A 288358-nucleotide genomic window follows, 5' to 3' on the forward strand; every position below is an offset into this window, starting at 1 on the left:
AAAACAGGCATAGCCCTGAGGCAGCATATTCCGGGGGTGCTGTATTTTATCTAAAATATTAATGCAGCCTACAAAATAAAATTTTTGCACTATTTATATTCTACTACAGTGTACTAAAACATGTTTTATTTCAACATCATTTTGAAACTAAATAACTAAATAACTAATCAGGGCCGGCCCAAGGCAAAATGTCGCCTGGGGCGAATTTTAAAATGCCCCCCCCTTATCTACCCTTCCTCTCCCTCCGTCCCTGCTGCCCCCCCCCATTATCTACCCTCCCCTCCCCCTTGTACTTACCTTTCAGCAGTCCTGCGGTGAGTCTCCCTGTTCGGTCTCGGTGCCGGCTTGTAATGCTGAGCGCCGGAAATCTTCCGGCACTCAGCATTACAAGCCGGCACCGAGACCGAACAGGGAGACTCACCGCAGAGGAGAGAGAGAGGGGCGCCAAGTGGGTACTGACAGCTTGGTAAGCGAAAACCACTCGGCGCCCCTTTCTCTCTCTTTCGCTTTAAAAAAAAGGGCTTGGGGCGGCAAAGTGCCGCCCCTTCAAAGGTGCCGCCTGGAGCGGTTGCCCCACTCGGCTCCATTGTCGGGCCGGCCCTGTAACTAATACATCAATAGACATCATGTACTGTAATTTTGAGTTGAGATTTAGATATAACAAAAGCAAGTCTATCCAATGGAGTTGGCAGTTGAGTTGCAGATGTTGCTTTATTGCAAATTGATGTCAGGGTCACACTATGGCAGGTGCAGATGCACCCAGAGGAGTCACGTGTTACATGTCCTTGCTGTAGTAGCGGGGCAGCTTGAGAGTGTGAGCCGCACTAAAGATAAAGGTAAGAGAGAGGGAGACAATGCAATATGAACGTCACTGATGATGGGAGGGTAAGAGCAAAAAGAGAGTGTGCATATGTACTGTATATTAGAGTGAGTGTGCTTGTGTATGATACTGGATAGTGGGTATACGGTATGTATATTTATGATGTTAACATTTGTGTGTCAGTGTAAGGTGTTAGCATGAGTGACTGTACGATGTTCTAGCATGTGTGTTACTGTATTGAGTTATAGCATTCAAGAATGGTGTTAACCAATGTGTGTATGTGAGTAAATGGTCTTAGTGTATATGTTACTGTATGGTTTTAATGTGTGTGTGTTTTACCATATTGAGGTTAGTATGAGCATGTGTGTTAGTATTTGATGTTAGCATGTGTGTGGGTCGGTGTTAGTGTATGGAATTAGAATGAGTGTGTCAGCATATGGTGTTGTGGAGAGTGTGTGTATGTATGTGCAGTGGTAGGCGCCAACATTGCTCATGGTGGAATTTTACTGGAGTCTGTGGTGGACAATTTAATGATGTTCTATGGACCGTCACAAACTTTGCCACGGACAGGGGGATTCTTGTACGGACACTTTGCCTATCCCTGTGTATGTGTAAGTGCATGGTGTTAGAGTGAGTGTGTGGGTATTTTAGTGTATCAGAGTGAGCGGGCGTTAGGGCGAGCCTATGTGTAAGTATGTCTGTGTATGTTTATTATTGTAGGCATTTTAAGCAGCAGCAGTTTGGGTTCTAAATGCATCAAAGCCATCAAAGGAAATTGCCCCAAAACAGCTCTGAACCATACATTATTATTATTATTATCTTTTATTTATATAGCGGCAACAATTTACGCAGCGCTTATTACAATACATATATTCAAGGGGTATGACAAGACGAGAACTGACAGACTAAGACAAACCGATAAATTAGGTGGAGAGAGCCCTTCTCGCAAGTTTACAATCATTGCAGCTAATACATTTTTAATACATTTTAAGTGTATTTAAGCATGTTTGGAGAAGAAATGACAAGCCATGTTTATCTGCAAAAGAGGGATACAGAAGATATCCATCTTGTCTTTTCTGACACCTGTTTCTTTGCATGTGTTATGCTAGACTTGTGCTTTCATATCCGGGAGAACATGAAAACGAACACGAATATTCAGCTTTTGTTGTTCAAACTGAATACCGATTAAACAAATATGGCTGTGGATAAACGTAAGTGAAGACGAAGATGCATCTTTGTTTCTTTGTGTTCATCTTTGTAAATATCTCCTAGCTAATCTCCCTGGTCCCTTCTCCACACACAAGTCGTTGCCTCTAGCCTATCTTAAGTCTTGGTAGTATAGGAGGGGTTAACAGGAATCTGTAGGATCGCACCAGGAGTTAAAAGTCTATAAGAGACACTCTATTAGTCGTTGGTAGGGGGCTTGTCTGGCATCAACAAATGAAAAGCAGCTGCCCTTCATTGGTTGATGCCGGCGGCCAATAGAGTCGCTCTTACGGACTTTAAAATCCTGGCGCAAAGCTGCTGCTAACTGTTACAGTGTTAACCCCGTATTAAACTTTGCTAGAAAACAAAGAGAAAAACGAATACGAAGAACATATACAAATATTCGCCCAAAACCAACACAGGAACGGGTGAATATTTGTAGAATAAGAAGTTTTTTTTTCTCTCAAAGACGAACATGAATTCTTTGTTATACTTTGGATTTCCATGAGATGCAAATTCTGCCATTGCAATTACTATTTTTAGTAGAAATCCAGCTAAGTCAACAATTTGTCTCAAATGTTAAATGTTCCGATACATCATATAAATTGTCTTTCCACCCTTGAAAACCCGTAGAAGACTGTTACAATAACACTTAGTGATTTGGTGAGTTGTGAATCAGAATTTAATATATACATCAGTTTTGCTTCACCAGCCGAATCTATATGCAAAGAAAACTGCTTCATATGTAATGATGATGTCCACTTAAGGTATAAGATCAAAGATAAAAATAATGATAAAACTGAATAAATAACCCATATTTAATCTTTTTTGTAATTATGTGAGCACGTGGAATCTCTGTCCTGCTTATCTCCCATTGGCTGCCTGGTGTTCTAGTTCAAACCCTCAAACGTATACAAAAACTATTCTTTTAGATATGTAGTTATGAAGACACAAATTGACAACTTGACTATAAAAAAAGAGAATGGATTTTGAAAGTCACAAATATCTCTTAAAGATCTCTTGTCTACATTCAACCTACTTGATCTTTTAGCCCCTTTACAAGTTGTCTGTATCCTTTGTTGAACTTAATGGTTGTAGCTTATAACTTATACTATGTACTCATGGTTCCAAATATCTCTCTTGTTGAATCCATGATCTTCCTGTGGCTTGTGCCTGTCTCCTCGCTTTTATGCTAACCACATGCTGATAGACCACAAGTGCTTTGTTTTCAGATGTTTGTTCCTAGCATGTCATGTAGGTTGTACACCCATGGTTATCACCACTCTGATGTTCTGTGATACATCAGCACAGTATGAGGGGCAAATGCTAGATCTGTCATTTCCTGCACTTCAGGGGACACAGCAATAGGTGTTGTACATTTTTTCACTGATCAGATTTGTCTGAAATGTAATAATTGCGATACGGAAGCTGTTTCAATTAAAAAGGCATGTTGTGTCTGGTCATTAATGATTTCAACCCATTGCTTATCCATCCAGTATGGAGCTTTGTCCTTTCCTGATGATGTATTCATCAGCTGGCTGGGAACTCTATGGGTTTTACACTGAGTCTCCAGCTAAAGCCCTGCTTCCTTGGATCTCCTGGTCAGTTTCTTCTTTCTCCTGTCTGGGGCTATCCCTTTCCTTATTTACAGCTGGCCCTGCCCCTGCACAGATATAGCTCGCTAGTAATATATAATATGCAGACGGATATTCTTCCTCTTTACGCAATGATTTAATATTATATATATACACGTCTAGTTTATTAAACAGTAACATTTTTGGGCAGATTTCCCCGATCCTGATAAATCAATGTTTTATCAAGATGAATATGTCACATGGAAGCTAAACCTGCCAGGAGAGCTTTTTTCACCTATAAACCAGAGCAACCCCCGTTGTGTGGTCTCTGTTTGCTGTTTTACACCAGGTACACAACGTTTAATTGTAAAAGTAGGCCAAAACAGGATGTTGGCCGTCTAGCAGTGCCAAACTAATTAATCTAAATCAGAATCTCTGATTAGGAATCTTTATTTTAACGCCAGGGGGTATGTTACAAGACACTGCTCCAAATTCACTGGCAGCGGGCTTTATGAATAAAAGGAGCACCATGCATTTAACTTAAATGCGAAAAGTAGGACACCGGCATTCACACTGAGAATTACAATTTGCTAAGTTGGCAGTATGAACTGACCAAAAAAAAGGAAAAGATCATTTTTCCCGCTGGGAAGCAGATGAACCGATATTGACATATTTTTCTATCTTTGTGTGAATGGCTGGGTTTTACTTCGGAAACTTCTTGAAATTCACCACAAAGCACAGATTGTACCAAATCACCCATCACACTCTATTTAATATTGAGAGGAGCCATGCCAATTATCACACCTCATTTGCTTCATTATAGCCTACGTTTATGGTTGCGCCATATTTCAAGCCAGTGTGTTGGAAACCTTCCTGCCAAAGAACTCATCCTTAAACTTTGGCTGCAGTATTTTAAAGAAAAACTTAATACTCATTCACACACATACTCTTAGGGAGCTCTGTTATAGTTGTTATTCAAGTATGGAAATAATTTAAGTAGTATAGAAGTAATTAACAGTATTGTTAAATAATATATAGACACATGTAGACTGCCTTATTGTCATAACTGTGATCTTCCCATGGTAGGCTACCTGGGGAATACCTTCACGTTGGGGCACAGCTAGCCCTAGATATCCTTTAATTGGATGGGACTAGGCAGTCCGCAGGGGATGTAAGCAAAAAACGGAAAGTGTATAGGCGCAGCCAAATGCTTCAGAGAATGAAGAAACGGACTCAGAGACCCAGGAAAGCAGGGCTTCACCCAGAGACTCCAAGTCAAACCTGGAGAGATCCTAGGTATTGTGCAAGCAACATGTTGCTCCAATGTGGAAACAAGTCATTCAGTACCCTTTGCTCTTTTTTATCATGTATTGCTTTTCAAATTGTAATACTGGTATTATTGTGTTATTACTGTTGATGACCCTGACAAAAGTGGTTTAGGCACATGCAATCTGTTCTTCTTCAGTCTTAGTCGTTGTAATACTGGGGCGTAGTGCAGAAGGTATTTCAGGGGTTAATTTGGTGGTTGTAACAGGTAATCAAGAATCTGGTGTTGTTAACCCTGTCACTCCCACACTCTCCCCTCTGTCTCAGCCGGGCACAAAGCCCTCATCTGTGACAATGACAGATACAGTATGTTTAAATAAAAAACTAAGGATCAGCGTATTGTGAACTTTATAATACTATAAAATCATATTCTTTGCTAATCTGCGTCATTCCAAAGCACACTGGACAAAACTGTGTCAAATAATTAATTTATAATACTATTTGCTTTGTTCAGTTTTTTGCCTTACAATATTGCTATATGCAGCACTTAGCAAACCAGGTGTCAAATTGCTTTAGATGTAGCGTTCAGCACAAACTGAAAGCGTAAGCTAAAAATAGTTTAACTTTAAAAGAAATTATAATCTTGCCGCATCTTCGCATTTACAATATTCAGCGTTGTGTTGTCCTGATGGATCCAGAAACTCACGGGAGGGCTTGGTGCTACCATCTAATCAGAGCCTGTATTTTTAAGATGTTGGTTGCTGTAACTCATGATTCTGCAGCATATCCGATTATGTTAAGATGCAGAAATCATTAAATACAAATAAATCATTTGTAGTTGGTTTAGGTAAATCCGGATGGGGAAGTGAAAACTATTGAAGTTTGTTTATTATAGTATAGTGTGTGTCAAAAAGTAATCTATTCCCACTTTCTTTATAACACAAAAAATACTTTTTATTAGGAACCTTTGGGGAATTGAAAAATTACTTCTAACAGTTTACCTGGCTACAAATCGAAGACGAGACTCCATAAACAGTTATTGTGAACGATACGATATCCAAGAAAAATAAGATGATGTTGCCAAAAGCTATTTGAAGCCTATCATAGAGTGGCCCACCACCTAGCCATAGGGCATTATGGAGTTAAAGCTGATGATGCAAGCTTGCGAGGTGTCAGATCCTTCTAAAGAAAACATCACTCTGCCGGCTGTAAAACCTTTCCATGTCACTTGAATTAGCTCAGGCCCCTGCTAGGAAGTACTGTCGCTTTATAAGATGTGATTGATGAAGGAATGAAGATCGATAATCACATTGTTTGGCACAAACAACAGCATAGTTATGTTTGGAGTGAAGGTGTTTAGTTTCATGAAAGAAAAGCTTAGCCTTTACAAAAATGATGTCATAACACGTGAACATGTAAACGGCTTAGGCCTGTTTTGGTATTGAGACTTAATGCGATTATCATGGAGTTAGGGTGAGTTAGTGGTGTTTTGTGCAGAAGAGGATAAAATTAAAAACATACGAGAAGATTGTATAACATATAAAGACAACGCTCACTTTTTCTTTTCAAGAGACTTGGTGTATTGCTCCTCAACAACAAAGGAGCATGGGATTGAAGAAGACAAGGCTTCTTCCACAACTGAGTTCATGCTCCATTAGATCATAAAAGCACTAACAACGTCATTTTTGCAAATACCTCGTAATGAAACAAGTTGAAAGAAACCTTAAAGGGGGACAAGCACCATGGCCACATACTTGAGAACAGAGGAAGTCTGTTCTTTCTGCAGCAGAATTAAAGAGGCAGACTAATGCGGGGCACGTGCAGAACCAATGATGAATTGACTATACAGCCAAAATCTCTTGATAAACAAATGAGTCACATTAGATTTTCTTAAATATAGCCAAGTAAGATCACAAAACATAACTAATGTGTCCAATGAGCTTACATATGAAGCCATTGCACCCAGCTGTCCCTCTTTAGGACCCAAATCATTCTGTCTCTCTTTCCTCTCCCGATGTCTCTCTCTTCTAGGAGCTGAGAATGTTTGTTTGTATGAGTGTATCAGTGATATACAGCCCTAAAAGCCACAATAATGAGAGCAGAAACAGCAGAAGATGGGTGTATAAATTAAGATTGTCTAAATGAAATGCATTATTCTTCTCCTAAATGCCTAAACACTAGGTTGCAAAGTACCCTAAGACTGTTTCAGATGTTGGGAGGAATGTGATGCCAATATTAACACATTTCAAATAACCATATTAATAAGGGGTTAATAATTACACTTCTTGGAGGACATCTTGGAAGATGACTCCATTGAGGAGTTAATAAAAGCTTATGTTTGCTTTGGGTGAATGTGCTTGAATGTCTGCCACATTTTTCATTTTTTCAAGCTTTTGCATGTCGAGTAGATGGACTCTTGTGGCCAATCTCATTTATCTGTCTAATATCTGTACATTTTACCACATACTGCATTTTGAGTGACAACTGGTTCTTTCAACTGAATCCTGACATGTTAAGAGACCTCTGCCTTAGATAAGAGGGATTTATTGTGGAATTACAATGCCCATGATGCTTTCATAATTCCGAACATTTCATATTGGCCAAAAAAGGGACATTTATGCCTTACGGCGTGGGACAATTCTTCCTAAAAGAGCTACACCTAGGACTCCGGGTGCCTGGAGCAGGGTTGGGGTCTCATTCCACGCTGATGTCACATCTACTTCTCGAAGTGGAGAGGAACGCAGGAACATTGCTGCCAGTCAGCTCAGGCTCATCCCTCACGCTGCAGAGCCCGGGGCAGCTGCCTGTGTTACTGCGTGGAATTACAGCCCTTCTTCCAATCAAGGGACACTTGGGATGCATGTGCTTTGCTAGGGTATATATATATATATATATATAATGAGAATATTTTTGTAGCATCAATGTATATGTTTGGTGTGCCCAGGGCGATACCGTTTACATGATTACATTTTTTGTTTACTATATATTTTGTGAAGTGTTTTTGCTTTCATTCCAGTATCAGTAACCGGCTGTTTTTATACAATCCCTGGCGAAAGTATACATTTTTGTTATGTTTTCACACTTAAATATAATGCTTATATATAGGCAATGTAACATATTTATATATACAATATTCCCCGGACAACAGATCCAAAGGTAACGAGCAAGCAGTCTCTGTACTAACCTTCACAGAATATAAGTTACTTCTCACCTTACTGTTAAAGCCGACATTAAGAATCAATATTTAAACATGCATCTGTTTGATGAGAAAGGTGCCAATTTAAGATCCGGTTTTAATTAAACATATCACTCACATTAGTCTAATTTAGGATTTATTACAGATGCTTCAAACATATCATATTATGCCCTGACTAAAAAATGTTCAGATATTGATTTGGAGCTAAAGTATTATAGTTTTTTGTGATACTCAGAGGAGATTAATACAGCTCTCAATGCAATATATCCCATTGTTAGATACTTTTACTACATCTTTTATTAAAGTTATAAGCATCTCTATACATGAAAAAGGATGATGGGGTTTGCGGTCATAGATTTTGCCACATAGCATGATCTGCTTCCGATAAAGGAGAGACATTGTTTTCAGCAGTTTAATTTCTTTGAAGCGCTTTAGTTTTATGACGTCAATGCGTTAACTTTGGATTAAGAGTGTTCATCTCCACTTCAAGATAAAGGATCAGTAAGTTGGTATAGGGGGAGTTTGCATTTTTTTTTTTATTATCATTCTACTTACATTTGGAAATCCAATGACATGGCTGTAAATAACTATTGTAACCATGATGCAACGTCCTTCTAGAAGAGACCACATACCTATCTCACGTTTTACATTCAAACATACTGTTTTATCTCTATTCTGTGGGCAAATTGGACTCCACACTTGGCAAGTGTCTGAAATGTTTTGTGAATAAACTTGGTGTATAAATATGTTGTAAGGAACGAGGAGTTACAATCAGATGAGAGAGTTGATACCATTGTATTAACGCCAATGACTTGTTAAACCTCAGCTCATTGTTTAGGTATTTGCCCCTTACACGGAGTCCTGCGTTAAGCAGTTTATCCCAGTATAATCGCTTACCTTTGCATCAGGCCAGTTAAAGTTTGGAGATCTTCATCCTGCTGAAATGGCCAAAGAGACCATAGTGAGGCTACAGAGTCTTGGCATTTGAATAGTTACCAGCAGTAATTTGGTGAGGACTATCTTTTAGATTGATCAACTTATCATGAATGAATATGTATATTAGTACATGGGCTTTTGAAATAAATAAAAAAAAGAATGTGTGAGTGTGTGTCCGTCCGTATGAATGCCCTTCGGGCGGTTCATAGTCTCCCTAGATGTGGTGGATGTGTAAAGTTTCCTCTTGTTGTCTGCCAATAGTATAGCCATAAATTCGTATTAGAAACATTATCATAATCATGTATGTCATTCAGCTTTGGTTTACATTTTGTACATCCTAAATATTAAACATTATAGTTAAGCATTATTGTTTTGGTCATAGCATCTCATGTAAGCATCAGAGGATATTAAGGATATAAAACAAGAACGAATCCAGTTTCAACCGCTCAGGACTTATTGGGGAAGAATTATTCTGCACAGAACTGGAACATCAAGGCGTAAATCTGTGGAATAATAGCTTCTATGTTTAATAGTTCCATATGATATATCAGGCAATTGCAGGATTCATTTGAACTCCACTAATTGGAGATCAAAGGGGAAACTTTTTTCCTGCCAACACATTCTGTAAGCTTAGCTGGCACATAAACTCACAAACAGACGTGTACATAAATCATTGGAGCAAAGTCAGACGTTTCATTAGAAAGTCTATATTCGGACGTCTTAATTACTATTTTATATTGCAACCTGCAAACCGCCTTATTGACAAAGGCTGTAAAAAAGCAATATCCACTCGTAGTGGTGATATTATCTAGTAATGGCATCACACGATCTATAGGGTTGGATTTTATATACAGAACTGTCTGGAACACATTTTTGTATATATATATATATATATATATATATATATATATATATACCGGCATATATATTTATATAGTATATCCAGTACCCTTTGTTTCAACCACCCCCGAGACAAATCTCTTAACACTAGAATTTAACACCCTTGCTCCGGGAGATATATCACCCTTCATGTGTTTTAATTCCTGCAAATTGTGCACAAGGATGAAATGCAGTATCTCGCTCAGCTCATCTTCACCTAAGGGGGAGGAAAAGAAAAAAACCCTGCAGGTTATCAGAATATAAGTACAGCGACGTTCCAGATTTCTGCTCCCGATGACAGCGGGTGGCTTTAAGCAGGTAGACACCAACCTGGCTATTTTTGTTAGGACAATAAAGCAAAAGGTATTACTACTATGTTTGAATTTTATTTTAATAAAAAGTTTTTTTTATTTGAACCTCCATTTTACCTTTAGGTTTCAACATAATAATAATAATAAAAAAAAAATACTCAAAGTAATTATTGACATGTTTCAAAAATCAATGGTTATAAACTGCTCCAGGAACACAGGAGGTACCGTATAATGTAATTATAATGTAATTAATGGTTATTGCGTACCACTTGTCTGCAAAGTACACATCACAAGGCCTACTGCACGTTTTATTTGTAAATATACATTTCATTTTCTGGTTTGTTTTAAAGCTCTATCCACACGTGGCTTTAGAATATAAATATAAGATTTTCTAAAATGACTTCCAAATAACTTTGCCAAAAATTATCAATATAGTAGCTTAGGAATCGCCTCAAAGTAAAGGGAATCTATCATCAAAATACACCTATTATTATGTTTGATGCAAAACAATATAAACGTCTGCGGTATATATTTTTTTTTTTCACAAACACCAGATTATATTTTCTGACAGTTTATTTTACCTAGAACTAAACCAATCCATGGTATGATAGTATTGCTCACAAAGTAACCCACGCACTAAACCGAGTCAGGGCTATCATCAAAATAAAAGCTTTCGGATTAATGGAATAAAATCTAGAGTCATGAGAGAGAATAAATTCTGGAATTGTATTTTCCATAATAGTCATCTACATGCCACTACCATGCATTTCGGAAGAAGTACATGACACAAAATACATTTTCATGATAGATCCCCTTTAAGGACAGTAGCACATTTCCCTTTAAGAACGCTACAAAACAATTAGTAGAAAAGGAACCATTAAAAGCTCTTACATTCATTTTTTTTAATCATTTTATTTTATATATAAACTTTCTGAAACACTTTTACATAAATTAACTCCTCTGAGACTAATATTTGATGTACAGTAAATTGTAATTCCTATAAAAATCCATAAACAACTTGTTTCACATAATTTACAAAAAAAAAACAGATTCCTTTGCTGAAACTTGATGAGAATTCTACTTGCGACAGTTTTTTTTTTCACTTTTTGTTTTTCTCAAGGCGGACCATGTTAGCATTGTAAATTCTGTTATTAAAGTCGCACGGCTGTATAACTCACTTGTGCCAATGTTCTTTCGTAATGCAGCACGGTAAAAGCGGTTGAGTTGTCTATAAACAGTAATTTTGCTCCACGTTTCAAAATGAACAATGATATATACCACATCCTATGCAGAGAGAAAGAGAGAGAGAGAATCCAGAAACTACTCTTGTTAAGCAAAGGTCAACAATTCAGTAATAATCATCATCATCAGCAGCACTGTACCAATCAATTTAAATACAGTGCTTGGTTAAACATTTATACGAGCCTACTGCAAAATCTATAGGCTTTCCACTTCCAGTCCAAGTGCAGTGATATGCATATGTAAACATATTTTCTTAAAGCAGATCACCTGTTAAGGTCATTCATAAAAACAAATGGGTGGAGGAGCTTCGGACTGCGTGGTCGCTCCTCGGGAAGGCTCTCTCTTCGCAGAGTCCAACAGAGATTGTGCTACAGAAAGAATGTCTGAGCAAACGTGACGTTTAGGCTCAAATAGCAATGCAGCAAACAGTTTTTCTCCCTGGTAGAGGAAGCATATGGGTTGGGTCTCTTTGGCAGCCTCTACAAGGCCAGTGTGTTACCTTTTCCCTATTTCGCTTTGTCTGAGAAACTGTATATTGTTAGAGCTGTCCGCCAGCTCGGGGTATTGCTCCACGGAGAGTACATAGTACCCATCATATCCTTGTACTTTTCCAGCACTCAACAGCTGTCCCTTTTCTCCTTCAGTCCACAGCCTGGCGCCTTCTTCGCCGTCTCTCACCCTCTGTTGTTCCCTGGCCCAGGAATGGGAGAGAGCCCTTTGTCTCGCTTGCTCCAGGATACGCGCCTTCTCCTCATCGAGCGTCATGCCGTAACGTACATGAAGGGCCAGGGCGCCGTACTGCATTTCAACGTCTGCGAACCTGCGAGTTCTTCCGTTCACTACCGTAGTCGATTGGGAAACTGTCACGTTGATACCGTTTTCTAAGGTTTTGCGTCCGCTCGTCAGTCTTAAGGTTCCAAGGTCGCTCTCCGGTGTGGTGGCTTTGATGAAGTAATGCGTGTCTCTCCCCTCGATGGTAAAGTGTAAGTTCTCCAGGTAAAACGCGTTGTTGAGCACCGCCGCGACTTTGATGCAGTCCTCGTTTGCAATGTTCAGCGCGTTGGTGATGACTTTGCCTTGATTAACAGCCAGCATCACCCCCTTACCGATCAGAGATTTCACCGTCGCAAACCACAGCCACGACTTCTCCCCAAAGGACTTGTGTCTGTATATCTGGATCTCTGGCATTTTCCCCAGGGACAGGAAAGCTTTAGCCTGTCGTGCCACTTGTTGTTGGACTCCAGATATTGGCTAAAAAGAGAAGAAAAAAATAAATTACTAATACGGCAAATCCTTCATTTAAAACAAATCGGATAAGCCAGTAAAGTATGGATATTGTGGTGTTTTATACACATTTTTATAGTCCCTACAACTAGACACATTCCTATATTTTACTTGCCTATTGGATGTCATCTTGACAGAAACAAAGCTGCATTTATGGTCCATAACTTTGAGTGATTACACATTTAAAATGCTGCAAACAAACTCTACTGCACTTTTCCATGCATCCCTCACCTCATTTATTTACCATAGTGCAAAGGTTTCATTCTGTATGAATATTTTAAATTGTAATACCTTCGATCAGCATCATAAATCATTTTAAAAGAGCTACTCGAGAAATGTGTGGAGCCATACTTTAGCCTAAGTGTGGATTCCGAAGAGAACCGGCAAGTAATTCACTATATCAGTATAATAAAGCGTCCCGTACGAACAATTTCAAATGATATTTATACTCCTGATGTGACCTCACATGTCCCGGGTATAGCAGTGGGCTAGACACAAGTCATTATTAACTTCTTGTTAATCTCCTATGCTTTGTCCTCAGCAATAGATGAGATGTGACCAGGGCATATTCAAATTCAGTATCCCTAATCAAGAAACGAGGAGAAAAACCTTGCAGACCCAGGAATTAGGGGGTCTACCGAAAGTCTTTGTTAGTCTAACACCCTACGTTAAAGAAGAAAAGTTTCAGGAGCTGGAAAGTTGGTAAGCACCTTGTCTTAAATTAAAATGGACAAGTGTGATCAGTTATGATGCATCTGTGATGATGTCATCACACGAAAATAGAGAATTATGGCAAGCCTGCGCTGTTTAGGCGTTTGTATGCGCAGATCCGCAGCGCTCTTCATCAGGGTCATGTCAGTATTTTTTTTTTTTAAAGACACGTTCAGATGAATGCATTGTTCCCGGGGAAATTGAGCACATTGGTTTTATTGTCAAAGTTTGATGGATAGTTCTCTCTCAATGGTACCAGTAGCCTGAAGCTAATGAAAAGCCCAACTGTCACTCTACTCATAGTCATTAACACATAATACATGTAGCTGCTTGCCAATTAAGCTGACTGTCATTTACAAACTTGCAATTAAATCTAACTCTGATTTTTCATTTTTCAAGCAAGTGGAATGAAATCCACCTCTTTTGCCCACCGGGCTTTTCCTTTTATAGAACCCGGCATGCAATTTTGTTACATTTAGCTGTAAAAATGACACACAAATGCCCTAGGAATGTGTGTAAATATGTTTACGGATGGATCGCTGTGTTCTTGGAAGAGTAATTCTGCTACAATGTACCAGGGTATAATAAGATGAGTACATTTAATGAGGTCTCTTTAAAGCTATTATGTATGCATAATGCATGTACCTTGTATGAACACAAATGAAACCTTGATTATGGATGTCTATAATATCACTGTATTGTAAGTGTCACGCCGTACATGAAAGGAGCAAGAAACACTGTCCAAATGACTGAATTACTCTTTTCAGGGCCTTTGAAGGTTTAAATTACCTTTCTGACTTTGCATTGTTTATCGGGACAGTTAGAGCAGCATGTATCTGATTTACTTGCAAACAGAGCAGATCTGCACAGTGGCGGAGATCGAGGCTTTAGGGGCTGATGATTCCATTTGTTGGGCTAGCATTGAAAACGTGACATAAGAAATATGACTTTTCTATGTCAGCTCAATGAAAGCAGACTTTCCCGGAACTCCAGAAACAGAGATGTATTTTTATGTATTTTCGTGATGAAGAAGACCATTTTGTGTAAGACGTCATTGAAAGGCCTGGTCCAATCTGCCTGTTTTTGTGTTAATAAATATAACCAAAATGCAAGAAACCCAAAGAGACGTCTTCAACATCTAAAATCTAATACCAGAAGGGGAGAGGGCAATATATTTTGTAGTGGGCAGCCACCAAGCGACACAGAACAGGTTGCACACAAGGTGCCAGCCTGGGATCTTGGTATTTCTCAGGGAGTGGAGTCTGAGGAAAGGATATCGCCCGGTTACATATGCATCACATTTGCCAACCATTACGAGCTAGTTATCCGGCATCTTGTTGTGTTCTTTAATCACAAATCCACGGAAAGGTGTGAATAAGGAAAATCAGTTGGAGATGTCACATGCGGCTCTCAGCAAGCTCTGTGCAAGTGCTAGGATATCGACAAAACGCAGCCGCTATACAACTAGACAGTATACAACGTGTTTGGAGGATTTAGAAATTTGTATCTTCCTGCATCGCCGACTCATTTCATGATTAACATTTCATGCGTGAAGAATGCAGATTTAACGCTCTGCTCTGACCCCTTTTCTATGACCAGGGAAAAATGTTTTAAATATCTTTTCTTATTTATCTTTATTACTGAAAATGCGTTCATCCTTAAACAAGATATAAACTAGTATACATCTTCTCTCTCGCAGTTGTTCCTTTACTCTGATTTTTTTCTCTCTCTTTCCAAGTGATCAGAGTAAAATAAATCTTTTTAATGGACACTCTGGGCGTTTGTTTGTCGGCATGACTGGCTTTCAATTACACACTGGGCGATTTGCGCTATTTTGAACATCGCAAACCAAATGTAAGAATGTCAGTTTTGTACACAGCCTATGTGATTTCATTACTTGTCCCAGCTCACATAGTCTCTGTGTCTCGGTGGAACCCTTGGGAAAACAAAAATCCATTTTTAGAGTTTCCTTTACACATTAAAGGATTTTCAAGAAGGTTTTATTTTCTAGTTTTGGGGTAAATTCTTTGCCTTTTAGAAAGAGGCCAGGGGGAAAAAACAGGGTTACTGGGTTATTTGCCCCAATTCTGTAATCTCTTGTTCATCAAGTATCTGCACATCTGATGCAGATAACGGGTCATAGCTGCTGATGACTATGGTGTTTCTGTTACATGGTACATGGATCTATTTTCCCAGGCATGTTATTTTGTTATTTTCTGGGAACACATTTGGGGCAAATCTGTTCTTCAACAAGGGACAGATCACTGCGTTCCTGCTTCTAACCGGTCAGAGTGCCAAATAATGATACTATAGCCCAATGCCTTATGTCCATATACACAGAGAGGTATGGGCAGTTTTGGACCTTTGGAACCACCTACCCTCCATCCATGCAAAAGGTAAATGGAGAGGGGGGTAGCAGTTGAGGAGGGCCCCTAACATTAAGTTTTAGCCCCGGTAACTAATCTACATCTGAAAATGCCTAAGCTTAACTTGAAATAGATATTTGTATCAAAGTTTGTGCATCACAACTGACGCCTACTCTTTGTGTACCCAAACTGGGAATAAACAGGAAAACAAGCAGCACTTACTGGCACATCATCCCACTGCTGACTCTTCAAAAGCTCGTAGGAAGGTTCGGATAAATCAAATTTAGGGATGCGAAACCCAGGAATGGCATTGTGTAGGTGGAATCCGAAAGTCACCAGCCAGCTGTTAACATCTACAACAAGAAAACATCATTTATATGAGAACACTGAAGGCAGACAGGCGCATAGGAACAGAACAGCGGTGCAACGCTAATTCCTAACCCCCTCCTTCCCATGGAAACACGTGCTGAGCAGTCCGTCTCCATGCACAGACCCTGTTTTAGACCTAAATGATCGTGTCTTGGAACACGTTATTGAATATTACAAGCATTTATGGAGCTCACAAACCCAATTTGGTGCAAAATATAAACCAGGTGTATGTTAATAATAAAATATTACATTAAGGGCCAACTTCTACAGCAAGAACCCTTGGGGGCCGCCAAGTACAAGAGTTAAAGGAAGAAAAATAGGGAAAAATAGATGTGTGTGTTTTCAAATGCACCCTTCATTTAACATTAATGGTTGAACAATTAACAGCTTAAGAGTTTAGGCTTCCTCGCCAGATGTAGAAACGTGCTGTTTTTCATATGAAGGGGGGAAATCCCCCACGGTAAATCACTAATTAGATGGGAGTGTATTATAGCCCCCCTGCCACATTATACAAACTCGCCATTTGGAAAACACACATACACATTTTGTTCTGACCAAACAATCGACTTTTACGCTGCTCTTAATACAAATTATTATTTCGTATAGACCGGGGACAAGTGTGGGCTCAGGTGCTTAAGGCTTAGTTCTGAAGATAAGTAAAATTTCAGGAGAGAGTCCCTGTTTACATAGCATTTTATTAAATGACCTTTTCTGGGGGTACAGAAATGGCCATGCCCAGCAGAACTGAACAAACCCCAATGTAAAGTCCATTAAACTTTAGTAACTAATCTATTATTCATGGGGCTTGGGGGCTTATCCCAAAGAATGATGTACACAAGTCTTTTAGATAAGACCCTTTCTTTCCACGAGCTCATCAGGAAATCGCAATCATTATGTAAATTGGCTCTAGCGCATGTTAAAGCAGGTCTTCTAAAACTCATCATATGCGCAGTCCCATCCAGCTAAAAAAAGAACTGTAGCGATAAATCTCCCGTTGTCTCCATATTCCGCATTATAAATATGGTGCCGTTTGCCAGTATTATCACACAACAGGAGTCAGTTTATAATCAGATCATTACAGCATTTGGAACAATTCAAACATTTAGTTACTAATATGATGATAAGCTCGTGGTAACTCGGAGCCAGCGCTGGGAGGAGGTTAATAACATTATGGAAGCAGGTAGATCACAACAGCAAATTTATATTTAACTTTTCAGACAATTAGCCACAGACACATTTCATCGGTTCCCTGGAAATCTAGGAGAGAACCCTCGTATATCATTTAAACTGTTGCCCGGGGCAACCTGTCTAAGGGGTTACGTTTAAACATCCAAATGTCATCTAGCCAGGATGATTAGTATGAAAGGAATGGCAGACTTATTAGTCATGGGAGAAGCTCGGATATCCAAAATAACTGAACCCCGAAAAGCCAGGTTTGTTATGACTTCACTGGCGTCGACGGGCGCTCATATTCAAATGTTGGGAATAATTACGATGGCATACTGTTAATGCATTTTCGCTAGGTTAGCTACGATAGGAAGTTGTTTTTGTAATTTTACATTTTCTAAATGATAAATATGAACATATATACCTGATAGAACGTTCTTCATGTGGGTGTGCATGTGTGTGCGACTAAAGGTCTGAGTCTCGTACAACCTTGAAAATCATAACATGCAGACTTTATTACCTGTGATGTAGTCCTTTATGTCATGGATTTTACTGACAGGGTTGTTGTTCTTGAACATGTATAGATTAAAAGGTGCCGGGTCTTTGCCAATCCTTTTCCATATATCAATATCAGGGGTAGTCCAACGTCCAGCTAGTATATCATAGTCTCTTTGTCCGAAGTGTATGAGTTTAGTGAGCGGATCATATAACCCTCCATGAAACCCTATTACAAGCTGGAAGTCAGGATTAGAGTCAAAATAGATCTCTCCGTAGGCAGTATACTGGATTTGTTTAAGCATAAGTCCTTTGCTACTGAACACTGCAAGGGGTGTCCCGGTGTTGTCCGAGGCGATATAAAATTCTTCCCCGCTGCTTACCTCCAAGGCAAAAAGGTGACCCTGGAGGTCATAATACAAACAGGTAATCTCAGAACTTGAATGATTATAGACGTGAGTTATCCTTGATGGATAGTTAAGATCTGCATAGAAAAACTGCAGATGCTTCCCGAGGCTAGTTTTACTCGATATCCGGCGGCCGAGTCCATCATAACGATAGATTACGGTCCAGCCACTACCTTTGCTGTAAACTCTGGTGAGAAGACCCTTGGAGCTGTATTCAAAAACCTCCGTTCCTCTTTGCCGAAGGAATCCATCTTCATCAAGCCGGTACTGAACATCCCCTAGCCTTGTTATCCTGTCTCTCAAGTCGTAACGGAGCGGAGTTAATCTTGCGCTGTTGCCAGGGTTCAATAAATGAAGGTTCCCATTCATGTCATAGTTGTAGCGCCACGTCATTTTCTCATTTAGATAAACTGTCAGGAGTTGTCCATCTACATCATACTCATAAGCATATTTGGTAGTATTTGCGAAGGGCCCGATTTTAATTTCCCGTTTTGTCACTCTCCCCATGTTGTCATACTGTATCGTTATCCAATACATCAGAGACCTCAGGATTTCATACTGGATCTCCTTGATTCGACCGTGAGCATCAAAATGTTTTGTGTAAGTCATTACAGCCGTAGAGATGATTTGATTAATGTCATAGTATATGACACCAAACTTTCCAAACTGGTCTACTTTCCCAGATATATCATCAAACTGATACAGCTCAATAGGAAGTGGAGTTTCGTTGATCACCCCCTGCATGCTGGTAACCCTGAAGCTATTATCATAGCTGTAGTCAAATCTTGCATTTACCATGCCATCCTCGTTAAAACGGAATATCTGACGATCAATCAAGGGGCCAATCTGACGATAGCGAATTGTGCAGAGGAATCCATCGCTTTGGAGGTTCACGGTTTTCAGGACACCCGCAGTCTCGTCGTAAGTAAAACTAACCCTTGTGCTATCGTACAGTATTTCAGAGACTTTGGTTTGGCGCCTGTATTTAAACAGAACCCGGCGACCGGTCCCTAGAAAAGCTGTTTGCAGTAGTTGCCCTTCTTCGTTGTAATCCATTATGACGGAAGCATTGCTTTCTGGGGGATTATATATGTTTCGGTAATAGCCAATGGAACGTATCGTCTGCATGGTGTGTCTGGCAACACTAGGCATTGTGACAGCAGACAGCCGGTCCAATAAATCATATTCAAAAATATACTGACGCTGACTGTGAAGGAGTAAGACCATGGTCTAAAAGAGAAACAAAATATATAATCTCAATGATTAATAATACAAACACACGGAATAATAAAGACTGATTCTCTACAAAGTATCATTTAGCTTTTCACTCGCAATTTTTTTTTTTTCCTTTTAATTGAATCGTTCTTGACCCTGCGTGTTATTTGCAATTCAGTGCTTAATTTAGTGGATGCTTTATAGTGTCATTTCCTGCAATTAGCAGCGAGAGATTTATAATGTGTTGGTTGCTTTGATTGTGCCATTCTTTTGTCAAGTACAAACAGCCAAGAAGCAGATTGTCAATGGTTATGGGCGAGTCATATGTGATAACTGAGGCAGAAGTGATGTTGAACGGAGTGCCAATATTTCAACAGCATACAGGCTGTGCGGTGACTCTTTAATTAGAAGCTAATTCTAACTACATATACTGTGATAAAGGTGATACGGCTATCCAAGGATACCCACAGTAAGCCTTTTCTTGTCAATATGTTATGGAATAAGCCACTTGTGCAGTGCCGACATTTGTTTTTTTTTTTGTAAAAGTATAATGTTAGATGTATAATGAGTCACGTTCGTGTACATTTGTTTTTTTTTAAGCCTGCTCCATCCTACACCCCCCCCGCAGGACCACAAAGAGTGCCACGTGCAAAGCGAACACCAGAACAGCCTGACCAGAAGCCGGCCGCAGCTGCTTTCTAAAAGTTGAAAATGCCTTTTCATGCTGACAGGAGGCCGAGTCATAGACATTTTCCCTCTGTTCGTACAATCGCGGAGCATTTAAGCGTATCTTTGTGATCTTTGATATAATCAGTGAGATACCAATTGACTTGATTCAGCTGCATTTTAATTCCATTTGGACTTGATTACCAAGTTCACTCCTACCAACCAGTTTTAGCATTGATGGTTCCCCCCTAACTTTGGCACAGAATGGGATTTTAATCATCTGCCTCTTCTCAGCATGGTGAATTATGTTGAGTTGTGACAGATTGCAGATTCTGGAATCCTGAGGACATAAACTCGGTATGCTAATGTTTGTATACAGAGTTAATACCCTGGTAACCTAACACAATGCTGTACGGGGTGACCTGTACTTTCTATGGCTGTTTGTTGTTTACTCTTTTGCCACCTTAGGAGTAATATTCCCTAAATGGCTTTGCAAAAGTCTACTTAAAGTCAAACACTGTTAGGCTGGCAAATGGGGATACTTTGATTTTATTTCTTTCTACTTAGCCAAGCATGGTTTTGCTGCTTTGAAACAGAAATGCAACCCTTCAAGAACAACACTGTATGATTTCAATATATAAACCAAGAACAATGGGAAATTGCTTTGAGTGTTATAAAATCATGGCATAAACTATGCATGAAGTAAAAGTTTAATAACGTATACATACAAACACACAAGTACATAAGTGAGTTTGGATTTTTATTTAACTGCACTAAGTGTCAACGTCGTGCTCATAAAAGCCTTTGTGCTGCTCCCATAGAGCTCTTTGCAGAGAATTAAACTATAGTTTCGCTTCTTCATGCATTTATTTGCCAGGACTCGTTGTCGAATGCCGCCCTAACAAATAATCTAAAAGCCGCGATTAGCAATATTCAATAGTGTACTGCATCTTTCCAGCAGACACGTCGATTAACTAGAGAACTGAAAGAAGATACTTAACAAAATATACAGATGTGGCCAGAGTTAACATTGTTATTTATCATGACTCCTTAAAAAAAATGGGGAATCTTCAATTCAAGTCAATTCAAAGTCTTTGTTAGATCAAGATGGCAGAAAATGGTAAGGTTCCTTGGACATGCCAGCTTCCAAAAAGCCTTTTTTTTTTTTTTTTTACTAGCAGTCCCCAATCTTCACCTAATTTGCACAATTTTACTCCTGAAGCTGTCAGCATCAGGAGGAAGGGTAAGAAGAAACAGCTGAGCTTAGTACAAGGGAGCTGGTAATTAGTTAATCGAGTTTCATCTGTATCTCTAATGACAAGCTGCCAACGATGATTATAAATCAAATTATTTCATACGCCTTGTTTAGTCGGCAGCTCACCTTTTCTAGGTATGTGTAGCTCCAACTTTTTCCATCAGAGAACATCCTGGACACAATCCGTCCCTGTCCGTCGTAATCTACCTTCTCACTGGTGGTGCCACGTTGAATTCCGGCGACTTGGCCAGTAGATGAGTAGGTGACATTTACGGCCATTAGCTTACTGCTTGGGAACCAAAGGGTAGGGTGCCCGGAGGAATCGTAAACAATCCTCAGGAGGAACTTCCTGTGATCATCGTAGATCTTTTCTGTCTTTGTGGTTCGATCATAGTCGACGGAGAGAAGGTTTCTGCCGTTTACCTTTTATGACAAAACAGGAAAGTTTGATAAATCAGACAGTTCCAGAAAAAAAGGTCAGTTAATAACTTCTCAAAGTATCAGCTTTTTGTTTAGAAAGCATTTATGATGATTGATTTGCTTTGCCGGTAAATGAATTTCGCAACTACTTGGTATAACTGTAAGGCATTAGACTAACTGTTGTTTGAAAAGGCTTCATTAAACATAGAGACAGTCTGGCATTTCTATAACCTTGTCTAATCTGAGATCTTTGGAACCAGGTCAGAAAGAAAGAAAGAAAGAAAGAAAGAAAGAAAGAAAGAAAGAAAGAAAGAAAGAAAGAAAGAAAGAAAATTTAAAAAACAGGGAATAAAGGAAAGGGAAAAGATGCAATGATAGTAAAGAAAGAGAAACACGACTAATGTTAAATATTTATATACTAGTGGTACCCGAGTAGTAGAGAGTTAACTATAATGTACACTAAAGATCTTGCAGAGTTGACGGTGCTACATCAGCAGTAGCATCTGATGGAACCAAATAATATTACCATCGATAATGCTGGATAATAAAAAACAACTCTGTCACACAATATTGATGCACTGATATTGCTCAAATATTTGGGTTTGGAATTAAATGTATAGGCAATTTATTTTCTCTTTGAATGGACGCCTACTAATAAAGTGTGGGATGTACGTGCTATTTATTTTTCACAGGATTAGTGGCTGAATCGCTTTTCCAAGGTCGGCAGAGTCTGAAAATCTATACAGCTGCTCTTCCCCTAGATACAGCACCCCGGCGTGTTTTGAAAGGCCTGTAAATAGCGCAGCCGGGATTTGTATTGTAAATTTTTCAGCATCTCTATTGATCCATTGGCAAACCATATAAAAAATTAAACCATAAATCTTCTTCAGATGTAAAGATTATGGATCAAAATTCATAAAGTGCTGATTGATAAGGGTCATTTAAATAAACCAACGCAAGATCTTCAGATCATGTCATTTAATATATATCTTCCAAGATCTACTATACACTGCTTTGTGTAACCAGTATTGCAGGGAAAGGTGCTACAATTTTCAGTGTAAATAAACCAAAAAAATGTTGGTCGAATTACATTATGCATGTAGGCATTACAAATTGCACTCAGCCCATTCCACCAAGCAAGGCAAGCCAAAATAATATGAACCGCAAACATCGCCCTTTGTTACAGTAAAGACTGTTCCTTACCCTGAGCTTCCGACCAAACACGTTGACCTTTCCCTGAGCTTGCTCTTTCCGGAATCTCCACTCTACGAGGTTGTGGCCATTGTCCCCTGGAAGGGTCATGTTTCTTTTTGCCACTGTTGGATTGGCAGGTCCTGCTAGAATGTGCGGCTCTGTTTGGAAGTGAGAGTCCATTCCATTGCCGTAGATAATTCTTATAGAACCGTCATACCCAACTTGATAGCTGTTTCTTAACTGATCTGGTAAACAAAACAAATTACGGAATATAGTAAGTGGTGTGTATGAAAGTGAAGGAAAGTTGCATATCAGAGGCGCAATTACACTCGATGGATGGAACATGTAACGTATTGGGTTTGGGTGTTTTAGACCGATGTGGAATAAAACTTTCCTTTACAGTATCCGTATATTACTATAATGAACATATCACTCATGCTGTGTGGATTATGAACGTTCTGCCCAAGTCATGGCCAAAGGCATCTCCACTGCGTCGTGCAAGCCACAGTTCACAGTGCTCAGCAAGAGTACCAAATGAGAAGCTGCTACAGAGGGTTATTATTTTGAAGATGTCATTACCCCTGCAGACTGTGCTCTATTTATCATTCAGCAGCATAGGTTTGAGGCCTGGAGCTTCTTAAATCAATTGAACGTATGTTTTTATCAGTCAGACTGAGAACAGTACAAAAACTCTGGAGCATCGACATTTCTGAATTCTAGACTCTGTGAGTGGATCCAGCTGAAGAGACTATGCAAGAAGTAATATTTTCTATACGGAAGGTTGAAAACAACTTGTTTATAACATTTCCAAACCATATTTCATTTTAAAGGGAACTCACAAGTAGAAACTAATTAAAAGCCCAGTTAAATGCTCTGACTAGGCTTCCTAAATTCTACAGATGCTGCAGACTCTGTTAACATTTAGAAAGCCCCTTGGCAGCGGCGGAAAGATTAAATGTTTCTGTTGTATATTTTCTGTCTTCCTATCTCTCAAAATGCTTTAATTCTGTTTAGCTTAATATATTGACAAACTTCCTCTGTAAACTTTTCTTTATTTTCTGACTCACCGCCATTATTGTGCAGTAGATAAATGTGGGTCAGACAAATTATATCATAATGAGAGTCAACAAGGTGCAATATTTCAGCAAACAGGATTCATTTTGGAAACTTTCCATGTATGCCTGTGTGTGTACATACAGTATATATACACTGTCTGTGTGTATGTATATTATATATATATATATATATATATATATATATATATATATATATATAAAAAGTAATTTCCGTTGGAGTCGTTTCCTGGGATGATGATTTATTCACTGCATTAAATGTATATTTTCCATTTATGCCATTGAAAATGTATCTATGTTGTGCTCTTGTTGGTGCCCGATGTATGCTGAAATACTGTAAGTAGTTACCTTGGACCATTGTGTAAAAGGAATCAATAGAAGATAGGTTGGAAGTAATGCTGACGTCTTCCTCTCGACTTGATGACTCTATATCTACTGTAATGGCCTTGTCCATTTCTCCGTGGAGATTTTTAACAACTCCCGTTGGGAAAGTTACATTGGTGAGGCGACCTTCACTGTCATAACTGAAACAAAGAAATCCATTAGGATGAATGCTTTCACGTCTCTAAAAAATATACAAACTAACATTCACACCATGTTTTCTACAGTCTAGTTTAGTTTAAGATAGACTGTGTAAAATGCAATAATTTTGAATCAATGCAGATAAATTTCAATTGAATTTAGGTTGAAAGGCAGAAGGCTGAATCCCCAATGGTCAAAATGGTGAAAAATTCCTTCCCATCTCCAAAATGCTGATTTCTCCCTGGATCAACAAGTTATTACTGATTCTTTCCGTATAATAAATTATATCCCTGTATATTCTTCTTTGCTAAAAAAAAACACCTTGTCCGTATAAGGCATGTATTGAATTTTATAATGCAACCTCTGTTTTTACTATAAATGACCACTTTTGTTTGTTAACTATTTTTAAACTACACAGACATCACTGTTCTTCTAACGATATTCAAATGTAAAAATACATTCACGTGTTTTAATTCAGCCAAGATAAGTTAGTCATATTTACAAAATGCGTGTTCAGAAAGGAGATGTTCTATCAGTTTTCTTTCAGTTGCTTGACTTCAGTAATTATTTCTGTTATTAACTTAAGCGCAAATTGGCAAGGATCACTTGCGCTGTAAAAAGCTCATTAGTGTATAATTTACAAAAATGTACAGTACAATTACTGCCATCCTTCTTAAAGACTTTCATTCCAATATGTACACAGCGAACCTTTGCCTCTTCCTTTCGCAAGACAAAAAAACATTGTTGCATCTTTGATTTGCTACTAAATCATTTGGAGCACACGTAACCAATGAAAACTCTGCATAATGCACAATTAAATCAGCAAATTATCCGTGAATGACATTTCACTGATTTACACATTATGCAGGGTCATCATATTCCTTCCTACAAGAGAAGTCAACAAGGGTTGGCCCTTTCATTATGGACAGGCAAGTTGGTTGAGCGGAAATCACCTAAACTCACTTGACCAGACCTGGCTGTATGTATTATGAAGTTCATCCTATGTAGGGGTAAAAGTATGGCGTCCAAGGCCAGCCCCACCACACAGCTTACCTAGGAAGCTGCCAAGGACTCGAGGCTGGAGAAGAAGCCAGTTGGGTTGCTGTGGACCACCAAGAGAGTGCATAGGCATCGCTAGTGTATAAAACAACGGCAAATTGGAGAGGGGTATGTCCGAATGCCTATAGCTGGACTTCCTGAAGCACATTCTTACCAATATTTATTGGGGAAACAAATAAAAGCAACATTGTTACCCTTTAGCGTGCACCAAATAATCACTGCCATCTAAAAGCCACGCAGACTCTCTGTTGAACAATGCAAATAACTGGAGTTTTGCTGAAGAGGAAATTGCTCAAAATCAAATTAAAGATTCACCCAAAATAGGTTTCCAGCCTTTGTTTAATTGAAATGGCAAATAGCTTGTTTGCTAGCTTGCCATTCAAGTTCCGGTAACCCGCCATTAAAAACGGCTAATCAAAAAAACAACAGCTCCTTAATGAAGGCGAACAGCTGTGGCTGCGACAATGCATTGGCTTAGTCAGAGAGGAGTTTTTAGCTTATTCATTAAGAATTACAGTGTTCCGCTGACCTCCTTACACTATCATTGATTCACTCCTCCTCCATGCTTCCTTTGCATTATACTGCCTTCCTGACTGATCAGGGGAGAAGATGAAGATGAAGATGATGATGCGAAAGTGTCATGCTGTGAGGTGAGCCAAGTGATATTAAGATAAGGTGCTAGCTTTGCCGAAAGCTTTAAGAAAATAATAAGCAACCGAAACAGAACAGCAAGGAGACCGGATCCAGCTTAGCAACAAAGGAATCGCTTCACAGAAGATGAATTCAGGAAATATACATACATTCAAACATTATACAACCAACTGATCGGAAGAAGTAGAATCAAATTCAGTGATATTTTATTTATAATATCCAACATTAAGAACTGGGATTGTATTCATTGTTTTGCTAAAAAAATGCCATTTGTCCTTTAAGCAGCTGGACAATTTGCACAAGTCAGATCAACCCTACAAAATGCACATCATGAATTGGTGGAAACCAACAGAATCGATTAAGGATTGCATTATATGCTCTATTCAGATGTGAACTGAGCTTAGCTCTGTTTCTTTAGTTAAACTGCGGGGCACAGAGCTTTGGACAAGACAATAACAGTATGGTGGCATGGATCAGGCTCTGCCCATGGCGTGGGTGTCCAATCTTCTATCCGTATCTTTGTTTCCCATCAAACAGAAAACCATTCCGAAGCAATGGTATACAGGAAGCATAAATATCAAGAAGGAAGAAAAAAAAATATGCGACGAACACCATATACTTCTCTGCTCAAAGCTACTGTCCCCAGTATGACTCAGTATGAGTTATACCTCATCAGATGGGAGAAAACCATTTTATCGTTGCTAATAATAATGATAATAATGATAATAATAATATTGAAAGAAATCCATGATTAATTATTAGAACATCAAGTTGCCACCTTTCTGGGTTTCCATGAAAAGAGTGAACTAGAATGTCAAGTCTGTAGTTACACCGTGTAGCCTAGACTAATCCATAATTAAGTCAAAACAGCACATTTACTGGCATGTTTAAAAATTCCCAGACACTAGTGGATGGATACATAAATAACTCATATAATCTATTGCATATTCACAAGTGGGACACGGGATTGTCAGTACAGATCTTGATAAAGCTGAGCAAAGCAGCTCAGCTAAAGTAAATATCAAAATCCCGAGGCACGATTCGAACACAAATCAATGTTCGCCCGTTGATAAGTAACTCCGGCTGACTGGCAGCTCAGCTGGGCTCTGATTACGGATTTTCCTCCCTGCTATCCGATCTCATGTGTGAGTGAAAACTCACTCGGCGAAATGCCTAATAACACAAGTTACACCGGGTGTTATCAAACCCACTGGTAATACTGACATTTATTTTATGCGGTGATATTTATTATATTGTAATATTTAATATTAATGCATTTTAGAAAGACATTCAATTTTTTATGCATGTTTTTCCCGGCGCTCAGACACAAGCAACGTTTGAGGGCCGCGAGGGAGCAGGCAGTAGAAGAGTTGTTCTGAGCCAAAAAAGTGTAAGTGTGTTACTGTGTATGTGAGCGTATGTTAGAGTATGTGAGGGGTGGAAAGAGGGACAGAAGGAGTGGGACTATCCCACCTAATGAGGGACACTTAAAGCTATGTTACTATGTTAGATCAGCATGGAGGATATTAACAGTCTGTATGCTATGGGATAGTAGATAAATTACTATAGATTTATTTTCATATATTTATATATATATATATATATATATATATATATAATTTTTTTTTTCCCATTTATTGTTGGTGAACTGTGCAGTAATTTATGGGGGCCTCTTGAGCATGCAACAATCAAGGTTGCAAGGGTTGCAACTGCGACCAGGCCTACCGCCCTATGGGGCCTGGGTGACCCCTGCAACCACTTCCCCATAGGCCCACACCTTATCTCGGTGTTGCTCGCACACTGTGCATGCAACCTCTCTTTTACCGCTGAGGGGAGGAAGGAATGCAGCGGGAACACAGTTGATCTATAACTGCAATGCTGTGTTTCCATGTGTTATTTATTTGATCTATACATGAGCTACATGAGGGAGGAAAAGAGAGGTGTGGAAGAGTAAAAGTGGAGATAAAGAGTGATGACGGGCAGGGGGCACCACTGTGGTGGCCCGCACAGGGCACTTAAACACCTAAAGCTGGCCCTGATCACAACTCGCACTGCATTTCAGGTCTCTTGCTGGACCCGCTCCATTCATTTGCTGTGCGAGTAACAGAGTACTGGGGTCTCCCCTGCGTGGGCAGAAGAAGGGAAGACCGCACTGACTCTGACAGTCTCTTCCTCATTCTGAGTCAGCAAAGGCGTTTGTACTTGACATGATTGCATGCCAAGGAGTTGTCGGGGGGCAAGAAAATGTTTGCCCAGGGTTCAAACGATATTAAATCCTGCCCTGGTATCACCACACTATTTGATTTTGAATCTGTGCCAAATTCATGTCTAGAAAAATAGATGCTCATAAATTACATAGAAACCAATATCAACCGCACTGAGCAAATTAATCAAAACTTGTAAAGTAATGAGACAAATATAATGACAGCCTTCCAGCTCCAAGGCCTACAATTATTTCAAAATCCCGGAGAAAGTAAAACAGCAAAAACAAGTGATTTCCTACTGACACATGTTTTTAAGAGCCTGCAATAAAACACTACTTGTAATTTACATTTTACTTCTCAATATTAACCCGCCTTCATCGCTATCGAATGATGCTCTATCCCAATCCTCAACCCTTTTTGTGCAGAACTGAACAGCAACACAACGCGACTAATCAAGCAGCTAAGATATTGGATGTATTATTCTTCATTAACATTGTTAGATCTTAGTTCAACAGTCCTTTTTTATTGCTTTCACCAGACTGGGTGATGAAAAGACTATGTAAGCTAGCCCCCGGCACACAGAGAGTTAATAGTTCTACCATTGATGCAACCAACAGCTATTGTAAACGGCAGCTTCGCTGCACTAAGCCTATTACATCATTATTCCTTTTAATACTTTTTCTAAAAGCCCTTTCACGGATATAGAAAGCATTCTTAAAACTGGCAAAATAGACCTGGAACAATTTACAACAGATTGGCTTTTACAGATAAAAAAGGGTGAAAAAAGTCAGAATGTGAAATGGAGAAAACCCCATAAATATTTATGTTTTTATTTATTTAATATTTATGTTTTATATTTATTTAATGTTATCAACAAAATGTGTGCAGAGTATTATTTTCTATGTTAATCACCGTGAAGCTTTATATATATAGCTGGAGTGTTATCAATGAAACAATGTATTAACATGAATTATTGCCATAGAAATGTTTACCTTAACGTGTATTATTTGAGGGTCTAATGCTTTACTTGTCCAGCTTGCAATGAATCTAGAATAGGCCCCCCGTGGCTAAATATATGTGACGAGTGAGAAGCAGATGAATGGAGGCATTTGATTATCCCTGACAATGAAGAATAACATGTTTTTTTTCAGTTTGATAAGAAAAATGCCCAAGACTGCTAATACTTGGTACCCCCTTTTAACAGAACATACCCCATACAAAGCCCATGCTTTCATCACAGTTTATTCTAAGAACTAAATACGACAGGAGGAGAGATGTATGGCGTAGATTGAGGATACAGAAATACGATGTTGTTCTTCGGCCGGCTTAGAAGGACCCCGTAGTGAGTCAACTTACTGCTCCCCTCGCACACACTTGTGTTGTGCATTGCTGAGTGAAGTAGAGCTCTAAGACATGACGTTGTATGGCAGCTCTCCACGTTCTCAGAGATGCAGAGGCCACAAGAGATCTCGGAGACCAGGACCCCCTACTTTCCCCTTCTTGAAAAAAAAAAGGGGTCCCACAAACCCACCTTGCCCGGGCCCTGCACACCCTGAGGATAGCCCTGTTCTTGTTACATATAAAGCTATTACATCTTTAAAAACTGAGCGGCTGAAGCTATAAGCGCACTATTGTTGTGACCCGTGAATATACTACTTGGCGTCTTCATAATATGAACACAAGAACGTGTTTTATATGCAGACGGCAGCATTACTGCACGCTAACGCTGCAGACCTAATCATCACCCTCCAAAGTCCACTTGTAGGAAGATATGTCTAAGGGATGCACCAAAATGTTCTTCAGCCCATAACCACGCAGTTTAACGATTTTTTCATTAAGGCTATTTCCAAACAGTACATTTCTTTTAACTTTAATAGTCTAGGTTGATTCAGAGTGGCCTTTAGCGATACATTTACTCGAATTTCAAAGTGAAAACAGTTTAATGGGTTTCTTTAAAATGTGCGCATACATTTGTGCCTATCTAATTAGAAACGTATTCTCCGTGTCAGACCAAACGGGGAGGAGGGCAGCGTTTATTTACCTGAATAAAATAACAGAAAACAGAACCTCAGCATTGTGGATGGAAACGTGTAAAGGAATAGGGGTAGATAGAGATATGGGCAAGCAGGAAGGGTGACAGAGGGGTAACAGAGGAAGGGGGCAATTGTAAGCACAAGGATATAATGGGAAGGGGTGAGGAAGGAGGACGGGGTAAGAAAATTAGAAGGGGAGAGTTATGAAGACAAAAGGGTTTATTCACTAACGTTGAAGTTGGCAGAAGAGTTTGCACAAGAGCTGTGGTTTCATCAGGCCCGGACTGGCTGTCTGGCACACCGGCAAAAGGCCCCCTAAACACTTGCTTCATTTGGCCATAAACTGCAAGGACAGCCTCATTATCGCCAGCTCGGCCTTGAACATACTGATTTAAATATGCTTTCTACAGGGCCACCCAAGCTATTCTTGCAGGAGAAGCTCACTGGGGATGGTCCTTCATAAAATGAGGTGAAGTCAGACTAAAATGTAACTCTCCTGCAAACTTCAATAGAGGACAAGGTGAAAGAGGCGGCCGGATGGGGAGAGAATGGGATTAGGGGAGGAAAAGCAAAGGTTCCCTCACATACACATGGACTCCCACAGCAACAGCTAAAGTCTGATTCTATGCGCTTGTTTGATTTCAACTATGGATCTGTAATGTGGAATGAGAAGCAAAATATTTGGAGAAGTTATTGTGTAAAGAATAACGCATACGCCACTAAGACCCGTGCCTTATCCCAAGAGAAGAGTTTGCTTACAGGATTATAGCATTCCTCTGATACAGAAATAATGTGCATGAGAATGGTAATTCATTTTTGAATTTTCTCTTACAGCAGAAGGGGGGGGTGAAATGCACTCTTACATAGCATGAAAATAAAATATTATTTCAAACAGCTTATGTGTGTAATTGGCTTCAAATCCAATGACCCTTTCAACTGAATTTCATTTTCGTGTATTCCACAAAAAATATATATTTTCCATTTCATCAGAGTTTGCTCAATTCAAGCATATGAGCTACTTACTGTATTGCTGGTCTGCCGCTCTAATGATGAGTTCTATAAGCTTAAAGAATGTCTTTCATTGTGAAAACACATTTAATCCGTACAAATCGCAGAAACGGCAAGTTATTTCATTACATTCCAGAAAAACAAAGTTTCAGCTGATGTCTCTTGAATCAGCTGCCTGTTAATTACTTAAATATTTTTTTTCTTGGGTAATTGAATACTTTTTAGATATATTCAGTTGTGTGCCTGACTGTAACATAAATATAAGACGATTGAACTTTACATAGCAAAACATTTGATCTATACATTGAGTATTAAGTAACCAAACTAGAGCAAACGTATACAATGGGGTCTCTTGCCTTTGATTGGGTGATCACAAAATTGGACTGAAAAAATTCTGAGGGTTTACATTATATTTTATTCATTTATTCTATTCTACATAAACCTCCTCTTTTCTAGGCATTGATTGCACTGCTTTCTCCTGCAAGGTGGCCCAAGAACAGGTGAGATATCTGTAGCTTGCCAGGTACGTGTCGGAGATCCCTGATACATATCCACATCTGGTTACAGCTATAGCTTATTGGTGTGGATGTATTCATGGGTATTCATGTGGCATTCCTTATGTGTACAAGGTGGCTGACCTTTTACAGGATATATATATATATATGTATATATATATATATCCTGTAAAAGGTCAGCCACCTTGTACACATAAGGAATAAGATGGCTGGCCATTAAAGGGTGGCTCGGGGGGGTATGTCAGTATTAGTCAAAAAGAGTAATAAAAGGCATAGCTGTTCCTTTACAGAGTCATCGAATTCCAAGCCTTGGCAGCTCCAAATTACCAACAGAGGATTAATATCATTTAGGAATTTCTTGATTTCTACTAAAGATAGTAGCAGCATCAACGGAAACTGGCTTGGAATCATAATAAAAATCAGTTCTGCCCCAATTTACATATTTTCCACATGTGTTTATGTAAACCCCCTGCTATTTCTAATTATGAAATTTTCATGGCTGGAATGACTTTTTGCGAGATGTTTTGTGGATCCGAGGGGGGAGAGCAATAAATTAACATTTAAAAAAGCCGTTCTTGATTCTTCAAATCTTGCAGTTTTATGTAATTATTCAGTCATTAATTTATTGATTAAACAGTGTTATAGCAGAAAGGAAATAACCTTTAAATGTCTAATTGGTTGAAAATGGTATAATAACCTAGGCTTTTTATCTGTAAAAGGTGGGTGGCTGAGCAGTAAAATATGTTCACCCATCTAAATGTCTGCATGGGTTCTGATGAGTATTTACACATTATTTTTTTTATGAAGCTACGTCTATTATGGTTTTATATTTTCCAATCAACATAATTTGGAGATACAGTATGGTAAGATATAGTAAGGTGCTAAATTATGGCAAAGGAGTATTTCTTGTACCCTCTATGGCCGACAGCTTTTACTACAAGAGAACAATACTCATAACTTACTCAATATATGTGTATGTATTTATATATATATATATATATATATAGTATTTGATTTATTATAAGACAATCCTGATTATAATTTATCTACAGTAATGTGGAGGTAGGGCTGGGGGTAGTAATATGGGGTGGAAATGTAATCCATATTTCGTGTGTATAAAATCTTCTATTCTCACCTGCCTATCAGTCAGCGGCTCAGAGATGAGTAGCACATCTTTTGGAACAAAGATGATGCTCAGTCAACCTTGAGGTGCATTGAGAATCATGGGATATGTAGTCCACAAAGATTTGCTCATATTTGAACCAGCTTCTCTACACAACTTGTGAAGAGGAGCACAGACTGATAGGCAGGACAGGTAGGAGAAAACTTGATAATGAACTATGCAGCATATACTATGTGAAGATCGTTCGTCACGTGACCTGTGCCCACGTGTGTCTCCATATTGGCTTGCAGTTCAGAATCTGGCAAGTCTTTGCCAGGGGGCTATAGAAGGCTACGGAAGTGCTTATTCAACGGAAGTGCTTTATCGGAGGATCAGCTACTGAAACATATTTGTTCATCACAAGAGGCAAAAATAAAAGTTGGATAGGTACTCACTCAAAAAAGGTTGTCCATCCGGTTTCATCACTTTTAGTTGCCAATAGTCCACTGTTGCCATGGTAAGTAAATAAAACCAGCTCCTGACCTTGGGCCGTCATACTTTTCAGACACCCATTGGTACCGATAGTTAACCAAATGACTTGGTTGTCAGGCGACACTATCCTGACCGGCATGCGATTTGGATCCCGCCTGATGCGCAGGGTGTTTCCGTTGCTATCGGTAACTGCCGTTACATCATTTTCATTGCTGTAGCTAAAATTATACAGGTAGTCCCCGGTTACTAAGCTCATGGTGAACTGGTGTGTGCCGTTGACATCAAAAATATACAGCTCTTGGTCGGCTGGTGAGGCCACTTCATAATAATTCATGGAATTAAGAAAAGGCCTGTTTTTGGAGACTGCACGGATTCGAATATTTCCCAAGTCTGCTATGTATAAAGTGCCATCTGGAGAGGCAGCCAGAGACGACGGGGCGCTCAGTTTGGCGTCTTTCGCATAACCGTCTCCATTTTGATAACAATCGCAGTTGGGATCATTTTTGCAATCACATTCTGATGGGATGCCTGCGACCAACGATATCTCTCCATCTGTGGTGACCTGTCGTATTCTGTTCACCTTCTTTTCGTCGGTCTCTGTGATGTAAAGTACACCACTGTAAGACACAGCAATAGCTGTGGCGGATTCTAAAATTGCTTGGACTGCGTATTTCCCTACAGAGTACTCAATCCCGGGGACTTGGCAATACATTGGTCTTCCGGCAGCGATGCGAACTTGACGGTTTTCAGTGATCTGAAGGACGACATTGTTGTCCAAAACATAGATAGAATTATCCATTGGATTGATCGCCAAGTCTGTGGGCCATTCTAGTCTCACCTAAAATGAAGAAATATTTAAGACATGTAAAATAAAATGTAGAAGCAGCCATGAAAAAAATGTACCTTTGGTTCAAAGGTGATATAACAATGTTTTCATTATAAAAGATACAATGTAAACGATGGCATTTAATGCTGTAATCTCTGTTGCCTATTTATGAATAAATTCTAATAATTTTCATAAATTTCGGTATGGGATGAAATTACCTCACTGATATGCATGCTCGTGTCACAGGTTAAAGGCCGTGCGGAGGTCAGGTCGTTTGAACCGAGAAGGGTTGATATTATGCCATTCTGATCCACTCTTCTGATGACCTTTCCATCAACAAAGTAAATTAATCCATTCTTATCCACAGCAATACCTTTACACAAAGAGAGAATAGGTCAGTGCTATTCATAACTATTTCAGTCTGAAAATGTTAAATGAACTAAAATGTTTATCTATTGCCAGTACCTTTCGGAGCTGTGAGTGTTGCCTCCACGGCCTTTCCTCCTTCTCCGCATTTTGCTTCGTCGAAAGGTGTGCACTGTTCCCCTGTTCCTGCGATCACCTCAGCATTTTTGATTAGGTCTTTGGCACCCGTGAGTGATTTGGGGCGATAGATCCTGCGAGTGTTTGCGTCGGACACGTAGAGATCTCCACTCACGGGGTCGGTGGCCAGGTAATAGCGATGAGCCAAGTTACTGCTGTATATGAACAGAACATGTATATGTTAAGTGAATTAACAGAAAGGTAACCTGAGATATATTCATTATAATCCAAATGGGAGCTTCAGCTACTGGCTATGTGAAAGGAGGAGATTTGGGGCAATTTGTGGCAACCAAGTTGTAGAACTAAGCCTCCCAAAATTCTCAGCCATCAAAAGCTGTCATAGAACCATTGGCAATTAACTTCTAACTCCAGAATGCTGCCAGGGCTTTGGAGAGCGATGGTAAGGCTTATTTTAATATCACTTTGCCGATTAATCACGCAGTGAATCTAGGCAGCAAATGGCTGCGAATCAATGGATCCATTCGTCATCGCTCCTTATTCTACAGCTATTTGTCAGTCCACAGGAAATAACATTCTCTAAAAGAGTGCCGAGGAAAACGCTGCAAAAAGCATTTTTATTTCATCTATTTACCCCGGCACACTCCTACCCTTTAAACCTCAGCAACCCTCTCATTGCTTCTCTCCCACATACAATGCAACTCCAGCATATGCAATTACGTGGTAGGTTATTCAGAGCTTTTTGAAACACAAATGAAGAGGATGCAATATAAATTACATGACATATATTGAGAAATCAAACAACAAAGGACCAAAGCATATTTCACAAAAAATGAGAAGCGCTGGAACAAAAGGTCACAGCCCAGAGCAGGAAGATGACAGACAAAGCGAAATATGGAAAAGTTTTACTTTCTAGAAAAGGTAGTGTTTTCAGCCTACCAGTAGAGGTCACAAAAGCTAATAAACGCAACACATTTTTTTTGGATAAAGTTTTAACCGGCCAGAATCCTGTGAAATATGCCTGGTTTCTATGCAGGGCTGCGTCGGCACATTAGGATTAACTAAGGAATTACACTTGCAGATCCAAGGCTCTAGGTAGACTTTTTATTTGCGTCTGTGACCTACTACGAGCTACGTTTGTAATCATCAAAGCGACAAATTGTATTCTAATTATGCATGTTTACTTATCAACACAATCCTGCAGTTTATATACACATTATCGTGATACCCTTGTGCCCACCAGCTTCTCTAAACTCCTAGAAAATGGGAACGAGGGACAGAGTGTCTCAAAGACAGACTGCCCAACCTAAAGAACGACTGACAATGGTGTCCGAGCCCTGCTTTCAAACCCACTCCTTAGCTCTTCGTTTGCCTTTTATTAGCCATATACGAGGTCCAGCATGTGGAAAGCCACACTAGGAATTAAACTAAAGGCAAGTTATTTAGTAACAGTGGAACACTGAGTGAACCGGCAGAAATCCTAAAGCACATACGGTACATTTCTACTGTGTATGTGGCAAGATGAGATCTAATGCACCCAGTTAAGATCACAGTAAAGGAAAGTGCAAAAAGGGGGCGAATTATCTCTTTGAGTGCCAGAACTGCTATCCTTTCCATAAACGGAGAGTTGGGTGAGAGTTTATGGAAGGGGGTGGATCAGGCAGCATAGTACATGAAACATGTCCTTGGATAACGATATGGTAGACGTGGTGACATTACGCAGAGGAAAGAAAAAGGATTAAAAGTATTAGTTGGAGGAGATAGACCAAGATTAAAGATAAGATTAAAGGAAAAGATAAAATAATATTGGTGGAATTACAAAGAGGAGTTAATACTCTGGTAAACGATTCGATTACAGATAACGGATGAGAAATGACAATATACAGAATGGACAGAAAGAAACAAGAACTGGTCAAGGATTATGAGAGTTGTAGGATGTAGGATGCCAAATCCTGTTTTATAACATAAATTATACTCGTACAATGTAGGGGAGCAAAGTGAGGATAATTTCATTTCCAAGTAAAAATAAATGTATTATTTCACGCGCTCGCAGCTTGTACCAAACACTAATTGCAGGGTGCCAACTTTATACAACTTTCTAATTAGCACCAGTACGTATACCTGTGATTTTTTTTCCTTTTAATCTCTCGGGGGTATTAGCAGGTATTAACACACAATGACATTCTCCTTTCAGCCGGGGCTGCTGTTTTTATGGAACGGACAGGGTTTCTCCGAAGAGCAGACGCGCCGCATACTGAACACACAGGCGTCCTCGAATTGCCCTTTTAAATAACGTCACGTTCACTAATAAGCTAGGGCACTCCGTCTACTTAGTGGTCTTTTTCTTTTTTGAGTAATTGAACATTGCTCTATTTTTCTGCTTCCCATTTCATTCTGGCGTGCCGCCTCCACTGAAATATGTATTTTTTATTTTTGTGAATTACACTTAACGTGACATTGCTTCACAATAAATCTGTGCATTCTACGGTATGTGTTTTATGACACCAGGGATCGAGCATGTCACACGGGTACCAGCCACGCCGTGGCGAGAGGCTCGTGTCGGTTTAATTGGTGAATTTCTGAAATCCAGAGGAAGTGACACAAAGCTGTTCCCTCGAGGGCTCCCACCTCGCTGAACTGAGCGCTGCCGCCTCTCTGCCGGCTCGGCAGGAGAAGTGGCCTGTGGCTACGATTTGCATAATGGGGGTGAAAGGTAAAAAATAATTAGAATTATTATTGATTGAAAAAATCTAAGATGTAAACAGGACAGGGAAGAAGAAGCTGTAAAAACACACATCCAACAGCCTGTAAGATGAAGCTCGTCACCCCGGCATACGATACGCGTCTTTTAAAATGTATTCTATTCTGTTAATGTGCCAAATCTTTATCGACGTGTCATTTAAATGTTTTGGGGGTTTTTTTTTAGGAAATTTGTTAAATCTGAAATGAATTAAAATACACTTGTTCCAGTCCGATTTCCAACTAAGGAATGGACTATTATGTTAATGTATTTAAAAACAGTATATGATGCATATTTTCATATTTACAAATGGGGAAAAAAAAAGAAAAATATATAGCAGTGCTTGGAATACAGGAATGATTAGTTCCAATTCAGATGAGTTTACAAATACAGAACTAAAATAAATCTGCATATCTATGCAAGCCTTAAACATCTGCTCATACTGTGCATGTGATATAGCAAAAACTATATATATTTATCTACAAAAATGCAAATCTAAAAACATACTGTGCCTTTATTTTCCATAAAATGCACACATTTTGTTGTCCAAATGCCCCCTAAATTTTCTTTAATTTAAACATATGTAAATGTAGTGGTTTTTGCAGCCTTATTATGTTGCAAAACAAATATTTTAGGAAAGAGGATTGCAATTTTATATTGACTTGCAGGGGTTAAATTGTAATAATTTGTGATTGCACCCTTCTGGTCTACATTTAAGTGTTACTGCCCTAATCTCTTCACCTCTGTTGCGTAGTTGCCATTGTTGCGCGTGTGATGAGATTAGTCTGCTGCTGATGTTGTCTGTGTAATTCCACACCATTGTGTTATGTGTTATTTATGTCAATCCTTTCCTGTTTCCTATGTATGCCAATTTCCCTTTTTAAACTATACCCAGTCCCAATAAAGTGTGCTCTCTTCCATCCTGACTGTTGTGTTTTGCCATGACTGGTGGTACGATTCTTTGGGAGATCCTTCTCCCCCGGAGGAGAACCTTTACTCAGGGAATCAGAGCGGCTTTCTCTACGAGGCAGGCGGCAGTGATTGCCAGGGATGTCCCGGGAAAACTACTGCTTACTGTTAATGTATTCTGCATATTAGGGAGATTTGTTTAAAGTCTCCGCACACATATGCAGGGTGAGCTTAGCTTTTTTTGCTTGAGACACCTCTCAGAGTAATGAATAGTGAAATACAGAAATCCACAAGTTGCCTGCAAACCTTCCCTTTAGTGAATGAACCCCAGTGAGTTCAAAACAGAAGTACATGCTCATATCGCCTTTTCTGTGCTATTTTCCTGTTCTGTTTTAAGGATCTCGTTCCCTAAATATGGCGACTTAGTACCTATCTGCGTTATCGATAAAAATAATAAAAGAGAATACTGTTGAGGATTTGGCTACACAAAAAATAATACAAACAACAAATGTGCTAAATGTTATCCTAACCAAGGTCAGGAAAGCAAGAATTTAAGTAGAATTTGGTTGACTAAGCATTGTATTTTTTTTTTTAAGATGGCTGCCCCTAAAACCTTAGCAAAACAAAAAAAGGTCAAATGGTTAAAACCTTAGCGCAGCAGGTTAGTCATTTTGCGCATCTAATGGACATAAAATGACCAATTATATCTGGTTACCAATCATGCGATGAGTCTGCATAAAGAAATAAAGTGCTTCGATATCTCCTAGTATACAGGGACACTTAAGTGCTGCATTATTATTAAAAAATCTTTACACAGGCACTCAATTCCCTGCTACGAGCCCGCATGCTGCAAATGCTTATTAAAATTGTTCATTAATAGGCAGCAACAACATGGGGCTTTATTTAAAACAATTAGCAAAACAAGCACATTTTTTTAGCATTAAATTAGAATACGGCTAACCATAGAGTAGCAGTTGTCCCCCTAGCCCCAGTAAGCCATTTCTATACAAAAGAAATATACAGCAAAGTTTAAATCATAATATTATAATATATTGAATTTGGAAACCTTAACGTCCGCTATGCTTCAGAGATCATTGTTTTTCAAACTTTGAAGAACCCTGTATTAGATTACTATTCAAACTGGGGTAGTTTCCACATTTTAACAAGGAAGGCGAGTAGTAGACGTTTGATGGTAAAGCCCAACGTTTTGCTTTCACAGCGTATCAGAAGAACACTGCTTTACTATAAAATACCCCATATTTTAAAGTACCACTCAACGCTGGGATGCAGATTTTATTTGTTGTGAAATACACTACGCTTTAATAAAAAATGAACAATACTGGTCACATCTTCTTCTATGATCGATCACCGCCTGATCAAATAATATCACAGTTATATATTCAGCAGTCAAAACATTCGGGTTACAAAGCAGCGTTATTGTCAGATCGCACAGCGATTTAATGGTCCTTTCTCTCAACAAACGGTGGTATATTTCTAGAATGAAAAAAAAAGAAGAAACATCTCCGTCATCTAGTGGATGCATCTCATCCGTTTTTAACGACTTTGCATTTCGTTATTGATTTTGTTAGTGAATTTTATCGTGATCCGATGGCTTGGCTGTCAGTGTCATATAACAATTAAATAGCCATAGATAACAAAGCAGATAATTCAAGCCTCACAAAACTTCAAATATTTAACTGCCTGTACATGAACAAGGACTGCAATCACTTATTATTCTGGCCACAGGGACCCTATCACACAAGAGGAATGGGTTTATTTAAACGGGGAGGCTCTGACTTTATTCATAAGTCACTATTAATGACCCTAAGAGGATCATAGATTTGGATGGTGTATGTGTTACATAGTTGCCAACAGTCCTGACAACTGGGGTTATGTCTCGTTCTACTTAGCCAATCGGACCTTTCTCCCATAGGATTAATATCGGCCATTAGCCCTTTGTTTTACTAGTCTGATGTGCTTACCCCTACATAACGGCCAGCAAGCGAGTTTGATCAAAAGAAAACTTAAGAGAGCAGTCAGCATATAACAACTCAAGTCTGACTCGGTGACGAGACACTACATTATTGTTTTAGGTTTTCTGAGGATTTAGGATTTCGTTTTAAATCCTACCACAATCATTAATCACTGTCAGCGAAACCAAAATATAAGCTTCTTTCATTATGTCAGATAAAAGAAAGTAATCAAATCTTGTTTTCAACAAAGGAAATATATGAATGCTAGAGTTAATGCAATATTTCAATTGTGTCAAATTCACTACTGAAGATAAGCCTGCGAATATGACTTAAACAGGTACCTCATTCCCAGTTTTCACTTTGCATTGACTGGTAAATTATATACTGCAATAAATCATTCTTTGCACACTATCAGCCCCAGCATTCGGTGAGCTTTCTCTGCTTCCCATATTCCAGCCCAAATTGCGAGTATTTTCTGGTGGTTTGTGATTTAACCGTAAACGACTACAGGTGAGGATCCATGACAATCTAAACAAACTGGCTGCTCTGTGCACGAATAACCCTTTACATTAAACTATATAAGAGGTTGATGCACCGACATGCAACAATGGAAATTAGAACAAACCATAATGGAGTGTGTATGTGTGTGTGGTTCATTAAAAGTTAATGAATGGAGCCCTGTGTCAGAACTAACATGTTCAGACACCCTGTGTCCCTGATAAACATACCAGGAAGCTCACCAGATTTTAACCCAGAGTCTCCAGGTAAAGCTTTGCTTCCCTGAGCTTCTGGGTCAGTTTCTTCTGGGCGGGACATGCCTAGTCACCACCCATGTCCCGCCTACTCCCCACACACTCTCCTTTACTTTCCGCCCAGATCCCTCCCACAATAGAGTTGTGGGTAGCCTACCCTTGGAAGTATCTATACATTTTCTCCTGTTTAGACACACGTTATTGTAATTTTTGGGGGAAAAGGAGCACTGTGATACACGTATATCCATCAAACTATTTGAGCTCCTAGAGAAGAGGGACACCAGGGAAAGAGGCACAGATAGATTTGGTCCCTAAAGAAATTCAATTGAGAGGTGTGCCAAAGACATATTAATGTAATGCTTCAAGAGGTCTGGAAGGGGAAAGGAGCACCAAATATCATCAAGGAAAGAGCCCTTGCAACTAATGCAGCACATTTGTTTGAAAATGTATATGGTTCCCTAGTAACAAGATGTAGATTTTTATATATATTTTTTATCGTATTCTCTTTTGTGATAAGAATCTGCTTTGCTGCAGGCAGACTATCACGCCCTTTCTGCCTTTGAGATGTTTAAATGATACGGTAATAGAAATGCCATTATCACTGTATGAGTGGTTTTAATTTGTTTAGAGGTGCCAATTACGAGAGTACATTATGTCAAATGAGTTTGTAATCTGTTAACGGGGCATTTTCAAGCTAAGTACATATGTGTAATTAGCTTCTAGCAAAACACTCACTCATCCTCACGATGAAAAAGTTTTAGCCATCAGCATCTCACTAAAAAATAGTACACTTTTGTTTTAAAGATTGTCTGCTTTAAACAGGTGGGTAGTATCTCAACAAGAAGAAACTAGAATATACAGTATATATATATATATATATATATATATATATATATAACCAAACACATATATGTATATTCACATTCACTTGCTCTTTGCGTTTCTCATGTCACCTCACCATTAAGAATGGATCTGTTACGTGCCAAATGGATAAAGATCTTTGAGCTGTTACAGTTACAAATGCCTAAAGCTTTCACGTTTTAACTCTGGCACAATCGCTATGCGAAAAGTAAAAGACCCCTTCTTAGTTTTCACTGCTGAAACACTATTTGGCAGCTTGCGTTGTAAGAAATTAACAGAAAAAATTAGAGATCACTATCAGCAGTCTACTAAAGCCCGGCAGATGAATGGAGAAATACATGAAACATCATGAATATTTTTTTCCCCTATCAAAGCACCAAAGGTAATTAAGTTGCAGAAATGTTTCATCTGATTTGGCACCCTTCGGAGCTATTACAAAAAAAAATGTTCCACTGGAAGAGATCCAATCCCTTGCAAGCACAGGAACATAGTCAGAATTTTTAAAGAAAGGGATATAAATTACATGTGGTGCTGTTGTCATCATTGCTGGGGTACAGACGCATGCATAAATTATTCAGTGAAAATATATTCTAGGGTAAGTTACACACACAATATCTGAAAAAACTGGTTATTAAACACCTGGCATCAACGTAATTAGGATATTAAAATTCTCTTTGCAACTGTAAGACTGGGAGGAAAACTGAGAATTTGAGCTGTCTGAAAAGTGGAGATCTATTAAACCACTTAAGTGATAAGAATATCTAACCATCTATCGCTTTCCTATTTTAGGCATTCTAAGGATTAACGGTATCCCAAGGCTGGTGTTTCCAACAAACAAACATTGGATCCAGTCTTAAATTATCTTGACACCTGGTGGTGGAGATATTTCTGAAAGGCAGAATTCAAAAGTGAGCAGGACCTGTCCATCTCTGGTATTCAAGTAGCACAAATGAAATGTATCGTGTAATATAACATGCAACTGTTATAGAAAGGAAATGGTATCATGGAATGCTCAGCCAGAAAAGCGAGTGAATTATAAAACTGCGTCTGAGTGGTAATCATTATTGACAGTGAGACTAAGGCCAGGGATCTTCTTACTAACCAGCTCATAGTCATTTATGAAACTAGGAAGCAGCGTTAGAAGGAAAAATCTCCTTCACAAAACATGTGGTGTTTGCTCGTGCTTTGACCACTGGCCAGGTAACAGATTATAATAACCCTCACACTGGTTTCATTTGACTTAACCAATTTTTTTAATACAGTTTATTAAACATCTGACGAGGACCTCAGTATTGTTCAGTTCTGGAGAAACCGGGATAATGGGATCTGTAATCCTTTGAAGATGGAGTACTGGAGGCTACCTTTCCTTACTAGTCGACACTGTAGAGGTGATGGCGGTAAAATACATAATCAAATCATTATAAATGCACTTGCTACCAGTGACATCTTATAGAGCGTGTGCCAATTAATAATTACAGAACATGTTACACAATTTATGGAACATAACTATGGAGTATGTATAGTACGGATGCTTACCTATGTCTAAAATCTTTATTTCTTGGAAGAAGCAAGGAAAGAAGAGGTAAGATAAGTTAAATTGTTAGCAGACGTAAAGTGAACGTAGAAGGTGAGAATAAAACAAAACAATTCAAGAAAGCATGCAACATATATCTGGCATTATATTAGATTAGGTATTAAAAGTGTGATTTCAACACGTATGTGATCTGTGTTGTATATAACTGCCTGCACATTAAATGTATAACTTAGAAGGGATTGTTCTGTGTCTTTTTTAAAGAAACTAGGCAAATGAGATGCTCTTAAACCTTTTCAAGTGCATTGCTCACCTACTCTGTCATTGAAGGGTTAATGAGTGCTAATGTAATGAGTAAATAGTATTGATTATTTATTTTTTCAGCCCTGCCAAGTTCCAGTTCTGAATTCCTGAATTTTCCATACCAACGCAATCTCCCATGCAAATGAACTGCTACAAAGGCAAGTAATTCATCTGCATGGGTGGGTGGATGCTGGTGGGCTGTGCTACAGACTTTAAATACATTTTCTCCGTATCCATATAGACACGTTTCTCTGTTACTTAGTAAATAAAATAAAATGATGCACTACATAGAAGTTTAGTCTAAGTTTACCTTAGCTCGAGCACACTTGTTACATTCCCTGATGGAAATATCCGACGGATGAAGTTGAAATCACCCACGTACAAACTGCCGTCAATTCCGCAAGCCAAGGCGACAGGCGCGAGAAGTTTGTTGCCATCCGCCTGACCGTTGCAGCTCGGGCAAGAGATACTACGTCTTCTGCCATTACCTATAATGCAGCTAATAACAGGTGGCTGCTGGGATATAAATTGGTTTTCTCCGTTTCCTTTGTAGAGAATACCTGGAGAAACAAAAGAGCACAACATATGAGTAGCCGCAAATGCCATCTTCAATTTAGAAACAAATAACCCTTGAAAGTCCCAAATGAGCAATCAACAGTAGTTGTGTGATCTTATGTGTAAAAATAACTGGCCAACCTGCAGTCATACACTCAGTGATGAAAAACAACTCCCCAGATCCTTCGCCAACCATAGGTTCTTATACCAAAGCCATAAAACAGGTTTTCCAAGGGATGGCGTAGCCTTCTGACTACAAATTCTCCTGATTAACCTCAAGGCCGACCATGCGTGTGTGTTAGATTTTCTGATTATGGCTTCTATAACAGATATGGAATTGAAAGAAAAGGAAAAGGGCCTTAAAGCAGAATTTAATTATTTACTGCTTAGGTGTAGCATATTTATGACTGCAAAGTGTTCCTTTACATGGGTACTTTCCAAAGAATATCAATCCAGGGGGAAAAATACATATAATGACACTGCTTTAGATGAAGAAAAAAAAAACTCACGTAAGAAAGAGCACTTAATGCATGAAAAGACAAGTGTTTTAGGCAATATATAAAGTAAATGTGTTTTGAAAGGATTTGTGCAGCCATTCCATCTCTAATGTTTTGGGAACTTGTTCTGTTCAGAAGAACACAAGACTGCCCTTTAAAAAAAAACTATAAAAAATATTCAAATGAGTCAGATTTTTTTTTTTAAATCTTTTTTATCTTTACTTTAATTTCCCTTTTCTTTTTATTATGTTCTCCAAAAGGGTTTTGGTTTAATTAACTTCAATTGCGATAGAAGGTGATCCGTGTCAGACATTGATTTTCTGAGCCCTATAATACAGGACAAATTAATATACCAGCTCTATCCTGTTATATTACCTTTTTTTGCATCGATCTGTGACAAAGATCAAGGGTCACAATAAGCCTTTAAATAAAGCTTTGCATTTTTGGGGGGCAATATACCTTTGGCTTAAAAAAAATATACTCAATGATGCATCAGTTTCATCACATGTACACGTGACCTCAAACAAGGATTAGATGCACATCACCAAATATTATTTGTGTTGAAATCAAAATTGCAGGAATGATTGCTCACATGGAGAATTTAAATAAAAAAGTACAGAAACAGGGCTCTCTTATTCATGAAATTTGCTGTCCGAATGAATGGACTAAAATCGAAATGAAAAATTTGTTCAAATGGTTTTTGGTCCGTTTGCACAAGTAGCCCACTTAAAGATTTGGCAACAAAGTACAAGCATACTGAAGCCGCATAAACATTAGAGCCAGGGAAATATGACTGTTGATATGCACGTTGGCCATCAGCGGGGCAAATATGTATGCCACAGCTACCTGACTTCTGGGAATTAAAAAAAAACCACACATTTAAGATGTCTATCAATCTAATACAAGTCAAAATACTTAAATTAAAATCAATTATTCTTAATATTGTCGTTATACCGTGTCTGAAAGCACTCTCACCCAGGCACAGCTTGCAGTACAACAATCAAAACACATGAAATTCAAAAGCTAATGATCTGAGACATGTTGTGTTCCAACAGAGTTTTTAATTTTTTTCTTAATTAATCTATATCATATTTTGCCTAAAGCTGTTCTGGCACCCTATAATATCTACGCAAATATTGTTTACAACAAAGAGATTCAATTTATACTTGCTAAGAGAAATAATCTAGGCTGTACTCTCTTTAAGGCAAAACTTAACTGTGTCCAGGCTGTGTTAACCAGGGTTTGTACTGATTTTAATGCATCCCTGCATTATAGATTCTGGCTGAATGGAGCCCAATGGTCACCCAAGCCTAGACTCTTAATGGTAGCTTCTGAAACAATCCATGTGTTGGCAGCACTCAAATTTGTGGTGCTCGAACAGGACTCCACCGGATCAAAAATACCAAACCCGTGCCAGTTGATGCCTATGCCCAAAAGCTGCCACACAACATTACAAAGAATTGGGCATTCCAGGGTGAAGCTTAAAACCTGTCAGTCTTCACATTGGGCTATGTGCAGGAGAAAATGGGGCTGAAAAGGAACATTCTATAGGTGGAACATACTGCGCCATCACAAAACCGCCCACACCTCAGTTGGTAAGTTTGTCACATATGTATAAATGTATTGATATATAAAAATACAATGCAACTGTGCAAAGATGTATGGTATAAATGTATACTTAATAGCAGTACTAGCTTAAGTCATTAAAAACTTACGCACTCACATAACAGATCTATAAGTTATGACACAAGACGGACAACAGATAGCAGAGCATTGAATTTCAATTTATACTTAGCAATGAAAAATCACTATCATTTTATATATAAACTGCTGAGCCGGCAGAGTTTTAATGGCCCTTATGGATATTAGGAAGCAAAGCATAAGCCTGATGGAGAATTTTTCTTCCTTAAGAACATGGTCAAATGCAGTGATGGTTATCCATTACTGGTGTCCTCAGCTGTGCACAGATCAATGCGTTTGTCTAGTTCATGGCTATAAATGGTCAGCTATTATTTTCACTGCAAACAATAAATCTCTATTTGCCATAATCCATGCAAAACAACATGTCAGTGTGTACTATGTACCTAAACATGTTTTATTGATCGTGGAGAAGGCCTTTTTAAAGACGGGACTACTGGCTAATGGCTCCCCTATTATATTTTTTTGTTCGATGCAGTTAAAATAATCAGCCTTCAAAAAGTATACAAAGAAAGTGCAAGAGCTGGGTTTTTCAAAGGTCTTGGAAGAAAAGACGAAGAAAACCCAGGGAAATTAGATTTTTGTAATGCTTGAGAGTGACATTTCACTATAGAGATTTTTGTATCCAAGAGGCTGAACGCACAATGTAGAATCAAGGCAGATGAAAATAAAACAGGGATATGTAAATTGAGAGTGCGGTCTCATCCACAATATTCTATTACAATGCTGCCCTGATTAGGAATTGATCAACGATACCGAAAATCCCCGGCGTTTCTCCGTGTGATTACATCATGTGCAACAATCATGAGACATAATTTTTTTTTCCCCCGCGAATGAGTAGTTGTATAATTTTCATCAGAAGGATCCTCCAAGTCAGCTATCTGCACATGATTTATCCTGTCATTAGTTTGAGAAATAGGTCCTTCAGCATTCTCCTCTATTATCGTGGAATGGAAAGATGAACATTAGAATATTTATGACCGTCTATGAGGAAGCACAGGCAAACACCTGTCAGCTTCTGAACTCGTCTCCTACAATGCATTTCTCCGGCTCAACCACCTTGTCATTACAACTAACCACTTCGTTTATTCAATTAGACAGGCGTCACTTTGAAAAGTCGCCAGTTGTCAGGCGGCGCTGTTCGATATAATTTAATGCTGGGAGATTGGTTCACCTTGTGGCTTTAGGCAGACTCATATTTCACTGCTTGTCTGCATCTTCATCAGCCTTTAAAGCTTGAATATCTTTACAAGGTCTAATTTTGCACTTTTTGAACCCAAGCTATTTTAGGAGCATGCGGCACATGCAAATGAATTTATCATTACCACTAAGGTACTGTAAGCCCCAGGTCAATCTTTTTATAATGGGGCTTCTCGCTAATACTACCTTTGGACAAAAGGCTACAACATTTTGTCTGGAAGTAAATTGTTCTTGACATAGGGTTGGGAGGGTGGGGGTGGCTAATCATGTAGACAGTTCCACAACTGGTCATCCAGTTCCCCATGACAATGTCTAACCCTATGACCTTACCTATTCTTTTATATATAAAGAAGGACTAGTTAGCTACTACTAATAAACAACCATTAAGGTAGAACACTTATTCACATTAGACCTGATACATTGGAAGTAGCTGAATACTTTACCCTTTCCAACAACACCCCTGACAATCAAGGTAGTCTTGATTAGACTAGAGTATCAAGTCTACCTACATCTATGCAGTGTGGGTCCCTTTTGGTTTTTCATCACTGCAACTTTGCTTTGTATCATTAGAGAACTAAATGAGTGGTTATGGCAGTTAGACCTCCTTTCTCCATTCTTAATGGCAAAAGTGTGAACTCCTCATCTCCATGTACAAATTAGCCATGGCTACTTGTTTACATAATGCAAAAGATCCAATTCGGTATTAATGGTGTTATAAGCATTTAAAACAGTATGGATCCTCGAACAGAGTATTTGTGTTTGATGATAAATTCCCTTTAAAAATGCTAATTATGGTTGTTTTTCCACTGAGTCAAATGCTAATTAAAGCTCTGAACACACAGCGTGAAGTATTTAACTATATTACGGAATGGTGTTATTATATTCAGTGCACGTGTATGTGTGCAACAGAACAAGACCCCAACTATAGCTAATGACAAGACAAATGCTTACAATCTGTTTGGAAGATGAACACTACAGTGCAACTTGTACGAGTGCCAATGTTTTATTAACAATAAAATAACAAATCCACAATGTCTCCCTCTTGGACTGTAGGGAAGTCTCATGCAGTGCTACCCCCATTTAATAGAATTCCATTCTTACTGCTAACAGAGACTGGATTATATTAAATGGTAGTTTATCAAACAAGCTATGCCAAGCTGAGAATTGGTATATTTTCAGCTTAGTTCCATTTCAAAGGAATTCAAAGTACTTTGTTACAAAACAAATCCCAAAAATGATTGCCCAGGATGTTTCCCAAACGTTCTGCTTCGAGAATCATTAAGTGTCCTTCACAGGGAATATATGTGACAGTATTTTCAGATGAACAAGGACAATAACTCCTAAACAGACCCAATCACAGTTCACTCCACATAAAGGAGGCTTCTCATTATATATATATATATATATATATATATATATTCATTTTCAGATATATAGATATATATTGGTGCTTTGTTAACAATAATAACTATTTATTTGGATAGGAATCTTCAGTACTTTCAGGACTAATAGCAGAGTTCAAAATATATTTCCTTAATATTCCCCCAGCACTGGAACCTTACATACCTCTAGGCTGGCTCTAGTTTAAGCAAAAGGACTGGGAAACAACACTAAAACATTGTAGGATAATTCCCCATCACATGTGGACTAATAGTGTTCCCTTAAATTACATCTTATAGATATATCTCTTTGATATTATAATCCAAGTGAACAGAAGGCTACTTTAATTACAAAAACAGTCCATAGTGACAGCGAACAAAGAAGGGTACAGCAGGAAATTATGGCATACAGATAATGACTTACCATTCTGTACATCCAAGACATGATGCTTGTCTAGTGTCCAACCACCCATGTTAGAGGCATCCAGCTCATAACCTTGTAAAATAGCCGTCCTTTTCTCCCACAAGGTTAGGTCCAGACAAGATTCGTATTCATATCCAACAGATACTGTGATACAGAATTACAAAGAATCTACTTAGAGCGCAATCAACAAAATCAGAATAAAAAGATCTGCATTGAGCCTACACTTACGTAATTCCTGTTTAAGAGTTACCATTAAATCCTTCAAGTGCATAATTACCAGCTGTGTTATACATACACACATTTACAGAGTTTAATAACATATCATTTATTACACTGGAATCCTCTTTAGAAACGTAATGAGACAATTACCAAGTGGCGGACCACCACAGTGATTGCCTCATGGGTTATTTCATCAGGCCTGTCGTGGTTGGTAGTAACTAGGGTCCTTTGGCGGTTTACTGTGCCCTGCTTTGACCGTTTAACAGGACTGATGCTTTTACTATGCATCTTTTGTTAAATTGTCATCTACTCAGCCTAAACATTGTGTGAACGGTTATATGAGAGGTTCTTCTTAAAAACAGCATTGGTACTTTTGAACAAACAAATAAGAAGAACATTCTTAAGCACATTTCAGGTAATTATTGTTAACTAAGGACCTTTAAAATGTTACCAGGCTAAAAATTCCAGTGCCATCATCTCAAAATATAAGAAAGTCTTGCTTGCTGTTTATAGCACTTCTATAGGTTCTCCATTGAATAAAAAAAAGAGACAAGAGGAAGAACTGGTCTTCTTTATGCTTCCGCAGGGGGGATTCTGCTGTAAATGTAACATACTCATGTTTCTTGAGCTAAAAAGAGATCAGTCTTTACTTTCTTAAGCCCCTCCTTTTCAACAAACGCTTCCATTTTGACAGACAGTAAATACGAATGTTTACCCATTCCAAGGATTTCTTCCTGCGATCTAAACATGCTTCTAGTGACCGCTAAATGAGTGGATTGTCTCTCTTAAGAATCAATGCCCTTATTTTCATTTTGGACTTTTTGATGAAATACTTCTAGCATCTTAACAGAACCTTTTAAAGAAAGCGTACCCCAAATAATATACTAGTTTCAATTCAGAAATTCATTATGTTCACTCAAGCACCGACAGGATTGTCTTGGTCAAATAATCCTATACCCTGCAAGGTTCCATCTTTCATCTGCCACCCAGCTACTAAAAAGCTGTGATGGCCTTTGGTCCGTAGCAAGGACCTTGCCCAAACAGAAATAGAGAGGGACCTGTACCTAACTTCTTTTAAATTTGTTTAACCTGACTTACAACCAGTTCTGGATTCAGATGTTTTTAAGAAAAGGAAATGGGTTAGTCAGCTGGTAAGCAATCTAGATAGTCATGATAACAAGTTGAAGGCCATTATTATTAAACAGAACCTTTTAAAGAAAGCGTACCCCAAATAATATACTAGTTTCAATTCAGAAATTCATTATGTTCACTCAAGCACCGACAGGATTGTCTTGGTCAAATAATCCTATACCCTGCAAGGTTCCATCTTGGGATATAGTTATAAAGCAAACGATCCTCCCTAGTGTCAACGTCAATGTGTTGTATCAATGCTTGGTGAAGTAACTAGAAAGGATATGTAGCCAAAGCACAAATAACAGGAAGACATTACCACTGTCCACACCCCAAAGATACAGATTCAATTCATGATCTCTAATGGCAGGTTTGATATATTTTCTCAGTGACGGTTACCGCAAGATTTATATGCAAAGCCATAACTGATTTTTTGGTAGGTATATTCCATGGTGTCTTATAAAACAGTTTAAGTATCAGCTTTCTTCTCTGTCACACGTCAGATGCGAACACATATTTTCAGCTAGAGTAGGTGATAGCCAAAAGCTAGGCCGTAGCTGAAGCAGTATGATTTAATTTTCGTTGTTACAAGCCGAAATATAATTAACATGTGGGCTACAGGCTTAAATTTTTTAGCTATTAAACATATTCTTAATTTTAAAACAGCCATTACAATTCAAGTAGAAACAGAAATCACAGATAATACACCACGGAGACACCTCTGATTGTTTAACACCTTGCATGATGAATTTCAGCTCTCCAGCAGTGTTTTTACATATTTCCCCCAGTTGCAGCTGTTTGTGAGCTGAGCTACATTCGCCATCTAACACTCTTGCTGGTTTAGATAGATGATATCCATTGCTCCTGGACACAAGTTTCACAGAACTTCGCACCTCGAGCCTCTGGGACCCCAGTTGTTTCTCAATAGTAGGAGCTGTGATTCTGAAACGCTTACGCTTGTGTTCTTCATACTTATTTTAAAGGGAAAATGTCCCCCAAAGCCAACTTGACATGAATAAAAGGGTTGTTGCTCTGAATTAATTACTCTCCGAGTTCAACAGAAGCTAAACTTGTGGAAACTTACAAGAATCAAAAATCGAAGCTTAGGTGTAGGCCTTCAAGAAATGGTAAAAACTTTTCTGATGGACTTGCCAGGGTCTCTTGCTATCTCTCACCAAAAGGATAAGGTCAACATTTTCTACTATATTACAGAACAGTCAGAGGATTGAAAGTTTCCTCTTGGACCAATCTGGCCAATTGGATTGTTCCCATTTTGTAAAATTATGAAATTTCCTGGTGCCCAGCAACAGACAGCATTAAAACCTAAGAGAAGGAGGTATTAGTGAAGAGGTCTCTGCCAGCAATTTCACAGACTTTCATCTGCCACCCAGCTACTAAAAAGCTGTGGTGGCCTTTGGTCCGTAGCAAGGACCTTGCCCAAACATAAATAAAGATGGACCTGTACCTAACTTCTTTTAAATTTGTTTAACCTGACTTACAACCAGTTCTGGATTCAGATGTTTTTAAGAAAAGGAAATGGGTTAGTCAGCTGGTAAGCAATGTAGATAGTCATGATAACAAGTTGAAGGCCATTATTATTAAAATATCTGTAGAACTGGTCTAAACACATTAACACCAGCTCTTAGGGAATTGTGAATACTCTATGGCAATGGGGTCTCAATGGAAATTGTGGCTTACTTCTAGCCAAGAAAAGAACAAAAACAAAATGATATTTGGAAGGCCATAGTACATTGTACATTGTACAAGATAGGACTTAAGTGGATATAGGTTCTTTAAACAAACAATATGGATAGAAATGAAGCTTGAGAAAAATAATCCATTGGTTTATAGCACAAGTTCAGTAGGAGATGTCCTTTAAAATCCTTCTTCATTATAAACCATTCATTAGTGATACCAGTATTTAGAGGTGATCTATAGCCAATCAGCTAAATGTACCAATTTGCACTATTTTATGGGAAGAATATAATCCAGGACGACGCATAACCAAAAGCCAGCCTGAATAAGAAGCAAAGAATCCTATAACATCAAATTAAATGTCAGGAAAAGATTTAAACCTCTATTTAAAAGAAGATTAATATATATAGTAGAGTAAAGGCAAGGTTTTCCCTTTTAGGTAGTTATAAATCAAGTATAGTCTGACAGAGTCTTTAAAATGAATATTACTAGAGAAATAAAATGGGAATACATACCAACGGCTTCAGACAACCCATAGACCTTCTGATTATATGCGTCTGTCTTATCCCAAATGAAGGTGTATGAAAGATTAGGCGATGCTGGAAACCATTTTTGGAAAAGCCTTCCAACAACTGCCACCATGAGATGAACCTTCATTAGATTGAACGGTATTACAGAATGAGTCATAGTAATTTTAAGAACAGACTTATATCCGGCTGCTCTGGAACTTAAATAGGACAGTTTCAAATCGGTTCCTGGAATAGTAGTTTCCTCGTGGAGCACCTATTATTCAAGACAAAATTGAACAGGTTTGTAGATGGACACAACTATACATGCCCATCTAGACAATGATGGATGCAAATCAGCATGCATAACTTTAAACAGGAAAGAACACCAGATTTTGATTATGTTGTTACACTTAAAATAATAAGGAGCTTTCAACATATACTGTCAAGTTTTTCCTTTTCTTTTAAGGTGTCTCACACATGCAGATCTCTTAAGACAGACAGCAGTAAGGAACAACAGGAACTTTCTAATTAGACTTGGATCAATGTGTCTACTGTGTAATTATGCAGTCTCTCTGACCTCTGTCCTCATTTGACCCTAGAGGGATACTACTAGGATGTCAAAGTTATCTTTCTCAGCACAGAATAGAAAGGGCAGTGAATATACTTTTTACATCCATGTACAGAACTAATTTCGCAATGATGTGACATACCTTCTTTCCATTTGGTTAATGAGCACAGTGTGTGGTCAAAACCCAACTTAGTATTAAAAGAGTGGTATTGGAACCACAGCTATGCACTATATCAAGTGAGCAGACCCATTAAAGCGACAGCCGCGTACAGCAGGAACAGACCCATGGGGCACTTGGATAATAATATTAGTGGTCTCATTTATCCAACAGGTCGGAAATATTCTAAGGTTGGATTATCTGCAGGACATAATGGGGCTAAAAAGGACCAATAACCAAGGAGAATACTGCAGCTAAGTGATCTACACTTGGTCTTTTCCAAACACCGGATGATGTGACATGGTGCCAGGTTATACACCTGACTCTTATTGGGATTTCTGCCATGAGCACATTTTCCTTACAATACACCCTTAGGGAAATGACTAGAACCAGCTAGTCATATCACATATTGAAAAAGAACTTGACTGACTCCTCCTGTCATAAATTATGTCAAGTTTTTTTTAGGTAATGAAACAACTTATCTACACCGTAAAACTGTCTGTTCTCATAATGTTCCTATGCCTGCGATACATCAGCCTACTCGCTTGGTCTTATTGTCTTTCCTTTCATGTAGAGGACATATAAAAAGCTCTCCCACGCACTGCTTGCTGCGTTATCACTGCTCTGGTGCAAAGTGGTCGGCTTTTTCCAAATGGGAAACCCACAGACGTTTTAACTACAGTTTGATGATTGAAGGTTCTATGCAGTCATTAGTCATGGAGATTTCAGACTTTTACACACTCAGATCTGGCAACTAAAGTAATCACCTTTATTCCACTTCCACCCTCAATGAAAGGATTACAATCTATAATAAGATACCTACACAAAGAAGGCGAGCATTTATAGTTGCTAAGCCAACCGGCTTTGCTCATTCGTAATGCATAGCCAAGTACAGAGTATACAAATTCGGAATGTTCCCAGGGGAGCGGTTTCAAGCATTCCTTTTTATTGGAATATTTTGGCAGGGAAAGTGTGCTATCCAACATCATTCTCACATTTTATTACCTTGCATTTTCATTTTGTCAGGTTTTCATCTCGCTGTCAGATCTTAAATAAAACAGCTGTCTGTGATGTTGCAATTTCTCATTGCTTTAAAAGGGAAAAGAGCACTATAGCCCCCCTTGTTTGTTTTAACAAAAATGCAGCCAGTATAAATAGATGGAGGGGACGTACACAATAACCATCAGCGTGAGAACAAAAAGCAGGAGTAAAAATATACACAAGCACAACTATTGGGGTTTTGTTTCACATTTTAGTGTGTTTTTTTTAACAGATTTGATGAAATAGAGAAAATTGGAAATGAAGAATGAAGTTTATATCCTGGTAAAAATGCTAATACAAATGAAAATATGTATTTAATTCCTTGACACTTTTTTAATTTGATAATTATGCTTTTGTGCCCTTATTGAAAGTACAGAACCTTTATATCAGTAATATGACCAGAGCCACGAAAGGAGGTATATTTTTGGAGAAAGCTGCACTCTGCATTTCTTATGTTCATTTTAACCATATGTGCGTTGTTTAATTGTTAAATATATGTCTTATATTTAAGTGTTTATATTGTTATTTAGCAAGATAAACAACTAAGGAAGTCACTGCCCGGACCATACAGAACTGGCAGAGAAAAGTGCCATCTTGACAAATCTTGATACACCATCAACTTGTTTCAAAGTTTGTCATATATCAGTGGGATCTTTGGAGATTCTCTGTTTTTTCCCCTCCATGCATCAAAACTAGAAACAAATATTTTTTTTTGCTTTCATGTACTATCTTATGTACCTGTGTTTCTGGTATAATAGGACTGTCTTCAGGGGAGGAACGGAAAAATGTTGACAGCGGAGAGGAAACAATGACAGGATTTGGTCTCACGAACCCACTGAGATCACAACTTGGAATGTCATTCTCTTCCTTCTTCATTACCAAGGTATCCATGACATAAAAGACATCCCATGGGATCCAAACAGTGTGATATTGTGTTAGGAATGGAGCCCTTTCAAACACAAGCGTCAGCGATGCCCCTCCATTTGCAACCAAATCAAACCTGGAAAACCATAAGAGTTACAAATCAACTCGCAAAACCTATAGCTAACAAGACGAGGATCAGAGACTATGTATTACAATGCAAATGACAGTAACCCAGGGTGCCTCGCACAAACAGATGTGCAGCTGTTAATAAAACCTAAACAAATAAAGAGAAAACACATTGCACAGTCAAACAGTCCCATTGAGTTGGAAGAATATTGATTTACTTGCTGCACATGATAACTTTTATTGTATCAGCATGTAGATCATTCCAAACACAAGGTTTGTAGGCCACCGCGGTCAAAACTCATCTGGATCGCATCTGGCGAAGGTACCTTTATATTCCCAAACCTACAATCATCTTTCATACATTCTTCTAAATCTAGAGTTCATCTTTCAAAATAATCTCATATTTATATATATATATATATATATATATATATATATATAGTTATATATATACTGGGCTGTATATATATATACCGTATTGGCTCGAATATAGGCCGCACTTTTTTCCCCCACTTTAAGTTTTTAAAGTGGGGGTGCGGCCTATATTCGGGCTCTAGCGCCCGACGCCCGGGACATGCAGTCCCGGGCGCCGGGCAGGCAGCGGGGTTAAGATACAGGTCCCCCGCAGCGGTGCAGGGGACCTGCATCCTTCTCCCCGATACGCTCAGACAGCCTCCCCTGCCAGCACTTCCCACGGGGGGGGGGGTGCCGGCACGGGAGGTTATCTAAGCGCTTTACCTCTGCCCACCCCCGACTTACCGGAGCAGACTCCCGGGTGTCTTGCGGGGCCGGCGGGAGACATTTACGCAATACGCGCATGCAACTTCCGGTACCGGTACCGGAAGTTGCATACGCGTATTGCGTAGATGTCCCTCGCCGGCCCCGCAAGACACCGGGAGTCTGCTCCGGTAAGTCGAGGAGGGGGGGGCAGAGGAGGACAGCGGCAGCGGATCGCGGGGAGGGAGGACAGCGGCAGCGGATCGCGGGGAGGGAGGACAGCGGCAGCGTATCGCGGGGAGGGAGGACAGCGGCAGCGGATCGCGGGGAGGGAGGACAGCGGCAGCGGATCGCGGGGAGGGAGGACAGCGGCAGCGGATCGCGGGGAGGGAGGACAGCGGCAGCGTATCGCGGGGAGGGAGGACAGCGGCAGCGTATCGCGGGGAGGGAGGACAGCGGCAGCGTATCGCGGGGAGGGAGGACAGTGGCAGCATATCTCGGGGGGGGGGGACAGAGTGGCAACATGTTTTTTTTGGTGCTTTTTTAAAGAAAAAAAACTTTTTCTTTAAAAAAGCACCAAACTTTTAGGGTGCGGCCTATATACGGGGGCGGCCTATATCCGAGCCAATACGGCAGGCCCGGACTGGGACAAAAAATAGGCCCGGGCATTTAAGCCTGAGCAGCCCATATTTATTTATTTATTTATTGTTAAAGCCCACCCGTACCATCTTTGCATTAAATCATTCACACAAATCATTAACACATTCATTAATGCAGTCTCACAAATCATTCAAGCAATTCATCCTCACATGAATTCATTGTCATACGCATTCACACAATTCATCCACACATTTATTCATTCATTCTCATACGCATTCACACTAGCCCCTCTCTTCATCTTATCTGCCCCTTCTCACTATGTTCCCCCTTTTCACTATGTAACCCCCTTCCCCACTTCTCAATATGTACCACCTCTATCTATCCCCTCTCCCCCTTTCTCACTATCTAACCCCCCTCTGCCCCTTCTCACTGCACCCCCCTCCCTCACCCTACTTACCTTGTTGCCGGAGCAAGCAGCAACAGCGACCGCGCCTGTGCCAGGGCAGGATTGACTTAGGGGCTGATGGAGCTGCAGCTCCAGGCCCCCACCTTAAAATAGGTCCAGTCAGGACTGGACTGACTGGTCCTATATGGCCGCATTAACGCAGAGCCCCTTAAGCCTGCCGCAACTACCCCCTCCTAACTATCTACCCTCTCCCTCTTTAAAGTTCACTTACCTTTCAGGAGTCCTGTGGTGGGGGTGCAAGGCCTCTGCCTCCCAGCTCTGCCACTGTATGGAACAGTATAGAGTGATGGGAGTTATGATGTACTTTTAGAGCATAATTAGATCATGAAAAAGACATTGGAAATGGTACAGCATAACACCCATCACTCTCACGCATTTACCAATCCACACATATACTAATCCACACATATACCAATCCACACGCATACCAATCCACACGTATACCAATCCACACGTATACACCAATCCACTAATCCACACACATACCAATCCACACCTATACCAATCCACACATATATACCAATCCACACGTATACCAATCCACACACATACACCAATCCACACATATATACCAATCCACACGTATACCAATCCACACGTATACCAATCCACACACATATACCAATCCACACACATATATCAATCCTCACACATATACCAATCCACACGTATACCAATCCACACGTATACCAATCCACACGTATACCAATCCACACATATATACCAATCCACACATATATACCAATCCACACATATATACACTAATCCACACATATATACTAATCAACACATATATACTAATCCACACATATATACCAAACCACACATATATACACCAATCCACTCTCACTGAATGTTTTCCTACCTTTCCTCTTTTCTCCTTACAGCTCCTTTTCCTCCTCTTCGCTCCTCTTCTTCAGTTCTTCTGTCTTCTCTGTCTTCTTCCGGGTCACCGGGTCGGTGGGCGCGGCTTCAGTGTTGTGCGCCGGGATCTGACAGCAAACCCCGGCGCACAACAGCTGTTGTCGCGCAGATCACAAGGGACCGGTATCGGAGGTCTTTAACAGACCTCCGGCTCCCTTGAGTGATTTTAAGCCGGGTTGAACCCGGCTTAAAATCACTCAAGGGAACCGGAGGTCTGTTAAAGACCTCCGATACCGCTCCCTTGCGAGCCTGCTCCTCCAGCGGCGGACATTACTGTCCGTCTCTGGAGGAGTGCCGGGTGCCGCAAGTTGGCAGCCCCTGATGAGCGGCACCCGGTGCGGACCGCCCCCCGCCGCCGCCCCCTGGAGTGTGGCGCCCTGCTCTAAGAGGCCGGGAAGTCCCCACCAAGGCCGGCCTTACGGGTCTGCGGCCGCACAGGGTTTAAATTAAAACATCTGGGTTTTTTTTTTTCAACTTTATTTAACATCCTCCATGTTAAATAAAGTTAAAAAAACTTTATTTAACATGGAGGATGTTAAATAAAGTTAAAAAAAAACCCAGATGTTTTAATTTAAACCCTGTGCGGCCGCAGACCCGTAAGGCCGGCCTTGGTGGGGACTTCCCGGCCCCTTAGAGTGGCGGACCCGGTTGCAGTTGCGGCGGGCTTAAGGGGCAGGTGCCCCTTATGCCCTGCGTTACTGCGGCCGTAGGTAGGTTAGGGGCCTGGAGCTGCAGCTCCATCAGCCCCTAAAGTCAATGCGGCCCTGCCGTGGCCCGGCCTACCGGGCAAATGCCCGGTGTGCCCGATGGCCAGTCCGGGCCTGCAATACGGTATATATATATATATATATATATATGTATATGTTATAACAAAGTAAATGTTATCACGAATTTAGGGGATGAGTCTCAATTTAAACTCTAATAACTAAAAACGCCTCCACCAGTTTGTATGCCGTAGAATGCATTGGACAACAATTGGCAACATGCATTTAACATGAGAATAAGTATGGAGTGCTCCTTTAAGTTCATATTTTCTGAGAAATCCAGAATAAGGCAAAACAACATTTATAGATAAAGAATATGGAAATCTATATAAGGATTACTTTATTATTTTTGTCCTAACTGTTCAATGTACACATATTTTAAAACTAAAGATCTTTAAACCCTGCCACCACCTTAGATACCAGCAAGTTATTAAAACATACTTTTGAGGCTTTGTCTCTACATAGACTATTGTATAGAGATGTTGAATCAGCAAACTAGTAATAATAGTAACTAATAATAATACTCTCCCGCATGAATCATTTGTCACAGTGTAAGAATAGCACACTCACATTCCGTCCTGCCGTGTGATTGTGTAGCCGTAGTTCGGGTAATGTAGAAATGACACATTGACTCCAATGAGAGGCGTTCCATCAGCCGTGAGAACCTGGCCCCTGATTACAGATGCAAGGCTACAAAGCAGTAGGAAAGGAAAGCTTCAGGTTATGTATACATTTGCTTTTTGATGGGTGATTCATAGCCCGATTCAACGCTTCACTACCCCAGGTGCTTCGGTGTAAAGTAACCGCTTCACAAAGCTGCCCAGTGGCCAGCACCTCCAGCAAAATGTGAACACGGAATAACCGCTAAAGCACCCTTCGCTGCGGTAACTCTTTAATCACGTATGCAGTGGAGAGGAAAATCCACACGCACGTTACCCAATTTTATAACTGTATTTATACGTCATGCTTTCAATGTTTATGATCCTTATGCGATCTGATTGTATGCATAAGGAAAGGTCATTTTTTTTGTCTGTTGGTTCCCATCACGCCGGTAAAATAAAAAAATTGTGTTATTTAAAGATGCTGTTCTATTTAGACAAAACTATTTTCCTCTAGCGTGTAAGCTTGTGAGCAGGGCCCTCTCTGATACCTAATGCATGCGTTTGTTTTAGTCTGTCATTTCTAGTTTTGTCAAATGCCCTTTATACATGTAATGTAAGAAGCGCTGCGTAAATTGTTGGTGCTATAGAAATGAAATATACTAATAATGTTGAAAAACTGTAGGGGGGGGATGTCATTTTATTTTTAGTTCTTAAGGTTGAATCATATAAAAAACAGAGAAAGCTTAAGAAGTTGTGCTATAGCAACAAGCACTTCCACTTGTATCATGTGACAATTAAGTGCGCCTGGTGATGAAAATTAATAAGCTAAAGTGAATTATTTCTTGGGAGAAATGATGTTTCTAATGCTAAACATAGACAAAAGTGTTCGGCAGAGGAGGTAGAACATCACCTTTGATCTGGTCTTCTTATGCCTTATGTGTAGCCAGCGGAATAATCTGCTTTTTAAGGCCTAATGTGTTGACTTTAACCCTGGAACTCAATTAACTCCTCGGTCGTGGTGGATGTATTTTAAGAAATGGCGGATAGGTTCTATCTCGCGTCTTCGCTACGGTGCTATTCCCAGTCGAGGGTATCACCTGGCTATTATTTTAAATACAGACTTGTGAAATTTTGGCCTAATTAATAATTGCAATCCCATGTGTCAAAAAAAGATGACATATTACTTTTACAAACCTGCTCGTAGACATTAGGTATACATTTAAAGTGGGGCTGTTTCTACTATGATGAATAACATGATGAATAAATAATAAAGCATAAATTAATGTAAAGCACCATACGGTTTTGAGGATTTAGCAAATTTCCTGATTTCTGCACTAATTATAAAACATGTCACAAGGATATAACAAGTTGTTAAATGAACAGCTACATTGGGGGCTGGTATACACTTTGGCAAAAAGAAAAAGGTAATTATATATTACAAATATTCTTAGAACCGCCATGAATGGTGTTAGAAAAGGCACTGTAGATAACGTAAACATTTATTTTTAATACATGTGAAATATTGAAGTGAAATTGACGTTAAAAAAAAATTGTGGCTGTTTCCAAAAGACGTAAAATGTGTTTTAGTCAAAAAAACGATAAGATGGCCGACAAGGTGGCTGCTCGTTTCTCCTGCGCTGTAAATGTATTGTGGGTCATTTTATTTCTGCTGCCAAGGACTCGCTAACCACAAATATGAGATTGCGTGGATTATTAAGGTTTCCCAACTCATAGCGCAAAGTAGCATTTATACTTAAGGTCCCAATAGATCTGAGGTAAATTTGGTGGCTGTTAGTATAATTCTTCATGCGCATCTTTCCCTGACAGTCCACTCCACTTACACAAGCCGTGTGAATGTAGGCCCGGAGAATTATTTCTCCCTAAAAGGCCTAATATCGTCTAATGAAAGTCAAGGTGCTAAATGATTAGTCCATTCAGTCAGAGTGGCTATAAAAAGCTCTTTCAAAAGTATAAACCTCCAAGCTTTCTACATATCAAATATCTGGCACTTGCATGCAGAAAAGTATTATTTCCAATTAATTTTGAGGCAATTGGTACATCTGCTGGGAACAGGAAGCAAAAAGATTTAGAGGGGGCAATAAGGAACATTTGTACAGCAACTTTTAATCAACTGCTGTGCCTAACTGCATTAATACTGTTAAATTACCATAGACCCAGGCGTTCTAATGTAAATCATCGTCTTTCACTCAGCAGGACACAAGGCACCTGCTCTCAGTTACCGCTAGATTTTCAGATCATTACCGCTTCAGAAAAAACACCAGTCAGACGGCTTACGAAATCAGAGCTCCATAACGTGGATATTATGTTTGCCGTACGATAAGTGAAAAGACCCCCTGAATAAAAGAAAAGATGCAGATTCTATTTAGATGTCTCAGATATCGCTGATCCTACCCGACATGTTTTTTAAGTTTAGACCCTCTAAGATGTTCTTAGCGTTTTCAAAGGCAGAAAAAAGACAAAAATCACCAGTATGTATGTGTCACACCAATCAGAAAACTACAATATAAATGGTGTAATCAGGTGTATAACCAAAAATTTCATGCCAAAGAATGCCATTCTTATACGTTTGTAAAAGAGCACATTTTGGCTGCCCCTGGGAAAACGCGTTGTGCATCGGGATGCTTTCTGTGAAAGCAGACTCTTATTCATCTATATAATTCACGCGCTGTTTGGCTTTTGAACTCCCCGTGAGTGTGTCAGCATTCTTCCGGGATTTATTTTATCGTGGTTACTGTGCCATTGGTGCGTTTTCTATGCTTTTTGTCAGACTTGGTCGTTAAAGAAAATATTTTGAAGGTGTCACTACAGGCCAGTGTGTTTTACTCTTGGTTGTGTGGACTACCACTCCTATTATCCTCCTCTGATATTGAGGAAACCGAACAAGCAAGAGCTGATGATGATGATGGGAATTACAGACCACTGACAGCCTGTATTCACATCAGCGCATAATGTCTACAAGTAGGACAGGAGCTGAATTCCTAAATTTCAATCTGGCTATTTATTAAATGCACCTATTTTTTACGTCTTGCTGCCGAACCTCATGCTATCTGCGGGAGCGTCCACATTACGGTATCATATGTTTGCCATGCCGTAGGAAACGGTAACAGTTTAGGCTCTGCAACGCATGAAGCGTGTTTCTTCATCTGTACGATCCCAAATGTACTTTTATAATTTATCACGTACCGCAAGATTTCATTGTCCAATTAGTGGGTTTCATTTATACCATTCATCTGACTTCCAATCTTTTTAATCCTATGTAATTGTTCCCTGGGTAACTGAAAGACTTTAAGTTTGAATATTTTAAACTCAAAAGGCTGTGTATAATTATGTTTGCCTCTGAGCAATGATACCGATGTCAAGAAAAAAAAAGCTATGTGGCATATAAGCATATTAACCATTAACGCAACCCTTCAAAAATGAAGATGGCTACGTAACAGACCTTAGCTGCTCTCCTGCGCGCATTTTAATTCATTACAGTGACAGACGTTACCTTTTATTGAAAGGGTTGTCTCCAGGTATGACATGGGTGCTGTCAGGTCCTATAAGGAAGCTGATCCTATCGTAGAAGGCTTTGGCAGCCTGCTGGGACGGGGACTGCTGGCTTTGGCTGATAATGTCCTGCGGATCAGGTAGACCTCGGCAGTACGGCTGATTCTGGCAGGCACTCTGCAAGCAGCAGTCTGGGTCCATGCAGTCGATTAAACCATCTGCCAAAGGGAAAAGTCACTTGATTGAAATCATACTCATCAGGATTAGGGCTCCTTTACTGTATTAACACTTTAAGCGCAAGACTGGATTTGGACTCAAGACTCCCGCCGTCCCAATGATGGGCCACCATCGGCCACTGAGTCAGGATTTCTGAACAACAAAATGGTTAAACTGAAACAAGCAACACTTTACTTACAAGCATTAGGGTACCAAGAGACGAGATTCAGATCATGCTGTATTTTTTAACAAACCCATGAGATATGCTTTCCAGGACAGTGCTCAGATACTCTAAAGTCTGCTTTTGAAGCTGATGGAGCTCCTTAGGCTCTACCACATTTATTCTCAATATATATATATATATATATATATATATATATATATATATATATATATATATATATATATATATTTATACATACACATGCAGATTATACATACAATACAGCTCAACTACTAGAGTAAAGTACCAGAGGGCCGAGTAATACCAAATGGAAGGTACTGCTTAATCATATGACATCGGACAGCTTAAAAACAAGTTTATATACAATCAACCTAAACAATTCCAATATATCTCAGTTTGAAGGCAAACGCCAAACTGTAAAAGCTTCAGATACCTTAAAAAAGAGTGATATCATGGATACCTGATACAATGTACAGTATATGATAAATGGTTTATCTATGACTACTTCTAAAATATTATTTTACAGGACATTATGATATATTACGAAATAAAGCTTAGTTATTCTCCAGTGCCAAATGGGGTATCGCTCTGGTGAAGAAGAAGAAGGGAAAAAAATATAGTATTTAGTAATTCGTCTTTGTTAGGTTATAAAAAAAAAAGCCAATGTACAGCTGGCATGTAGGCAGTGGGTCATAAAAACTGCATGAGATTGACACATTCTGAACTAATCAGCTGGAAATGCATTTTTTACAAGCCTCTCTGCTGACATCAATCAGAGGAAGGATCTCATTTTCACCAGCCAAGATGCAGGGACAAACTGTTTGTTATTTTTCTATGGAGTTTATCAGCAACTTGCCCAAGCGAATGACGGATGGTTATGAATCTGGCTCTGTATAACCGCACGAAACATTTCTCATTCTACAATTATCTGGTGTAACTAACGGAACCGGTGAGTCAGGCCCAGATGAACTCCAGACACAATGCAGCGGAAGGCTAGCATTTAAAAAATTCCTAACAAGAAGACTTGTCTCCTAAGAATGCCCTAAACCAGATAATCCAAAGTGCTGCTCACTTCCAAAAATGTAGTGTTTCTAAAAGCCAGGCATTTCCAAAAAATTACTCAAATAAGCTTTAGGTCGTTAGTCAGAGACAATGATTCACACAAGCTGAAATTCTACGATAACCACCATGGCTTAATCAAGATTATTATTATTGCAGCAAGGAGTTTTTCACCTGAATTTACGTATTTTTAGACAAGAGGACTTGGTGTCAGGAAAACTGCTTGCATGGTGCCATAAAGTACAATAATACATGGCTTAACCCATTTTATTAGGTAAAAACAGAGCAGGGAGTATTTGTGTGAATTCCAGTATTTAAGGGACCTGCACATTTAAAGAGATTTTTATGAAGAGGAAAGAAAAAATATCAAAGCAGAAGGCAGAGCCACTGATATGATCTGGGATTTACGGGGCAATCTAAAATTCGCATCAGCCAAGTCATATTTATGTATATGTTGGCTACATTATAAAAAGAAAAATATATATTTCCAGCACTTAATCCTCGCACAGAACTCTCCGTAGATTTGAGCGGATGATTGCTGTGCGGTGCTTAAAAGGTGTTGGGTAGCACAAGTGGCTTGTTTAAGTAATTGTGTTGAGACACAAGCGCAGACTTATAGCGGGTCATTGGGTGAATCTGCTGGAAGTTTTGCTGCCCCCTGGAGTTTTACGAATGGCTGATATGTGTATCATTGAGATATTTTTCAGAAGTAAATTGTGCATAGGAGAGCAGACTCGAAATAAATAAATTCCCGTCTTTGCGAGAGAAAGCTCCTGTGCAAAGCACAATCCAATCAGCTTCAGCCGCAAATGGCCAGGACTGTAATCGCTAACGGCACCCACAGGCTACTTATATAAGATGCAATATTCCTGTTTGAAATGCCTTTGAGTGGCATAAATGCAGGAGGGTACTGTAAAAAAAAAAAAAAAAGTACAAATGCGGCTGCGGAATGAACAGAAATATCGTAAGGCTTTCTGCAAGATTCCAATAAGCAAATTGTGCTTTTATTTTACTTAAAGTGTATGGAGGAAGAATTCAATAACATTTCGTGGGTTTAGATTCATGCGCAACGATTTAGTCAACCCTACGGTGCCTGGCGCTTATGATTTTGCTGGCCCATGAGAAGACTCACTTCTGGAATCATTTATAGAGCGACAGCAGAAGTTCTGGGATGTGAAAGCAGAAAAACCGTATCAAACATATATAAAAGCATCACTCCAAGTCCCTTTATGGTTCCCTATATGCCGTGTAAAACATACCTTTTGTAGAAATGGTGGATCTGGAGAGATGTGGAGTGAGAATTATATATATCATTTACAAGGTGGTTTGTAGAGTAATAGACATCAAAGACTGGTCACTGTTCTGTGGAATCTTCACTGACCCAGCTCTGGGACTGGCCCGTCACATGGGCGCAGGCAGCAGGAGATGAGTCTGAACACATCTCACACAAATCTGATAGCCGGGTGATGGTGACAAAGAAGACAAATGCGTTTGGGGGATTCTTCAGACTCCATCCATGCATTGGCACTGGAGACCACACAAACATTTAAAGGGGCCACTTGCTCTAATTCATGCGCTAAAGTGCATATGATTGCTGGAGTGCCCATTTAAACACAGATGCTCTCAATCATAGTTGGCATAGAGGAGATATCTTGGAGGGCTGGCAATTCTGGACTACTCTTATTTGAGCGTTTTGGGATTCTATTTTAATATGTGCGTTTGCGATATAACATTTCACAAAAGTTTTTTAGAGCGACACGGATTTTAGCTGACACAGCATTTCTCTCTGTTTAACGGGTTTTGGATGCTTGGTCTCTGCAATTATTGGGGTACTTCACATGCTGTTAGTACCCATCCATACGATCACCCCACTAACTGAGTGCATAACAAGTTCTGATTGACTTTGTCTGACGGTATTGGTGCATTGTGCATCTAAAAACGTTACAAAGATGCCGCGCAGCATGACGGAAGAATTGTTCAGACTCGATGAAGTTAAATGTCCTTTGTGAGATACACTGTTGCCAGGCAACTTTTCAGGTTTCCCGTTCACCCACCAGGACACACTCCGACACTCCGAGGTAAATTAATAGCTGTAGGAGTTTTAGTTTTTGTATGGGCACGCATTTAGCAGTGATTTGCAGTGTCTCGCTCACCTATCACACCCTTTATGCATGTGCCTTAACACAAGGAAAATTCTTCGTGATCAGGGCACTTTAGGAGGGTTGAAATTTTAAATAAGAAAAAGATTTGACTTGAGATGGCAACGTGGTTTTTTTCCTTCCTGTTTGTTGCCGTCGTCACACTCCCCACCCAGTAAGTTAGCACAAAGAAAAAGAAATTCTAAGTTCACGGAAAACAATGAAAAAAGCAGAAAAGGGTTACCTGTTCTGTGCCACTGTACAAGCGTTTGTTAAAGCTAGCTGAGGAAATAGCTACCTTCTATTTTGTAAGAAAGCATGAAACGAGGATGTGCGCCGACAAAGTGACAATTTCCCATCAAAAGTAAATAATAAAAGAAAATAAGAAATACCCTCTCTTACCTCCTTCATTATCTTTGCTGTCGGTACACAAAGTTTCCATGGCTACATCACAACCGGCTCCTCTCCACCCCGGCTGGCATACACAGTGCCACCCGTTCTGGTCCAAGGTGCACCGTCCATTGCTGTTACAAAGCCCCGGACATCCCTCTGTCAAGACACAGATTGAAGAAAAGGGCAAGTCAATCAGGAATTCTATTGTACTTCAACTTTTGCGAACAAAGAGGACTCTTACAGGCCTTCAAATGAAAAAGCATAAACACTGTAACTGCACATGAGAAACGAGTCACAATGCACAGATCATAAACTGGCGTTTCTAATTAGACTAATAGTTGGAACACCAGAGATCTGTTGAGTCTGGGAACATATGCTCCTGCTGACCAGATAAAACTACTCTTTTTTTAAATTCTTTTCGCAGAGCAAGAGTAGAGTCAAAGGTGGTGCAGAGCAAGCAGAAAGGGATTTGATTCATGCTGCCGTGCAAAATGTCCATATTCTGCCCTGATAACCACAGAAGAAGTAGAAGCCTTGCTCTGCACTTTTTATTTTCTTGTGCGAGACAATTAATAGCTGTAATTTTTAAAAGAATATATACATAAAAAGCCACCGAAAATGGATTAAACGCGTAAAAAATTGAACATAATTACTTTCTCTAAAGGACACCTATGGGAGGCTTAAACTATTGAATGACAATGTGACGGGAATAGACTACATCGGAATACTAATCTTATAAAGAAAGAGGATTCTTTTAAATTGTGAAATGGAACAATGGCGCTGGTGGTGGTGGCAAAAAAAAAACCATTCACTTAAGTGAAATTACAATAACCTCTCCCTTTTTTGGAATTTGAAAGCAGGATAACACCTTATAACAAATATCTGGTCTCCAGGAGGCAATGCCATCATGTGAACTTACAGTGCTTTCCAAAAGTTGCCCAAAGTATCCGCCACTATTCTTGACGATACTTTGTGCAGAAAAGTACATTCCTTTTTTTTCAACATAAGAAGCAAAGCTCATAAATAAAGTGAAGCAGCTCAGCATCTACACTAACATACATTGGGGGGTCGGGCTGCAAACGATGGGACAGGACTGACAAATTTAAAAGTCAATGTAGGAGCTGTGCGGACTTGTTTACTCAGGACGGACAAAATGAAATACCAGAAAGACCACAAGGAAAACATTGATAGACTCAACAAAAAACACGGTAGTGACGTGCTTCAAGACAGAGCAGAAGGTGAGGCTTTCTTTGTGACAGTCTCCCTAAGGCTTTTGCAGTGTTACCTTTAAATCCTATCTTGTCTGCTTTTATGAGCAAGAAGGGAAAATTTATAAAACAATTACAATAATTTAATATCTCCAATGATTAAAATGGTGCATGTCTTCAAGTCTGACAATACATATATATATATATAAAACAGGGGAAAAACGTAAAATAATAAAAAGCAAGATGAACAATTATAGCTCTTTAAATATTAAAGTAATTCTGAAATTATCTTTTGTGCCTTTGTGCAATATTACTTTACTAACTGAATAACTGGTTGGGGTAACAAATGATGAGGATGATGAAAACATTTCTGTATGATAGTTAGGCACCCTTAGTTTTTGAGATCAGCCAATCAGTGGAACGTTTTGGTCGTGCAGCTATCCTATTGGCTACCTAGTGTTCTCGCTTCAAATGATATGTGAACATCTGGGCACGTTTCATATACTATAATATTTTTCTAGTAAGGCTGCATAAGTTGGTTTCTATTTATTTATACTTTAGGGAATCAAATTATGAATATTGGTTTGGTTCACTTGTATTTAAATAATGATACATTAGTGGGGGTTTTTTAATACCAAACCTAAATTGCCAGTTAAGTAGATTATTTTCCACCAAATCTCATCTAATTATTAAAGTTATCTTTGCAAATTGAAAGGTTGTATCTGCTTGGCTTGCATTTTATAATGCAAGGCACTTTCTGTAACTGAATGTGCCAGTTCCTTAATTTCTTCCTTAAAACGAGGTTCATAATTGACTTTTATCCTGCATAAATTTGCACAAAATGTTCTAATGGCCTGCGCTTCCTTTTTATAATTAGAACATTCAGATGCTGTGAGACATACACATATGTAGTAAGTCAGTCCACTATTAATAGGTGAATAACAACAGTGTCGTCTATCAAGGCATACTGGAAACTCAACACATTGAAGGCACTCCCCCATTTATAATTCCAACCTAGCTACATTTACATAAGTTAAGTATTTTTTTAATAACAAATTAGAAAAATAATACTGCAAAAGACACAATGGCAAATTTAGGGAACATGCACCCATTGGACTCACACTTAGATAGGGAAAAGGAAGATGCAGAAGAGGGGACAACATGACAGAAGCTCTTAAAAATCCTTTAAATGGCAGCCATCTTTAATAAACCCATTAAAAATGAACCCCAGATATTTCAATACGGGGAGCTCAATTAGGTAAAAATATTTCCGTTATTCATTCTGAAAGAATTTTTTGTCTTAGTTAATGACGTGTACAGTATATTTAAAGATGACTGCCTATAAAACACATTATCCATTGCAGCTTGCCAAGGTGACTTTGGTAGTATCGTTATGAGTGGCGATGCACTAATCATCTCTCAGGCACAGGGTTATACACAAGTAAAAAAACATGCATGTGCCTCAGTGTGAGAGTCTTGGTGACTGGGTGAATACGTGTATTGATCACTTGTCAAGGTTTTAGTGAAAAGTCCATTCTTCGAGTCGTGCGTGGGTTACATTTTGGAACCCAGAAGCCAGCCATGTTGTTACTGGGAAGCTCGAATATTTTTGACCTCACCTGCCTGAGCGTTTTGGATTAATAGTGTTTAACATGCCTTTGTTGTTCTTTTGTATACCAACCAGTCTATATTCTCTGTTCATTCTTTATTTAAGCATCCGTGACTTCCTTGCCTTCTCATGACAGTCTTATGCACTGCTTTCTATAACCATGCTAAGCATTTGCATCTACTGCTGGGATAGGCTATCATATCAGTAACAACAAGAAGTCTAAAACAATTAGTGAACGATGATAAGAGACTCATTTGAACAATCCTGGTTTATAGTATTGAATGATTATTTTATTCTGTTGAACATTACATTCGGAGTTAATAAATCAGGGAGAACGCTAGGTTGACCATGAAATCTGAAAGCTAAACAAAGGCAGAACATTCTGTTTGCACAGGATGTCATCAGATATTATAACATTTACAGATAATTAAATGCCAGACTATAATCGTGTGGTCAATTCATTTCTATTCATCGGCTTACATAAAGTAAATTCTTTTTAATATTGAAGATTTTATTTTTCATTAAAACCTGGGTGGCATTTAGAGGAAGTCGTGTGTGTGTGCGGACTGTTTTATCTAGTAAGCCATTAAAACAAATTATTTCTCAGGTTTGGAGGAAATTACACATCTCCTCTATTTACTATTATTTTTTATGGGTAATGACAAACAATAGGAGAGTAGATAAGCTGAATAATATGGGAAGTAGCTAAATGTTGTGATTTAATGGGTGAGTGGCAGTGGGGGGTATTACTTAAAGTACATATAGATGTTCCAGGTCCATGAATGTTTATGAAAATAATCTGACACCCCATCCTGAAAGACCACAATATATTTAGACATAAAAAAAAACCTGTTTCAGTAACAGCTTCCCTTTATAACACAAAGAAAGGGTGCCTTGGTTAAAAAAGGGAAACAATGCAATAACTTCACATTAGAATGACCTAATTGTAATAACAAGAATAAAAAAATTGTAGACAACAGTTTTATTATTCCATATTCCATTAGGAGATAGCTTTGGACAGGGAATGAAGAAACGATACCTAGGGACATACTTAGGATCCTAAGTCTGATGATCAGCAAATGAAAAGATATTTAACAAAATCAATTGTCAAATTATCTGAAACATATAAAACAAAATCAAAACAGGGGAACATACAAAAGCAGACAAGAAAAATATATCTGCTTAATACATACACTGCTTGTTTGCTTGACATTTTTTGTTGATCAATATCAAAAATGTTATCTACTTAGTAGATATACTAAGCTTAGAATATAGCTTAGAATATACATGGACGCCGTCTCAACTCCAGCTGGTGAGCTACAACCCCTATAAATCTCAGCAACCACCAGGTGTGATCAATACAGGGGCTGTAATGTAAAAAAAGTGTTCTAAGTCGGTATCTAGTCTACAGCAGAAGTAGCTTCTCCTAAACAAAGCTTGTAATTGTCAGGATAAAAAATACTGCTGAGTTCGGAAAGCAGTAAAAAACTAAAAATCTTTTTAAAAAATTACCTTTTTTTTATATCTAAATATATAAAATGTATATTTGTTCTGGATCTCGTTTAGAACATGCTTATATAGCGTAGTGGGTATCATGAGAGGTAGGTTGCAAATCATTACGAAAAATAGTAATTTCTGGTGACAGATCAAGTTCATTTGAAATTGGGAGCATCCGGACTCGTGATGACATCAATGTTCAAGGGGGACTGTCACTCCTAGTAATTCTTTCTCCGTTATACATCAATGAAATATTACCTCTGCTGTCTGGCTGTGCCCGATGCTTTTAACTACTTCCTAATATTAAGATATTTCTGATAATACTTTTCTCAAAAACAGGATTGTGAATGATCTCTAGTGCTAGAGGTCCATGGGCTGTCTGATGAACAATGCAGAGGCTAGGGAGTGTTTTACAGATTCTGAAAAGAAGGATTTGCGTGGCTTCTTTAGCCTTAGGTAGGGGCAATCGGGGCTGCTGCTCTCACTCCCGCTCATGGTCTCTACAGCCTGAGAAAAGTGGATATATGTGATATATGTCAGCACTCTGCTGCGCTTAGACCTGGGGAGATCATGGGGGAGAAGGAGAGCAGTAAGCAGCAGCAATGGGGGCGCCTCTTCTAAGTGCAGAGCCTGGGATTGGATCTCTACTTAAATCCCTGTAAGGAAGAAAGGATAATTTGCACAGGATGCCCTAGCTTGAGATTTTGGTGGAAATATAAACAATTTTATCTAAATAACGTTAAACTGGCGATAGATGGTTTTCAATGCCGGGTTAAGATATGAGTTTCATGTAGTAATAATTCCCTTAAAAATCTATTTTTTAAATTAGCTGATTAGGAATAACTTCTCTCTGGTATTCAAAGGGTAAAGCCATGCATGTTACCTGTGCCTAATGGCCAATGTTCTAATGGCTGACTTTTTTTGCATGATTATACCTGACTACAGCAAATAAAATCATAATTTAGCAACTAAATTCCTCAATGGCAGAGCTGTCAATGGATGAAAATAATAATAATAATAATAATAAAAAAAACAAGGAATGCAGATTTTGGTCCGTTTAGAGCCAGAAGAATGAATGCATATAAATATAAAAAAAATATGACCACAAAAAAAGTAGTAATAATAATAAAAAAAGTCAGCAAATGCAGAACATTTAATTACATACACACAGAAGTACCATTGAGCAATGAGGAGTTATGGGGTTTTGTTCAGGACTTAAACAAAACATTAAAAAAATGGGGTAGATATACATTTTAATGAAATTGATAATTAGTAAGAGAAATACAGTACCTTTAACTATTTTATCCAAGTAGTGAGCTTGTGAAATTGAAAAGAAGAAAAGAACAAGACAGACAGTTCAGGACACAAACTGTTAAAATTGGCATGCATAAAGATAGAACATCTCAATGTGGAAAAAACAGGGTATTTATAGAAAGGGTGCATCCTCGGGGTTCGGCAAACAAAACATGTGATGCTTAAATACACAGCCCAATATATACATACAAACCAAGAATACTCATTTCAAAATGTCTATTTTGAAAAGCTGTGTTGCTAGCCATATCCCGATAGTATCTGAAAAATGCCCCTCCAAATTATCTGCTGCGTGGTTGCGTCCCTTCATTAACCTTTCAGGTGCCAGGAGAAGTATATCACAAAAATAAAGCTCTGTTTGCCTCTCTACCACTCGAAAGTCTTTCAATAGTTGCCCACCTGTTTTAAGAGGGGGAAATAATCCCCCCCCAAAAAAAACGTACAAATTTAATATATACAGAGAAAGCACGTTCTCGGAAACACGGAGACAGCAGCCTTGTGCAAAAGGGTATTTTAAATCAGGCCTTATTGCACTGATTGCAACGTTTGTCCTGCGTAATAACAGACATAGTCACAGCAGGAAAAAGCAATCAGATTCTTACTAGGTATTCCATCGAAAAGTCTCTTACCAATGAAAATTACCGAATGGTAACCGGAGAGTCTCTTAACAGCTCTCCGTTGCATGGCAAACGATAACAATATGGGTTATCCAATTTACATGCCCTGTATTTCACGTCTTATCGGGAGCAACTAGCTTTATAGGGAGGAATAATTCTCCTGCATACTTGCGCAACCCGGTAATTCTTAAAAAGGCAAATGCGGCAATTATGCAAAACACCGAGCAAACGTATGTGCAGGGGCTCTTTAATGTGGGCATCACGGCTCCTGGGTTAGCTTCAAGCCCACCAACTCGCGTTTCATTTGGGCCGGTAAACACAATAAATTGTGCTTCTCAAAAGGTGAATATCAACGAGCCGGCATAACGCCGCAGACTGTTTACTGTAAATCACATTCATTATTTATATGATAAAATAGACCTAGGTTTCCTTGTTTCCGAACATAAAATGAAATAGAAATTATCTATTTTCTTTTTTACTTTCTGCCGAACAACGTGGAAGAAGAAATATCACCCTATGTGGACGGTACAAGTGCCCATGCAACGTGTGCTGGTAAATTGCTTTCTTTTCTTGTTTCCCAATCAATAAAGGAACTTTATAGAACAGCGTGCGATTTGAACACTTATTTATTAAGATGTAGGTTCCCAGTGAAAAATAGAATTGAGATCAGCAGCTTGATTCAACACACGTCAACAAGCATCTTTTTCTAAAGCCCACAGGGATGGTTGTTATTTATATGCAAGATTTTTCCAAGAAAAATAGACGAGTAGTAATGATATTTACAGAGGTAGCAGCTCGCCTTAAAAAAAGAGAGAGAGAGAGTGCTAAGAAGAGTACAAGGGAGCTGACACGAGAGCGCAATATGTCAAAAGGCACAATGCTCTTATTGTTGGAAAAATTATTCGAAACACGTGCTAATTATTTAGGCAAAAAAACAACAACAGCAACAGAAAAAAAAGATAATGTGCCTGCTTAACCATAATTATCATTGCTGGCTCCCGGTTATTTCTTGACAGTTTATAAACAAGTAAATTTAAGGTCATCTTTGAGACAGCCAAGGCTGCTTAAACCTACACGAAGTTCTATGTTTCTAAACGATACAATTACAATGGAAGGCAGCATTAAGCGAGATAACTATTTGAGGACTATACTAATACATGTCACATTATCCACCTTCTCTTATTTCGTGACTATGGGGTGCGTTATAATGGGCAGGCGACATTAGGCATACTACATCTCCTAGGAAGGAAAGAGGACAAGAGTGAGTCCCGAGAGGGACTGTCCCTTCGAAACAAGGACAGCTGGATGCTATGACAAAGAAACTATACTGAACAGAAAATATTGCTGCCTTACAAAATGTATGCTCTGAATGTTTTGATGGTCAAAGATGACATCTGGTAACTCTCTTGCTGTGTTTCCATGGACTATCGCTATCACACACTGTGCGGCGGCCCTTTTTTCTCTATTACTCTGACCTCTCTTAGTCAGTCGGACTCAACCGATTGTCCTCAACATTCATCTGATTACCCCGTTTTTCTCTTTTGTGCTTGCACGTCATATTGTGTGCGTATGGCCCATTTACTGCACATCCGGACAATGTACAGCGTCTGAAGCATTGTATGGCTTGGTGGAGACAAATCCTGAACGGGCATTAAGTAACGCTTCAGTAATGAAGTCAGGTTGGACACACACACTAACATTTGTATAAAATCTCTAAATGTCATGCGATAAAAGCCTCGATGAGACCATTTTGACCTTATATACAATGACAGGTGTGACTTCGGAAATGAATGGGTGCTCTGCGCCTCTAGCATCTGAACAAACAGGGGGTAAAAGGAGAATATGGCTGCGAACAGTGTGTGCATTTACTGTGTTCTAAGCAGGTAGTGCCGAGGGTGAGCCAAGGAAAAGAAGAATCAAATCCGCATCTACCCAAACACACTTTGATTCAACTCTCATTAACACAAACAGTATCCAGCTGTCTGAGGCTGATTGGAGTTGCAGCTACAAGCTTTTGGCTTGCCGAGTGTGGTGGCTGTAATCCAAAATTAATTTTAGCACGGTTGTTTAGAGGGAGACGGCTTCTAAAAAGTGACGAGTGGTTAGAATCAGACATCTTGAAGCAGCGTGGGATACGCATCTTACCTCCGGTCCTTATATACTTTGTTACTAACAGATTCCTTAGTAGGAAAGAATACGCTCTAAAGAAAAAAAAAAAGACTGTCCAGACCCTGATCAATAGAGCTCACAATCTGAAAGGCAAAGACTGGTGAATACCATATTATCAACTTCACTCACAAGCTGTGATGAGTTTACCTGCTCCCATATACGAATTATCTTCCCCTTTTGCTTACAGACACAATGTCACACTATAACAGAAAAGTATCACCTTTCCTAAAATATATAAAGCCGGAAAATCAAACCCCCCAGCCTTCTCACTTTATGTACTGCACTTTATGGCAAAAATAACCTCTTCAGTTGAGCGAGGCATGCAAGTCATTACAATGACAAAGTTAAAGCCATTAAGACAGATAAGGCAGTGTCTCGAGGGTCCGAAGAGCATTCGCTTGGCACCCACAACATTGTTATTCCAAGCGTCCTTTTCAGGGCATGTAATATGTCAGAAAACGCTCGTCTCTATTATACCGTTCCGAGCGTGGCCTTGTCTAATGACTGCTATTAGCATCCCATTAAAGAAGCACATAGGTATCAGCCTTGGATTATTCATGCACCAGCTTCTCCAGATATGATAAAATGAGACTAGTCTCTGAATAAGTATATTAAAACCATTTATTCCAATCAGCTGGTGTTTTAATCAGCAGGAACAGCATGCCCATTGATTTGATGTTCATTAATTGGTACTCATCTCACTATTTTATTACTGATTATTCTGTCATAAAGGATTAGAACAGTAACACAATTTACACTGCCAGATAGCTGCCCCTTATTCAGAGACTGCATGTAGATAGTCGGTATAGTCACCATTAAAGAAATCTGCTAATAGAATGGAGTATACCCATTAAAGATTAAGCCACAGTAATGGATAATAATGGAACCCGTTTCAAACCCCATAGGTTCCTGCAACAGTTTTAGATCCGAATGAGATAGAATTAAAATAATAAAATGGGGCAGATCAGTCATTTTTATCTTGCTTATCTGAAACCGACTGGTTGCCAGGCATATTAATAATCCTGTTTCCCCTCACATGTTCATTACATATTCCATTACCTCTGCTCTGTGCCTTTTTAAATACAACTTCTAGGATCTGTCATAAAAATTACAAATATAAAGCTTAGTCTATTAAGTAGACTTTCATCAAATTTTTTTATGAAGCATCATGTGAATAATAGCTTTTAAGTATATTAAGTTATATGAATAACGTTTCAGAAACCTAATCAAGACTGAACTTGACCAGCATAGAATTTAGTGACTGAAAATAAACACCATCTAATTCTACATCTACAGTCTTTAGGAAACTATTATAGAAAACACAACCCTTTAGATATTCAGCATTTCTTCATGTCAACATTTTCTAGCCCTCATAAGCTAGACACTGCAAGAGAATTCGATGGCCTCCAGCTTACGTGGACCAATTACTGGACAGCCAAGTGTAAGAACAGTAAACACACCGTTAGTTCCCTGTGTCCATGACAAGGCTGGATAAATCAAGGGTGTTTATGGCATATTTAGTGAAATGTCCACCACCTACACTGAGTCATACAGCTGGAAGCTGACTAGGTGAAAACCATACTCTGGAGCATTGGTCCAATTTTCCGCAAAGTCCATCCGTATTAGTATGAGAACAGGGCTGGGGCAAGTGGAGGCAAAGCAGGTGAGTCTTGAATGAGACTAAATCTCTTTCCAACCACCACAAGGGCAACTCTGAGCCATCATACTTCAAGCGGACACACCAACCTGGAGAAGTTGTCAAGTATGACGATCGGTAATAAAAATGGTGTCAGGAGGAACATTGATACAATTTCCTCATATTAGACACTAAAGACAGGAAGAAAATCCCAATATATCAGAACGAGAACATTTATATTTACAAATCGCTTTCAGAAATCAAATGCACATTTCATTATGGATACATGTAAACACTCCTCACAAACATGACACTTTGACAGCCTTGGGGTGGGGGGAATCAATGCGAATGTCACTAGCAAGAGTCTGGAAAAGCTCCTGTCGCTCTTATTTACCCACTAGTTATAATGGCTAATTATACGGTTATGTATTCATCTGCGTTTACTACAGAATCAGTTTTCTCGCAGAACTCTCACATTATCGTCCTCTGCTAAAGTCAAGTTTTGTGGCTTTCTATCCTGTAATTACCAGTGACACAATATGGTTGTTTTGTAGGAGAGACACTGCGGGGAAATACAAGCCAAACTGTTAATATCCAGACACGAAAACAGAAAAAGCTATAACAGGGGAGAAGACAATAGGGGTGCTATCAAAAATCTGTAGCGCACATATGCCAGAAGAATGTATCTCAAGTCACAGGAGAACATTTTAAGTGTACATTTCACCGAGACGGATATGCCAGGATGTGCAGATTGTGTTGTTAGTATGTCTTGGGATGCCTGTTCTAGTTAAACCTGCCTCAAAGCCATTATCAGCTGAAAACATGCTGTGCTGCCTTGTGATCCTCTGCTATCCCAGATGTTTTAGTAAAATATAACAGCATTCAGCAGGTAACAATTCGACTCGAAATGAAAAGGCCTATCAGTGCTCGGACTGCTCCGTGTCTTACACGCCGATAATATTTGGCAAGGTCCCAAAACATAAAACAATTAAAAGAGGCTTTATGACACATTTTGTTTTGTGCATCAGAAACAGAACGTTAGTAAAATTGTTAAACTGTACTGTTGTGCGCTAGTCATGTAGTCTACTGACCCTTAGTGAGCTAACTCTCAGAAACAGACCCGTTGACAACCAAGACATTGCCCTCAAGGGCTTTTTTCATGAGACACCTAAAATGTCAACAAACTGTGTCATAATATATTACAGCTTTAGTAGATTGGGGTCCAATAAAGCTATGACTGCAGATGGATATACACGGTGTGTCATAAGTATATCTAACCCCGATGAACACTGTGGCACTGCAGGTACCCGCAAGGTCTCGCACTGACACATGGCATGTTAAGAGTGTATCTGGGAGCATGGGTATTTAGTGACACTGATCATCACTACACAGCTTCATGTGTCCTCACCCTCACTAATACCTCAGAGACTGGTGGAGAAGGCTTGTGTTGTGAAGCAAGACCTTCATTATGAAGGCATTCAAAATAACTAGTGTCATGTTGTCAAGGCTCAGTGAATCTCTGCTTATTTTTAATGAGGCCTTCTTCTCAGTGTCGATGAGCTGGGCAATGACAGTTGAAACAGAGGGGAACAGGACAGATTAGCCTTATAACATAAACTAGAGTACATTATCTCTCCATCCTATGGTCAAATCATTTCAGAATAGATAAACGGCACAAAGAAAATATCTTTTTTTCATTTATGGAGTTCCCACTCACTGAATAAACATCCAACTTGTTTTAGGGGTAACTCTAAAATACTAATATGAATGATACTTTGCATAATAGTGTAATAATAATCAAGAAGATATTACAAAAAATATGTCACTGGACTAGACTATATCACACCTTTTCTTCTGAAAATCAAAAATGTAAATGGAAGAAAAAAAGGAAGGACCCCTGTTGTTCCTCCCTCAAGGCCAAAAAGTGCACACACACATGCAGAAATAAACCTTATATGTCCCACAAATTAACAGGATTTATTTTGAGGATGATACATAATAAAATGAATCAAGAAAAAAGATCTCGTATAATGTGCAATCCGACGCAGAGACTACTTTAGGACCTCTGCACAAAAGCTGCATGTTAAATACTCCAATGATTCTTGTCTAATAATTGTACAAACATCCTTTAGGAACATTGCTTAGTAAGTCAAGCATGCACGTATCCTCCGCCTGTAGTTGCTGAAATACCGGTAAGTAAGCAATAATAAATATTTATTATTTAATACGCCCCGACATGTTCCCACAGTCCTGTAAAGAGCTGAGTTTATATATAGAGGTTTATTATCCATACAACAAAAAAATGCCGACGTGAGGCTACAAATATTGGGAGTGTTAAAAAGAGAGACCTAGCTTATGACTGTTTACAGAAGAAATTTAAAGACTACGTTCTTGCTTTGAGTCGATCATCTGAGAGTTTGGAGTGGGTTTGAAGATCATGTGCAAAGCACATACATGTAATGTATAGCAATGCTCATAGTTTTTCAACAGAAGGCTTAGCAACCCAGATAATTAAAATCCTTGAGCTGGGATCTTGCATTTACTTAACTAAAGAAAACCGTCTTTATTTTTTATTGCTCATTACTCCATGGGGGATTAATTAATGAATGCTTAATGATATTAGTCCACAATTAGATCACTTATGCTTAACCACATGGCTTCTATGCATACACATATAAATATAAATTTTGGGCAGAAAGATAATTGTTTAACACTGTAGCAATTAAACAGCTGTAGCTTGTCTTGTGTGCTAAGTGATGGAACTCCAGGCAGATACCATAACAGATGGCCACAGCCACCCATTCCACTGTTAAGGGATATACTTTATATACTTTTTTGTTAAAAAAAAAAAAAGAAGTATTGAGAAATCAAAACAAGGCAGCTTTCATCTAATGCAAATTCATCTATTTGCAATTTAGATTTTTTTTGTTTAAAAAAAAATAAATGATTTGATGTATTAAAAGACAGAAAGTGCGCGGTGGCGAAATGATTTTGTTTATTTCTCGCATCCCGTTGACTTCCCACCAACATAATTATTTACTGAATTTGTACAGCTAGAGAAACTAATGGAAAAGCAGCTGGCAAAATATTTTTTATTCATAGGGCTTGGTTTCATGTTTTCATGAATTTATTCTTTTTACGGATGTTCAATAGTTAGCGGGTGATAGCAGGGCTCACACATCAACCATGTTTTCCTGGACACAAGTAACTTTTACATGCGTGCTTATTATATTTATTACTTACAACCATATAACAGTAACAAAAGGATAAAAGAAAAGCATTGTCCCCCCTTTACTTTAATTCACCTTCATAATGAAGGGAAGGTGTTACATGTGTCTTTAAAACCAGAGGAGAAATGGCAACCCTAGCTGAATTTTTGGGAAAATAAATTATTATTGCAAATAATGTATATGTATCTACATATTCATATAGATATCTAAACATAAAGTAATTGTATTTATTATTATTTATTGTTTTATATAGCGCCATCATATTCGGCAGCATTACATAATATAATAGATTTACCGATAATAATGGCCATTACATAAATGATTGTCCTGAAAAAGGTCCAGCCACCCGTTTTTGGGAAATGTCACGGTCTGTTACTCGCAGCAGTTGGAGAATGAAGGCTTTTGGGTTAAAAGGTTCTTCCAATAAAATGTCAGGAAGCGTAAAGGTAACAACACACATTTAAACATTTCCGTTTCTAACAATTTTATCATTAGGTTCTGATTTTTGTTCATTTGTTGAAATGATGCTGAAAAAACTGCTTACCCAGGATATACCAAAACACTATGTAAGCACTACCCCGTGGCTGATCCATGCTCCATGAATAAATGACAACATTAGCAGCGACTGTCCTGAATTAAAACAGGTGAAAGACCTGCGCTATAAAGACACAGAGGTCACTCCTCATTAGCAGGCCATGTATCAGGCTTTCTCATAGGTAAATTAGCTTACTAATGCCAGCATTTACAACACAGGCAGACAGTGACTTTTTGAACAGGAACATTATCAATATGACCTTTATGTAAATCAGGCCATTAAACACGCTTCCTGAAACATAATTTGATATTAAATAGTAGATTATTATACTATGGAGCTTTTCCTTTGCTCATTAGTGAGACCGTACTCCCCTCAACAGAGGTGACTCTCCAGGAGTGGTTCAGCTACAACTCAGTGAGACTTTGGCAAGGTAGGGCTGTTGGAGGTTCATGAAAGTTGAAGTTCAACCTCAGCTTATAAAAGACATCTGATCTATATTGCCAAATGTTACTACCGATTTCAATGTAAGTCCTTAATGGAGAGGGAATATCAGTGTTGCACTTTCACTGAAGAACCCGATGAGAGAAGAAGTAAGTACTGGAGAAGGCTGATTTTCATAAAAAACAATTGTCAAGCCACAAACCACACCAACTGACAAATCAGAAAACATATTCGGCTTTGTAACTCTTTTGATGACCACATTTTATTCCTGTGCTCACCTAATGTTTGTCCCGTGCCAGACAGAGTTGGATGGAAACATCACAAAGAGGGTCAGAAGCTCCCAGTTACATTCTAACCAGAGCCGGCCTTAGGTGTTCTGGCGCCCTGTGCAGACTACTCCTCTGGCGCCCCCCCCTCTGCCCCTTCAAACTACCCCCCTCTGTCCCTTCAAACTACCCCCCCTCGGCCCCTTCAAACTATCCCCCCTCGCCCCTTCAAACTACCCCCCCTCTGCCCCTTCAAACTACCCCCCCTCTGCCCCGTCAAACTAACCCCCCTCTGCCCCTTCAAACTACCCCCTGCCCCTTCAAACTACCCCCCCTCTGCCCCTTCAAACTACCCCCCCCGCCCCTTCAAACTACCCCCCCGCCCCTTCAAACTACCCCCCCCCTGCCCCTTCAAACTACCCCCCCCTGCCCCTTCAAACTACGCCCCCTGCCCCTTCAAACTACCCCCCCCTGCCCCTTCAAACTACCCCCCCTCTGCCCCTTCAAACTACCCCCCCTGCCCCTTCAAACTACCCACCCTGCCCCTTCAAACTACCCCCCCCTGCTTCTCCTTATCCTAACTTACCTCGAGGAGTCCTGCGGTGGGAGCGGGGGCATCCGTCTTCTCCGGAATAGTCCGGCACTCAACATGAGATGCCGGCACCGCGACGGAGTCACGGAGAGTAAGGGGCGCCGAGCGGTTGCCGAGAACTTCACAAGCAACTGCTCGGCGCCCCTGCCCGGGACTTAGATTAAACCCGATGTTTTAATTTAGGTCCCGGGCAGGCGCCCCTGCTGCCATGGCGCCCTGTGCGGCCGCACAGGTCGCACACCCCTAAGGCCGGCCCTGATTCTAACCAACGTGTCAGGCAGCTTTTGGACCATTACTGGAGTCACAACCTGTGTATCTCCCTCTCTGTCCCTACCTTTGTTGTGTGTATAGGTGTGCTTTCAATAAAACCATACTGGAGCCTAAATGTTAAACTATTGTGTACTATTTCTGAAACATAGTGAATGAAACCATTTGAATTCTCAACTCTCCTGCAGACACTTGCTTTAGAGAATAAATCCATTTGTGTTTTCATAATGGCTGCTTGCAATGATGGGAAATCGAGATACACGAACTATTGTTTTTTTTTTTAAAGTGGTTTAAATGTACTTGGATTGTGTACTCGCTATTATTGCTGTATATGCCTCTTCGGTAAAATACTGCCTAAAATAACTGTTCAGTACAGCAAATACTTGACACTTTCCTACTCAGCCAAAAAAACTTGTGCCTTACTGCTATGCATTAGAGCTTTCCGCGGGATTGTATTTATTCAACACTTGTTCTGTACATTTCCTGTAACACAAGGATTGCTGCAACCGCAGCCACAAATTATTCATGGCATTTCTGAATTCAGACTGGAGATGATAATATCTCATTCATAACAATGTAGATGTTGTCAGCAGGCTCTGTCCAGATCAGTAATAGTTTTGAAGCCGTCTTCATATTGTTATTCTCCAGATTTCACTCCCCCCCCCCAGAATCCCAAACGTTCTATACCCGTGGGTGACCATGGGTCTCAGTGAGGCAAGACGACGTGCTCTATCTGAACAAAGAATCTTCCTTATGATCGTTAATGAACCGATTTCTCAGCGAGCTAATGAATTACAATAGATCACAGCAGATGCTTTGTAGTAGAAGAAGGAATTAGAATCTCCCTTAGGCCAAAATTCCATTTGACAAAATTTACATAAAAATCAATGTCACTCAATACAGAAACCATGAGTGACGTAAAGCAGATCTGCACTGGTGAGTAGCACGCTCCACTTGGATGACTTCTACTTAAATACTAAAATATTCCTTGCACTATGACAGATAATGAGCCTTCTTCTCAATACCGTTAGCACTCATAAGCCCCAGTCATCCTACTTATTACACATTCCCCGGCTATACCAAGACCCGTGCAATAGTTTACCTATATACACTAGCGTAGTTACTTTACTTTTCATCGTGTGTGTTACTTATACATTTATTTCCCAATAAGAAGAATTTTAAAAACAGTACTATATAAAAGAAGTAATTGTTTCTTACTGAGGAAACTTTTTTAATATACTTTATAACACACATATACCGCCTCGGACTACAAAACCTCAAATATTTAAACCCTGAATTTACCGATAAACAAAGAAAACTGTAACAAAATGTTCCATAAACTGCACTGTAAAACAAACCCTATAATGTGAAAACCATTGAGCGCTTACTTTCAAAATCCCATAAACATGTGACATTTTCCAGTGATTTATCGCTATCATCTGAAGCCGGATACCACTTGCATTGTTTTAAGGTTTCGTTAACAGTTATAGTTTGCAGGTGCAACATATACATTAACTCCAGGCGAAGAGAAAAATATGGCTCGGAGAAATAAAACATCTATCATGGCTGACTTGGAAATCTCTAGAGAAGAAAAGGTTCATATTCTGGAACTGCTTCTCAGACATTATTTCTCTAACTTTTTTTTTTCCGAGAATCAACAAGGTTATGACATTAGCGGCTATAAAACCATGCTCCTGACAGGAGGACTTCCCACAAACAACGTACTGATTAAAGGTTAGACCGCTTTATTTTCTGTTCCTTAAGGCTTGGACTTTTTCCCCCACGCAATTGTCAACAGTCCGGCGCAGATGACAATGAATGGCCGTGAGATCTTACAGAGCTGCAGGCAAGTCTCGGTTTGACCGAAGGCAAAACGAATATCCAAGGTATACGCGTTTCTGTTACACGGAACAGCGATCAGTCCACAAGCAGACGTCCGACACACGGCCACTGTTAATGTATTCATGCCACTGTGCCAAAAGATCCAGAAACAAAGAATACGAGAAGCAAGACAGACAAATTATCATGCAGGAAGGCCTGGATTGGGAATCATAATCAGCCCTGGGCCTTTAAGGCAAGCAGAGGATAAATGAGATACACTACCATCCAAAAGTTTGGGGTCACTTAGCTTTTAACAAGAAAATAAAGACATTTCTAGCATAATTGTAAAAGTTTCCAATGAACAATTAGCCTTTTAAACTTCATCTTGAACTAGCAAACACAAAGTGCCATTGGAACACAGGAGTGATGGGGGTGATAAAGAGCCTCTGTACAGCTAAAGACAACGTCAACACTTTCATTTCATGTTATTTTAAAGCTCAAAATCCTTCACAAAAATTATTCTTGAATCAAGTAAAAGCTTGCATCGTGTTTATTTCTTGCCAGGAACACTTCATTGCCATGTGACACAAAAGCAGGCCACAGAAAACAGGATAAAATCTTCTTAAAAGCTTCCGTGTTGCTTTGACCGTCAACAAAAAGAATAACTAATTAATGAAAGTAATGTCTTAGTGGAACAGCACCTTTAATTTTCCCCAACAAATACATTTTAAATGACAGTGGGTTTGGTGTTAGTAGTGATTGCTAAGGAACATGCGTTTATACACATATTCTGCATGCATGTCAGGATGTAGCATTAGCAAAGTAACTTTTTTTCTTTGCTTCTGCTTCTAAAAATGCTCTCGGTATAAAGGAGCATCGGTTGCTTTCAGAGCAGTAAATTCAAAGCGTACGGAAGTTTAGAATATATTTAATGAGTATGTGCTGTTCTAGGACAAGTGCATCATTTTAAACTACGTTACACTTCTTACTGGAAGGATATAATCCTCTCTGCGGTTGTCAGTTGAGGTTTAAATAAAGCCGTAGAGCGGGTAGTCGAGAAGTAGACGCATAGCCTTATTTGAAAGCGATATTAAATTATGATCTGAGCGGTACATGCCTGGTGTAAGTGGTCAGTCGCTACTGAATGTTTACAGGCTTACATGCGGAGGTGGAATTAGAGGGGTTAATGATACCGGAGCCTTGAAGGTATTGGGGAAAGACATGACTGAATCAGGAAAATCAGCAGATCCTCCGCTGCCCCTTTTCATTAGAGACAAATGAAGACATCAGGTGCAGAGGATGGCGCCTGTAAGCTTGCAGCGTACAGTTATTTAATGGATTTGTATGCGTGGATATGCAGTGAATGTATGTGTGCGCAATACAAAGTTCTGTGTGATACAAGGAAAAACATCTGCCTCCATACATCTCTCTCGCTCTGTACTCACTGCATGGTGAGAAGACTGTTCCTTTGACCAGGATCACATTTTAAATATGTCTATAATGCTGTCCAGCTGCTGTCCGCCACCAACAACTGATCAAAAATTACCCCGGGGTCACCTGGTCAAACCATTATTTTAATAAAACATGTTCACCTGTATGGCAAACACTTTATTTTGTATTTACTTCTGTCTCCAAAGCGATATTTATTCCAGATCGAATGATAATATTCTCATTGTGACACGGAGTATAGAAAAGTCTATACCACTCTTAGGGCAAAAAAGGTGTACAATCACACATAGACTCTGAGTTCATCACGTATTTACACAATGTATCAAACAACAGCTCAACACAATCGAAAATACATAACACCCCTTCAATTTCCTTAACAATTAACAACAGAGACGCCCAAGAACACCCAGACCCTCCCGGCTGCCCCCAGAATCTTCATGGACTGCAGCTCTTACGATCCTCTGTCTTGGAGCCATGGGTGCTACATTTAACCGCATTGATATCAGTGTGCAGTAATAATATAATGTGTAACTTGATTTTCAATACATAAAACATGGTAAATGGTGCAATAAAAAATGAATAAACCGGCAAAGTTGACAGCTTGTGAATCTGCCCAAGGAATGATGCTAAGGTAACACGTTCCTTCAAGTTAATGGTAGCCCCTCACCCAAATACCTGTCTGTACATTCTATTTTCTCTCTCATCTAATGTCTTGCTGTAGTCTGAGCCAAACAAACAATTCCTTTATGTTTAAAAATAAAAGCTTATTGTGGAATTTAGACAGTTCTGCATGAAACGCTCAATGAGTGTATAACGTTGCAATTTTCTTCTTTATCACACTTCTGTACAAGTAACAGACAATTGTTGTTGCAATACAAGACCCATATATCACATGCTCATTTCTCTAACAAAAATACCCCCTCTCCACAACAGATGTATCCAAATGCCCCTGTCTTACCAATTGTGCAGTGCTCCCCATTCCATCCCTGGTTACATTCACACTTCCCATCTTTGCAGGTCCCGTGCTCGAGGCAGCGAGGGTGGCAAGCTCTCTGGTTGCAGGAAGGACCCGTCCATCCTTCTTCACAGCGGCAGGATCCCCCCATGCAGACACCATGAGTGCCGCAATCAACAGCACAGATTTCTGCACATAGAGATAAACAAGCAAAGTTTGAACGTGGGACAACACAACTTATTTTAGGCTGTGGAACTAATCGAGAAATAACACATCATAATGCATTATAGGCAGCGTACCCATACGTAGAATATTGTATACAAGGTTGCCATCTTCACTTTAATGGAAGCATCACTATGCTACCCATACCTAGAAGAAACCATGAGCAGCAATCCAGTTTCTCAAGTAATTTGCAGTTAAAGATGTGATTATGAGAAACGGGAAAGCTGACATTTGGAATGCTAGCCGTATCTTCCAACATCATTCATGATCTGTGGAAGACCATCACAGCCTCCTGGTACGAGCTCCATCAGTAACAATGACCTGGTTATGGTCTGAATTGCAATCATTCATTATACAGGCACAATATTCCATGCAGAATAGAGAGTATTTGGGCTGAAATGGTCAGAGACTATTCCAGAGAAGATTACTTTTTTTTCAGGCTACTCAACGAGGCCAGCTGGTGAACAGTTCGGTAACTTACAATTCCCTTATATCACAATTAAAACGTTTAATTTAAAACTACTATGGAAACTCAGCTATCATAAGATTCCAGTCATCCGAACTCCTTAACAGAGCGTTCAGTTAAAATCATCGGTGACTAACACACCAACCCACAAAAACCTTATTAATGTCAATCACCCCTCCACACACACTCAATGAGTAGGCTATGAGTTCATTTGACCCTTAGTATTTCAAAATAGCCTGTAAACATGCATTGGAATTACTCATTGGCCAACTAACCCTAAAAAGCAGTAGTTGGTGAGCAATGTCCATTCCAAGTCATTATTAAGCTTATCCATACACATACTGTATGTGATACATAGACACTGACCCTCCCTGTACCACAAGACAACGCTACCCCAAACATTACACAGCGGCAATATTCGGTTCTTTCCCCATCTCTAGCATTGTCATAACACAAGTGATGTTTATATAAATAGAATTTCCTTTGGTACTGTATTGGTAAGAAAATTCTCTATCGTTGCCTGGAGTCTCATTAGTGCTGTGCTGACAAACTGCTATCTTTATATAATAAAGAAATGACAACTATAGCTTTTAGCGTCTATTATCATACTAACAGATTATGAGCTACACTTAGCAAAAAATCTTTTATTTTTTTTTTATTTTTTTATTTCCGAATTTCCTTTCAGGTTAATGTTGAACAAAACTATGTGTAATAAAGAAATAAAATTAGATTTCCCAAATAAAAACTAATAATTTAACTCTTTTATAATAAGGTTATATTGATGTTAAATTGGCCCAGAAAGAATTATTAGAAAAAAATGCAATAATAGCAATAAAGGATACCACCCGGTAATAACTCATTTATATCGTGAATCCTATTTCCTTTAGGCAGTTGCATAAAAAGCAAATTTTTACATTTAGGTTGTAAAGCCACAGAGCTCTTTATGATAGTTCATTCTTACACCGTCAATTGGATCCTATAACAGGGCATTTAATTTTAGCCTGAAGTTGAACCAGATCATTCCAACCTATACCGTTCATGGAGTATAAAAAAAATCTAATAATAAGAGATATTTAGAATATAAATTTCATTTGAGGTGATAAAATCTTGGAAATACAAATTTTTAGATCTCCATAAACCATGTTGTTTGTTGATTCAAATTAGGGAAACAAACAACCATCATAGAATGCCTAATATTCCATTTAATAATGTGAAACATGCTGCAATCACAAGCTATAAGAGTGTGTTAATAGTATATGTATATATATGTATATATATATATGTATATATATATATATATATATATATATATATGTACATGTGTGTGATTGTCACTCTCAAAAGCCTCAGTAAATGTGGTATTTCTGTTATGCATTTTTAATCACTTAATCCTGTGAGCGCACCTGCTTTTATATATATATGTGTGTATACATTATATATATATATATATATTGTATTAAAAGCATGGAAGCAGAGTTAAAGCACAGAGATAGAAGCAATGTAAATGTTCCCTGAAACTCAAGCTGGTTGACTTTACCCAAATGGCAGATCAGGAAGACTTACAGCAAGAGACAAAATCGGAGGAGATGTTTTGGCCAGTTTAGCTCCAGCTTGCGTTTTCCCCACTCCGGTCACATTGAGCCAAATACCTAATTGCCCGGCTACATGAATTATAGACATTCACACATTTAAAAAAAAAAAAGCTCAATGTAGACATCTCAGAAAAAGCAAATATCAAGCCACCTGTGATTTCCGGGCGCTAAACTTTCAATATCACTAAGCTCTTATTTTAATATAACAAATGAAGCTTTTTTATCTAAACCCCAGGTTCGCAAAACAAAATTGTGATATGTGTCCACGAGCAAACGCAACCTTCATTTTATTTTCTCATTTTAAGAAAGCCATTTCTCTCTCCAGTAGACTTGGTTTCTGATTAAGGGACCTACGATGGTTTGATTAACTTCAAAGCTGCAGAATATCAGCCCAGCGGTGGGGGGCGTGGGGTTTATTTCACAGGTACCTTTTTTGTTCTATCTAATCAATTTTTCATTAGGGTGAAGGTGTTTATCAGCTTTTAGCACACAAGTTTTGAACAGGGGGTGCGTCAATCTTTGTAATGAACTTATTAATTAGAGCTAATTTAATTCAAGTGGAATTGAAGGTCTAATTAATGGAATGACTGCTTATGAAGATAGAGGAAAGCTGTGCTGATCTTCAACCTAAACACTGCGAGGGAAATCATTCCTTCCCTTTAGCTCTAGAACAAACCAATTCTCTCTGCTTAGATTTATTACATTGTGATTATAGATGTCTGAAGGTCACCCAGTGCTTTTAAGATTATGGGCAACCTCAAAGGTTATTCTTAAAAAGAAAATCTACAATCTGTTCCAAGGCACTATTAGTTGTTTTAAAAAAAAAATCAGCTTTAAAAAGTCTTTTCAACGTGGATGGGAGAGATATACAGTTTTGCACAGTGTTCATGCAACAAAAATAGGACTTTTTCTCCAGAATCATCAACACTGGGAAACCCAGTGCACCTATTTTCTGTAAGATCAGTAAAGTTGGGTCTTGATTGTCAATATAAGTTTATATATGCTGTATACACACGCACACACACACACATATATATACATATATATATATATATATATATATATATATATATATATATATATATATATATATTTACTCACAGAGTCCATTGCACACCATTCCAAATATTCCAAGCCCGGTGCTAGTAACCAGCAGTTTTCATACAAAACACTTTCAAAAGATGGTCAGCACTCCAGGTCTTTAAATTGACAATTTCATTTTATTCAAAGTCAAGTCGACGTTTCAGTCATTGCTGACTTTCATCAGGACATGTCCTGATGAAAGTCAGCAATGACTGAAACGTCGACTTGACTTTGAATAAAATGAAATTGTCAATTTAAAGACCTGGAGTGCTGACCATCTTTTGAAAGTGTTTTATATATATATATATATATATATATATATAATTTTAATATATATTCCCAGCTAAAGGAGCAATCTGGTCACCCTTGATCAGAGGTAAAAGGTTTAGTGAACAAAAATCATTGAGAACCTGCATGGACATCCAACAACAAGGTTGACAGCTATCGCTTCATTGTTAGTAAAGCCATACGATCCCATATTTAGTCCAACAACAGCTGGACGGCCAGACGTCGAACAAAACAATGGCAGGGACGTTACCCTATGTAGTAGTTTTATTCTACTTACCGGTTGAACAGTCAGGCCCAGTCCAATTGGGATCACATGTACAGCTCCCAGACTCTTGATCGTACGTCCCGTGCCCTGAGCATTGATCTGGACACATGGACTTCAGAATCTCACAGTTGGTACCACCCCATCCTTGGTTGCAATGACATTCTCCATGGATACAGACCCCGTGGTGTGAACAGAAGGTGTCTAAGCAATCGGCTGTGGGAAGAAGTAAAAAAAGAAGAAGGGATAGTGGCACCAGAAATTTCTTACGCACATCAATTAAATGGCTTGATTTTTATCATCTAACGAGGCAAGGCCCATCATCCTCAGGCTGCTTCTGAATTGTTGATCATAGAAGCCATCATACGAGAGCCTCAAGAAGACTGCTGATTGGTCAATCTCCAGCCTTCTGCCTGCATGCAATCAATAGGTATAAAGCAGGCGACATTCTGAGTGAAGAACGAGCAAAGACACCTCTAGGCAACTTCAATGGATCCTAAAGCCGTTTTATACCCCTGCTCAATACTCTATATCTTCCTTAACTGCCAATAATGTGTTTTGGATGATGCGATTTAATTCAGCAATTTTACTCAATAAAACTTTACGTTTGTAGGGTCAATGGTCTGAAAATTTAATTCCACTGACTTAATTGCACTGCTTTGAACATGCAGATCAATAAAAACAATCTGACTAAAGATAGAAAATCGTGGGGTTTCCCTTCTAGAAAGCGGGACCAAACGGGCTGTACTTTATGTAACACTTTCCTAATTACATCTACTAATCCCAGTGTCAGCCATTGTGTTTCTTTATGATTTAGGCATGGGAACTGCAGCGTTTGAGGGTCTGGAGGACGCAAAGCAATTACGGATCTGTAGCAAGGTACCGAGAACGCGTAAAAATGTCTGTGTGCAGATGAAGACAGGATATATTTGCTATATATCAGGACAGTCTCAAAGCGGCCCTTTAGACTGCAAATTCTATCATTCCCCCAAGGCCCACTAGGGCTGACCAAATGGAAACGGTAGCTGTAGACTCAAGGACCTCCATCTACTGCCCTCTTAACCGCATTGCTGTTGGCTTCCTTGTAGCAAGGGGAGAATATAAATTGTACAGGGCATATGTGTATCTTCTTTTCTGGGTTCATATATTACATTTGTTTTGTAGAGTGCCAGCAGATTCCTTAGTGCTACTACAGTAAAGTTGACAGAATAACATTAAAGTTGACAATACCCAACTAGACAATAAGAATGACAAATATTAAGACACGCTGGTACAGATAGCAAAGAGATCTATAGTATAGCTCCATATAAAATTCACTTTACTGGTTTGTTTCATGGCCGGAAGTCCTCTTTAATGGATCAGGCTCTTCATGGAATACACAGACACCAGTGACATTGTAACAGGACTCCTAACATGAATCAGGAATGAGTGCCACAGGGATGTGTCAGATGTAAGACCGCAAGGTTCGCTGCCAATCATTAAGAATATTTTATAACCCAGCTCCAATCTTACTGCACCCAATGTACCTGCCGGCCCTTATATATTTAAATACCCTTCCTATGACAATATGCACATTCTCTAAACCTTTTCTGCCTGCTGGAAAGAGCTTTGCGTATTCCTTCTTCATCCAAACAGCATTAAGTGGGTTAAAAATAACAACACTTTAACCATGTTTGTGCTGACCGCAGCAGCACCGGGGTTTGACGCAATCTAATTCAGGCCCACCATTCTGACAGTAAATGCAATTCTTCAGCCGCAGTGTTACAGGAAAACGGATTAACAGTCTAATGGTGTCAGAGAACACAGGGGTCCTTAGTAGGTTGTGTTTGTCTGTGGCTGAGTGGTTTAGCAGAGTAATGACCTAATCCTCTCTAGTCTTTTTATTAATGCACTGCTTAGCTACGTCTTTTACTCCTCCTTAGGTTGTCTCTGAAGAAAGCGAGCCACTGAAGGATTCGTCAATCCAGCTCATCCCTGTATTATTCCCGAAAAGAAGGCATATTTATTAAAATTATTATAGCACTTGCCAGCAAGCAAGATCTATTTCTAGCTCTGCGTTATTTTTCCGAGGCTGCTTTGTTAAATTTTACAATTTTTGTTGCCATCGCAGGACTTTCCTTTTCCAGAAGTCCCAGGAAAAATGTATAGTGGGGATTTTGATCCATATATGAACTGTTACCCACCTGCCATATTAACCATAAAGAACAAGGGGCATTCCTAAAAATCTGGAGGAAAGGCTACACTCAACCCCAATGTCTCTCTAGGGCACAGCATCATAGGACTTGAGGTCTCTCACGTTGCCATTACATATCCTGTGAACACCTTCTGCACCACAGACTGTGATTCACAAAAATAAGTTTTATGTATGGATCAAATGGCGTTTATGTCTGCCTCTAGTATTATTGCAAAACAATCCAACCAGGTGCGCTCGTGTTAACCGATAAAATAAAATGAAATGAAGAAAATGATAGTGTAGACGTATAGACAGTAATGTTGACGGATAGATATACTGTATGCACTTACAAGTGTACGTGTACTAGTATTATTGGACAGGTATTAAAGATGTAGCACAGTGCATAGGGTCTTCTGCGTTCGGTATTAGCACATGACATGTGGCATTGGATGTGTATGCCAATGCAGCGCATGCGCCTATGTACCTAAATCACATCCCGAAGAAGGAGCGTTACTAGCACCGTGATGAATAGTCTTTCTAAATCACAGGCAGTCTAATCATGCAATGGACAGCCTGCAAAAATTTACTGCTTTAACAGTCTTCACAAAGCAATCAACCTGGCGATGTGCGCCGAAGCGAGGTAAGCATGCGCTGCCGTCTGGCCCTGGATATGTATTAATCTCACTTTACTGTCTATAAAGGGTTAAGTAAAGGAGAATAAGACAAGCGCAAAGGAGCAATCTGTATTTGGGCTGCAATTCAGTAATCAGAACGTGCAGATTGCTCCAAAAACACACAGAAGGCTAACGTGGCCACTGCATGCATTTAAACAATTTTCCGAGTAAAATATCTCTTTACCTTCCTCGCAGTTTTCTCCTTTATATCCCGAATTACACACACACGATCCCATAATGCAGATGCCATGGCCTCCGCAATGAGAGTCCACGCACTGGGTACTGGGGACGTCACACTCCGTGCCTTTCCACCCGCTGTAACATAGGCAGCGGCCCTTGGCGTACTGGCCGTTCCCGCTGCACAACACCGGGCAGGCGGCTGCAAAACAGAACTCGGGGTAAGTTGCCATTGCCGCGGAGGGCGTTTAACAAGACATCGTAACCAGTTTGTATACCTCTAGAACAGTCGGGGCCAAGAAATCCGGGAAAACAGTGGCATGTCCCTGAGACGCATTCTCCATTTCCATGGCAATTCCGGGGGCATTCCACAACCGAGTCTGTAAAAGAAAGAATCCCGCCAATCTATTTACACAGGTCTTTGAAACACGGAATCCACTTGATGAAATTCACATTCCGCCCCGGTTCTGGGCTCGCTCGGCAATACAGAAGCAAGTAAATATTGACTTATTTCTGATAATTACTGCTGTGTTAGACAGGATTAGGGATTTAAATTCCTTATGACAAGAATGTCCGAGACGCAGAATATTTTTAATGCGACTTGACTGCTTTGAAATTACATTCTCGCTCGCTGCCTTTTGCGGATCTCTCTACGTTAATTAGTTAAGACGGGAAATGCATGTCAGTCACTTTGTGATCCGCGCAGAGATCTTGGACCTTTTGCTTCAAATAAAAACATTTCAGGGGCGTCTCTTATTAATGCAGCCTGGAAATGGATAATTAGCGTGGATTAAGTAGATAGTGTAGATCATGAATACCATCATCCTCGGCCAGCTAAAATTTTAAAGCAAATATCATTACCTTGACATTTTATAACTTGACTATATTATTAACTTGACTATGACTTATATTAGTGAATACTGCGAAACTGAAGGACATATGGGAGTGCCATGAATACAAAAGCCATAGCCACCAGAATAATGTCTATAGCCTCATGGGTTGTAACACAAACTAACAAAATAACACACGCTTACCTATTACAATTGTGTTAAATGACACGGGCTCAGTGTTTTTGCCGTCGTTATAAAAAGCAATGTGCCAGATTCCAGAATTCAGGTATTGGATGAATCCAGCCTCGTGGAGGCTGACGGACCTCGGGAGGCGAACGGTCTTTTCGGACTCCAATAAGTTGCGTTTTTCTCGTGAAATTAGCCGGCTTCCTTCCAGAAGTTCTACAAAGTCATACTGGAAAACAGATATTAAATACGCGGTGAGAATTTCAGCATCATGAATATATATATATATATATATATATTTATATATATATATGCCAGTATATATATAGTACAAATATTGATGTCATTGTAGACATTCTGATATGGAAAGCTGTGTTTGTACCCATTAATTCCAGCGTTCCTCTCCTTAAATGCCCCAAGTCCCTCACCTTTCAGAGTCCTTGGGCAAATAGCACTGTGTGGATGTTGTTTTCGAAAGGGATTTTTTATTCATCTCGCACCTAGTCCTTGCAAACAAAAGCATAATACAAAGACCTTGCTGCTAATCAGCCGACGGGGCTTTACGCATCTCCCCTGCTGGATCTATTTGCTTTCGTCCACAGTAATCATCAATTGTAATTTACTCTACTGTGAGAAGCACCATGAAAGGTATATTATAACAAAAAAATTCTACAGTTAAGCTTGTGCCATATATATATATATATATATATATATATATATATTTTTCTGTATGCAATCGGAACTGGTGTATTAGAATGCTGATGGCGGGAGGCTGACGCTCTGAAGTCTAGATGCTGGATGGGACAACATACTGCCTATTTGTAACAATTAAGCTCCAGGTGTGTCTCACCGGGCCAAAATGTATATGGTTTATTAAAGTTAAAGAAATGAGAGAATTCTCCGTGGCGCTGGACATACCGAATGAACAGGTAGTTACATATGCAAGGGGGGGATAATTTTTTGCACAAAGCGAACATTATTCATAGGCCAGATCTAAAGGAGAAATCTTTGCTGCGGATGTTTGAAGTCAGACCAATAGAGAACAGGTCTGCATTTGAAGCTGTGACCGTGACCTGTGTTTTAGATCTGCTCTGATCGGATATATTTGCATTCTTCGCCCGTAGATTCTGAAGTCCACATTCTCTAATGCTCGGAGCTGTGAACACATTTTGTTGCGGTCCAAATACCTGGTTTTATCTCATTTTGTTAGAAGAAACTACCGTTATCTACAGACCTGGAGGCTGCCGTTGTTATCAGTCATTTGATATTTTGGGTGACTTTCCCTGCTCATACGCCACATTGGCAATCCTAATGAAGTCTGTTCATCTATAGACTTTTATTAGTCAGAATGTTCAACTGGGTGATAAAGACGGAGCCTTTCTATCATTTATCAGCAGTAGTATGATAAGGAGTCAGGGTCTTTGCCTCGTAGATTGGGCGAGGATAACACAGCTATAGCACATACACACGGTTGATTTGCAACTGCCCGAAAAATATTTTTGCAAAAACTCGCACTTTGAAAATAAAAAAAGAAGACAGCCTTCTTGAAAAATCTGGGAGTTTCCCTTTTAATCTTTCTTTAGTGCTTCAGAAGCAAGTAATGCGTCTCACATTTAAGTGAAACATTTTAGCATATAAATATGTACCAGACTTAGCTGGTAAAAAAACAGAGGGATTTGCTAGGTTTCTGCCCCTCGGAGCAGCTTCTTCAGTTTTCGGCACATCCATCTCACTGGCCAACTGCAGTAACGGTTAGGGTTAACCGCACTCGGATGGTTTATGGCGGCATAAAGGGGTGATGAGGCAAATACACATTACGGCACTATTCCTGATGGAACGAGAAAATGAAATCTTTTCTTCCCTCTCTGTCTCGTTTTCCTTACAATACTTGTCAGGTAATGTGCAAGCTTCATAGCACAAAGTCACTAACCATTAACTTTAAGGATCACTATCTACTGTGATAATGTACAATTCACTTTCTACGCCTAGTGGCTTCCACAGTAGAAGTCGGTATATTGTGCCAAGTCAACTATATGGAAATGTTCTGTCTTCTGCCGGATTCCAGCACTGAATAGAAACTGGGACCTCCAGCACGATCCATTTAGGCTGATGGTTAGGATACAGAATTAATGCTTGCGAGTAGGATATCTTTTTAAGCCTTTAGTAGGACCATCTCATGCTTCTTTGGCATAACATGACATCCCCACAGGCATAAACGCTCAAAGAGGCTAAGCAGGTCAAGTGAAAGTTACCCAAAATTGACAGTAAGAGCACTGCTCATTTTCAGACATATCTTAAAAAAATGCATTATCAAAGTCTGGAGTCGAGTAACACAAATGGATCACACATAGTAAGCCCCAAATGCCTTCATTCATATACAATGCTTTCATTCATTCATGAAGATCCCAAAAGGGGTTAAAATGTAGCACATATTGATTTTCTTCCCTTTTGCTAAAATTTAGGAATTCACTATTATCTCTGATTCTAGTCCCGTGCTGTACTCTGCTGTAATAAATGACAGTTTTACCGTCCTAAAGACATGCCTGCAGGATGTTAACATCTCTATACATATTTTGATCTCTAATTATTATTTTCATTTCTTTAAACAGAAATCAGTCTGTGATAAAGCAGTTTAGAAACCTAGATTTTGCGGCAGATAAGAACCATCCGGCCATCCCGATTTAAAGACTCAGACCTTAATCAGTCCTTGTCCTCGTCTTAGAGCCATATGTCTATCCCATATGTGGTTAAATTCCCTCGCTGTAGCATTGCGTACTGCTTTGAACTAAAGTATATCGTCTGCTGGCGCTTAAAGTATTAAGTTTACCACGAATGTGCATCAATACACATTTCTGTCTGCGTCACTCATTAGTAATGGAGATAAAGTGTTTAGGCTTATAGCCCGTGTTATAGAAATCTGCCTTTCACTGAGCTTGGTTATACTATACTTACAGAACAAATGCACAGGACAGCACGACTAACACTTAATACACGAGGGACCCTCTTCAATCACTTTACAATCCATACATACATGTAGCGCCATCAAAACACAATTAATTGTTTGCAATGTAAATTGAGGTTCTCACTTTGTCAGCATTTTTTCAGTAAATTGATGTTTTCATAAAAAAAAAACAGTCAGGGAAAGGAATATCTGGAATCCTGGATTTACTTGTCTTCAAACACGTATGGATTTTTTAAGTTGATTTTTTAAATTAGACCAATTAATTATTTTCACCAAGAATAAGATGCATCATGTTCTCATTCATTTCATTTTGCTCTAAGCCATCAAAGTCCTTTGTTATTTCTAAAAGTCTCTTTAAATAAGCATATTGATCCTTGTGTTGCAATGAAACTGACATTTAGCAAGTGTCACAATAGACGTTCGGTCTAGCATTGATTGGTTTGGAACAGACACACATTGTCAATTATTCCTGCCTCATGTATTTGAGACTCCTTTAAACAAGCTTACGACTTGCCTCCATACTGGATCCGACGCACACGCTTACCTTGTTAATGTACGTGAAGAGGATGCGTGACTGATCTGCAGTTTCTTTTGTTGCTATTTACTTTGCATAATGCAAATGGCCGCTGACAAGCTCAATTAGAATCTGCACAAAAAGTGCCCCAACCCCCTATCAGAAACACTCTTCCAGCAGGCTGACAAGGAAAGCAAGAGTGCACACAAACAACCTGCCCGTACGTACAGCCAAAGGCGTGAAACACTCTATGCAGAGAGCTAAGACTATGGGCCAAACATACTTTACTTTTCAGATCCCTGAAGTTCATTACTGCTAGTTTGAGAGCATTTGCTACAGATTTGCCATCAGGTGTACACAGTGGCATATTCTGGCCTAGGCCGGCATGTTCAGTGGGCTGGCAGCCCTTGAGACACAACGGGGAGCTTGATAGCCCTATTGGGCAATCAGGCTCCCTGTAACAACACTGGTCAATGGGAGATCACTGGTCTCCCCAACCTGCCCATTAACCCTATGGAGGGCTACGCAAAGTCAACACAGTCCTCTATAGTTTCCTTCCGCATCTGCTGGATAGAATGTCATATCCCATGCCAACTAGAAAGGACAGCAGCGCGTAATTCTTTCCAGGTTCTTAAGAACAATCAAATTAGTTTGTGAATCCCACGCAGAGATGTTACTACCTGTGATACGGATATAATACAACCAGCTGCCGCCTTTCTGCTTGGCCTTTTTAATTTTGCTATTGATACGCGCTCCTGCCACTACTTTATATTACACTTCCGAGGCTGACATATTCATTTTTCTTATGAACGGCACCGAATATGTTCATGGCTTAATATAATAAAACATCTAATAATCCTAGTAGTGTTATAATGGTCTGTGGGTATTACTTATTGATGGAATGAAAACAATGCGAAAAAATCAACTGCCTACAATAATGTTTAACCGTATTCGTGGGAATACATTGCTAAGAAAATAAATTAATTAGTTAAGAGATTTTTATTATATTTTTTAGTTCTCAACAAATCTACGAGTAGCCATGCTACAAAAATAAAGTAGTTCCATTAAAAATGCAAGGATATTTTCAGATACTTCCAGTCCAAATGTTGCATTTGTGTTCACTTGTAAGTGAAACTTAAGCTCTCCTTGGTCAACCATTGAGGAGCTTGATGCAAGCAGTAGGAATAATAATGGAAGCAGAAGGTGCAGTAAATTGGGGTTAATCCATACACAATTTTTTTTTTAGAACTGCCAAGGTATAGTCACAAGGCATTATATTATGCTACATGTTGTTAGTTCTGGAGATTTGCCAAACCTTCAATGTTGCCCACTTATAGAAAACAAGCCATCCTTTCAACATTTTCTGCTATAAACTCTCTAAGCACTCTTGATGCCCCTTGCAGAGTTTGTATGTTTCATACCATGGGCTCTGCCGTGTACAAACCTACTACACAACTCTTTTCTCCAAAGTTCTAGAGAAGCAGGTGAGCAGACAAGCAATCCTTGATAACTGGACTACCGTTCTAAAAATAATAAAATTACTTTTAGGTATGGGTTCTCCTCTACTCATCCATACAATTATCTAGTAACTGTTAAAGCTGTGTAGGACCTTTCCTTTACCCTGCTAAGACAATTCTATAGACAAACATGGTTGAACTCTTGAAACGGTGAAAGTATATTCCACGCTTCTGCAGATAACATTAGAATGCAACCTTTGTAGAATGTACTCTTCTAGCCCAATCAGATTTCCTTGTTGACATGACATGGCCTGATTGTAAAGTATGGTACCATGTATTCAATTGTGTATCGTGCCCCACTAAACTCAGATTTGCAGCCAAGGAGTACAAGTATGTGAAGCTGCAGTGTTACCTGAGTATGCGATGGTGGTAATCCTTTCCTCCCATACACTCCAATTAGTGCATCCTTCTGAAGAGTGATATTAAACTTTAAGAACTGCGGCTGGTCTATGGCGAGCTGTGATCTCCAGAACATCCCAGGAGGTATCTCCTGCACCGCTCTTCGGCCAACATCAAGCTCTCCAGAATCAATTGTGTTGTTTTCTTGGCCAAAACCACCCGATTTTCCTAGAACGACCATATAAAGTTAATGAGGTATGTTTTTTTGTTGTATTGCAATTTTGATAGATCATCATAGCAGTAATCTCACAAGTAAAAAGGTAAATGATCTGACAGCAATGGATCTTCTCCTACATTCGCTTTGCCAAATCGAGATACACATACTATATTCATGTATTTTAATCTGGCCAGGAAGGCCCAAAGCAAGGTGAATTTTATATATATATATATATATATATATATATATATATATATATATATATATATATAGGCAATCGATAGCACTCACTATTACCCTGTGACATAACCTTGGATCCAAACCTGGTGCTACAGAATGATTGAGAGGTAACACATTACATGTTTGTGTGCAAATATCCGCACAACATGAATTTGCTGGGCTGCTATTCTGTAATACACAGCAACTTGGAGGAAACCAGAAACCTTTGGGTAAAAGGAAATGAATCAATATTGAATTAAAGCGATCCTATATCTTAGCAAATTCTACTGCTCTTTCCGAAGGGCAAGGGAATCAAGGTAACCCTTCTCTGTCTGGGGTGGGTAGCTCATTCAGTTCTTAGCTGTTTAAGAGCCACAGAAATATATATACAATAATGATCTTTTATTCTTTAGTTTTCTCCCAATCTCCCTTCCACAGCAAATGGCTGTTTTAATACCTAGCTTTTGTTGAGAACCGAGCAGTGCCGGTATTATGCAGGAGAGTTGTTTCAACAGTAGACATTATGGTGAAGAATCCATAGCAAATGTCTCCAAATGAAGAGCTCAACAGGCCTAGTTTAATGCATCGTTTAATCAGAAAATCTTGCTGATTTAAGAATGCTTTATACGGGGCCATCCTAACTGAGAAGTTTGCTGGCCCTTCTTAAATCAGTGAAAATGAAGCTGCAACTTTCCTGTCAACTATTATGTTGACTCCAAGTATTAGAGAGCTACAAATGCCATCAGCCTCCGAGTGATGGGAGTAGTAACTCCACAATAGCTCTAACATCACAGTTACTCCGCTGGCGGTTTAACGCTTCGTGAGAAGGGTTATAATTTGGAGAGTCAAGGGGACCTCATTATGGAACAGATAGTCACTGCTATAGCCAAATAGCCATTGCTACCATTATTACTCTAAATGTTTCCATTAATTATTTGTACTAGGATTTTCTTAGTTTTAATGGATTCATGCAGTTATGATGACAGGACTCGTAAGTCCTCAGGGTCTGACTTGGCTAGTGAAGATTTCTTATTCTGATCCCAGAGTGAATTTCTTAATTTCTCCGGCTCACATGGCTCGGAGATCTTCCTTTGTTAATGCTGATTAGAGATGGAACGATACCGTTTCCAGGAAGACCGTTGTGACGGCCGGCAGGTTATCCCTTACGGTTGCCTGCCTTAATATCAGCTCATCAGGAACGGTATAAAGATGACCAGCACAAGACGGAGTCATACACACAGCCAGGGGCACAGATTCTGTCTCATGACGATAACGTTCTTTCTTTATTGTAAACTCTTTAGTGTCCTCACGTTACACGCATCAAGCTAGTACTAACTTTATAAAAACTACAAAGCAGGGGAACACAGCGCCTGCCAGTTGCAGAGATGCATCTATACTGCTCAGTTATGTATAACCTATACATCAATGTTAAGGCATGCATCCGTAGGTGATTCTGTTGGCTTGAGCAATAAGCGTCATTATTTACTGTATATATAATAATTCAACATAGACCATTTGTAAAATATTGCACTTACCATTATCAGAGGGCACGTATACCATATGCGTTGGCACAACTTCAGAATTGACTTTACCATTCTCAAAAGTGTCATTCTCCGTCTGTTGTAGCTGCCAGTTAAGACCAAACAGATGCATGGCTGGTAGGGAGAAATTATGTACTGTTAATACTTTCTATGGAGAACAACAATAAAGGCTGTATAATACAATATATATATACCGGTATATTTCTGTGCTTTATAGGATATCTGATTTCTAAATATTAAATATATCCCCCCTCCTGTCTCATGCCCTCATGCCAGCAGTTTATGTGCAGCATCCCATGTGAAGAATGGTACATTACGAGCTCAGATAAATAAAGGGTCACCTTTACTCCTCCAATTGGGAACACTTTTTATGGATAAAAGAGCAAGAAGAGACATTGGCAATATAATGTGGCTTTGGTATTGTCACCCTGGCTAGAGAAGTAGTTTCTTGCGCTATGTTCAGACACAAGTATTATATCTAAAGCAGTTACTGAGGACACTTTAATATCTAGCGACATAAAAGGAGGGGTGTCTTTTGATTGCAAAAAGCAGAGGATCTCGCACATTAGCATGGCACCAAGATAAAGACAGGCCAGATTATTTAACCTGTTTAATAACATACATGCAGCAACACGTTCTTATAATCGGTGAATATAAGATATAGCTTCAGCTTCAAATGTAGGGGTTTATTCACTAAACAAGTAGTCTGCATGGACCAGATCTTCATAATGCACATCGGAGTCACCAAAGTGAAATGCCCATCTTACCAGCAAATGCCCTAGTTAGTAAATAAGCGCCTATGTGTGACCACGAATTGATGTAGGCTTTCTCAGCTAATCACTATCATTTTTGGTTGACTAGTAATTCCTTTAGGAAAATAGTTGGGTCACTAGAACATAACGCAGTTTTTCCATGCACAGCATGTACTGTTCTTTATTTTCTTATTCTCTTTCAGCTGTTTGTTGATGTTCTTAGCAGTAGTTGATCTGGATATACATTATCTCTGTCTATAGACTCCGCTCTTTGTGTATGGATAACTGTCTGAATACTGCAATGTTGTTTTCAAAGCTCTTGGAAGGCAAGAAAGCAGCGTTACCGATAACTCTGCATGACAACAAAGACACCGTAAAGGAATAGAAGATAGCAAGGCATGGTATGTTTATATTAAACATAAATGGTATATTCATAAAGCTATCCTGCATCTCAGATGAAGCCAAGTACTAACTAAGGTCGGGCTCTCTACATCAGGAGAAATAGGGAGGCTAGACGGGCCGGATGGTTCTTATCTCCCGCCAGATTCGACTTTTATGTTATATAAAAAATATGTATAAATAGTCATGCTGGAGCAAAGTCTGACACATCATGTCCTCACCACTGTATGTTAAGACTAGTTTTTTATCTGGATTCTTATTTGTCTTATATTACAATGTATTATCAATATATATATATATATATATATATATATATCTTAATATTAAATATAATATTAAATGTAAATCCTTAATTTATTGAAACAGTTATCCTTATACGTAAGACATAAATCTATGATTACAGAGATATCTTCCGATATATAAAATTTAAAGCAGCTTTGTGTGTCTAGGAAAATAAATAAAAATGTCACCTTAAGTTACACTTCAAGCTTAATTGCCCTTTTTTGTATTCCCAAACTGTACATCATTTTTAGACTTTGAAATTAACTTCCAGAACAGGTAAAACCTATTGCGTTCCGCACGATCGGTGGAGGAATTTTTCAGTAAATAAACCTCCACTGCCTGAAGGGCCTTCACTGAACCTGATCGCAGAGCAAGCAACTCCGACAACGCACAGGCTCACGCGGGGTGATAAGGTATGATGAGGGTGTTTGGAATGTTACCAAATCGGTAATGTAAGATGAAAGCATCTGCATGAAAGGATTACAGTGGGTTATATGGTTCCCAGCAGGGCCAAGCTTTGATTAGGAACACATATTTTTCCATAAATTATGTTTTGTTCTGAATTCCCTGCGATATACGCTGCTCGTTGAAGTGTGCAGGCCCCTTTTGGGTTTTCCGTGCGTCCATCTGCACGTATGTGGCCCAAAGTACCTAATTTAAACAGGTTGTGGATGTAAGGCCCCAAGCAGTGTTTCATGGCTCCATTTACAACATAGAGCTCGATGAGTGGCCTAAAAATCAGATAAAATGGTGAATGTTTAAAAAAAGTTGCATCAGGAGGCTTCTGCCATGAAACACAGCCCATTCTTCACGGTAATAGGACAACATACCTCCCACCATCTTATACGGCCAAAGAGGTTTAGCGGCGTGGCTAGGGCTTCACCCAGACCTTTTATGTGTTGCCCTCTCCACCTCTGATGGAGAATCCAGCTGAGCAAGTCAAAGTCATCAGCTTGTGCCACTCTTTGGATGCCCTCTGTCTGATTTTTATGTAAGGAATTTAGAGGAATAAAGTATATAACTATGTACCTCATTTTCTACTTTTCAAGTATATCGTATTATTGCATTATTGTAGCCCACTGTGAAACAGTCATACCCGGCAGACATTCTAGAAACTAGCCCCTAAAAAAAGAAGGACATTTGGGTCTCAAAGAGGAAATGTCCCTAAAGAGAGACACTTGTGGTGCATGAGGTTGGAAAGTCATGCAAGGGCCATGACAGGTCAGGCTGGAGGGCAGATAACATGTATAGAGACATCTACCAATGGAGCACTGAACTTCCACAATACATATAGCAACTTCTCTAACCAACCCTGTTAGCACTTTCCTAAAAACACTCAGGTTGGTTACCTATATTTTACTTTTCAGTGTAACTGCATGGAGGGATTCATCATGGTGTCCCACCCTCGTTCCTTGGCTTGTAAGAGATGCTTTCGGCTGAGAATGAGACCACCCTGCACAGCCCAAAATGGCCTGAAAAGCATGTCACGGAGGGAGCAGCCTCCTATAGAAGTAAGTAGCTTTATTTTTTCCTTACAGGCAACAAATGCATATGAAAGAACTTAAGCCATTCAAGAGTATGATGAGCAATGGCACCTGACAAGCCCCAGAAAGCCTGACAGCATAAAGCTCTAATGACACCTTCACAATTTAATTTGGAAATTACCCCAAATCCTCCAGATTAATTATAAAATATTAAAATAAAAAAGTCTTAAAACCAAAAAATAACAGCCTGCGCTGTCCTGGAATAGGAATGCAGTGGGAATTGGCAGTTTCTATGGGTATTTTACTTCGCTGATATATTTCTATAGGATTTTTATCTGCCTTTCCCACTTGTCTCTGCGGTAATGTCTTTTGTGTCACAAGCATTTGGGGATTGCCAGTACAGAAATCATGGCACTGCTTTTGCCGTTACTTAACTACATTTTGTGCTCGCAATCTATCCATCTGTTTTAGTTTCTTTGTTAGTGTGTCAAAGAACAAACCCGTTAAATTTGTCTGCCAACGGTTTTTAGAAAGCAGATTTTCATCATGCTGTGCCAAATGCTTCTGGAATAAGAAAAATAAAGTGAGCATTTCAACAGGAAAGTCTTTTCCTACGAGCGCTTAACTGCTTTCGGTGACTCTGTATTCCTCAGCAGCCTAGAACGTCGGGTGCGTGGAATTGGGTGGTGCAGAACCCAGCGTTGCAGAAGAATAATGCCTCGCGATCTAACATTGCTAACGAACAACTAATGAGAATAATTAGCATCTGCTGGCCTTTGTGTGAACTTGTGTAATTGCCTTAGTACACGATAATATAAATTGCCAGGTATTGTGCAGGGATATTTATCCGGGGTTGAAAGCATGGAGATAGAATCAGAAATGCCCCAAAAAAATAATACACGACACATATCCTGCAGCACCAGGTTCCAATTCTAAACGTGTTACCGTCTACCGTCTTACTAGTAACAGCCAGTTTGGACCATACTGTTGGCATATAAAGTGTTAAGAATGTGCAGGGATTTATATGACAAATAAGTGCTCTATAAGCAGAGGAGATATTGTGATGACTTCTATTCCTTGGTTTTACAAGAAAAAATACATTGCCGTGTATTGATTTAGCATTTTTCATTACAGTTGTGTATCCAGGACTTTGTGAAGTTCATCTGAATGACATTGTGCCTGTCTGATTGGTTTTAAAACTCGGAAGTAAGGTTTGTAGTGGATTCAAACAAGGATTGCTAACAAAATAGGGTTATAGCATGAATTATTCATGTTATTCATGTTTTCTTAACACACACAATACAAGACGGGATCCAGACTGGAAATCTAGACTCCGCTATTGTGTAGGATTCCTCCGGTGACTGCTCAAATCTTAATGATCCTGAGTCCGTCATTAACAGATGATCTACCCAGGCACTTTTCAATTAATTAACACACGTGTGATCAATGTAACGAAAGATGCTAACACACTTGTGTATACTTGTATGCATGCTTAACATATAAAATGCTTAACATATAAAACATAATCTTCTCCATCATAATTATATATATATATATATATATATATATATATGCATGTTTTTGGGGTTTTATTTTTTAGGGAATCAAAAAATAATAAAGGAAGTATAACCAGAAACAATGTTGTTTTGTCCATGATATCATAATTTATATCATTTATAAATCATTATTTTATGATGCTAATAAAATATAATAATTTTGTCATTACCACTGATATTTTTAAGGGAAGTTATCGAATAAAATAAATGAATGGCTGGTGGAATTTTTTAACATCACTGAGTATAAGAAATGCCTCTAACGGTGCGTGAAGAAGAGGCTTTAAGGGGAAACTTCTGGGGACAAGTTGAAACGAGGGCAGAATGATAAATCCGGAGACTGTCCCCTGAAAATGCCGACATCTTGCGACCCCTTGGTCTGCGGACCTGCTAAAGCTCCCCGTGCGGGAAACGGTTAATTGCGATTTTCCTTACTTCCAGTCCTTTAGCTTCTTATTAAATATTTTGTTATCGCCAAGCCTGACATAACAGCCATTTGCATTGTCAATTAAATATTAATGCTGCACAACATTAAAGCACTGTAAATATTTTGTTATGCTTTGCACTTAGCATAAAATAGGGTTCAATTTCAGTAAGTACAAAATATTTCTATATCCAAACATCCAGCATTAAATTACAGTAAATGATAACCGACGATAGGGGAAAGCGATTATATTTTAATAGTTAATGCGAATGCTTTGGTCGTTAGGAACAGTACAGAAAGTTAGCAACCACAAAAAAGGAGCTGAAACTTCATAATTTCCTTCTTTTTATGGAAGAATAGTGCGAGGGAATTTTCCCTCCCTCCTTTTTACTTTTTTATTGTTAGAGCTAATTCGAACATCACGAAGAGCGTTTAAATACGGTTAAAGCATTAGGAAAAGATGCAATTAGGCATAAAACCATGATCGGCAAACGCTCTCTTAATTGCAATCTAGGCAAATTATGAAGCCCGTACTGTACACTTCGAGATTTTAATAGTGACGTCCAGGTAGAGAACAAAGTGGGGGGGAAATAAAAGAGATGTGCCTCCTACACAGCTTTTAGCGTTATGAAATGAGTATATTAAAAGTACCTATGGATTGTTCTTTTGGCTCGCAGTCCGTGTACTCGTTTCTGAGATTTCTGGCTTAAAAGTAAAAGAACTTAAAGGAATCTAATGGATTTGGTGGCAAAATCTGCATAACTAATAGATATCTCTGAGTTCTCCTCATGTTCCCTTCTGCAACAAATCTTAGTTTAATCCAAGCTACGTCAACTGAATAACTTACAATAATAATATTGTTGAATAAACAGTACGTTTGTACTGAATTTGTGAAAATGCCGCCATTACCCAATACCACAGTGGTGCAAAGCCTTGGCCAAGTAGGCGTAGGGTAGCCGGTCCAGGGGGCGGCAGCCCCCTCTGTCGCATAACAGGGGGCCAACTGGCCTACTAGTCGATCGGGCTCTTTGTAGCGTCATTGCACAATGGGCCGGTTCAAAGGAAGATCACTGATCTCCCCAACCAGCCCATTAACACTATGGAGGGCTGTGTTGAGCTAGCACGCCCTCCATAGGTTAATTCTGCCCGGTGCCAGGGGTCCTAAAAGGGCAGATCACAGCGATACGATGTAAAATACTAGCGCCCAGAAGAAGGATGAGAAGCGGCTGGGTTGGCACTGATGGTAAATATGCCACTGGCTACATCCTTTGAGGTCCTAGTTGGGCCAGATACTTGTGCAAGTGGTGAGCTGGTGAACAAGCTGGGATGTGAAAAGGTTAATACAGCAAGACTATTAGTAGTTAAAAGAAACTATACCCCATCAGCAATTTACCGCTCCCTAGAAACCCAGTCCTGTGAAGCTACGTCTTATTTCACGTTTAACATAACATTGGTTTTACAATAGTTCGGAGATAGGTTGATATAAATTAATCGAGCCCGCTAAGCTCCGGAAGAAAATGTATTCAGCCAGCTCCTGTTATATAAGAATCTAATGAGGTGAAATAACCAATGTAATTGTCTAATTACCTAGACACCTAATATCGCAGTAAATACTAGCTGACTCAGAAAAAGCCTGAATATGATTAATAATAGGTGCTTTTCACACGTTCCTGCAGTTGAGAGAGATGTATCATCACACAACTTGGATTGCTCCCCCCGTTTCTGTATGTATGCCCTTATTTTACATGAAATACATTCCGTCTCTACGTCTGTCTGTCTGTCTGTGTATCTATCTACAGCATGTGAGCGTTCCATTGTTCTGAAGTCAGGTCTCCCCTAAAAATGATCTTCCGGCTTATATTATGCTGATGGAACGCCATCTATTATGCTCTGATGGCCCATCTAGTCTGGACATTTTCCTAGACCTCATCCACTCCTCAAACTAGACATTTTCCTTTTTTTTATGGAAAGCTTTCATTAAATGCTTTGTCTACTATTTTGTTGCAAGCAAGCAAATGTGGTTGTTTCTTAAACAAAGCGTGCATAGGACAGGGCCATAGGACATTATTAAAATAACACTAGTGAATAGTACATGCTGTTTTGTTTAACGTCCCCGTATGATACTGAACAATGTCATACATACAGCTGGTTTTGTGTGATATTGTATAGTTTGTATGCGTTTCACTGGGCTATGACATACACCGGCCCTTAAAAAATGAATGATCCTAATATTTCAATATTTGCCAGAGCCGCTAAATATTTGTGGTCTCAGCTAAACACAACAATGCCAGTCCTTCAATAATTTTTAGATATTGCTGAATTAATAAACCCTTTCCTCTGTAGCAGAAGCACTTGAGATTCGACGCGTAGAAGACTCCTCCTTGTTAATTAACTTTATATTAAATATTAACTTGGAGTTACAAAAGCGCCAGTTCTAATGATGAAGATCGCTTGGTCGCCCCGGACAAGATTAAAAAGGGTGAGTCCGGCTTTGATGGCAGCTAAACTTTACCTGCTCTTCTATTGTAGTCATTTTCGTAGTAAATATTAAAACAATGATTTAACATACAATGGTTCTTACCTATGAAGTAGGACAGAAGTATTGCCAGCACTACCGACACTACTACGGCACACAGCGCGGTACATTTCCAACTACAGTACTTTGTGGACTTCTTGAATTTAAAAGCACTTCTTGATAAGGTGTTCCGAGGAAGTGGTCGGGTGGGAGGTGTATAAACCGTTCCAGGTTCCATTGTGTACCCTGGTGTAGCAGTGCTGAACAGTGGCGTTGTCCCTGTTCCCGTTTTGAATAGAAAATGCCTGTTGGTAGAAAAAAAATAAAAAAAAGGACACTTAATTACGCAAGCACTTGAATTAAAATTATTTTTACATCTGCTGGAATAACCGCGTTATTTACAACCAATGAATACGCTGCGTAAACCAGATTGTGATTAGGGTCCTGTTACCCTGGGACTTCACTGAGCTAACATAATCAAGATAGAACCTGGATTCTTCAATGGCTGAAATGAAATACAGACAACAAACACACAAGTGTGTTTTAACACAATAGTGGCCAAAATGATCGTGCTTATGACACCAACAGAAAATCAAACAATGGTTACAGGGAGGCTGAAGTCGTAGCTCTATGTACTGTAGCTATACGGGCCGCTGGCATCTCCCATGCCATGCCTGCCTCTATTAATGGAGGACGATGACTCCATGGCCCCGAGATGTGGCTAGATGCACGGTGCAATTAATCATGTGTTCTGCCTTATGATCAATGTGTCCGGGTTGCACCTGTTGTCCCAAAACTGCAGATCCCGCATTCTTGTCCAATTCTCTAATTTACGTAGTTAATTAATCATTTTTTCCAGATCTTCCCTTTCTCCCCTGCACACAAATCCTTTGTGTCACCTGCAAAAGGATGCACCGTCCAAGCCAAACCATTTGTGTAAGCGCTAATTAACATATTAAATGAAGGGTCGCCAACCAAATCCTCAAGATATTCCTCTAGCGATCCTTCCCTGATACCATCCATTAATTATAGCTCAATGTCCCATTCCTTTTAACAAGATGTATTAGCTATCATTTACATGGAAACACTAGATAAAACGTTTTTACCTGGGTATCCTATAGCCACATGCTATTCTAGAAGGTCATACCTTGTCTAACGCCATCTGGGAGCAGATGGCTAACCCCGGCTGAAGCCTTCACATAAATCACATTTCTGCCACAATAGAGTCTGCTCTCTGGCATTTCTGCTTCCAGGGTTCCTGTAGCTGCCCCAATTTTAACGTTCCACTAAAATCATCCCGCTACAACCTCAGCCCTGTGCCTTCGTTCATAAACCTCTAGGGCACACATCCTGGATCAGTGATCCTGGTTATGCCTAAAATCCCACCGCTTCTTTCGCACCTTGGTATAGTGATCAATATTTCCATATCACGCCAATGATCCCACATCTCGCTCCGGAACAAGTCTCAATTAAAAGACGCAGTACTGTTTATGGAAGGGCTATTCCCCCGATACAAAGAGCATAATATTCATAAACAGAAGTGAAGTCAAAGTCGGGGGATGTTATGTCTTCCGGTGGATTCGCTTTCCTTGCCTTTTAATAAGGCCGTAGAAGGAATAAATAAATTTGATTAAGATTGTGTATTGTTCATTCAGCCTTCATTTCCAGCATCACTAAACAATTATCCGAGGCAGTGAAAACCCAACATGCGGTTCCTCCTCCGAGCTGACCTTCCACAAGGGTGCCTGACGCATTATGGTGGCATAAACGGGATTATTCAGTACAGAAGCACTCTCTCGTACGTGAAAGCCATAATATGTTTGGAGTGATCATTTGTTTATTGGTCTTGTTTTTACTCTTTTTTTCCCCACCCTTTAAACTTCATGGACTATGATTCATCCGTAACAAACGGGTGACATAATAATGCGCTCTTTATTCATGAAACTACATTAAATCATTTAAGTGTTGAAGGGTTGATAATTCAGCCAAACAAAAAAACTCTCGACAGAAGTGTTTACCAGCGCGGCACATCATTTGTTCAGCACCACGGACAGAGACTGAACGCTGTTAATGTGCAGCAAACAATAACTCGTCTGCACGAGGAAATATTAAACGTTGCTAAGGGCTTTCTAATTACTCTCTTGCATATATTATTAAGTGGCTTGCTGTGCTGAGCTTAAATATACGTCGAGACCGGCTACAGTACTGAATATAGCATTCAGAGGCTATAAAGAATAAAACAGTTCTATAGCACAGAACATTCCAGGCAGCCTCGTCTTTCCATTCTACCTGCGAGGTTACCCATTCTTCCTTCATACCTGCTACCGTACAAAAATCCTACTAGAAATTAATGAATAGACTATGCTAATAGAAATACTAATAGAGATTAATAGATCGCACTAATAGAAATAACGAACAGATTATACTAATAGAAAATAATAGATTATACTAATAGAATTATTAATATTAATTAATGAATATATTATACTAATAGAAATTATGAACAGATTATACTAATAGAAATGAATAGATTATACTAAGAAATATTAATTAAGAAATACTAATAGAAATGAATAGATTATACTAATAGAAATTAATAGATTATCCTAAGAAATATTAATTAAGAAATACTAATAGAAATGAATAGATTATACTAATAGAAATGAATAGATTATACTAAGAAATATTAATTAAGAAATATTAATAGAAATGAATAGATTACAATAATATAAATAATTAATAGATTATATTAATACAAATATTAATAGAAATTAATTAAAAAAATATACTAATAGAAATGAATAAATTATACTAATAGAATTACTGGTACTAACAGAAATAAATATCTTATACTAATAGAAATACTAGAAATTATTTAATAGATTAATAGAAAGTAACAAGGCCGGGGAGTAAACGCCAACACTGAATGCAGTATAGAATGAACTAGCTGATGTGTGCATCGTTAAAGGGACTGTAAGTGCTCCCCTATTTTTATATTGGGGTCCATTCAAAATTACGTGGAGTGGCGATTACACATGATTTTTATGATTATATTTCTAGTGCGTGCTATTTTAATATGTTTGACAGTAACACAACGTGTTCATGGCCAAACCACTTTACCTTCTTTATTTCTCAGCTCTTTACATATAATTGGACCTGGTTTACCCGTACATGCCCATGACTTTACGACTTTTACTAATGCACTAATCCTGATTTCCAAGCAATTCTTTCCATGCGGCCGAGACAACTTTCCTTAACAAAGTTCTTATAAAAAAGCATTTTTCCAGGTGAAAATTTGTAGGCAAAACACACGTTTTGTCTTTATAACAATTTCACGCAGAGAAGCCCCAGGAGCAAGGTTATGACGCTTGAATATATTTGTATAGTCAAACTGAGAAAACACATTTCCGGAGATTTGGTTAAACTGTGACCCAAAAGAATCACATTTATCTCCGTGTCCACACATTTTGATGGAGAATACTTAAGTTCTTGTCAATTTGTTTGACAACACGTCAACATGTTTTTAGCATTTACCTCCCCACATCATTTGGCTACATCTGTCCTGAGTGTTTGAAAGCCCTTAAGCTAGGATGCTTTTCAAATTACCAGTGATACTATTACAGATATGTCAGTTTTGATGAAGTCTATTGAGGAATGATGGAAACGAGGTATGGATGAAATACAAGCGGCTTCTTATCAACATGGTAGCTGTAAGGAGTATTTAGGAATAATGCAAGGCTTCACATTTTTAGGAGATGCTAATGAATTCATTTTATGTGTTTATTAGATGATATCTTATATACAGAAAAAGGTCATTATATATCTCCATATTTATATTTTTTCAGACATTCAATTAATTATTAATGATATGTGTTATTGTTAACTGCGCCAACTGTAAAGGAAAAGACCCATGGAAAGCATTAAACACAGTGCTGTATATACCGGTAGTTATGTAGATTAGCACTGACCAAACCAGGTTTTATTTTATCTGCAGACCTGGAGGCCGCCATTGTTGCCAGTCATGTGATATTTGGGGTGACTTTGCCTGCTCAAACACAACACTGAGAGGACGCTTTATGGCAGTGCTAATGAAGTCCTTGTTTAATGAATCATGTCTTCAGTCAGAGTGGCAGTGTCTGGGTGATTAAGACTGAGCCAATCTGCCACAAGACATCATTATAAGGAATCAGGGTGTTTGTGTAGCAGATTGGGCTCTGATAACAGATCTAGAACACATTCAAACTGATCTTCTTAAAATGAGCAACAAGCTTCCCACTAACATAAAAAAAACGTTCGTTTGGAGCTACTAAGCAACAGTTCTAACTTATCAAACAACGACCATTATGGGGGTCCCGAGATTCTCACAATACTGAAAATACAAACAGCTAATCCACTTCTATTCCTCTGTAGATTTAAAGGTTATTATGTACCCTCCTGTTACGACAAAATGCAACAACTGCAGGGGTGTGAATACATCTGCAAATCCCTGCTGGTATCAAGGGCTGCAGCAGGTCATCTATCTACGGTTGGCCATGCTTTAAAGTAGCTTATATAATCACTATTATCTTGAAGAGCATTATTACTATAATAGTAGTCTATGCCGAGAGTTGACATTAATTAATATGTAATGAAACACTTGGTAGCTGATATAAATCTCTTGTACTTGTTGTATATGTATATTATGACTCACTGGCAGCATGAATAGTAATTAGCGTTCCACACAGCTGGACACCAAATCTATCACGGCAGTTCATCTCCTAGACCCACTTGGTCACAAAGAGCTGGAGACCGTCCTTTGAAGTGACTGGTTAGCATTATAGCCTATAGACGCACCCCAAGATAATTCCCCTTTTGCGATCTCCTAGCTAATTAGCTACACAGATGAAAAACTAAGGAAGGCTCGCAAGGCCAACACAGCAGGCAACTCGCAATTTATTTATCAACTTTTGATATATTTTGCCCAAGGGCTAATGGATACAAACAGCGTGTTGAAGGATGATGTATATAACACTTTATATATATATATATATATATATATATATATATATATATATATATATATATATATTATCTCTAAAAGACGGTTTTACAAGCAGATTTTTGTTGTATTTATATATATATACAATATATATATATATATATATATATATATATATATAATCCAGTACAAGGTTCTTCGCACTTGTAAGAAATATAAGAAATAGAAATATATTCAGGAATGCCTATACTAGGATATGGTGACATTACAGTTGTAAACCTATAGTTTGTGGATGAAGGCTGGTGATGGTGGACTTGCCCAATAATCTGGAAGCCTAAATTGTAACCTACACAGTTTTATAGCTCCAAATTGATTATTATAGAATACACAATGTACACTAAAATAGTTAAACACTATTCTATCTGGACAACTGTCACATGACAAATAATTTATATAGTTTGAATTACTATTATTAGAATTATTCTTTTAAACTCTTCTTTGTTCTATGAGCATTGCTTTAGCAGACACTGGCGGGGAACGTTAAGATACCATTTTAAACCAAACTATACAGCATACATACATAAAACACTTTGAAAAATAAGAGGTGTTTTTTCTATTCTATTGTTAACATGAGAAAAAATGATTTATATGATATAGACAGGTGTATGAATAGGAATCAGGGATAATTCTGGATGTTTCCGTTCCTCTTTAAGACTGACAGCATTTTACAGCATATCACTGTGTTCTGTATATTTTCAGATTATTCTCTCCGAGTATTCTTTTCTTTTACAACCTGAAAGTACCTTTTCCTCCTTAATAGATGTCTACCATAATAAAGAGAACCCTTCTGTATCTGGGCTCCTACTTACAGCTAAGGAAGGAGGGCCCACTTAATAACTTGGGTGTGATGGTCTGCTTATAATGGGAAATGGACAAAGAAAAGAGATTCCAGAGCTGACACTCACATTCATAATTATACTATATATCCTACCTGCAAGCCTTGAACAAAGTCCCTTTTGTTCCTCTGCCTGACTTCCTTTATCGTGTACATTTATCTATTGTTTTATATATATATATATATATATATATATATATATATATGTTAAAAGCAATCTGCAGGTAGAGATATTTTATTTCTATGGATTTTAAGATTTAAACATTAGCTTCCTTAAATAGAAGCAAAGCAGAAGGCAGAGAGAATGCCACATCCCTTGACTTCATTCTCGGCAAACACATTGGCAGACGGTCTCATTATTTCTTTCAGTGCAAAGCAAGTTCCTTCAACTATGAAAAGATTGAAAGGATAGCCCGGGTTCAGGAGAGAAAAAGAGAGACGGGCAAAACATCTGCAGAGATTGTGAAAAATAAGAAAGAAAGAAAAGAACCCCAAAAAAACGAAATAGTGAATTGCATGTATAGCCACCTCCGCATCTTCCGCTCAGGATCCAGGATGAACTGATCTCCGTATTAATAAAATGGTGTAGGCTAGGACCTCTTCAACTGATATATGTCTATTCAATAACTGACAATGAACATCAATATATATATATATATATATATATATATATATATATATATATATTTCCAAAGTATTTAAGGCACACTCTTATCCATACATGTACTTGCCCGGTGCTGTTCTATGACCACAATTAGACATCCATGAAGAAAATAGGAGCACTCGCAAGACTTCATTATATGTATTATTATTATGTGTAATATATATATCTAAAAGAATAATAATTTCTCTTATATATATATATATATATATATATAACTCCAGCCTCTACAGTGATATATGTTAATATATTAATAAATGCCACAGTTATTAAATTATTTTTTAATCAAAGATGAACAATTCAGTGTTATTGTAAATACACAGTAAAATTATTCCTGTGAGTGATAGGGCACGCCTCTTCTTACGCATCACTTCAAGGGACATATATTTTGTTAATTCAAGTTCCAAATGCATCTATAGATTTATAAAAGTCCTCAAAGTGAATCTGGGAGAGATTCCACTGTCTTTCAGTAATACTGTCCAATTACTGAATTGTCAAGATAGGAAAAAACCCCAGACACTAGCTGTTATTATATGCCTACCCCCACCAACCTTTCAGGTGTGCAAATTGGGGCATCTATGTAGGAAAGTTGTGGCAGGAGACATGGAGGAGCAGGGACAGAAACTGAAGAAGGTAGCCCCAGAAGCATGGCCTCGAAACCCCTCAACCCCACCCGGAAAGCTGACAAGTGTTTCAAGGTGGCCACTGACCTCCATTGACTGTATTGCTTCTGGCCAGGTCAGAGGAGATCAGTAAGGAACAGAGGCCCTGTCCCATGAAACCTGGGACTGTTGGGAGGTGTGTTTTTTTGCCGCTAGACTCCTATGAACAAGATGATGGTTTTTGGTAGCACAATATACAACCTTCAACTGTGAGTGAGGCTTCACACTTGTACGTAGAAACATCCTAGAGATACATAGGTAATATTATATGTGCCGGGGCACAGTTTGGTTTTGAGGTTGATTAACAGCATTGCCGTTCTGTTGCTGGGCTGGATTCTCAAATCTATTATGCCTTCAAAGTGATGCGCTATTATCTTTGGACAACGTTCACACCGGGAGTTGATCTCTGCCAACATTATTTTGAAAATTAAAAGCTTACAAACAAGATAGATTTCATTGCTATGTTACCTGAATTAATACCACCTGACAGTCATTTCAACAAATGCAGGGCTTTGGGAAAGATATTTCAAGATCTCTGCTCTGCCGTGAAAAACTTTAATAAACGCCAGACTGCATATTTCCATATTTAATGAGATTTCTGTATATGAAAAATAATAGGCAGAAAATTTGCATCAAAAGTCAATGGATCTAGTGGGAAACGTGTCTTTCCATCAAAGAACACCGGCATGTTGAAAATTAGTTTCCATTAGTGTTTTTTTTTTTTTTAGACAGAAACATATTAAATTATTTCCATCAAATGATAAATCCCAAACCCGGTTTATTAGTTTGCGGTTTTTGCAGAGTGGTGTATGATAATTAACTTCGTACTTTTCCTACTGATTTACCATAGAAATATTAATTTTTAGGTGTTATGTCCTGGATTTTGTAAACATACTGTATATTGGGCCAGAAATGTTGGATCCGGGTGATGGTACGTACTTAGTTCCACCATAACCAACCAATAGTTACCATGTGATATATTTCCTGATTTCTAAGCACTGAGGTAAAACGAAATTCACGGTACAAATTCACGGCATTCAGGGTGAAATGTTTCCAGTACACTATTAATCTATTATAGTTTAAAAAAGGCAATTATGCCATTTTTTTATTCATGTATCATTAAAGCAAACTATGTAGAGCTTGCTTACTCATTGGACCTTTATGCAATGCTGTGGAATATGATGGAGCTTTCTAAAGAATAATAATAATGGCTACCTCCTGACATTAGCCAGCCTGGAGGAAAAGGAAAACGGCCCAACATGTTTAAGACGTACTAATCTGCCCATGCATTTTATAATGTGCATTAAGGACACTGATCTTAGATGGTGAACCCACAATAAGATAACTGCAAAGCTATCAGGGCTAGACAGATAACACCCCTTTTTATCCGATCCGGACATCAGACACAAAGCACCCAGTGCCGGTACTCAGTAGAAGGATAGTTTGTCCTTGCCTTTTCTGTAGACTGGCACTTTATTCTAATAAACAGGTGCTCAGTATTAGCTGTCTGGGATCAAGGCATTGGAAACAATACATTAGTCAATTAAAAAACATTCTGATCCCCAAAATGTATTTAGTTTAGACCCCAACGCATTTTTCTGAAACAAGGGACGTAATAGTACATTAGGGAAGGCGTTAAATGAGACAGATTCTCTGTCTCCTATAAGTCGTTTCAATGAATACAAATGCATTGGGGTCATGTTGCTTTCTGGACAGTCTATGAGAGGTTGCGTCTGGGGTTTGGCCATGTGTGTGGTTTCAGTATTTGGATCCGTCTTAGATGAATTAGAAAAACAGAAAATATACCTATTACAGCTATAAAAAAAACAAACAAACAAAAAACAACAAAACATGCTCACAAGTAAGAGGAATAGTGTTCCAGCAGAAGTGATAAAGCTTAATACAACAAGGACATGTAAGCATCCCTGGGATAGGCATTAGGCCATTCTGAACAAAAAGAAAACATCAAGGACCAAATACAGTATGAGGTTTTAATAGCAGACAAACATAAAGTAATAAACGGTTCTTATCTGCCATCAAATTCTATGTTACCATCTATGTTTTAATTACAATGATTTTAAAATATTTCTGCATAACCGAGAATGTCGGGGATTCGACAGACTTGAGTTCAGTGGTCAAAGCAGAGGACTGGGTATGCAGGTTTAAGGTTATTCAGAGGGGAAAGGGAGGCGAATGGGCTGCGTCAAGCTCCACTCCCATCCACGTATGGGATCTGGATTCCTATACCTGTGCTCCTAAAAAAAGATCACTTCTTTGAATATCTTAGCAGTCTGTATGAAGATTCTGCATGATATTTACAAAAACTAAAACTAGAGGAACAATGAAAAACTTCTGTGTCATTTGTGGGCCAATGCAATATGATCTGCCATCATTTTGGTAAAGGGTTGATTTCTGGTGCACGCTTTTTCTATATATTCTGTTGGTAACTGCAGGGGATTTCAGATGACTGTAACCGATATATGTATCTCAGAGCAAAGTAACATATAGGAGTAACATACCCATCCCCATAGCCGCCATCATGGCATGGTGGAGGAAACACATCCATCTCTATGAGGTTGTCATGCCCATTTTCAAGAACTGGGTGATTTGCTAATTTTCTACAAAAAAAACATTAATTAAAATCTCAGAATCAAATTTCTGAAAACGAATGACACAGTAAATGGACACAATTTACAGGTTTTTGGTATTTTAAGTTTTTAACACAGTCTCCAGGTAAGCTTATGTGTAAGTATGGGCTAAGTAACAAAAAGCTTTCTGGACTTCCTTTAGTATACTATATGTTGTAATGATCCCTTCCTCGTTAACAGGTATATTAACAGATATTTAATGGTATAGTTCCACTGCGCAACAAGAATGAGCAATCTCAATGCCTGCCAGGTATTTAAGGATCCTTACCCAAATAGCACATCACCTTCTCTGCACCCAAATATCCTAAACTGGAATATGACATTGCTAAAATATATTGTTCCTATGAAAAATAGGTGGGTGTCTGCTCAACCAATGGAACAAGACTGGGGACATTGTGACAAACCACGCTATTTCTAATGTTTAAAATACTACAACATAAAAAATATGCTTAAAGCAGGCAATAATATTTACAGTGCATACACTGGTCTAGACAGGACCTGTCCCGTTTTATCCGTGAGGGATCGCTCTTCTGGGCAATAAGAGGCTCCCTGGTGGACGGGTGGGTTGGGGACATCTGATCACAGAACTGCTTGACCTTCTGAGAGTGGAGCACCAGGAAAAGAATAGAGGTACAGTGGATGGCTGAAATTGGCCTGCTGATTTGGAGGATTCCATTGGTTGCTATAGTGATAAAACATATATGGTCTTATATCGCTTGTATAGCAACCAATCCTCCAAATCCGCGGAACGAATCCATTGGTAGCTAAGGTACTACAATGATTTCTTGCATGTTTACACAAATCCTTCCTTGTGCCACTCGTGGTGGTGTACCAATGACCTCTCTGCCCCACCAGGAAACACTGCGTGTCAGCCCACCACGGCCCAAGCCCACAGCGCGGCCAGGTGTGCTAGCAGAGATGCCCTCCCCACGCCATCCAATGCCTAGCCAAACATCACTATATTTTGTTTATCCTCAACATTGGCTAGAGAACCAAGGGCATAGATTATTTAGGTCATAATAAAAATGAAGACCAACGAGAAAGATTGTGTTTAATAAAACTCATCTTTACCCAGATTTCTTTGGTTCAGTGGTTTATTTTTCTGATTGACTTCATAAGAATAAGATGAGTGTGGGTGTAACTTTAAGGCCAAAATGTGTGCACTGAATACTTAATTCTCATTTCAATCGTTGTCAAACAGAATTGCTGGTTTGGGAGGAATTTTTAAAAAGCCCCTTAAAGGTTTCCGGCTCCAAAGTCCGCAGCTACTGGCCAGGCTTAGTCTTTGCAATTACAAGGCACGGCGGCCGATCAATAACACGCATGTCTCTACATTGTATGTTTGGCATTAAGTTCACATTACAAAGACCGTGAAAGGTCATCAGGCATGAACACGTGTATATTTAATGAGAGAGCCGTTCTGTATAAAATGGAGAGGCTATAAAGGTGTTCACCGATGCTACGGACTGCTGGTCATCCAGCATCCAGCTCCTTCTTCAGGGAGCAGGCAACACGTGGGAAAAACATAAAATGAAGATATCATTTTTAATATTAAATGTGGACCCTGCACTGTTAAAAAAAAAAAAAAAAAAGAATATTTTGGGGGTAGATTTTTGTATACAATGCATATAATACCATCAAAGGGTTTTCGACCCCATAACTAATTGGCAAGGAACTGGGAGGTCAGGGAGTAACAAAGGGATGTCTCTAAATGTCTTTGTTAGAGAAGAGGAAAGAACCTCCGTCTGGGTTTCTAAGTCGTCAGTATTCAACAGTACACATTTTTACCTTTCCTGCGCATGATGCTAATTTTTACTCCGTGGACCACTCATTTTCTTCAGGATGGGAATTTATATTAAAAACGGCAGATCCAGAGCACGCATTTCACATCTCATAACATACTATATATATATATATATATATATATATATATATATATATATATATATATATATATATTTTAATGCGTGGATTTCAAAGGGAATTTCAGACAGTATTATAGCAAATACCATGACATATACAATTCACAGTGCTTGATTTTAATTACGATTCTAGGAACGTTTTTAAAATGAAAAAAAAGCTTATAAATCAGATAAGTATACGGAACGAACTTATAAAAATGCATTCATATAGCTGATTTAGAGAAAGGGGTGTAGTGACATTATCGAGTTGAAATATGTGTACGTGTGTGTGTGTGTGTGTTTGTGTGTGTGTTTGAGTGTAACCTACACAGGTACAAGCAGTAAATTGCCATGTGACATTTACTTGGGTTCTCTGTGTAAATATAGGGGTTATGCCATTATGGAAAACATACTGTCATTTATATTATATTGGCCCAGAACATATATAACGATTATTGGACTCGGTCCAATTTAAACATTTTCCCCATTCTTGCTATTCATAGAATAGCCTTCTTTTGTTGCAAACACTGGCATAGCATATTCAAATTTACATGATTGCAGCTTTCCTTAATATACAGTCTTCTGCGTAACTTGAAATAAGGCCATCTGATGAAAAGGATATGTCTTCAAACACACAGTTATTTGCCCAACAAACAAACCCTGTGTATTTTAAAACCTACGCTCCCCAAGGACGTATTTAATTAAATATGGCATACTAAGAAACCAGATTATTAATTATTGTAATAAAATGATAATTCCCCCTCAAGGATAATCCTAGTTCAGCCATTGAATATCAATGAAAATGCGTAATAATAACCGACTCTCAACATGGGCTATCAAGAAATATTTAGCATTCGTTTAGTATGGAAAGTCGTTGCAGAATTACATAGGGAACCTTTAATTGACATGGAAAATGTATATATATATATATATATATATATATATATATATATATATATATATAGATAGATAGATAGATAGATAGATAGATAGATATATGCGCTTCCCACGTTATATATTGGATCATTACGCCCAGAAACTTTAAGGAACTTTGAAAATCTGACATCAGAACAAGAAAAAAAAAGATGCCCAATTCCCAGTTCCTTATAAATCATTAAATGTTGAAATGCAAACTTTTAGTATGCCTCCATTGATATTACATTATATAGTTCAAAAGCAAATTCGGCATAAATTACAGTGTGAATTCCCACAAAACGCAAAGTGATATCTAAATAGTGTACTGGTAAATGGGAAATTTCACCATCCTTTGTACATTCAAGAAGATAATCCACGCTTGCATGGAACCTACTTGGGGGTGGAAGAAGGTATTTTTATGCTTCTATGCTTAAGCTTTCTATCAAAACATCTGTCTGTAGGTGGATCGCTCAGGCTCATCCATTTCTACCCTATACTGTGCTCAAAAACTGTGGCAAGAACAGCAGGCATACACAAATGCGAGATCCCATGGTCAAAAAAGTGACAAAATGTGTCTCCGTCCATATCGGCAGAAGTCTATTTTACTGAATTTCTATGTAAAAATTGGTATGGACTAAATGTCTATACCAATAAACTATATATATATATATATATATATATATATATATATATATAAAATATATGTAATAAGGTGCATAAATAAACTTTTTCTTTGGATCTTAATACGTGAAGTAAGGAAGATTTATTAAATATATATGGGTAATTATCAGCATTCTGATAAATTACTAATATCATCCCAATTTGGACACAGGAAGAAACAAATTAAAAATAATTGATTTTTTTTCCACGTTTTGAAAACGTCAATATTTGGGAAATGCCTTTACAATATTGTGCAGTTTTAACACTGAATATTTTTATATATTTTTTAACGTTTTGATGTGCTACTTAAAATGGGCGAGAAGTAAAGTTTGTGAATCAATACTGGGTAAAATAAAGCCTTATTATTATTATATATCTACCTGTCTAAGAAACACTGTCCAGTCTCAGTGGATAAATCAAAGTGACAACAGCTCTGGGAAGATGGATGGCGAAAATAATAAAACAATAAAATAAAGGCTCGTGTCCCTAAAACACAGTCACATAAGACAAGTTGTTAAATTACTCAAATATTCTTGACACATCCCTCCACATCATTAGATGTTATCACAGCTGTCAGCAGTCACCCACAGACGCCTAAGAAACAAGAGGTCTTTATCCCCATGCAAGCGACTCTTACTTTTTTTTTTATCTATATCTTGTAAAATGACAGCTCAGGGAAAAGTCCCAATGACCCAAATTGAAATAAAGTACGCCGGCATATATATATCTAAACGCAATATTTGATTGAGGTAAAAATTGATTAGCATATAAAAAGGGTTATTTAGGATTCTTGCATTAATTTTGCACAATATTCTCTGCTGAAATAAAATAGTCATACTTTAATGAGTATATTTCATGTATGAGATGAATTGTTGATTGGTCTTTAGATTAAGGATGAACTGAAATGATTTTTACTAAATTTGCATAAGTTGTGCTAGAATGACTACGATACACTATTAAAGGCAGAGAAAAGTTAGAGATTCCAACCAAGACGTTTACAAGATCCATTATACCTCAAACTATGACCTTATCAGGGCTACTCGTATTAGTATCTATGCATTACCAAGGACTGCTCAATTGGACAAGATCCTTCCTGTGATCTATGCATCAAACTTTACAGACTAGTTGTATGTGGTCTACTACTTCTGTCTATACCGTGGTCTATGTAAGTCATCCACCCCAACACCCATCTGTCTGCATGTCAATCCTAACTTTCAGGCACTGTTCCACTGCTTTTGAGAGCAATGGTGATCATGGGTCTGATAGGGATCAGTGGATCTCCCCTGATCAACCCACCGAGTCAGGCATGTGATTTTGAGCCTTCCACAGTTTGAAAGTTGGATATATTCAACATTCCTCCTCTAACCAACCCCTGCATCCCACCTTGGCTACCAGCAATGTTGGGTGGTATGCTAAGTTAATATTACCCACTAGTGTATCTAGAAGTTTACTAGCCAAAACTGGTTAACTGCAACATGGTCATCTACAGCTTTCCACAGCCTTAGCTTAGCTGAAAATTTGAATATTTATTGGTTTGGCCATCACTTAGCTTTCAAGCGTTTGTGGAAAATGCAGACATTCCAATAGATGTTGCAGACAGACCCTGGTAGAGGGCTATGAGCTTGCCATTAAATAGTTAAAAGGCCATTAAATAGTTAAAAGGAATGGAGCACTATAGTTATGAAGAAAGGTTAACTAATTTAAATCTGTTTAGTTTAGAAAAACGTCGCCTCAGAGGGGATATGATAACGTTAAATAAATATATTCGGGGCCAATACAAACCATTGTGTGGAAATCTGTTCATAAACAGGACTATGCATAGGACACGTGGTCATGCATTTAGACTGGAAGAAAGGAGATTTAGACTAAAGCAGAGGAAAGGGTTTTTTACAGTAAGGACAATAAGGATGTGGAATTCTCTGCCTGCAGAGGTAGTTTTATCAGAGTCTGTACAGACGTTTAAACTGCAACTGGATGGATACCTGGAAAAACATAATATTCGACGATATAATCTTTAATTATGGGGAAACAGCTTATTGATCCAAGGAGAAATCTGACTGCCATTTTGGGGTCAAGAAGGAATTTTTTTCCCTGGTTAGTGCAAAATTGGAAAGAGCGAAGCCGGGGGTTTTTGCCTTCTTTTGGATCAAACAGCAACAAATTAACAGATATAGGAAAGGCTGAACTTGATTGACGCATGTCTTTTTTCAGCCTATGTAACTATGTAACTATGTAGCTATATTCTTTGTGGCTTGGGTCATTTCTGGTCTGTATTTACATGCCTCAGGCTGCTCAGGTGCTGTTCTTCATCTGTTCAAAACATTCCCTACAACACTATAATACGAGTCTCCGGTCCAAAGGTTGCTGGGGTTTTGTTCTCCAGATTTTGGGAAGTATAACATTTTGGGACGATAACTCTGCATCAATTTAGAGTATGGAGGAAGCCGAGTCAAATATTGACAACGGTCACTTAAAATAAATTCAGGCTGCTAAATGACAGAATTACAATGAAATCAAAGAAATTAATTCTTACACTTCAAAAATAATATTGGCTAATCTGGAGATTAAATGGACTAGTTGCTGATTCTCCATACATGTAATACGAGTGAAATTGGTCCTTTTTTTTAAATTAGCTAATGGCCTGTCAATATTTGTAGTTGTCAATATTTAACATAATCTTGCATATTCACTCAGAAGCATCCCCTATTCAAATCATTCTTTTTGACTCCGTAAAACGTGCGAGCGACAGCTGTGATTTATAGCACGGATTAATCACGGAATGAGTGCCGATTAATTGGGTGCATTCAGCAAGGCAGTAATGACTTTGTACAACGCTGTATGCCATGTCACAACTGGTGGGTGAAGGATAAGAAATCCACTTGTATTAGAGCCAATTCAAACAGGCGGAATGACAAAAAAAAGTAAAATAGAGAAGAAAACAAATCTCACTTACTCAGCAAAATAATTTATAGCTAAAACATAAAAAATGTTCTAGTGACAATATTCAAAGCACATTCTCCTGCCTCGGCAACACTTAATGGCTTTATACAAGTAACAGAGAGAGGAGGACATAAACTTGGTATCTCTTTTTTAGTTTAAAGGGTATGATGATAAAAAAAAAACTATAGTTTGATATTATATAAGAAATAATTATTTTCATGGACTGATGCTATGGGCAGATGAACTGCAATGTGGATTTCCGTATAAACCTCCATTAATATAAAGCCATAGCAACCGATAAGATATTAAAACGACGAAGGAAGTATCTTTCCATCGCAAGCATATACCATGTCCCATTTATACAAACTAAATGGGAATTTAGGGAGTGTAACCTTTAATTGGAAACCCTTTTTAAGATATGCGTGTGTATTTTTGGTGAACCTGTTACTATATTATTATATTTAAGAACATGAATGTAGATATTAAAATAGATTGTAAGCTCACAAGAGCAGGGCAATCTTACCGTTCTGTACCAGTATTTCTTAACGTGTGTTGATATATAACATGTTTGTATATTGTCAGCTTTGATGTTACTGTTAATTGTCACAATTTTTTTATTTTAAAAAACCTATTGAATCTATCTATCTATCTATATACACCAATGTTCAAGTCTCTGGCTGAAATGTGCTGAAGTTCTATTTGAAGCTTACTCGACATTTTTCCATCGCAAAAGCCTATTTCTACGTGTTTAATGCATCATTTATCATTATTTCCAGGGAATGTTTTGCTTATGAATAAAGGTATGCAGGACAGCGAATTTCCATGGCGTGATTACTGCAAATTTGCTGTGCTAGATAGAGCTTAAAAGGATTTGTATCATTTCATTAAAACATGACACTAAATCCTACTTCTGCAAGGATCAATGAGTTACACCTCTGGCATATGAAGACTTAAATAATAATATATTATAATAATTGATTTGGGGAGATTTTTTTCAAGTATTTGTCGCATATGATTTTTTCATATTTTAGTGTGTAAAGCTACACTTCTAATCAGCGCTTCTTTCAAGAAGGCTTTAAATAATACTCAATACCGAATGCTTCATATGAGACTGGGACTTCGGATATGAATATGTGGATGCATAAGGATTCCTAGAGTTACTCTGTAAAGTATTGGAGATGTCCCCAACTGGTCCCCCATCCCACCAACAAACTATGAGCTTGCCGTACCCTGTAAATGCTACATTCTTTTTTCATTCAATTTTTTAGCTTGCTGTCAGTAGCTATGCCCACCAGCCCAGACTGTTACCTGGACTCTACACAACCCCTAAATATAACAAGAGTGTCATACTACACAGTGCTATATAAGAGAAAGTCTGGGTGGATGTGTTTATGAGGGGCCAAGCCTGTAGTGATCCTACAAGAATGGTCTGACAACCAGTGTTCTACCCAACTTATCTCTTAATATAGAAGATGACAGATCGCTGTCCAAAAAATTCCCAGGTAAAATAGAATTCTGATAACTCAATTTTTCTGCATTTTGTTCTTCAATGCTTGTTTTCATTTAAAATTTTTTTGTCCACATTTAACTAAAAATATTACATTTGATGGCTGGTAAAAACCAGAGCTTCTACTTCTTAATAAGTCTTTGGCTTGTCTTAGGTTCAGGATATCCATATGCATGTTTAAATTTCCATAATGTATTAACTTCTACCACTTCTGCTGAGAGGCTGTTCAATTTGTCTACCTCATCGTGTTTCAAACAGCATGTAGCTATACTGTCATGAGTAAGAGGAAAAACATGTACGTTCCCAAAAGTCAGCCTTTTCCCGAGGAAGCTCCAGTTACCTGCTCTCCAGTGGCACATTACTGCCAAGGACCCAGCTGTCTTGCAGCTGGACGGACTCGGGTGTGGTTTGCAGTTCGGCGGGCAGTGCAGCCGGCGGGGCCGGGCTTTGGTTCCTCCTGTGTGTCAGGGAGTTGCGGTTGAGGGATGTGATGGACGGCTGATGCGCGGTTTGATGCTGCTTGTGAGAAGGTGGCAAAGGTTGCAGCGTTGACTGGCCTTGGTGGTTTGGCGATTGCTCTGCAGGAAAAATATGGAGAAAACATTACTACAGTAGAAGGACACTGCTTCTGGACACGTGATTCGTTTTCTAATCATGATAACGAACACATTTTATTTGTAACACAAACACCCACAAATGTATGACCCGTCTGGTCTGTTCTTGGGTTTCCTAACAAACTGAACGAAGTGGAGACTAAACCTCATGTGATCAGAAGACTTAATGAATTTACCATTAGTACCAATAATTTACCAATAATTCCATAACACACACCTATACACGCAAACACGTAGCTAGAAACATATTTCTCCTGCTGGCTTCCTTTGGACAATCTGAAGAATAAAATACCGTAGTTGCCTTTTCTTTTACCCTCCCCAGCTTAATTGCTCAAACATCTGTAATAAGAACATTATATCATCGCCAAACATTGTAATATTGATTGACGAGCAACAGCATGTCACTCAAGTTAGGTTAAAACAAAAACAAACTAACGAGGAAGAAAAAGATCCAATGAACAGTCTGGGCTAGGGCACAATGCAGATACTGTTCAGTGGAGTTGGGGCCTGTCCTACAGATGTCCTCAAGATATTCAGAAATGCCTGGCAAACGCTCATATTCCGTAAAATAGTTTTACGATGCAACTCAATGATTACCAAATGTGGGTTTTTTTCTTCTTTTTTATTTTGTTCAATTGCTTTTGGTGAAATATTATCGATGTAACGTTTGTAAAGGCAATGATACACAGAATAGAAATATAGAATTTGACGTCAACCGTTTGGCCCATCTGGTCTTCCCGTCTTTCCCAAGGTAAAAACCTTAATCAGTCCTTGGTCTCTCAGGATAGACATATAACTCTCCCATGTACATTTAAATTCCCTCACTATATTAACCTCTACCACTTCTACTCAAAGGCTAGTCCACTTAGCTACCACCCTCTCAGATACACTGGATTATTCATCATCAATGTTTCTGTGTTTTATACTATAACATACATTTCAATTACAATCTCAGGTTCTTGTTGCAGGCTCACAGAGTTCTTGCAGAAGGTAATGCTTAGTTTTTAAGTCTCATTAGCAATTAAAATGATATACATCAAAGCCAAATCAAGCGAAACACAGAAAGAAGCCACATAATTATTGGAGTGTTTCAAAATGACAGTAAATTTCTCAGTAAGACATCTTACAGGCTATTCTTCATGCAGAAGCTCAATAAACTGGCCACGGAGAAAACGTTGCTGCAATTTACTAAATGCTACGGACCCCTATTATACCATTTAGAGATGGAAGACACTTTGAAGCCCATTCAGAGATAGTTACATGTAAAATAATTTCAAAATAAAATTCAGGGAATGCAACCTTGACTGAAGAATTCACATTTACAGCTGTGTTCATTTTTGTTTTGTTTTTTATTATCTTTGATACAAATGGATGAATTCACAGATGCACTCCGCAAGCAAAGTGTCTGAGAGCAATAATAGCCGGCGCTTCTTGAAGAACCGTAATACAGATCTGTAACGCATCCTTACATGGCTTTCAGGTACAAAGTATCATCTCAAATAAAGTTGTTGCCACCCATAAGACAATCTCCGTTGTTTCTTGAAAAATAAAAAGCGTGAGGTTTTTGGCTCACCTTGGAAATGGCTTTTGGTCGCGTAAACCAGTCGGGAGCGCAGCAGCGTTTTGTAATAAATAAACCTCACACTTTTTGAAAGAAACAAGAGAGAGTGTCATGGGTGGCAACAACTTTCTTTGAGATGAGACTTTGTTTCCTGAAAGCCATGTAAGGACAGTAAGTTAGAGATCTGTGAGGTTACCCAACTACTTACCCAACCCAAATCAGCCGCCATGCCAGGAGAAGAAAGAGAATTCTGCTTGATATAGGAAAAGTGGTTTCCACATTAGACTACGTAACATGGAGCCTTTCCCAACCCTTAGATGAAGAACATCCATAAGCTGCTCCTTGTATTTAGACACAGCTTCAATCCTAGCAATCGTCTGTGCTGATTCTTTCTTCCCGGCTTTGATTGCATGACCCGAAATTTTGCTTACATTGTTTACAAGCTGAACAAGCCAAGTGCATGCAAGTTCAGATCTGCTCTTTTTGCTTAATTCCAAGCCAGTTTTGTTAAGTAACTTCTCTTGACCGTATCGTCTTGGTTTTCTAATTTGCTTTAGAAATTATTAAGTATGACTTTTCCCTCCTATCGCCCGCTAGAGGATTCATGTGAAGGGACGGTTAGAATATGAGAACCACATAAATTCATCAAAGAGTCAGGTAGATTATACTGCAATTAATCAGCGCTGCCTTTATCCACACCAGTGGGTGTCATTGTATTTGATTAGAATCGCCGCTGATGGCTTCAAGGCACATTTCCGCAAGACAGTTACAAGGCAAATCAGCTAGTCAGAGCCAGAACCCTATTAAATAAGATCTGCCTATGCAAATCCGATATGAAATGTCTCTTTAACACATAATAATGAGGGGCTTTAACTAGTTGAATTATCAGTCAATGTTTAACTCAAATAGTCACAGAAACAAAGTGAAACCTGAACTATTATTATATAGATTGTATATCCTTTAAAACCAAAGGCAAATGGTTTGCAGACCTTGCTGAATCAGTAATGAAATATAATATATTTTGTGGATTTTTTGGGACGGCTACAAAAAAAAAGTCATACTCCAGGAATTTTATAAATTATAAAATGTAGCCATTTTGATTTAGGTGTCTATGATCAAGCTGGGATATGTAAGAATCCTTTCACGGTTCCTCAATGTCTGGAGTTGGGTGCTCTACATCATTGGCTTTGTAATGGAAATAAAGAGTAAATGCCCCATGACTTCCACAAGACTTGCTTGAAGGCTAGTCATCCAACTGTTGTTGAGCTACATCTTCCACGAGTATCCGTCAGTTAAAGGATTACTATCACTTGAGTCTTGTTCAGTTATAAGCTTGATGCCTATCTTTTGGCTAGATCTGGGGAGTTAAGTAGACCTGGGTTAATCAAATAAAATTAGTTAAATGTAAAGTTTTTCTGTACAGGGAGAACAAAAATCCTACTAGCGATTCTCTAATGGTTTGTCTACGTCTCTGTCTATTCTTACAAAGTTGCCTGTAACTCCATAGCGAGACCTGTTGTCTTTGCACATCTCTCGACTTCCCATGTGATTCCCAAATGTGTTGTGTTGAATCCCACAATCTGCAAGAGGTTTTTGGCATATCACTTCAGACTTTATCAGTTCCAAGCTGGACATAACAAGTTCCTTTGATCTTCCCTGGTGTGTTACTGTGACTTATACCATATGACATTACTGTAGTCTGTCTCACATATCGCTTTAACCATAGTGGTATTAAAGCCATATGATACAACACCTCAACACAAACATTTGGAATGTTGCTTGCTCTTATGTTTCCTTACTAATGTAACCTCATCACAGAAAATAAAAAAAGAAAAATGATCCAAAATGTTACTCCGATGTTTATTCTACATACATGTCCTCTTCTAGAAGACACTATGATTTGGTTTCCAAGTACACTATTTTTTGCAAGCATGATGATAAATGATAAAATGCTAGCAAGCCAAAACATACTACGGACACAACCTAATGACAGAAGAACTTTGTATAACGCAAGGTGAAAGAATGCTAAAAAAGTAATTACAGATACTGTACTCTACCAAATACCATCTACTGCTTTGAAATAGTAGTTTAATGTAACGCCATAACTGTAGCCAACAGATTCTAACATTAAAGTCATATATGGGTTAAAACGTAGAAATAATAAACAAAGCCCCACAACAGTGCTGATCCGGTAACAGCATCTCCAGTTTTGATCCAAGATAATAGCACATTGATTACCTCCAAAGCAAAGCCTTTCTGCTGTCTTTGATATACACTGCCATCCGTTCGTCCAATTCTCAATTAGCTTCAGGTATTCCCAGCGACCCAGTACGGCATGTTTTTCTCAGGTAGCCAAGCTATTATCTTACTGCCAGACTTTAACCTTTTAGCAGCCAATCAGACTGCCTCCCGATGCCGGACTAAGATTCCCTTTCGTTTAAATGTATCCAGCAATAGTTTACGTTTTATTACCTAAACGACAAGCAGCGGCCCTGGCTGAAAAGGTAAAGGAAATACATGGAGGGAATGCTGCCCTCCTACATTATCGGCTCCAGTGACCTTCTGACTTAATGACAGTGATCTCCATGGGAAAACCAGTACAGAGTGTCACGCTGTCCCATTAAAAAGCCACGACTATCTATCAGCTGGCCAGTCATGCCAGAATCGGTGACCTATACATTTTGAACAAAGTCAATTATTAGGTTATTATCCACGGCTGCATTATCTGCTCCAGAGACTTTTTTTTTCTAAATGAAAACCATGGCAGATTTAGATTCTTGTTCCCAGTGCTTGTAGTGCAGAAGTGGGCCCTGTAATGACACATTAACAAAAATCTACCGTGTTTTCTTACGGTTCTACCTCCGAGATTCAACAACCGTAAAACTGTCTAAATTGGCTGCTCCCCCAGATCCACTCTGTGGCTTCCTTTGGAGTTTAGTGAAATAAGACTCCATTATCACGCTGAATTGGTTATTCAAAGTACATTGTTCTGCCGACATAAAGAACTTGTGATTGAGAAAAGAAATATAAAGAAATAAAGATACTGAAAATGGGATTGATTATATATATATATATATATATTTATATATATATATACACGTATACACCTGGAATCCATCACCAATTCCTTATGTTGACAAAGCAATGCAGTCTGAGATCCTTCCGGAATAATGTACAGCCGTAGAAAGCTGCCTTGTAATGAGCGAGCTCTATAGCTAGATTGTGGATGATGAGAGGAATATTCTTCCCTATTCAACGGCTGGCTGGCTTTTCTGAAGTGGAAGGAGAAAATTACATGCAAATCTGCAATGAGCAAATTACATGTTTTATACTATTTACTTTGAAAATGTGACTAAGATAGATGACTTTGGCTAACGATTCTTCAAATGTCACGTTGTCAAAGCTCCCATCAGCGAGATGTTTTAAAGGCTTTCGATTAATATTGCATGCTAGAACTGAAATTACATCCTTTGTCGTTTAGTTCCTAATGGTGCAAGTGATATCAATCAAGTAGTGTTTTATGAAGCGTGTGTGATTTTTATTGCAGGCTGTTTCTGCAAATCTTGCTCAGGTTTTTAATAGATGCTTCTGACTTCCAGTAAACATAACCCACAATCATCAGATCTGAATAAGAAGCCATTTCTGGCCATGTGTTCATTTGGATCTACGGGCATATTACTGTACCCTTTTATTCGTTATATAGACTGGCACTGCTGGTGTCTCGGGAGTGGGGACGGGGCTTCGCTCGAAAACCTTGTTGGCCAAAGAATATCTAGACAGAGTCCTCTGAGTGCAGGAGGCAAATTCTAGAAGCCAATCCATACAACACACTGATAGATATTAGATGCCGAACAGCTGCCGGCATTCATCTAACGGTGATATTTCAAGTCATGGAGGGACTTGTCACCTAGAACTTCTCTAAAGTTCAAAACCAAGACCATTGAGGCCTCATTACTACAACGATTATGAAAAGGAATTTCAATGGTCAAAAAGGCAGCCGGAGGAACTATAAAATATTGTATGCCCCTTTGGGCCTTACAGCCTACGGGCAAGAAGAAGAATTGTACACTATGGCTACTAGAGGAAAATAGTTCAAAGACTAAACAAAGACTTCCCAGGTGGGAGAGGATAGTTTTCCCTTGGAGACCCGGTCTCCGGCATTGCATACATTTTAGAGGTTATCTAAGATAATTTGTCAAAGCTTTGCTTTAGATGTTTTGAAAAGTACAATCCACATTCAATGTTTAATGTTACTGGGTTTTTTTTCATAAATAGCTCCATTTGTATCAAGTCCAAAAGAGCAGATGCACTGACTCACAAAATAAAGCCGTAAATCCTACGAACAAGCTTCATCTCGTCTACTAAACTAGACCATTCCAAAGAAAAAAGAAACAGAATCTGTACAAAAAGGTTGCCAAAAAGCTGTCTACCTTAATTCCACCGCTATCTAAACCCACTGAAGCATAAGGTGTCTAGGAGGACGCCCTAAGTTCTGTCATTTCAGACACAATACAAGCGTTTTCAAAATGCCGAAATGTCATTTTCAACACAGTTTGAACAATTTGGTTTCTCCTTCTAATCAGGTGTTCTTATAACTATGGTTATAGCCAACTATGGTAAGCAATGCAAGGGGGGCACTGAGAGAAAGGTGGAATGATCAATGGTGCTCTTTGGGGTTAACTTACTAGCAGAGACCTCCGAATGTAGATCTCCATATTCCCCTCTCTCCCACACATCTCCTGGCATCCATATCGTCATTGATTTCAAATAAACTCAAATGCCAATGGCAGGAAATAAAGGGAAGAAGGAGAAGTTGGTCCTACATATTGGTGAAGACCCAAAGAGGAACATTTTCAGGTCTACTAAGCCCTTATTGAGTGCAGATGTTTCCTCTACTTTAGTAAAGGTTTAGTTGAAATGTTTTATATAGCTATATGACTAAATACTGAGGACTAGCAATAAAAATCTATGTCTCTACAACGTCCAATTTCTATTTACCCAGAACGTGGTATTTTTTAACCTAACTGCCAAATAGTTTGTTCCATATACATTTCTGGTTAGCCTACGTCCTCATATAACACATTTTTTAATCTTCAGTACGATGCTACGTACATTTTAGTAGAAAAACGGCAAACTAAATTTGTTCTCCATCCGACGATTGGATAAGACTTATAGCAATTCGGAATTTATAGATATTCATTAAGTTAGCCGATTCTATCTATGTAGAGGGAAAACATTCATTATTTCTGTTTATAATTGGTCTGCCTGTTAATGTTCCACACACAGCCAATGTGTAATATTTATCAGCTTTTATTAAACGAATTTCTAAAAGAGGGATACAATTGCTGAAAGAAAAAAAACAGTATATTTATTTAGTCAGATGAATAGCTCATGAATGACCCCATGGGGTTTATTCACTAAAGCAGGATTCTGCAGGAGTTTGAGCTCAATGATAGTGCCAAACCCCAGTCAGCTTATACAACAAGAAAATCCATGAATAACCCGTAGTGAAATCAGGGAGAGTACTTTAAGGTCACCGATTCAATTATGCATTATGCAGGGCCAGATCAGACCTTTTGGAGGAGAGACTTCCTGGGGTTTGTCTTTCATGATGTGTAGTGGAAGTGGCAACTCTTCTGCCAATGCCCTCTTCAGTAAATAAACCACTTTGTGTCAGGAGAATGTGGATCTTGAATTATTGGGGTTTCTTCACTAGAGGGACTTTGCAGAAGAGTTAGTAAGAGAGTTTTAATCAAAAGTCCATGAATTCTTTATCCGTTATGAAGGGCCAAGCCTAGTGTCCTTCTGCTGCATGAACACGCTGATAGCCCTATATAATGCATATTTTAATTAGTAAGATTTCATGAAAGTCATCCTCAGCTCATACTCTTTCAGGAACAATGCCAAACGCATCTCCTGCTTACCAAAACACGTCGCCGCCAGCCAGCTCCGGAGCTCAATGAGAGCACATTCCTGCCTCTGATTGGCTGCATCTTACTGCCACTCAGTGGCACAAAAAAAAAGGCCAACTTCCTTGCGTACTTTTGCTTTAGTGCGTAAACCCCCCTTGGGCGCAGCCAAGTATTGCCAAAAGGCAGAATATATCCGAGAATCAAAATAGGCTTTACGGCTACATTATAGTAAAATAAAAATGTATTTTCGCTGATTTGAAATTCCTATTTTATTTTGAAAAAAAAATCAAAATGCTGAGTAATAAAACCAGAGCGCAAAAGAAAAATCTAAACGAAATCTTAAAAGTAGGGACTTATTTCTTGCGGGGGGGGGGAGACAAGCAAAAACTGTGTGCAGCGAAGCTCAGTTTATTAAACTCCGAAAAGTACTTTGTTCTTTGAATATTTTGCTCCCACACTTTCATCCTGGAAGCTTATTACACCATAATTAAATTCCTCTAAAAATAGCCACTCTTGCAAGTTGACAGTTGCTTTATACTTGAGCTCTGATCTTGCCAGCTGCCCCTATGTTTAATTCTCAATTAGTAACAACACATCTGATGCAGAGACCTCAATACCCTCAATAACTCCGCATAATATATCCCAGGAGTGAGAAGTATGTATGCTGTACAGCCACACACCCGGCAAGTTGATATACTGGGAATATACATACTAAACACTTTCCACCAGCTGGCTTAGTCTGCGAAAATATTTAAAGTACCCGTTCCCCTGCTAACATCATGTCGCTAATCTGTGCACACGCGTGTTAGCAGACCTAGTTTACGGATCTGTGCATAATGCCAGGGGATGGGAAAAAATAAGTTGGTAATATGTGCGTGCGCAGTGATGTTTGCAGGGAAACAGGGAATTGTTACTTGGGTATTTTCACAGCTTGCGCCAGTTAAAGGGACACTACAGCCATCATATGCACTTTAATACATCTGATAGCTGAGAGGACCCTTTAAACTTATGCTGTGTCCCCTTGCAATACGGGTTACCCTTCATAATATACATTTGCCCCTTCCACTGCCCCACAGCTGTTTCCCACGCAGGTGATGCCTGCTCTATGCTCTATTTTCCGTCCGTAAGCTCCAGCTCTGGCTTAGTCAATGTCTTTAGTGGGGCAAATTAGACCTCAATGTGCATTAACTAAGTACAAGCATTTCCTGCCAATGATTGGCTGTTTGAAGCAGCCAATCAGTGGCAAGAATCATTGGACCATGGAGGAGGAGATGAACTGCAGCTTCTAGGTAAGTACTTTTTTTTTGATATTTTAAAGAATGCACATTAAAGTCGTCGTATACTGCGTTAATTACCATTCTATTTTGGTGAGGCTGACCCTTAAAAAGCCAAACTCCTGGATTTCTTCTGAACACACCAAATATTGGACGCTTCTGATCCATCCACCCATTATCTTTAAAATAACCAATCTAAAGCTAATGCTGAGATCATTTCATCATTTTACTTTTGTTCAATTTTGTTCTCTGCAAAAAACCCAATGATTTCTTACTAAAATAAACCATAAGTGAGGCTATACAGGACGTGATCTTGCTTTGCTTAAAACAGACGGATTGGGGAATGCGCTTCCTGATTTACATTGTAAATGTTTCCTTAAACATAGACGCTCACACAAACATACATCAGAAAAAAAAGGTCGGCCGGTCTCCCCTTGACACTGATGAATTACATAGGAAACCAGCTGCACACAGAAATGCTGCCAAGGCAGACGGTCTCCGGCACATACAGGCGTAAGTGGTTTGAGTAAAACGTCACACATTTACATTCGACTAGGAGAGAATCTTCAAGATTTGACAAGTGCCCACCCTGCTTCCACATCTCAACACGCGCACACACTCAACCAGCAATCCCTGGGTAACTCATTATTCACGACTTCCCATCTAGGCGTACAAGTGCCGCACACCATGACGGCGACGTTGGAATCTGCATGACAGCAAGGGAGAGCGTTCGCGCCATAGGACATCATCTCCAAGTAAAACAGCAACAACTTATAGATCCTTCTGGTCGGTTCTCTGAGACAATGCCCTCGGTTGTCCACTAAATATTTTTCCCAGGGATTTATGCATGGCTCTTATCTAATTAACATTACCATGTAACGGTCCCTGTGACATATGTGAGAAGGACACCAGACGGGTCTTAAAAGGGAAACAGTTACGCTTGACAGGTAACACTGTCTTTAATCAAGGTCAAAACCTCATATAATCCTCCATAAGACATCATTGTGCTTCATAAAATATATGCTCCAAGCATAGCCACTTCAGACCTTTTATTCCAAAAACATTAGCAGTATTTTTCTTGATTTTCTGAACGGTGGCATATTGTATAAAGTATGATCTGTACATTTGCTTCATATAGGGGAGACCCATTTTTCTTGATGCAACGACTAAGACCTTAATCGGTCCTTGGTCTTGACTTAGATACAGGGTAGTTATACGTCTATCCTTTGCATGTTTAAATTCCCTCACTGTATGGATATCTACCACTTCTGCTTGGGGGCTGTTCCATTTATCTACCACCATCTCAGAAAAGTAAAACTTCCTAACATTCTGACCCTGTAGTTGTGGATTGCAGTTACTGCAGTTCAAAACAGCTAGATTAAGACTACGAGGTCACACTTTACTGCACTGCTGCCCATAGAATACACAGTTGGTTACTCATGTACAACAAGGTGATGATTCAAGCAACTATAATTATTACATCACGTTAACCTCACCCAGTGCTCGACCAATCAAACTGAATCCAGACTTTCTTCTATTGAGGCATTATTAATGAAGCCAGACTACAGCCAACGACTATCAGTACAATGATGCAATAAGGCACAACACATCTGGGTCCCATGATGAAAAGACTGATTTCCTCAAAGAGTTATAGCAGCGAGACTATTAATTAATGTGCAGGGAGGAGGTCCTTAATGTCTCAGCTAATTCCATCCGACAAACAGGTCATTAGTGTCAAAACTAAACACAACTGCTGAAAAGGTGTCTGGAAAAGTGTGACATAACCACTGCGCACGTTCACTACTCATACTGAGAAAACAAATACGCTGGCGATTCCTCAACATCTGGAGACACAGATCCAGGCTTAAGAGTGCTCTTCCAACTTCTCTGCTAAAATTAACACTTTTCTTTAGGCATTTTTAGGCAGTTTTTTGCGTCATGTGACACGAAAGCAGGCACTGATAGGCAAAAAAAAGAGGCACTTCTTACAGGTTTATCCGCGATTAAATGGCTGGCATGCTAAAGTTTATTAAAGAGATCAATTATTATCTCATTATCGCATCTTAAGCAGGTCCTGAAGAGCTTGCAGTCTGTATTGTGGTAAGAATAAGAGTGTTCCTATATCCCGTCATGTATATATGTCAGCTCTGGAGATGGTTGGGTGGTATGTTTTGTTGTAGAAAGTAGCGATAAAATAACTTCATTTTAATCGCATACACACCATATAAAAGCCAGGACTGCCTCCATACCAGTAATACACCGAATGGCATCCCCAGTGAGACCGTGCGGGAAATGAACAGCCCTAAAGCTACAGCCAAGATCTTGTACATGAGCATGGGCTGCAGGGTCACGGTTTAGTCATTCGGGGCTTTGATAAGTAGTTTGGGAACACCGTTGCCACTGTTGTATCTTGGACTGTTGCGTCCAAGAATTGCCATTATTGGACAGGACCTGGGAGACTCTCACCTGTAGAACTATAAATCCTCACCTAAATCTATGAAGTCTATGCTATTGGCCACCATCTGAGATCCCTCAGAGCTTCTACTTCCATCATCAGAGATGTCTTCTCTCTACAAATCTCTGCATTCTAGTTTGTCACAAAAATAAATAAAAATATACAAATAATGAATTTTGACAAAGGCACACTATTACCAATGAGTCGCCTTAGGCTTGGACGAGGGATGTTCACATGATAAAAATCCCTCAAATTACATTTTCTCACTTCATCTAAAGTGAATATTTGATTATCTGTTTCCCTTTCTTCTTTCGCATCCTTTCATCTCCTCTTTTAAAATTATTTTTTTCCTCTTTGAAATCAGTACCCAGCTGTTCTCCGCCAAGGATATGTTATGTGAAAGAGCAAAAGTTTACCATGTAATACCCACACAACGAGACTACCCAATCCTCACAGTCCTTCCTGGGGCAGGGATAGGCGACGTGTCCGTACAAGAACACCAGTGTCCGTGGCAAAGTTTGTGAAGCTCCATAGAACATCATTAAATTGTCCACCACAGACCCCAGTACATGTCCACCATGAGAGATGTCGTTGTCTACCCCTGCCCCGGAGTCCTTGATTTTGTGACTTTAATACATCTGATAGATGCATGCTTCTTTTCAATGTTCTGCAGAATCCCCCCATATGCATTTGCCACTTACCACCCACCAGCTAAATGGTAAACAGGAGATGTGTTGGGCTGAACGTACCTCCATACAAGCAATATACTCAGCTCCAGCACTGGCTCGGTAAATGCTGCATGTAGGGGGTCTATTCAGACCTGTGTGCATCCGTGGAAAGTGTTTTTATTGATTTCAATGAGAATGTTTTCCATGCATTGGTTGGCTGCTTCAACCCAATCAGTGGCAAGAATAGTCCGACTATGGAGGAGGAGGGCAACTGCAACAGCAGGGCTGCAGCTTCTGTCAGGTAAGTGGTTTCATGTCTTTATTTTGGATAAATGAATATTTAAAGTATTCATGGAGTAGATTAATAAGCATTCTTCTACAGTGGCACTGTCAGGGACATTAAACTATCCTTTTAAGCTACATGGAAATTACTTCCACTGTTACAATATAATTTCTTTTTAGAAAAAGATACATTGTTTTTACAGTTATTTGAGCTCTAAACTAAATTAGCTTTTTAAGGCATAGACTAAAAATGTTATAGGTATCATTATTGTTTTAATTCAAACATTACACATGAACATAAAGTCCACAATGTAACCATTATGGTTTAAACCTGTGAACCAGATGTATATTTTCTATCAAGCAATATAGAATAATACTATTTTTTTTTTTTAAATAATGTTTTTCTTGCATCTAGACACATACACAAAATGATGTATATATATATATATATATATATATATATATATATATATATATATATATATATATGTATGTATGTGTTAACATCATCATCCACATCCCATACATGGGGATCGGTCACCGTTGCCGAAAGCTGACCCTTTCATGTCCAAATGCTCGTGGCACCCCAGGGGTGGCTGCTAAACCTGCTTATCATGTGCTGCGTGGCATCTGGCTGCAGAATTTCCTAATAGTTTTCAGGTGGTAATTTTGCTAATGGTTACCAGCCGCTGGCAAGAGGTACTCGGTACAAGCGGCAGTCATACTTTTAAAGGCACAAGCCTGTTTTCTTCTATACCCAGAAGCTCCGCAAAAATATATTTCAAAATTCAGAAATACTATAGCTTGTTGTTCACAATGAAGACTCTGTGACAAGCCATGCCGCTTTTCATATTGTAGGTTAATATATTGGCTTCCGCTGTGGTTGGGAGCCAGGGCTCTGATGAATGCAGCCCCTCACCAAGAGCATAATGAGCAGTGATTTGTTTCACAATTACAAACCTAATTCACCTCCTGTTACACCGTGAAGGCATTTCAAAGAAGCAGCATCTTTGTGCTTTCACGTTTCAATCACCTTTGTCTACAAGTGCCTGCTGACAAGCCAGCAGTGTGTCAGAAATGGAATAACAACACGAACCCAAAAGTCTGAAAGCAATACAGCCCAATGATTCCCCGCACCCCATGTCGTGTATCTCATCCTGGCTGCAATTATGGGCCAGGTCCGGCGGCACAATCTTGATGGAAATGCTCAGAAGATTTACAAAAGCCCAGCTCCTTACAACGCATACTTGTACCTTTCTTAAAGCAACGGCGCGGCAGGTGCTGAACCGAACTCATTTCCGTCTCAAAGTTTACAATGTGTAATCAACTGCTTCCAGACACGCTGTTAAAATATCTCGTGTTTGTCCATCAGCACCATCAATAAACGTTCATAGATCAGCAGAATAATCAAGTGATAAAGAGAAACGAGAAATGTAATCGCTTATCAAATCATCCAAAATGTCTCATTCTTTACTTTGAAACTTGCATGCATGAATGAGCTAAAAGGAGAAAAGAAATGTGTAACATAAAGAATATTTTTAATAATTTACATTATTTAGGTAAATATGGGTTTTAGAAAGCCAACAGGGTCGTATGCTATAGGTAGGTATAAGTAGACATCACATTCATCCTGGGATAGCCTAAATTGCATTGATCCAGATTTATATATATAAAAAAAAATGCATTGATCCGGTTATATAAAAAAACATTCTTTAACCATTTTCAGCTTGAACTGCTAATCATGGCAAAAATATTTTTATAATTCTGATATATTCCCCAAAACCTCCTTAAAACCTATTGGCCAATTATATACTGTGGGTTTAAAAAAAGTTTATTATTAAATATGAAATATATTTTAATTTAATATATTAAAAAAGAGAAAAACCATAAACTCTTAAAAATATAAGTTATGGTGCAGCAGGGGGTAGTATGGTCTCTCCCCTTTGCACTTATCAGACCTTCCTCTTCTCCATTACTGATGTGTTTATGTTAAAGCAGACAAGAAAAAGAGTTAATTACAAGGAAAAATATCTGGTATTTAATAGCTTTTTTTAAAAAAACAAAAAAAACGGAATTCATATAGCGGTTTGTCCTCTGGCAAGGAAAAATGTCTGGTATTTCAAATGCCAAAATAAAGAGGAAATGTTAGCTATATACCTATCCAGACATGATTTATTGGGCTTTCTGGAAAAATGAATGCACATGTCACAGATGATTCCGTAGAATTTTCGAGAAAAGGGGAAAAAAGATTTAAAAGAAAAAAAAAGCCTACCTTGTATGTACTTTTAATGAAAAAGGAATGGAAAGGCACCTAGTGGCTAATAACAACTAGAGTCTGTTAAAAGCTCATGCTGTGTTAGGATATTAAACTTGTACTGAAACTACATGAAGTCTTGATTGTTGAGTTTCTCGTGCCAAGATCTCCAAATCGCAGATTCAAGCAACATGTGGTTCCAACATCACTGGGTTTTCCTGCTAGGAGATGCCAGCGTGCCACTGAGGCCTGCTCTTTATTGTTTCTTGTAGAGTTCATGGCATTGGCCTGTGATTAAATCAACATTTCTGTCTGCTCGGTTTCCCCCGTTATGATTTTTATATTTAATAGGATTTTGACAAGCGATTATTCAGCCCCAGAATGTAGCATTTTCAGAAGGGCCTTGTTACAAACACGCATTAAATGTAAAAATCAGGGCCGCTGGCCAACGTCCCCAGCGTGAAAAAAAAATGGCTACCAGGCTGCTAGCCAATAGGGAAAGTGGGGTCTTCGGGGGAAAAAAGAAAAAAGTTAAAACAAAATGGACAGCAACTTTTAAGATGGGATATTGGTGCCAAAAAAGCAAAGTAGATGCTCCGAGAAAGGGGCTGCCCGCTCTAAGGATGATAGGATCCAACACTCATGATCAGCAGGAGGATCTCAGAAGCTGTAGATCTATTGATGGCATATCATGATACCTCCCACCATTTGCAATGGCCAAAAAGGGGCAGAATATATTGCTGTAGTGCTGCCACAAGCAACCTTTTATTCCTTCAGCACACTATTTCATGTGAAAGTTAAAAGAACCTGTCTACTTTCAGCTCTTTAAGTAACATTAAGTTAAAAACAATAAATACAAATACAATAAGTATATAAACCAACAAATGTCAAGTCTTCCTTGAATGGTGAAGAAGTATCTAAATGAGCAGCCTGTCAGGCCATCTTCTTCAACGGCTTTAAAAATATAAGTATTTGATTCCATATAAACTCCAGTACCAGCCATAGAGAGAAGATCGAGTCAAAAGTACCGGAGTCTACTTTTCAGATCCTTATGGCTCTCTTCTTGGACATTACAATAGAATAGTCTTAATAAACCTTAGTGCATCGGGCCCTAAGACTACAACATCTGAAATGTCTATCTGGGGGAGCAAGGGTTAACCAAGAGTTGTGCTCGCCAACTTCTCACGCCACTAGACCGAGCTTTGAAAACACCGCTACGGAATCAATACAGACTAGTTTAGTGTCCTCTGTATTATTGCAACCAATAACACAATTACTGTAGTTTAGTGTACTTTAGCTATGCTGCAGTGGAGGTTTTTTTTTTTATACATCCATTCAAATGATCACAATAATTCTGCCAATTATATTGCCGCATTCCACTCCATATAGTCGAGTATGTAATGCAATAAGCCTATGCCTGAGCGGTCTGTTTGCCCCACAGCAAGTTATAAGGAAAAAGGCTTTCTTTAAAGGGCTTGCCTCTTTGAAATGCACGAACTGGAGAGAAGCCAAGGGGAGCTGGTGCTTAAGCAACCAAGACTGAGCAGTGACTGTGTGCATTTCAATCTCAGCCAACCGCAGTAAATGTTATTGGAGTTTTTGTGCTGTAAAATTGCTCCTTTCATGCCCACTGCATCTGACAATAGGAATCGCGGCTCTAGCGAGGGCAAGAGAGAGAGAGAGAGAGAGTCTGATGCATCTTCTAGTTAGCTTGCTGCGTCCATTCCAAATGAGGATTGCGACTGCAGCCTGTCCTTAATGATTCAGTGACAGCGATGCATCTTAACATACGAAAACATAAAGAATAAAAAATGGTGCGTGTATTTTTGGGCAGCCTTCTGTTTATTACAAACGGCAATCAGCCCCTGCTGGGTCCTGCGGAGCACCGGGGAAGCATTCTAAAGCGATGGTGACTTAAATAAAGCAAATCCCCACGTGGAAAGGGGATATATATACCATTAATGAACGGCTAAACACTATATACACGTAGAAGGCGCGCAGCGATCGCGGAATGTAATGCGATGCACATTATCAATAATTTATCCGTTTCTGCCCTGCTGTAGGTTAGATGCTTTGAAGCATATTCATTTGGTATGCTAGTTTAAAGCCAGCTGTTATACATACATTATGTGTGTGAAAATGGGAATCTTACATCAAATAAGCCACGCTGTGTGCTTGCTTGGAGATAATCAGGATGAAATTTCAAGACGGCAAGGGGTATTTCGCTCACTGTCAGATTTTATCTAGATATCTAGATATCCCTACAGATAGATAGATTTGTTTGCTTCCAAGTCTCTGCGTGAATATATAGAAACATAAACATGGTTTTCAGGAGCTCTATCCGCGCTAGGGCTTTGTGTTTAACTTCTCAAGTACCAGGTGAATACAGAAGAACGCGTTAGTTATTAAGATCCTACACTAATCCTCGACGCAAAGCGACCCCCTACAGGACAATAACGTCCTCCTCACCGAAGGAACAACAGTCAATGAACTCCCTGCTTGGTTATTTGTCTGCATTTGAAGGGACCCAACACTGTCTGCGGAATACCCCCAAATGTATTTGCCCCTTTCCTCACCCTACAGCTATTCATCATGCAGAAGATGTGTTCGGCCGAGCTTAACGTCAAAATTCAGCTCTTTGAGCATAAAACTTCCTCGAATTCTCACTATAAATGTAGGGATAATGGCATAGATCCCAATAAAATGTTTTAGTTTTAGGACCATTTTGCGTCAAAAGCCACTAAAACTCTAGTGGCCGGTAGGGACACCGTAACTAATGGCCAAAAGGGCATTTGTAAAACATCTGTATGACTAATGCCGGTTACGTAGTATGATGCTCAAGTATTTATCCCTGGATGCAGAATCCCTTCGATGCAGTTAACATTTCACGTTTGTCTGCTGCCTGCCTCCAGCCAGCGTGGTGGACACGGCTTCCAAAGAGAATAGAGAGGAGCTAAAACATGTATGGAAATGTCTCTGTCATGGCTTTGTGTAATGCTGACACTCCTACGGACGTTGTCCAGGTCGTGTAATGGATTCACTTTGCTGCCTCTGTATCCTGACCCTCTGCTGGCATCTTACAAGCAGAATTCTAAAACAGAGGTGCTCTCTGACAACTCAATATCTGTTCCATGCTCAAAGGATTGTCTACACACACAACCAAGGCCTTTTATTATTAACTATATAATGGGGAAATGGGTAGGAATGTAATAATTCCACGAAGATAAAAAAGAACACAATTTTACAGAGCAAAGCGAGCCAATTTCACGGAGCTCAGAAAGCCATGTTTGCATTTGTGATAACTCACTTTGTTTCGGTCTCTTTTTACTGCTCAGAATTCCAGCATCTGGCTTAATGTTGTGTTTGCTAACAACCCTTGCAGTTATATCTAGGAAGGTACTATGGAAAGAATAAAGTATTATCCATAGATCATGGTCTTGTAAACACAATCCACATTAAAAGTGCAGAAGAAATATAATTCCAAGTCTTGTAGAATGCCCAAACAAGTCAAGGACCTGGCTTCATTCCTATTTTTTGCTGGGAACGCTTAATTGACACGTGACACAAGGCATCAAAGTAAACTTGCTTAACATGCTAGAGATGTTTTGCAAGCGTGCTTTGTGATGCGTATACAATGCCTCCCGAACACTGCATCCTTTTGCCCGTTGAGTGTGAAGGTATTTAAATTATGGATTAACGACAAGGTAAAAAAACATTAAAATTAGCATTGACTTATGCTGATTAAACACCCTATATGTGTCAAGAATAAGACGGGCTCTTTAGTGCTCAATATCCTATATCCTAAAGGAAATATATATATATATCTCATAATACTGATTGGTTTCTGGGAGACTCCTATGGAAATACGCATTAGATGAACGGCTGGCTAGCACTAACATGTAATCTAACATACTGTACATGTAACATAGTTCATGTAGGCCATCAGAGGGGTATTACTGAGGTGAAGAATGTTCCGACAAACCCCGTTTTATGGTGTGAAACCACGTTCCGCCATGGGCTTCAACGCTCCGCCTGACTTAAGGCATTGGTCAGCAATTTCAATCGCGTGCGATCCAGAATGAGTAGGGAGTGTAAGAGTCCGCGATCACTATGGCTCTGAGAGTTCTGGAAAGAGTGACAAGTTCAACTGCTGCCAAACGTCTGCGTTAAATACATTTATACTTTAGCAGTTTAAAAACGTCATTGTTTTACGCTTGGGGAGGGCTGGATGTATGTATGCTGTATGTATGTATGTATATGTGTATGCTCGGCAATGTGTATGTATGTATATGTTGTATACTCGCCAACCTAGACCTCCATACAGTGCACGAAAAGGAATCTCAACAACTTAACCCTTTACATACGTCTTCTTCAGCACAGTTTGTTTTACGTTATCTAAATGTTGGCAAAGAGATAAGTGAGATTAAATATCAAAATATATTTTTATCCTGAGGTTTAGAAACACATACGCACCAACATAACCTTTCATTTATGTCTGTTATATATATATTTGCTGTAGCTTGAACTAAGAAAGAAGGCACATTAAAGTCCTTGTCATTACCATAGAAACCATATAATTAAAAGTTTATCCGCCTAACGGGTCAAGTGCAGCTTCCTTTACTCCCTTATACCTGCTACTCATCAGAAGGTCTCAATCTCTAGATTGTAAACTCTTTTGAGCAGAGCCCTCCTCTCCTAATTGTTACGTTATATACTAATTGTCAGGTTCTTGTCACGATCCTTTGTACAGCGCTGCAGAATATGATGGCGCTATATGAAACAATAAATAATAAATCATTTCACCTAACAGTATCTATTCAACTGCAGTAAAGAACGGCCAACAGAATCCTTAGAATGATGAATAACAAACTCGCTAATACTTTTATAAACTCCCACATATGTTGCGAGAGTCCGTCCTTTTCCAATATGTCTAAACTTGTAGTAACAGCAATAAATATTGTTTTGCCTGCACACTGTAAAGTACTGCACGACTTTGGCACAAATAAAGTGAAAGAAAGATAACTTCCATTCATCAAAAACCTGATACGTATTCTGTGAAGTTCTTGGCCAGATAAACAAATTCAGAAAACTGTGTTGAACATCTCAAAGAACTAGAAAAGTCCAGACAGTTCAGAAATACTCATTCTTATCTTCGATTCAGATTACTCATTCTTATCTTCGAATCAGATTATCGTCCACCTGTCTCTTTTTATTTAAAAAAGGACCATCAAAGGCTTAGCTTGTTTTGGACTCAGCTTTTCAACCATTTAAGGTCTATCAGTATCGGGTCCAACAAGAGCAAGATATGGCTTGTATCTTCAAAAGAAGACCAATTCATCAAACCGGAATAGCTTTAATGATAAAGAAAAAATACAGGGAAAGCGTGCCAGCAACAACAAAATATAGAATTATTAAATCAAACTTTCATTCAACTATTTTGTAAGATTGCACACATGAAGGTGGTTTTATCCGAGATATAAATCCTTAATGATTTATCTAAGGAGGTCTGACAGAGGTGCAATGCTTAAAAAGGAAGCCAGAGAGATGGATAATCTAGAAAGAATGCACTGGTCATTAGTTATCATTTTGCAAAAAGAGAAGCAAAAGAACTGAATGATGGGAAATCGTGTATAAGAAAATGTACATGGGCTCCAGGAAATTAAAACCTGTTTGCAGATTTATTTGACCCAATGGAATTGGTGTAATATATATATATATATATATATATATATATAAAATATATATATATATATATATATATATATATATATATATATATATATATCTGACTTGATGGCAAACTCGAACATAGGTCTGATATGGATCTATTAGCTGGAAATACATAAATATTGGGTTAAAGGGATAGTTTAGTGTCCCTGACACCCCATAAAATGCCAGTACTTTAATATAAATTCTTTGAAAAATGAAAACAAAATAAAAATACAGCATTTACCCAAGCTAGACGTTGCAGACGTCCTGCAGCAGCTGCCTTCCCCCTTCATGGTCTGACATTTCTTGCCACTGATTGGTTGCTTGAAGCAACCAATCAGTGGAAAGTCAAAAAAAATATCAACTGAACGCATCTTTCTGCATAGTAACTAGATGGGGTGGTGGAAGGGGGCAAATACATATGGGGGGATTCTGCAAAACGGACAACATGAACATTTAAAGGGACTATGCAGCTATCATACATATTAAAGTTCACGTGATGGCTGGAGTGCCCCTATAACATCATACAGCAAAAGAAAATATACACAACAAATTAAAAACTTACAATGATAAATAAAATCAGCAGCGGAATATGTGGCAATAATGGAGCTTGTGGTTATGGAAATATGGACAGGTCAGTTGCATTGATTTGTCCATCATTATAATGGCAGATGTTCCAGTAGATTCTAATTACTAAAAAAACATGTCTATTATAATAATAATGACTCAAGCAACAAACACCTTAATTAGTAAACGTGGAAAATAACAACAGCAAAGGAAATTAGGAGAACGGTATGTAATGGTATTTGATTTTTTCAGTGTTGTTCTTTTACTGCTACGTCTAAAATCAGATAAACATTTGCTGATTAAACATTCTGGCAAAGGAAGTGGAGAACATCAAAGTATAGAATAAATGACTACGGACAAAGTGTCCTATTCTTACCATGACATGGGACACACTCTGACAGAGAAGCTGGAGGCACCAAACATGTGCTGGCATTAAACTCGTCATCAGTGTCAGAGTCCTGAATGGGTCTGTTGGCACTAGAACTTAGTAACCACCTCTGGTTGTCATGGAGATGGGGTGATGGAGAAGGGGATTGTGTACGCGCAATAACTGAAGGGCTAGAAGATGAGGATGGCATGGGAGAACCTGGGAATAAAAATAAACACATTGTAAAAAAAAAATATAGGTCAGGAACATGCTTGGACAGAAAAAAAATACATTAAAAAGAATAGCATTGGGTATCAATGTAAAAGGATGATATGAAATAAATCATTAAATAAACAATATGGAATAAACACAATAACTAGCATGGAAAGTCCCAGCAGCCGACATAAGATGTGCACGAGGTTCCACTAAGTTTTTGAGTAACGCACAGAAACAGAGTACTTTCCCAATTCTGCACTTGCTAATAAATACAAATCAGAATGAAGTGTTAAGTGCCTGCAGTACCGGATCGTGCCTGTAGGTGGAGCACCCTGTCTAAGAACATACATGCCATTTACTGCTGGAGGGTCAAGCGAAACGGGCACTTTGTCTCACTGTGTCATTTCTAGAGCACTCAGGATGAGTGAATGCTAAACTCAGCAACTAATAATAACAATAACACAACCACGCACGCTTGCGGTGAATGCGGAGAAACAGGCACAGTCATATCACGGAGAATACAATTTAATACGATGGACGCGTACACAGAAATTAAGGGGCAGCAATTCGTGGCAACAGTATTATCACAACTATAGTTTAAGTTTATTTATATTACCTTGACAGCAGCATGAATAATGCTTTATGTTTCCATAGATCAGAAGATCACAGAACCCATTAAACATGTTATAAACTGTATATTATTGGTATATATTGTTATATCTGTGATGGGCACATAAAACGTTTCTTCCTGCGCTGGTACTCTAATTGTTAAACTCGGTGTCGTTTTTTTATAGATGTACTACATGCAGAAAAAAGTCAAGCTACAGAATCTCTTCCGACAGACCAATGATCTAAATATAAAAAGGAAATAAAGTCAGCTCCGGGGAAAGATCTGTACATTGCTTCCAGGCCCAAAGGATATATGACACAAGCCACAAAATATTACAGTTTCTGCCGCATTAAACGGGACTTTTTCTTAAAGCGACCAGAAAAACCATCAATATTACTGCTCACGGCACACCGTCAATGGGATTCACTGGTGAATATGCCTATAAATGCGCTGTGATGTATCACAAGTTTACATTGGATTAAATGCTTTTTGGAAATATTATACTAGGTGAGAACTCATCTCTGGCTTCCTATAGGATTAAATAGTCATCCTTTTTAGTGTCTCTGAATGTATTAACAGACAGTCCAGATTTCTCCAGCTTAACAGCGATGCTTACAAGATGTATCACAAGATACGGTATCAAACGGCACCATCCCGAGGGATTTAGCGGTAATTCTCACTTCCTGTATCATACTATGTGTAGTATATCTCTCGCCTTCTTAAATAAATGGCTGTATTTTATATTCACTTGGTAGTTTCTAGCTGTTATCGTGACGTGGTATTACAGGGGGGGGGGGGCTGGAAGTCCTTTCTGCACAGTATTGCTTCTTTTTCTGTATTTTGCACAAAACGCCCACCCAAAAACCATAGAGATGAACTTTCAGTTTCCGTCAGGTTCTTTAGCCCCCCTGCCAATGGGGCAAGAAGGTGTGAGCTCTCCACCACGAAAGGAATTAGAATGGGGAAAGTATGTTTTTCACCTTAAACTACAGTAGCAAAAGCTGTAAGAGAAAACAATCCTCAAATAATAAGAACATTTTTACAACAATCTCCCATTCGATTTATGGCATATTTTTACAAAGTTACAATACAAAGTCTGATTAAAAGGTACTTGGCATGAAATATTACCAGGTGTAATTCAGGAAAGAATGAAAGGCTCAGATATTACTGTACGATCATAGTGGCAGCTCCCAATAATGATCATTCCTGCTTTCAGCTCAAGGAGAAATGTCATGTTTTATCTTTGACGGCAGGCCTTTTTCATCCAACACGCCCAGACTAAATTCAGCAACACTTTTGTTCGTGCTTTTAATTATAAATCCATTTTATACTATAGACCCCCTGTTTGGTACTCAACCTGTAAAACTTGGCACTGGCATTTATCTCGCTGTTGGATATTGCAGCCTTGTGCAGTCAACCTGTGGTGACAGTTATCTCTTAATTAAAACTCTACATGCAAATAGCGCTATTGAAAAGTGCTCTTGCACAGACTCCACAAAGCATAACAATTTATAAAGGAGCTATTCTTTTTCCTCCTATGGCTAAAATGCTGAAAGAACCCATTGTGGCCTACGTAAAGAATTCCGTAAGGTATCAGCTGGCCAATTTTTTATTAATACAAATAAAACAATGGGATGCTGGCAATTCCTTCCAAAGGGGATGTAACTAACATTAAATTAATAGCGAAATGTGCTTCCATGCTGGAGATGTGCCTTCGGTTTCCATCAATCTAATTAGGTATGAAGATATATGCCGATGCATTGTACAACAGTTTAAGTCCATGCGCATGTTCTCTGTCCTGGTCCTACAGAGTAGACTTGCATTGAGTGGGGAGCCCTGTGTTGGGTTTACGGAGGTAGTGATATATTTTGTATTGCTCGAAGCAGCCAATCAGTGGCAGGAAACAGAACCTATTGAAATTCAGTGAAACTGTCTGCTGGTAAGTATATTAAGTCAGGGACATGCCTGGGATATACAAGGGAACTCCGGTATTGCCGTCTGACATCAGCTGGAATGTCCACTGACATCGGCAGGAATGCTCACTAATGTCAGCGGGCAGTCATGGCTGCGACCCACAAGGATGGGCTCCAGGTAGCCCGAACACATCTCCTGTACAGAAAATAGCCGGGAGAAGGGGCAAATGCAAATGGGGGAACTCTGTAGAACCCCACATGCATTTACAAAAGGACACTACAAACATTTAAAGGGACCATGCAGCTGTCATATACATTAAAGTGCATATGATGGCTACAGTGTACCTTTAATATTGATCTGTCCACTAGGTCTACAGGTAAGAAATGCATTTCATTTATTTATAGTGCTAGCCAAATATGTGAGATCTACAAAGTAACCTTCTTCCAATTTTGCTCCCATCCATATGGAAATAGGTCTTAATGATCACATTGTACATTATGTATTCTGGGATCACAAACAGTGCATGTCCAGAAAACATAGCTGCATGCTGACTGCATATACATAAGAGCAGCAAACCAAAACTATCATCCAACCTACACATCGACCATTTAAAAAACTAAACCATTTTTTTCTAGAACAACATGTGAGTAAAATATCACCGTTTAAAAAAAAAATAAATAAAAAATAACACCAATCTCTTTCAGCCAGCTCCTAGAAACATAAATCCTGACTAAGTAAAGACTTAAATCTTAATCAGTCCTTGGTCTTAGATTTAGGAAAACCATGCGCCTACCCCATGCAAGTTATTCCTTTACTGTATTATAACACAACTTCTAGTCAACCTTATTAAACTTATAATATTCAGGGTTATGCATATAAAACATTTGAAACAGCTTTATATGTGACCAATTTATAGCTGTTTATGTAACTGAGCGAGAACGGAGAGACGCAATTAGAAGAATAATATATATATTTTACAGTATTTCATTTCTTAACATATTTTCTGCTGTTTATATACTCGTTGTTGTGAACACTGTAATAAGCCCAACTTAAAATAGGAAAAAGACAAAACAGCAATAAACACCAAAAATAACCACATTTTCTAAGCGCAATGGATAGGTTTACCGGCACATCTTTAGTGTTTCTTATACCGTTCATTTTAAAGTGAATATTAATAAGCATTTCTAGAGACGTATTGTTGTAAGTAATCAGTTATTAATTGCCATGCATAATTCATAGTTTAAAGTACCCATTTATTATTAATGTGTTTCTCCTCATATTTATTATATAAATAATTAATACCCATGCATTCTATTGTTTTGTTTTGATCACTGATAAATTTCATTACTCACCCATAAGGCAATGGCAAGACATTATCTAGACGGCTTGTAAGAGTGGCAAAGTATGTGCACATATGTAAGACATACAGTAGATACATTATATAAGATACCCATACATAAACCGGTATATTTTTAAATATATATTCATATATATATTTATCTTAGAAATACATATAAATATACATGTATATATAACTTCATGTGCCTACACGAAGATATAAATGCCCACTGTGCCTATTTTCCACATCATGTCTAATTAAAATTATATCTCACAATGGTATTTGAATTTTTATGGGGGAAGAATTTTTGGAGTGCACACCATTGTCATCTTCCGAACAGGAAGTGGCCATAAGGCACAACCAAGCTGATCGTCCTGTTGGTGTGAAGAACAAAAAATGATACATGCGTTAATTTCTGTCAGAAAAGGGCACATATACTTGTGGATAATATAAACTGCCTTTTCCCATGTAGGACATGCCTGTTTGTCAAGCAGAAGCATTTAATCATGTTACGTGAAGCTTCAAATAAATTCTGAGCCTGCTAAAATATGGGATTCTGTACATACTAATGCAAACTATCTGTTAAACAGAAACGTAATTAGGAAAAGGAACAAAGACAGCACCGGGAACGTGCGCGGGTACTTAAAACCAGATAAATAGCTCCATAAAAACATTTGTGCATTGACCTGTGTCTAAAGGAGCCATGGCATCATCCATCAATTACTTGGTGCCAAGGAAACAGTTGATCACAAAATGCCTCTAAAAAGTAGCAGCCAGCCCTTAAACATTATGTTCTTCATGAATTTTCATGGAAGCACTTTTCTTGTTACCCTCTTGGCTTTCAGTGCTATTGGAAGCTAGTTGTTCTCTCCGACCTTGAGGTTACTGCCGGAGGAGGCAGTGCAGAGGTTAATGCAGCGGCTCGTTCTTGGCTTGTTTTATTTTTGTGCTGGTGGTCATATAAAAGCACTCAGACCCGCTGAAAACTTGCCCACTGTGCTGACAGGACTGCTAGCTCCGATAAAAAGGCTTTGCCGCTGTCAGTGGCCCCGACATACAAATCTGGCATTATTATCATGTAAGCTCTCAACTATAATCCCATTTCCGCCATGCAGTCAATAAAACGACATCCAACTGCAGAACACGGTGGCCAATTCGTAGGTGTGATCTGGATCAATGCTGTTGTAGTGCAGGTGAGGGATAGAATAACGTGCCATCAGCGGCATTGGAGTTTTTTGTTCTTAGAAATCACTAAAAGATGGAAAAGACAGGGCTATGTAACACACACTCACTGCTTGTGTCAGTCAGTAGACTTTACCATGTCTTATGAAGAGACAATAAGCTCAATAAGCCTCTCTTAGACTGCTTTAGCTACCTTTAAAGACATTGTTTTAATGATGCACTATGCAGGGCTGGCAGGAACACCGGCATTGGCACCAATGGCGTATCACGGCCTAGGCTCACTATGAACAGGCCTAGGGTGGCAGATCCAAGGGCGGCAGTCCCCCTAAAAAAAAAAACAGGGGCAAATCGCCCTCTCGGCATATTAAGCCACCCAGTGTACAATGGGCTGGTTCCCTATCTGCCTATCTACGCTATGAAGGCTGTGTGGGCTTAGCACAGCCTCCATAGGTTCAGTAAAAGGCACTGTGTACCTTTAAGGCACGGCACAACGGGATATGATGTCATTTGTCATCGCTCTGTTTCTTAAAGTTGCACAACGCCTTTTAGTGTAGTGGAGAACTGACCACAGAGGTTGTGGCAACTGGGGCGCTGCTCAAGGTCACTGGTTTGCCCTTCATAATGGTTCAGTTGATGAGTTCAATTGTTTCTGCTCACCTACAATAAACTTCTGTTTTACTAATGAGGATGATAAACAGACAAGGTGCATAGAAGAATACTAGATTAATTTATATATATATATATATATATATATATATACATATATACTATATACATATATATACATACAACTGCAACTCCCAACACCTTTACCCAGCCAGCTAATTAACAAGCTACAGGCAACCAATTCTCACTTTTCCTTTGTGTGATCCTTACCAGACAGCGTTTTCACAGTCACAGAAAGGAAAGAAAGGATTATTTGCAAATAAATGGCTCTATTTGGCATTCCCCGCCTGCGCTGCAGCTTCCCCCCCCTTAAAAAAGTGCAGTTCTAACAGCGAAGACATTTAAACAACTCCAGTTGGTATAAGAGCTCTATGCCCACACTGCGTAATCCATGCATTTATTTTTTTCACTCCTGTGTAAAGTAATTGTAGAAACCACTAAATAACAGAAACTCGTTTAAAACATCAGCGTGGAGCACACCACAGACTGCGCGCCCGCTCCTCCAAAGTAGTTATCTTAATCTGTCCGAGACGTGGAAAGAGCCCTTAATTTGTTGTTTACCCGTTCTTGCAAGTAACTCCGCTTACGGTAACAGTGCAGGGTTTTCCTGCAACTCGCAAGCCGTGGCATTAACGGAATTAACGACGCTAAATAAATCATCGATTCGCGCCGCGCAGCGAGGAGACTCTCCCGGGAGCGAGAGGAAATTTGCCGGACACGCGTCTCATTAAAGCCAGTGGGCAATTTGTTTCATGGCTGGAGAAACACTTATCAGCTGTCCAGGCCCATGCGGCGAAAGCGTTTCTCCCCGTAAAAGAAATGCAGGATCGGCAGTAGGAGAGCGAGAGTCTTAATTGAAAGTTCTCGGAGTGATCGGTGTAGTTGGATTGCCACGCGCCGATGACAGAATCACAAGAACCGGCTACGGACGTGATTTCCGATTTTGTCTTTTGTGTTTTTTTTTTTTTTTTTATTCATTTAAAAGATGGATCAATACCGAGGTTGTTTCTGGCATAATGCTTAACTTGGGTATACTTGGCTGTGAAGCAAGTGGGCTGTGAATGTGAACACAGAGGCATTATATTAATCTGTTGCACCAAAATGTCCACATCTAGGACAAACGTTATCAATCTAACCCAAATTAAATATTTGTTGTTGTGTGAAAGCTTTAACCAATTTGCTGCAAGATATCTCTACAGCAAACACAAGAAACATATTAATCAAGTAGCGCGAAGGCTCTTCTTCAAGCCAAATAGGATAGAATGATGAAAAAAAGCTGTATATTATGTGACCTGTTAACTAAAAATACGTTCCGGGGAGGGGGTTTATTCCGCTGAGATTTCTGGATGTGAGCCATTGAGGGTCAAAACAAAAATAATCTAAGCCCTTCTTTATTGACCTTTACTTCATATTATGTGTGGGCACATTCGCTGGGATTCTGCTAGCCAATTATTGTATTGATTTGTTGTGTATCGTATAACCTCGATCATCCGGGTTCTTCTTTGGCGTCCGCAAAGAATTCCACATATATATTATGGCGAGGGGGTTGGGATGAGGTTTAAAAAGGTGTAATGCCAGTGATTTCATACTTTACTATAAGGGTTACAGTTTGTATTTGTTTAGGTCATACAGTGTCTATAATGGAATTAAAGCAATGGCCTACAGGAAGATCTCCAGTTCCCGGGACCCCCAATGTCTACAGAATGCAGCCTTCGCTATTAAACAATATGTAGATTATAGACCTTTTTTTATTGAAAATAGATGCAAAAGTTTAGATTTAAGGCGTTAATAAATCTCTGATACACACATGCAGCAGCCTGCAGGCAGTTCTAAGGCTTTGACACTTGGAAGAGCCGGAGTAACGGAGCTGAAACAACGGCCACTTAAAACATCCATTCTCTCTGCTGCCGTTTTTTACGCCTGCTGAGCATCCCCATGCCAGAGCCAGTCACCCGGTATTAAATGTGCAAGGGCAGCACCGCCACGTACAGAACATCACCACCAAGACACGGGATCTTCTGTGCACCTCTACCCTGCCTGGCAACCAAGGGTTAACCTTAGCGTGCCACTTCATCAAATATTCTGCGGTTTGGGAGCTGGTAACAGGCAGTCACATCCCTCTAGACACCAGAACACTTCTTTAAACACTCTCCGTATCCGTTTACAGAAGGCTTACGCGCTGATGCAAATATACTGTAACGACGGAGAGGGAGCGGCAGAATGTCACACTTCCAGAGCCAGCAGAGAGAGCCGCACATCGGTCACCAAAGGGTTAAGATGCTGCGATGCTATAGATTTTTCCTATAGCTATTCTTGAAATTCTACCCTTCAAGATCAGGAGGTCTCTCTCTCTCTGCCAAACCAGGTTCTGATCTAATCTATTAGACGTTATTATAAAGAAGATTCCCAATTTGCCAATGCAAAGCGCTCAGTCTTTCGGTGCAGACTCATATTAAAACCCGAAAATCCCCTGCAAATATTTACAGCTGCTGAAATAACCCAGTAAGGGCAACAGCGGTGCCTACAATAACACGGCGTGCGTTCTAAATCTAGAACACATTCAGACCTTAAGAGTCTTTTCATTGCAGGCCTTTTGATTGAAAGATCAGTGTGTGTATTGTACCAACAAACTAACACCGCCAACGGATCGGGGAGAAAAAAATATAGCTTATTACTCGTGTGCCTGAATGATCTTTTTACTTTAAAGTTGCCTTAAATGCCAACTGAAAGACTGCATTAGCATGGTGTGAAAAAAATAATCACAGCCTTTCACTTTGCATTTTGACAGCATTGAGATGGCCATTGATGAACAGAAAAATAACAGCGGTTATAGCAAAGAGAGACCTCGATTACTATATATTTACCAAGACTAAGAGGTGCAGTCACTAAACCAGTGGTTTCCAGGAGTTCTGAACATTTCATTTCACCGGCTTCCCTGATTATTATGAAATGTCAGCCCTGGTAAGACTGGTTGGGCTGGCCGCTTATAATCCATGGCTTCATTTGTTTCAGGAATCATTAAAGGGACAATAAAAGGTTTTTTTTCAAGTAACTTTTATGCAGTCAGTAAAAAAAGTATCTTCTTTCTGTCCCGGCGGGGCGAGGGTCATGAGGGTCTGACACCATGTTATGGACACTTATGGCACCCGTACTGCCGGTGACCTCCTCTCCCCACCTGGACAGAGAGAAGCGACTGCCTCATTCACTATGCATTATACAGGGATTCTCACATTAATTTAGTGAATATACTCCTATGGGTGACAGCTAAAATGCTGACCTGTCTCTAAGGACCTGAAGCTGGGATATCGAGCTTACTGGGTAAAAAAAAATTGAATGTTGACAATCACTGTTGATCTGCTAAATAATCCAAGATGAAATGGGACAACCACATCTGCTACTAAAGAAAATCAAATGGGATACTCACACCAACATTCCCAAGATCACTTGGGTCTAAACAAGGAATTATGGAGCCAGAATAGGATATGGAGCCTCGCCATGAACTCATAATACAGCGGCCTGACTCTCAGAAAGAATAAATGTCTCCAACGGCAGCTCCAAGCTCTACCAATGGGCAGCAGAACACATTTCCATGGCCATTCAAGTCTTAGCAAACTGTGCTTAGCAATCATCAAGACCAAGAGCTCTTAAAACCCTAACCTGTTAAGTACCCGCTCCAGACAGATGTTTAGCACCAGCAGTCTAATCCAGTTCTCCATAGGAGTTTTCATTCAGGGCTCTGGAGAATGTCTTGCTGTCTCTTAGACATCTTCCTGATGTGATGGTCTCAAGATGCATTGTTTTGGACCACTGACTAAACAAATACAGGCAGCGAGAAGCTTAAACACTAGACATGTCCTTAAACATGTCAATCGGAAGCTAGAATCCAGCATCATTCTGTATCTGGAAATCCAGCTCTTGCTGGGACACATCTCCCATGATTCCATGCGTGCCGTATGAGAATCGTGCTAGCAGTAAAGCCTATGGGCTACCCTCGTCTCCGGCATGAAGAACAGTCACACAGTCTGCTTTGAACATTTGGTTTCTAACCAAGCGATCATTTTTGTAGCCAAATTGAAAAAAAAAAAAAAAATATTGGGGTGATTTAAAGATTAAACAAATCCCGGTTACATTCTCCAGCACATAGGAGTTTAGCAGTAAGAAGTGTAAAACTCACAGCTTTTAGTAGAGAAAGTGTCAAATTAACATGCTATTTTATCACTTTGTGAATGATCAACGTGTTACTTTACCACTTCACTCATATTATGCTGAGGTTAATTTAAACACAGATGCAAGGGTCAACTGACACCCCGCGCATGCACACAGGTTTTAAAAATATCCCAGTGCTTTACATCGCTTTGAGGAACTGCATCGCTGCTTTCAATATAAGCCAAATACGTCAGGGGAAACGCGTCTTGAAATTACTAATTTGTTCGCTGTTAATGAACACTGTCCAGCACGATTTATGCTTAAATCAGCACTGCACGCTTGGATGACAACATTTATTATGCAGAATACATTTTACATGTAAATACAGCACTTTGGAGCATGTGAATAATCTTATAGGGAAAAAAACATTAATCCGCCCTGAAAAGGTTACTTTTTGTTATTATTATTTCACAAAAAACATTCAACCCCACCTACCCCGGCACAGGCGATACTCAGACATCATTCTGTTGTGTGCTATAATCCCCATCATGATCTGCCTGCATTGCCCGAACTATACAGCTTTGTGGATAATTGACTAAGCCACTAGCTATTATGGACTACAAATCCCTGTAGGTTTGGCTACTGACACCTTAAGCAAGTATCTTAGAGCAGCCATGCTGTTCTGACACCTAACCATTAAACCCCCTAACGCAGCACAATATATAGTGCCAACAATTTACACATCGCTTGTTATAGCACGTACGTTCAAGGGGTCTGACAAAAGTAGAACCGAAGGACCAAGACAAACAGATACATTGAGTATTACAATCTTTAACGTTACAGGGGTGCTGAGTAAGCCTCTACATGTAGACCCCCAGATATTACCTGACCCCCCCCCACACGTTCATTACCCCTTCATCTCTTAACAGGCTTTTTCATTCCCCTCAATGAATCTTAGTAAAGCCCATGGAGGAGCTCCTGGTGGCTTCTAGTAGACCTTGAGCCCTGGGCAGCTGAATCCCAACTGTTTAACTCCAGTATTCAAGGCAGCAGGCAGTGTTATCCCTTATTTCAAGGCAATACCTAACACATTTATTACCAATACATAATAGAAAAGGGCTAAATTTTGGTTTCATTTGAGACCGACCACTGCAAGATCATGGCCCAGAGGAACAGAGTTGCCAACCCCAGTATAAATAAAGCAAGATCTCAGTACGTAGGCTGTTCCTTAAAGTCCCCAGTTGTATTTGCTCTCATCCGTTTGACTCCGTCATTAATTTTGTACACCGAACACAATGCCCTACAACCCAACATTGTGGCAATAATTACCGAGGCCAATTAAAAGTTAGCACCTGCGGTTTTCTTGCAGATGTTTTGTCTCTATATATTTCCATGAACTGACTAGGCTATTAAAATATTTCATTAACAGCACGAAAAGCTGATAAGGTAAAAATATTGCTTTTGTACATACACATATTCACAAAGATCATATATATCCATATTCTACATCATTTAATATTTTTGTCTTTTATAAACCAGAGTCACGTCATTAGGAGAGCTTAAGATGGCAGAAAGAATGTTGCAACAAAGTGTTCGTGACATTCTTGCGTGTAAAAAAGACCACCCCCTGTATGGCCACATTCTCGCTAATCCTCTGGCGCGGGGGGCAGCTTTAATCATACTGTCCCACCTCTCTGCAATTTGTCCTGTCTGGGCCAGTTTTATTATGGCGGATAAAGGGACTCAATAGGGGGTGCCCTGGGAAAATAAGTCATTACCTTACAAAACGAAGAACTAAACCTGTGAATGGATTGGGTATTCTTAATGAATCCACAAAGAAAGCAAAAAAAGCCCCCCAAACAAGCAAGCTGTACATAGCCCTTAAATGTGCAACGACTATAACAAGCAAAAATCAATCAAATCTCTCCCTAGAACAATCCCGGTTTTCTTACAATAATTTACAGACCCACTAGAGCTGAAAAAGATGTCAAATACTAAACCAAGTAACTAATTAAAGTCTGATTTTCCACTACAGGAGCAATCATTCTTCTTACTTAACACCTTCGGCACTAAAGCAATGCCTTCTGTAGAGAAGGTTATACATCATTTGGTACCGAGACTTTTTCCTCCATACTATGTCCTGCACTGGAAATCCAAAGCTTATGAAAAATGAACCCCATCATAGGGCCGCAGAATATATAATGGATCGTGTTGCTCTTGTTGAAGGAATGAGGTTCCCAATCTAATGGGAGGCTATTAATGACCTAATTAAGGTCGTGTACAGATTCGCAGGTCATGCACTAGATCCTCACATCCTCCGTGTAACAATGTTGCAGAAGAGTGCAGCCTTCCATAACTACTGCATTCAAAGTCACAGTAGGAACAATGGAATGAAGAATGCTTACATTTCATGTCTTAGACAGCCAGATGTCTTGTCGCGTGTCTGAAGGCTGTCATGGAATATTCGTGATAAATTCTTCATAAAATGTGCAGTTTGATAGCGCTCCTTATCCCACCAGAGGACTCGGTCTTAGTTCCCCTGCTCTGGTATACCTCATCTGCCTTTGTGGAGGAAGACTGCCACTCTTCTCTTTTTTAATCCTCACCGTCATTGACATCAGTACTTGAGGAATACCTTCACAAGCCTCTGCTGTATCTCTCTCCACCGGAAGCCAGGCGTAAACCCAACGGCCCGCGGATTATGGATCATGCAATCTGCTATTGTGAAATAGCATATTAAATCATTTTTTCCCCTTGTTTTTATGGTACTGCCCATTTCCATGGCACCATTCTTGACCAACCATACAAAGAAAAACTACATTTACTGTAATTTTAACCCCTTAATGACAAAGCCCGTACATGTACGGGCTCAAAATGCATTGTTTTCAATGGGTTTAGGGACCGCCCATTCTCCTTAAGGGGTTAAATATACCCAGACTTTTTGGTCGTTTGGAAATTATTAAAGCAAAAAGAGGCTAATCCAGAATAATGTTAAGGAGTTATGTATTGGAGAAACTATGGAAATAACAAACTTATAATAATCTTAAATAACAAAAATAATAATAATAATATATGGGTACACATACCACACCAATTAAGGGGTTATATTGCTTTATGTTTGATGTATTTAGGTTTAACTAATTATGTGCTGCTACCAGGCTTGCCAACCGTTAATGCAAAGTATAAGTTCCATAAGATTCTCAATTGGCTAATACTGGGGGGGGGGAACTAATTTCGTTTAACTTCTATGTAGTACCTTCCATCCGAGAGCTTATTACGCTGAGGCTTCTCATTAAACAGCTAATTATCATGTATCCTTCTCAGTCTGTACCTGACAATGTAATGCAATAAAGCGCAGCTTTCGGATCAAATACGGGAACAACTCTCTTCCTGACAGTAAAACGTGAACTTTTGGTATTTGGGAATCTAAGCAGATGCAACCCTCGAGTTTAATGTAATTAGAAAGGAGATATTCAATTTACAGTATCCACAAGTAATGATGATTAAATTGTTCCAAAAAAACAGTCGGTAAGCAGAAGACACCACTGTTGTAATTACATCCCGTTCGCAAAATGAGCCTGGTGATGTGAACTTCGAGAGTTTTAAGTAAATGAAGGCCAAGTGATAAAACACAAAGTACAGTGTTTAGACGACTGCGTTGCTAAACGTAATGAAGGAAGAAGCAGATACCCAGAACTACTGAAAGATTTTATTACTTACCGCAATTATTAGCACAGCACGCTTCGTGCTCTAATAAATCCATTAAATACCAGGCTGGCAAAATGTCTTCTCTTTGTATCCATAACCCTCATCGTCTCGCAAGACGTTTATATCAATTTGGCATCTTAAAAAAATTCCGGCAAGAATTCCTCCACCTCCAGACTAACCTCAAGCACGTGGATGTTTTACGGTTTCCTTCGTCTAAAGCAAGAGATATCAGCTATGAATATTAAAGCGTATTCTTCCAACGTTAGCTGGGTCAGCACTCCACGAGGACCAAGGTGAAAAATATACAAATAACAATCGCAATCACGGCAGCTGCGATTATAAGTCTCCGGAAAAACGTATTCTGGCAATAATGGGACGATATTTAACACTGCTACTTGAAGCTTCGTGGCTGTCTCTCATCGCTCGCGTCTGAATAGGACGAGCACTTAGAGGCTATGAGTGCTTGCCCACACTAGCTTCATCCATTATATTAGACCATTGTTTCCCCCGACTGCAAAGGGATAGCTCGAACCTCTCTGGCCTGAAAGTCAAAAGGCTTGTCATAATACATTAATAACACTTCTGTGCTCAGGTTTCATTGAACAAAATCCAGCTCTGTGAAAATAAAGACTAAAAGTTTAACCTTCTTAGTGCTGGCGAGCCTGCCAAGGAACGGAAGCCTTTTATAGCACAGCAAACAAATTTCTGGCCTTCGGGGGGCTTGTTAACACGTACAACGCTGGATTATAAATTCCATCATCAACATTCTGCATCAGACAGAAATAGTATTATTACTGCATTTTATTAATGACTGTCAATAGGTCTCACAGAGCTGTATTATGTATCGATGATGTCATGCGTGGGCTTGCTGTGAAGCCGCTTCTCGCCCACATTATGTAGCAGCAGTCCAGACGACAGAGCCGAATTGTGACCTGTATCCCTAGCATCACGCGTGTGCAGACGGCCAACGGCGGAACAGGACAACTTGGTAAATTTTATATTAAAAAATAAAAATGATTAAAAAAAACAGTATCAGCACTTCTTAGTGGCTCGGCTGTAGAGGCCTGCTCTGTGAAGAAGAATAATATAATCTGTGAACGTCGGCTGATATAGCGGTGTACACTTATATGATATCCTCACATACATTATTGGAATGCAGAACGAAATGGAATTAATCATCGTTCACCTTAAATGACTTCAGTTGATCACACACTTTTTAACGGCCAACAAAAGAAAAGCCTAACATGACTCTTCGGTGTACATTACTAGGTTTCCTCCCATAAGTAAGGAAATCCTACGCTATGAAAACACTAGTTATAGAAGTGCTGGGGGGGTTCCAGATCACTCAGGGAGACGTAACCTGTCTAGATCGTTTCCTCATAGGCTTTTAAACGCACTTAATGAATAATCATCATCAGCTCATCAGCGCAGGTTTTCTGTATGTTCAGGTTTTGCCAGTTAAATAGAATGCGTTACAATATGTGGAAAGTCTGGGGGACGTATAATACCGAGTGACTGGCCGCGGAACATAAACACAACGTGAATGCTGTGTACCGCCAATAGCTTGCCGCGTCTGTAACGTGTGAGCCAGTGCAATGTTTAAAATGAAATTTAAAAATGACTTTACTAGCCTATATTTTATCCCGCTATAAACCTCAGCCTTTGGGGGCGCTATGGACACTTCCATACAGACGTGTGAACTCGGAGATATTGTCTGTTTAGGTCATCCAAGTTAAAGCTCTTTAGGGTCTTATAAATCTCTCTTGACTAGAACATGCACTTGCACAGAGAGAGACTAATTTCGTAGACTGAGTCTCTGTCCACTAGAAAAATAGTGCTTTCCTGTCAAAGACTGATATATTTATTTTCATTTATGTCCTGTCTGCTGGATAATCAAGTCTGAATAGAGGTTTTCTTTTCCTCTAGGGGGAAAAAAAAATACGAAAAAAAGCAGACAAAATACAAGCTTTAATAATAGTGTAGTTGTTTCTAATTTTACATGGGGGGGGATCACAGATTGGGAGTTATGTATAAAAAGTTACAGCTTTAAAAAAAAACAAAAAAAACATTATCATCGTAGCAAGAAAATCAAATCAAAGACCACTTTTCAAATTCTGCATCAAAATCTGTGTTTTTTACGTGACCACTATTGGATCTGTCGTATTGCACAAGAAGAAGTCACTGCGCAGAAAATCAGTGCCAAGTAATGGTTCTATGATCATTGGCCAACTTTACTCCTGGAACAGAATAGTTAAAAGTCAGCAGCCATATTAACATAATCTAGATTTATGGTACTCTATAGAGTACATGTGGAAAAAAAAAAGTATACAATTTAAAAAATGCTGTTATCGCTTTGATTTGGTAATTTACCCTGCAGCACGCTGCTCTCTGATCACGAGTGATGTCTCATTAAACAAATCCACAATTCAGTCTTAAAATATTATGAAAAAAGGAGATTTATTTAATCTGGAGATTTAGAAACAGTAGAGCTTCCTGCTGCTCCCTAATAAGTCTAATTACTTGGAAGGGTTTCTAGCCATAAATAAGGTCTGTTATATCCTGTCTAATTCAGCAAGTCAGAAGACACAAGGAGAAACGACAAGACCCGATCTGGCCCAGGGAGAGCAGTTCCTCATGACTGTGAAGAACAATCACCCTTGCACACGGATGTCTCATATGGTAGAATCATGGTGGACAAGAGAAATTGCGTTGAACGCTAGCTACCCTAGAAAATCACTGCAGCGCCCTAATAACGGATCATCACGGGGTACCAAGTGAAACATGTGGATTGCTTCTCTAGATAAGAGCCTTACCTCTCGAAAGTAACTTTAGAACAACCAAAAACATTCTATAAATACACAATATGCCACATGCAGGTCTCTAGCTTTTGTGAAAAGAAAACAAAATGTTCCTGCTAACTTAAGAAAACCATATATTCTGTTTAATTGGACGGAGACAATGCATACCGAAGGGCTGCATTAAAATCATTGCTACTCTGCATCATGCATTTTTAGTCTCCAGGTACGGCGCCATCTGGATGAACGACTTGAAGATGAATTCATATACCCACAGTCCATGAAGCCGATACACAACACAAGGAAAAAGCCATCTCTGTCTAATTATGAACTGAATACAAGCTTTAGAAACTACACAAATATTTAATTCTGTTCTGGAATCTGGAACATAAGATTTGTCTTCCCAACCAGAAGACTCCAGAGTTTAGAGGGACATTTAAGGGTTTTACAGAAAAGGAGGTCTCAGTAGATACACCTTGTTTTACACTTCAAAAAAAAACCCCAACAATGGCGTCTATCAGAGGAGTTTGCTGGCTCTTTAAGTTGGGTGACCGTATTAAACAATTATTGCATTAACTGGCAGAAAACAAATAAACGGGAAGACGTGACGCATTACTGCGATGTGGAAATGGTAGCAATTATACCATTGACTCTTCAATTAAGAATATTTTACTGGGAATAATTGATTTTTGCAGTTGACCTTTAAACTTTGACCCTAATAATGCAGCAGTCCATTCTCATTTCATTTTTTCCACATGCCTATACAACTGCCATAATATCCATAAAATGACAAAAAAAAAACACCAATTAGCAAAGAATCTTCCACATTCACCCTGACGTGAAGATTGTTTGGTTTGTTTTTCTGTTTCATTATTACAGACGTATTTTAGCCAAATTAAGCATTTCAATTGAATACCATAAATCAAATAATCTGTACGTAACTTTATTAGAAATTATAATTCACCTAAAAATGAGTAAACAAATTAAAGTCCTTGGCAGGCTAAATAATCAAAATTAAAAATAGTATAAAAAAAATCTAAAAATATTTCAGATTGACGAGCGCTCCACCTCATCAAGAGGACAGCCAAGGATTTGCGTTCTGCTGGCTCCACATTTTGTTACAGCTAGGGCTGTGTTTAGCTTTCGCCCACATAACACAAGAGACAAACTCTCCAAATCCAGTTACATTAAACTCTAATTACCGGCAAGTAGGCCTCGGGAACTGCCCACAACACAAAGGCATTCCGCACAAAGCGCTTAGCAACACCAGCCACATTGGCTCAAAGGAGATCTAGTGGCGATTGTACATTCTGCGGGCCTTTGAGATGCGGAGAGTGGCATATACATGAACCGTCTGCGTGCACTTTGCGACTTGATCTTAAAATCCTTTAAAGTAAAGAACTGCTGAAGTCTACAGGGGAAAACTCAAAACGTTTGCATAGTTCAGCTATGTAATTTAATTAAACGCAGGGCTTGTAGACGTATTATCAATCTAGTCATAAGCTGCTTCATTTATTTCATTACATAAATGTCACACAAGATGCACAGGGGGTCGGTACCCAATAGCACCGTGTTTTCTAACCTCTTGGGCCACCGTGCATGTTCTTGGAATATCCCAGCAACGGCAGAGATTGCTTAAAGTGGCCATGTCATGCCCATACATACTCAAAGCTTTAGCCATGATTAAATGAACCCGACCACGTAGGAACACACGTAGGCACACACGTAGGAACACACGTAGGCACACATGTAGGGTGTACAAGAATTGGTAGTATGCGTTACTTCTTGGTAGCTGGAGGCACCTTGTCCACGACACTGACCAACATCACGCAATCTCTGCAAGGTGTTTTCAATATGGACATAGGAAAGCTTTTTGATATAAAATTAAATAAGCTAAAAAAAAAGTGTCCCATTAAAAAGCAATTCCTCATTTTGATTAATTTAGCTGTGCTGTTGGTGTAATCGCCATAAACAATACATGAGAAATACCGCAACAGCCGATTCATCATAGTGTTACCTACACAGTGAGAATGTATATTTCTGCCTCCTGCCTCTGTGGCATCACATTAACACCCATCGAAAGGTTAAAGGGATTAGGGGCCCAAGAGAACACTTACACTGAGAAAATATGTTAATATTCTGCACGAGTAGACATTTCCTCCTGTCCAGACAACATTGTGCCCTCAAGTCTCCTCTACCATTTCCAACCCCAACGTCAGTAACGCTCTCCTTTATTTTGCATGCAAGTTACTGATTTCCACCTATGTATATAAGAGCTGTCAGAACATAGTCTTCAAGGACAGCAGACACACCAATAGACTTTGATTAGTGATACGCAAACAGAAGTTAATGGAATCCTCAAAGTCTGACACACTATAAGAACTCAAGGACTCTGTCTTTGGAGAGAGTCTTTTAGGGGTTATGTATTAAAAAGTGATTCTGCTACAAAGCTTGACATGTCCTCTGATTACCAAAGCAAGCAATGCAACATTGGGATTGTCAAAGTTAGCAATATTAGAAGATGCCTAAAACATGTGCGCTAATACTTTAACAAGAAATACAAAAATATTCATATACTTAATGAAATTAAAAGGCAATGCTACAAGAAGTCAATGAGGCCATCTGGTTGATTAAAGGTGCAGTTCCACTTAGACAATACATGAACTGCACTCTCTAGTATCAGCAGTTCTGTCGTCATATTCTTTCCGCTTACAAAAATGTATATCTGCAACAGTCGATCCATTGCCTTATCTGTAAGGTTTTCTAGCCTACCAAATACACTTGTTATCTAGGAGCACCGAGTTAAATTGTGACAAATTAGCAATTGTGCTGGTTGTTCTCAGTACCCGCGGAGCAGTAGAATGAAGTTGAAGCCTGAAACAAAGTTACTGCTGTTTTAATCTCTGGGGGACAAAGTGTTTTATAAGATGCGGAAGTCAGAATTGTAAGCCTTATCTCAGAGAGCACAAAGAGACCTCACTTGTCCCAAAAGTACCAGCACTTACATTTCATTTTGACTTGGGGAAATTCTAAGGGATATTGGATAATGTGTGTGCTTAAAACCAGGTGAGTCAGAGAAAAATAATGCTGATCATCTGATTTTGCCCAAACAATGAACTGGATTCTTATTTTTCATGAACTTTATACTCCAATCCATGCAGGCATTTGTTAGAATACCAGGCTTCTGTCTACTTCTGACTACTGAAACAGTCTAGCACATTCCCTGTGCATTTTTAGTACCACTCTCACTTAAGTCAATAGTAGCTTCAACTGATACCAGCAGGACAAGCATCAGCCAGTCCCATGTACGCTAGCAAAACATCCGCTTTCAGACAGCTCCATGTGATTGGCTGCTGCTACTTACATTGACTACATAGGATGTCCTATTGAGCATGTGGAGGAAGTGTACATAAGAATGCTTCCTGCTTCCAGTAGAGGCAGCAGGGGGTGGAGTTAAATGAAACAAAAGACTCATTTACTAACACCTGTACAGATTTGCATCCAGTCAAATATATTGACCAAGAAAAATTAAATCAAATGTGCATTTAACATGGAAATAGGACTGGAGGGGACTTCGACAATCTTCATTTTTACCTTTTAATATTTATAAAAATTATCCAATTGCATAGAAAACACACATGCATTCCATTACATTCTGCATGGACTGGAAATATATTTGTGTTAGAGAGATCAAAGAAGGCTGGAAACTCTTGCTGATTGAACAAAAATCAATGATTGTATTTAATGATTTTATGAAGAAAATAAATGACCCTCTGACTCCTAATGGATTCATGTCAGTTGTGAGCAACACATCATATAATGCTGACTAGTACAGTGCAAAGTGGTGTCACTTTTCATGCGAGAGCCTTAAAAACCTTTTCAGCGAGAAATTGTGTTTTAATGCCATTTCAGATGTCATTTCGGAGAGGATTTCTGCAATCCTATTTCATAATGCTGAAAGCACTACAAGCTGATACTGTCATTGGCATATGTATCCAGTCACCTTTTAAAAGTGTGTTAAAGAACATGCAAAAAAAGTTTTGTGTTACATTAGTAAAAAAAAAATATAAGATAGCTTCTACATATATATATATATATAAAATATATATTTCATTTTTATTTATTTGCCTTGGCTGAAGACTTTTTCTTTTGCTTTTGGCAATAATTCACTTAAAAGTCAGCAATCTGAAGCAAATACTAAAAAGAAAAAGTAAATGAATAAAGCACTTATGGATCAAAGTAAATGGCTTGTTATGCCGCACGCGTAACTGAATATTTTTCTGTTGTCAGACTTGATGTGCTAAAGTACTGCAGCGCAGAGCTTGCAATGAAGAAAAGGCTTTAAATCCCATTTAAAGTATGTGTTATACTAACTTCAAGATTATGGCCTTCCAAACAACCTCTACCTTTAAATCAAAGCCTTTCCAATACATTCAATCAAATTACATGTTCGTTCTTCGGTGCCAGAAACCAATGTGTTATTTTCAAGAACTATTTGCGTTTTCAATTTTTGTCTCCTTTTTGATATTCTAATTTATATTGTAATGGAACACGAAGATCTACTTGGCTGTTGGATCTTAACTAAATAAAGTAATTTCTAAAGGTTTTAGGTTTATTAGAAAACCAAGGAGCTGGCTAGCTTTAATAATAGCACAAAATTAACAAGCCAGCAGTAAAATTCTAAAAGCCATTTGGCTTTTGAGGTTTGCCAAGCCACGTGTTAACCTGTCCTCTATATCCATTTCCTCTATAATGTGCAATATGTGAAATAGTTATACTATATTGCCTTTACAATGGAGGTGTTATTTATATTCTATGATATTGCTCCTGGGCATACCTGGGAGCTCCCTGCTCTTGGCTGAAGTCTTCTAGTGTGGCCCTGCTTTCCCTGGGTCGCAAGGGAGAGGCATTAGTGACCTACTCTCTAGCCACATCCTTCCCACTCCATGCCCACTAAAGTCCTGGAGATCCCACCTGGAAGTTGGAGAAGCTCCACACCTTCACAAAGAGCTCCAGGTAGCCTAACCTGGGAAGTTCCCATGTAAGTTTCCAAGTTTGGGGTGAGAGTTCCCAGACCAAGTTAACCCTCGGGCCATCACATCTTTTTTTATTTACTTAAGATGGTTTGTTAACCAACCTGTAAAAGCAACAGCACACCCACCAACACTAATTCTTCTCCCCACCTCAATATATTCCGAGCAGTTTTCTGTAGTTTTCAATTAATATATATTTCATTACTAACATTTACTAATAATCTCCCACTGAAAAATCTGCATGATTTATTTTTTTACAGCTGTGTCCTCATTATGTTTATCTATACAGACAGAAAAAATATGGGTTGCGACAGAACAAATGGCAGAAGTGTCTTTTAATCCTCCTGCCCATGGTAACAGTTTAATTAGGAACATCTTGGCTCAGATGTTGATCGTGTGTCAGTCTATCCCAGCAGAGAACGGCACACAATCCATCTTTGTTTTATTGCGCTACACAAAGACACCAATCAGAAAGTATCCAGGGGACTGAGCAAAGCGTAGCAAGAAGTCGCGCGTGCGATATGGGACTACGTTAATCAGTAATAATACCTGCTACTGACGGTAAACAAGGCTGAGGACATGGACATGTACAAACAAATCACGCACAAAATAGGACAAAAGAATGACACAAGTTTTTTAGAACAGCAACAAGGAAATACTTGGCGTTAGGATTGTTTGATGGTATCTATGGTTATACAAATACGAATTCTTGCTTCAAAATAATATCATTCATTATCAGGCTGAAATGACACACTATGCTATTTCAGCCATAGCCGCAGCACTTGGGTGACCAAAGTGACATTTTCTCAGCCAGCACACGTGAAGAATATGGCATGTATCATCTCACAGAAGGGAATCGGTTACCCGGTCATCATGTGTCCTGAAAATAGGCTAAAGTATCACTGAGGTGTATCTATGGTGTGTTGAGTTTTTTAATGTCTTCATTTAACTGACAAATACCACAAAAGTCATTAAAGAATGTACTTGGTCAACCATAATAGGTAAAGAAGGGCCACTAAACGAAAATATAGTCACTCGTGTCTCATTCCATAAGAAGCAAGGACCACACAAAGCAATGAAGGTTAACAGGTTAAAAAACTGCCTTCAGTGACTGAATCACAAGGTTCCTGTTTCTTCATAATATTTATGGTGCTCACACAGATCAATACTAGAATGTGTAACACACGACTTCTTTAAGATTAAAAGATGCTCTATGGCAGATTAGGCATCATCCTCGATAGGCGTAGTGGAACGTCTTATTTCCAATTAAAACACCTGAGCCCAAGCACAAGTCAGCTTTTATTAGTCACTTATCGGAATCATGGTGTTCAAGCTGTCACCCTCACGCAGCTCTGACCACCTTTCTGCATCCATCAACTGCTACTTTATAAATCCAGCACATTTCTGAAAAGGGCATTGCACTCAGGTCCAAGTGATTTATTCAGAAAAGGCAAGACAGTTTGTGCGACTGTCTCTCATAACTTTACGACTCTCTACAGCCTTCTTGCTGGAGAGTAAAATATTTATTATTTCTCTGACTCGTTCTGTTCTGGAGAAGGTGATGCTGCTTGCAGGGTTCCTGCCACCGTTTCATGAATGCCAATTCCAACTCTGTTTGCAACTAAATCAAGGACCTGGATTTTAACTGGCGAAACGATTAAAGAAATAATAGAATCAGTAACTTGATGCTAGATCAAAAATGTTTGGTTCATGCGGGAGACAATAGAAGAATTGTTTGGGAACAGATGTGCTCTAGAACAATGACTCAAAATCTAGCAAGTGAAGAAGTAGCACTTGGGGTAAAACCACGTAGATTTATTGTCAAACTTTTCTTTCCTTCCAAAAGCACTCTATATTTAGCTGGTAAAGAAAACCAATGAATTGTGCAAGAGGGGTTTGTCCCATATTTCTCAACACTCCCTTGAGGAACAGAGAAAACACCTACTAGAATAATCTTCAAGGCAAATTTAAAATACTGTCTCGGGAGACATGTTCCAGAAATGTATGTTTTGGGTCTATGGCTATGAAGTCTTTTGGGTCCACTAGGACTCCAATAAAGTGGATGCAAACGTGAAGACGGAAACACCGAAGAACATGAAAACCAACAAATCTTACTTGAGAGATTTGAAAACATACTGTCAACATTTACAGTGTTACGGCATCTTTATGATATTTGCCGAATCGTCAAGGCATGGATCACTAAAAAAAGTCTCAGCAGATTATCTGACTATTCCATTACATTTATTTATAGAGCGCCGGTAGATTTCATAGTGCTATCACAATAGAAGGGAGTAAACATACAATTTGACAATAAGAGTAAGACACGTTAAGCCTTACTTGTACAGGAGGAGAAGAGCGCGCAATTTATTAGACCATTGTGTGACCCAAGATTCGCACCATAGCTTTTTGCATAGAAGCAATTATATTTTTTGAGATTTTATAGTGTTCAAGTGGTAAAGTTATATACCAAGTAATATCATTTTATACCACTGCGGAAAACTACCCAATTCCTTTTGCCTATGAGCTCTCTTCCCATCTGCTGTGACAGATGTCAGGAGTCGGTATAGCAGAATGCACAGTTTTATAAGGAAACATTTTTGGTAACAATGGAATCCATACTTCATCATCCTTGACCCTGCTTCTGACCTCAATGCATTTCTTCTATGTCTCCCTCTGTGGTGGGGTCTGATCACTTTGACCTACGGCCAGAGGGTATCGTAGGCCAGAGGCTTCTCTGAAAACTGGTTTCCCACCTAACCCAGACATTTAGGCATTCAAGCAATGAACACCTCCCAGCACCAATAATTCTTACCCAAACAAGTCCCATATTCAGCCTCATTAACAAAAGAGGGCTCCAGTTGCAATATGATCACTATCAAGAAGTAAAATGGTTTCCAATATGTCAACTGTCATTCTGAAAAACGATCCTCTGCTGGTTTGTTTTCACGTCATTCAGTGCAGATTAATTTACCCAAACACATATGGGATTTATTAAAATTTCCCTGCCGCAAATCTGATTGTATAATCAGCACCATATAATGCAAACAAACCCCCATAACCCACGAACACCATGATAAACGCATTAAGATAAGTAGACAGCATATATACCAAAAAGAAATAAACACACACAAATATATATATATATATATATATAACCCACATAAAACACATACTGAGCCACAGAAGACAGCTGTATAATATATATATATATATATATATTACCTTTAAGGATTACCAAGTGTATCCCAAGAAGGGCTTGCATGAATAACATCAAATTACCAATACAGGAGTCTAATCTTCCTTGTATTGAAAAATGTCCCTGAACGCCAAATCTGACAAAGGAATTCACATTTCTGGATGTTGCAGTATGTAAAACTACTGATCATCTGAATTTAAATGAAGTTATTGAAATAGGTCATTTACACAACTATTATGCAAGATAATTATTTATATTGACATCATTTGGGAGAAGAATACTGTATTCAGCACATTTGAAATAAGAATGTGTCTTAAACATAACCCTATAAGCACATTTATCAGGTCTAAAGCCTATCCATTGCTTCTTTAAGAAAGAAACGCCATCGAAACAGCATTTCCCAAGGGGGAAAAATTGAACGATCCTTTGTGTACTATGTGTATTATTGTTAAAAAATCTATTTATATATATTATCTCTTATTTATATAGCACCACCAATTCACCAAGCATTTCTTACAGTACATTTATTCAACGAGTATGGCACAACTAGAACAGACAGACTGCTCGCAAGGTTAATATTTATAGATTATATATATATATATATATATATATATATATATATAGATGATAAATAGATAGATAGATAGCTTGGGATAGCAGTGTTAGTCAAGTAGTATGCTTTGAAAGAAAAAAAAATAAAGTAGCTCAATATAGAATAATATAATATTTATTTTTGGACTAATAAATGGAATGTTAGTCCAATAAAAAATAATAATAAAATATATATATATATAAACATCTGGGAAACTGTTTTTACAGAACAGTCCAAAAAAAAAAAGGGGGGAAATCATTTATTCCATTTATTTATATAGCGCCAGCAGATTCCGTAGTGCTGCATACAGAAAATACTAGTACACAAGGAGAAGAGGGCCCTGCTCTTGCGCGTTCACAACATATTTTGGGTTTATATTTGCTCTCAATGACATTACCCTTTAGTTTGCAGTAAAGGGAATTGTAAATGTGTTTCATCATAATAGTTACTTTTAGCATTAAATGGAGGAGGGTATAATGTGCAAGTGGACTCCTTTTGTTTTAGTTGCAATGATTTTATCCCTTATATAGGACTATTATTCCAGAAAAAAGCAATAGTTCCAAACAAAAATATTTAAAATGGGGATAGAAAGCACAGTTTTCTTCCAATACATATGAAAAACGGACTGCCCCTTTAAGTTTATTGTTGGCAGGCTCCCAACGATCGAAGAGTTAAACCTCATGCCACTAAAACATGCTGTGTGCTGAGTATTTTCCTTATTAAATATTAAACAGTTCAACGCGGCCACAGAACGAGGTAAGACTGCTTTCCTTTCAAGTCTACATTTCAGAGAAATCATGCCATTTACAAAAGCAAAAATCAACACCTCTATTGAATAGACCTTACCGACTGGTGTCCTATTAGTGATGCAAGGACAAGTGAGATACAAGAAAGAAACAGAAGCTTAAATAAGGACAGAGAAGAGGTCCCGAGCGCTCCAAGGTCTCCAGAAATAAGACGCCTTTGTTTACCTGGGGATATATTCAAATCCCGCAGCACCTGATGGGACTTTAATATCTATATAGTAGACAAGGGAAGGGGCATATGAGGGCAGAAGGGGGTTAGAATAGACATGCACTCACTCTATTCGCTAAAGTGGGAAATTGCTGGGAGGTTGCAGACCTAAAATGGCCCGCTTATTGCATAATTCATGATTTCATTGTGTTCAGGGAGAACTTACTTGAGCTGGCCTAGTGATGTCATGGAGCTGAAACGCTAAATTCAGCTGCAAACGTCCAGCTTGAATATTAAATATTCTCTAGTCATGGTTAATTTGAATACTTTTACAGAACGCGTACCTCCCAAACATGTCCGGCGTCAGGACACCGGTGCATGGCAAGAGATGGGGGCCACCCCAGAAGAGGAATAGATGTGGACACCCACCCGGCTCACCCGAAAAGCCACCTTGTAAGGTTAGCCACATTGGAGCTTTAATGGAGGTCTAAGCCGCAGCTCCCTGGGTCGATCTCTCCCCCATTGGCCCTTGATCATACCTGGGACAACAGTAGGACCGTTGGGAGGTATGTGAACAGAGGTATTTTCTGGGGGGGGGAATAATAATCTTTAAACTCTCCCCACTCTTTCCTGCAGCTATATAGAGTATATAGAAAGCAACGGCAGATAAGAACCATTCGGCCCATTCAGTCTGCCCAACAAATATGCTTGCCATTCAAGTGGGAAGGCTGTTAGAAACACTGTCTAAGTATATAATGTAGGCATGTTTAGTACTTTAGCACGCACATTTGTCTTCTAGTGACTTTAAAAGCGCTCTGCAATAACCTTTCATAATACTTTTTGCTAATCAAAAAGGCAAAGAGCATTGTGCAATACTTGGCCGAAACGCACCTCCCACCGCAGTTGATCATAGCTAGGATAAGGAAGACACATGGCAGCACACTGCAGAGAATTTCTCTTTAAATACTATTTAGGAGGCCGTTGAAAGACATGTATTTACCCTGATATTTAGCACTCACAGAGTATCCTGTGTGTACAAAGCATATTTGTACAAGTGCTTTCCCCTCCTCGGACGGCTAACATATTCCTTGCGTGCCCCGAGGCTCACCTCCACAACCTTTCCTCCTGTCAATAGATGTTTACAGTATTCCTCTCCTTCTGATCTGAGCCATGTAGCTGCACAAAAACCAGTCTTGTGGGTTAGAGGCAAGCCCACCGAGGGACAAAGAGAATTCATAGACGTAATCCTCGGAGTGCCAGCCGACGCGGCTCGGAAAATCAAACGCGCTGAAATCGCTGTAAAGTAAACTCTATGTGATGGACTTGTCAAGAAAGCAAACATTCCAAGAAAAACATCGAAAACATGTTCTAATCTTAAAATAAAAAAGGAGGGGTTTTTCTGTTTGTTTTTAAGAAAAGTTTCTTGAGTTCTGTCCCTGCATGTATTATTTCTTCACGGAGGAAGAACTACACTGCCGTCTGTTCTACCGCCACTTCTGAGTAATCATGAAGCTGTCAATTGTGAATTGCATATCCAAGAGGACAACAAGATGCTGACGAGATGCGCTTTCTGCTGAAAAGAAAAACATGTATTGTTCGCGGGACACAAATAAATCTTTTCGCTCGATGCAGAGTTTTGAGAGAAGCCAGTTGCACCGGGGAGATTGTGTCTATTCTATTATGGATTCGTTTTAGATATTCTTGGAGGTACATTACGGTGGGAATCAGGCCCCGACTGGCCATATGGCACACTGGGCTGCCAGCCAATAGGGTCTTATGCTGATCCTGCTACTCCAGTGGCCACATATTATGTTATTTGGTGGCCAGTGGCCTTAAAGTGCCAGAGCCACTTAGTCCTCCCTAGTCTGACCCTGATGGGGAGTGGAGACCATGTCTGTCACAAGCCCTAGAATTCTTCTGCCATGACAAAATATATCAGATAAAGATAATAATAAATAACGATGACATCACTACTAGTAATTATATTAATAATAATGTGAACTATGTGCAAGTTCTTAATACACAGACAAACCAGGGATATCGAAATAAGGTACTTGTATCGAAGGTTATACTTCTAAAAATATACGTTACAGGAAAAACACATTTTACACTTAGTTTGCTTTGTTATTCTAATCACATAGAAATACATCCAAGGACAGTAAAAAAAAAAAACACTTTGGGGACTTATTCATCAAAAATGCCGTTACAGGACAGAAGGCCTTCCAATGACAATTGATGAAAGTACATTTCACCTTCAGCATCGTCCACATATCACGGAACGTTCCGAAAAGTCCAGGCATATTTATAGTAGAATGAAACGTACCTGGTAGAAATAATAATAATAATAATAATACACTAAAAACCCAGTTTGGATTTCTATGTCTAAAGCTAAGTTATTGAAATTATAGCCAGTGCAATATGCGTAGCAGGAGAGAAAGGAGATAGTTTGAAGTTTATTTCAAAGGAGGAGCGAGAAGTCATAATCTTAATTAGATGGCCAGAGGGTTAGACGCAAAATAAATACGTTTTAAGTTACTGAGAAGGCGGTAGTTAAGTGGAACAGCTTCCCAGCAGAAGTGGTAGAGCCTAAAACAGTGAGCTAACATGCATGGGATAGGCATAACGCTATCCTGACTCTAAAACAAGACCAAGGACTGATTAAAGTCTGAGTCTTTGAATCAGGAAAAATGGACAGACTAGATGGGCCGAATGGATCTTATCTGCCATCACATTCTATGTTCCTATGTTTTGCGTTATTTGTGATCGTTGGCGGCATCCGAAATGGAAGGAAACATACGGGCTTAGTTTAAAAAAAAATATGAAATACTAAAACTCACCTTTTCCGTTTTTTTTGTTTTTTTTTATCTGATTGAAAACAAATTAACTAAATTATAAAAAGGTAACTATTTGAATGTGTTCAGTAGTGAAACTTGTTTATCTCAAATTAAATTCCATCCGACACGCTCACCCACTGATGAGCCGCCTTCCATCTGAGCTCATGCATACTTAATAGAGAGAGAAATTGGGATTTGGATATATAGCCGGCGTACGCGTCACTTTCAGCGCATGCACGGAAGAAGGTCCGGCTTTTCGCAGTGAACGCTCTCTGATTGATAGATAAGCTTATTCTAAGCACTACTTTTGTCTCACTGTTGCTGTCAATAAGCTTTCATACGAGCCTTTCCCACGCAATATTTCAGATGAAGGAATGCAGTCTCTGCCAGCATAAGCTGTACGAGATCCGGTGAAAACTCTGCTTCTCGGCAGAATAGTATTGATGGTACGCGCTCCGACATGTTTCTGTATAATCAGCACGTAATCACTGGGCGCTGCAGCTCTTGTGGTGCACTTAAAGGCTCCCAGGCAGCCCTGAAAATGAGGCATCGATATAGAAGTACTCTGTAAGTAAAAAAAAAAAAGTACTTACCATTGGGAGAAGCTGCAGCTCTACAGCTGGAAAGCACCATTTCTTGTCACTGACTGGCTAAGTAAAGCAGCCAATCAATGGCAGGGAATGGATCCCATCAGAACTATGTATGGGGTGACTTGAGGGTGACTGGCAGTGAGTGTGTATATATATATATATATATATATATATCATATCTCCCAATAAATTACGCAGGACACATCCGTGCAATTGCAACAGGAACCACACGGACATTTAAAGGGACCCCTCAGCATGCATTATCTAATGCGTTTAAGTGCATATGATGGCTGGAGAGTCCCTTTATAAGACAGATCTTCAATTTTGTTCCCGTAATATAGTCTGAAGAGCTTTTAGTGGGGTTGCAAATTCTTGGAATGAGAGTAAGCTTTCCAATCACCAACTAAAGTTTGTTTAGGGGTCTTCAATATACCCTACAATGTAGCATGGTTAACGTAAAGGTATTGAATGGATCGCGGCATCGCTCGCCGGTATTGGCTGCGGCCGGTCGTCTTACGTATGCGCAGGCGGCTCTGGTAACGTGCTAACCGCCGGCTGGAAAATGACACTGGCATTATGATGGAGTGCAGCTTTAACTGTCACGCGGAGAAGATATAGTTTGTCTGACACACTGCTGACAAAGATGGAAAATATATGCTGACTGCATCAATACGTTACACGCACTACTCAGAAGGGAACCTGATCTCCTGCAACACGCGGCAACGCAAACATATGCTTCTCACATATGCAATCACGCTCTGCTACAGACGATTACGGCCATGATTGCACCCGCAGTAATCTGTGCATCACTTCTCTCCCGTTACCCGGTTAAACATCACAAGTGTAACCGTAATTGTTTTTTTTGCACTTTGTTTCTTCCTACGGAGGTTGGAATGTCCGGAATCTTTTGATCTGCACCAAAGCATGCCACGTGGGAAAACAATATACCTCCCAACACTACCAGTTTTCAGGGGGCAGTCATGATTTTTGACCAGCCCAGGGAAAAATAAAATCAATGGAGATTTGTGCTTTTGCAGCTATATGAGTGATACAAGGCGGCTCTTCCCATAAAGTGGGTGACCACGCCTCCAACACGCCCACTTCTGGTGTTGGCCCCTCCCCAGCATTAGCCACACACCTCAACACAGGTGGCACAATTCTACACCTAAAATGTTTGGGGCTATGATACACACTAATAATGGCATTAATGTTGAATTCTCCCCTTGCATAATTACAGTAACAGATATATGGATAGATAGACAGACAGACAGACAGACAGATAGATAATTTTCCCACAGAGGCTCAGGTGCAGAGCGGTCTGCAGCAAAGTGAAGCTGACGTCCCAGCTGATGTGCCTATTCCATCTCAGCACAGTCTCCAGAAAGCCTATGGCTACGTGAGATCTGTCTGACAAAGCCACCACTCAAGAAAGCGAGTCACCAAGCCCACACATCAGTACAGCAAAATATATACTGACAGCTTCCCTCAAACGCTCACAAACAGCCACCAGCCTTCTGTATCATTACTGAGATTACTGCAGACTGTGTGTGTGTATCTATATATACTGTATATATATATATATATATATATATATATATTTATATATATAGTATTACATTAAATAAGTATACAGGGTTGTCCTAAACTCTTATAGAACAATACAATAATATATTGTTACATAATACTTGGTACTAATGGACACACACGATATATATATATACCGTATATATGATTATATATATATATATATATATATATATATATATATATATATATATATATATACACACACACACACACACACACACACACACACACACGCACGTGCATATTTTGTATTTCCGAGTATTGCAACAGAAAGGCCAAGCTCCAGACACAAACCCTCTGATGGTCTCCAGAGAGTCCGAGGCTTCTTCTGCACGTGTCTAGGAGACTGATCCCGAAACCCGCTTAACACACGCTGGAAGTAAGTGAATAAATGCTCCGTCTTCCGACGTGTGACTGCCAAACTGCACTCTGTCTAAAGTGTTTCTGGATCCTCTAGTATCTCTCTAATGTGACCTCTTCTAAGTAGCAAGTGATGTATTACAGCGCAGGGTGGTATCCTAAGGGAAGGAAAATAAAACAGATCACATTTCACTGCAATATCCAGTTGTGGTTTCCGAGAGCATATACGTCTTTCACATAATGCAAACCTGTCAGAGGTAAACGCCGGCTCGCATCATGTGAGATATGACTTCTCCCACCCAAGAGTATAAGAATAGCCTGCAGTGGCCATGCTACAGAATGCAATCTGTCCCCGGGGGGTACAGAAGGGGGGGATTTATTTATCTTGGACTATTCCCTTGAAAATATCTCACGTGATCATGCAGTCATCATTTGTTCTTTACACGCGTGAGATCCCCTGGCTAGTCTGCGTTATTTCCTTTGCACTGACCCGTACAGTCTACAAATATCAAACACCGCCGCGTTTCTTTTTACTCTCATTTCCAAGGCGCGGGGGTCTCCTTGGTTCACCAGTCGGTTGCGTAACTCGACCTAAGCAGTCAGGGCAGTTAAGATCTGGAAAGCACTGGCAAGTGAGGTGCTTTCTGGCAGATTCCTCAAAGATAATACACAATTAAAACAATTACCTTGGTTAGAAGCTGCAGCTCTGAGGCTGCACCCCTCCTCTATGGGACGACAATTCTTGCAGCAGCCAATTAGTGGCAGGAAATACTGGCGGATGCGTTCGGCCAAACGCATCTGCTGCACGGCATTTAGCGGGGGAGGGGGCACAATGCTCCTGCGCATGCTGAAAGGAATCTAGTAGGAATCTTACCTGCGGATGCAGATCGGCATTCCCACAGACTTAATGAACTCTATTATTTACAGGTACAGTCGGATGATAACATTCGCCGGCCAATTCCCATCAGCTACATATAAACGATTTCTCCCGATGTAACAGCAATCATTTACTTATAGGTTAGTTATTTTCCTGTACATGTTTTCAATTTGTCCGACGTTTTGGGAGACAAGCTTACAATAGCGCATTTACAACAGAAAACATTCACAGCAGCGGATTATTTCAAAAATTAAAACACATTTTAATGGAAGACTGAACAACGGTAAGAACAACAACGTAACGAGAAATAAATCCTCTTTTATACGGGCAATGAACCTAAAAACAAACCAAATGTAAAGCTTTACAGTATTTCTTCCCCTACGCATTAAAGGGGCGCGGCAGCCATCATAATGTATACAACAGCAGGGCATCACCTTATAGCAAACACACAGAGAGGGTCAGCAGAATCCATTCTGTACATTTGGCGCCCCCACCCACCTGCCCCAACATCTTGGCTTGGAGTAGATATACTAACCTCCAGCCAGCGCTGGCAAAGGATTCAGGGGGTTTAATAAGACCCCCTGTGCACATGCGCAGAAAGCGCTCCCATTTCAGTTTGATTGGCTGCTTCTACAGTGGAGGTAGCAGTGTTTTCCTTAGTAAGTACTTAACTACCTTTACAAAAGGTACAGAGTTCCATACTACATTTGCGTTATTCACTAAAGAGTGACACATTATTAATGGCTTTGCAAAAAGGCCCGAGCTGGCCTTACAAATTGTATAGTTCCATAGGGGAGATAGTCGCGGCTACCTGTAACACATAATGCTGGCCCACTTAGGCCTTCAGGCAATAGAGGTTCGCTTGGGTCAAGCTTTTATGACACACAGAATTAGACAGCAGATAGAACCATTCGGCCCATCTAGTCTGCCTATTTGTCCAGATATAGAGACTAAGACCTTGGTATTGTCTTCCACAGTAAAATAAGGTCAAACCACAACTCTTCGTCAGCTTTACTCAGTAGTGAATAAGCCCAAAGTTTCAAATAAAAGTTTGCAGGGGCAGATAATGAGCTCATCTAGAAGATTCCAGCACTGGAACCCTGAGGACTAAGAGAGAAGGAAGTAATCCACCTTCAGAACGCTTCCCCAGGCCATACCCATACCTGGGAACTCTCCGGGTTTGACCCAGAGATTGCCAGGTGAGTCCTGCTCCTCCAGTTCTCCAGGTCAAGACCTGAATCCTCCGGGTCGCAGGAGCGGGGTCTTGACACGCCCCGCTCCCCGCCCAGGAAAGCCCCCGACGTCAGCGGGACCACGCGCCGACATCAGTGGGACCCAAGGGAAGGCTCCGGGTAGCTGGAGCCCAGAAGTTCCCAGGTATGGCCATACCTTGCACTGCTTTATAGGAAAGACTACGCTATTGTGTTTATTTATTTTAGATGCTTTCCCACAAAGTGGCAATATATCTGTGGAATGACTTCAGATTGCTGGATTTTTTTAAATAAAAAATAAATAGTATGATGGTGGGTGAGAAACATACATGCAGGGCAAAGAGGGTAATCATCTATTTCACTGAAAAGGTACAAATATGCTATGAAATAATATCCTTTGTAACGCCCAACACAGGATCATGAAAGAACAATTTCCTTTCTACTACTTTAAAGGATACAGGTCGGGGACGCCAGTTATTCGAAGGACTTCTTTGTTGTAAAGATGCGCTTCAGCTAAGGTGATCTGGACATCATTAACTACCAAGAACTTTAGATTTCAAAATTACAGTGGAATTTGATACAATGGTGACCGTGATGTGAAAGGAGGACTGCTTTGTGGCAAAGCTTTGCGTGACCCCGGCCAAGTCACTTTATTGTTCAATGCACCTAATCATTACCTGCAATCTTCTAGATAATTACCTGTTTGGGAAGGGGGTCTTTAATGTTAAATTTGCAGCGTATTGTGTCATAGGAATTGCCGCAGCATTTTAGTGTACACTACTACCCTTTGACCGTCGGGATTAAATTCCCAGATCTAAGAGGAAATTGCTGCTTATTTCGGACAGCATACGGCAGGTTGCTTCGGCAAACATAAGGTTAATTAACGCCGGAGAGCGAACAACAAGAATTGATTAGCCGGTGACATGTCTTTTCTATAAATAATGCGGGCCTATTCTGTATCTGAGTATTGAGGACTTGATTGATTAAACAGACAAAGGCAATGGCGTCCTCGTCTTGATTGGAGGCTTGACACCTTTCCAAACACCTCGCGCTTTTTTGTTTTAATGTACATGTCTTAAGAAAGAAAGCGAGGCTCAAATAAGCATATGTACAGCTCGGGAGCTGCGTGTCTACGATATTGGATTCTAGGTGACCTTTGCATTTGATTACAATGCCTGTGGTCAGCCTTGCCTATTTTCCCCTAAGGCCTCCAACTTTAACTAAATGAATCAGAGCAAGACAATCGGCCAGCAATAAAGATTTAATGGGAATCTATCACCAAATACACATTTGTATGTTTCACTCTTTCTGTGTCCTCTGACTGTTAATTATCACGGAAGACCACTTGGCATCGCTTAGATGACACTGAAGGAGAACCGCCAACTTCACAGCTCCTGCTATTAACAAAAGTCGTTGCTTAGAACTTTCCATAGCGTCTAGTACAACTGGGCATGGGATGTGCCTTTTGACCAACACTTCTCCTTGAAGACCTTAGTGATCACCCTGTTCTGGGAGGGCGTAGAAGATCTGTCCGTCTGTCAGGCTTTGGCCTGGGAGGAAAGGAAGAGGCTGCTGCAGAAGAAGAGCATTGGGGTTTTCACTGTGGTTCTGCCACTTTGGTTAGGCTCTCAACAACAATCAGCAACTTAACAATAGTGAAGAGAGAACGTAACACGGAGGAAGAATGAAACAGATCCTGTGAATGGAAGTTAACCACGTTTCCATCCTAGTCCAAGATGTTCCCACTGGTATAGAATACATACATACTGCTTATATTGAAATACACAGATTTATTTCCTGCACTTAACTCTAAAATGTAGTATTTGGGAAGTGTGAGAGATCACTTTTAATGAGGAACATTTCTATAAACGAGGAAAAGCCAGGAGAGCTTCCATTTCCATAACGGTATCCGGTTTCTGTTTTAGAACTGGTCGATGTTAAGCGTAACAGACATCTCTCTCTGCAGTCCTGCCTCCTTAATGTTAAATGTTATAGTCTGCTGCCTATAAAGCAGGTCAATTCAGTTTGAATTACACTCAAGTTACTTTATCTCCCTGCACCTTCCAAATCAGATTAGAAACTCGAGGAGGAAGAAACTCATTGCATGTGGAAAAATTCAATGTACGGCTCGGCACATCACCCGACGGTACATAGGAGAGAAATAAATAGTGAAAGAAAAGCAGGGCGTGACATGGATTCGCCATTCCGGGAAATCCTAGCGTTCTCTATTAACAGTGTTATGCGCAGAGATTGCAAACCACTGAGGTTTTGCCATTAATCAGTCACTGTCTTGCCTGAGATAAGCCATTCTCTAATTACACGTGTGACTAGCTACAGGTAATGATACGAAGTTTGTTCTCGGAATTAACCCTTTGATTGACAAATTTTTTCTGCCTGTTCTCTTCGTACAGTGGCTTACATGTTACCCGGGAAAGCTTATATTTTATTTTTTTAGGACAAGTTAAACTGTTTAAAGGTACACAGTTTGGTTTTTTTGGGTACAGTTTCTAGCTGCTTCACAACCCCAACATTTTAGGTGTCTACATTGGGGTATTTGCTTTGGGGTGTCTAGCAAGGTGTTAGGGGTCAGTACAAGGAATGGGTGGGACCAGAGGCGTAACGCTATTGTTGTATTTGGGAGCTGTGATGGAGGTTGGCGTTTTAGCACAAATTACCATTGCCTTTTCACCTTCCTGGGCCAGTCAATGGAGATCAGATGGTCTCCCCAACCACTACATGCTTCTCACTGCCCAAACAAGTGGGACAGAAAAGTATCTGCCAGGACAATGGGATAGTGCCTTAAAATCACAACTGAAGAAACATACATTTAAGTTACCCATTATTGTTAATAATATAATAAATAAAGATTACAATACCAAGTCAAGATATGTTGACATACCTCCTAAGTGACCTAGTTTTGCATCCACATCTTGCTCTCTCCTTTGACTCCATGTATTCTAAATGAGTCAAATTAAATAAATATGTAACAGGTCATGAAGCCAACAGAAACTTCTAGCACAAACACCTATTCTAGCAATGCCTCATAAAACAAAATTACCCCCCTCTGACCAGAAGACTAGCTTTAACCCACCCAAAAGAGGTCCATTGCCAGGAATCAAGTTGAGTTTGGCCTCTGTGCTGTAAGAACAAACGTAAAAGCTCACAAGAGCAAGTCCCTCTCCTCCTTCCGTACCCGGATGCGTGTTAGTGTTATTATCAATTTTAAATTATCTTTGTTAATTATTATTATCACTATTGTAACACCACTAATGTAATATTAAAACCCAACTCTTAAACCCAGACTAAACATGATTGACTGTTTGCCAAATGACAGATGGAAAATCTTCCAATTTTTTTTTGAAGGTTGCCAGAATAATAAATGAAAATTGGAAATTTAGCCTAACAACAATTCTGGGGATGGCATCAAATTATTGGCGTCATTAAGCATACTTCATTTCACACTGGTCCAATTTTAGTCTAGATAATGGATCTATATAACCATCCAAAGAACTACAAAGCAGGGAAAAAAGCTATTCATCTGTAGGACCATAAAGTCAAGACGTTTCTTTAAGGCATAGTCCCTAATGTTTATTTATACAATATGAAAGAGCTCCAAAAAAATAATAATTTGCACATCACATGTGTGGAATATTACCTCTGCTTCAAAAGAAATGCCTCCCTAAATGTCTTTTTTCAAACATTCAAATCCCAGCTTAATAAAAACAAATGGCAATCCTCAGTTTTTTCAAAATTGCATTTGATATCCAAAGCTGGGCTCCGTTTTAACAAGACACTTTGAAATCCGGTAATTATGAATTCATGGGCAACGAGTCTGTCTTTTTATTTTATTTTTTTGCATTGCAAGAGAGGCCGAGAGATAAGTATATTTATAGCCAACTGGTTTAATGAAGACGCTTTGGAAATACAAAATAAAAAGGGGTAGCGGAAAACACTAAGGCGTGTTGGCCGCGATTTACTAGAGAAAGGGTTTTACCCTGCAGTAGCATGCGTTACAATATGTAACAATATCTTTTACTTTAACCTTATATCACCATAAATTCAAGCTTTTGATAGAATTAGTTTGTAAAAAGAGGTACATTTACAGAAAAGCCTCTTTTTTTCTCATTAAATGGCCCTCGGTATCAGTGGTGTGTTTTACGCCAAGGCACCTCTGCCATACAACCGAGGGCAGATATCGCTATTGGGCGATCAGGCTCCTTGGCGTGCCCCTTCTCTCAGGCCCAGTTAGGAGATCAGGGTCAATATATACTATATATATAATATATCGAACACTCTGCCTTCATAGTGAGCTTACTCAGTGCTGCGCATGCAGTGTGCTCAGCATGGCAGACGGTGGCCGCGGAGGAAAGGGGGCAGCAAGATAACGACACTGTTTATTGGTAAGACTATTCCAGCCATTATGTGAACTTTAATACATATGATAGCGGAGTGGTCCTCTTAAATCTATGCAGTGTAGAATCCCCCCCATATGCGTTTGCCCCTTTTCGCACTCCCTGCTATTTGGCTTGCAGAAGATTTGCTGAACACAACTCCTGCCGCATGATAAACTTACTATCAGTCAGCTGCAGCTTCAAGCAGCCAATCACTGGCGTGAAACGTCAGACCATGCAGGAGGTGAGGAGCTGCAGCTTCTCCTAAAGGCAAGTGATTTTTTTTTATTTTTTAGGTTTAGTGAATGCATTTTAAAATAAATTAAATATGCATTCCTTGTTGGGAAGGTTGTTCGGGACTCTGGCATGTCTCGTTCTTATAAAAACATATATCAAGTATATACCTGAGGAAGTTCCACAACTTTTGGACGGGCAACAGAACATGGAAGTGGAGGAACAGAGGGAAAATGCTTTTAAGTTCTCTGGTTATATTTATTTTTTATTTTAGTATAGCCATAGAGTTGGCTACCTTAAAAAACGTCTTATTTTAGTGATAGTTAAAAATATGAATCCTATTAACAATTATAAACTCAAAAGAAAATCACAAAATAAGGTCACAGCAAGAGGCCCCCTTTTTTCCTTCTCCACGCCTCGGTAGAGGTCCCTCTAACACAATTACGTCGAGCAAGGCATAAATCAATCTTTCATTAATCTTGAAGTGTCACAGAAGAAAAGGCTGCAGCTGGTATCGCATACACTTTAACCCTCGTAGTGCCAGGGGGTTAAGCTATCACAAAGGAGCAGAAATAAGACAATACAAGTTAGGAATGGTTTGTTGATGCATGGATAATGAATAATGACGTCTTCTTTATGGTAACAGAGTTAATAAATATGAAAACTTTGCGCCCGTGATGTGCGACATTATCGGCAGAATAAGTACACTTTAATGAGCCTGAAATATATTTGCGTGGGAGGATGAAAATCATTTTATCTAGATGAGGATCGCAATCTTAACGATTAAGGAATGTAACCGGCACAAAGGAACGGTGACAGGAAAACACTGAAAGGCATGATGTGTGTTGTTGAAGTAAGGGCACATACTGGCAATCCTAACATCTGGCCTTACATCATGCTGTGTAGGCAAAATATTCTTTTTTATACATTAATATGAATACCTTTTTATTGGAAGAGCATGCAGAGTGTGATTGATAACCAGCCGTTGTCTTATGTATGGTTTTACCATCTGGACCATACTGTCACAGTCCTGTATGTGTATATATATATATATATATATATATATATATATATACATACACACACACACACTTGGAAAAATGTATGGTGGAGGATCGGGAAGGAAACCATGGAGAATATAGTTACATTCTGTTCTGGTAACTTTAGCACTGAAACAATGAGCTGGCACGTTGCAGTCAAATGTCATTAACGCTATCCTATTTCCACGCTGTAAGATAAAGCTGATCTGCAGCAAAGCACAGGACGGATACATTTAGTGTCTGTCTTACGGACGCAAGCAATCGTGAACGCCTGGGTCTCACTTACTACCTAAGATATGTGGTGTGATCATGCTCGCTCGACTAAGAAAGCGGAGATACTTATCAGCCTCCTTGCAGGTGGAGGACATCCCTGCCAAAGTGTTCAGCCACACCACACACCATAGCAGGCCTGAAACCCTTCAAAATCTGTACACCAGAAATAATGATGGGTTGTGGTCAGCTTTCTATGACCTAGAAAAGCGCTTCCCAACAACCAGAAATGATCCTTTTAAGTCCCTTACCCATAAGACAAGAAGAAACGCATAGTAATGGCGGAGAATGTGAACCGCATCTTCCTCTCTTACTTGCATTAAACCCAAGACACGCCTGACAGTCTTAATATGTTCAGATGCATTTCCAGCTCTGACGTACAGCGTGATAGACACCCTTTGCGAAGAATTACATCCTACACAATAGCGGCGTCCGGTCATTTTTATTTTCAGCTCTGTTGTATGGGACCCCTTCGGTATTACCATGTGAATCTGTAAAAGTTATGATTCACGACCTAAAGATAAAAGGCATTTTATAATGGTTCAGCGACTCGCTCCGAGGCCACAATCAGTACTATAACTCTCCCTTCTTATTCTTCACGGTAGATTTATAAGATCATTTCTGATGGCACCAAATGGAAAGGGGGAATTTATGGCCAAGAGACACCCGGGAGAAGCAAAGTTCTAAGATGGTGATTCGAGTGCTGTCAAGGGAATCAACCCTATCGGTGCCATGAGGGTTGCGTAAAAAAAAAGACGGAAGGGGGGGGACATTTTTACATAATAAATAGTAATACTACCATCTGTCTGGGTTTACAGACATACAGCACTAAAACAGAATGTAAGCTATTCCTGAATCTAAGATGAGACTGATCAAGGTCTCGATGGCCGAATTCTTCTTTTCTGCAGGTTTTCTATGTCTAACTAGCTAATGTTATAAGAATACACACGGACCCTGACTTGTGTAGATCCCGAGTTACGTCAGAAATTTCCGGCCTGCGCAAATAAATGTATGGAATTTAAGGGACAAACCGTTACCGTAAGGTACAGTTTATCATTAAACACGTCTCCGAGTTACCTAAAACGCGGCTTACGCACTGGGTTTGCGGAACGATCAACTCACGTAAGTCAGGGGCTTTCTGTATTGAGTGTTTATGGAGTAAGGGCTAGACAAGCATTGGTCAACGTCAGAAGAAAAGGCTACCAGGAAAAAAGGTGGCAGCTTCTAGTGGACAGCAGCCAGCTGAGAGTCCTTAACCAACACGCAAGAGTCCCTACCGCAGAAAAATTGACTATTCTGGAGAGGAAAAGTCCTTCTCCTCGTTGGATGGGGTTTAGTGGGGTCATAACCATTATCAACAATATGTATATATGATTTTTTAGGTATCGGGCCACTATAATGTTGAATGGTTTGCAGGATAAAGACTAGGGTATAACAGGAACAGCTTGGAGGAAAGGAGAGGGGAGATGTGATAGAAACATTTAAATAATTAAATGGATTTATCAAAGTGCGGGAGGTAACTTTATTTGGAAGGAGGTGAAAAATTGGCCGACTAGATGGTCTGAATACTTCTGCTGTCGATATTGTATGTTACGTTTTTACTTTATCTCTTTATTACTTTACCATTCCGTCCTCGCATCAGTATACACGGGGGTAGTTTTTTTACTTTACGCAAATTGAATGATAAACATGGAATAAATGCCTGATTTCATATAGTAACTTACCAAAAATCCTGAAAAAAAGGTCTCCTAACGCCCTCATGTTGCCCGCGCCGTAGCTTTGATCTTTTAGAATGAGCCCCGAAGCCCAGGACCATTGTGCAGGATTTTTACAATAAAAAGACATGAAAAATCCTATAATTGAAGACATATTTAACCAGATAGACTTGATTTAAATCTCTCCAGGGGAAGCAAAGACCTCAGATTTTTTACTTGACTGGTCACATTACAAAAAGAATCAAAATAATAAAATGCAGCTTTGATTTACATGTCGAAGTCGTACCAGATTTCGCCTTCTTCTATGGAAAAATGTTGTGGTTGACGGTTTTGGTTTTTTCTTGTTTTTCTAGTTGTCTACTATTTTATCCGTTTCCTTGAATAGTATAAAATATATATGTCCCACATTTGACAAGTTATTTGCTTTTATTTCATTTAGGTGGGACTTTGAACACACTTTTTTAACAAATAAAATGGCTTCCTCTCATAGACTTATTGGTTTAAATTCTATGTTTCTTTCAGCCCATCTAATATGCCCTTTTTTTTCAAACCTTAATCAATCCTCTACCACGTCTGTTGGGAGGCTGTCCTACTTATCTACCACCCCCTCTGTAAAAGAGAATGCTTGGAAGGCTTTCATTCTCAGCACAGAGTCTATACCATTGAATTGAATTGCAAATTGCGAAATACAATTTTGTCAAATGGAACCTATTACAAATATTCATTAACATATAACCCCACGTTATACATCTTCTCATACATCGACTAATGCCATCTAAAACACTTTGACACAGCAGGGGAGAAAGTACAACGTTCCAAAATGCAATCTCCCATTCCTTGAATGAATAACAAAAGATTAAATTACCGGGTTAAACGTGAACCGTTACGTCTAACAGTCTGCAAGAAAGAAAACTGCTGAGCTTTGATATAGCTAACTAAGAAATGGCCTGAACTTTGCTGGATGGACATCCCTAACCTTTTGCAGATTCGGAGAGAGTGTCACAATCAATTTCAGCAATGACCCGCTGTGCGACAAAGGGATTAGGAGCCGCGCCGCTGTGTTTGGTAATACCAATAATAAATTCCAACAACATTTACAATACGGGCGCTATACGGTTCCGCCATACATTCAGCCGCGTTCATTCAATATGATGTGGCCGGGTAAAGAGGAAAAGAAGTTCCTCTGGAACTCAACAAGGGAGTGGGTTAGCATGCCCGTAATGGATGCAAGAGCCCGCCATGCTTGGCTAACTTCTCAGGGCTGGCAAGCTGCTCATTACAGTCGTGACAAGGAGGGGAACTTGCTAGTCTTTGAGGGTCTGGGAAGTAACAGGAAACTGGGCAGGGAGTGGGCTTCAACAAATGCCGCTGCCCTGACGGATATTGAAGACGTTAACTCGGAGCCATGATTGACAGAGCCCACAGATGACACTACCAGGAGACTCTGGGTTAAACCAGGTGAGTTCTCAGCTCTGTCTGTCACTCGTATTGAACCTCTAACCATCTTCCCTATAAAAAGAATCGAAATTAAAGGTAAACCAATCAAACATACAACCATTGGTTGCTATGGTGACAGGACCGCTTTTGCGACTGGACATCAGAATTACTGTGTCAGTGCAAAGACAATAGTATCAACGCTCTCACCACCTACACCCTCCAAGCCTCAATGTGCGTTTATTAACAGGGGCTTCCAGCTCTTCATTTTTACAGTTTGATATACCTAATAAGTATGTAATGGTGTTTAATACTATAAATAAGCCTGATATATATATATATATATATCATTAGATATCCAACTTCAGACACTCTTTGCCACCACAGCGTTTCTGAGGTAAAAACAGGCCTTTGGTTCTAAACCAAATATCTTAAAGTCAAATTGAACTGATGGACACACAATGAGTAGTTCAATAAATCATATTCCCTCTAACAAAATAGCACCGTGACTATGAGATAACAGCGTTAAGCTCCACGGCGGCCATCTTCTTCACCATATAATGATTTTATGTATACGGCCCTGCTTTGTATGCTGCAAACAGCGCTAAGAGTTCTATGTTGGCATAACAGATGTGCGAGTGCATTTATTAGCGGAATACGAGAACAGTATAAAAACTTGCACAGCTGTATGATACTAACGCCTTCAAGAAGGAGCTTTAAATACAGCCCTTTGGATTAAAAATCATTATTTTATTGAACGCGTTAAATATCTTTTATAGCGGAGGCTCTGTAGCTCCGAAGGAGAGCGCCTTCATTTAAGTAGAATAATACCTTCAGAAACCCTGCAGTGTGTTATTCTTATTATGTCGGAGCAAATCACCTGATTATGAACTGCATCCCCAAATAAATTGTAGATGTTACCTACTGAATATCGGGTAATTACTTCACTGTATGACAAGGCAAAATCCACTCCAGCGATATAATAAAATCAACCTCTTTTAAGGCTTCCATGCTCCAAATATGTCGATTAAATGACTTCTGTACAGGATAAATGTCTAGCAAAATGTAAAATACATATTTATATACAAGTTAATTATATAAATGCCTACCTTTCAACATATATATATATATATATATATATATGTAAATATATATATATATATATATATAGTAAATATGTGTGTGTATGTATATGTGTGTGTGTATATATATATATATATATATATATATAGCCAAACAGAGTTTAAAGAAACGCTTGTTAATATTTTAATTCTTTTTTATGTTTAACATTATGCATTAAAAAAGCTGCATATATTTATTTAGCTTGGTAATGATGTTAAAAAAAATGACTAAATATCGTATTGTGCCACAAAATTTACATAGCGGAAAAAAACATGTTGTTAAATATTAAGCGAAGAATTAAAAGGTAGAAATAGAACATTCAAGAGAAGGCTAATTATTTTTCACAATTTTTTTTTAATCTTCTTCATATACGAGACTGAACCTATAAAAACTTGATAGCACTCGGTAGGGTCATAAAGCTTACTTCAGAGGTTAACAAAATAGTTTGCAATTTGCATCTTGCCGATCCCTTAGGGAAAAGATGGTGGTTCCCTCGTAGATTAAATTTGTGTTTAATGACACAAATCGAATCTTTACTCTCTGAGTTACCATTAGCGATGCAATATGTGGCACCATCCAACTATTCGGCTGAAGGGTTCCAGCTGTGTCATATTGTCCCCCGCCCCGTGTAGAATGTGTTGTGATGTAGGTGTATAATGATGCATTATAGAATCATACAATTTGACTGCAGATAAGATCTGCTCGGCCCATCTAGTCTGTCCATTATAAAGACCTTAATCAGTCCTTGGTGTTGTCTTTGAGTCAGGATAAGCATGTGCCTATCTCAAGCACGTTTAAATTCCGTTTTATTACTGTTTTAACCTCTACCACTTCTGCCAGGAAGCTGTTCCACTTATCCACCACTCATTACAGTAAAAAATATATCACTAGGCTTACCATATACTCTTACGCACCCTCATTTAAAGTTACAGCGGAGTATTTTAATACAATTTAATCAGACGCCTCAAAGGTTAAATGTACGGTTTTGGCAGAGACTACACAAAATGAATGTACATTATGGAAATGGGGAAGTAAAAGTTTGTTTCATAAGTCAAAAATGTATAATTGCCGCTAGATTCAAAGGAGAATCAAAGTCTATTTCTCTAATGTTCTGGAAGTGATTTATTGAAATGTAAAATAACTTGGGGGCAGCAAACATGCTGCAGCTCCTCTGTCATCTGTTATGTTTGACAGAACTGTGAAAAATTAGGATGGGGAGTCTTGTGTACGCTCTGTCTCTAAAATCCCTCTCCATCAGCGTCTCCCAAATAAATACATTTATCTTATTTTCCAATTATTTATATGGCAGCTGAAGTGTGCGCGGTTCAAATACATCAACCGCCATCGTTTTATGGGAATGAGAGTTAATGAATTTGGGTGCGTAATAAAAAGAGGAAAAAAATTAATACAAAGATGGGTAGAAATTTACAAAAAGTGTAGGAGCCGATATGGCATGGTGGCTGCTATTGCCAAGGAGGATCTTGGGAGAGCAGTGAAAACGCATGGTTAAAATTGCAAAAAAAAAGTCCAGTCTTTAGGGTGTGAAATACGCCTGGCATTAAGGGCTTAAATATAGAAAGATTGGTGGCTATTTAGAAAGAAAGAGTAGCGATTGTGCAAAGTTGAAAAGTTGTGTTAATGAGCATATCAACAATGGAATGTCCTCACTGACTGGACCACAGAAACAGAATCTGAAGGAACCATTCGGCCCGTATAGTCTATTATACCTGATGCGAAAACTCAAACCATTTCTTTGGTTGCTATGGTGACCACACTGAATCACTTTTAATACATAAGGCCTTGTGCCCATACATAGTAGGTAACCTCTATTAGTTTGCAAACATGACAAACATGATAGTTTGCGCAGACAATGCAGTGGTGGTTTGGAGAGGTAAGTCATCCAGAGGTTTTGTAGACACTTCAAAGTTGAATTTTACTACAACCCCTCAACTCTTCTGCATAAGTAAACTGATTTGCACTAGATACATTTGTAGGTCCTGTCCAGGGTAACATCGATGTATATACGGGTGACCTGTGGCTGCTTGAGAAGGTCAGATCTCTTCCTCTGGTCTAGATAGACCTGGAAAACGCCATTCAACGACACTTCTAATGCTGTGGTGTGGTGTACCGGTTAGAAGAAGGACAGAAGACTGGTGAAACTACAAAGATGTATTACATCATAGGAAATGAAGAATATGAACAATCCATAAATAAATCAGCACACACCGTTCTATAACAAAACAAGCTCAATGTTTTTAAAGCTTGTATCATAACCTATATAGTCATTTGGAAGAATTATGGCACCAAACATGGAGTTTAAGTTGTATGAACGTGTTCTCCTGACACATATGAAGGAATGAAGAGGGTGGGCTCACTGCGGTCTCATTTCTGGAAGGGGAAGTTGTCCTCTTGCTACCTTTACTACATGCCGGTTTCGTAATTACATTAAATCGGTTCACACGAGGTCAGCTCATGGATAAGTCTTGTAGATGAGCTCAACAAGGAGCTTTCTCTAGTGTTATAATAAAGGAAAATTACCCCTTTCTTTGAAAGGCACAATTTACTGAATTATAGTGAAGTCAAAAAACACAAATTGCATGGCTCACTGAGCAGTAAGCTTGCATACTATAACCCTCAGCCTGTACACAATATGGGGTATGCGTGCTAAGCTGTAAATTGAACATTTTCGTCTCGCCACATTAACTGTACAGTGGATAAGATAGTGCTATGAATGGGTATGTTTTTTGAGCATTGTGTTATGGCGGTGACTGTGTTAAACAGGTACCTGAACCATCCCCCATGGACAGTCTGAGCATGCAGGGAAAGCTTGTAAAAGGTCTTATCAGAGGTGGAAAAAGGGTGCGACGGGGCAAAGAGCTTTCAGATCCAGTGGAAGACTAACCTGGTGGAGGACTAACTTCTTGGAGAAGATAGAGATCCCAGTGAGTCAAACTAAACCACAACATAAGCTTCTGTAACACTCTGCAAGAATCCTCTGGGATGAGCAAATTACTGAAGCTCTCAATGAGACTTAAGGATCTAAGGATGCGAGAGAACCCAGCTAGAGTCCCTCCTGAGAAGGACCAGATGCATGAAGCCAAACATTTAAAGCCACGCACGCACTGGTCACGAAAGTCCATCTCAATTATATGGCTGTTTCTGGAAATGATTCGGCTGGGAGCTTTTATGTTTTATAAGACAGATATAATAGTCCTCAGGCAGCCTGAATACTGGAAAGAATGAAATATATTATTTCTATTCTGTTTCGGGGTTCCTAGTTTCTAGATTGTCGCAATCTCATTTCTTTCTATGCATGTGTGACTGCGCAATACACTACATGCTTTCTAAACGCAAGCCCCCAACTTACTGACACGTGATGCTCATAATCAAACACAACATATGGACTCTTGAAAATATGTTTTTATATAAAAATACAATTCCAGTATTTACATTTTAAAAATAATTGTTGTAAATGCACCACCGCGGTTTTGTTTTGTTTTTTGGACAACAACTCTCACTATGCTTAGCCAGCTGTAGCCTAGGGGTATCAGAATCCTATCCTATAAAGTGCTTTGTGGAGATTTAAAATGGTAAAACAGTAAAAATTCCCCCTCCAAGCTTAAATTGAAGTTGACTCTTCTTCTAATTGCCTGACAATTTAAAGAGTAGCAGTAACACGAGATCTATGGCAAGGAGACCAACCACTACCAATAAGCCAGGCTTAAAAGCAGTAAAGGAATGGCCAGGCAGCTGCATTTTTAATGAGAGGCCAAATCTGCTCCCATCAATCAACACACTGATTGAACCTACAACAAGAGGTATCTACAGCCAAATGGAGGAAACAACAACACTACCAAGAGAAATAACAATTATATGCTCGCAAAATAAACATTATCAGCACAGACCAAGGGATCTCAATGTGCATAGCCTGGTGAAGAGAAGAGGGGTGCGGTGTGATAGAAAAGTTTAAATAGTTAAAGATTTACTAAAGTACAGGAGGGAAGTTTATTTCAAAGGTGGAGAAATGTTAGAACAAGAGGTCATAATCCAAAACTAGAGGGTCAGAGGCTTAGATGTGATATCTCACTTTACTGAGAGGGTGGTAGATAAGTGGAACAGTCTCCCGCCAGAAGTGGTAGAGGTTAAGACAGGAATTTAAACATGCATGAGAGATGAGACTAAGGTCTGAGTCTTTAGGAAAAATTGGACAGATTAGATGGGTCGAAAGGCTCTTATCTCCCATCCAATTCTGTTTCTAAATGAGCAAAATAACCTCTCACTAAATAAGTGATTGGAGTTCATTTATATCGTTTGGTGATATGAATATGCTATTAAAGCGCATTATGTTCCCAGGAAAACCCAGATGGCCGGAGATCGTACTTTTTGTGTAAACAGGAATCTCAGCATCGGAATTGGGGCAGATAAGCCGAACAAATGCGCGGCTGGACTTAATGGACAAGGTGTTTGGTACACAAGAGATTGATTGAGTTTCTTCTTCTTGACCTGGAATCAAGTGCTGTGAGGATCTGCTTCCCAAGAAGTTCTGCAGGAGGTAGACAGTTTATTGCATTGACCTTTGTGATGGAAACATGATCTCCTATGGTAAGGTTAAACCTTGAATTAATGAAGATGCAAACAAAAGAGGCCAATTCGGAGCAGCTGCTACACAGACCCATTCCAGAAGAAGTGCTATTAAATATCGGCTTCAGTTGTCCGCTCTGCCTGATTTTTGTTTTGATACTGTGTCGTCTGCCGTGCCTTCGCACTAACATTCGGCTCAACGGCAAAAAATGCCTCTGTTGTGTCTGACATCGACCTTTTCGTGAATCCAAACAGCGGTGTTTAAGTATGCTGGCCTTTAAGTATTTCCCTAAACAAAGATTTACTTAATTAAGAAGATGTATTGCCCCCTGCTATCTGGGGAATCGAAACTTTAAGCGATTAACCAGCTGTCTCTAACCAGCTATTGCACACTTTCTCAGTTTTAAAGTGACGACTAAAATTAAACAAGTGTTTAATAATTACATAAGGTTAACGGTGTTAGCTTTGTTAAACACAATGTATCTCTTCTGTATTTAAAGTTAGCAGTGTAGAAAAGGTTTCAGGCTACAATTTCAAGCTCCGTGGTAACTGTTAAAACAATTTAAAACCCATCTGACGCTCCGGAGAAGATGGGAATATGTCACCTACATGGAGTTTTGTACATTGATACCTTAACATTCAATAACTGGGAGATTAAAATACATTCTAATTGGTAACATCATATAATAATATATGTTAACATATAGAAGTAGACCACATGGATTCTTGTACCACCAGTAACTAGTCAGGAACATCCGAGCTCTGTTCCTCAGACCTCGTTTCCAAAAATACATAAAAAAATAAGTCTGTTGTACAACACTGCGGAATATCACGGCGCTATATGAATCATTGAGTGCTAACTGTTAAAAGGAATAATCTTAGGTGCGGTCATATACATTTTATACCAGCTCTGGGTATCAAAATCTAGAAACCTTCTGAGTTATGGTTTCCCATGTAACGATGTAGGAGCTGAAGGCCCCAAAGGTCAATGTAAAACAGCTACTGCTCCTCGCATAATATAACAAAACAATCAATTCCGTCAAAGCTACCGTTAGCCGAGTCACATTATTAGACATGTCATGTAGTTTTGCAAAAAATACTCTAGTGGCAGCTGACCGTTCCTTGAGAAACCCAAATAAGACTTGAAGGATTTGCCTCCTACAACCAAGATGAACCAGTCAATGCCTCAGTAATCAATGTTGGATTGCATTGCTTGAGTCTAGTACTATATTAAGTATCTTCATTAAGAAAACTGGTTTCATGGTCATCATGATGACCTGGTATAATGCTAGGCACGGTACTTCAATGAATATGGTTAACATGCGCCATCAACGATGGGAGAAGTATATTTAATTAGATTCTACTGAACACATAATATAACATTTTATTTTTTTAAATAAAGGATGGATTTATCAAATGGGTTTGACTACATGAAAAATAGACAATGTCAAGGAGAGGAACATTATAGATATGCAGAACAGCGTTCCAGTAGAATCGGTGAAGGTGAAGAAATACCATGCGTGGAAAGGCTATCTTACATACAAGACCAGGGGTTGATTAAAGTTTTTGGTCTTTACAGTAGAAATAATAGGCAGAATAGATGAGCTGAATGGTTCTTATCTGCCGTCAAATTCTGTGTTTCTATGCTACATTATCATCTGTTATTTATATTGCTATGGGATTCAGTTAGCGATTCAAGTTCTTTCTCCTCCTGGGACACGTGACCTTTCAAAGACTGAAAGACAATACACCAGAACAGGATGTTATGAGATCTGGAAATGGAAGTGAAAGATAAAAAATAATAAACAAGGAATCATAATTTGCTACCAGACTGGAATGTATCCTATATTAGGCAATAAAGGGTTTTGCTAACAGGCTGATATGTTTCCTATCACATTATCTGTATCTGTCTTGTGTCACTGACTCGATTATTTCTCCGAGGCTCTGAAATGTCCTCCTGCTGTCTGGAGCATCAATTCCATCTCCTTGTTCTTATAAGCAATGCTGTCCACTTGGTATTCTGTGGTATACTTTTCATTATCCAAAAGAAAGGAGTAATAGTTGTTAAATTCCTTTAACCCAAGCAGGAATTGGCAAGCTAGGTAGCCACACTAATTAGACCATGTGTGGCTCTCATATGTTAGCCAGATTCACCAGCTGCCACTTTGTTTCATTTGCTAGCAAGAGATTTAGGCTAGAAGTGGGAATTTTCTCCAGGGCCATTGAGAAGACATGACAGTCAGCAGGTTGCTAGAAAGGTTATCTAAAAAAAAAAAAGTAGCGGGTGAGCTGTGTTTCAACATAACTTTCAACATAACATAGGTGCTGCTATGGGAAGTGCTTGGCTGGCCTTGTATAATGTATAGTTAAATCAGTGAGATTTTCCCAGTCTCCTCGCCCGTTGAGTTACACATTATACAGGGCCAGTGATGACCATTCAGAAGCCATAATGTTATACTAGAGAACCAAACTTTAATGGTGAACACAATGTCCCCAATTCTCAGGAACCAGATGGACTTCCACAAATTTTCATATTCTGAAGTCCATCCAAGGCATTTGAAATATTAATAAATAGCAGTCTGTTTTACTACATATCAGGTATAATCAAACTAAACTTGTGTTTCAAATGTTTCCTTCCAAGAAATAGCAATACACCTTACAGTGAGGAATTTCCCCAAATATTTGAACGCATTTAAACATCTCCGACGAGAGACAGATGGAGCCCGCTATGGGGACTTATTTTACCAGGGCCAGCAGTTCTTTAACTTTAGTTCCACTGATCGTCATAGAGGGATACAGCTATACCCAGGTTGCTTCAAGAATGCATCCCCTGGGAGCTTTAGTGATCCCTTGGACAGGACTGGCCCGAGTACATCGTAGGGTATGGGTTGGTGGTTCATTGGGGCAGCCAGTTTCGTAGGACTGTTTCATTGGCAAACTGTGTCTCCTGAGGCTCCATTCCTTCCTGAATATATCAGTTTTCCCTGATCAAGCCCAATTTGAAGAGCTGTTGATGAGGCACACATGGAAGAACCATCCAAGCCAATGCAATCCGTCTGTTTACCCTTTGGCCAGACGGACAGCTACTGCTTGCCAAAGTGACAGTGAGACCAATGAAGTATAATGCAGACAGAGCGGGGGCAAAGAAAAGAGAACAGTACAAAACAACTCAGACAGCCTTAAGTGTGAAAGTACTAGGCCATTTTGTCTGAAATAACTTGCACGTTGTTAGCTACAAATTACATTAAACATAAAAGTGTTATTAACATAATGTGTTTTCGAAAAAAGGGGGAAAAAAGCGTTTTGGTCACTTGCAGGATCAAAATCCCAAATCTCTGTAATTACAGAAATGGCAAGCAGAGAAAAACACAAATATTCTTATATGCTGCATTAACTCAGCTGCTTTGGCGCATTATACAAATACCCACAGTGGGTTTGTCATGGAAACAAGAAGTTTTCTCCGTTCGGCCAATTTGGATTCTTTTCTTCTTCTTCTTCTTCAGAATTTTCTACAAACTGAGCAAATCAACAGTGTCAAAGAGCAAAGAAAAGTTATTTCTAAATTTCCTCCAAAGAGTTGTTCAAAGCCATGCACTCTTTCCCTTTTTCTTTTTCTGGCGAGTTTAAGGCAAGGAGGAATGTGCTTCTGCTGCGTTAGCAAGCGTCTGGGGTTGTTGTTTTTGGCCGATCCAAAAGAAGAGGGAGAAAAAAAAAGAAACCTACTAGCAATTTTTATTCTCTAAAAGTAATGACTGTAGGAAATAAAACACACTTTAAAAAACGTATGTCTGCACAGAATTGTTATCCGTTCCTTAACCATTGGTGTGCCAAAGCTTAGTTAAAGATAACCGAAAACTTGAGTAGATTCTAGTGCATTAAGTGGTTAAAAATCATAACCATAATGATTTTAAACGATATATATATATATATATATACACACACACTTTTAATAGCAAGGCTCCCAATGTCACCTTGCAACATGTGGGTCTTAGTGTTGTAAAGCAAGCACACAAACCATGGAGTCCATCCAGTTATATATAGTCTCAGGATTTTGACTCCTGTGATCCTCAGCCAGCATCCAGGTGGCAGTTATACTAGACAGCGGTGGGAGTGAATTTTAATGACAGTAACTGCAGCCACCAGGGGGCTGCCCGTGATACAATGTAAAGGATGCAAGAAAAAAATATATACAAGATTGATGGATATTTGGAAGATTAATGGAAAGGCTCAATGACTCGATTCTGTATTAACAATAAAAATATTTCTAGACGCCTTTTTTTCTTATTGTTTCCTTTACTACAGTCGTGGAACAGCTCAGTTTAGAATAATCCATTGGGTCGCTTTACGATTCTGGCAAGAGCTCTTTAATGAAACCTTTTAAAGGCACAAAACACCTGGAAGGAAGCATTTCATTCATCCCACTGTATTCATTATCAGAATGATATTGGTATTCAGAAAACCAGTTATTTCCTACGTATGAAAAGAGTCTATTCACGGCAAAAATGGAAAAAGGGAAAAAATGAAGTTTTTCCAGAAAAGGCAGGAAAGCTTTGTGAAAGCTGTGAACTGACAACACGAAAAATGTACCTGACAACTTCAATCAACTGAAATTGGAACCAAAATGCATTTTTTTTGTATAGAAATCTCGAATGTCATAGTACAAGGAGCAGAACTTTGAAACAGTCAAATAAATCTATGCGCATGAATACACACACTAGTTATATGGCATGTATCATTCACACACACTTATATACGTAATGTACAAAACACGCAAAACCAAATGCTTTCCTTTATAGAGGGGCACAGGCCGTACACTAAAGATGGGGGTCTATTACCGAGGAGTCTAATACTGTAAGTGCCCCCTGTGGCCGTCTTATGGGGGTTCTCCTAATACTCAAACAACACCAAGAACACACACGGCCCAGAATGATTTCTCTCGGACAAGGCTTGCCTTGTAGTAAATTGCATTCATGACATAGCAGCCATGTTATAGACCCCTAGATTTGTTAAAAGGCGGTTTGCAGATTATCAGCGAGGTAGCCATACCATCTATGAGCCCAAAGCTACATGAAAAATAATCCTTCTAGATTCTGATCAGGGCTCTCTCTACCTAATTGTGTCTCCTAGTCTTGTCATAAACCCTTGAATATATGTATTGTGAAATAACGCTGCGTAAATTGTTGGCGCTATATAAATATTATTATTAAATAAAAATATAATAATAATAATACTTTGATAGATTCAAGTCACTTTGTAACATTTATGGCATATCTGGAAATAACGAGGTTTTATGATGATACTTGAAGCCTCCATCACTTCTATGGGGAGAATTTTAAATGGGATGCTATAGTCCTAAAAATTGAACACAAAATACCCTAAAGTGTTATACGGAAATAAATACGCAGACTGCACATATTGTATGCACCGTGCCTCGCTGTAATTAAAAAGTTATGGCCGTCATCACTTAAAACCGCGGCACATATTATTATTACTTATAATGCTCCATAAATCTTAAGTATGGATTTTGCCTGGTATACCTGGCAAGGATTACCCAAGTCGGATCGTATAATATAATATCGGTCGTTACGCAGCCTTAAATCCAGCCGAATGAATCATCAACTAATTGATCCGAGCCTCTGCCTCTTTAAGTGCCGCTGCATCAGAAAACTGCAGGCAATGAATGCAGCGCAGGACGCGCCTGGCCACGAACGGGTTACACGCACACACACGCACGGCTCTTACGAGTCAGACCACAATGTGCAATAGAACAACTCGCTACATGCATCGCATCGCACTTCATCAAGCACCCCTGCGCAGACTATCACATGTTCATGGGTATTTTAATCGTACGCCGAAGATTTCCTACCGTCGCCCTGTGAAATATTAAACATCCCTAAAAGAAAACGGTAACCTTTCCCAGGCTTAATGAAATCCTACCGGCTAGTGCAGCTAAATCGTTCTGCAGATCTGCAGCATCTTAAAAAAAACAGCTTTTATAAAAAAAATCTAAATAAAATAACCACAAACTTATAATGCCCAGGATTACAGGGGCCACACAGCATCGTTCTCCCAATCTCCGATAAAAATACAATACACTTATTTCTGAATGATTTCACACTCGAGATCCATTAACAAACATTAAGAAACAGGGAAACTCTGGCTTTCTAGCCACTCGGAATCACAATTTGGCTGAGGGTTCTGAGAGCTGTAGCCCGCAGCATCTCAACTCACCGGACTCCCTTTCCCTGGGAGAAGTGCTTAGTTTTAACACCTTCATTGCCACAAGTATTTCCACCAGCCCGCTATGCATTATTAAAGAGGCAGAACATTAGAAGCTGCCAATAAAATATATTTTCTATTTCTATTAACACGCAAAGGTAATTGCCTAAAAAGGTTTCTACCGTAAGTGCTTCGTCCGTTCCTTTTCAGGGCTTGCATGTTACGGGGAAGTATAATCTATGCATCAGAGCAGGGAATGTGACGGCTATCAATGGCTGCATAGAAATAAATGAAACTTATTCCTAATAAATCCAGCTGATCGCGCGCAGGACCCTCGCTCTTCGTTATTGCCTATTGTTCTTTAGGTATACACGGTGGGGGGGATCGCTCTGTCTTTGTCTGCAGCATATCGCAGCCATGCACTTCCCTGGAACCTCAAATGCCTCTCTAGATTCCAAGATATTCTTTCAAAAGCATGTCCAGGGGGATGTTAAACGCAGAGTTAATAAAAAGCAGATGAAAATACAAAAAAACATAAACCATCGGAGTGAATTACATGTCAAAAGCGCTCACATTTCGATGCTAGTTTATGTCTCATACAGAGCGTAAAATGATTTAAGTTAGAAGATATGCAACATGCTATAATAAATTCGTAAGGTTCTACAAGTATATCAAGTGCATGCATATTAAATACATAGATAGATAGATAGATAGATGATAGATAGATAGATAGATAGATAGATAGATAGATAGATAGATAGGATAGAGTGTGTGTGTTTAATATGAATTTATCATTGAGATTTCCTGGGCATTTGTTAAAAGCCAACAGCATAAATGTTGATTTAACTTCAGCGCTATTTAGACACCATTTATCAGACTAAATTAATAATTGTCAAACACAGCTCTCTGGCCGGCTTCAGGACCAATTTGAAAGTTTAGAGAACAAAAGGTTTATTTTAAGAATGAAAATCTTGGCTCGCACAACTCCAGACGTGAATCTGCTTTCAATTACAGAAAGTATTTCCACTCCAGTGCAAAAGGGGATCAGATCTTCAGCTCTCAACCTCACTGCAATGCATTTGATTACATTAAGCCTTGAAGAACCCCAAATGACTTTGTGGCACAGCACATACTGTCAATTAGACACACACACACTCCACAATGGGGAATCTATACACAATAAACACTATTTACTGCCACAAGAAAGCACCCTTTCATCCAGCCACATTACCTGCTACCGATCAGCTCATTTCACAGAGTGAGGCTGCCTTAACCTGGACCCAGGACAGATGTGGGCGAAACAACAAGTGGGACTGCAGCACAATCCCTACCCTGCTCCTATTATATGCCTTGGAGGGTGCAATAAATACTCAGGCAGGTTGTTCAGGAAAACCACCTAACAGATCCCCACCGCTGGCGGTTTACAGCTGAAACCCCCGTCAGAAAGCTGGCTGAGAATGATGAGAGTCACAGCCCAGCTGTAGCTAAACATATGCATTCCACAACAAAGGCAGACAGGTTGAGGGACCTTTAAATCCAACAGATCCCCCGCACGCAGCGCTATGTCACGGAAATGAGAGCTGCTATCTGCTTTATAAATGCAACCAGACACATCCATTAATAAAAGTATTCGCTATACCTCTCAGGGATCCTTCTGTCTGCTTCCTCAAGGGTTAAAACGGCAGCTCATGTCAGGTGCTGATGGTGCTAGTGGCGGCATTCACCTCCTCCCATTGCAATGCCAGGGTAGGTGGGGACGGAGATGCCAGGGCAGGGCTGTGCGCGCTGATGGCCGGGCTGCCGCTGCTGCTGTGCGGAGGGGCAGAGCTGAGGCTGTGCGAGTTGAAGCGGTGTATAATGTATCACGTTACAGAGCCCGGCTCTCTCCCCCAGCACGGAGCGGCAGGCACACAGGATAGGCTGAGCCTCCTCTGTTTACACCCAGACACGGGGAGGAGGGGGCCATAGCCCGGCTCCTTTCTTTTAACTCTCGGTAGCCCGACACCTCTGGCAGCTGTCGCTTAGGTGCATAGGCGCTGGCACGGGCAGCTGGCGGGGAAGGGGTTAAAGGCAGTGAAGGCGGCGGCGGCGGCAGCTCCGGGAGGATTATGTGCGCGTTAGTCATAAAGTTTACTTATCTCCCGGAGCACCGGAGCATAGTGCGGGAAGCGGCTCCTCGAATACCTGTTCAAAAAGTGTAGCCATGTGCGGGAAACGCGGCTTCAAGGAGAAAATGATAAACGTGGCTCCGTGTGTAATCCGGCAAACGCCACAGCCCGGCACATGTTGCTTGGCTGGTCGCACGGCTGCTTATAAGCGGCAGACTTGGATCTTGGGGCTAAAAGGTTAATGGCCTGTGCAGGGACTCTTGTTTAGATACAATGGGCCATTTCTTCTAAATTCAGCAATTTAAGAGCAAAGTGCCAGATGTGGTTGGGTCACTATGGAAACCAAAGCAGTCTTACTGTAGATTCCCGTACGTTTGAAACTTTGCCCCAAATTTGCTCTTCATAGATATGTACTGATGGGTAACGGGCAAAGTATCCTGTCATAGAAACAGCGGACATTACCCGTGTAAAGGCCCTGACCATAACCAGTCCCTGGTCTGGATACCGGCCCCATGCCTGTTTATATACCATGTCCCAGCCCTCTCTGTCTCAGTGAACACATAAATGCTTCCATCAATTCTATATTAACCACAGAAATGTGTTTCCTAGCCTGTAAGTAAAATATGGCTCCACACAGCCACCATACCTGAGGAACAAGTAGGCACCCAGTTATTGCCCCTAGTTATTGCAGGGTATCTGTCACCACAACTAGAAACCGGGGTGCTTCCTTCTGTAAATCTGCTCCGATATTGTTAAAAATCAAAATATTCCTAATTTGGCTACAGAGAATGTCACAGCGGATCAGCGGTGTCAGCAGCACAGATGGCAGATATGGGAGTTCTGTACAAGGCGACATTACTTGGCATGTGGCGGTTTGCAGCACGTGTATATAAATATATAAATATATATCGCAACATTTATTAACACGCGATACGCATAGCTCAGTGTTGGCTCTTACGGCATAAAGGATGCCTACATCTGCAAACGTTTGCTGTAAAGCAATCGTGCAGCATTTTTTTCTTATACATTTTATGTTTTATGATTACATGGAGTCTGACAGCAGATAAGAAGCATTCACCATCCAGCCTGCCCGGTCTTCCTGATGTAATGATGCAGTCCTTGGTCTCGTCTTTACGCCTGTCCCAAGCGTGTTTAAATTCCCTCTATCACTTGTGAGGCTGTTCCATTTATCTACCACCCATACATTACATCTAAACATTACATCCCCCATTCCTCATCTTTCCTCCAAGCTACACACATTAAGATAGCTTAATGATTTTATTTATCGAATGCACTCACTTGGCATTCAAATTGTTAAAAGTTGGTCTGACCTCTGAAACAAGACTATGTTATGATATATATATTCTAAAAACGACCCATCATGTAACCTGAGATCTTTATCTCTTGAAAAAGAGCTTAAAGGGGACATGTTTATTAAATAAATGATTATATCTTGCATAGTGCCTTATATTAATATAAAAATATTTAATGCTCCATTTTGATTAGTTACAACAAAATAAATTTTTAGGTGGCAGCTCTGCTTTAAAAGAGAGAATACTGGATTTAGGTGGCCTGCAGCAAAGCCGAGACTAGAAAGCAAAGCCGTACCTTGAGTCTGAGCGAATCAAATCCCAAAGTTTTTTTCTCCCTTTAGTCTTACCAAGTTTCGCATTTTTAGATAGCCAGGCAAGCTACGACTACTTAAAAAAGAAAGAAAGAACACAAAAACCTTTTCATCTACTGATTAGAGGCTTTTTGGATGACACCGAATTTTCAGAAAATCCAAAAGGGAAAAAAACAAGACGGCAAATCTCATAGCAATCTTCAAAACAACAAAACTTGCTTTGACACCTGGCAGATTAAGATGTAAATAAATATATAATCAGCAATACACACAATAAGATATTTTATTAGTACCACCGCAAGCAAAAATGGCTTGAGCATCCATCAAGGAGAACAGAAATATATAATTTAAACAGGCAATGCCTGGGGAAAACATCATTATCCTTCTCAACATCAGGTCGCCTACTCCTAAAAAAAATCTGTCCAAAAAGTAATCAACACCAATACAAACTTTGTAACAAAGCACACTCTTCTGTTACTCAAGCTATTCTGGTATAAATGTAGCTGCCGTGCATTGACATAACAATATCTCCTGTCAACTCTCTCTTAAGTAAATAAACCAGTTACTATGTGTTGTGAAGGGCCAACCCTGGTGATACTGTCCTTCAAGAAGGGCTGTGTTGTCTCTCCATGATAAATTTGGTGTGACTTCTTACTGTTTTAACGCTCCATTATCCAGGGCCAACCTTGTTTAAAAAAATCATTTCTCTTGATAATATGACCTTCTTATGGCTGTGGAGCCATATATATTTCACCCTTTAACAATTTATCTGTGTCTGATAGATTGATATATTTTCTTTACATATTTTAATCAATGCTTGTTGTAAAAAATAATACTAAAAATAAATTGTTGAAGTTTAATGACTGAATGGTCAAAGTAGCCAAGTATGTAAACTAGTGTTTTGACACCTAAGGGTCACATATGCTCGATATGTTGAAGAACTGTAAGCCGAACACTTCAACTGTTATCGCAATGAGAGGTAGTATTCTTTTTGACATATGAATACCCAAAAGGACACATACACGTTCAGCCTCTAAAGAATGACTTGCTATTGTGGTATCCGATGTTTCTTTCAAACCTTCATTCATGGTTTACTTGTTTATTTTTTTTACCTTTAACAGGACTGGACTGGCAAATGCCCGGTGGGGATGGAGCCTCCCACATACCTTTATTGGCACTTGTGGGGTCAAGCCAATGTTTTAGCGTGCAGCTGCCAGCTGGATACACTCTGCAAAAAGCATAAGAGAGCAGCGTGCCACTGTGTAGCTCCAGCAATCGGCCGCACTCGTGTCATTTAGCAGATGCTGCCATTTAACTAACTGGTGTTTTTAGGTACTGCTCCTCTCATCTCCTCTTTTAGTACCTGCAACGGCAATCAACTGTAGTTCTGCCGTATGCATTTGCCAAAATTATGATTACCAGAGGTAGGGCATGAGTAGAGAAGAGTTGTTGGCAAAACTACAGAGCTCCCAAAGCGAATGAATGAGTCATCAAATTATTCATATTTTTTGGCAATTAGTAGTTTGTTCTATAAACTAGTGCTACATTTATATATATATATATATATATATATATATTATATTAATAATTTGCTTTCTCCCTCAGACTTCCAATATGGATGCCAAAAAAAGTCCAGGAAAAATATACTTCCCATATAAAGCAGGTTGCTGTGTTGTCCCACAGTACAGGTGCGAGGCTGTCATGTTTCTTCATCACAAGTCCCATTCATAGGCTTCTATTAATACCCAAATTATAAGGCAAGCACATTAAAGAAATTAAACAAAGTTCTACTATATTGTAGCAAAGTGGACACAAGGGCAGACTGCCAGCAATATCCTATGTCCAATAAATCAGAATTACCAAGATAGTAGCCATCACAGTTCACCTCAGTATATTGGTATGACTGGAAAAAAATCAAAATTCCTAATCCAATTTTCCAGAATTACTGCTAAAAGACTGAAATATCTCAGCTGTCTCTGATCATTCAAAGAGACAGAGATGCCAATCATCTGCATCTCGAACCTGGTGACTGACAGATCTGCTTCCCAAGAGGTCCCACATGTGGCCTTAACAATTAAAATCACAGTTCCGCCCTAGCCAGCTTGCCTTTGTGCTGGCCCATGTTGCCAAACAAGCAATTAGCAGTCAATTGTCTCCTTTTCTCCCACTACCATGATTGGCACCAAGAGGATACAGAACAAGAAAGCAATTTATTTAAAACAAAATAACACAGAGTATAAGGTTCCAAATGCACCAGCTGCTCTAAGATGGAATGTCCAGTCACGTTTGCTGCACATCATTGTCACTTGATGCCTGCCGTTTCTTATTTCTAAGGACATTTTAAAAATGGATTATAATACAAATTTGATAGATCTAGCAATAATGAGGAATAATGCCCAAAAGCCTTCTATTTCAAAACAAACAGGTATAAATAATTTAAATTTAATTTCCAAGAATAACAGTGCCATGAAATATTGTCTTCATTAACACCTTTAGCAGAATAAAGATGTCCTATTGAGGGTAAATAGTCTTTTGTAAATCCAAAATACTTTTGAGAAACGAAAGCACAGTACTTGAATGGTAGCGTACAAATCCTAAAACATTTTTCATTTTAAAAATGACAAGTTCAAGTTCATTATATATCATATTTATCAGGATATCCATTTTATGAGGAACCCAATGGACAGCACAGGAGTAATTAGTTTCTTTCTTTCTTCAAGATTTTTTTTTCTTACTTTTGAGAAACTCAAGATGCTTAAGAAGATTTCATTCTGTGGCTGTGCTGTGGAACTGATTTACATAATTAATTATTAAGTTCTAATTTTACCCAGACCCAACATTGCTACACTTACACTCTTCTGCCCAAACATTTTATTTATTTCTTTATTTTGTTTATCTGTGCATTAAGTTATTTTTTTGTGACCCAGACTCCTCTTTAGATTATTGGCGTATAGCAATTTTTATTTCTTGATTGCTGGCTCCCTGCTACCCAGTGCTCACTCAATAACTTTCCTCCCACACGCCATCATCAAGAGCATCATGACATCAGTTCCCGAAGCAAACATCAGAATATTTTGGAACAAGCTATACGGAGCGGTTAAACCTGAAGTTTAACGTGCTACGCCAGTATCCTGCTAAATACATCTATGAAAAAAGCTGTTGTAACCCGTTGATTTTCTGTGCCTGTTTTCAATAAAATATATTGAACTAATTAGCTCAATAATAAGGAACAATTCTTCCTATACGCTTTCCAAATATGACAAGACAAGTAGCTTAAGTAGCCAAACCACCAAAAGCTGTCACAGCCATGTGGAAATGCTTCTGCGGGAAATAGCTTTGGAGTTTATTTCACAGGATAAACATCAAGAAACATATGACTTAAATTGACTGTAGACGGCAAAGTAGCCACTCAATCTTACTTTAAACAAGTGTTTGCCACCTGCAGAGTAATTAAACTTTTGCCTAACTGGAGGAAGCTTTTGTAATGGGGAGTAATAAAACGGAATTGAACATATTAAGTCAGAAGCTCTTGGTCTTTTGATTGAAATGGAAACTATATATGTTTTTTTTTTTTACATACCATGTTAATATATAAACTAAAGATGAGAAAAAAAAATAATAAAAAAAAAAAACAGTACGGGTGCTGTGAAACCTTCAGAGAAATATCAATTCAAGCTGCTTCAGCCAGCAAAGATTATGTCCTAGTTCATCAGGACAAAAAATGACATCAACATACATTGTATGCACCTCGTCTTTTTGTCATTGTAATGCCAAATCATTCTCATCTAACACCCCTGGCCACTTCGTTAAACAGGTATTATGTGGGGACAGTGGTCTAGACGAGAACCTGTCCATACAGTCAACCAGCTGCCAGGACCTGATATAAGAGGGGCTACTGCTCCAGGCAGCTCAAGGTGAGGGGTGCACTTCAGTCACCTGGTGGCAATGACCCTGCTCCCCCTTCGTCTTCTAGAAGTGGATGTGATGGCAGCATGGGGCAGGACCTCCGACCCTGCCCCAGGTGCTGGGGGCACTAGTTATTATTATGACGGAGCAATTAGAAGGAATATTACAATCATTTTGTAGCTGTGTCGACATCGGACATTTGGATTATGTTATTTACTGCAAACTGTGAGTGTTACCAATGTGTATCTCCTGCCCAAATACAGTCACCTATGTGCAGCATGCAATATACAGTTTTATCAAATATTACATTTTACTATATCACTTCACTGACAAAAATAATAGCTCTGCAGAATGTAGATTTAAGCCAGACTACCCATACATGACATGCAGGGAGTTTCCTATTGATAGCCGGGGTTGAAGAGAGGCATCTGCAGAATGTCTGCACACAACGCGAGAGAGCTTCATTTGTTGTAGTTAAATGCACACACGTACTGCTGTTTACTTGGTTATTTTTTCAAGTATCCTGTAAGTGGTACTGTTGCGGCAGTCATATCTACAGTCTAATGGTCCCAAACCACTTGTAGCGTCTTCTGAGAAAATAATTTGTTTCTTTTTAATAAGGAAGAACACAAAAGGTAGCAGAGGACAGATGGGAAGCTACGCAGGATGCTGCATAGAACAGGGCACAGATCAGAAGCTTTTTGAGGGTATAGGGGCCGCTTTCCACAAACCCTGATTATGACACATGGTTTCATAGTCACCTCAGTTTTAATGTGGACGTCAAAAAAGTACAAGAAGCCACTTAAATTTACGTTCCAATATAAAGCAGGCCATTTGTGGTGTCATTACACTATGCAGGTGTAGGCCGTCATGCTTCACTCATCACATAGGTTTCAACTTATACAGCAAACATATTAAATGAAATGAAACTATTAATTGCAATTAATAAAATTAAAATTTCATTTTTTCATTTTATGACACTCCCTTGACGAGTTATAAATGTGTCTTTGCAAATGTTTTGCATACACCCATAGCAAATAAAACGTGAATGAATAATGTTAATTTCCGCATCCATAATTTATGGAGTTCGTATACTAAGCTAATGCAGAAGAAAAGTAATTTGCATTTTTTTCCCTAAATGTATTTTTTTTTAAATAGTGTACTGATTATGTCATTATATCGTGCTTATTCACACATGCCAATATATATAAAAAAAATGATTTGCGTCTAAAAAAAAAAATGTGTGTGAAAATGACTCGTAAAAAAAAAAAATATGCGTAAAAAAATATTGCCGTAAAAACCCATTTTGCACAGATTTACCAACCAGTGGTTAAATAATTCAAAAGGGAACGCTAATATTTAAGATTTATTTGCCTTCTCTCCTTCGTACATACTCCCACGCCCACAACCCTAGTATTTACACGGAACGTGCTGAATTATTATACATTCATCCAACAGCTGGAGTTACTAGACTTGTATAGCACTGAATTGGAAGCTGTGAATTCGCCACATGTTCCGTGCAACACAAAAATGAAATAAACTCCCAGTGAGTTGTTTTTTTTTTAAGTCCGTAAACTCATATATTTAACAAACACATTTCTTAAACTTACAAACGTTTATTGCGGTTGACACGGATGACAAACGACAAAACGGCGTGTCTATGTAGTGCGGCGTGATGCATTGTCTCCTTCAAGAACAGCCCCAGGAGTGTGTAATCTGGCTAAGATATAAACAAAGCACCTTGTGCGTCTGATGCAGCTCCACACCTCTTCCATATGGTTTCCCCAATCCTGCTTTGCAATACAATGGCGCTTTGTGCTTTTCAAACAGCACTGGAATTAGCCGCACTGCCCCGGGCTATTTGCTCGAGTGATGTGATTAGTTTGCGCGCAAAAAGACCTATAGGCCAAAAAAAGTCTCGCATCCCGAAACGGTTCCTGGAATGCGGTTCACAAATGCCTCTGTTATCGTCTGTGAAAATGAAACAGGACAGCTGCTTACAGGGATTACCGTCAGGCGATCCCAGCTCAATCTCTGTGCATTAACCGGCTATATCTGTTAGCCAGATAGCCAGGATGTGCGAACAATGCAGCCGGTTGCAGACATAGATTAGGTGCGGCATCTTGCCTTTAGAAATGCCCTCTATCATTCCGTGCGAATACTGTTATCCTTTCCATCGCTCGAAAGGTTCCTCTAGAATTCCGTACGTTGGAGAGAGTTGTGGTTTCCAGGCAGACAGCGGAATTGCTCTGCGAATATGGTTTAATTAAGGCCTTATGAGTTCTCAAATCATTGTACATTTGCAAAGCTGGTTTTCACAGATAGCTGCCTAATGCTATCATTACAAAGTAATTGACAATGCTCCAGCACGTGTTCACCCTTTCAGCTACAGTAAACACGTACAATTAAATACATATGCATTTCTTTCACACTTGTGGTGATATTGCCGTGGCAAATTAATGTTCATAAAAAGCCATATTTTATTTGTATCTGCATTTATTAAGGAGCATAGGAGAGGGGTGTAGGCTGCTAATGAGCAGTTGCTTTTTAGCCAGCTTTTATAGAAACTCATTTTGGGAATTTTAGAACAGTAAACAATAATTTCACACTTCCCGACCTGTAAAGTTTTCATGGGACAGTCTTACTTTTGCAGGCAGTGGGGATCATGGGCCAGTTGGAGAGGTCCTCTGAGATAAGCATACCTGGTTTGACCCGGAGAACAGCGCTTTTCACGGTTCTCCGAATCCTGGCAGGAGCGGGGTCTTGACACGCCCCGCTCCCCACCCATTTCCCCTTTCAATGGGGGTGTTTCCCACAATGTTAGCACTAACACCCACTGACATCAGCAGGAACGCCCCTGACATAATCAGGAACGCCCATTGACGTCATCGGGACCATCCACGGACGTCAGTGGGCATTCCTGGCTACGTTCCTCAAGGGAAGGCTCCGGGTAGCCGGAGCTCAGAAGTTCCCAGGTATGGAGATAAGGTAGATGAGCATGAGGTCCCATGCTTCTGAGCACCGGTCTTGTAGAGAAGACTGTCCCACTGTTAAGGATCACCTTAGGCCAGCCCTGCTTGAATAATTAGTACCAGCCTAAAGGATAACCCCACTCCCCGTCTACCCCCCAGACCCGTCTGTTCCTGATTCCATCCCTGTTTTCATGTTAGAACTGAATTTTTATTGCATGCAAAAAAGATGAAAAAGGTTCCCTTACAGCAAATGGTTCAATGAACCAAGCATGTAATTGCATTCAAGATGGTAGTGAAGCTCTGTTTAAAAATATTGCCTATTCTTAAATTAAAAACCAGGTAATTTACGAGAGAGAAATGGGAATCAGTCTGACTGTTTTCAAGAAACACAAAAATCTATTTATAATTCTTGAACTTATAATAATTTTATGATCAGAGTCTGACACCAATAAAAACAGTATTGAGCAATAATAAAAAAGCGAGCATATTTTGTAAAGCACCCATAAATTCTGCCCGTAGTTTTGAGAATAAAGATGTAATTCGTTAGCTTGTACAATCAACACTTTCTGTAAACGTAATATCAATTTTCAAGGCTGGTATGTGGCACAGACACAAGTCATAGCAGCAGGCGCACATGCAGACGGCGTATATCTAATTTAAGAATTCATCATGCTGGAAACAAGGATTTTAATGTTTTGTGTATCCACAGGCTTGGTGGCTAATCTTATCACACTAAGACCTGGAGGACAGTCTGTTAGTATAACTGGGATCTGTCCGTGTTTGGCACGTAGTCTCCGGGTGAAGCTCTGTGCCCCCGGGTCTCCTGCTCACTTTCCTGTCTCGTTATAATCATATTTTAAAGGAACAGTAACCATTTTTTTCAGTGCAATCTTTAACACAATTTTGTTTTCTTTCATTCTTTCTCTTTCTTTCTTGTGTTCTTTCTTTCGTTCTCTCTTTCTTTCTTTCACTACCTTTGTAGCACACACAGCACATTCTTTTGGTAATGCAAAAATTGTCTCTACGCCCAATAGAAATGTTTATACATGACATGATGCCTCCAAAATAAATTCCCTTTGTTTTCATTGTCAGGCTACTGCGTACTCATTTTTTTTTGTTAGATCACGCCCTGCCAACAAAATATTTCTCCAGCCACCCCTGACAGTGAAGCTTGTGGTGGGGTATGGAGGGTAAAACATTAATTGTTCAAGTAACTTTATCAGAAACATGTTTACTGGTTAAAACAGAATGGGCATGTAATTTAAAGTGCTGGGACTGATCTCATCTGACGAGCAGGTTTACAGACAATTTTGCTGAAAATTAGACTATTAGAGCTTAATTTAGTACGAGTACCCAAACCTATCCCCAAAATAAATGGTTCACGTTTAGATTATCAGTGTTTCCACAAGGACTGTTTAACACTGAATAGTCATGAAGCACAAGGAGAGGGCAATGATAGGCCAGAAGACTCTGTTGCCATATCAGTAGAAATTTTGTGAATTTTGCAAAATACAATAAAATTAGATCTGCTTACGTTAAACTTAGTCACCGTTTTTCTGGACCTGAAGTCATCTATTATATATGCCTCTAGATTGTCAGCTCGTTTGAGCAGAGTCCTCCTCACTTGTTGTTTCTATATGTTATATACTAATTGTTATGTCCTGTCCACCCTTTGTACAGCGCTGCAGAATCTGATGGCGCTATATCAAACAAGAACATTTATTTGACACAGGTTAATAAAAGTGTTTAGTTATGATGCAATATTCAGGTTGTTCTTAATGGTTCACAACAATTAGACATTAATTGCATGAAAGCAAAAATGTCTATATTTTGAGTGTGTAATTCCAAAATCCACCTCATAATAAAGAACATTTGCTGGGAGTTTATTGAGGCTCAACACGTTGGTACATTTTGGCATCTCTTTTGAGGTGGGACATTAAACTAGAAAAGTGTCTTCACATTAACACCGACATGCATGTCTTTGCTGAGATTTGTACAGAAGTGGCTTGTCGCCTAAGAACTAAGATATCTACACACACGCATACACAAAAGGCAAAAGCTGATATCCTGCAAACACAATACACCCGACTGTTCTATCAAAATACGCATACGCAAAGGGGTTATTCATCCAAGTGTGATAGAACACATCTAGAGGAGCATCAGTTCAATCATGCTTTAATGAGAAGCCCCTCAGGATTAGCAGGGGCCATATTGTACACATGATCCGTCAGACCTTTCTACCAAAAGTACAAGACCCCAAACATTGGGAACATTGTTTTCACATTCCAGCAGTGTCGCTTTACCAGACAGATACACTGCAAGCCACTTAACCCTTTCCGTTCACAGCACTGAGGCTCTTGAAGAGCAGAATGGACAGCTGCAAGGAGCAGGCAGAGCAGATGCGCCGTGATGTCATATAATGCCATATAACATACGCAAACTACTCCAAAATCCCAGGGACCTTGTTAAATATACAGCAAGAGCAAACAAAACCAATAAATAGTTTTTTAATAGCTGCTCCAAATTTTACATTGATAGATATGTGCCGTATATATTTAAGGAAATATCAATCAATTTAATTTATTTATTGTTAGTTTAAATGTATTTTTCAAACTTAGTTCGTTTCCCCTATCTCGACACACTGGCTTGTCATTTTAGGTTGCATCTGTGCAGCTGCGCATGCACACAGACATTGGAAGCATGTATGCAGGGGCTTATGTTACAAACCTGATGCATAATGACAACGGGCCACATAGTGTGAAATCATTGTAACATCACAACCACTAAAGGCCATCATTTGGTACCTATACTAGAGCCCCCAATGGCATCTTTATACACCTCTGGCAGGAAATGCTGCAAGTGATCTAAGAATGGAAAGTGTTAAGAAGAGGGGGGGGGTGTTCATGAAGGCCATGGCATTATACCTAATAATGAAATCCATTGCCCTAGGTTTCGGAGGGATTGCAATAACAGCGATGAATGCAATAACCCAGAGGAACAGTGACCCATGCTAAACCAAGCAGCAATTTCACATTTTTCTCTATATTACAATGACGGTCTAATATCTAAAAAATATTGGCATGCTCATCCTATATTATTTTTTCCTTCTCAAACGGACTGTACGATATCTTTCTTTTTGTCTCCAGATGGTATCAGATTGTCATTCTGGCATTTGTTATATATTAGGAAATCAACATATTGACATATTTTATGAAGGGCTGTGGCTCATGCCGGTGACCAGAATCCTTAGCAGGTCCGAATCAGTCCTTGGTTTGTGGTCGGAAAATGATCTAATTAAAGATGCAATAAACTAATTGAGTTTGCAAATTGTGCAGCAAAAAAATGTGGAAACTCACACTCACTAAAGGAGTTAGATAGGGAGAACAACCATTCTCCATCTGGTATCTAGAGGTTATTTTTATCATATAGGAGTAAATATATTCAATAAAAAAAAAACATAACCTCTTTCTGGACACAGGGGGGCTCTGAGATTTTGCAGTGATCACTGACTTGGGATTAAGGGGTTAAACCACACTGTCCTCCTCCACCGCACACTCACTTGGACTAAACAAGAAAATCTATTCTTCCTTATTTTACCAAGAACGGTCTTCCAGACTAGCAATAGGCCAATTTCTTTCCAATAACACAGAATTTCATTGTCTTCTGGCCGTACCGTCTTCACCGGAGCGGTTATCTCTTTTTAATGCAGAGTGCAGAATTTCCATGACTTTCAACGCCCGACTTAAGCCGGCGATATTATTTTCTCACTATCAGGAGCACCAAACTTGACAGGTTCACTACATTTTCAAAAGGGCACAGACATTTTATTTTCCTTTCCGCCAGGCGTCGGGCCGCAAATATAGCGAGAGAGAAAAAAAAACAGCTTGGGTCAAAGAGTTGATAAAGAGAAACTCATAAGAGCATCTAATGTATTTAGGGATCATTTCTGAGAATAACTGACAGGCACACAGAATGTTCCTCTAGAATATGTCGCTTGTCTGGATAAAAGGCTTCTTCATGAGTTGTTTTGCAATAGCTTTGTCAAAGCAGTGTGTTCAGCTCAGCTGCGGTAACGTATCACTAGATGACTGACCACCTGTTCCATGCCTATGTTTATACTGTGCAATCTGTAACACTATGGGTTTTTTTTATGTGTGTTTAATTTTTTTTTACTACAACATAAAAATGATGGCTGATAGATAATAGAACCTTCTGTAACAAGTATGCAAAGATTGCGGTTTGTGTTCCAATTTCACTGTTTTTTGTTCTTTTTTGTAATGCTGGAGGAAAACTATTTGACTTCTTGTACCCGCGCCGCAGAATGTCTGTAACACAAACTGTATTAACTGAATGGAACCATAGAAATGTTAAAGGAGAAATAGAGAGGTTATTTCCGAAAACCTATTTATCGCAAGCCACTTTTAATGTCACTTGGGAATGGTGTTCATATGCTGCCTGCACAACAAATGCTGTTCATAGTATTTCTTGTCGTGTTATGGGCGGAATTTGTGTTGGAAAAAGAAATGGTTGTGAATATGTAACGGCGGGATGAAGTAGAAGCCTACGGAATGCTAGAGACAAACAGGTTCTTGGGGGATTTGTGATGAATGCTTCATCACACTGCACTGATTTAACGCCCATGCTCAAGTAGCCCGAAATGGGCCAGTCGCTTACACGACATGATAGCATACCTGGGAACTCCCGAGAAGTTACCCAGAGCTACCCACAGCTCTCCTGCTTTTGAGGGAGCGGGTACACAAGGGACAGGGCTAGCCACACATAAGGGAGAGGCTAACGCCAAACGGCTGCTAACCTCTACCCCAGAGAAAGAGGAGAGTGATCCAGAGACTCGTGGAGGCATCACTTCAAACTCTGGACTCCAGGTCAAACCAGTAGTGTTCCTAGGAATGCATGTTAGGGTCTAGGGCCCTGTCTGCTGAGTAAATGCATTAACTGCAGGGTTCGTTGATGGCAGGATCTGCTTTGGGTTACACTAGATCATTAGTTAGTTCTTATTTATTTAAAGTGGATCTCTCATTTTGCCCAATCATACTTCACATCATATAGTTCTATAAACTAAAGAAACCTGTTTAATAGTGTTTACAGCTTATTTATCCCAATATGTTATCTCTCCGGTATTATAAAAGTTGCTGATTGATGTTCATTAGTTCGGGCTATCTTTGGAAGGAGTAGATGGGGAAGAGGGGGAGAATTTCAGGACAGGAAAGTGACATGGTCACTTTGTCACCTTTTCTAGATACTCTGATGAGAAATAGTCCCTTGCTTTTATACTAAATATCTCCAAAACAATTTATCTCCAACACAGATTGAAGGACAAAAAGTGCATGCTATAGATAGTGTTAATAAAGGAATCAATTATGCTAAAAGCTGCAACAATATTTGTTACTGGACTGAGCACAAGAAATTCTATGTGACTTGGATGAGATAATGCTATAAAAATGACCTGTACCAGAAACGAGAAGTTTTATTTCTTCATAAATAAAAACCCATTGCCTGCATGTTTCATGGGGCATTTAGAAATTGTGAGTAGGTGTTTGAAAAAATATACCCCAAAGCTACACTTGTCTACATAAACCTGTGTGTTTTTCTGTACCGACGCGTTTCCCTGCAGTCCTACAAATTAGCTGGCACTAGCCCGTGACTTTCAGATGCCATGCCATAGCACCTAACAGTTGCTTCTTCCAAGCTGGAGACTAGATGTCTCTTTCCTATAACATAAAACGGCTGGGACTGTCCCAATCAATGTCTCCAACCTCCACCACTTCCAGCCACGGATGAACCCTTTCTCTGCCAGTCACATATTTGCATTCATTGGATTGCGGTTCATTATCATCTGCTGTGAAACCACTAACCAGAACTGGGTTTCAAATTTATCAATTATCTACTTCAAACAAGTGGTACATAAGTACATAAAATTAGGGCATATTTTATTTTTTTTTGTATTCTTTTCCTCACAATGAGACAAAAATATTAATATTAATAATAAGATTATTGTAATAGCACATCTTTTTGCACAATTACATTTCCAAACAAGGTCTCTTAATACACTTCTCTCCCTGTGCATTAGACAAAAAGAATGATTTTTTTATGTTGGATATAATACACTTTTACCTACTTAAAAAAATTATTTTTAACAAATCACCAGTATGTTTGTTTCAAGGACATGCTGAAATCAAACAACTTACAGAAATGACAGGCATCTGAAAAACCTTGAACAGAGCAAGGTACATGAATCTATTTCTGAATTCTATAAAACATATAATGTGCTATGTTCATGTAATAAAAACAATATTAAATTGCCTGCAAAATACCATTTTGTGTCAATTTACGCTAGTCGGTCAAACAAGAAATCAAAGGGTTAAATATGTCCTTATGCATTTCAAGATATGGTCTATTTTCAGAGCTGTCAACTTGCATTGATTTTTTTGGAGAGTCTCACTGATTTGGAGTCACTGATTTTTGCCATCAGGAGTCTCAGACTTCTGGAGAGACTCAAAGATAAAAATCTGTATTTTTCCATTACAATGTACTTTTTTCTTCTCGAACACTCAGATGTTATGGATTTTGGTATTTGAAGGTCAATGATATTTGACAATGACAAGTCGTCACTTAGTAATACAACATCCAGGGTCTCTTTCCATGGGTTTCTGGGGGGAAATCCATTCTTTTACTATCAAAGTAGCAAAAAAAGTTTTGGGAACATTAGGAATTTTCGTGTATCACATGATATGTCAGTAGTTACACAAAAGGAATGTGCTCTTCACTCAAGCCTTTCGAAAAAGGAGAATTTAAAATTTTCGGTTTTAAACACTTGCCCTTTGTGCATCATATCAACTGCAAAACATTTTGGATGGCATGTAAACCTCTCCCTCTGATGCAGCAATGAACGCGACATTGTGAATTAAACCAAACTCACATATAATAATATATTATATATTATTGTATAATATATATTATACTATGTGTGTATGTATATAGAGTATATAGAGTATATATATATATATATATATATATATATATATATAACATTAATAATGTAACATTTATAGAATTTGTCATGATATGATTTTCAGTTGAGTATTTCATGACTATTTTGAGTTTCTTATGTAGGGTTAACCCAATGGCAAGGGGGAATTAAATGCCAAGAAGTCATGAATACCCAAACCCCCAAAATAATACTTTACTTTTAGATTTTTGCCTTATTCATAATTTTTGCTGGAAACACTTAATAGTCGCATGACAAAAATCAAGAACTGAAAGGCTGCTGCCATATGAATTGAAAAAAACTTCTCCAAAGTTTCTGTGCTGTTTTATGAGATTCAACCAGATCTGCTAAGTTTTATTTGCCCAATATATCATAAAGAAATGGTTATTTGGGGTTAGTGAAACAGCACGTATAACCCCTGGATGAGGCAGAGTTGAAGAACGTGGCACACTAGAATTATTTTTATATGCATTTTCCAGAAATGGCCAGAGAGGCAGAATGGACTTAAAGATCAAAGGTACAGCCTGTCCTAAAGGCCGGCTTATAATGAGTGCAAATGTAATTGGCGATCACCAATCTACCCCAAGCAAGGTCACAAGCTACAAGATAAGGAGACAACATGAAAGGCAGGCGAGTGCCTAAGATCAGCAAAACACGTAGTTAAGCACTAGTGATATACACTAATAATGCCGAGATAGTTTGGTGAACTTATTCCCCCATCTCCACAAATGATAGGAAAGGAGCACTCTCCTCCCTGGGAAACTCTTGCAAAACAAGTTCTTGCAAGAAAAACATTGTTCCGATGTATAAATTTCTGCCAACATATGTCATGCGCCTATTTGAAGTGTTCATGATCCACGCTGCGTTCCGGATACAGTTCAAGATTTCTCAGCTCTACTTAGTATGAATTGTTTCGCAAATAGATCATAGGATGAAGAAGTAATACTTGCCAAGAAGGCTGTGCATGCCTAAGTCTCCAACATTATAGGGTAAAGGTTGTCTGATTCTTGACTTTAATGCAGCAATGTGGCCACTATTAAGCCTCAAAGAGTTAATGCTACGGTAAAATTGAATAAAGAAAAAAGCAAAGCAAAACGGTGGAATCACTTCTTCTTGATGACTTTTTGTTATATTACAATGGAAAAGGATACAATAAAACTACAATAAAACTAGCAGATAACTGTTCTTTTTTTTTACTATACATATAAAGCAGGTTGTTTATAAAGATCACAGGATGAAAAAGTTATCCAAGTAATACTTGCCAAGAAGGCTGTGCAATGTGGCCACGATTAAGCCTCAAAGAGTTAATGCTACGGTAAAGGTAATTAGTATTACATATATACACAGTAGTCTCATTTTCAACTTCTGCAAGAAGAACCATATATATTATTATATATATATATATATATATATATATATATGCATATTTTATATATATTTATAAATATATATATATATATATATATATAATATGCTTCCTTTAACTAAAAACATTTTCAAAATCAACCGTGAACTGGTCATAAACAGATATGATTTGCAATGTTTAGTCCTTCAAATCAAATAAATATAGTATATGGTACCAAGTAAATCTGGTAACATCACGTTCTGCTCACACAAAGCAAAAAGAGAAAATAAATCTGTAGACATTTATTGCGCTTGATAATCTTTCTCCAGCTTGCCGCGCAGAGCGCATCACCACGATATAATATGCCAAACTATGTTTATTAGGGAGGAAATTGAACATGATTATTTCATTTTGCTATTTTTCATTAGTACAAATGTGTTGTAATAAAATGTTTGAGATTATTTTACTAGACATATGTAGTACTTTACTTTGAAAAGTTTTAACCAAGATAGAAAATGGTATTTAACGTGGCTCCCTCTGAATACGTAGCTGTCGCTTTCTTTATTGGGTTAAAAAGTCAATGAAGCTCTTTAAACTACAATGCAATCAATTGGAAAGCATAGATTTGTGTTTTTGTACAATGAAGTGTGTCCTTACTAAGTATCTGTCAATTGGTTATTCACCAACGAGTACTTTGGTTTGAATTCCAAGGTGACAAAAATAGTTTTCTTTTCACGTGTTTATCATTTGTGTCTTTGTACTCCGCAGCCCAACCCACTTGTTAACGAGTGGATTTTTGTGACCAGATCTGTGCCGTAGTAAATCTCTACACATTTATAAAAAAATAACTGGAGGATGAGGATTAATCATAGAAAATGTGTATTAATTATTGAAAACTCCATAATATTCCTATTTTTTTTTTACATTTTATTGGGTCAGCTCTCATTGGCTTAAGTGTGAGTAGTACAGAGGCATGGGCAGGAAGTGTACTTAAGTATGCTTCTAGCTTACATCTCTATAGTGCAGTAGAAGCAGACAGGTGGTGACCGGCACAACTCAGATCAGGGACCCATAATAGAACCTTTGCCAGACAACATTTCTAAACGTTTGGTATCCAGTCCAAGCGAATCAAATTATAAAAGTGCTTCAAGCAGTGACCCCAAAATATTTCAATCAGATCAGTCCTCTTCCTGCCAAAAACTAAAGTCAAATGCGTTAAAGGCCATGCAAAATGGACTCCAGTATACACAAAAATCACATAAACCAACACACAAATGTTTAACAATCTTTTTCAGTTTCTAAGCCGATCAGTGACTGATTTTGCATCACATGACAATTAATCCTTCCCAGCAAAAAATATGAGGCAAAAAATTGTAAAGTGTTATTTTGGAAAGGTTTTGGCCATTTAGCAGTACCAGAAAAGATGTTTCTAGTTCTACGTGAAATTCAGTAGGTTAAAACAGTGGCAATTTTGGTCAAGTTGCCAAAAGTTGGTAATGGGAATATTTGATCAGGTCCCAAAAACACTGGATGGTTTGACGATATAATGCCAGATCCTCCTCATTATTTCAGCTGACATCCCTTCCACTTGAGTGTTTGGACATATTTCTTAGAACCAATATTCATTAATAGTCAACTCCATAAAATCCATCCATGCAGCTGTTCCTGACCTTCAGGTCTATCTGTCAGATGCCGACTGCCTTACACAAACAATACATTGCACTAAACGGCACGTGCATTCCAAGGATGGCATTTTCTTAAAGCCGCAGATATGAATTGTATCCAGGACAAAGTCACATTGAAAAGTCACAAAGAAATATCTCTAACATTGACTACAAAAGGAGCACCGAGGCTGTAAAACGTATAAATAGCGTGATGCTACTCGTATGACGAATAAATATATAAATACAAATAAATAATATATATTTTCAAACCAAAGCCCACCATTATAATATTACTTGATATATTTAGAAAATAGAACATTATGGCTGCATGACAACAAGCACATGCCTATACATAACCCCCATTTATTTGTTGTTTTTTTTAATAGAATACTGGACCAGCACTTTAAGGCCAGCTTCCAACAAATCCTAGGCATGAGGACACTAAACGTCACACGAAATCATCAGCAAGCTGTTTTCCTGCTTGCGGCTTTGGGTATCTATGTATCATGCTGAAGGAGGCCATTGGCCGCCTGATCTGTCTTACATTTGCCCAGGGTGCCCGATAGCCTGTACTTGTGGTCCTGTGCATCACTCATCTTGAGAGAGAACTGCGGATGGAGGCACAGATCTCGGCTTCTTCACAGTCTACAGGGTTCTGTGGCATGCACGTGATATTTAGGGAAACACATTGAAATAAATGAAGCAGCTCAAAAGGAATTCTCCTGCCTCTGGGAGGCTATCCTGCTCCACGGGTGTCTGCACAGATTTCTCCCAATGGGACAGCAATGCCAAAGATAAAAGTGATGTCTCTCCATTCCCTCACTTTCATTCCTTTATTTCAGCCATTATGTGATCGTACCTAATTTAACCCTCAGTCACCTGGAGACACATTAGAAGTTATAATCCAAAACTACAGAGTCAGAGGCTTAGATGCAATGGAAGGAAGTTTTACTTTACTGTCAGGGTGATAGATAAGTGGAATGGCCTCCCAGGCAAAGTGGTATGTGTTAAATGAAGGAATTTAAACACCAATGGCATAGGCATAAAGCTATCCTGAATCTAAGACAAGACTAAGCACTGATTAAGGTCTGAGTGTTTACAGCAGGAAAGACTAGATGGGCCGAATTCTTCTTATCTGCCGTCAAATTCTGTGTTTCTGTGACAGGAACCCGTTGCTCGTTGGCTTATAAATCTAGGCCATGCTGTGATTTTCAGCTCTTCTGTAGAATCACATAACGAAGATGATGAGAACAGCAAAGAGCAGCAAAGCATTGCATAAATTATCACCATACCCTTTCCCCGTGATAATGTAAACATTTATTTCGCCCTCATCCTTTCACCTTTGAGATATGACCTCCCCACAATTATGTCGGCACCTCTACTCATTTGTTTTATGGAGTCCCTAATTTTAAAACCACCAGAAATATCAAGGTAATATGTCTTTTCTGCTTGCATGGGTTTTCACAAGATGATCCGTGTAGAAATCTTGCCCGGAGGCTCCAAGACAACCATGAAAATGTCAGCAGTGTCCGCACTGCGTGGATAACCTTGCAGACCCCCTTTCAATCACTGGGAAAATTTAATAACGAAAAAAGCAAAGCAAAACGGTGGAATCACTTCTTCTTGATAACTTTTTGTTATATTACAGTGGAAAAGGATACAATAAAACTACAATAAAACTAGCAGATAACTGTTCTTTTTTTTTTACTATACATATAAAGCAGGTTGTTTATAAAAATGTATTTTGGCAATGGATGCACTAAAACTAGCAGAGACGCTTCCTTTATTATTTACTGTTTACATAAAACATGTTGTTTATAAAGGGAAAAAAATCGATATTTCAATTTTCTTACCTCAAACATATTTTGCTAATCTATACGCAACAAGTAGTCGGGCGGCTTCTTTCCAACTTAAGCTGGGCGGCGACTCCCATCATCCGCAGTCACTCTCACTCAAACAATATTGCTTTTTTTTGTTTTTGTCTTGCGATAACCTGCTTTATCAGCAAATGCCCACCGACAAAATTACTTTTTTTCTACCCACTCTCGCTGTTTAAGATGTGATGTTTATTCTATTTGGCAGCAGAATCGAAACTCGAGAAAACATCTAAAATTATAGAAAAATTGCCAATAATAATCTCTTGGGAGCTGTGGCTTATTACTTATTAAGATTCAATTGTAACGCTGTTTATTAGAATTTGTATAAGGCATGGCAATCTCTGCTTGTCAACGAGAAGTAGAAGAAAAGCCACAAATATATATATATATATAGATATATATATATATATATATATATATATATCTATATATATATATATTAAACACCATAAACCACCCGGAACCTATGCAAGAAGAATCCGAATATGCCATGTTTTAAACTGTTTATTTCTGTCTAAGGATGCTAAATTCCTTAAAAGAAATATCAACATCTTCAATAAAATAACTATCATTCAATTAACAAAACATCAAATGAATTATCCGTTATGTCTGTATACCCTCACATTGTCCAGTCATGTTTCAGAAATAATTTATTTTTATTCAAGAGAATCAACATGGAAAACTCAATTTGTTATTTAATAAATTGGGGGGAAATGATGCTAAATTGAATTTTCGAATGAAGCATGTGCATTTTTGTTGATAGCTGGTAAATGACATTAATTGTAATGTAACCTAATGCTGCAGCCAAGTCGTGAAGTCATTTCAAATTTCTTCCCAAAGTTAAACTGAGCTGCAGGCGTGAAAATATTCAATAAAAGTGCGACAGACAGAGCACGCGAACAAACATGGACGTATTCATGGAAATGCCATTGTGAAAAGAAACAACATCACATGCCTGTTTACAACAAGGACCTACAAGTAACCAATTCATAGCCTTCAGTCACCCACAAACCACCATGAAACACAGCATGACACACCTAACAATCACACCCGCCGCAAACCTTACCACTTCACAAACTATGGGAATCCCGGCTCCAGAGCTTAGTCAACACCCTACGACACCGGAGCCACGGGGACACGGGTACAATTCCTTACAGAAGCACTTGGGGAACCAGTTATATATGTTATATACAGATGATATATATCAGATTTATTACATGAAATATATATATATATATGTAAACTGCATATATTTTATTTATATGTGATATATATATATATATATATATAATTGTATCATTATATCAATAATACATATACACTGATTATATATATATTTATATATATATATATATATAAATATATATAACAATTTTATTATAGATAATATATCAGATTTATTATATGAAATAATATATATATATGTATGTATAGTGCATATATTTTATTCATATGTGATATGTATATATATATATATATAATTGTATCATTATATCAATAATACATATACGCTGATTATATATATATATATTTATATATATATTTATAAATGTATATAACAATTTTATTATAGATAATATATATCAGATTTATTATATGAAATATAATATATCATATATATAATATATGAATATATTATATATATATACCGGTATACTGCATATATTTTATTTATAATATGTGATATATATACTGTATGATTATATACATTGTTAATAATACATATACACTGATTATATATATATATATATAAACTACATGGATCACATTTTTTTTAAAAACCTGTTCCTTTAAAATGTTTACTCATATTAATATTTTTTTACCAATCTTACTCAAATATTCTGCCTTCGGTCTTATTATACCGGTGGCATTCACGTCATACTATTTAGCAGACCATCATTTATGAAACATGTTTAAAAATTTACAAAATACAGCTCCTGATAATAATCTGGATCCGACAGTAAATTTAGAAACAGAGGAAGCACAGCTGGTAAAATATTTGTTTACATCTATCCAGTTTTCATGCTGTAGATGTCATTTAATTATTTAGTAGAACATCAAAAGAATACTTATATTTTTGTGTTTGGGGGGAGTTCTCTTTTTATAGTTAACGTAACTGCCTGAAGTGTTACTATGCTGATGAATTCATCGAAAACCTGTTAACCAACAATACCTTTGCTTGAAACAATTCTTTTTGGCCTTGAGTCCTGCGCCAGTTATGAAGCAATTCTCAATATATACGAAGAGAAAAACTAACCACAAAAATTAACTAATGCTGCCAAGTGTTATGTGATCAAAAAACAGAAACAGATGTTAAGAGGACATTTATTATTAAAATCTTAATAGCATTTTAAATTACAAAGTTAACACAGTGACTAGACATTTCTATTCTCTATTGATTGGGTTAAAGGTATTTTTTGTATTTCATAGGTTTTTACCCCAGGGTTTTTAAAAGGGGTTTCCTAGGGTACAACACAATGGTGCAGGTCACTGTATACGCCATTACTTCCAAGCTGGATATCGCTGGCCATGATGAATAACATTCATCTCGCTGATTGGCTGCTTTATCTCACGCTGAGACAAATCTTCTCAACCACGGGGTCCACGCTTTTATCAAACGCACCTATCTGACATGGGGGAAGCTTATAATAGGTCATTTATTCGAGTTGCTATTTTAAATGTTAGCTCTTGTGGCATTTTCGCATCGAGATATAAGAAATGAATGCACCAGCATCCTAGGGTCGCCATTCTGACCATTTCACATTAGGTACGTGTGAATTATATGTGCTGCACAACTATATCTGAAAGGTGCTGCCCATCAATGTGCAGAATTCTTACAGTCGTTCAGCCCATCTTGTCTTTCCTGCTGCAAAATATCTTATTTGGTCCTTGATCTTGTCTTATGTTCCCAAAGGCTTTATGTCTATCCCGTACATGTTTAAATTATGTATTACCCTCTACCACGTCTACTGGGAGGCTGTTCCACTTATCTATCATCATCTCAGTGAAAGAAAAAATCTAAACCTTCCAACCCTCTCTTTTCAGACTATGATCGCAACTTAGCATTTTTCTCAATTCTCACAGGGGATTCTAATGCTGAATGTTGACCAGGAGGTGGCCTTAGGAGTCTGACTCCTGGGGGCACACGTTTGACCCTGATCATGCCAAGTAAATTTCAATAAGGTGGGGTGATGCTGCCGACAGGGTTATAGCTCCAGTTCACCTTCAACATGTAGGATCTCATTATATTCAGCCAAAAAACCCCATTGAAGTTGCATTAAACAGAAATAAAGCAGACATTAATGAACAGCATGTAAGGACCCTATATAATTTACATTCACTTTACAATAAAGCAGCACATTGAGAAGACAGCTTTAAACTATGCAATGATGCAATGCAATGTGTTCATTACTCTGTATCTCCATGTGTATCAGCCATCTTCCTAATGGTGAGAGCACTTGCCTTCATACGACATCAACATCTATTTCGAGCAACACAGCAACTCGACCGTTGAAGCAGAGAACATGAGAACCGTATTAAGGTTTTATCTGTGGTTCCACGCTCTTCTGATCCATTTAGTTATTTGTGTTCCATTTTTATCAGAAAACCCCGTATTTAAATACTCTGGGAAACAAAACTCTTCTGCAGATACTTTGAGTTTTACTAGTAAAGTCTTTGTAGGCTGTAGATATGGGTCCAAAAACAAGATTCGATATCAGCCATTAGTAACCCTTATGTAGACAGCTGCGAGGCTTAATGCTTCGTGTTTGCCTAGATTACGACAAGACGGAGGCTGCAAAGCTCTGCCTTCAATCGCCGGTCTTAGGCTATCATCGCAAAGTACTTTCTTTCCTGATACGAGGATTTAAAGAAGGTGCTGCTGCCTTGTTATCAACAAACATTTTGAACGCGACTTACTTAACTATTTTGAACATTTTATATCTTAAGTCGGGAAAGGCTGAGAGCGTAAGAAGTAAATGATGTCCGAGTGACATTCATCAATGGCATTATAACAGCTGTTTAGATGAGAATGATTTCGTAATCAACTTATCCAGATAAGTGACACTCACTACGGTTAATCCGCTTGTTGAACTTTGATCAGACTATCCTAATCTTGTGAACATAAATCAGGTGGAGATGGCTGCTGAGTGAAAAACTGTGGCATTTTGGCTAACGCTGCTATCTAATCAAAGACGGATTCCTGGAATTTAAAAAGGACACGTAACTTTTTAGTCCAAGTGAAAGCTTTATAGATATAAAAAATTCAGATGACTTCTTTGGTTAATTTAATTCTAGCCTTATATAAAATAGAAGACATGTTTTATAAGGAAACCTATTAACACAAATAAGTAAAATTCTTGATTGGAGACTAGCATTTTTCTTTATGCCCTTCAGTGCTTGCTTTTGCTCAGGAAGTGAGAAGAGCAACAAAATATTGTTTCCCCCAGGTTACTGCACAACACAACATTTGGTAAGGTTTTTAGTTCCGTGATGACCCTTGTACATTTACATTGTAGCTTTAAGGGCTTTGGAAGGGGTTCTGACATGTTGCTTTTGTATATCGGAGCATATTATAGTTTAGAAATATTATTTAAAAATATTTATTTACAGCTATGCATGGAAACATAATTATTGACCAAGATTACGACATTAAGGACCTAATTTTTCATTAAAATGTTACCTTCTGCTGTATTGTTGGGTTATAAGAACATCCAGTACATGTTTGCATGTAAGGCCAGAGCAGCACAGTTCAGTGAAACCTGTTTAAGTGAAGATTGGTTTGTGTTTAAGCTGTGGCATTGTCATAGATTTTCCTCCAACATTTAAATAAAAAATTCTAGTAATTTATATACATCCCCCAGGTAAATCAGTTTATGAGATTCTGAACTTTAATTTACGTTTAATAATTCAAACACTGACATTAATAATGTTTCCCATTTGTGCAAGCTTGAAGCACGAACAAAAAGATTCATGTATGTACATACATGTAACGGTCATATTCTTATTGTCTCTCATTCTAACTGTTACTCTCCAACTCTACTATGCTGCAGCATGTTAGCTGTTTATGCATGGAAGTAGAGCATTGGAGCATAAAAAATTATTACGCATAATCGCGCAGTCGTGCAATGTGTTACTATATATATAAATATTTCCATCAAATATAATGTCTATATATATATATATATATATATAAATATATAAACATACATATATATATATATATATATATATATATATATATATATATATATATATATATACACATCTCATTTAAATGGAAATCTTTTATGTAATGCTGTAAAGCAAAGGATGTCGGATAGCAAATTCTTCTTAAATGCATTGCCACATGCGAAAGGCGTGTTACTGTATGGGGCCACATTTTCTCATTTCTTGTGAGTGATTAGAATCTCATATAAGTACACTGATCGTAATAATAATATTTTGATAATGAGAGATATATATATATATATATATATATTTTCCAAGGTTTCTGGGTTGCAGCCAGTATAAAGCAATACCAAACAAACAAGGCAGAACATACTGCCATAGAGATCATCTGGGAAACAGGGGAACTGTACATAATTTCAGGCTTTTTGTTATAAGAAAATGAAACGTGTGCATGTGTGCGTACACGGAGGGTATGGCTTAATGGGGTAATCAAGGGTCCTGTACAAATGTCTGAAAATCACTAGACGTGCCGGAGTATATCAGCAAAATCTAAACCAGTGTTCTTCACGGTAATACCACCTCCACTGACAAGCCTGTTCTTGTGCTTACAAATGGGGTAACTTTTTCCTATGGGCCAAGGTCTGCCAAATGGCCATGTAATACAGTGGTACTTAAAACACATAATCAAAGGAATCTGATCCTTACGTTTTCAAGTTCTTTCTAACAATGTTATACAGTGTTAAGTAAAAAACATAGAATGCAACATTAGGCCCATCTCGTCTGCCTGTTTTTCATGGTGTGACCGCAGTTCTGAGTACAATGAGGGCCGGGGGCTGCCCAAGTACTGGATATTGACCCCAAGTTTGAAGAACCATGGTCTAAATTCTGAATTTAGGGGTTAATCCCAAACGATGGGATCGTTTCCTGATTTCACTGGTTATCTATTTACATAACACATCTTGAAGATGACTTCATATTCTGCAGACATGTTGGTGTGTTTATTTAACCATCTCACTGATATTTAACTATGCATTATGAAGGGTCACCCTTTTCTGCAGGGGGGAGCTCAGAGGGGTGAGTTTCTTCTGTCGTCTTCATTTATACAGCATCAGAACAATTTGTTCCAGGAGCTACACTAACCTTTTTCTTGTGTTTGGATCTAATGGTTGCCAAAAATGTGCTGCAACAGAGTCATATGTAATGCATTAAGGCCACAACAACCTTCTCACACTTTCAATTGTGGTTAGTATTATTAGTTAAAATATAGTTTGGAACGTTCTAGAAGCTTAGCGAATAATGCAATCCAGAACCCCTGCAAAATATTACCTACCAGCAGCACAGAGATAACAATTTTGCCTTGTTAGTTATCACCTGATGGAAACTGATTTAATGCCTTTTGTTGGCTCTTTCAGCATCAATAAATACCCGTTCAGCAGTGTGTCTGTTATATTTCCATTTTGCTAATTAAATGTCGCTACGTGTGAGCATTATTAGGAAAACAAAAGAAAAGAATTGGACACATCTGATTACGGCCAGAAAGAAAGCAAACAGAGGCAGTACACAATTAGAGCTAATATTATTCTAGAAGAATGCTTGAAAAATCTAAATTCCTGTTGTTCGATATCCATTTCGCATAGTGCTGAATGCAGTACTGGCCAAATTGCTCTTGAAATGCCCAAAAGGGTTAATGGGGTTAACAGTGCTCATTAAATAATGGTTGCCAAGATCATAGAATTTCTTGTTGTGAGAAAAAAAACTGCTGACAGGTTGTTAAACAGTATATAAAAAAAATCAAGTGTTTTGCTATAATAAAAGGCAATGTGTACTCCTCTAATGAATACATATAAAACGCAGTCCTAATAAGTGCGCCATAAACATTTAGTGAATGGAGGAGCCGTACTCAAGGTCACCAGGAGAAATGGCGTAGCAAAATATGTAGCTGTTCTGTACAGTGGCATGTTGGTGCCAGCATTACAGAATACGCTGCGTAATACATCAGGTTTATAGATATCGTCTGTGGTTAACCTTGTTAACCCTACGGATGCTTTTCTTCCAATGGCAGTTGTTTCTGCTAGCCCTTTTAACACCAAGGAATAACCAATGAGGTATTTGTATTACTGGCATGGAAAGTGTTAACATAACCTTTTAATGCAATAATTGCCTACTCTACTACCCTCGCCCCCCTTATGTATACACAATATTGACAGGACACTGTAAACAAAGGCTGTACCAACTTCAGGGCAGCGGAGGGGTTTTCTTAACCCTGTGAGTGGCAGAAGGTCAGTAGTGAACCTTTCCTGTCCTTGAACAGAGTGATCATTTCGTATGCATGACTAGGGTTAAAGTAATGGCTTACATCATTGTAGCCATTCCCCCAAAAACAAGCCATAAATCAGACCACAAGGTTGGATAAAATGGCCACGGATTTAGTAACACTGTGTGTATAAAGTGCATCAACATTATAAATATGTTGCAGACATTGTAAATATAAATTTACTTACCGCTCCTTAGTAAATTTAACACCAGCTCGGTGGCGCACAACAGGAACTAAACCAATATTTTACCATTGGCCAAGTGTACTCTCCCCACGGGCCACTGCTGAACTGTATGAACTGTAGGACTCTCTAGAACCCTACCCAGCTGCCTCCATAACAATTTATAAACCCCAAGAGATCCCACCCTTTAAGGCAGGCATGTCCAAAGTCCGGCCCGAGGGCCAATTGTCGCCCGCGTTCCGGACTGATAAGGCCCCACAGATAAGTTGCCCAAATATAGATCTGTTTTTTTTTATATTAAAAACCTGTTTAGATTTGTCATCCAAGTCACAAAATGAAAAGTGTGCTGTTTTCAATAAACTTTGCATAAAATAGTTAATTTGCATTTAATTTTAATGGTTCAAAGAATGTCAGGCAAAATGCTCGGCCCTCGCACATGTTCACTTCGTCAAATCTCGCACTCTTCGAAAAAAGTTTGGACATGCCTGCTTTAAGGTGAAGCCCCTTCCTTTCTTCCTGACATACCACCCTTTTAATGTGTTACACGTATGTTTTTTTTCCCATTCCCCAGGGTCCAGTGACTGTATAACGTGTAGCTACAGCACAAGTATACTGGTTATTTTCATACAAAAGAGAAATCCTTTATATCTGCTGGAATGCAGTCGATGTGAACGGAGCGCATGCTGCTGCTATCATGATTAGGACACAGAAGTACTCCTCTTCTTTTCTATTTTTATAAATTTAAGCAGATGATTCATCCTTATGCAGAAAGTGGACACTTCCATGCAGAATGAGCAATGTCTCTGAAAGCATGTGCTTTATCACAAGCACAAAGGGCAAAGAAAGCATCTTATTAAAGACGAGTTCGTTTTTAGACTTTTGGGGTCTATTCACATAGACGGTGCGTAGAATGTGATGATCGTGGGGTTATCTCACAGAAACTTGCAAGTTTTGAGATCAGAGATGTTTGGGGAATTATTTGTCTATCTTGTTCAGTAGTGAAAACGCTTTCAAATATTCTGTTGTTACAGATGTATCCAGATACCCAAGACACGCTCAGTCTATATCTATTCCAGAAATGTAACACTTACATCCATCTAACTCTAAAATATGTGGCACATCATACATTTTTTCTGGACATCATTTTGTTTTACCTGATCCTAAAATGCTTACATGGGAATGCCCACTTTTTTTAAGTATCAGATTGAAAAAATAAAATTTAAATCTTTTCCCACTGCTATATTTTTATATAATTAAAAATATCAGACAACTGCATTTTAGCCATTTGTATGTGTTTTAGCCCAATCTACTAGAAGAATACCCTGACTTCTCATCTTATTGCCTGAGGTGAACAATAGAATGGCTCAGTTTTAATCACATAGCCAGACACTCTAATGAAAGTCTATAAAGTCAATAGCATTACTGGTGCTGGAGCAAGGAAAGTTATCCAAAACATCCAAATTAGATAAATCCAGAGTTTTAATGCTAACGTACATCACTGAATTTTGTGCTCAAGGAGAAAAAGATTTTTCTCCCTTCAAAAAAGAAGACTTAAGAATTCAGTAACCTGAAAAGTACAGTATATATAGGTGTTGGCATAGAACCACGCGGCCCTATAGGGAAATAGCATATTATAGTGGGGAAAACCAATTTGAATATGGGCCAGTATGTGGATGTCACCAAGGGGAGGAGAAAACATCATGTTCTACAATGCCATTTGCAATTATGTCGCTAGAACAGATCAATTTCCACCGTTTATATGCCTGTCCCAAAATCAGTAAAACACTATTAAGTCAACCCTTTCACTGTAAGTCTGAACAGGGAATCGGTCAATGGATGTTCTCTGTTCTAATTGATAAGTGGTTGCTATAGCGCCGAAGGAGTTACTATGAAGTAATCCAGCAGACAATTAAAAAAATGAATAAAAACTATGTGATGTGGCATTTTTAAGCACATAGAGAAAAAACTTGAAAAATACCGGCGTTTCAGCATTAAACCTGCTAGTTAAAATTAATTGGAGAAATGTCCCTCCTGTCTCTCGTTGCTGGGATTTATGTGTTCACTTCACACTACCTAGGTGGCAAACTAACACGTTTAGATGAAAGCCGTGTTCTTCGGTGATAAATCAGCAATCAATAATTTGATTGTAGCTAATCATCCTTTGCTGGCTCCTAGAACAATGATTGTTGCATCAATCTTCCATCAGGACATTTAGAAAATGCAGTTGTTGCCACAATGGATTAGCCGTTACATATTACATAAGGAAATTTCTCTCTCGCTCTCCGGTTCTGCCTGCGTATGTGCGTGCACATTAATAATATCTGCTGGGGTTTTGCATCAGACTAGCTGATATATTATAAATATTCTCATGTTGTATACAGTAAATATATTCGGTTGTCTCAGTACAAAGAAGTGATGAGCCCAGATTCAAAAGAGTATTGTATGCTGATGTGAACTGGATACCAATATGGCACTGCTATGGAACCTGTTCACCGAACAACAGTGTTAAAATGAACATGTCGGCATGTGACAGCCATTGATGGAAGTTTGGTTTCCATTTTCCAACATGTTCCAACATATGCACGTGGCTGATAGGGTGTTTGGTGTATTGCATGAGTGGGGCATTGGCTTACCAGCCACAATAAGATAGGTAAATGGTTCAAATTCGTTACAATGTCTTTATCAAAAGAGAGAGAGGTCAGGCAAGCCTTATATTCGCTCTTTATTGTTTGCGAGACACTGAATTCGAGGAAATGGAAGTATAACTGCAGCTTGTCTTGATTTAGTTAAAGATGCTGTTCCACTTATGCTGCATTCAACACTCATATAATTAAAATCAGCACTGGAGACATATTTTCAATTCCTAATTGTCATGGGACACAAAAGGAAATGCCGATCGGTGGCACTGAAAGTGAAAAGGCTTTTTTAAGATTTTCTGTCTCGTATGATCTTGGACTTAACTGTCAGAAAAACAATAAAATGCTAGAATTTATAGTATCAGCATGCCAGAGAGTGCAATGAATGGTTTGTCTAAATAGAACTGGAGAAATGTGGGTAAAGTGTAAACGATTGTCACGTTCTATCTATATATCGATTTGGACAGAATGTCAACAATTATACGTGCGCTTCTTAAAAAAACATCCCCTAGTTTTGCTTGAAAAGCTGGTCTGGTGCCGGGAAATGGTGGTGGTGGGGGGGTTAGAATTTTGTACTTGAAAAGCCTAAGTTTGGCACCATTCAGAGAACTGGATCTTTAATAAAAAAAGATATATACATTAGCAATAAGTGAAACAAAAGAGAACCCCTAAGGTACTCTCGGGGAAAGGGAAATTAAAATGAAAATGAAGCTTCTTAGAAAAATTCAATGGGAAAATAATAAATTGTGAAACCAGGCAAAAACCTTCTAAATTTACTACCTATTTTCCATATTTCCCCGAAAAGGTACATTGCATAGATTTCCCAGCCATTCTCCTAAAACAGATTATAAACCTGCTTATAAATAGTTAAACATGTTCTTTGAGAGAGCTGTAGCAGGAGCTAGCATGCTAAGCCGGTTACCTAGAAATGAAAATGCCGCCTGTGACAGCAGCACGGGATGTGGTAGTTCTCCCAGAGGAGACACCATGTAAACCTTGGATGCAGAAGAACACACTTCAATATGCTGTTTTCTGTATGGCTACTGACCCATAAACAGCAATGAAGTGTAAGGGTTGCAGTTCTTCTCACCTAGTCCTTCAACGAGACGCTTGATAGGAAATAGATACGGCCTCAAATCCAATATCCAATCTTTTTGTTTAGATAATTTAAAGGAGAAGGTCATAGGAAGCAAGCTGAATATCTTCTGTCTCTTCCCGACTGTGGTGGAATATATCACAACTGAAACATAGTCTGTAACCTTATTTCCTATTCATAGCTTTCATTTTAAGTAACCCAATTTTTTATTTGATTTTGGAATAAAGTTGTCCAAAAACCAGAGGAAACACAGGAGATTTGATGCAGCCAGGCATGTAAAACATACCGGAGCAAATATTGAAAGCTTTATTTATCTACAGGATTTCTCTCCGATTTCCATATTTTTTTTTCCTTTAGCACATGAATGCTTTTATAAAGGGGAAGTAGAATGGAAATGTACATTGTTCTGGGTCATTGATAACCCCCGCAGTTTATTATTTTATTTTTTTATTTTGCAAGAGTAATAGAACTTAGCCAGATAAGACAAGGAATAGAGTCTCAGGATTCATGTTTAATGTATTCCACTCCAAGCTAAGGAAAATCTATTTGCAGCGTAAGCATGTTTCTGCCTGATTTTCTGAAGGGGCATTTAAAAAAAAAAAAGTTAGATCTCACTCCATCTACCTTGTAGCTCTTCAGAAGGGGGCACAACGGCAAATACAGTGTGCATCCTCTCAGCCGATAATAGCATAGGAAGGTGGTAGAATTATTAGCGTACCCTGGGATGCCAAGCTCTTTTGAAGACAAAACTATTATCATTTCAATTTTGCAGTAACCTTGAGAAAGAAAACAGTAAGAAGGGACTAATTATCAATGGTTAGCGGACATGGCAGCTTTCTGACGGTGCAGACAGTTATGAGGATCAGGCATCGAAAGAGACAGCTGGTGTGATGTTAAGAATCTGTGTGACTGCTATACAAGGGCAGGAGGAACTTGATTTCAGGGAATGCCCTTGAGATATTTTCATTCTGGGTATAAATCCTGAAGCTTCAGAAATCATGGCTGATTATGGCGCCTTAGCGTCAATGCGTAACATTTTTGGGGTGGGGGAAGTATCGTTTGCCTAGTCCTGCCTATGTTCCATCTCATTCCTCAGCTCATCAAACTCTAACTATGGCTATCTGTTTCCTTATACACACCACCATGCCCCTGTATAAGGGGGCATGATATGGACAGCTCTGGAGGGACAACCCTGGGAAGTTCCCAATTATGTGGATTGTAATTTTGGTAATACTGCAGATACATGCCCAATATTAATTTATTTTAGTTACTCTTTTTCCACTTTAATATGGGTACAAGCATGGAAACCCAAATATGAATGATAAATTTCATTAATTATAAGGTTCATTCACTTCAAATGATGTATGATGATGTCACAATGGGGCGAACCAAGAAAATGTTGAGAAAAAAAAAATTACTTTCATCCATAACATTTTGCCCTTCATTCATGGTATAGTTACTGCTAAGGTTTTTACTTAGACATGCCTACATTTAATATATGGAGCCCCAGCAGATTCCATACCGCTATTACACTACGAGAGTATGGAAATGAACAAAAACATTAAAACTGACACTCAAGTTTAGACGAAGAAGCAGAAGAAGGAGAGGGGGGCTGCTCTTATGAGCTTACAATCTATTATGCCATTTTTGTACCAGATACCTATATATATATATATATATATATATATATATATATATATAGTTCTAGGAATCGTTTCCTTATTGAATTTGTGAACCTAAATACATTTTTTTTCCAGTCTATGAGCTTATACACCATGACGAAGAAATATTTGTTTTACTGCATAACTGCAATAAAACTGAGAAATAATATAAATGTTAGATCATTGTATGAAACCTAATGTGTTTTGTGGTGTGCTTACATACAATGCATACAGTTTGCTATATTATAAAGTAAACAAGGCATTTGGCTAGCGGGAAGCAGGATGACGGTGATATCATGCCCCATTAGCTCTATAGTTCTGCCAGTCTGACCTTGTTTTACAGCTAATTCTGCTCTTCCTAACCAATTTTCTTTCAATCATATAGCTAAAGGCAGGTCAGAGGTCACTTTATCTAAAAAAAATATGTATTTACTGCATATATATGCTTAAGTATGTGTGTACTGCGTGTAATCTTAATGTTATGTATGCTATGTAGATATTACATATAACATATTTATAAAGCGTTCCAAAGGAAAATATATGTGTGTGTATATATATATATATATATATATATATACACACACACAGTATATGTATATCTTCTCTAATGGGGCATTATGTGTGCATATTCTTGCTAATAAAGCTACTGAAAGTGTTGGAATTGTATGAATAAAGAATTGCATCAATAATGGAGATTTATTAATAATCTTGAAGGGGAGAATATTCCCTAGGAGTCCACTTGTCCGTTGGAATAATAGAAATTGAGAAAATATGTTACAAAATACTGGCTATGTAGTATGTTGGTCACTTAACTGATTTGCTCTGCTACATTCTTAACATAAAACTTATTTGGTCAAACTTTTAATCAAAAATCCGTTTAATGTTTTATGCCAGAGGTACGTATAACATATGCACCAACACTCCCCTGTGGCTCAGTTTAGAAGAATGATTGTTACTATCGCCATATTTTTGTAAAGTATGTGAATAATAATGTTGGCATTTCCAATTTTCCAGTATGTTTTTTTTCTCTAACATTCTGTTCCTTAGTAAATCTTTTACACAGGATTAAAATTTTCATTTTCTTGAGTGAATTTTCAAGTTCTGATTTTTTTTTTCCATATGGGAGTGAACGCACATCACGTTCTCTCTACTACCCATCCCAACATAGCTTTAATTGCTAAAAATAACCGAGAAAACAAGGCTAATTAAAAATCTGATCATCTGTTCCATATTTTTATTTTTGCTGTACATCAATGACCTCCTACTCCCAGAAAAAAAAACTTCATGATTGCAAAGTTTATTTTCCGTTTTAATAGAAAACGGGTTGGCAATACCCTTTGCTGACATGGTTTCAATTCGGGAGTGTTTCGAGGTCCCTCACAATCCTAGGGGGTTTCTTAAATTGGCTTCCTGGGACTTGTTTTCCTACACAGTGGTGCCCTAATTTACACTTCATAATTTGCTGCACGGCATGTGAGGCATCTTGATCAGCCCGAACAAGAAAATCCAAATCATAATTAATTTCTAAGGCAGCGGGGATTTAGTTATGAAGTTTGGAAGATGGAACAACAGAAGGAGGAGTGTTCAAGAGACAGCAGGTTAATGTGATTGTACTTTTTATGCCACTTTCACTCTTATTAACTGAATTTTCTTTTCATTATAAGGGAATGTCATGGGAGTTACGTTAGCAAATCACCGGGCGTTTCTGAAATGCAGCTCCCATGAATTTTAGCCACCTTAACGCTATAAGGGTTATTGCACTTTATCATACAATACAGACCATTTAAAAATTAACATCTCTAGTAGACACCAAGCCCAGGTTTGGGGAAAATGTTTACAGTTTGGTGCAAATGTATATTCTCTGTCTGTACCAGCATTTCTTGAATAATGTTATCGCCAATTCCTTACATTATCAATTTTAGTATAAGTGTTAAATATATTATATATTTACTTTCCCCTATTGTAGCAGTGCTCATGTTAGTGGCCTTGTACTGAACTATTCCCCAAAATTCATTCCCAGCTTCGTGGCAAGTTAAAAAACATATAATCAACTGGAGTTGATGCACTCAAAGTTAGGTTACCATTGCTTTCTAATCACATAGTATTTTGGGAACTTAGAGGTCAATAAAATGTATCACCTTGGACCAAAGACTCGGAAGGCGTTATGGTACTACGATTTAATAGATTTTTAATTTATCACTACAAAGCACTCCAAGGAGTATCACTCTTTATTTATTTTGCCAGTTATACAGTTTAAATTACATGTTTCATAAGTAATTTTACCATATATATTACGGCTTGTGAATGGTTAGAATAGCATGTGGGGCTATCGGTGATATATTAATGAGATAGTGTTGGCCACACTCAACAAAACTGAGTTTGGTGCCCTCTAACAAAAAAACCAAAAACAAGATGAATAGAAGTGAAAACGAATATAAAACCAATAATATTTATTTACTCCTTCACAGAAAAACAAGGACAGACTGATCTGCCCCAGAAACACGAGCTTTCCGCTAATGTATTTAGAAGAACACATGCTGCTCCTCCGACAAAGTAGCATGAACGCTGCTAAACAAGTTAGGCTAAAGCTGTTGGCTGGAATTCATCTTTTTTATGTTCCAGGTGCTTTCATGTGTTTATGAGTGAGTCACCTGTGCTTAAGAAGGAGTTTCCAGAAAACGTAATTATGGTCCTTCAACCCTCAAGTTCACATCAGCCTGGGGCTTCCTTGACTGTACCAGCATATTTAGAAATTTACTGATATATTTAGGAAAGCTCAACTGATTTTGCTGTGAATTCAGTGAATTATTTTTCACTATACACTATACTTGAAACCTTCTTTCATAAGGAGTATCAAGGCTGATGGACATTGCCTTCATGGACAGGAAACATCTACTTTGCCGTCTTATAGTCCTTAAAACTAAGACCAAAAAAATGCTTTAGCTATAAAAACAGCTTTGATTTTGCACTCACATGTTTGTATGTTTTTAAAGGGACACTCTGAAAAAAACGTGCAGCTAGTCCTTAGCTATTCAATTCAAGTTTACTTCAGTAGTTTGTTTTTATGCTATTTGCTAATATATTCCTCAGATTGATTGGATTTTCAGTCACGATGAATGAATGCATGTAGTTGGTATAATTCGAAAACTGCCTAAGGTGAAATTAAAAATGCAATATCACAAAGCAAGAAAGAGCACCTCAAGTAAACTGCTAAAACTGATGAGTGATTAAACAGGAAAGAAATAACATAAAAGCACACACATTCGCAATTAAATCTAACACTTAGGATTTCCATCCTGATGATGAACCGAAAGGTGAAACATAACTAAGGCGTTAACTTCTAATGGTAAACCATTAGGGGAAATGCTTGGGGTGATGTATTCACCTTGCATAACAAATATAATGTATATATATATATATATATATATATATATATATATATATATATATATATATATATATATATAAGTCCAAAATTAACAATTGCACTCCAAATGCCAGATTTCTGCCCGGTGCCAAATAACTGCAGCAGTAAATAATATAAAGTCCAAAAATAGTTACCGGCACTCCTGGGACTTCTTTAAATAATCACTCGACTTTATATATATATATATATATATATATATATATATATATACACATATATATAAGGAAGAACGCCATTAAGAACAAAACAGTAAGGAGAGTAAATGCATCTCCCATCATCAGCTCACCAGGTTTCAAACTCGCTGCATTTATTTTTTCTGGAAAGATTTTGCAGTTGAATACAATGTTCCAATTCTGCTTTGTTTGTTGTGTGCGTGGGGTGTTTTTTTCATGCGGATGAATAAATATGTGTATTTTGATAAATAGATATGTGTTCTTTTTGTTTTTTTTCCATTATCACGTAGGTGAATGAAAAAACGAAAGAACAGAAAGTTGCCTAAAATAAATGTAAAATCCGTCTGAAATTGCTAGTTCATGTACCGGTAGTTTTCTTTAAAAGCTCAAAATAAGTTTGTAAAGACATGTTATTTATGAATGTTAAGTATAAGGGAAATTTGCAAAATATATATATATATATTTATATATTTTTTCAAACATAAGTTTTCTCAAAAGTTAGGTTATTAACCCAGAACTAATGCCACATTGGTATCATAAAAATTCTAAAAACAAATTTACATATTTTAACAGCTATGGCCAGGAGAATTTCAACTAACAAATGATGGGCATGTAAATACTACTGTAATTTGTGACATGGGATGCCTAAACTGAAATATTTCCCTATTTTTATAACATATTTGTCTGAAATACTCCAGCAATGTTCAGTCAAAGCGATCATAATATAATGCATTCATGAGCCATGCATTCATGGAAATTCATACCACATTTTCACTTTTTACAGGCAATGGCGGATTTATCGCTCTCAGTAGCCCAAGGCAAATTTTAAAAAACATCTAAACTAAAATCGCAATTAAATTACGTGCCTGTCTCAATGCTGTTATTCTATGTGGCAATTAAAGAATCATAAAATACAAAGACAGGTGTTTGCACTGCTTAGGGAACCCTATGGTAGCAGGAGGCAATACATTGTACGTATATATATCTACATTTGAAATGGCCAGGGGTGTGATTAGAGGCATGGCTGGGGGCATAGTCCTTCTGAAAACGTACTCACACATAGCCTTGAGACCTGCTATCCCTGTATTGTAATATTAAGGGCTGTAGAACATGGTAATACCTTTACACACAGCCAACATTATGGCTCTTTGGCCCAAAGTGGGACTGTTCTGCCTAGAAAGGGACACATGGGAAGTATGTAAATGTACCTCAAACTGTACCTTGCCTGTGTTTATGGCAACACTGGCTTTTTTGACCGTTGTCTAAATGTAATGACTGAAAAGGGCATTTAAGGGAGTGGAGATTGTGAGCCAGACCTTCTCATCCAACATCAGTGCCTGACTTTCCAAATGCTCTTCGGGTGTATGGGCACATATTCCAATGGTTACACGTTAAAGTCTTGTGGAAAGCCTTCCCAGAAGAGTGGAGCCAGTTTTAGCTACAAGGGGGGGTTAAACTCTGTATTAATGTCCATGGTTTTAGAATGGGATGTCCAACACACTCATAGAATATTTGAGCATTTGATGGCAGATAAGAACTATTCATCTGGTTTGCCTATGTGTGTGGTCTTAAGCAGCCATTGGTCTTAGATTCAGGGTAGCTTTATGCCCATGTATGTGTAAATGCCCTTCACAAACGTTCTTCCTTTATACAGCGATGAGAAAAAATCCAAAATCAGAGCTGTCCAAATACTGCTGTCTAAATTCTATATTTACTATAATCCTTTGCTAGACTCACACTAAAGCCCTGAAACCTGGAGGGGTGCAGATGATCCTCTAACGCAAAATATACCATGATATTAATAAATATTGCAGTTTTCACCTTGGAGAATGACAATACACCTTTATCTTACTGCATGTGTGCCCTTCCCTGAGATATCTCTGTAAGCGTTACATGGCTGAACAATCCCTTTTCAGTGTTACTGTACCATGGAAATTGGAAGTTCATTTATGGGCGAGCTGAACTTTAACGCTGATAAAAATTGGCTTGTAATGCGTCTTATCAAGTTCGGAAATTCAAAAACTCCAGCTTGTGTGCTATTTTGGGCCCTTGTTTTCGGTCAGCTTGATACTTTGCCCGATTTCTTCTGGATCAGTCGACACTCACAGGTCAGCAATCTGTGCAGCAGCTGAGAGAAGCACTGATTGTATATTGCAGAGACATTGAAGATGCGCAACCATGTTGTGGTACCTTTAAAATCGGGGGCAAGAATGGGTTGGAATCAACAAGCTACAGGTGCCACATATATATATATATATATCTATATATATATATATATATATACTTAAACAACTGTTATACTACTACTACTATTAATAATTATTAAATAAAGAATAGATGTGCCACTTTCCCAAGGATCTCTACTGCAGGAAAAACAGGCAGACTAAATAGTCCAAATGGTTATCCGCCCTCAAATTCTGTTTTTAGGTTTCTATGAAGGAGCCAGGAAAGCCAGCTTTAAATAATATCCAGATTTTGAAGAAGCTCCACGATTAAACGACCTGTTTATCAAAGTACAGTATGCTTTGATATATCAAAAAATCAACTGCAAATTGTTGCTATAAGTTTAAATCTATCTATCAATATTTTGTCATCAAGCTTCATGATAGCCTAAGAGACAAATCCACAGATGATTTTCTTTTCACGTTGTCCGTCCTTTCTGACGTGTTAGTGTTTTCTATGTACTTTGTTTGCACGGTTAAATAACAGAAAACAAGGTAATTTTCATGAATCAATAGGATACATTGAATCCCTTTAAATACCAAAGCAAATCTCATATTGTTCTCTTACAAATGACAACATCCTATTGATCTGCTGTGTCGAGCTTTGGAGATATTGTAGTGTTTTAGTGCTTTAAGATGGCGTGGCCAGAGCAAAACACAGACTGCGCAACAAATGAGTTAGTTTGCTGAAAAAACATGCCGTTAAATCCCAGTTGGTAATTCTGGGGAACAGGCATAGCGAACGTATTCTAGTGGGCTTTGAAGTCATCCATTTTTTCCATTCAGATCAATATTAGACACTATTATACTATAACAAGCCGCATATTCAAAGTTAAGGTAAAGTAGCTCTGGCAGACGACAGTGTGTATGCATGGTGTTCATCTTAATGTCACATTAGCTACAATGTACTTTTGAAAATGCAAACATGATAACATATGTATGGCGCTCCTGAGTTTGTCTAGCATTTGATTTCACACCCCTAGTGTTTGGTACCACAAATTTGTTTCTATTAACATATCCCGAGAAACGTTGTGCCAGACATTCTTCTTTTTCTGCATTTGCAAATACAGATGAGCTTCTAAGCAAACGGATGATACATGATGTGTGTGTCATAAATATCACACGTAGAAAGGTCACCAGTGATGTTCATGTTAGCTCTTTCTAATCAGCTCGTTGGGAAGTTTGAAGCCGGTTAGCTGTTATCACGTGGTCTCCTGGCTTCGAGATATACACCAATTCATACCAAGCCCTATGTTAACTATTCCCATGATGACCTGTTTAGTATTCGAGGATTAGACAGCCTCCATAATACTTTGTATGGGAGTGATGATGCCAGAACATTCTAATGACTGCCTGATTCATTGCACTAGTATGGGATATCTCCAATCAGTGGTCTCCAAAAAGATAAAAATGGTCTAAAGTCATTAAATATCAGCGTGTTCCAAACTCCAGTCTTCAAGACCCACGATGAAGGGCTTTTAAGAATATCAAGGATAGCTTTTTAAAAGTCATAGGCAGTGATGTATTTACATTTGGGACTACCCTAGGCCTGACCTAAGGCAGCGCCCCCAGCCATCGGCATCTTAAATACAATAAAAGGCAAATGACATCACATCATTGCACACCATGCCGAAAGGTGGTGTATATGGAGTCTGTGCAGCCGGCAAAGCCTCCATCCCGTGAATAGGCCGTCTGGGGAGATCAGAAATCTCCCTTGTAATCAGCCCATTATGCAGCAGGACACTGGGGTGACCGATCACCCACGAGGATGATTTGCCCCCCTTTGTACCGAGATTGTACCGAGGGGACTGCCGCCCCCCTAATCTGCCCAGGCCAGGTGGATGTGTCAGCCGTGCCTTATTTAAATGCGATGTGATGAAATACTGAAATCTTCAACAATGGGATCAATAATATAGAATCACTGTAATGGACTAGTTAAGCATTACTGTTTTTAATAGTCCCAGGTTTAGCTCATAGAGTAATTCCTACTTTTATTACATTTAGACAATGGATTTTTCCAGCTTTATTGCATTCAGCTCTATTGCTTATACATTTTAGCACATAGGAGAGTTTTCCTAAGCAGCTCCATTGCTTCTGTTTTATAGATCTACGATACAGGCTAACCTTCCACTGTACTTTGCGCAGCTGATAACGTCCAACTATAAATTGGATGGATTTTACGTTTTCCACTCCTTGCACCAGTGAAATTTTACTACCGCTGGAATCATTTCTGCATAATATTTAATGAAATAATCTGTGGGAAGAGAAGCTCTTTCTAATTATTTCTAATGCTTGGAACATCTACTAAATGTTCGCTCGTCAGTGATATGAAAAGTCTATTAATGAACATTAACAAAATATATAATTTTTTCATTATAGATACAGACTTCCACAGAATTGTAATGTTAGGGTATGTGTATTTTTTCCTAAGAGGAGAAAATGCAGCTAATTGTTACATACAGCCTCCATGCGCAAAAAAAAACAGTAAGAAAATATCTCTCGCTGTGTTCATCCATTTATTTTATTTTTCTTGAGCAGATTGCTGTAATTCACTGCTATCAACAGATACCTCTGGAGCTTCCCTTATCTTAATGAGTATGAGTGACAGCTGTCATTCCTTAACCCCTCGAGGAATCATAATTTAAAAAGTAATATCCTCTGGATCCAAATAATGACCTTAAAAAAAATAATAACCAAAACTGTCAACAACAGCAGCAAAAAGTCATTTATTTTTCTCCAACACTCAAGCTTATTTTTGTTTTAAAAGAACTCTGTCCATTCCCACATGAATAACCTTATCGAATGATTTAACCCTTTCACTGGCACAAGGAGGGCCAACACATTGCAGGGTCCTTCTGGCCCTTAAAGGGTTAAAGGTAAACTATTATTGTCTTCGTACAAACCGACATGCACAATAAAATCCATGGCTTTCCTATACCTACCCAATAAAACCATACAATAGAAGTCGATATTAGCAAAGCTCATAGTGTAGCTGGATCCCAGGAAATCAAAAAGTATTATCATGGCATACAACGCAATAAACAATAAAACAAGTGATGAAAACATGTTCTTGCAGTCCAATATTACTTTGGAATAACGCACATAGGACTCCAATAAGTCATGGCTGTGTGTTGGAGCACTTCTGTGGTATGCCAGTATCCTTCTGCAATATGTGTTTGATATAAGGTGTAGGATGGATCTTACTGCAGGATGATGACGCTGGTTCATACCCATCCAGTATCATTATAGGAAACCAAATGTGCTTAAATCATACACAGCTGTCTCATCTGATAATCAAAATTAATTCTCACCGCAACCTTAAACTGAACACAGGACGATTTACAACAGACAGGTTTTCATCTCGCTATCACCATAAACAGAGGCTACTGGCCGAAACTTTTGTACCCACTTGATGAAGGTCACAACTGTCTAGGCACTTTATGCTTTCAGCCTGGAACCTGGTTTTGTAATTGTTCGCCAATACATTTAAAAAGAATATCCATGTGCACGATATCATCAGAGCCTCAGCATACATCTCAGAAATATAAACTAATAATTCTACATTTGGATGGCGGGGTCGTCCTCGTGATTTACTTAACGACCACAAACTTCCAAGTGAGATCTTCACTAGGATGATTTTGTGGATTTATACATAATACTGTATTAAATCATTCCACTTTGCCAACTAAAACCACGTATTATTTTGTTAATAGTAGTGTCTGGGGCTTTGTATCACTTGACCCTAAACAGCTGCTTCAATGAAAGGGTTCATTCCTACCGCATCCTTCTCATATTTCAAGCCAGACTTGTCTTTTTACCATGACTCCTGCCCTAGTTAATGTTGATTATCTAAACCCTTACTTAGTCACAAGGCTTTAGAGGAGGTCGACTTTTCTACTTTTTTTTGGCAGCCGAGGGATTTAAAAGAGGCCCAAATGGATCAAAAAGAATGCAGAGTTACATAATAAGTGCTACTCATATCCAATCAAGGAAGAAAAAAAAAGAAATCTCTGCTGAAAGAGCTGTTTTTGCTATAAATGGAAAAACATTGAACAGCTCTCGGAAAAATTGTACAATAAGTACCTGTCTTTGCCTCTAATTATCTGACTGCAGTTACCATTTTTACAGCTGGCCGATCCTATCATATTACAGCGAGTCTCTGGTACTATTACATCGCACAACCTGCTAACAGCTGCTTGACAGCAAACTGGGAAGTACACCACTGTGAAAATGACGAGAGGACAGCACAGCCCAATCTCCAGAAAGAACCGTCACGTGGGTCCCTATACAAAGTACGCGCTAACCTTTTATTATGGCCACGGGGTCTTGAAGGCTTCATAAAAAGCCCCCGTTCGGTTAATTTTGGGTCCATTCTGATCTATACATCTTTATGAACCACTTTAGCGCCGGATATGTCTGCAATAATTTGCAGTTGTAAAGCGAAAATTATTGTAACAATTACATTTTCGGTGTCGATATACTGTATATCAGCTTACTACGCACCATATAAATGTTCATTAATAATACATTGCATCCTCCCTTTCGCTGCCAGAGTGCCAGTGGCTTTGTGTCGAATGCTTGAAATGATTATTTCGGATGATGATTAATAATGCAATTCCGATAGTATTGCCTGTAAATGATGCGCTCTAGAAACTAAACAAATGCATGCTCTATTGGACTCAGTGCTGTCACCAAGTGGAAAGACACCAAAAAGGCCAGCCCAAGAGGCCAAGCGTAGGTCTAGAAGTGGAGTTCGCTTTAAGCTGGCCTAATATTAAAACTTAGTCGAGTCTGTGATGAACAAACTCTCGGAGCTGGCAACAGTCTCGTGTCAAATCAGTTTGTGGTCTGGTGCTTTTTCCTGTGGCCTTTATCTAAATGTGTATGTCATTATGTATGTGTCATTTGAAACGCTAATGTTATGAGTGTCATTACTAAAAATGGAATATATTTTTAAATGACTCTATGCATCAATAATATTATACAGTTCTACGCTTCAAAATGTTAACATTTTATTTCTTCTCATGGTTCTTCATATGAAATAAATGATGCATATACGTAGGTCGTACAGCAAAACAGCTGGCAGGGAGCCATAGACTTTAGTGGCCAGGAATTAGGCAGTAATGGAAGGGGAGTAGCCAGAACCTGGCAGAGATTTGGTGCCAGACCGTTCCCCTGTCTAGAGAAAATGACCCAGTGTCCATGGGATGTCCTGGCCTATTGGGGATCATCCACAGACACTGAATCTTCTTTTGTGGTTGCGACACCACTAGGTGAAAATTAGGAAGATGACAAACATTAAATCATAAAAGTGAACTCGGTATATGAACCTTGATTATTCATTAGGAAGCCTCATACTGGCCTAATCATTGGTACCTTTCGATTCAGCTCCATGGTAAGAAATATAGCCAAGATACATAGGGCTCATCAAAATTGGGGTACATTGCCATAAAGGTAAGATAAGCAATACATTGTCATATAGTGTGAGGTAATCCCCCATATTTATGCTTCAGATAGGTGCTTTTAAATAATATTAGCTGTGTGAGCTCAGATTTCTTGCTTTGGTTTAGTTATTTAAATGAGGACTCGGCAAAGAAGCTCAACTAAGTAAGTGTCCTTTAAGCTCTGTTGAAAGCCTACACTGGGAACTTGATGACTGAGAAGTTCTCCAAGCTGGACAAATCTCACAAGTTCTGAATGGAGATTCATTTTGACTTGTTGAGGTCTGAAAGGGGCCAAATTGACTTTTTATGAACATAGTCCTCTCCTGGCTGCCAGTGCTAACATATACCTTCATGTTTTCTACTAAAAAACATTTTAGTTGTAAACCAAATATAACATATCAATGAGGGTGAAGACATTGCCCGCAAAGCCTTAGTTTTCACAAGAGCACATAGGCAAGTCTGTACAAACTCAATGTTGTGTTGTAGTGTACCCTTTACAAAGTGGTCATTACATGTAAAGGGGAACCCCCCACCATTTTTTATTACTAGTATCATATTGAAAAATACATTTCCAAAAATAATGTGTTTTATTTGTCCTATGTCCTAGTTTTTGTGTATTATAATGTTTCCAGGCAGATGCATATCAGCCAATTGTATGTGTTCTAGCTCTGTTATAGTCCAATATACTAGGCAAACACCCTGATTGCATATTATACTGCCTGTGGTAAACAATCCAATGGACTCCTAGCTGGACACTGTGACTAATGAAAGTCTATGGAGGAATGGACTTCATTAGCATTGCCATAAAGTGTCAGTTCAGTGTGGTGTTTTACCAGTATTAGTCACCCAAAATATCACATGGCTGGCAACAATGGCAGCCTCCAAGTCTGCAGATAAAAGATGTTAATTGTATCAAAAAGAAGTAAAATGAGTTGTTTACAGATATTAACCTACATTTATACGTTATACAGCACTGTATTGTATGCAGAATTTTTTTTTTTTTTACAGGACTACTCCTGCAGTAGCCCTAAAAAGACCTTTCCTTGCTGTTGAAAATATAATCAGGTATTACTTGAATGATGTAGTTTATTCATTCTAAATCCTGGGAGCTACTGTTATAGATTACAATCATATTCTTTATATGTGTATCATGAAACACTATATCTCTCACTTGTGTGCTAGTCTAGACATAAAGGAAAATTATAATATCCACCAACTTGTGTCATTAAAATGTCATTGCAAACAGATACACAAAGTAAGCTGAAAACACTACATTAACTCCGACAAATGTTCTTTTTTGAAAAAGTTAAAGGTATTTTGCAATCAAGCACAGTTTTTATTTTTTTTGGGTTGTTGAGCAAGATCTGCAGGGTAAGGGTTAAACATTGCATAAGACTACATTGTGTTTCTATTGATAGAACGTTACTACTCGTTTAAATGCATTACAATAGCCTTTTATTGTTCTGTGTGATTACATGCGCGATCCGGGTGTGTTTGGGCATGTCTACATACAGGCAGCGTTACAGCAGATGCAGACACTTTGACATATTTGATGGAAATGCGAACATTACACATATATTAAAGAAATATAAATCAATCTTATCTCGTTTTATAGCTCCTATACATGTGTATACATTAGTTTTACAAGGTAATACATTGTGCAGTTATCTCTGCATGATATTGTCCATTTGAAGCTTATACCTGACGTGGCAGCAGATCGTAAACCCTAATTCTATCCTAATTTTTGGCACCTGGCAGCTTAAGATACAGACTGGCTCATCGGGAGCTTGCCATCAGTAATAATAAAAATAAAAAAGGTCTTGTAGAAAATAAACGTTTCTAATTATTGTAGCCTGAGAAGTATATTGAATTTCCTATCTATCTGCATATGATCTTAACCCAACCACTTATCATTTAATTTAGCAAAACGTTGCATGCCCCCGTTATGCCCCCAGGCATCGAAACACGCGTCCGAAACGTGATTTTTTTAGTCCTCGTAAATCATGAGTAATGAGTCTGTCTGGATTTGTTGTCAGGATGTTCTCTAATTGCTTCTGGGCTTTAGGCAAAACATTTGGGCTGTTATTCATGCTCCAAGCGAAAGCAGCGATATCTGTGCATTTTCTAGTCTGTTTTATCAGTAGAAGATCACGTCTAGAATGGTGCATGGGATATAATTATACAAAAGAGATCCAAGGAAAAAGCACCCCTTTCTTGCCACGGGCAAATTTAAATACTGAGTGTTTTAAATGTTTAGGGTAAACTTTTAATGTCAACAAAGTTGCACAAGTGCTGATAAAGGAGATGAATAATTCAGAAGGATCCTTAACCTCTTGTGTGCCATACAGGTATGCAATGCTTTGCAACAATACGGTAGCTGTATCAATGCAAAATGCTATAGTGTTATTCAGGGTGTTTTGCGATGGGCTAGCCCCATTAGCTGTTTGAGTTCCAGAAAAAGCTTTACTCAAGTGCGATATTTCCCATATTTACTCACAGTTTAGTTCAGGGCTTGATTAGGCATCACTAAACAGCCCTGGGACCTTAAGACCAATGGCCACCAAATTGAAGCCCATGGGTCAGAATGGACCAGAGTGAGCCCTGACAGGGATGCTGAGTAGGGCTAGGCCCGCATTTTTTTGGAGGTTGAGTTACTGGAAGGTTATTTAAGGACGTGTACTCCTTCGGTAATCAGCCATTTTGTTTTTCACCTTACCTCTTATTGTTTGTCCTGCCTTCCCTCCCTTTTGTTAGTATTCAGGTCTGGTGGTGTTACTATGTCTTGCCACAGTTATGGACAGAAGCTCGGCCTGTACCTAAGGGGTCAATGCTGTGGCGAGAGCATTTGGTGGTAAAAATTGTTGGGAGGTTTCTTGCGGGCGTGGAGCTTGGAACCTCAGGTCTGGTTTGGGGATACGGGTTTGTCCTTCCCAGAATTGCCATGTTATGTGATACCTGAATAGCTTGGCAGGTCTTCTGTGTGTAAGTTATTTAAGGTTTTTATCTGTGTTGCGTTTGGTTTCCTTCGTCCCTGTTAACGCACCTATGTTTATAACTAAATAAATCAGCTGTGGCCTTTTCAAACCCACTTCTGGTTGTTGAGTCTTTACTATTATTGAAATAACCGGGCAGGCCTAGCACACAAAATCAAGGCTACATCTGTCAGACATACGTGCGGCCATCAGCTGTATACACTGATGCGGCCATTCAAATCCAGCCCCCCACCACAGGACCCAATCTTCCACCGGAGCAGCAATATAGGAAAATATGTGGCCGTGCTGGCTACCGGGTATCTCCCCGATGTGTCAGATGGCCAATCTGGGCCTGGTTTAGTTAATAAAGCCCACAAATAACTTTTTTGCTATGTCCTCACAGAAAGAGCCTTTAAATGGTATCTCGATCTACCAAAAATGATTGTAGGTTCTTTCAAAGAGACTTAAACAGCCCTTATATATATAATATTTGTTTGCTCCCCCTGTAAAATGTGTTGACGTAGGGTGGGTTTATCAACTCAGGGTCCCAATAAAAATACAGACAGCCGTGTAATCTCCTAGCAGTCAGAGGACTAACACACTAATGTTGTAGATTTCCAGTCCGTGTCCGCTGGTTCTGTTGCCGCTTATGTGAATGCGACGACCTCCCTGCCATGAGCGTTGAGGATTGTTGTTAATGTTAACAGCAGGTAGGTTTTATGCAGTGTGGGGGTATTAAATCTCTCACAAGAAGAGCATTAAGTTATATAGAAACCACCGTCGGCTATGAGATAAGCACAGTTTAAGTGGGGTTTATATAGATTTATTGTCTATTCAATAGATCTGCACAAGCATCCAGAGTAACCTTGAGAATTTTAAAGCACTACTAGGTGGATGCCAAGGATTTTGCTTTAGAAAATTATATTCCCTATGGATAACTCTAAAATACTGGCTCCTCTTATAAGAAACAGCTGGGTTGCAATAAATACCCCTTGTACATGGGGTCAATTCAAGACAGCAACACGGCACAGCAACGAGACAAGCTCTGATCTATTTTTTAACCGTTTTGTTGCTAGTGAGACATACGGTGATGATTTGGATGAGCAAAGCTAGCTTCTTAGACCCCTCAGTGCTTAAACGTAACAATAAAAGGCAACTGAACTATAGGAACCCACATAAGAACAAATTTGGGGGTCTTCTGTTCTGATGGGTGATCCAGGTCTGATTAAGGTTTCGAGTCTTTACATCGGGAGAAACGGGCAGACTAGATGGGCTGAGTGGTTCTTATTTGCTGTCAAAGTCTATGCCAAATGCCTCTGATGGTTATAGAGAATGGGCAGGGGGCGCAGACCCACTGGGACTCTTACACCCCTTGAATGCCTTATAGTTTTATCAATGCTAATGTCTCCTACAGTTTCCCCAACATTAATAAATAAATAAATTTGGCGATACAGTAGGCACAATGTACTGTACAGAGCCATAGCAGTTGGCAAACGCAGAATGGTACCTAAATATTTTATCACAGCTGCAAAAAGCTTAGAGTGTTAATGATTTCTGCATCAATGTCATCACCGTAGGAAGTCTAGACTGTTTGATCTTTATTCTTTATGTCAGAACCTGCAGCATCTAGTTTCCCATGTAGCACGGACCCGAACCTTTAAAAGAAATATGTGCACAGTGATGTGTTAGTGAAAGTCATGCTGTGAATTAGTGTGTCAGATTCATCAAAATGACTTTCGCTGGGAAACCTCCTGGATGTCAGCTTTTTTTTCTTCTTCTTTTTCTTCTCTCAAATAGGCCTGTAAGGCAATGATTTTTAGATCTGGAACAGATTTGTAAATTAAATTGTTCTAGGAAATGAGAGATGGTTAAATGACGTGAAATTATGGTACTTTGAAAATGTGATGTGTATATACATGGAGATAAAAGAGTGAAAATAAGATGAACATATAAGTAGGAGGAAGGATGACACATTGAGGTTGATATAGCAATTAGCATGATATAACCATTTGCGCATGTTTGTGGTGTTTGCAGCAAAGATGCAAGAAAGCATTTGACCTCTAGGGGGCATGTTAGAGTACGGACATAAAGAATGGACAGCACCACCCTCCAGAATTATGCCACCCTCTTAAATAATGCCAGACGGAAAGATTCAAAGGCCCTTAGCTGCAAAACAGATCATTTGATATACTGTTAAGATGTGGAATTAGTACCTGTGAATGTATAGATTTTCTGTAAAGCACCAAAATTCATTTAAAACAAATTTAAAACAATATTAGGAGTGGAAGTGCATGTAAAATACTGCAGAATTCCCTAAGGCAAAGTTGGCATTGTACTGTACATGGGACCTAGAAGAATAACCGTGAACCGGTTAAAAGTAAGTGTGTATCAATATTTCAGTATGTTGATTGGTACTTGGATCTATCTTTCTTGCCTTCAGATCCAGTTTTAACGACCAGCTCCAAAATGCTAACGTTTCTACTGCTGCCATAGAAATCCAGAATGAATTAGTGGTGTTTGATGTTAGTTTTACTGATTTCTAAAAGAGTAACAGTGAAATTCTATACGCAGCATGCAAGAAACATTGGCCAACACCTGATTTTTGTTCATGCTAATCAACCCTACAGGTGTCATGAACACTTTAGTTTCATGCCAAACATTACAGAACGGCTGCATTTTTCTTTCATGTGAGTGTTTCAATTATAGTGTATTTTCAGGCACTAGGAAAGCATTAGCCAACTTGATTCCGCCCGTCTGTTCAAGAGTTAAAAGCCGACCACCGCTATTTTTTGTGTTCCTCACAGTTGTATATATATATATCTCATCTGGCAAACTGACCAAATGCCAGGGATACTTATCTATCTATCTATCTATCTATCTATCTATCTATCTATCTATCTATCTATCTATCTATCTATCTATCTATCTATCTATCTATCTATCTTAGCTTACTCACCACATACCAGGTTAAACCTGATAAAGCCTTATTTTCAATAAACGGCCTTTATAATAATATTTACAGAATCAATATATTAATATGTCGCCTATTAAACATCTGTCTATAAACATATACCTACATATAAAAATAAAATGGCCGTAGCTCTGACGGTTATTGTATGATCACGCATTTGAGAATAATATCAAGATGATTTTTTTCCCACTAAACATCAAATATAATGTCAAATCCAACATCAGGTTTCAATCTCTTAAAAATATAAAATAGCCCAGAAAGCAAAAAGTTAGGGAGATATGAAAGTAATGCAATAAACATTCAGCCAGTCTGGAATCACATCAGAATACTCCTGTAATCAAACACGCATGCATTGTATATCCCAAGCTAATTATTCATTGTGCTTTTTTGAAGTTCAGTGTTCTGTAGTTACATCGAAAGCTGTTAGCCATATGTTTAACTGCGCCATTGATAGGAAACAAAAGCACGTAGTAATCACAGTGATTTTCCATTATTAAGGTAATGTCACACAAACAAAATGGAAGAACTCAAGAGTTAATAAAAAAAGCATGCACTTGCGCATACACACACACGCACAGACACACACACACATATACATACACAGTCCTGTGTACTAGTATTAAAACAGAATACAATGGTTTATATAAAATGGAAATCAAACGTGAAATTATGATCTTAACCCCACAGCAGCAAATAGAATGCCTAACTTGGCAACAACACAGCTTGCCATGGTGATTCGAGTACGTTTCATGCACCAAATTCTTTTTTTGTTTTGCTTTACATAACCAACATTGTTTACAAATACATTGATTAGTAGTATAGTTCAAGTTATACTTTTTGCTACAGACTGGTAATCAATCTGTGTGATATGGATAATATGATTGTGATTTTCAGGGCTGGACTAGGGATGACTAGGCGGCCATAGAAACCTAAGGCTAGCAGGTGCCAACTTATGTACATGCCGCTGTTGGTTTGAAACATGAGGCCGCACGTTATGTTTTTTTTACTCACGCAACATGTGCCCCCCTGTATCCAGGCGGTGACAGTACACTGTAAGACCCCATCTGCTGCTCAGAGACTCCTCGTGAAGCGCCAGATCTCCAGGTAACTAAGGGGAACTCTGGGTCATGTGAGCGACATTGCTGCATGACCCACTCCTCACCCCCTGCTCCATTAAAAATAAAATGTGCCCTGTGATGTCATCAGGACCACCCACCAACATCAGTGGGACCTTTTATTCACATCCAGCAAGGTGGACTCCAGGTAGCAGAAGTCAGAAAGTTCCCAAGTATGTTCCCAGAAGTATGTATGCAGCCCTACCGGCTACTGGCCTATGGGCAGTAGACCCCTACTTGTTTGTCTATATGACTGTTTCTTCAGAAGTGTTAGAAGAAGCACCAGTAGCTCCTAGATGCCCCCTGACATCAGTGGTGTATCTTTGGTGCTGCCCCAGGTCTAACCCAGGCGGTTCCATCAGACGTTGTCGACCCCCCATGCCGCCATCCTTACTGCTGATACCAGTATAAGATATATTCCGGCATTCTGTCTTTTAAGGACGACCAGTGCAGGGCAGAAATAACTACGGAGGCTGTGTTTTGATGCTGGGATCAGAAAAACGGGAGAAAACCACTAACTATAACTTTTCTTTCTCCAAAATGTCAGACCATAAGAAATATATGACAGATATATATATATATATATATATATATATATATATATATATATATAATGAATGCAAATTATTGTAAATGGGATGTTATGATTCTCTTTACAAACTTAGAACTGCTTAGATTTGGCATTTCTCTTGGCAATTTAGAGATGATGGTACACAATGCTGATAATTCTGTGTTTGTAGTGTTTTATGTTGCTGTATATCATTCCAGAACAATTACTTTCTTTGCATAAGTTTTTGTTTTTGTTTTAAGAGGGGTGAGCTATCAAATGGCTAACGTAGTCATTGGATTGGAAGGTTTTGCTTTCTGTTAATTAGATAGAAGGGATAATTTGTGAACAGAGGCCAGAGAATTTACTTAAGTATGCATCAGAGAAATTAAAAAATATACATGTATACAGAAATAACACTATTACGAATAGACGGAATGTGATTTACTATTAAGTGGGTATCGTAAACTGCCTGTCAAGGACTTTCTAGGCGCTGATTAAGATGCCAGACCTAGATGCCGAAGCTGTTTAAGTGTCCTTCTCAGATTTTATCGATTGCCCTGATATATGAATTAAATCCTTATTCCATTAGGAGGCTCTAAAGCTGTTAAAATGTAAATCAGGGCTTCCAAAGGAATATAATATTTTGTTTACATATGCCATAAAAAATGGAAATTGATCCACTCATTTTGGTGAGTTCAGCAAAGAGCATTGCCAGTTTCTTTCTCTATTTATATACCGTATATATATATATATATATATATATATATATATATAGTTATTCTAAAGTTTTACAAGAGTTCATCCTCCAGTTGAATGATGCATGTTGTCATGTTTAATGCCAAGCCGCATGTCTGTAGGGGTTTTGTAAAACCGCTGGGACCTGAGCTGGCTGACGATGCATTTTAGCGCACATGTGCATTAGGAAGAAGGTGGTATGTTCAGTGAAAATGTTTACAAAACTATTTCATGCTCAGAGTTGGCTTTATGGTGATATTAGCACCACAGGCATCTTCCATGTCATAAAAATAAATACAAAAATTATACTTTGCGGACAGGCCATTCATAAATAAAAATGATTGTGAAATCCTCAGAAAGAAGCCGATCAATTGTGACAGTGGGTCGACTTAATGGAAATTCCCTTTCCTTTTCCCATCCAAAGCACCCCTAAAAATAATGTTCTTGGAACCAATTAAAGGTTCTTCGGATGAAAGTGGTATAACGCTCGCTTCAACTAATGTGGTATGCCAACATACAAATGAAATAAAAATGTAATTCACATGCCTGTGAAGATTATAAATATGTACATTTTCTTTATTTTTTAGAGGATTACAATTAGTTTGCTTCTGCAGACCATAAAGTATAAAAAAGTGATATCACTTATTCCATTATCCTTATCATTTATTTATAGTACACCGTTCTATTCAGCGGTGCAGTACAGTTTAATGAAGACTCATCGTGCATCTAGAAGCAGAGAAGTACCAGATGAAGCTTACACTGTCTGGGAACATTTGTCAAAGACTTCTGGCTACTTGTCCAGACCTCCAGACCTAGAAGAAGTGAACTCAATCCTCGAATTTTAATGTAACATAATACGGTGGTGTAAATGTAATTAACCTTTACAGAAAGAGCTAATCCAAGGGACAAACTCTCGAGTGTTTAATGTGATAGCAAAGAAAAATAAATGGCTTTGAAGGGCAGTTTTAGCTCTCTGATAATATAATAAACTTCACATTGTGAGTGTGGTCATTGTTGGATGCAGAGTTTTGAGTGAAAGGGTCAGGAGGTAGCTATCTGGAACACAGTTGGCCACAAACTATGGTTTAGCCATTTCCATCATCATCATCCCCAGCCTCCAGCTGGTTGTCTTTAAGTTAACACAGGTCTCTAGTTTCCCTATCCTTACTTTAATAGGGTTACTCAAATTGTCTGCAGAACCTAAATGGAGGGTAACAATTTTACTGCAGAGCCTGCTTTGTCAGGTGTACCAATAGGGTTACATGAGATGGTGAAGGTATACTCAAACCATATGGTCATTCAGTCAAGTATACCCAGTTAAATAAAGCTTGTGTCATACAATAACACTGTCGTAGTAACTAACTGGTCGTTTCCCAGGTACGTTTGGTTCTGGTGCTTTGTGGGAAATGTTCACTAATCCCTGCTTCATGACAGAGCTTGGATCCATTTAGAGTAAAGATACAATTGGCCCACTCAATACTAAATCTTCTGAAAAGACTGTTCCCTGTGGCTTCTGAGAAATCCTTTCAACTTCAGTTGCTGAAGTGTTTTTTCCAAATTCTTTTTGAATATGAATGGGTATACAAGTACCTACACAACTCTAAAACTTTTCTATTTCACCATTTGCGATATCACATCTTACCTTCATGATATGATCTTCCCACTCACCCTGCTTTCATTTATACACTTTGGTGACTTATGGGGGTCTATCTTAGGAGAACGTTTTGAATTGTGCATCAAATTACTCTCACAGTGTGGCTTATATTCTGCTAATTTTCTAGAGCATAATGTGACCGTGAATTCATTTGTTACAACCCAGACCAGCATCTACTGCGAGAACGCCTTGATAGTTTGGCCGAGCCGAGTTCGGTTTGGGCTGAGCAATGAAGTTTTTCAGCTTCTTACCACAGCCGCTTAATATTGCTTAATCAATGACCTAGTCATACACTTTATCCATCAAAAGTCATAGGATACTTTAAATGTATGCAAATGGCATGCATGACACAAGTCTCACCCTCGCAAACAGCTGCTAACAAGCTTTAAACTTCAAAGCCCTCTAATAATTTGGAACTGTGTCACTGGCACTCCTGATGTGAAACATTAGAATATTGTTGGGACTTCAAAAAAAATACCGAACCGTCCCCCGAACAAAGGTCAAGCCATGCTGTGGAATACTGAAAACAGATGGGACTTCATATGACCCAAGAACACCAAATCTGGTAGTGGAATTAAAACTAGATAATAAAGCCTGCAGTACCGTGGACACAGTGGACATGATGGTAATTCCTATATATCTCTTTGTAAAGAACATTTGAGGTATTAACTGTTTTACTTGAGGGTACCAAACAACCCTAAGTGTGAAGACTTTTCACCTTGACTGCCTTTTCACCTGTAGCTCTACAAAAACCAATATACCATTTTTTATGACGGGTTGAGATAAATATATTCTAACCTTGCTTAAAGTCTGATCCTGACTTTTGTTTGTGCTCATTGCAAAACTTAAACATACTGGATATTGCGTTCGTTTCACATGTACCGTATCATTTAGATTGCCTGACAATGCCCGGTATGTACTAACAGCCAAACGTTATTTTACGTTGAAGATAAGTAGGTGTTTTGAGGTTAATTTAGCTTTAAAAAGTTGTTAAAGCTGTTACTGACCTCTTCCGTTTGAAAACAATGCAATGACTCAGTTAGTTAGCCAAGCCTGTATTATTATAGTGATAATAAATGAAAAACAGAAAGCCGAGGAAGGTCTTTTGATGCAGAAAAATACATTGACACAGAAAAGGAAAGCTTTTAAAAAAATGGATATTGTGTAACTATAAGGCCAATGGGTCTGATAATTATGCTACTGTGATGATTACACCATTGTTAATGCACTTCCTTGAAAAAAACAGATTCAATGTATCCACAAAAGAAGCAACAAAATACACTAATAACACACTAACAAACAGATCAACTTATCTGGTCACTTAGAGTGAAATTTTGAAACTCAAATTGAGTACACATCTGCCTTGACATGCATGGAGAGACGCTCATGTCTCTCAGCTGTTTATTGCGATATTGGCATACAGTAAAAAAAGAAGTGCTAATACTCAGGGCATCAAATTCAATAGACAACATTACAGCAGGGACCCAAATGTTCTACACATATAGACAGAAAAACAAGTGTAGATGAATCACTGTCAAACAGCAGAGGAAAACGGATGACTGCAGCTTTGGAGGGCACTGATACATTATAGGGGGAATAGCTTTTCAACCATTATTCTTTGTGATCTTGTGTGAGAGACCTGTGGCAATAGTGTATTAGGGTATGTTGGAAATAATGATTTCCAGGTATAAATTGTGGTACACCTTAACTCCCATCACTTTATACTAAACCAGTCACCAATGGTTGTACACCATAACTCCCATCACATTCTCTCACACTCTCATAGTATCTCCCTACCGTTTCCTCCTGCTCCTCCTCCTCCTCCTCTTCTTCATACTCCTCTTCTTCTGTCTTCTGGTCTTGATGGGTAAGGGTGGTGGGTGCAGCTTTAGTGCTGAGCGCTGGGATATGACATCATTTTCCAGTGCTCAGCATCAGTAGACGGTGAACATCCAAGGGAGCAGGATACAGAGGTCAGCATGAACAGACCTCCAGCTCTGTTGATTTTGTGTTGGTGAGAGGGAGATCCAGAGGCAGGCAGTATAGTCTGTCTCTAGAGAGGCACACACCCGGGGCTAGCCCTGGTCGCTCTTCCAAAGTATGCTACGGTGTATCAATTTGTCTTTAAATGATATTTTAGACATACCCTTAGAATATATGTATTTTAAGAAGTGTTGTATGAATTATTGGTGCAATATAAATAGAAGATAATAAAAAATAATAAATAATATTACATATATTATAATGAGTCTGAATTGTTATTGGATATTACAAAACATATTTTTTCTGGCATATTATATATATTATTGTTCCATGCATTTTTTTAATGCCTCCTTGACATTATACCTTAATCCACTGCTTCTTGTGCCAGGATACAGTTCTGCTCTCCTGTATTATACTAGTAAACCTCTGTTTATAATTGTATTCCCATTATACCCATTTTTACCTCAGAAAAAAATTAGGTCATTTGTTTAATATAGTGGATTTGGCAGCCCGAGATCAATATTACAATATATTTGGGTTTTTTTCTGCCTCAGGCAAAAAAAACAATTCAGCCGTATGCCCCATCACCTCCAGTTAATTAACAATACACTAGGTGTGTGGGCTGCCAGGTTGCATTGGAAACACAGCTGTAACCATAGCATATGTTTTTAATATTTTAACTAATGACTTGATGTTGATTCAGTTTACTGCTTCGGATTCCTAGTACTCTATTCGAGGCATGAAAACAAGATGCTCGCGTGGAAATTGAATTCTGCTCTAAGCTTTTGCATCCAACCATATTGTTATTAATAACAGATACATCAGCTGTTAGGCAGGAGTGCCTTGGAACAGAATTATTGATTTATGACTTGTAACACATCATGGGGTTAAACAGATGCAATAGTTCTTTGCCACCATCAGCCTGAAGGAAAGACTTCTCTCATTTTGATCGCGCTACAGAGTAATTAAAACGGGATGAGCCATGGAATTAACCACTATACGTAGAAATTGAGCTCACTGATCTCTGCCATATGTTGTGGGAAAACTCTTGAAAACAGGGTTAGTTTACAAATTGTATTAAAATTCACACAAATAAGTGAATTATTCTATTATTCTACAGCAGCAATATATATATATATATATATATATATATATATATATATATATATATATCTTACAAGATTCAGATGTTAAAAAAGGATACCCTGCTTTACCAAGACCTATTAAATGACAACCACCAAGTGAGCATCACTTTCCCTCTTCAGCCAATATATAAATATTACCAAATTTGATTTTATATCAGATATAACCACAGTATGAGGTCTAGTTTCCCCCTCTGGAAAAGATGAAATGTTTTCTTTGTTCACCATTCACTAAAGGCTAACCTTTAATTTGACTTTAAATATTCCCAGTGTGTAAAAATATTCCCATTTTGGCCGTTACCCAAGACGCCCGGATGGCTGTATGTGAAACTACAAGTAAATCAGGCACCTGGTCATGGTCAGGGGGTAACTAGCCCCATCTCATCTCAGTAGCTTGCCATGTAACCCTCGTTGATCATTTTCAAATTACCTAGTGTACCAAAATCTACACCATTCCTCTAATAAACATTGGAACGCTGCTAGATAATTCCATCATTAAACATCAAAAAAGAAGCTAAAGTGGTTTCCATCAAGAAGGAATTGCTATAAAATGAATACGCTATATGGGCCACTTTCTCGGAGCAAAACTTGAGTAATACTGTTACAAATGGCTACAGAGCAATTATTCTTGAAGTCGATGGAACATTTCCACTAATTGATCCAAGTTTTCGAACTGGTCCACTTTCACCTTGATAAATATGGCTTGATGAGCCACATTTACAAATCAGTTTGGAGGCTTGATTATTATTAAAGAGCCAGGCATGTTAGAATGCATGCTTAGGAATATTTCACATTGGCTTCCAACTATTCGCTTTGCACACCTAATGAGATGTGACTGCTTAGAGGCTGAGCCTCTACAACGCACCTTATGTTTCTTTACATAAAGATCATATGGTGCTACTGTTATTATAGGGTGATTTTCATCTGTACACAGCGCCAGCCAATTTGCCAGCAAATGTATACATAAAAATCTACCATTAAATATGAAACTGTGTAACCTTTAGCATTTTTTTACCATATCTTCATCCTAACAAGCTTGTTTGGAGATTCAGGGGCAATCATTACTCAAAAGGTAAGTCTATTCTATCTCTGTGACCCTGACCGTCCCTTCCAAGACGGTGGCTAATAAGGTTAGTGATGAGAAAGCTTCTGCGGAGGTATTCAGGACACAGGCAAAGTGGGCAGGCAGCAGTAGCGAAGAAACAGAATATTTTATCTTGCATGTTAGCCCTGTCTATTCATTATACAGACACTTTTATGACTGTCATGGATATCACAGCCTAAAAGATTCTTATGATGGATGGAGAGACTAACTTCAGAGACTCCATAGAGTAGCTGCAGCATATCCCAGGCCCTTAACGCAGTCATTCATGCCTATGGCATTTTATTGTTGATTGATATACAGAATAAACAGTCCTGGAAGCCAGCAAGGAGATAACATTTCCCAAAGAAGAAGAAGGGATTTTAGTAAATTACCAAATGCAGTTCCTCGGGACTCGTACTAATGGCAAGAACTAATAAGCGGAAACAAATAAACAAAACACTCGTGGCCGTATTTCTGCGATTGAAACCTTGAGGCTAGCAGACAAATACCTTAAAGTACACAGGCCATTGGGTCCTGCTGACTGCTAAGTGGCTAATTCATCAGCAAATCTGGCCAAAAGAAGAACGGCATGCAATGTATTCAAGATCTACTCTTTTATTTATTTTAGTTTTACCAAGAGCGCTAACTATCGTAAGGAAAGTCTCAACCACACCATGCATAGTACGGCCTGTATTCTCATTACATGCCTACTCCCCACCCTAGATTTCTGGGGCTAGCTCAGGCCCCTCATGTGGCTAGCCCTGCCCAACCATAAAGTCAGTCCATCAGAAGGGGGAGGGCTCCGGGTAGCCTACCCTGTAAAGTTCCCGGGCAAGTCATGGTCCCCTGCTCCACGGTAAACGTCAGCCTTTTTTTCAAGACACATATACATTTCAAATGCGTGGTATCAAAAATGCCCATTGATGCTGAACTGATTTTTAAACATGTCTAGGTAGATGAAATGTGCTTCTTTTTGTAGGAGTATGAAATCTGAATGAACTTTAGTAGTCCTGCAAAAATTACTATTTGACTGTAAGATGTTCTACAGGTAATGCGGTTAGAAGAACTCCAAAAGGGGTATTTGTCAATGTTCTATTGTAAAAAAAAAAGGATGATTTAACGCCTTCAATAATAAAAGTTATTATAACCCAGCAATGTATGCAATAGATCTCTATATGAAAAATGGGTCATAATGTAGCAACATGACTATCTGGTGTGATTTTAACCAGTAAAGCTGATTTTATAGGGAATACTTTCCTGCCACTGATTGTAGCATGCAGCTAAACGTAGTGCAAAAAATGGACCATGAAGCTGGCAGTGCGCTGCAGCTTCTCCTAAAGGTAAGTGGCTTTACATACTATAATATGCTTTTTTTCATTGGTAGGACTGCATTGGGCCCTTTAAAATAAGAATTATACACACACACAAACCTAAAATATAAAATATGAATATGCATTAGAAGGTGTGAATTTGCATAGGGTCCATCTACTGGTGTTTCATGGCTAGCCAAACACAACACAGCTTTCCAAACAGCTGCGGATGACACCGTATGAGTCTGAGATGGGGGGTTGTATAAGGTTTTCCATGCCATTCAATCACCGAGCAAACTCCAATAAATGCAATTAAAGAACACTCTAAGTGCACATTACTTACAGGACACTTCGGCTGAATCATTTGATGATTATTGTGTATCACAAAGCCAAACCATTTCACATCTTTAAAATATTAACTGCTTCTCTAGAAACTGTACTTCTTGAAATGTAGCCGAGGCCGGGGATGAATCAGAGACCGATCAGTAGCGTGCAAATCCACAATAATCTCATTACCATCAAATACCTCTTTTCTGAGCAATTCTGTAAACTTTAAGAAATGGCTGCCACCAAACAGTATCACCACCAATAAGTGAGATGTTAGGAGAAATGGTAGACATAGATGTGTTTGGATTTTAGATTGGCAAGGACAGGCGCATAACCTCCAATTGCTGTTTAATATATACCTCAGCCAGCATGTGGCTTAGTGTCATGAGAGTTATAATCCACAGCAGCTGTGACAGCAAATGTGCTTTGTTTTGTTGCCAAAGTTAAGTCTCAAAATACCATTGAACCTAAATCATCAACAAATGCTGAATTTCAAGGAGTAGTAGTGAGGTTCCTTTTATATAGTTTAGATGTCCCCTGTATTCTAAGAATGCCAGCTTTGTAGTTTGAGTGGGTCCGTATTTTAGCATATTAATCAAATTCCTAATCAACGATGGTTGCCATGGAGCACTTTTTAACGAGAATTAAATTTAGCACGTTAGATATTATTTAATACACAGCACAGTAACTGTCCGACAGGTGTCACTGCCAAGCAAACGGCTCTTATTGTTTTTTAACTCCTTCCTTTGACTGAGGAGTGCGGCTCACTTGCACTTAAAAGGTTAAACAGCATTTCTTCCCACTTTCTTTTTCACTACATCATGAATAAGAATGGTTATAGATGTATACACCACTATGGTGTGATACTGTCCGTTCCGGGTGATCACAATGTGGGCAATAAGCATAAAGAGTCGATCTGGTGCAAAGTTTGAAAAGTTGTCTTATTACCATAGCAACTAATGGAAAAGTCTACTCATATAGACCATTCTACTAGTTTCTATTTTATGTTTAGCATTGCCTATGCCTGTCCTATGTATCTTTAAGTTCACTCATTGCATTAACCTCTACCGTTCTGCTGAAAAGCTGTTCCACATATATACCACCCTCTTAGTGAAAACTAAGTTAAACTTCCTTACTTTGCATCTAAGCCGCTGACCGTCTGGATTTAGACTACAACCTTTTGTTCAAACTCTTCTCGTCCTTTGAAATATACTTGTATTTTGTTAAGTCGCTGTGTTTAAGTGTTTCCGTTATATCCTCTCTTTCTTCTCTCCAAGCTATCCATGCAAACATGATACTTAAAGTTACCCTTTTCTGAACTGTCTCCAGAATACGTATTTCCTTCTGCAGAGAGTCTATCTTGATCTACGAGCACCTAGAAACATGCTGTGACATGAATGACTGGAAACACATTGTTGTATAATTCTTTTGGGAACTGTCTAAATGTTCCTTTATTGTCCTATTTGAATCCTGGCATTATACAAATGATTAATAATACAGGCGTACAGATTAATGGGCATTGGGTTTGCAAAAAATCCTCAAAAGGAATTGAGTGACTTTGGACGTGTGAGTGTGCCTTGTTTAATTGTCCCAAGTGTTTACTTCACATACGAGGACAGCTTTTCTATCCGTCCGGCCATCAGTCTATTCTAATCGTCTGACTCCTGGGGAAGATTTTCTGGTAATATTTCATGTAGCAGTTCATGCTTTTATCTTGGTTGCCTTCAAAGGATAAAACGTCAGAAGTAGTTAGGGATGCTTTGACCTTTTTTCTTCGCTTCTCAAACACAAAAAAACCTACTGGTAAACAAATGAAAAAGAACAAAAAAACCCTTCTCATGATATGTAAAAAGGTCAGTATAATTATTTTGTTATCTGCTCAAGTTGAAATGATCCTTGTGCCCCATGCATATATGTAGTACGAGTAAGCAAGTGGGTATAGTCTAATCCCCAAAATCTTGTTTTTATTTTTGAATATACTGTATATTGGAGTCTATTGTGCACTGGAGTCTGCATGTATTATTGTAATTAGAAAATGAAACGTCTGTTTAATTCTTCAGTTTCTACTTAAATCAGGAAGTACAAGCAGGAAGCATACTAAAGTACGATTCCTCGTTTGAGCAGAGCCCTCCTCACCTGTTGTCTCTGTTAGTCAATTTGTTATGTTACATACTACTTGTTGTGTCCTGTCTACCCATTGTACAGCGCTACGGAATTTGATGGCGCCATATAAACAATAAATAATAATAATAATAATTACTACACATTCTCTGTAGGACTCCCATTTAAGTCAACAGCAGTTGAGCTCCCATTCATATTGAAGGGAGTAGCATCAGCCAATCACATATTTTCTTATTGAATGCTCACATCCTTTTAGTGAAGTTAGTATCTCCAAAACAATTATACTATTAGAAAAATTCACAAGCACTATATGGTACTAATACATGATTTTATTAATGCTAAACGCCCAGTTAACTAAATATTGAAACATTTAAATTATCCTAAATCAGTTCAATAAGGAGATGTGCTTTCTTTATCCAATATTTGTCTCTTATCCAATATTTCTCTTTTCTATATCATGGTTCTGTGAGAAAATGTTGTATGTAGACTCAAGAATTCTCAGGCTTGTTTAAGAAGTGTAGGTGCCATCAGCATATTCCCACGACCCCAAATCCTCTTTCCTTATTGGCTGGCTCACACTTTGAATCTATGACATCAGAATGGTAGCAGCGGCTATATAAAATATCATTGTTTCCCATGCTCTGTAGATCCTATTAATAATGGGAATTAAAACATATTTTCCTTCACTCTAAGACAAAGAAAAAAATGAAAAAAAAAGAAAAAATGTTCACTTCTGCAAAAAAAAGTAATACAAAATGTGTAATGTTACATACTGAAGAGCTACAAACTAGGGCTTTAAACCTCTACCCTTTTGTGGTTACTGTAACACTCTTTGGCTGGGAATCTAAAAATGTTTAAAACAGTCTCACAACTTTGAGCCAAGATGCTCTCCTGCCAATAATTTCCATCTGAAGTAAATTGATATCATCACCAAAATTAAAATAAAATACTACTTGCAGGTTTACAGCATGCTGAGCCAGTGAGGCTCTTTCATGTAAATTGGAGCAATATGGTTTCTGACAAGCTCATCAAACATTTGTTTCTTTTCCCCCCCTCCCTTTATATAAATGATGTTTGGTAACTGGCACATGGAAGGGGGAACGGAACAGACAAAGTACCTCATCTGGAATGTAAACACACAGGGTTGTTTCTATATTGTTCCAGCCATAAACCTAGATGGCCATTATTGCTTAGTGAAAGACTCCGGAATCCATTATGAGCGTTCACACAAAGCAGGATATGTATGTCTAAACCCTCCAATGCCTTCCAGGTGTCTAAACTAAAAGGTGAACTCCACAACACACCATTTCCTACCCCATGAAATTAGAAGATAAAGCCCTAAATAAAGAAGAAGAAGAAAAAAACAGGACTACAAAAAGTTAGTCATTCCTGTGATAAACTCATCAGAAGTTCAACTCTAATAAGTTTAACCTTATGAACACATGTGGCCAGTTTAAAATGACAAACACATTAGAATATTTGATTTTTTATTATTATTATAGTAGTGCTTTGATTTTTTTAAATTGGCCAATGCATGTTTATTCAAGGACTGGGAAATTAAAATAACAATTCGATTTTTTAATAATCAGATTATTATTATTAATGCAAAAAAAAAAGTATTATTATTATTATTAGTGGAAAAAATTCTAATTAGAGCAAATGTCTAATTAGTGCAGTGCTGGCTAACAGTTTACTATTAAAGGCCACATGTTATTCTGAATGGCATCTTGATGGAATTAATCTGAGGATGTAATACAACGGAGACAGAGTGGCATAGATTTTATGGCATGTGCTGATTATTTTTTTTCTACAACTCTCCCAAAATCTGAAAAAAAAAATTTAATTTAAAGGGGAACTAGAAATTAAAATGTGATTTTGGTGCAAAGCTGGAAATGTTTCAGTCGTTTGACCATAGCAACCAATAGAATGGTCCATTAGATAGAAATGTTTGGTTACTATGATGATAAGAGCACTTTGAAAGTGGTCACTTTTTATACATAATAACCCAGACTTTGGAAAACACGTTTTTTTTTTTTTTGTAATAGATTAAAAGAGCTAAATCAGATTGCAGTTTATTTTGTCTCTTTAACCTCCTGTAATCTTCTAAAAAAAAAAAAAGCCTGCATTTTGCTTTCGTTGATGTAAATGTCAAAAGCTAAAATAGATTTCAAGCACTTTAGGACAGTCTGTGTGTGAAATAAAACAGATGACAATCCTTTTAAGCTTGTCTTTAAATTTGATTTCATCTTTTTTTTTGCGTTAGCCTGTGGCAGTCTGCAGGAACTGAAACAGAATGCAAGCTCTTTGTGGGCCCTCATTATAGAAGCCAGCATGGCATAAAACAGTGTGTACAGATGTAGTACAATTACTATTATTATTATCATTATTACTATTATTATTATCATTATTTATGAAGCACTAGCAAATTACGCAGCACTGTACAATCTAATTGGGGCAGTTAACACATACTTAACAAATATACATTAATATATACAGACACATCAGGAGTTGTCAATCACGATTAATAATAATAATTACAATTATTATTTATCGTACAATGGTGGAAACAATAAGAAGCAATACAAATGTGTTTTAGATATTAAGGATTTATCAAACAAGGCTCAAGTAATCAAAGGAATTCTATATGAAGGCAGATAGACAGATAGGTAGATAGATTGATCGAGTCTGCGAAGAAGCGTATTGCGCGCTAAATATGAGTATTATTACTCTCGTACCCAGGAACCGGGTCACTTAAATAGGCTTCCTACACATATATACAAATATAACTTCCACAAAGTATTTGCAAAAGGGTGGAGCAAAAAGTAATGGCCTGCACTTTAGCAATTAGACTGTAGGGAGAAGACTGTATAATGGGATGTTGAGGTAAACGAACGAAAACTAATTAAAACCGCCAGTTAAAATGAATATTTTATTAAGCAGAACAGGGCTCCATTGTGGCTGAGAACGCTTATCATTAAACTGAAACAATCAAGAGCGTCTGACTATTCTGTTGAGTCCCTCTTGTTTTTGTTCAATATTACTAGTAATGTAAAGGTGATAATTATCGAATGTAAAAATGATGCGCTAGTTCTGTTTGTATCCTTTATTGGTCTTTTGGCGCCCACTTCATCAAGATTTTGTTGTAAAAAGAAAATGAGGTTCTAATAGCATACCTTGTTTTTAAACATTTCTTTCATTTTGGATTATTTATTAAATAAAGTTAATTTCTCGATTACACCCAGAAGGATATTATTGAAATCCATACCAGACGGTTTCACATGTTCCTCCATTTTTAGATTAAAGGTCACCTGTCCCTTGTGTAATTAAAACTCTTAGTGCGTCGGTGGCATGTTTTATTCTGTCTGACACCCAACGGTAATTTGCAATGGCGGGGCTGTTGTGTTCTCATGCTTTAAATAGGAAAGCATAAATAAGCATTTCCATCAAGTGGTACAATTATCAAACCTCTCTAAGGTTATTCCCGAATTGCAATGTGTACGCTAACACTAATAATTCTAAAATAATAATACAAAGGTGGTATTTTCGTCTCATGGAACAATTGGGCTAATTTCAAAGTAGCACTCAGCCAGGATGAACTCAAATTCATATTGACATACTTAAAAAGCTTAGTCTATCCATTCGCTTCTCAAGTGTCATATCAGGATGAGGAGATGTGCTGGAAATTGCCGGATAATATTGTTGTGTGATTAGTCAAAGCGAACAGATCATCAACAAGATTACTTCTGGCATGGTGTTTGAGCACAGTTCCCCTCTAAACTTGAAAACCCTGACATTGCCAAAGAACGAGAACCTATATATTGAATGATCTGCCACGATTCAATATTTAATCCTGCAATTGAAGCCACTAAAGGGATACAGCAAAGTTAACAAGATTAATGAATTGTGACCTCAAACTTGCAAAAAGACAACGTAAATGATTTATCTTGCTGGCCTCTACTGTATCCTAAAGCCAATATTTCTCTTCACTCTACCTCGGTTTCAGATCTGTAGATAGATCAATGCCACATTACCAAAGTACCCCGGTTGACGGTTTTAAGAATTCAGACAATACACCGCATACGTTTGAAAAATGTTATTAGTCAATAAAGATTATTACCCTTCTATGATGAAAAAGTGATTCTGAATACTGAATAAATATATATATATATATATATATACTGACCTAACTGTATTCCCTGACCTGAATGTGAGATGTGAGAGACAAACGTGTAAACATGGGTAACATCACTTGTGTGCATTGATATCGGACCGGTGAAAAGGAAAAATTGGAACTTGACCTAAGCTAGTCCTAAAGAGCAGCTTTTACCCAAGCTCAATACCTGACACAGCTAAATAGGACAGATTGTAACAATAAAGCAAAAATAACATTTTTTATGTTGCATGTTTATTTCCTCACATGAAAGACCTGTCTAAATGGTGTCAAAGTCCAGCATGGTTTGTGGGTAAGTGTGGCAAACAGGTGGCTATCCTGGCTTATGCCATATCGTGGTTCAGCTACCTCCTGCAAAGCGGACATTGAGACTAATGGATTGCTTTAGAGGATGGTTTTACTGCTTTTCTATACATAGTCTGTATCAAGAAGACTAATGAAAGGTAATTTATCAGCTGCATTTACATTGTTTTTCTACAAATGTTCTGTTCCTTTCGCTGTATCTACGATTGTCTGGTAAGAAAAGAAATCTATTCTGCTTTAAACCAATAAACTGAAGCGTTTTATGTTATGCTTAGAAAAATGTACGTTTAGGACAAAATGTTATTTGAGGGAGAATGCGATTTTCTGATTGATTAACTGTAAAATACCATGCCACAAATTAACTGGCTGTACTAATCTGTGAACAAGATGGGAGGTGGCGGATTCAACGTAAGCAATAATTATCTTCTATTGTAATTTTACAAATGTTTTATATCTGTTATTTTCAAGGGTTTTACAGACTCTATTTTGTTTATATCTGCTGCAATAACACACTGATGAATAAAATGGTGGCAAATATGCCAAAACACATCAGTAACCACTCGATGTGCAGTAATAGGCTGATTTGATTGTCACAATCTTTAACGTAAAAAAAAAAAAAACAGTAGAAATTGGTCTTTTTCTCTACACTCAATAAAATAAGCTCTGTTCCTAGAACTTCTTTTATTTTAATGATCTCCATACCAGGACAAGCCATAGCACATCCAGGGCAAATCCCCATTGGGATGATCTGTCTATGATTTTTAATTGCAGACACCATGTAATAACTTTAGGCTGGTGTGTATATGTCAACCCACTGTATTCAGTGAAATATATCATTAACTATATCTGAAGAGCGACAGGGGAAATGCCCCCTTGAGGCACATCTAGTGACTCTGTGTGGGTAAGAGCAACCATACACATTAGTTTACAGCTGAAGATTAACTGCACGCCATAATTTGCAGTGGTCTCCTATACATGGCTCTGAATAGCTTGGAGATAGTTGTCCCACTGGAAGTCCTTGGGCCAAAATACAGAAAAGACTATAAAAGATGAATGTTCAACAGCCATATGATATTAACTGCGCAACCAAGCTCATGAAAGGTTTGTGTCTCTTCACACAAAGGGACAGGGCCATCAACCATCAGATCAGGACATTACACCAAGAGGAATTGCCTTCAATGACATTTAGATGTGATATAGTCGGTTTTAGGCTAGGACTTCTTTTTTAGAAGGCATTTGTGCAGAAATGTGTATATTTGTCAGTTACTCTGAACCAACCATTCCATGGGAATCCAGTTCAAAATGTCCTCCTTGACATTTTTGAGTATGGTTCCCATCTTTTGCAGGAAAGAAACCATTCCAATAAAAGGTATAGTCTTGATTTTGGCATTCAACGGGGTGAGGGGTACAGCATGCACATGTTCATATCCACAATATAAAGTTAGGTTTTATATCCATAAAGCTGTAAAATGCAACATAATTCATTCAGAACACACAGGAGGAATGCTAAGCTATACTTCATTTCTCAGGCAGCTTTCTGTGGGAGGGCTGGTAGGCAAAACATATTTGCTGTGGAAGGAAAACATATTTTCAAGATGTAAGATGATCATATTTCAGCCTGCTTTAAAGCAGACAGCTTTCTAGATTCCCTTTTTTCCTGCACAATACTCAACTGCCGTTATTATACTTTCTCACCTTGAACTTTTTATGTAAACTTCCAAGCAATTTCTTCAAGAAATACATTTCGACATGAAAAAGTCTGCTACTTCTTTACGAAAGCAATTCTTAAAATGCACTATATGTAACACTAGCCTTTTGCAAGAAGATTCAAAATGTAGGTAATAATCCTGTTTTACAGCTTGAGAACTTGCATTTTTTTTACGATCACTAAACAGGGAGGACAGAGAAAGCACTCTAAAGATTCACTGCTTGGAAAATTATAGCTGGAAGAATACTTTCAAAATGTGTTCCTTTCTCTGAACGTTGGGTTATATACTTTGCCTGTGGTGTGTAAAGCTCACAGGACATGTAGCAGTTAAAAAGTTTTACATTTCGGATTATCAGTGGACAGTAGAAAGACTAAAATCTGCCTTGTGCAATGCTAATATATCTACAGACCTTACAAAGCGAAACAGGCTGCAGAGAACCCTAGGCTCTTACGCTTACTACTGTGATTACAATGCAAGCATAGAATACACACATGATCCACAGAGGAGAACAAAGACACAAGGATATTCAGAACATCTGGAGACCATCGTTTACAAAATGACTTATTTTTCTGTATCAGTCATTGCAGTGTGAGTGTTGTTCATTTATATTTATCACCAAATGCTGAAAGCAGTCAGGTCTTCTTTGAAATAATACCAAACTCTTGCACTACATTCTCAGTAACAGAAAGGTACTATCAGCAATCACCAATACTGTATACACATATAGCGCATCATATACATATGTATATAGCACCTGCATGGTGATCGGTGTCTAACAATGGTACCTGGGAACTTCCCAGGATTGGCTACCTAGAGTACTCTCCCATTTGGGGCTAGCTTTGCATATGTACGGGGCTAGTTGTGTTTAGGGCTAGCTCCAGAGAACCTTTAGCAGGAGGTTACTGAGCAGGAAGCAGGGGAATGTGGGCAGGCGGGCTGCTTACAGAAAGAAGAAACGGAGCTGGAGACCCAGGGAAGCCATGCTTCACCTGGAGACTCTAGGTCCCACCAGGAGTGTTCCCATGAATGATAATGAATAACTCCCATGAATAATGTCTAAATCCTACAACACATTGGTGCACAAATCTACCTAGCACTATATAAAGGTCTGCAAAGTAGGATTTATGTCTATAAATGTATCTTTTGCTACTCCACCCCCTCCCCCTCTGTCTATGTTCGCTCCTTCAGTTTGTGCTACTCTTACACGTATGTGATGCCATACCTAGGACTGTCCATACCAGGGACCTGAGATGGCCCCTTTAGCCCTATAGATGTGACAATGAGCAAATCATCTCTAGATTGTAAGCACCCTCCTCACCTGTTGTCTCTGTAAGTCATATTGTTATGTTACATACTACTTGTTCTGTCCTGTCTACCCATTGTACAGCGCTACGGAATTTGATGGCGCTATATAAACCATAAATAATAATAATATAATTTAAAAAAAGAAAAATAGATATGATGATGCTTGGGAAAAAAGAAACATAGCTAACAATATGTTCAACAGTGAAGTGCCATAGCAGGGTCTGGTATATTAGCTAAATCCCCTATTGCTGTGATGAATACTTATATTTAGTAAGTTCATTTATTATCTAGTATTAATGCAATAAACTTTCATGAATGATTCACAAAATTTACCCAGAAATATCTTAAATTCCACCTTTAACCTGAAACTTTAAAAAACCGAGATTCAGTCTATTATCAGTAGCAGTATTAGGATAGTTATGGGACAGTTTTGTAAAACGCACTGGAGCTGATCAGAGTCATTAAAAGAAAAAGACAAAAACTAGTGGGTCGTTTCTTGGAATTACATTATGTCTTGCAAAACTGATTTGTTCTATAGTGCATTAACAATTATTCTACAGATGATTATCAGTGTGATACCGTTTACACTTATTATATTTCATGACATTATTCTTTCCTTTAACAAAATGCTACTATCATAAAAATGGGCTGTTGGTCAATATCAGAGGCATAACAGTAGGTTTTACTTTCGTTGTGGCCGGACTCATGGGCCTCTGTACTCCACATCACCTAGCCCAAGTTCTGGACATCCAAAGGACCGGAACACTGTGTTCTTGTACCAGATCACTAAGAAGTATTGGAACGTTAATGACTTGAGAAAGCATTATAAGACAGGATCAACAAAAATATCAGTGTTATACTGGGCATAGGGATCATTCTAGCATAACTGGATACCAGTTATTGTATAATCGCATAACATATGTGATTGTATTCGTGACTAAGAAAAAGAAAAGAGAAAAGCAGTTTAGAAATATAATATATATAATATATAATATATATATATATAATATAATATAAATATAATTTAGGCATATATATATATATATTTATTATTTATGGGTTCATGGTTTCATTTTTCTTTAAATGAAAAGATTTCTTATTTGTTTTGTTTACTCATTTACACATTACGATGTTTTATATATATATATATATAGGACAATTGAAGGTGGGTGTGTAATAGGAATTCAGCAAAGACCAAGTATGGGAGGTTCCATGCTCCATTTATCAGTACATGGCTAGTAATCAAGGCCATTAGAAAATTAAAGTGTATTCAATTTTGAGGCTTTGGCAAGCTCACTATTTCAATGCATGCTTGATATTTGGCCAAAAGCATATTTTTCTACAATACACAAATAGATGCCATTGAAAACATAACACGTCTGAAGGACTTATTCTCCAGAAATCCATTATTGTGTGAGAAGCACACCAAACACAAAAACACACAGATATACAAGGATATATATATATATATATATATACACACACACACACACACTACTGTTCAAAATACTGGGGTCACTTAGCTGCAACAAAATTACAAAAGTGTTTTCTAATGATCAATTAGCCTTTGAAACTTGGATCAGCCAATACATGTCATTGGAACACCGGAGTGATGGGAGTGATAAAGGACCGCTGTACGCTTTTTCTAGCTACAGTAGTCATTTACAACATTAACAACGTATGCACTGTATTTCTGATCCATTCATGTTATTTTTAATCTTAACACGGTAGTGAACATATACCAATACAATTTAACCATTTCCACCTTCTCATTTGATGATGTGTATATCCTCCATATGATCTACAATTGAAAACATTAAAAGGCATTGTGTTTCCTTCCCAGGTCTACTGAACACAATTGTATTACCCAACCATTGGGCATTCAAGGACTTGAGTTATTGGGTTGCTTTATTTCTCTTTTATCAAACACACTGGTGTACTCTATTGGAATCTCAGACAATACAGTAATATAATAATAGAGTATATAATAAAAATAATCATCATTTAGTGCATTGTTTTTATCAGAACTGTAACAGGGAATTACCCAGAAACTAAAAACGACTGCAATTGTTTGAATGTTCTTGTTTGAAGGACGGTTCTGCGTTGACTTGTCTTTGCTTTGAAGTTGATTTATTTTACCAGATGATAAGGGGGAGGTCATATCAAAAAAATACAGCTGTTGAATTTATAATTTGTTTATCTTTGTGTTGTATTTTTTTTTTAAATTAATTCTGCAAAACATCCTCGAAGAAAAACGAAACCATGTTTTATCTCACAGTTGACGATTAATTTTTGAAAGAAATTCTGGAGATGCCATTAACTTAAATAATATCTAAATATAATGCATTGCCTTTTTCTGAATTACCATTGTGAATGTTTTAATGAAAACTATTTAATAATGATTTTTGTGAAATTGTAATAGCCTCAATTTTTGTTATACAGATAACTTCTTGTTTATCTGCAAGTCTAGCGAACAACACTTATTTTAAGAATAATAGCAAGGGACTTTTCTTGAAGGAACAGGAATGTAATTATTATCATTTGCTTATAGCGTCAACAATATATGCACCGCTTTACACAACACAATAAGGTGTACAAAAACCCCAACTGACAATAACAAAATAATGATCATCAATAAAATATATAAAAAGGGAGAGCTCTGGGTAGCCTACCCTGGGAAGCTCCTAAGTATATACTTTTCTATACATGATTCCTTGCAATCAAAAAGGAACCTACAGCATCCATTAGAAGGTCTTGTAGCGCTGGACGCTATGATTAAAGGAAAACACACAAAAAACATAATAAATAACCTGTATATGAATTCCATAAATGTCCGATGGGATCCTGGAATCTGTTTTTGTGAAGCAGACTCGTTTGTGTTTGAAAATGTAAATAGCGAGACGCTGTTTCACATGGCAGGATACCATTACTTTTTAATAATCATTTGGCTGCCTCGCGTTTTCATGAAGTAGAAGTTATATCACCTGAGAGAATCAATTTTAAGTCTGTTCTGAGTTTTCTCTAATAACCAGCAGATCTAAGGATTTGCTAACACGGGCAATGAATTGAAAGATTATCCCTTGATACTAATAAAAAAAGCGCCGTTGTTTGGAATTGAAGTTTAGGGAAAGACATTTTGACTTCATTGCAGGTCTTAAACATACGCACTTTTGCTTCTGTCATAATATGGATAACCGTACAATGAAAATATTTTTCTTCTGCAAAACGTTGAGTGTGCCAATACTGATTTTAGTTGGGAAATTTAGAATGTCAACATTAAGGAAAACATTCGAGTACGGCTAGGTTACAATGAGCGTATTATAATAGCGGTGATATAGTGAACCTATCTGAATGTCCTTGACTTCAGAAATTAATCCAGCTCTAAACCCTATTCACTTGCAAACCTACAGCAGATACGCCAGCTGCTATGTTTGTCTTCACCGCGGTACCACACAAAGGAGAAGAGGAGAATGCTGTGTTCGAACTATTGAAAAACCAACTGGGGCACCGTGTTCATTTTCCAAGGGCCGAATTAATGGCCGACTGCTAAGCAGCGCTTCTGAAATTCACTTTTGCAGCTGTGGCACCTCAAGCTGACTACTTGATAGGATGTCAAGTGAACGTGGTGGGAGCAGAATAAGCCGTACAAGGTGAATTACCAAACAACATGTCACATTTTTATTACTTTCAGACACAGGAACTTCTCATTGCCTCTTACTATTTAACCCTTTCCAGAATATTCCCGAGAAGAAAAAAAAAACCACAACAACACGATTGCTCGTAAATGGAACACAATAAAATAGTGTCTATCCAGAAAAAATACATAAAAAAGTTGTAAACCTTTTTTGTAGGCTTTCTGCCATAGATGGTAATGTTAACACATAGTCAAACGCATCTTTACATGTATTTGGTCAACTAGAACGACTAGGCTTGGGGTGGCAGGTCCAGGGAAGTTGCAGCTCCTTTTCCTCAAAACTGGGGAAGATCACCTAGCTGGTGGTGGAGCCTCTATGGTACTCTTCACTTTGTACTGCCAGTCCTTAAGATTTTTAGATAAGATTTTTAGGTATTGGATGGGATTTGTTCTTCATTATTCAGCCTGAAATCTGTGTTTTTATTTAGATTATATTGCTCCAAATACATTTTAGCACTTAGTAGCCCCACTCCTCTATCTATATATAGTACATGTATACATATAGACAAGTCGTGCCTTCAAATGTCACATTGTATTTACTGATTGATTAAGTGTTGCATGTCCTAATTACCTGATTTCCTCTAGAGCTGTCAATATGATTTAATTGTGTGTATAAATTGCATTACTTTGATGGAGCACGAGGACCCCCTGTCAAGAGACTGAGGGATTTTTGGGAGCTGCATTCGTCCAGCCTCCAAAAACTGTGATTGAGATCAGTTTTCCATCCAGTAAAGCCATAGTGGGACTATTAAGTCACCTTCCCAGCTTCTTTTACAGAGTTTGGGATTCTACCAAAGCAGTCATGGGTATTCATTGGTCATCTTCTCAAGCGGCCAAAGAAGGACACACATTTTAAGGGGATTGTTTGGAAATGTAGTCAGGCAGCTTTGCTGAGGCTTCTTCTATGAGTTTGTAACCTATAAATAATGTTTAGGTAATTGAGTAATGCATTTAGAAAAGGAAATGTTTTTATAGACACAACTTACAACAAAAATAACCCTTCCCTATTTCTACACATGAGTGTAGATACAGTCATACCAGCAAACATTATAAGTTCCTAGAAAAGATTAACAGTGGAATTTGTGACAGAAAATGACTGTGTCTCCTAAAGAGGGACACTTGGGAGGTATGAGCTAATTCTGTGGCAGCCAGTGGTGACTGCAGTGACCAAACAGCCACTGCCCAAACATTTTGGATATACCTCTCATTGGGATAGGATTATGGTTCCTGTCCTAATCAGAAGCATAAAAATTGAAAGCCTTTCCAAGTGGTCTAAACATATACTATATGAAAACAATCAGAAGTATGTTCTTTAACTACATAAATGTGCTTCTTATAGAAGGGATGCATACCAATTTTGTATTTTTTAGAGTTGTTTTTTGACAAAATGTCCTTCGATTAAGTCATACAACCGTATATTTGTTTTTGTAAACAAAGTCCGAACTCTGTTTCAACTACTATTCAATGTCTAGCCTTCTGAATTTATACATCAAGGGCAGTCTGCTACCTTAATGAACCTGAAAATACACCGCTTTTAACTCAGCAGTAAAACGTCTACTGTGAGCCGCTAGCAACACTTTGGGTCAATGCTGCTTTAACGGATCAGTGCCTTTAAGAAGCCATCTGTATATATATATATATATATATATATATATATATATATATATATATATATATATATATATATATATATATATATATATATATCCAGAATGCATTTACAGTGAAACACACATGGTCAGAAGCATACCTTTAGCTGCTCACCTTCCTAACCATCTAAACTTATATAACATTTATTAGAGTTCTTAATCAAGGCAAATGCTAGGTGCCAGGTACCACCAGAAATATCCTAATTACTGATCCTGATGCAGGCAGAATTTCACAATGGCTGTTTGATGATATTACAGTAACAATAATGATTAACTTGCGACACTTAGCTAGAAGACAGAGTAGAACCTGCAACAAAATGAGTCCCTAGGAGCTAAAAAAATTAAAATTCAATTATACTCTGTTTATTACTGCCTTGCATTTGCAATTTCCACATTATTGAGACCCTACTATACAGAAAAACCATAATGTACACCGGGGGATAATTTCAATTCTTTTTCCTTCCATGACTTAATTAACCCGTTCAGTCCCAAAAGCCACTGAACACTTAAACACACCATGATTCTACTTATACACAGCATGTCTATATTTAATGCATCCGTTAAGCAGGTATTTATCTTTTTAATTATGCTTATACCCCATAAGTATATGCGAACAAATTAATCCAACATGAGATCTCAGTAAGACTGAAACTTTTCTTCTCTTTATCTTAGGAAAATTTGGTTTTGTAAATCTCATAGTTTACTCTTTTTTTTCTATGTATTTAATCTAAGAAGTCAAAAATAAAATTGAATTGTCTGTAATCCATATTAATAGGTTTTTGGTATGAGGGATTCCTCTTTTTTCTCCATTATACGCATGTTCTAGAACAGCATTCCTCAAATGTAGTTACTTGGCCACGTGCTGCCATCGGCCCAGCAGCAGTGGCCACCGTCACATTCGAATGAGCAAGCTGGTACTTCTTTGCACCTGCAAGAATGTCATTATGAGATATAAGTAATGATTAGACTAGTATCTCCATATAGGTACATTAATGTGCATGAGATCCAATATGACGAAGCCCAATAAAGTCAAGTGATTAGTTAAAACATCAAGTATTATTAAGTTATTATTTCACAAACTAAAAATACACGTGACCTCCAAAATTCCGTTTTCCAAGGACATTACTTCATTTTGATTCTAATTAACATGTCTACAGTCTTTGAAGACATGGACCACCCACATCTCCTGCATGCTCTTCACTCCCTTGGTGTTAGGAACAAAGCCTTCTCTTAGCTTTTTTCTCGGCTGTCTCATCAGTCCTTTAGGTTATAGTTTACTAAGTTCCCATCTGCCTCAGCTGAATTACTTGCTGTTTTCTACTTATTGCATATGTTATGCTCTCTTAGTGAGCATACTACATTTCACTGAGTTTACCTACATGAATTAAAATCCAATGTTATGAAGAGAAATATATGGTTAATTCTTTATTCCTCATGCGGGATACAAATACATGTACTCTGAACATAGTAATATTGAAAATATTAAAAGTGTTTGTCCTAGGTGGGACCAGTGCTGTCACTGAAGGATCCTTTAGCAAAATAGCATGTTAGTTCTTGAGGAGACAGCAAGTGGTGGGTGGAAGAAGGAAGACGAACAGTCTTTACCAGTTCTAATTTAAAATCTTATAGTCTCCAGTAAATGGTTTGCAATTTGTTATAGTTTTACAAAATTGTATGGAACAACATAATTTAACAGATATCAAGTAGAGTATGAAGGCTATTCCTGCTTTTTAAAGAGCCAATATCTACTTAAAATGGTTAGCATTAATTAGAATTGTATTTCCAGCTGCCATTCACCATCCATTAAATGACTTTTTTATGTACGTGAACAGCTTTTGAGTTTTTGAGTTTCAATTCATAAACAACTAGGATTCTGCAGGTTGCCTTGCTGCGGGAGATTCTTCTATTTTCACCTTTATCCAGCAGATTTCATTCTTTCAATCTGAAATAACACCTCCCGTGTTTTTAATGGTCTTTTTGTTGGGGAACAAATCAATAAATCCACAACCAAAAATCAAACAAACATACAAATTTAATTCAGACTGAATCTGATTGAACTATACATTTCCTATTTAAATTTGTCTTTTTTGTATGTCCAGTAGGAATCCACAACGATATCTACTCCTAGAACTCATCATGACATTGCTGTCAAAGTTCCCAGTGTGTATAATTATTAGTTTCATGTGTTGCCTGTCATTTATGAGTAACATTTGTCACACATTTTAAATGCATGATTTGCTTTTTTGTAGCAAGGATTACTTGTCACAAATGTGTCACCGTTTAGATTTAATATCACCAAGAGAGGTATGTGGAAGACAAAATATGTTTCTAAAAAAGCTGGCTATGAATTCAGATTATTTCAATATTAATTCACCAAGACCACAAAAGAATTTTGTATCTAGAAGTAAAAGAAGACCACTAAAAACAAATTGTCAATGAGAACTGTTACTAAATGCACATGGTCATATAGTTCACAGCCATGTGAACTGGGGTGGAACGGTTTAGTGTAAGTAGCAAATTACGTTGTTTCAAGGTTTAGAATGTTTTGTCCTGGGATTAAAATTCTTAATTAGAGCTCCTAAAGTTTATCTAGGAATCTAGCTTGTCACATAAGCTTTTGGGACTTCATAAGCCTCTTCTTTATCCGAGTATCTGAAAGGTTGTGTAAATCTACATTGTTTTTATTGGCCCAATAAAAGGTATCACCTTTGACTAAAGACTCAATTTTCTCTTGGGTCAATATGTCCATATTCATTTTTTTTATGATCATGTCACAATATTAATTATGAATGCACTGGGTGAAGGTCCCCTCTTAGTAGATGGTTGGATTGTTCATAGGCTTGTGTTACAATCCAGGTATTCTACAGTATGACTATTACAGAGGAATGGCTGAATGACCAAGGCCTTCATGGAAAGTTAATAGTATAGAAATCCCACTGGTACGTCTATATCATGTTGCCATTATTATGTGACCAGCTTTTTGCTACATTAGTTGCTAGTTGAGCTAAGATGGCATTGGTGTTTCGGGCTGATCAGGACAAGGATAGTTTGTTACACAAATTAAGCAATTCAGTTGATAGATTGTAAGGCTATTTGAGCAGGGACCTCCTTTCCTTTGGTTAAATCCAAATTATTATGTTATGCACTACTTGTTTTGTCTTTTTTTTACTCATTGTACAGCTCTGCAGGATATGATGGCCCTATGTAAATCAACTAATAACAATAGTTTCTCTATCAAAAATAGATTATAATGATTACAACTATGACCTATATCTCTTTCGCTATTTGTTTGGTCTCTCGGATATTAAAGATGTTCTAAGCAGCTGTCTAATTTGTCTATGTGGAAGGAACACTCGTGGGCATGGGCTACCTGTGACCTTTTATCCAGTCTTTTCATACAAATGCCAGTAATAGCCTTTATAGAGATGATGGCGTTATAGTCCAGCTTCTGATACCAGTTTGATACTGCCTAAGCATGATAATGATAAAAACCCATTTCTATAGACATATATCCCAGTGATGCTCACAGAACTTCCCTAGCTCTGTATTGCATTGTATATCTTTTAATGATACGTTAGCATTCCTGTTTTTAGACCTTTTCAAACAAGATGATTACCGCCCTGGAAAGGTTGAAATGATGCATGTATGTCTTTGTTATAACCTTACAATGTGCGTAACTACGTCTGTACAAAAAAAAAATTGAGGAATTGTCAAAACCAGTATTGAAAGCTCATTTTTGCTCATTAAGGTATATATATTTTTAGTAGAGATCAATCTAAATTGAAGTGTGTCTGGCACTTTTACTAAGCTTAATAAATAATTAGAAACCATTTATATGGAGTTTGTGACTTTTTCACACGCTTTTAAAAATAGCTTTTTCTAAATTAAGAGCGTCGTTTCATTCTAATGAGGTTTCTCCTGGTTTCACTTAGAAACGCTCAGAGCATGGAGCTCCAATGTAGAAGAGCATATATGAAGCTTAGAAAGGCTTTCTAATTTTCACCCCTCCCTGGGTCTTCTGACTGTGGCAGCATTCCAGATGTTTCACAAATCATCTGTTATTCATAAAAAAACTAGCTACTTTTAACAAGTACTGCATTCTAATTTTTCTTTTTCTCTAGAGCTAAAATATGTAACCCTACATTTATAAACAATACAATGTCATCTCTAATTAGTTTAATGTAGACAAAATAGTTTTCTTGTTCTTTTGTATGTGTTGGAACATTACACACTGTTTGCATTGTGCAATAAGTGTTTTAACATTTCAATAGAATGGTGTTTTTTTATTGTTACAGACAACTTACATTCTTTAGTCTAAATGAAAACATTACTTTGAAATATGTTCTACCCTGCTTCTCTTACATTTAATATTATACTATAGTTATGTTGAATCAGCCATCTAAAAGAATGGCATTCCAGTTCAATGAGAAAACCCCCCAAAATGGCTAGAACACAGTCTTTCTTTCCATGAAACCCGCTAGCATGTCTTTTTCTTCTCTTTCTATCCTCTTTTCTTTCCTCTCTTATTAGGAGTGAGTCCCCTAAAAGGCTTTCCAACACATACCGAATTACAACCACTAAAACTTGGTGTTCCTTTCTTGTCTTGGGCCTCTAGCAGACCATTCTCAAAACTTTAGTTCCTAAATGTGTCACCTGGTGCGGCAGTTCTGTAGGGTTTGCAGCCCATGTGACACATATTGCCAGGACAGTTGGATAGATTGGGCTCTTCGGTGCATCGTTCCTCAGTGGGCCAGTTGGGGAGATCAGAGATTTACATATGCAACAACTCCTGTGTAGTAGCTCTTCGTCCGGGAATCCTTATAAAGCAGAGCTCCGGGATATGAAGTCACGGTGCTCAGCACAGAGGACACATTTCATGAGAAATGGACTCTCATTGAGAGGTCCTGTGTTGGGTCAGGCCTAGGGCAGTGACCCACATTAAAAAAACACACTTTATCCGGCCCTAACCAGCTATTACATCTCTATGCCAGACAAACATGAGAAAGAGGAAAGATATTTTTACACAATAACTAACAAACATTCATGGTATTAAGATGTACCAACTGATACAGAACAAGCTTTAACAAGCAAATATCCCAGTGTTTACCTGCCGCATTCAGGTTTCAGCAAATATGTTAATCCACAAATATTGGGGAATGCTGGAAACTTTGCAATAACCCATGGGAAAATGTGTTGATGAAAGCTCCAACTTTGGTCAGTTCATATGTTAAGTTAATCAAGAAACAAAAAATAATACTTTGTTAACATGGAGAAGTCATTTTTTCCCAGATTGGTAGATTTGTCTACCTGAGAAGATTGAACCAGAGTTGGCTGGATCTCATTGCCTCCATTACCTGAGAATCCCCTTTGACCTGTGAAACCCACTCTGATCCTTGATCTTTCCCTGACATTTCAAAGCCTTGAGCAACAATCGCTTGTCTGTGATACGGAAATTCAAGCCTAGCATTTTCATTTCCGCTTATGCCAATTTCAGTTTCCATTTCAGTGGGAAAACACACAATTGTATTAACCCTTCCTAGGCCCTTTCAGAAGTCTGAAGGTTGGAAAAATGCAGCCCTCTGATGGCTGGATGAGAAAACTGTAAAGAACGTGATCAGGATGGAATTTTCAAGGCATCATGTCTATAGCAGCTCAGAACAAAGCTGAAGTCTTCGTGTACAAATGTAAAAACCCAAGAGCCTCTGCAGGTCTTTGCTGGCTGAGGGTGATGGAAGCTTTCCATCAAACTACAGCTGAAGTGTCACATAAAAGTCACACTCTAGCCTGCATTCATTTAGTACTGGCTCTGCACCCTGTGTGACTGAAGGGGTTATTTCATTTAGCAGTTGGCCGGGCCTGGATTATGAAGTTTGAGGCACAGAGGGAAAAAGACGGACTGCCCTCTGTGTTACTTGCTCTTGAAGAACTGTACCCATCAGCAATTTTTCTCCTGTTCGCACTTAAAAAATGATCCTACTAAGCCTTTTATGGTTACAGAACTTCCTGTTAGGCACTTAACCTCCAACATCTCCTGCCAGGATTTTACGGATTCAACGCACAATGAGTAGAGACAGAAAATATTTTTCATGTGTTCCATTGTATATGACACAAGGGTAATTTTTCAGAAGTGCAGTCCTACTTGCTCTATTTTATTCCAATACGCTTTTCTCTTGCCATTTCATCTGAATCACTTTTACTGCTGCATTTTTGCTTTAGTTGTACCAATACGTGTATATGCATTATATATATATATATATATATATATATATATATATTCTTGCATTATTATTATAACACAGATTGCTTTGGATAGAAATGGTATCTCATATGAGCTGCCACTTTAATTTAACTGTTTATAGTCAGGACAGTGTGATTTGCGAATGTATTGTAATGTATGGGTTCAAAACAGTAAAAACCTAAATTGTCTTAGTTTATCAGTTCTAGTTTTGTTATACCCTTTGAATATATCTATTGTAAGAAGCGCCGCATAAATTGTTGGTGCTAAAAAAATTAAATATAATAATACTAATACTCAATATATTTGCTTG

General features: G+C 38.6%; 1 protein-coding gene across 1 annotated transcript; it reads right to left on the minus strand.

The window, feature by feature from the left end:
- Nucleotides 1-10243: 10243 nt before the first annotated feature.
- On the minus strand, nt 10244-206178 carry TENM3 (teneurin transmembrane protein 3). The gene is made up of 30 exons (XM_053459514.1): nt 205830-206178; nt 149384-149593; nt 128052-128289; nt 119660-119758; nt 110011-110249; nt 102530-102649; nt 100572-100786; nt 95245-95455; nt 94489-94590; nt 94218-94412; nt 91202-91402; nt 87277-87462; nt 73275-73301; nt 67680-67826; nt 63682-63898; nt 60139-60258; nt 55846-56107; nt 53348-53615; nt 49788-49931; nt 44345-44594; nt 43737-43757; nt 34930-35162; nt 34683-34837; nt 33602-34476; nt 24401-24576; nt 22989-23224; nt 21492-21788; nt 17848-19459; nt 16014-16144; nt 10244-12681 (listed from the first exon to the last, which is right to left on the minus strand). Exons 2-30 carry the CDS (start codon nt 149583-149585, stop codon nt 11926-11928), a joined length of 7935 nt encoding a protein of 2644 aa, XP_053315489.1. The 5' UTR covers nt 149586-149593; nt 205830-206178; the 3' UTR covers nt 10244-11925.
- Nucleotides 206179-288358: the final 82180 nt, after the last annotated feature.

The sequence above is a fragment of the Spea bombifrons genome, chromosome 1, assembly GCF_027358695.1.
Source record: "Spea bombifrons isolate aSpeBom1 chromosome 1, aSpeBom1.2.pri, whole genome shotgun sequence".
In the NCBI taxonomy this organism is placed as follows: Eukaryota; Metazoa; Chordata; class Amphibia; order Anura; family Pelobatidae; genus Spea; species Spea bombifrons.

Bases quoted from the DNA above. Each gene is read 5' to 3' on its own strand.
- TENM3 (XM_053459514.1), bottom strand. From the start codon at position 149,585: ATGCCATCCTCATCTTCTAGCCCTTCAGTTATTGCGCGTACACAATCC. The intron at 49,932-53,347 runs GTATGTATTCCC...TCTGTATCACAG, and splicing joins TGGGTTGTCTGAAGCCGTTG to TATCTGTTGGATATGAATAC. The intron at 23,225-24,400 runs GTAACTACTTAC...TTTGTTTACCAG, and splicing joins CTTTTACACAATGGTCCAAG to ATCAGTTAAGAAACAGCTAT.